General features: G+C 36.7%; 9 protein-coding genes, 2 non-coding genes and 5 pseudogenes across 31 annotated transcripts in view; 6 read left to right on the top strand and 10 right to left on the bottom strand.

The window, feature by feature from the left end:
* The first annotated feature begins 12542 nt into the window (after nucleotides 1–12542).
* Nucleotides 12543–12646, top strand: LOC120598224 (U6 spliceosomal RNA). The gene has a single exon (XR_005651541.1). It is a non-coding gene; the product is annotated as a U6 spliceosomal RNA (small nuclear RNA).
* Nucleotides 12647–21176: 8530 nt separating this feature from the next.
* NFKBIZ (NFKB inhibitor zeta) lies at nucleotides 21177–48680 on the bottom strand. 2 transcript variants are annotated; one of them, XM_039857053.1, is made up of 13 exons: nucleotides 48520–48680; nucleotides 47084–47152; nucleotides 29238–29377; nucleotides 28689–28719; nucleotides 28464–28567; nucleotides 27590–28368; nucleotides 26791–26896; nucleotides 26257–26403; nucleotides 26000–26063; nucleotides 25566–25735; nucleotides 24463–24573; nucleotides 24178–24345; nucleotides 21177–22589 (listed from the first exon to the last, which is right to left on the bottom strand). In XM_039857053.1, exons 3-13 carry the CDS (start codon nucleotides 29364–29366, stop codon nucleotides 22536–22538), a joined length of 1863 nt encoding a protein of 620 aa, XP_039712987.1. In that variant the 5' UTR covers nucleotides 29367–29377; nucleotides 47084–47152; nucleotides 48520–48680; the 3' UTR covers nucleotides 21177–22535. The 2 variants fall into 2 exon arrangements, with proteins under 2 accessions (XP_039712987.1, XP_039712986.1); XM_039857052.1 differs by lacking the exons at nucleotides 47084–47152; nucleotides 48520–48680 and adding an exon at nucleotides 31480–31916.
* Nucleotides 25125–25243, top strand: LOC120598206 (uncharacterized; annotated as a pseudogene).
* Nucleotides 48681–52241: 3561 nt separating the features above from the next.
* NXPE3 (neurexophilin and PC-esterase domain family member 3) lies at nucleotides 52242–85361 on the bottom strand. 8 transcript variants are annotated; one of them, XM_039856804.1, is made up of 8 exons: nucleotides 85233–85340; nucleotides 82341–82528; nucleotides 79650–79938; nucleotides 70387–71141; nucleotides 64176–64249; nucleotides 56163–56369; nucleotides 55633–55806; nucleotides 52242–53862 (listed from the first exon to the last, which is right to left on the bottom strand). In XM_039856804.1, the coding sequence occupies exons 3-8, from the start codon at nucleotides 79740–79742 to the stop codon at nucleotides 53312–53314; spliced, it is 1854 nt and encodes a 617-aa protein (XP_039712738.1). In that variant the 5' UTR covers nucleotides 79743–79938; nucleotides 82341–82528; nucleotides 85233–85340; the 3' UTR covers nucleotides 52242–53311. The 8 variants fall into 8 exon arrangements, with proteins under 8 accessions (XP_039712738.1, XP_039712740.1, XP_039712739.1 ...); XM_039856806.1 differs by lacking the exon at nucleotides 85233–85340 and adding an exon at nucleotides 84675–84776; XM_039856805.1 differs by lacking the exon at nucleotides 85233–85340 and adding an exon at nucleotides 84641–84755.
* Nucleotides 85362–103622: 18261 nt separating this feature from the next.
* CEP97 (centrosomal protein 97) lies at nucleotides 103623–127302 on the bottom strand. The gene is made up of 11 exons (XM_039856935.1): nucleotides 127173–127302; nucleotides 124312–124454; nucleotides 123537–123695; nucleotides 122489–122590; nucleotides 121015–121128; nucleotides 120285–120451; nucleotides 115372–115536; nucleotides 114625–114758; nucleotides 113208–113982; nucleotides 109692–109767; nucleotides 103623–106781 (listed from the first exon to the last, which is right to left on the bottom strand). Exons 1-11 carry the CDS (start codon nucleotides 127213–127215, stop codon nucleotides 106077–106079), a joined length of 2583 nt encoding a protein of 860 aa, XP_039712869.1. The 5' UTR covers nucleotides 127216–127302; the 3' UTR covers nucleotides 103623–106076.
* Nucleotides 127303–131979: 4677 nt separating this feature from the next.
* Nucleotides 131980–132098, top strand: LOC120598216 (uncharacterized; annotated as a pseudogene).
* A 9072-nt stretch (nucleotides 132099–141170) lies between these two features.
* Nucleotides 141171–145317, top strand: RPL24 (ribosomal protein L24). The gene is made up of 6 exons (XM_039856936.1): nucleotides 141171–141342; nucleotides 141467–141542; nucleotides 142128–142238; nucleotides 144250–144386; nucleotides 144679–144742; nucleotides 145198–145317. The coding sequence occupies exons 1-6, from the start codon at nucleotides 141338–141340 to the stop codon at nucleotides 145276–145278; spliced, it is 474 nt and encodes a 157-aa protein (XP_039712870.1). The 5' UTR covers nucleotides 141171–141337; the 3' UTR covers nucleotides 145279–145317.
* Nucleotides 145318–151126: 5809 nt separating this feature from the next.
* Nucleotides 151127–177444, top strand: ZBTB11 (zinc finger and BTB domain containing 11). 2 transcript variants are annotated; one of them, XM_039856932.1, is made up of 11 exons: nucleotides 151127–152035; nucleotides 157486–157721; nucleotides 158387–158618; nucleotides 165794–166632; nucleotides 166872–167051; nucleotides 169670–169915; nucleotides 171193–171337; nucleotides 172028–172145; nucleotides 174309–174467; nucleotides 174568–174743; nucleotides 175277–177444. In XM_039856932.1, the coding sequence occupies exons 1-11, from the start codon at nucleotides 151726–151728 to the stop codon at nucleotides 175792–175794; spliced, it is 3159 nt and encodes a 1052-aa protein (XP_039712866.1). In that variant the 5' UTR covers nucleotides 151127–151725; the 3' UTR covers nucleotides 175795–177444. The 2 variants fall into 2 exon arrangements, with proteins under 2 accessions (XP_039712866.1, XP_039712867.1); XM_039856933.1 differs by lacking the exon at nucleotides 151127–152035 and adding an exon at nucleotides 152430–152621.
* TRNAV-CAC (transfer RNA valine (anticodon CAC)) lies at nucleotides 155465–155537 on the bottom strand. Its single transcript has one exon. It is a non-coding gene; the product is annotated as a tRNA-Val (tRNA).
* LOC120598274 (uncharacterized) lies at nucleotides 161433–161541 on the bottom strand (annotated as a pseudogene).
* LOC120598200 (uncharacterized) lies at nucleotides 169021–169139 on the bottom strand (annotated as a pseudogene).
* A 202-nt stretch (nucleotides 177445–177646) lies between the features above and the next one.
* LOC120598258 (uncharacterized) lies at nucleotides 177647–177765 on the bottom strand (annotated as a pseudogene).
* A 12872-nt stretch (nucleotides 177766–190637) lies between these two features.
* Nucleotides 190638–205655, bottom strand: PCNP (PEST proteolytic signal containing nuclear protein). 2 transcript variants are annotated; one of them, XM_039856860.1, is made up of 6 exons: nucleotides 205477–205655; nucleotides 200135–200312; nucleotides 199897–200059; nucleotides 196811–196885; nucleotides 193346–193401; nucleotides 190638–192442 (listed from the first exon to the last, which is right to left on the bottom strand). In XM_039856860.1, the coding sequence occupies exons 2-6, from the start codon at nucleotides 200188–200190 to the stop codon at nucleotides 192316–192318; spliced, it is 477 nt and encodes a 158-aa protein (XP_039712794.1). In that variant the 5' UTR covers nucleotides 200191–200312; nucleotides 205477–205655; the 3' UTR covers nucleotides 190638–192315. The 2 variants fall into 2 exon arrangements, with proteins under 2 accessions (XP_039712794.1, XP_039712793.1); XM_039856859.1 differs by lacking the exon at nucleotides 200135–200312 and having other exon boundaries at nucleotides 199897–200111.
* A 5107-nt stretch (nucleotides 205656–210762) lies between these two features.
* On the bottom strand, nucleotides 210763–214404 carry TRMT10C (tRNA methyltransferase 10C, mitochondrial RNase P subunit). The gene is made up of 2 exons (XM_039856857.1): nucleotides 214253–214404; nucleotides 210763–212284 (listed from the first exon to the last, which is right to left on the bottom strand). Exon 2 carries the CDS (start codon nucleotides 212270–212272, stop codon nucleotides 211010–211012), a length of 1263 nt encoding a protein of 420 aa, XP_039712791.1. The 5' UTR covers nucleotides 212273–212284; nucleotides 214253–214404; the 3' UTR covers nucleotides 210763–211009.
* A 32-nt stretch (nucleotides 214405–214436) lies between these two features.
* SENP7 (SUMO specific peptidase 7) overlaps nucleotides 214437–251401 on the top strand; it is a 134258-nt gene continuing 97293 nt past the window's right edge. For 8 of the 11 annotated variants that reach the window (XR_005651501.1, XR_005651500.1, XM_039856855.1 and 5 more), the window contains exons 1-5: nucleotides 214437–214568; nucleotides 232431–232532; nucleotides 239811–239860; nucleotides 247789–247887; nucleotides 250843–250940. Coding sequence is in view for 9 of the 11 variants with exons in the window: in XM_039856855.1 (XP_039712789.1) it covers nucleotides 232493–232532; nucleotides 239811–239860; nucleotides 247789–247887; nucleotides 250843–250940 (287 nt within the window). In the remaining 2 variants the exon portion in view is untranslated. Of the gene's footprint in view, nucleotides 214569–232430; nucleotides 232533–235384; nucleotides 235414–235918; nucleotides 237536–239810; nucleotides 239861–247788; nucleotides 247888–250842; nucleotides 250941–251401 lie in introns of those variants that run through there. The other 3 variants (XM_039856856.1, XM_039856850.1, XM_039856851.1) reach the window with 3 other exon arrangements.
* LOC120598098 (putative protein FAM172B) lies at nucleotides 221603–226202 on the bottom strand. The gene is given in 3 exon segments (XM_039856858.1): nucleotides 221603–222666; nucleotides 222669–222949; nucleotides 225875–226202. Coding segments are annotated over 2 exon segments (948 nt in total). The 5' UTR covers nucleotides 222805–222949; nucleotides 225875–226202; the 3' UTR covers nucleotides 221603–221854.

Below are 251401 nucleotides of genomic sequence, written 5' to 3'. Positions count from 1 at the left end.
CTCCTTTTAGCATGTACATATACCCACATCTCACCCATTTTTAAAGTAATTTTTAAAAATTCAAAATGTGGTATACATATACATATATAAAATGGAATATGATTCAGCCCTAAAAAAAGAAGGAAATCTTGCCATTTGCTACAATATGGATGGACCTTAAAGACATTATGCTAAGTAAAATAAGTCAGACAGAGAAAGACAACTGCTTTATGATCTCATATATATATAAGGGATCTAAAAAAACCAAGCTCATAGAGACAGAGAACAGATTGGTGGTTGCCAAAGGGGAAGAGTGGGGGCTGGGGGAAATGAATGAAGGCTCTCAAAAAGGTACAAATTTCCAGTTATAAGATAAATAAGCTCTGTGGCTATGGTGTACAGCATGGTAACTCTAGTTAATGATACTATATTGTATATTTATAAGTTGCTAAGAGTCTATCTTAAAGTTCCCTTCACAAGAAAAAAAAATTGTAACTGTGAGGTAAAAGATATTAAACTTTTTGCGGTAACCATTTTGAAATATATACATACATCAAATCATTACATTGTATATCTTAAACTAATACAATGTTATATGTCGATTACATTTCAATAAAACTGGGAGGGAAAAAAACTCCTAGATCCTTTATCCCTTTAAAGACTCTCTGTCATTTTATCGCCAGAATTAAAATTTCAGTCCACATTTGTCTTCATTTCCTTATATTCTCAGCCAACTGAAATCTTACTATAACTAACCTTACCAAAGTCACCAGCAATCCTCCTGTCATCCAAGGTAAGAGGCATTTTAAATTATTGTATTATGGGACTCTTCTGCATCACAGACGTTGTTGACCAGGCCTAACTCCTTGAAGAATCATCCTCCTTCACCTTGTTTCCCCTCTTATCTCTAGTCCCATAATGTAACACAATGTTAAATGTTGAATAATCCTCTAGAAATACTTGTTGATATCTTGGTTCAACTAATGCAATGGTTCTCAACCTTGGCTGCTCATTAAATTCTTCAGGAACTTTTCAGGGATATCTATACCTCAACTGGTAGTATTTCTGACTTAATTGGTCTTAGGTGAGCCTCAGGCAACAGTATTTTTTAAAAGCTTCCCAGGTGAGTTTTAGTACACTCAAGTAAATTGTCACCCATATATGCTAGGACTGTAAGAACAGGAAATTTGCAAAATGCGTAACTGCTGTTTTAGAACTTAACTCTTTATTTAGATTTTAAGTGGAGCTTTATAATTCTGAGATAGGGTAGATTTTAAAGATCTCCTTAAAATCTTACAGTAGAAAATTGTTTGATATCAGCTCCGTGGTCATGTCAGATCTGCAATCCTAGGAGATTTCTCTCACCCTCTCTCAGGCAGGAGCCAAAGGGGCCAACCAAGTCACAGATTTTGTCAAATAAACAAATGACTCTGATGCCTGCAAACACAGGAGATTTTTCTTCCTTTCCTTTCTGAGTCTGCCAGGATTCTTAGGTGTGCCTTTGCCCCACCCTCCCCCATGTTTCCAAGAACCAACAGGCCCAAACCCTTCCAGAAGCTCTGGCCATCACTCTCTCTTCTGCCTGAGGGTGCAGAGTCTGCTGTGTGCCTGGCTCAGTCCAGAAATCCTGCCCGTTGCTGTTTATGAGGGAGGAGTGTCTAAGAAAGATGGCGTGACCAGAGAGGCATATTCACACCGAGGCAGTTTTATTTGTTTCAGGTATTTAATTATTTGACTGTGGTTGTGGTTTTTTTGGGGTTTAGAGTGAAGAGGCGGGGAAGGAGTTCGTCAAAAGAGGGCTAGAAGGAAAGAAGCAAAACAACTACGAAAAGCCATGAGACCCAACCACACTAAGAAAAATTCATCTACCTGGCCTATCTTTTCCTCCTATATTTTGCTACACGCACATCCACCTGCCCACCCACTTATTCTGGAGAAAGAGCAAGAGAGGTCATAAAGAGAGAAAATATTTCAAAACTGCATCTTGAATTGTGACCTACCTGCTATTTTAAGATAATTTGCACAGTCATCTTAGTATCAAAGGTACTAAGTCCTAAAGATTTTAACAGGGATTGTGGAAGATTCTGGAATCTCATTTTCCCTCTCTATCATATCCTTCTCAGCAAAGCTACAGAGTCTCACCAGATTAAAAAAAAAAAAAAAAGCCACTAAAGTTCAATTTGTGGAAACTGAGGCCTTAATCCAAAACCCAAGATAAGATTGTATATGGTGTTCCATATTAAGAATGGCTTAAGAACCAAGAATTTATGCTACTGTTGGTAAAGATCAGATTCCATATATTTTACATATTAGAAGAGTGAATTAAGAGAAGGAAAAGAGGGGCAGAGAGGGGACAGAAGAACTGTTTGCAAAGGGCAGCAAATTCAATAAAGGAGTGATTATTGCAAAACATATGGCACTGGTTCTAGCATTTGCCAGAGGCAAAAGTTGCTGTGCTTGTGATTTTAGCCTTGTTTGTCCCCCCTCTCTACTATGAGAAAAGGGTAAAAGTTGTTCCGTGTAGAAGAGTGGAACTATGAGTAGTGGGTGACCATTATGGGAAGCGGATTTCAGTTCTGTCTGAAGGATTGCCTAAGAAGAAAACAAGATTCTCACGCTCTACACATTTACAGGCAGGGTAACTGCCACTTAGAGTCACAGGGGGAGATCAAGTTAGAGCCACTGAGTCTTTAAGATGTCTTTTGGACTAGAGGGTCGATGGCAGCAGCATAAATCATTGAAATTGTCTTTCTACCCCCAGTAATCAACAAATCTATTACATCCAAATCTTGCTTCTTCATTCTGGTTTAATCTTTTAAAATAAATTGGCAAATTTTAAGAACCTATTAATTACTGGACACAATGATAGGTTTTGTAAAGAAGAGAGAAAGCTAAAGAATGGAATCATCTAAATAGAAAAGAAAACTAAGAAAAAAAATAGAAAAATCAGAAAGTTTTCAGAACCCCTGGAAATCTTCCTTTCTCCCTAATAATGACCATAGGGACTTTTTTTTTGGGGGGGGAGGGGTTGGGGACAGACCGCCCCAACATTCTGCCTGAGTACTCCCTTGCTTGACTCATTCTCACCCAAGGGTAGGGAGGGCAAAACCAGAGTGAGGTGTTCGTTGGGTTTCAGCCACACTTTTAAACTTTCTTAGCTCATACACACTCTATGTGGGTTTAATAGCCAGCTGCCTCTCCATGGTGATTAATAGAATTCCACTGAAACTTCCTGTTCTCTGCTCCTCCTTCCACCTGTGGCAAGAACCAGTGAATCTCAGGTTGGCACTGAGAGGCCTGATGAAAAAGGCTTATATGTGATGAAAGATGACAGGGTAATGAAGACCTGATGCCTTGCTTACAGAGGGATCTCTGAGTTAATTTCTCCTGGACCTGGAGAGCAGTATAATGCAAACACCCTTATCAGATCCCACAGTTCTTGCTGGGCAAACAGGGACTTCAAATCTTACCCTTTCCAGGCCTGCTATGGGCCACAACCCATCCTCCACACAGCCTTCAGGTTTTTCTAAATTACAACCTGATCCTGGTTCTTCCTTGACTGAGTTATTTCCGGGGATCCCTCTCTCCTACACACCAACTCCTTTAAACAGACTTCAAGGCCCTTTAAGACCTAGCTTTTGCCTCTTTCTCCAATCTCATTTCCCACCATCCCAGGTCTCAAACTCTTACAGATAAGTCAACAACACATTCCATTTTATATCTCTGCCTTTCTTTGTTTGTATTTCTTCCCCCTTTTCAGTGTTTGACCACCCAAACTCATAATTGTGTAGTCAATCCTGGGTTTTTCCTGAATTAGAGCAAGGAGGGGACAATTCCCCCGGGGCAGTACATGAATGAAGCCATTAGAAACTGGCAGGCTCTTGCTCATTTTACTGTTGCCATATGCATACAACTTACCTAGATTCCTCCAGATCTCACTTTTTGTGGGGAAGTAGCAAAGCAACACCTCTTTCCAAACCATTGTGGTTGGCATGCTTTTGCCTAGAGGGAAAATAATGGAGAACGACTTAAGGTAATGTTCTTCCTTAATGCCCCTGAGGAGGAGACCACCCTCTTCTCAAAAGTTTCTAGGTAGCAAAGGCCCCAACTCTACTGAAAAAATTCTGCTCTTTTAGAGCATAAGGCATGAATCTGTGAGAGTCCTACGCTAATATTACCCCCTTTCTTCTCAGTCTTTCTCCCCATTTCACTCCATCTCATCGCCAGCATTTCCCCAAAGTTTAGTGTTTCATGGTCACTGGACCTAGATTAAAGATTTAACATAAAATAATCAAATTAGCTTGAATTTTCATTCATTTGAATCTTTCCATGAAAGTCACACATGGGTTTTTTATTTTTGATACATTAGAGAAAACATGTCTTTATCTAACAGACATTTCCAATACAGTCTCTTTTAGGTAATATGTAAAGTATTTTATATTATAAATTTTATAACTAGCTATTTGATAATTCTTCATCTTTGTAGAGCGCATATTTTATTCTTGAGGCTATATTATTACATTTGATCCTTTCATCAGTCCAAAAGCATAGCCACAAATCCCATCTATTCTGTCTCCTTAATATTTCTTAGACTTTCCCTTTCCCTCTGTCTCTGCCTTAGTGCAGCCTTCATCAAGCCTTACCTGGACTTTTATATCAGCATTTTAACCAGCAAAACAGCTGGAATCCTGTTTTGCTTTCTTTCCCTCCACCATCCTCCTCCAGAGTCCATTCCCCACTGTTCCAGACCGTTCTAAATTACAACCCATTCCCACCTAGAGGGTATTATGCTGAGTGAAATAAGTCAAAGACAAATACCACACAATTTCACTTATATGTGGAATCTAAAGAACAAAATAAACGAACAAACAAAACAGAAACAGACATGGATACAGAGAACAAACTGATGGTTGCCAAATGGGAGGAGGATAAAAAAGGGGAAGGATTTAAGAAGTACAAATTGGTAGTTACAAAATAGTCACAGGGATGTAAAGTACAGCATAGGGAATATAGTTAATAATATTGTAATAACTAAATATAATGCCAGGTGGGTGTTAGACTAATTGGGAGGAATCACTCCGTAAATTATATAAATGTCCAACCATTATGCTGTACACTTGAAACAATATAAAATATTGAATGTCAATTGTCACTGAAAAATAAGAATATAAAAAATTAAAAAATAAAACCACAAAAAATAATTACAACCCAATCCTGTTACCTCTGTGGTTTAATTACTTTAGTTACTTTGGACTACAGTGAAGTCCAAACTCCTTTGCATAGTACACAAGGCTCTCCAAAATCTGCTGCTTGCCTTTCTCTCCAATCTCATTTCTTACCCTCCAGATCTGAAATTTTTGCAGCTGGCTAAAGATATAATACTTTTTTATATATTGACGCCTTTATATATCTTTTCCTCCCTAGAATGCCTTTTCAATCTTTATCTACTTGGTGACACCTATTTGTCCTTTGAGAAACAGATCTAGTGTCTTCTGTTCTATAGAGCTGTTGTTCCCTACCACTCAAATGCAGAATTGATTATTCTGCTCTGGTTCACAACTTAACCCTGTACTTATTTCTACAATAGCGCTTATTGCACTGTTTTACAATATTTTCATTATGTCACTGGCTTCCCTAGTAAGCTATGAACTCCACAAGAAGGAAAAATTCATTATATTCATCATATGCTTGCATAGTGTATTTTAATATATTAATCATTGCTAAATAAGTGAATGAATGAATGAATGAATGAATGAATTACGAAGGTTAAGAGAAAGAATAATACAGTTCTGTTAATATTCTGTTAATATTATTCTCATTTAACAGGAGAAGAAATTGGCTAAATTTGTCCTAAAAACTGAAAGCGCTTAAAAAGCTTAGATTCTAGTAGCTATACTACAAAGTAAAAGGCAACACAGAATACTACTGAAGCTCAGAAATTAATTTGCAATTGGGAAGATATGAGAACTGTCTCTATATAGATCCTTAAAGATAAGTAGGAATGCAGCAGGAATGAAGAGAGTCACATTAAAATTTTTCTGGAATAAAGGGGTAATAAATACAAAATGATGAGAATAAGGAGGAAAGGCTATTCCATAAGAAACAACATGGACAAAGACACAGAGTTGGTAGGTACTGAAGGAAAGTCGAATAGGTCACATGGCCAGTTAATGGCAGTAGCATGGGAAGTAAGTCTGTAAAGTTAGATCAGGCTCAGTCAGGCAAGGCCTTGACATTTTGACTCTGCAAAGGGAAGACATTGGGATCAGAAAATCCCTTTATTTAAAAAATAATAATAAAAAAATAAAAATTAAAAAAAAATAAACCTCTTTATGAAAGAGATTAGAGCAGTAAGACATGGGGACTCCTCAGGCTGGATTGCTCATATTGTCAGCTCATGTTTTACCGCAATTTATGTTACTCAGCTGGGTCATCTGTCTCACTCGTCTTCCAATGACTTTCAGCTCTTTCAAAAAATCATTTCCACTCTGAGGAGCAAAACTTAACACTCTTGAAGGTATTAAAAAACAAAAGTTTCCAAAATAGTGAAATCCCAAAAGCTTAAAAATGGCAATAATGTGGAAATATGCTTTCATTTTGAAGGTAATAGGCTGTATTTGGATATATAAATTCCAATGTTGTCAAAAAGAAAGTCGTATTACTTTAGAGTCAATAACAGGTATGTATAAAGTGTGTATGTATCTGTGTGGAAAGGCAGATATATGTCAGATAGAATTAAGAGAATAAAAGAGTGGAAAAACAATGCAATGAGTGCTAAAGATTTCGTAGCTCTCCATTAGCAATCATTGACTCTTATTCTTCAGATAAAAGAGTGTCTGTCATTCAGTCACCAACCAAAAGCAAAGTAATGATTTAACTTGCAAAATAATTATGAAGCACAACAGCACCTGCCTTTTCCCAAATTATTTCCCCAGCCCAATTCTATTAATATAAAAAAATGAATTTCAGTTGTAGCAAATGCTATGGGGAAGACATAAAAATTTTATAAAAAGAATATTATGTTTATTCTTATTCTTATTATTATTCATATCTGAGTTTCTTCTGTGACAAAAAAGAAAATTATTTACCAATCTTTCAAGAACATTGTGGAAATTAAATAATTTTGTAGCTAAAGCTACAGTTCCATTAGGTTCAGCCAGAATGTTCATTGTTCTTTCTTTAGAATTAAGTAAAATCAGCTGCATAAAACTGCCGCAAATACTTTAAATAGCCCTTTATTACTTAAAATTTGTCTACAACCATAACATGGCACTAGTAGAATAGCTTTTGTTTTTTCAACAATTTTTTTTCACTAGCAGTTCAGCAAGATTTTAGAACAGCCTTTAGGAAATCTCACTAGCGAGACTGGATTGCAGTCTCAATTATTCAAATCATGTTTTTTTTAGTAACCCAAATGTTCTCTTTTTTATATAAATGATATATTTCCTTCTTCTTTTTTTGATACTCAGCAGTTTCCTAACCACTAAGACATTTGTTCTTTTCTGACCATCCCTAACATAGGCATACACGAAGCCACGCAAGAGACTCCATAAAGTAGTGTCCTAATTAAAGCAATGCCTAGAATCAAGACTTTTAAAATGTAAATTACAGGATGCAGTGATCAATACAAGGTTTTTCTCTGCAAAGGAGACAATCTTGTATGATAGATAAAGTGGATAATTAATAAAAGATAAGATGAACTACATCATGATCTGATATTATTTGCTTTGCCACCTCTCCCAACCTCAATTTTTCACTCTCAGATTTGAGATAACCTACTATACAGGATTATTAGGATGAGTAAACCAAGCCATGTCTGTGAAATCAGTTTGTAAAGAGGTTTATATAAGTGTGTTATCACTATGATGAGAAGTTACCAACTCTGGATACATTTCCCATGATATATACATAGGGCAGGAGGTTGGGGGTTGGAGCAAGCAATGGGGAGGCACTAGCCAAGTTGGTGAAAGGACTGAAGCCAGAAGGAAAACAGTGAAAATTAAACTTTGGGAGAAAGTGCTAGGGAGACAATAATATTGGTCTACCACAGAGTAGTGTGAAGGAAACAAAATAAAATGTAATTAGTAAAAATTAATTCACAGAAAAACGTCAAGATTTGTATCTGCGTGTTTTAAATAAACTTATCTTTTGGGGAGTGTTTGCCAGAGATGTAAGCATTGTCATTGGAGCTTGGTCATTTTAGGACAATGTCAAATAAGATATTTTTTTGCACACTCATGCATTTGTCAAAATACAGGCAGGATGCTGTCTATGAAGAGAGGTACCTCAGGTTGTTTGCTTTTAACAGGCTCACCTTTACCTATGCCTCCAAATTATATTTGTTTTTCCTTCTCAGTGTCCCCTGTTAAATACAATCTCATGCCTAGCCTACTTAGGAGGAATGCAATCAATAATGGAGACTCATCATACGAATGTTATTTATCCAGGCAAAAATATACAACTTATTATTCCTATTATATGCCAGATATTTTGCACATATATTGTTATTCAATCCATGCAAGTTATAGGTGATAACATTTTACAGGGGAGAACTCAAAGGCTTGACAGATTGAATGATATTCTCAAAGTCAAATGGCCAGGAAATTATCATTCAACTTGGGCTTGGTGACAGCAGGTTAGTCTCGAGAGAGACAAAAAGCAGGTAGAGGTCCTCATCCACCTTCTTTACATTTGAACTTTAGTGATTTATTAGGGAAAAGCAGCACTGAATTATCCTGTTCTATCAAAATAAAGCCAGACAACCACTTGGAAGGGAGACCTAAAGATTATTCCATGGGGTGGAACTCACTACTTCTAAAGTTCCTTCTTCTTTTATTCTATAAGTCCTTGATTTTTAGTGCCCTTTTCTAATTTTCCAACCTAAAAATAATTATGTCTCATTATATTCAGAACAATACAATTTCTACTAATGTCCTCACTCCCAGAAATGGGGATATAGTAGATAAAAATTTGCTTGTCAGTTTTGCAAAATCTTTTTCTTTACAAAGAAACCACGGCAATTTCTTGTCCTTGTAACAGGTGACATTTGGGCTATTGAGACACACTGAAACATATCTGCAGTCTGCCACAAGTTTTGAGTGTGCTGCTCCCACTCTCTAAATCTCCCAAGGCCAAAATAACACCTGGAAAATGGTTGCTTAAAAGGTCTCTCTAAAATGTCATGCTTCTCAAGAATATTATGTAAGTTATTTATTATTCAATGAAACTTAAGTGAAAATCCTCAGCTACCACCATGCCTTCACCTCTCCATTAGACACCCTTAATTCCAGAGTTTATAGAGCAGAAGGATGTTATAAACATTGTGACCAAACCTACCTTTTGGTGACCTTCACCAAACCTGGAGAACTCAACCAACCTTTTGGAATTCAACTCATAGCAGAAAGCAAGTTAAAAGACAGTATGTCCACATATCTGTTCACCTCTTCAAGTACTTGTCCATCTTTTATCTCTGTTCTCCCCCCTGGTTCATTTGTACTACCACCGTGTCAAACATGTCCAAACTTTAGGTTGGCACTACCCTTATTACCAGAGGTAAGTCATAGCAGGAGGATGCAATGGTGCAAACTCAGTTCACTCCACGATGCATCAGTGGTACAGTAGTGATTCACAGTACAGCAGTGGCGCTCCACAAACTCAATTCCATGGAATGTTTATCCCAGCAGAACTGAAGAGTAGATTTTCCAGCTCACTCCTGATCCTTTTCAGCCTGACTCCTTCTTGAGTGCCACCTTTGCCTTCTGCTCATGAGTGTTTTCCACGAGACCAAATAGACTTCCAGACATTGCAAATAGATGAGGTTTAGGACAGAAAGTCTCAGTTTTTAGAACCTGTTTTTATAAAGGTGGATTGCTCTGTCAACAAACTCTGAATGCCAAGAGCTCCTTTCAGAATGATCACATTGCCCTGTCCAGCTCCAACAACTCAAGAAAAGAGTTTTCCTTCTTTGTGCATCAGAACCATCTGGAGAGATTATTAAAAATATAGCTTCCCAGGATCCAACTCAAGCCTACTGAATCAGAATCTCCAGGGATAGAAACCAGGCATATCTGTTTTAACCAGCTGCCTAGTTGATCCTAGTGAAAATGCAAATTTGAGAAAGACTGCTGTGACCTAAATTGGTAATATGAAAATTTGAAATCATGGTGCTAAGCACTTTCTTTAAAATTTGGATCTTGAAGTATATAATATCTTAAGAGATGACTATTTCTTTTCCAGAAAGCTCCAAGCTTACTACACTTTCAGGCATTCAACTGGGGAGAGGAAGATTCTCATCCAGGTCTAACATTGGTCATAATGAAAGGAAGCTATGGAATATTTCCTCCCTTTTCCCACATGCCCTCACTCCCAAGCAAGAGCTAGCTGGTTATAAATGTGGTTGCTTTATTAATAAGAATCATATCCTATATCAATGTTTTTTTACAATGAAATGACATGATTAGTTGGACAGAGTATTTTTAGAGGATTTAATGTCTTCACTTTCACAAAGAAAGACTAAATTTCCACCTCCATGGCAAATATCTTGAACCTAAACACCTTGGGAGTAAGATTCCTGGGGTGAAAGTTCATAAAGTTAATATGACACTGAATACAACAGAGGAAGAGCTGACAGTGTGACCTGTAGCCAGTCCAGAACTGAGCATATAGTGAAAGCTTTGACTTTACTCTGAGCCCCAATGGAGAGGAAGTTCAAAGCCAGTTAGCCACTAATGAGAAATGCATGTTCACTTTCGACATCTCGTTTTTCCCTTTTTTACTTCTACAGTTGCAACTTGAGTTTCTATACGCAAGCAGATAGCCACGGGTAAGCCCTGTTGAAATAATTCCAACTTACCAAGTCACACAGAGATAGATGAATAGTGACCAATAGAAGGCTAGAGAGAACTCCAAGCGATCACATAAAATAGGATCATCAGCTTCTCGTGAAATGACAGAATATTTGATCAAAAATTTTCCAAAACATAAAAAAATAGATAAATTTAAAATATATTAATGAAAATTATTAAACAGCAAAGGTAATAATACAGTAAAAACTTTGTTCATTGATGCATTCAACAAATGTTTATTAAGCACCTTTTATATGACAGGCACTGTGCTAGGCACTGAGGATTCAAAGGTGAATAAAAGACAGACTTGACCTCAAAGAGCTTTGTTTCTAGTAAGTAAAAAACAAAAATTGTATAGGTATGCAGCAAGGAATTATAGGCATCATGACAGGTAGGCAGACAGGTGACTGTGGGGACAAAATTGGGAATAATCAAGTAGTCTTTAGGAAGTAGGCAGAAGATAGCCTGTGTTGAGTCTTCAATCATGAGTAGATGTCCACTGAGCAGATAAAGTGAGGAAAGGCTTTCAGGGTAGCATGAAGACATAAAATATATGGCACATTAGGAAAATGTCAAATAATTTGGGACAACTGGAACATTCTAGAGTGCAAGGAATAAGATCTAAAAAGGATGATTTTGAAGAAGTAAACACAGGCTCATGAAGAGCTATGAATGACACACTAAGGTGCTGAGGCTGAGCAGGGTGCCAATGGAGAGTTTTCTGTCTTAGAGTCTTAGAAAGTTCACTCCAGGTGAAATGTAGAGATTAAGTTTAAGCAAAGAAGTATTAGAGGCTTGGAAACCAGTATGGAAGCCATTGCAATGACCTGGACAAGATCATGAAGTCTGGATCAAGGCGGGGGTAGTGAAATAGAGCTGTACAGATGTTGGAGCTTTTAAGAGAGCAGAACTAATAGGCTACTAACAAAAACCTAATTGACATTGTGCCCCTCTTTTTTTACTTCCGAGTAGTCAAGTTATTTGCTTAAATGATTCCATGGGAGCATAAGTACAGCAACTGTCTAAATTCCATTTCACTTCTCTAATGTATTTATGAGTGCTACTGAGCAGTAATATAGCTGAAATATGGACAAAACTGGTTGGAAGATCAAAGAAGAGCCTAGGGTAATGTAAAATAAGCAATTCTCAGTGATTATCAGAGGTTAAAGGTTGGTGGAGTTTGACTACGGAGAGAGTTTTCAGAGAAGTGGGGGAATAAATTGTTCTGTATATTTTTTGTTGTGCTAGTTACATGACTCTTTACTTTTGCAAAAACTTATAGATGTGAATTAACTATTTGTTGACCGGTTCATGAAGTGAGTATCTGTATCGATTTTATAAACAAATTCTACCATCTGATTTCTTGGGTGCTGCAGAGCTTAGGGGTACATTCCCTGCAAAACCTGCCTCAGTCTCATAGCAGAGGTAAATGGTTAGAGTTTGACTGCACAGTGAACTGATACTACTGCTGGTTCAGATAAACTGTCCTAATCACTTTTCCCTGCTCAAGGACCCTCTTACAAACTTTTTGAAAATATAAGCAATATGGAAGCTAGACTTTCCTTGAAATTTTCTATCTATAGTGGGAAACTGATGGACAAGAGCAAGATAACATAAAGTAAGGGCACTGCCAGCCTATGCAATGACCACGTGTGCTGAGTGCCCCCACTAATTGGAAAACCTTCCTGACTGGTTTGGAGTCTTAATAAAAACAGCAGGGTACTTGCTCTGACAGCACATAGACTAAAACTGGAATGACACGGAGATTAGTATGGCCCTGGAGCAAGGATGACACACAAATTTGTGAAATGTTCCATATATTTTTTTACAGGTGGAATCTTAAAAAAAAAAAAAAGTTCATAAAACAGATAACTGATTTGTGGTTACCAGAGGTGGGGGGTGGGAAATGGGGGATTTGGGGGAAGGTGATCAAAAGGCACAAACTTTCAGTTATAAGATAAAGTCCTGGGATATAATGTACAGTATGACTAGTTAGCACTCCTATATGATACATTTGAAAGTTGCTAAGATAGTAGATTCTAATAATCTTCATCACAAGGAAAAACAAAACTTTTTTGTAACTATGTGAGGTAATGGATGATAACTAAACTTACTGTGGTAACATTTTGCAATATACGTATGTCAAGTCATTACACTGCATACTTTAAACTTATATAGTACTAAAAAAGAATAGCAGGAAATGCATAAAATTTTACTACAAGCTCAAACCCTATATTTCATACTGTATTAGTCCTCTATTGCTGCATAACAAATTACCACAAATTTAGCAGCTTAAAACACCACCAGTTTAGTATCTCACAGTTTGGCAGGTCAGAAGTCTGACTATTCTCTGCAGAGAGAGTCACAAAGCCCGGGTCAAGGTGTTGGCTGGACTGGGAAATTATCTGAAGGCTCTGGGAAAGAATCTCCTAAGCTTATTCAGCTTGTTGGCATAATTCAGTTCGTTGGTATACAAGACTGAGATCCCTCTTTCTTTCCATGGCTCATTACCCCTTCCTCCATCTTCAAAGACAATAATGACTCTAATCCTTCTCAGGCTAAGAGTCTCTTTGACCTACTCTTCCATGACCAGCCAAAGGAAACTGTTTTTAAAGTCTTGTGTGATTAGATCAGGTGCACCTGGATAGTAAGGTCAACTGATTAGTAACCTTAATTATATCTGAAAAGTCACTTTTGCCATGTAACATAACAAAATCACAAGAGTTATACATGGGGCCATGTTAGAATTCTGCCTACCACACGATTCTGTCCAGCACCACTGACCTTCTTTGTGTCTCTAAAGGTACCATTCACCTAAACGTTCTAAAGTTGTCTTTGAAAACAAGTGCCAGTCAGTGATTCAGAGCCCACTTTCCAGATTACAATTATTAAGATTGGGATGCCATAGAAAATACCAGATTTAAAGTTAGAGGAACTGTGTTTAAATCCCAAAACTTCAGGAAAGAGAGAAGTCAGTATTAATTTGGAAAAAGCTTCCTGGAAGAAGTGGCACCCAAGCAGTGCTTTCCAGGAGTTTGAGTAGGTGAGAACATGACTAGAGAAAGGAATAAACAAGGCATTGGCTGAGCAGTGAGGAGAACCACCTGAGAGCCTGTTGGGGAGAAATGGAAGATAAGACTAGACTGACAGGGAAAGCTCAAGTAAAGACGGCTTTGTAAACCAAGGCGTGAGTTTGCATTTGATTCAATAAGCAATGTTGAGCCTTTGAAAACATTTTTAGGTTTATGTAAGAGCATGCCAAATGGTTGGAAAAAATTTGAATTAGTGAGAAAAATGAAGTTAGAAGAAAAATAATTAGAAAGCAATGGGGGACAGAGCTGCTTATCTGTTAGAGGTATATACAGGCATTCCATGATGAGTGGGATGGGCTTTAACATATTCCAGAAAAAATAAGGGGGAAGAAACAAGAATGACAAAATGTTTAAAACTGATGAAGTGAAGTAAACCCATATTTATATGGGCAAATAATTTTCAACAAAAAAGCCAAAAACATACAGTGGAGAAAGGAAAGCCTCTTCAATAAATGGTGCTGGGAAAACTGGAAGGCCACTTACAAAACAATGAAACTAGACTGTTGTCGATCACCACACACCAAAATTAACTCAAAATGGATTAAGGACCTGAATATAAGACAGGAATCAATAAAATGCATAGAAAAAAAACATAGGAACAAAACTCAAGGACTTTGGACTTAAAGAGGATTTTATGAATTTGACCTCAAAAGCAAGGGAAATAAAAGTAAAAAATAAATGAATGGAACTACATCAAACTAAAAAGGTTCTGCTCAGCAAAAGAAATCGTCAACAAGGTAAAGAGACAACCATCTAAATGGGAAAACGAATTTGCAAGCAATGCCTCCAATAAGGGCCTAATATCCAAAATCTACAAAGAACTCATACGACTCAATAACAACAAAAGAACAAATGATCTAATCAAAAAAATGGGCAGAGGACCTGAACAGACACTTCTCCCTAGAGGACAAACAAATGGCCAACAAATATATGAAAAGATGCTCGACATCTCTAGCTGTTAGGGAAATGCAAATCAAAACCACAATGAGATACCATCTCACACCTGTTATAATAGCTATAATCAACAGGACAATTAATAACAAATGTTGGAGAGGATGTGGAGAAAAAGGACCCCTCATACACGGCTGGGGGGACTGCAAATTGGTACAGCCACTATAGAAAACAGTATGATGGTTCCTCAAAAAAACTAAGAATTGATCTACCACATAATCCAGCAATCCTTCTACTGGGTATTTACCCCAAAGACTTGAAAACTCATATCCGAAAAGATATTTGCACACCGATGCTTATAGCAACGCTATTCACAGTGGCCAGGACATGGAAGCAACCAACGTGTCCTACAATAGATGATTGGCTAAAGAAGCAGTGGTACATATATACAATGGAATATTACTCAGCCATAAGAAAAGATGAAATACTGCCATTTGCGACAACATGGATGGACCTCGAGATAATCATGCTAAGCGAAATAAGCCAGACAGAATAAGTTGAAAATCACATGATATCACTTATATGTGGGATATAAACCTCAAAGCAACAAATGAACAGGACAAACAGAGACTCACATGGACAATGGACTAGTGGTTACCAAAAGGTAGGGGGTTGGGGAGGAGGGAACAGGTAGACAGGGTAAAGGGGGTCAAATATATGGTAGCTGAAGGAAACTGGACTCTGGGTGGTAATCACACAATAGAATATATAGATGTCAAATTATAATGTACACCTGAAAATTATATAATTGTATTAACTAATGTTACCCCAATAAACTTAAAAAAATAAAATAAAATAAAACTAATGAAGCTTCATGATAGGTACATGGGGATTCAAATATACTATTCTCCCTACTTTTGTGTGTGTTGAAATGTTACTGTAACAAAATGAGTTTGTTTGTTTGTTTGTTTGTCTACTGTGGTAATCCAGGAGTGAAGTCTTAAAAACCTGGACACGGGTGGTGGCAGGGAAAAATTTTTAAAAAGGACTAATTCAACAGGTATTTTGGCCTTGATAACAGACTTGATATAACAACTTCTGCTGAGGAAAGAAACAAAAGTAACTCATTTATATAGCCTTGGAAATAGAGTAATGTTGTAAAAAGCAACCTATCCATCGTCTATATATTCCTGAACTTTAAATGAAGTACCTCATTGATCTGTATAATTAGAATGTATATGGAAATTGATAATCTGTGTAAGTTAAATTTCTGTCTATAAATCTTGTTCTCTGTCAACTGCACCACATGAAAAGAACTGGATGGATTTTCATCAAATTTAGAGGGTCTGTTTGGGAAAATCTGCCTATCAAAATATAGCCTTATTTGGTCTATACAAATAGACCAAATTTGGGGGGGCCCTAGAGGTGACTCTTTTATTTTAAGAAACGTTAATGTTATTTTTTTTTTAAGTTTTCTACAATTTGAGTCCAGAAATTTACCTTTGTAAACAATTTTCCAGGAATCTTTTTGGTAGAAGCACCCAAAATGTCCAAATGTTTGTTTTCCCAAGTAATATATTTTAAATGTTCTTGAGATAGACATAAGACGTTACACCAGACAAAATTGCTACCTTGAAGATGAACGATCCTTATTTCCATATCTGCAAGAGCCTTAAAAGGAGAATTTGTTTAAAAAATTAAATGTCATTCTAGAAGGGATACTTCTTGGGAGAAAAAAAATGGAGAGATGGGCTTTTAAACGGTGAATGAAAGTGATACCTAATGTAAAAAAAAAAAAACATTTGGAGCCAATTCAGAAAGACATGATCTCAGTGGGCAGGCTCCCACTGAGTCAAATGTTCAAACTAAGAAAACTTAAGCTCCTAAAGAGAGGAACAGTTCACGTTCAGAGCAGCCGACACCTGAGGCTTCCATGAGGGACACTCAGGAGGTACCCTACACTCTTGTACAATTACTCGAAACTAAAGTTCTGCCTGAGAGACATTTGGCTGCAAATACAGAGAAAAGGCCACATGGATTAAGATACCACAAACTGAAAAAATAAACAGTGATTTCAAACTTAAGCTTTAAGTCAATTAAGCTAGGGAAGCTAGTATTATTTTGCAATCTGTGTTCCTATTGTCAAGCCCAAAGGTACTAATCTGTTCTAACAGGAAACATGTGACAGATCCAAACACAAAGCTACGAAAATCTTCATTTTCACTCTCAGATTAATAGCCAGAATCTTGTCACTTAAACGATAATATCTAGACCTAAACCAATATATTTCAATGAAGTTTTGTAAAGTAGACCAATATTTATTGTCTGAAACCATGGATTTCCTTGAGTCAAACCTTCACTTTCAAACATCTATAGTTTCCAGTAAGTGCCTACTCTGGTGTTATCATTACAAGGTCAGATGGTCTAAACATTTAATTTGTAATCATGTTGCTTCCAACATGGGCAACCCTAGATAGTGTGATCCAAGGTGAAGAGTAACGGGTTTATTTATGTGTACCAGAGAACAGGATACTAATGATTATCAAAGAAACTCAGCTATAAGTTTCCAATAATTAAATCTCTTTTATTCATTAAAATAATTTTGAAATTACAGCTCAATAATTATGTTATTGTTTCTACTAAAGTTTATCAATGCTAAATGAGTCTCCTGGTCAATGCCAAATATAGCTAATAAATAATACAGCTAATAAATGAAATGGAGATGATGTATCATACATTAAATCAGTAATTATGTATAAAAGATGTTATAGATTCTAAAGACAAACTATAGGATTGTTCAAAAAGAAGCGTTCATCTTACTTGCTTTGTAAGAGAAATACTGAATACAGAAAAGATTGTGAAGTCTCTTTCCCTGGTGTAGTGGGCTTAATGGTAAGCTCCAAAATAATAATGTCCACGTTTTAATCCTAAAAATCTGCGAACAAACTTGCGAACATTACCTTGTTTGGAAAAAGGGTCTTTACATATGTAATTAAGAATCTCTAGATAAGGTCATCCTAGATTATCTGCGTGGGCCTTAAATCCGATGACAAGTGTCCTTATGAGACACACAGAGGAGAGGCGCAGAGAGAAAAAAATAAGGCCATGCGAAGATGAGGCGGAGATTGGATTATGCTACCACAAGCCAAGGAATACGTGGAGCTGCCAGAAACTGAAATAGGCAAAGACAGAGCCTTTGGAGGGCGCCCATTCCTGCCAAACCTTGATTTCAGAATTCTGGCTTCCGGAACTGCAAGAGAATAAATTCCTCTCGTTTTAAGCCTCCCACTTTGTGGTAATTTGTTACATAGTCCTAGGAAACTAATACACCTGAGTATTAGTTTTCTGAAAGCAAAACAAAACAAAACAAATAATCTCCTGATCTCTCCTTCAAAGCTAGGTTCTGTAACACAGAATCCAATTTGCCTGGCTCACAGTAGGCATTCATCAGTTCACTACCTCATCCCCATTCTGGGGCATTCCAGCAACCCATTCTGTTAACACCATGTGGCTACTGCCCAGCCACAGCTACCCTCCAAAGTCTGCATTTCCTAATTAACTGAGACTAAAACTATGTACTAGAATCATCTTCACAAAATACCTGCTAAGAGCCCTGAAAACCCTAAAACTTTTGATCCAGGAAGTCTGGGGTGGAGCCAAGTCATTTGTACATTTAGTAAGCTTCATAAAAAATGCTGATGTCCTTTAAAACCATGAACCTAGGGCATTCAGCAGCTGGACTGTCTGGCTGCTCTCATGCCAAAACCCACTTGGGCTGACAGGCAAGGGGAATAGTGTGGTGGAGGGAGCAGGGAACATGAGGCTGGAGGACAAAAATACCCATAAGAAAGCTAGACACACTTTGAGAACAATCTCCACTCTTACATTCCTCAAAATGTGCTATCCGTGCAGTGTTTCTGGGTGTACACAGGCTCCAAAGGTGAAGTGAGGGGACTGAGAAAACATAGTGAAAAGAGACTTGGTGTATAGCTGAAGGATAAAAGTATTTTTGGAATTATAAATTCCATATGGTAAAACATTTATACACTGAAATATAAAATATGCTGAAAAATATAAATTTAAAAGGGAGCCATAAAATTAAATTCAATTTAAGAAGTATTTACTGATTGTCTACTCCACATCAGACACTGTGCTAGGTGCAGGGCCTCTGATGATGAAGACAACCATTCCTTCCCTCCACTCAAGAACAAATCTGGGGCACTAGCAGAAAAAGCAAAACCCAGTCATCTAGTTATAACTAATCTAAAACCTTGCACCCAGGCCTGATCTCAGAGGGACCATTGAGAACTTAGCCAATGGCTGAGTTGCTTTCTACCTGAGGTCATGTTCAGTACGGAACTGATGTTATCAGAAAATGGAAGTCAGTGGGTACTGAGTTTAAGAAGTTGACATTTATTAAATGTTAGAGGAGTTTGTGGAAATTCTCTATTTCTAATTAAGTAAAAATATAGAAAGGATATTAAATGTTACTGATTTGATTAACAAATAAAGCTGGAAGATTTGGTCTCTGACATGTCAGGAAATTCCTTAGTGAAATACCAACTACAGTTAGTCCTTTGCAAAGGACTGCCTGATTTTTATTTTTTTAATTATAATCCAATAAGTTTCACCTGTACACTTTAACAGTAAAGCATATATATATTTACAGTGTTCACCTCCCAGAGTTAGATTTGTCACCACATATTTGACCCCCTTTACCCCATCTACCTCCCCACCCTCCCCTATCTGATTTTTAAGAGTGCAACTGTGGCCGCTTTCATTAATACATCATTGACGTCACTGTTAAATTATATGGCTGAATTAAGTTCAAAATGATGATAGCCATTAGTTCATTAATACTTAATAATATAACTCTGGCTTGAAACACCACTTCCCCTAGAACCAGTGATCCCAACCAGGATTGGTATACATTCATTCACTCATTATACAATTAATATTTATGAGCTCTTACTATGTGCTAGACATCGTGCTAGGCACTGAGGTTGCAGCAATGAACGCATAGTCTTGGCTTCTGTGGGGCTCATTCTTTAAAACATATTCCAAGTACCACCCCCAATATCCCTGTGGTAGGTATCACTAATCAGTCACAGTATCCTTTCCTGCAAAGCCCCTAGACTGCTTGAGGATCTTTCTCAGTATGCTATTCATGAGACTATCACCAGAGGTAGAACATAAGATGAAATTTACTGGCCATCCAGGTGCTAATCAAACTACACTGAATAACCTGTAGTTCTCCCCAAAATTCTATTGCCTTGGTTCATGTCATTTTCCATTTCTTTTACCTCCCTCTACTCCCCTTCTATGAACGTCCAAACCAGCGCTTCTGAAGATACAGCTCAAATGCTCTGCCTTGAAGTTCCCTAGTTCTCCCCATATAAATTCTTCTGAATCTATTCCTTCTCCCCTTATTATGGTACTAATAAAGTGCGTACTTCCACATATACATCTTAAGGATAAGAACTATGCCTTTTAAGTCTAAATGCCTCATATTATCTATCATATAGCTTTGCACACACATAAAAATCACATGCTTGCTAAAAGCACTGATTCAGGTAATTATGAGAGAACTTAGGTTGAGAGGACATATAAGCTCACTTGGGGAAAAGCTCATTATACATCTGAGTTCAATGAAGGTATATCATTTCTACTGTTCTGGTTATCAGGTTGCATTTACAGTGCAAATTACTCTTAAAATTGCATTTATATAAAAGAGAAAAAATTAGATTTGATCTACAGAAATGGTACTGTGGTAGATTCTTAACTCACGAGTCATGGACTCCTGGTGGCTATGATGCCTGATATTGTATGTGGCATTTGTGTATCTATGCATGGGTACATTTTTCCAGGGAAAGGATTCACCAGATTCTCAGAAGAGATTATAAGAACTAAAATATGCAGTAACTGACTGATGCTGACAGAGTCATTAATGTACTTGTTCTCACATGTCAAAATGGATTGCTGGCAAAGGGAAGGGTCCCATTTATGGCTACTTCCAGTTTTACATCTCTCAAGATTATCCTGGTAACCTCCAAACTGTTTTTCCTATGTTCGCTGTGCCCATAAAATAAAGTATGAAAAATAAAATCATAAAGACAGCTTTTTTAGCATATAAACTTCCAAATGGTCAACAGTACCTATTAAACTTCCACATTTTCAAACCTAATAAAACTCTACGAACTTGGCAGAGTTTTTTGATGTTATATACCTTCAGGAAACATCTCCAAAAAATCTAAATTAAAATATATTAGATAATTTAAAAGTATTTAGATTAGTAATTAATAGCAGCTTTTCAACTTAGGGAAACATAAACAAGGGACTAGGAAAAGAAAATACACATCCTTAAGATGAATAGTACTAGTGAATTAATGTTTATTTAAAACCATACATAAATTTTTCCATGAGTATGAATGGACTAGTTCATAATATAGCCATATTTACAGATACCAAATAACTATAACTTTTGTCCACAAGACATACTGGATCAAACAGTGTGATCAATTCAAAGGTTATCTTTTTTGAAAGGATTTAAGCTACAAAAAAGATGATTAGTCAGTCAGTTGCTTGTGAGACTTCTCATTTTTTTAAAAAACGGTTTTTAATGAATCAAATTTATTACAATGAATTAGTATGTAATCAGGTCCAAATACATTCCTTGGGGTATGCCAGAAGTAAGCAAAATTTACTAATAGAATTAAGATTACTAAAAAATAAAAGATTTTTTTCTGAATGGTAATATAAAACATCATGGAGCATTATCATTATTTGACAAAAGAAAATCAGTAAGACGTGTTTCCATATTGACTTTTTGGTGTTCCTATAAAGATAAAACAAAATTCCTAACAGAGCAAGTAAATGATGAATCTTAGAAGGCAAGTCATAAAGAGGTGTTCTCTTTAAGAACATGCAATTCCTCACAATTAATGTGTCTCATCTCAAAGCATGAGAAAAGCATATTTACAATTCAAACAGCGCTCTGTCAGCCACCGGGGGAACCACCCTCCACCTGCTGTATCTACAAAGATTGTAGTTGAGTGATAACACTGCTCCTCTGAATGTGCACAGTTTTTAAAAATAATGACGACTGTTCTTTTCTGCTTTATTGATTTACACACTTCAAATGTGACTATGTTAATGACCAAATACGTACAAATATTTTAAAAGACAAAAATAACAATTATATACAGTTTGAAAAATCAAATTTTAACCATGGCACCTTCCATCTACTCTAATGAGTAGAGGCTTCCAACACCAGCAACTATCAGGTACTGAATCAGGTCAAACAAACCCTCAATACTACATCCAGACTTATTTTTTTCCTTCCAAATGCTTTCATTTTTCTTTTCAAAATGTTTACAATTTACCTGCTTTTAGAATGGCAACAGCTACATAAGCAATGCCTTATGCCACAAATCAAAGTCTTTTCCTACCCAAAAGCTACTGTTAATTAAAGTCAATTTTACCATTTAGATTATATTCAGACATCTAGATCCCAGATACCTGGGTGTGAAATATTAAAATCTGCCAAGAAAAATTAGATACTTTTCTTCTTTTCTTTTAATATAACCCACTATATAATAGTGAACTAAATATGTTTGTTTCATAGAAACAACTTACATTTGCCAATACAAGGCAAATGGTCTATGTACAGATACATCAGGACTGCCTAACTGACAGTGAGTATTGCCGACCAGGCTCCACGTCGATGGAGCTAATACGGGGGAGCTCTCTGAGGAATGGACTTTCCCTTCAGGATACGTCGGATCTGGAATGGAAATGAACAGTATTTGTGAGATTTCTTTTTTTATGGTCAAAATACCACATTTCCTTCAGAGTTTCATTTCCCCCTTATATATTCTACACCATTCCTGTCAAGTTCTAAGTATATATATGAAGAAATATACAACATGTCAAGATTTTACGGTGACTTTAAAAAATATTTTAACTCCTTTCAAAGCTTATTACAGATCTCCAACAATAATCTTTGGGCGCAAGAGCATTTCCATTAAAATTATCTAAAGTTGAAAATCTCCAACAGCTTAAATAAGATCTATATTCCTTTCCTAATCTTTACTCTTGCTGGTTGTGATACTTAATATAAGGCAGTAATATATTATAATATCTCACCTATCTTGAGGTCAGCTTTGACTAACAAGAACCCAGAAACTATCTATACACGCAAAAATAAATCCTTAATACCCTTTGAGTCAAAACATGTCTTGATATCCAAGAATTAGCGCATCTGCAGATAACTATGGATCACAGCAAAGCCCCTAGGCTCACTCAGAGCCTAATGATTGATTTTATACCCCAGTCTGACAATTTTATAATCAGTCTCTCAGCCCAGAGCAGGTTAAATGCAACAAATTAGAAAATAGGGGATGCAACTGATAGCAGCTAGAAGACACAATGACCATAGTCTGACAAAAGAAACAAAGGAAAAAATCCTCTCGCCACCCACACAAACAGACACAAAAATACAAAAGCAGAGTAATCTGAGAACATTCAGAGTTAAACGGCTCTCCACACTCAATAATCCCTGAGAACATCACTATATGACTGCATATCGCAAACCTGAAGAAACAAATACCAGGCTTAGTTAGGACTCTGCCATTTACTACTGAATGGTGGTTGCTGTCCCTGGAACCTCTGTGAGTCTCCATTTTCTCAACTGAACTGTTATACTGCAAAGTCTTCGTAACTATTCAGTGGTATAATATACATGAAAACTTTACGAATTATCAAAAGCTTCGTTTTAAGTTATAAAGAGCTCTACAAATACGTGTTCCTTAACATTATGGTCATAATGAGAGCTGTGAATCAAAGAAATGACTAAATTGCATTCCATATATTTTACTTTGTGATTATCAAGGTATGTAATGACCTACCCATAGCCATAATCACCCGCATTTTCCCCGGGGAAAGATTTCCATCAAAAATATCTTAAGTTATTAAAAAATTCAATTCTTGTTATCAAGAGAAGTACAGTCATGTAAAACAAACTATTCAATCCCTAAAGATAACATATAACCTTATGGTGAGTAAAGCATAATTTTGTTTAAAGTATAAAATAGTTCTGGGTTCTAAATTGCATAAATAACCTTCTCATTTCTTATTTAGTATCAGTTAGCAGACAGGAATAATTTTAACAGCTGATATTTACTGAGCACTCACTAGCCTGAGACTATCCTAAACACTCTGCAGATACCAACTCATTTAATACTGACAGACACAAACACTGACAGAACCTGTCTGAAGAGCACCAGCTGGGCTCCGCCCTGTACAACCTCACCTCCCTTTATGTTTCAGACCAAGTGCCTGAAAGCATTTCTTGTCCCTTCTGGAAACCTCACCTGCTCTCCCACAGGGCCATCAGGAACCAAATGCACTGGCTGTTCATTTTCCAAGTTCCGAGTACTTGGGTCTGCTCCCTTCCTCATCAAGAGGCGGACTGCATCCAACTGTGTCACCCGGTACTGCAGGCTGGCAGCAACATGGAGGGCAGTGTTCCCATTGTAAGCCTGAAAACCAAGAGACAAAATGACACCCATAAGGAAGGAGAACTTTCATGAAAGCTCGAAAGTTTAAAGAAGGCCATTCTAACTCTTGTGCAGTGACTGAAGCTTTCTTAAAAGTACCTTTGCATTCACAAAGGATAGGCAACTGGGCAGCTCCAAAAAGAGGCGAATGAGTTCCAGATTTGCTTCCTCAGCTGCCAAATGCAGGGCTGTGCGGCCACTTTTTCGATCCTTGTCAAAGGCAAGAGGGGAAAAAAACATGAACATCCAAACACCATAACTTGATATGCTTTTCACCCAGTCTCTCAAATGTCTGACTTACCTATGCAGACTCACTTTGAATGCTCCCTTCTCCACAAAGCCTTCCTCAACCCCGAACTAGATGAAATCTCTCCTTCCTCTTGAATTCCCTATTAACTTGCCTATACGTCTCTTATCACAGTCTACCCCTTGCATACAGGGTGGCCATAAAATATAGAAACATAGGCAATATTATTTTATCATGTACTGAAATATAATACAATAAACCATTTATAACGTACTCACCTATTTTTCCAGACTAATAACCACCCTGTAGACTTATTATTAGGTATAGTTCTCATCTCTTCTATTAAGCAGTAAGCTCTCCAAGGACCCAAGAAGCTTATGATTTAGGCATTACCCCCTCCGCCCCCGCCCAGAAGCCCTAACTCAGTGCTTGCTTGTACATAAGAGATACTCAGTAAATAAACCTCAAATTTGAAGATAATAAAATATTTTTCAGTTAAAAAGTAAAAAGATTAGTCTACTGCTATGCCACCCTGAATGTGCCCAATCTAGTCTGATCTAGGAAGCTAAGCAGGGTCAGGCCTGGTTAGTACTTGGATGGGAGACTACCTAGGAATATCAGGTGCTATAGGTGTTTGAAAAAAAAAAAAGATTAAATCTAGATCCCACGACGAAGCAAAAAGCACTACCTTGATAGTCAGTGTATGAAAATGGAAGCAAAAATGACGATATTGATTTCAAGCATTTTTTCCTTGCAGATGAGATGATCGTTTAAAATATAAGTTTCTTAACTATCCACACATTGCTACTCACTCCATTAATTTAAAAAGTTTTAATTTCTACTTAACTATCCACACATTGCTACTCATTCCATTAATTTAAAAAGTTTTAATTTCTACTTTTGCTGTAACCACTTTTCTCCCCTATCTCATCTCCAAACTCTTCTGTGAATTTACCTTAGCTTCCACTGCTGCTCCCATTCCAATCAGACACTTAATGGTGTCAACCAGACTCTTATTCTTCAGTAAAAGTTCTTGAACTTCAGGTGAATGGGACTGTCGATTTCTCTGGAGTTCATGCACCACAGCATTATGGGCCACAACTGCACAGTGTAGAGGAGTCAGACCTAAAAAAGTGTAAAAAGCAGCAGTTAAGCACCCCATCAAGTCTTTCGGTTGTTCTATAACTACAAACCTTGAGGATGGCCTCTAACTTGCCCTACAAATGGGCTCAGCAAGAACTAGTAAGGCAATCTAAATAATCCCTCCATTGGCTCTTAGTGATAATTTTATCTATAGTATATTTTGGGTTTAATTATAAATTTTTAGAACTTATTAATGGGCCCCTCTCTATAAATGGTTTTTCACTCAATAAAGTTTCAGTTGATTACCATCATAGTTAGTTGCCTCAAGATCCACAAACTGATTGCTCATCACTGCACCCTTCTGAATTGCCTGCAAAATTTTAAAATAGATATCTGTTAGCAAAAGACAAGCTACACAAGTACTTATCTATTAGTATTCCAAGAACTGAACATGTCAACTCAAATCAGTTATTGCAACAGACAACCCACATCCCCAATTTCTAACATCCAAGCCCTATCTCTTTGGCCCTATGATAATGGAAGCCTAGCTTGCTGCCTCTTACCTGAAGCACCTGGGAGTGGCCCTTCTCAGCACAGACATGCAGAGGGGTTCTTCCCCAGCAGTCAGTGGTGTTCACCTGGGCCCCAAGGTTCACCAGATCCTGCACAATGAGATGCTGATTGGCAGCCACTGCCACCTGAAAGGCACTCTGTGAACATTCAGAAGAAAAAAAAGTTTTAAAAACATATAACACTATCCTAACAAGGAATATGAACCTAAACTAACACTGAGGGGAAAACCCACATAGAAAAAAGTTAATCCTATTAATAAGCAATAAGATAGTGTAACACAAGGAAACTAAAATAAACTCAGGGTACGGCTTTATTACACCCAGTTAGTCTTTGGTCACATAACTACAAAGTTAACATTAATACCTTCAAGGTTGGTAGTTGCAAAGAGTCAACATCTCATAGTTAATATTAACTAAACTCTCCTGTCTTGAGTTCTGAAATTACCTATACACAAATATGAGACTGGCTATCATTCTCTTTACTATGACCACATCTTTGCCTTTTCACTCTGTCAAGGTCCTCACCTGTCCATTGTGCTCTTTAATATCCAGCATATGAAGCGCATTCATCTTTCTTGCAAGGACATAGGAAAGTGCCCTTCTCCCTTGGGCAACTGCAATATGAAGGAACCTGGGAAACAAGGAGAGGAAAAGAGGTGAATTACTTTTGATTTCACTAAGTTCATCTTTAAAAAAAAAATTCCTCTTTTAGCCCCTTTCTTGATATGTTAGTACACTCAAATGAAACATTACAGAGCATAATTTGTCTATTCTGCTAGGCTAACAATACATCTGAGTTGCAACAGGATGAGTTAGGCTGTCAGAAATAAGAATGCCAAGCACCATACTGATCATTTTAAATTTATTATTTTTAATATTCATAAAAACCCTAGAGGGAAGTATTATCATTTTACAGGTCAAGAAACTGAGGCACAGAGAAGTTAAATAACTTGCTCAAGGCCACAAAGATGTCAGGACAGATAAGTGTTCAAACTACAAATCAACTAGCTCAGAGTTGATAATGACCAACTAACCATGATCTGTTTTTTTCTCTATACATAGTTTATGCTGGTTTTTCAAAACCAATTATTCAAAGAAAACATATATATTTTATTAATTTAGAACAGGTCATTTGTTCAGCCAGAAAAAAAAAAACTTTCTTAAAATATTAGCTATCATTGAACAGCAGTTTCTACCTATAATCATCTTGATTAGCCAACTACTACCACGTTCTAACCTGGTATACTCTGGGAGTATATTGTGCCCACTGCGTACAGCAAGTATGGTTTACCAAATTAGGTACGTGAGATAAAGGAGTACTCACGTGTCACCATCTGCATCCTTTGAAAGAAACTGGTCTTGGGAGATATTTGCCAATTTATTTTCTTCCTGCTCTACTTGCCACTGAAAAAATGACTTCCCTAACTGTGTGGTGTTCACTGGATTTCCGATGATGTTCTGGAATGGCAAGGAAGTACTTAAAGGGACAGAGGCTGCATTGTGCCCCGCCAAGGCCTCACATGCACTGTGTGGCATGGTGCTGAAGTTTTGCAGGTGGGCATCATTTTGTTGCTGAACACTGGGGGAAGTCTGAATGGGAACAGCAACATTCTCACATTCCCCATGACTACTTAGAAGGGATGCAAAATTTTCATTTGGGCAGAACTGTGGTCCTTGACAATCAAAGAGGTTCTGTTCATATTTGGGAGACTGGGAATTTCTGGGATAAGAAGTGTATTCCAGACTTGAGTTGTGGGTGTAGTGCTGCGGCAGTTGCTGCACATTCTGGTTCTGTGGAGAATACTGGTACATGGGAGCCTGATCCACCATGTGTGGGGAGCTACCAACTTGGAACGGTTGGTATTTCTGAGGCGGAGAGAAGACCTGCCCTCCATGGAAGTCCTGACACTGCTCTCGGGGAGAGCTCTGAGGTACCACCACAGGGCTCATCCAGCTAACTTGGACAGTATTCAGGGAAACCGGGCTACATTCATTCTTGATGTTGATAATGTTCTGAAGCAGACTGGCACTGCTGTCCTGTTTGGATTCATTGTGATGAACATCTTCCATGCTCTCCACGGGTGTTGGTGTTTGAGGTGGTGTCTGCAAAGAAAAAAAATAAGTTGCACATTCCCTTCCGAAATTATTCCAGGAATAATTTCCAAAGGGTATTCAGAGAAAAATAGTGACATACTTACCAAAAACTGGCTATGTAACAAAGTTGGCCTTTTGCAAGCTGGTCCATCAGACAATGAATCAGGTCCTTTCCTTTTCCCACTATATGAAACTGTGTTTGTCAATTCTATACCCAAGAAAGAAATGTGGAATCTGTAATCATTTTATTTTACAAATTTTACCCGTAACCACCCTACATTATTTTACTCTAAAGCCCCCATAATATCATGAATAGAAGTAACTCTTACCTGTGTATTGTTCTCCGTTCACACCTTGTGTCTATAAGGGAAAAAAGTTTCCAATTTAGTGTAATATTAAATTGGTTTCCTTCTTAATATACATCAATAAACAGACTTATCTCTCTCACTTTACAGCTCACATTAAATTTCTGATATAGTTATTATAGCAATATTTATTTTCTATCATAATTTTCATTCTATCTTGCAACTTCCCCCATTTTCACTTTCACTTCAGTTCAACCCAGGTCAAGATGAAATGAATAAGGCCATTTGAGTTTTCCCTTTCTAGTCAAAATGTTCCATTTCAATTGAACACCATTTATTTCCTCGCCCCTAGTTTGCCTTCATTTATTCATTCATTAAATTTCTCTTGTGCACCTACCAAGTGCCTAGCACTGGACTAAGTGACAGGAATACAGCAGACAGCAAGAGACATATGCTCTGTCCTATGGACTCTGTGGTCTACAAAAGACTTACTGGACCTAGATCAGCAGAGAATAATAACCCTGACAGACTAATCTCCCTGCCACCCAACTCAAACCAAAAAATAGGTGCCACCTTAATATTATCCACGGCTTGGCCAGAAGCCTTCTGTTTATGACTTCGGATGTGCAGCAGTAGTTCTTTCACTGAGTTCTTTACACGAACACCTTGAAAGGGTCCTCTCTGCTGCCTTCCAACCCCCATATGGGGCTCAACTGTTCAAAAGAAAAGAAAACATATCCCAATTAAATCATACACAAATCTTAATAACTTCAAAAGCATAGCAGTCTAAGGTACAAAGTTCCCAATCACCAGATTGCAAAGCCTTTCCAACTCGCTCTGGTCAATGGCCTACATGTCAGTTCTCAGCCTTTCTTAAGATTCTATGTTGCCTGATACCTCTCCTCATCAAGCACTCTAAGGAATTAAAGCTCATAAAAATGTAGTTTCGGGGGTCCCCGCAGCCAACAGATAAACCAAAATTAAGCCTCTCTATCTGTCCATGAGACAGGATCCCAGATTTTGCCAGTCTGACTCTCATAAATCTATAACTATTCTTGACTTTTGAAAAACCTTGAGAGAGCAAGAAATAAATGATGAATTTTTAGCTTTCAAACCGAAGGCTTTGTGTCCACATAGAAATTTAAAAATCTATCAATCCACTCACCTAAGAAAGCCCAAACAAACCACCTCCAAAGACCTCAATGTACCAAAGCCTAACAATTAATGTCTTAAATTTGTTTCTTCTTATTTTGCTCACATCGGTTACACCAAGAAAGCTGCCTAAATTCACTGAGCTTAAATACATTTCTACACACGCACACAGGATTTCCCCTTACTGACTGTTTTGGGGATTGCTCACAGAGGCCTTCTAAGTAAAAAGGAAATAGTAATCTCATTTCATATTTAAACTTTAAAATATACTTTAAAATGTAGCCTATGAGTACAGCATTCCACTTCTGACCACTACTATGTCACAGCCTCTTGGGATGAGCTGAACATAAAGTAAACATGCAGAAAGTCAGGAAATGAATAATTCAGCCACTCCATTGACAGTGGAAAAAAGATGGGACAAGAAATAATGCATAATCTAAACATATGTCTCAAAAATATCTGAGAGAAACAAATGAATGGTGAGGCAAATTAAACAACTACTTGGTTTTATGTGTAAGTTTAGGGATAGCTTGCCAGAATCTAACATATTTCTCTGGAATGACTGCAGTTAATTAAACGTCACAGGGAGAAAAATTCAGTTTCTGAAATCCCCGATGGCTATGTGGTAAACCAAAGAACAAGTAAAACAGTTTCAGCCAGATAAAGGCCAAATGTGGGAGAAAAGGTTCTAATTACACACACACACACACACACACACACACACACACATTTTTGCATTTGCTGCACACTTAACATACAGGGAACACCTATTCAACCAAGTGGTATAAATCACTTTTTTAAATGGAAATAGAAAATCATTTTTTAAAATAAAAGACAACCAAAACAGCAGTGGCTAGCGGTAGAGAACACCTGAAAGGGAACATTCTTTAAATCATACTGTTTAGATTTTCCAACATTTGAGATTATCTAGCCATTCTTTAGTCCACCCACAGTGGCATCCTGTTTTCCCCCCAATTATGCAACTCGGTTCATTAAGAAACTAACCAATTCATAATCGAGGAAAGGAAACTTGCCTTTTTTTGCCAGACACACTTAACTATTCTAAAGTACACAGAATAAGAGAACATAAATTCTGGGCAGACCCGAAAGTCGCCAACAGCACAAACTAAAGGCATAGAGTTGGTTTTCAGTCTAGCTTCACCTTACATCTTGGTAATATCGGCTTTCTTTAGAATAAAGTCTTTTTACTTAAAAGTTCCACAAATACTTAAGAAAAAACCTCAAACACAGTATTCATACCCTTTCACTAAAAAGCCACAAGAAAAAAAGTTCACCTACAACAGATCCAAAACCTCTCCACAGTAAATGAATTATAGTTTAATAAAGCTGGTTTAAAAAAAAAAAAAAAGAGAGAGAGAGAGAGAGAGATCTAATAATGTGGTTCGTTCTCCCCCATCTCCCAAGTCAGAACTCAGCTCTTGAGTGGCGTTTCAAGCTACAAGGCCAGACGGTCAAAGAGCATCGAGTTATATATATCAAACGCCCAGCACCGGGCAGGCATCCAGCAGTCGCCTAATAAGTGATGGCCACTGTGATTATTGTGTACTGCCACTAAGGAAGGCGCAGAGGCCACCTAACCCTGGTCGGGGTACCTCCCGCCCGGCTGGGTGCTGGGCCCGGCCCTGTCCGGGCCAGTGGGTACCTGGCAGCCGCTCGGCGTTGGAGCCGCCTCTCGGCCGGGACTCGACCGCCCCGCACGAGGACACGGACGAGGCAGAGGAGAAGTCGGAGGAGTCGGAGCTGGGCGAGCCGGGAGCCGAGGGCCCCGACGCCGAGCAGCTGGCGTCGCCGGCGCCGGGGGCCGCGGCGGGCGGCGACGCGCCGTAGAAGTAGGCCAGGTTGAGCGGGCTGGTCATGAGGCCGCAGTCGCCGGCCGCGTCCAGCAGCCCCTCTCCGCCGCGGCTGTCGTCCAGCAGCTTGTCCACGATCATGCTCCCGGGCGCGGCGCTCGGGGACCCCACACACCCACGCTGCCGGCTTCCTGCGCGCCGCTGCCTCCCGGCTGTGGCTCTGCCTGAGGGAAGCTCGACGACCTATCGCTGGGAGGACCGCGCGGGGACGGGCGCGCCGGGGCGGCTCGCCTATTTAACCGGCCTTCGGGCCGCGGCCGGGGGGAGGGGCCGCCGCCTCGCAGGCCTCCCCCGCGCCCGCCGGGCCATTGGCGGCGTCCGTGCCCCTCCCGGCCCCTCCCCCGGATGCGATCGGTTTCCAGTAAAATGTACAGGATGAAGCAATGTGCCCTCCGCCCTCGCCCCGCCCGCCCGGCCCCGCCGAGCCCCGCGGCTTGTTTTCGTGACCTTCACCTGGAAACCAGAGCCAGCGCGGCCTCCCGCGAGCGGGACTCCGACCGCCGCCCCGGCCGCCCGTCGAAAGAAGCCGAGCCGGGCCCAGGGCGAGGGCGCGCGGCTGCGGCCCTGGGCTGCGGGGGAGGCGCGAAGGCAGCTGGAACCGGCCGGCCTGGTTCCGGCGAGAAGGAAGTCCGGATCGGTGCGCGCCCCGCACCCCTCCGCCTGCCCTGGCGCGGCGAGCTGCTCGCCAGCACGATTGAAGGCGTCTCTGGGAGGTTCTTAAGGGCCCATCTCCTCCAGCGCCTCAGAGCAACTTCTCAACTTAGTAAATGTTTGCCAGCGTTCCTTTTGACCGGCTCGCAAATCGAAAATAATTTGAAGCCATTTTCTTGCCTTTGAATTACAATCTGGGCAACAACTAACTTTTCGTTTTGTTTGGGGCGGGCCTAGGAATAAAAAGCAGCGCCCTGTACCTTTGTATCCTTTAATACTGGAACACAGCAAAATGATAATAAACACACATATATGTATGTGTCTGTATTTATATATGTAATTCCCTTCGTCTGCATAAATTTACATTGTGTCCGAGAAACAGGAATTTTGCCCTTTCCTATCTTAAATACTTTCTAAAATGAATTTACACAACTTTTTATTGAAGTCCTATTTGCTAAAACCATGGCTAGGAGTTGGCAAGAGAAAAAGATGAAGAATTATGTCCGAGTACATTATACTTTCAAGTACATTATAATCTCATGGGAATGATAAGTACACTCATGCTAATTAAAAGAAACTGATTATGATTATCACGAAGGATACAAAGTTCAGTGAGTTCTAAAAAGAGAGTCAACAAGTCTGGTGGAGGAAAAGAGGTCATGAGGAAAATCTTTGCAAAGGAAGTAGCAGAGGCACTACAGGATGGTGGGATGTCAACCTACAGCGTTTACAGCATGAGCAAAGAACTAAGAAGAGTCAGATAAATGCATACAGCCACTTTTAGGATAATGAAAGGGAAGATAACATTAAATATAAAAGATAACTAGGGCAGAGCACCTCCAGTGGCAGGCTGAGACCCTGGGTCTTTATTTAAGAAATACATAATGAACATAAAAGACTTGGGCAGACAATATGAATCTGGAAACAGCTTATTGGGCATGACACTGAGGAGCGCAGAGGCCGTCAGGAGCCTCTCAATAAAATCTATTTGGATTTTTTTTCTCCTCTCTAACATTTTATGTATAATAAACGCCTTAAATGGCCAAATAAATTCATGGACAAAATTCATGGCAAATTTTTTTTACAAAATTAATTCTCCCCCTAAAATTATTTCCTGTTTTGCTTGGTATGTAAAATTCAAACTTCAAAATCATGGCCTCTGGAGAACTTAATATAGATAAATATGGTCCATGAAGGACTAATGTCTCAATATAAACAGTTTTCCATGAAATGCTAAAGGAATTGTACTGTTTGAGAAGACCAAACCCCCACAGACACAGTCGAGAATGATTGTTAATATCACTACAAAGGGAAAATTTTAAAATACTCTGCTTCATTTAAATTTTGAAATACAAACTCAATTTTGTCTATTTAATTGTTCTAAACATGGTGGGAGATAGCCACCATGTCATGAGGACACTGGACAAGTCCACTGAGGCCAACAAGCAGCACCAACTGGCCAGCCATGTGAGTGCGCCATTTTGAAAGTAGATCCCCCAGCTCCACGTCAGACCTTCAGATAGCTACAGCACTGACCAAACAGAACCCCAAGGCATTCCCAGATTCCTGACCATAGAAATTATACTCAAAAAATGAAGCCTTGAGTATTCGCCCAAGGTCACATTGTTCATTACAGGTGGAGAAGTGATTTAAATCCTCATCTGTCTGACTCTGGACCCTGATCGTTTGCTTTAAAAAAGATTAGAGGACTCATTTTCCTCAAGGCTCAGATGCACGGTCTACATCTAATGTGATAGAAAAGGGTGAAAATGACTTATCAGAGTTCCCTGACTCATGAAAGGGAGAAGTCTATTCCAAGGAACTGGAAGAAACTGTAAATAAGCAATAAAAATATGACGATGCTATCTTTCCCTTGGCTTTATAGACGTTAATCATTTACTTTATTGTGTCTTATACAATGGAACATTGCTGAACTAATTGTACTATGTTGCCAGTTAAGTAAAAGCTACTGAATTTTTAAATGTAGTGTAATGAACTTTAGAAAAGCCAAAAATTATTTGGTGCAGCTTTTCAAACTTGAAAAAGTCTGCGAAGTATCCTGAAGGCCAAATTACTGTACTGCATTATTAGCTAAAGAAGTGAACAACACAAGTGAGCAACCAGTAAAGCCTGGTAGATTTTATTTTGCTGAATGCCTTCTAGATGAAAAGTCAGCAAAAGAAATCATGGCACTGCCATTTTCCAATGATATAGTAAGTCACTGAATTAAAGATTTAATTTCAAACATGAAAACTGATCTTGTGGACAGAACCACATTTTTGCCTTAGAAATAAACAGATCTGCGACTATCTGTACTTGCTATTTGGGTTGTATTCATCAGATATCAGCCCCAGCTCATAATTGAAGATCTTTTATGTGAATGCCTGCCAACAAACATAAGAAATGCTGGAAATTTCTAAGTGTATATATTTTTTAATATAATCATTTATTCTGGAACAATTGTGTTGACATTTGTACTGATGGTACAAAAGCAATGAGTAAAACTTCTGGTGTCTTACAAATCGAGGCAGTGACAACAAAATGAACTAGTAGTCATTGTATTCTTCACCATCACCCAGTTGCGGGAAAAGAAAAAAGGGAAAAAAGCCAGTTTCACTTAAGAAAGTCCTAGATGAAATCATAACAACCATTAATTTTATTAAATCCTGAACTTTGAAAAATACATATTTTTTAATATTCTATGATGACTGTCTGGAAAAGCATTTGGTTTATTAGGTTGAACGATGTGATATTGCCAATTTTTCTACTCAGATAATGTTGGAGTTGTGAGCTGAACTAGTCACTATTTTTCATGGAACACCAATTTTACTTGTCTGACAAAATGTGGTTCTTCAAACTTAGGCATCAGATATATATTTTATTATTATTATTATTATTATTAATTATTTAGCTCCTACATCATTTTATTTTATTTTGTTTGTTTATGTTATGATGACATTGGTTAACGAAATCCAGTAAGTTTCAGGTGTACAATTTAACAGTAAGACATATATATATATATATATATATATATATATATATATATATATATATATATATTGCATTGTGTGTTCACCTCCTATAGTTAGATTTCTATCACCACATATTTGACCCATTTTACCCCATCTACCTCCCTCCTCACCCCTCCCCCTACTCTCTGGTGACCACTAGTTTATTGTCCATGTCGTTATATATTTTTATATTTTTAAATGAACAAACTAAGCCTGTCATATTAAGGAACAACCGACAGTATTGTTGCTAATGATAAAAGCCAAGCCTTCAAATGAGAATTAGAATTTGGGAAACTTTTGTCTGATACTCTGAGCTTAATAGTTTCCCATTATTTAAGACATTTTTGATGAAGTCAGTGATGATGTGTTATCAACAAATGTGACTTTTTTTATATTATGTAATGAAATGTGGCAACATTTGGAAAATGTACATAACTCAATTAACTAATATTTTCCAAATGAACCATTCAAGATGTTACAAAATCACACATTCCATTCAAGGTATAAGAGAAACCAATGGATATTAATGTATTAGACTACAAAAAGTTCATTGTTCTGGTTTCAGATTCCACATTCCATTTATCCTATAAGGAACTACCACTTATTTTGGCATAATATTAAATAAGAATATCCACAATTATCTGAAAAGGCTATTAAAATATTTCTTTTCCAACTACATATCTGTATAAGGCCAAATTTTCCTCATATGCTTCAATCAAAACGACATATTGCAACAAATTAAAAGACATGTAAGTATGTGTCTTCCTAAGCCAGAAATTAAGAGATTTGCAAAAATGTAAAACAATACTGTTCTCAATAAAAGTTTTTTTTTAATTTAGGAAACAAGTTTTTAAACTAATAAAGATTTTTTAAATTTTTATTGACAGAATGTACACAATATCATATCATTCAAACTTATAGTTCCAGATTGGACTAATAATTGTTGAACATCTGATTCTGAAACCTTCCTCTCTTCTCCATCTCAATTTAAACTGTCCAAGACAGGCCTTCACCTCTCACATGAGCCAGATGATTGCCCATCCAGCTTCGTCCACCTGAAATTATCCTCTACACTGCCATCAACATGCCATATCCACAACCAAGTCTAAGAATTCCTCTACTCTAGTGAAGGATCCTTCAATGGCTCCCTATCCTCTTTAGCTTCGAGTTCAATCTTCTTAGAATGGCAGGTGTTCCAGCCCTGCCTTCCTCACAAGTCTCATCTTCCTCATTACCTACAGTAATATCAAACAAAATATAGTTTCACACATCTCTGGAACTTCATCTCTGCTGCTGCCTCTGCACAGAACATTCTCCCATTCCTTACCTAGCCAACTCATGCTCACCTTCCCCATGACTCAGATTAACATCCAACACCCCTGGAGACTTTCCTGACTCTCCTTCCTCCCCACCCTCATTCTCACCCCTAGTTTGGCTTAAGGGCCCATCTTCTGTGTCCCCACACAGATTTCCATCATTGCTCTTAAGTTGTGTTGAAATGATCCCTGTCTCTACTACACTATAATCTCCCAGAACATGTATCCCTTGTAAATAGCCAACTACTTGTTATTTAGTACATATTTAATTGCATGGTAGAAACAAATGTAAATGCTTCCAAAATTATTTTATGTGCAATACCACACAGACATTAGAAATAGGCCCTTTGGCCCCCTAAATTAGAATCCCTTCATTCTTAGCACCTGGATTACTGTACAACTATTTTCATATATCTTATAAATAGAAAAACCCAGCTATCTTTTGTCCAGGATTCTTTGGCTCATATTAACTTTGTAAATAATGTAAAATGTTTTCAGGAGCTTTCAAAACAGATATCATGTTATGTAACATATTGATTTTTATATTGATGTCACTGTAAAATTTTTTAAACTCTCAGAAACATTTAAATTTCTGAGAGTTTGAATTTTTCTAAATGCAAAGGAACAAATTAGACCATATATTTTCAAATTTGTTTATTCTTCAATATGGCAATATTTTCTAAATGGCCAATACTTTTCTAGGCACTGGGTCACAGTGCATCAGACAAAAATCCTTGTCTTTGTGGAGCTTATATCCAGAGCTGTACACATTCTGGTCATATACTTGGATATTATTACTATTACTGAGATATACATACTCAGTACTATCAGGGCTCACATACTTCCCAAGATCACCTACGACATCTACCCTCCCAGGCTATGGCACAAACAGTTGTAGTTAGTAAGATCTATAAACTGCTTCCTTACAAATGGTGTAACGCATTATTTTGAGCCTAGAAAAAACAAAAAGTTGTCTTTGGAAATAATTTTCTAGGTCATGTTTGCAGCAAATCATTAACATCTGATATCAAAGCACAGTCTACCCTTATGTTTCTATTGAGGAAATTTCTCAAAGCAGGTAAATATACCTGTCTAGTAACTTAATCATCATACAGATGAATTAGCAAAAGGTTTCCACATCTCAGAACACTTTCCTCAGTGTTGACAGAATGAACTTGAAACACTTCTAAGTACGGTATGTACAGTATGTACAACCTTGCATGTTATGGACTGATTGTGTCAAGGCAAAATTAACGCTGGAGTGTCCCTGGGATATTTCTCTAGTGCCTTCTCTTACAAAAAGTATCCATTAAGAGGTGCCATGTACCACTTTGTCCCACAAATATTTTCTGAGCACCTGTGATGTGTCAAGTGAGTTATCCACTATGTAAAGTAACCCCACTGCTTTTCAGAAGGCCTCTGATGGATGGGCAGAAGAGGCTCCTTGTACAAGGACAAGTCACACAGTTAAACATCATAATCAGTTAGGTGTCCTGTGAACAGAGGCTGAATTACATCAGCCTACAGTACCCTGATATACCTTCCAGCCCAGCAGCAGACTGAAATGCAAGTCTGTATATTAGAAAACAAAACAAAATTTGTGTTCTCTTTTAACAGCTCATTTATAAAGAAATGAAAAATTTTTCCATCAGATCTGAGAAAATATTCACATACAAAAAATGTATATATGATTCATGCAAAATCAAATGATATGATGAAGTAATGCTCAGTGTTAGACTGAAGGGCTGTCTGGTATAATGATCAATAAGTAAGCAATGATCAAAACTCACACAAAATATCCACATGAAACTAGTGCACGTCCCTAAAAATTCACCCTTAAATTGTTCTTAGCTCATGAGGGTGTTTCCTGTTTCTATATAATGATGAACTTTATCCACAAAAGACATACAGAGAAAAATAATGATGTAGGTGAGCTCTGTCCAAAAGGGCAGAGCATTACGAGTTCTGCGGTTGCTTCTGCTTTTGCTGCCTTGTTGACAATTCAAAGATTTCACTTCCATAAATATGAATGAAACCACCATCACAAATACTGAATGTGAGAAATTGTCAACTTTTGCCTCCTTTAAAAGATACTAAAATCTGCTGCTTTAAGCAGAATGGTGAAGAAAGAAAAGTATCTTCTCCCAGCTCTTCTTTGCCTCCTTTTTTTCCTCTCCACTCTCTTTTTTGTCACTCTTTCCCATACAATTCTGCAAATTCCAGGCAGTAAAACATAGTCCAAAATTATTCTTCCTTATATATCCCCCTATAAAAAACTTCCATCCTCTGGGAAGTTAGCTCAGGTTTCAGGAGGAAAACACTGATAAACTGATTTACATTGTAATGTAAATAACTTTGTTACTTTTCATGGTAATAGTTACATTATAAGGAGAAAAAAATCTGAAGGCAATTAACTAATTGCCAAAGGATTGAATATTTCATAGTTGAATTTGGGTATCTGAAGTAATTAAGATTTTTGACAGAAAGACCCTCCATTCTTCCTTTGTATCAGACATTGGCCTACATGCATCTCAAAGGCATGAGGCTAAGAGACTTCCAAGCATCATTGTACTATCTTTTAGGTAATGATTTAAGCCTCTTTTCCCAGAAGAAGAGGTTATATGTGAAAAGTGGGTTGATTTGAGCTTAACACGTTTTTAATGTAGAAATAGGATACTATACTTGTAAATGCTCAGTACATAGTTGCTTATTAAACATGTCGATTAAACTGATTTATATGTTGACTTGTGTTTTCAAAACTTTCATATTCATACTCTCCTTTTCCCTTCCCTTTTTAACACAGATAATACATTTTTTCAAATTAGCTTAGGGACAATAATATAATCCATGCTTTATATAAAGGCATGAATGCCTTATATGCTGCATTTTATCAAGAGAAATTTTGCTTCTAGAACTTTTAATTCAGAATTTTAAACTTAGGATTTGGGAACTATCGGGGGTTTTTTTGGGGGGGGAGGAGGCTTCACATAGTCTACAAGGATTTATTTTGAATTTCTATAAACAAGGACAGTAGCAAGTGCCAGAGAGAAAGACTAATTATAAAAATGTTTAAGAGCCAAGAAGAAGAAATTAGTATAGATCATGTGCAGAACAGACATCATTACCCTCCAAAAAATAAAATATTATAGACACATAATATAATACTTTGATATACTAATAAGGTTAATAATAATTACTATCATTATATATCCATAATGTACTGAATACTATGTTGGGTACTATATATATATTTTTATCTCTAATGAAATTAATGCCTGGGAAAATGGTCAAAGACTAAGGTGAAATACAGTTATGAAATCTTGCCAACTACAACCCACATTAGCAGATAAAATTCAATAAACATGTATAGCTATAAAAATTTTGTAATTGAAAGGATAATTTAATATTGGAGTTAAATAATGAGGGAATCTCATTTACTAAAAGACTATGCAAATTCATACAACGTTAAAGATAATTATTCATTCAAACCATCACCTTCCCTTCCCCAAAATTGCTTTTGCTTACATTTGCTGAATACTTAAGGCCAGGAGTTGACAACTACAGCCTGTAGGTCAAATCTATCCTGTTGTACATCTTGTCACCTAAAAACAGTTTTTATATTTTTAAACAGTTATATTTTAAATAGTTATATAAGTGCCTATATAGTATCTTCCATCTTGTCTTAATCCACAAAACCTAAAATGTCTACTATTTGGCTCATGACAGAAAAAGTTTTCCAACTCTTGCTTTAAGCAAAAGTGCTTAGAAGCACTGTGGTATCATGGCTTTGAAGCTTGCAAACTCATCTCTAGCACTTACCAGCTATGTAACCTTGGACAAGTCCCTTAATCTCTGAGCCTCAGTTTCCTCACATGTAAACTGGGATACTAGTATCTAAATAAGTTGCTAAAATCACATGAGATAATGTATAATATATGTAAAGAATGTGATATATCCTGGATACTTAATAAATGTTAGTTCCCTTCCCATTCCCATAAATTATTATGATCATTCAGCAAATCTCCACCCTTTTGTGTGTATGAGGCTGGGAGGAGCAGGGAGGGATAGATTACATATTGGACAAAAACCTGTTTAGTCATACTTCGTTGACTGAATAGCACTTTTCCCCCAGAGCAGTTTATCATTCATTCAATCAAAGTGGTTAGGAAGGAGCCCAAAGTATTTTTTTTAAATCATAGTTGTAGAATTTGTAAGTCAGAAAACTATTATAATGAACTATTCCTAAAGATGCACTAAAATGGCCATGAGGTTCAGCTAACAGGTTTTCCTGTTAACACCCTCCCATTTGTCTCTATCTCCAACAAGTGCACTCAAATTTCATCTCTTAACCTCATTCTGGGTTTTACAGACTTTTCCTGTTGCCCTACAGAGTGTCCTCTTCCCATCAGCCTATGTCATTCTATACTGTTTAATAAAAGTTCCAAAACATTGTAGGGAACTTTCTGGGGGACCAAAAGGCAATCCTGCAATAAAGACTAGAGGATAGATAAAACCAAGTCATCTTATAGTTTAATATGCTCTGTTCATTTGAACCCTCAGAATCTGTGACCAGTGATTCTCAACCCTTTTCTTCCCCCAGGATGCCCGAAAGGTATGACTCCCCTCAGTAAGGTGCTCTCTGGATACTACAACCTCCAAAATGGGGTTGTGTGGCCCTTAAAAATACTTTCCCAGTGATTTCGATAGTCTTTTAAGGAGGAATTCCCCATCCGTTGGAGAACTATTGCTTTAAATTACTTAACCCAATAATTCTAGTACCATTTGTACCACTCAGACTATCTGAAAAAAAGAGAGGCTAGATTTCATAAGAGTTTTTACCTATATGAAATACAGATTCATATTTACCTTTGTTTATGATTTCTTAAAATAAAGAAGATGAGTGAACTTGGTTTAAATGCCTATCCTACCTACAGTTGTATTTTATGAGACACCATACCATACCTAGCAGTCCTGAAGAAAATTATACAGAAAGGTGACAAACTTACATTTGTGTGAACTGTTGGCACCCACACAGGTACAGTGAGATAGGATATGGGATAGTGAGTAAAAGGAAAAGAAACCTGACAGAAACCAAGGACTCCACAAATAAACTTCTATAAAAATTACAAAGAAAAAAAAAATGTAGGTGCAAACAGATAATTTGATGAGTAACCAGATTGTTGAAATGCCTGGATTTTTAAAGAAAGTCACACCTCCTTTCTCATAAAGACATGCTGTTGCAGAGAAGGGACTAGGTGATCTTGCTCTCAGGAAAGCACGATTTAAGGGGAAAAAATAGAAACAAAACTAAGTTTTAGGTTGTATATTTCAAGATTCTCAAATATATGTGTGTGTCCATTTATCTAACGGTATTTGTTAAAGATCAAATTTTGTTTTAAGAAAAGATGAAAAGGCAATATCTAGCAATCATCAATTAAATTCTATTGATCATAAAAATTAACCTATTCATAGATTCATTCAGCAGATATTTATTGAGCAGCTACAATGTTCTGGACCTTCTTCCAGGTACCAGAAATACAGTACTGAACAAAAAGACAGTCTGTGCCTTCATGGAGCTTACATTCTACTGGGAAAGATAGACAATAACCAAGTAGTAATAAAGCACTACAAAGAAAAACAAAGCAAGGTAAAGGGAGAGAGCTGGAGGTGATATTTTAGCCAGAGAGGTCCTGGAAAACCTCCATACTATCTTCCAAATCTATGTGACAATAAAGTAGTTTGAGACCTGAGAATTCTTGTCTCCTCTCTTTTTTGAAATCTGAGCAAGCTTCTCCACTCCCACAGGTATAACTTTGACCTATATATAAAGACTCCAGATTCTTATATCCACTTCCGACCTTTTCTCTGAGTTCTAATTCCACGATGCCAATAAGATAATCGACAGGTTGAAAACTAAACTTGCCGTATTACCTCTTTGCTCCTCCACCCCCACCAACAAACTATCTTCATTTTTCTAGACATTTCTAGAGGACTTAAGGATTTGACCCTTTCTGCTCCTTTATTCCACTGTAGAAAAGTCCTAATACTTCCTTCTCCAACATGCTTCCCACTATCCCCATAGTTCTCATTCTCACTACCATCACATTTAAAAGCACCTGGAAGTTTGTACGGGAAAGCCATCATATTCATGTTTTCCCCTGCTCAATCACAACTGGAGCCTGTGACTTCTCACATCAAAACTAAATTCTATACCTGCTTATCACATCCTCTAAAATCCGTCTGCATCAAATCTGTTATTGGTTGAATTGTGTCCTTCCCCCCAGGAGGTATCGGGTAGAGAGAGCCTGTCCTTTAACATTCTCACTGTACATTCCACCTCTTGTCTGCTATAAACACTTGGGCTGGCACCATCCCTAGATTTTGACATTAAGATTGTGCTTGAGAACCCTTTTCTTATCTTAATGCTGGATGCTGTTCAATAACACAGATAAACAAACAAAACTGTTTTCATGGGCTTTTTAAAAGCTATGAAACATCAGCACAGAACAGCAGGGCTGGGAAGGTCCATGATATATTAGCATCTGCCATCCCTCAGACAGTTCCATTTCATCTATGATGATACTAGAGATGCCAAGGGTAAATCGGCAGCCTTGCCCAGTGATGGGTTCAGTTTCCTCCAACTCTTGTCTTCCATCCCTGATTAAACCCACCTACTTTACCCGTAACAGAGTTATAAAATAGAAAGTTCTTAAAGTCTTCGAAATAGTTTCTCGCAGATTGGAAAATAAATAATTTTCACTTTTTTTTTCCATTATGGGTAATTTGTTTAACCAAGGCTCAGGGAGTGACCATGCGCTTACATTACAGAAGTAAGAGAAAGAGGTGGAAGAATGAAGAGGAGGGTGAAAATTCAAACACACAATTCCTGTCCTCAAGGTGTTCTGGGTTCAGTTCATCTTTACTCATATAAGGAGACCACCCTTGCAGTTCTGACCCTTTGAAACCTCCACAAACCTCTCTCGGGTTCTTTTAAATGTGAGATTCCATGGCAAGTGGTCCACACTTTTAAAAGGATCTGACCCATATGTTCTAAGTGCATTACCTCAGTGGTTCTCAGAGGAGTTATTCCCAGCCATGCACTCATTTATATGCACACTGCAGTGTGTGGACACGCAAGGAATCAGTGTGTAGAGGAGGTTGATTTGTTTTAATAGTGCTAAATCCCTTATCAGATTATTTACTCTGAACTTCAGATCACTTTTGCCAGATAGTCATGGTATATACACTTTTTCACTGCACTCTGCCTAACACTGTACAAGTTTTAAAAAATCATCATGGTGCAGCTGCTATAGAAAAAAGCATGACAGTTCCTCAAAATATTAAACACAGAATTATTATATGATCTAGCAATTCCACTTCTAAGTATACATTGAAAAAATTGAAAGCAGGGACTCAAATAGATACTTGTACACCCATGTTCATAGCAGCATTATTTACAATAGCGAAAAGGTGGAAGAACTCAAGTGTCCCATCAACAGATGACTGGATAAACAAAATGTGGTATATACATACAATGAAATATTACTCAGCCTTATAAAGGAAGAAATTTCTGAAATATGCTACTACACGGATGAACCTTGAGGATGTTATACTAAGTGAAATAAGCCAGTCACAAAAGGACAAATATTGTATGATTCCACATATGTGAAGTACCTAGAGTCATCAAATTCAGAGATAGAAAGCAGAATGGTGGTTGCCAAGAGCTGGGGGAGGAAGAAACAGGGAATCATTGTTTAATGTATATGGAGTTTCAATTTAAGAACATGAAAAATAACTCAAAAGATGAAAAGTAGCGATGGCTGCACAACACGAATATACTGAATACCACCAAACTATACACTTAAAAATGGTTAAAAAGATAAATTTTATGTATGCATATTTTATCAAGATTTCTCAAATATTAAACACATTAAGGATATGCTGGAAGATAATGTTCCTGAAGTAAAGAAATATAAAAAATAATAATAATAAAAGAAATCATCCCTCTTCTCGAAGCAGATATTTTTAAAAATCCATGACAACAATGCAGACATAAAGCAAGACACTAAGACACAACAGGCCAGAGAAAAATCCTTTTGACTTCAATTGAATAAGTACGTGTAGAGTACTTACAGTTGTGTGTCTCAACATTGCTCTCATTTTTACACTCCCTAAGGAGCCTTTTTAAACATTTTTTCCCTAATTGTCCCCTGATGAAAGTTTAAAACCACAGATATATTATATATCTGTTCATGTACGATGGTCCTTTAGGTGGCCAAAAATCGTGGTAATATCTAAGGAATTTCCCCCAAAGAACCAATTTTGATTTTTGACAATATCACCCTCTTTGAGAAAACATGATTTACAGAATTAGCCACTCTTAAAAGGGGCCCCAAAACAATTAGAAAACTTGACTAAAACAATCAGTGGACTGGGGATGCATACATGCTAACCAACATTTAAATGTGTCCCAAAGTCTTACACCAATATTAAAAGTATCTGCACACTGCTAAAGATCTAAACAAAAAGTGAGAAATTCATTTTTAATGTCTCCAAATATCTGGAAGTTGCTATTGTATGGATATAGCATCTAGGTGATTAACAGAATTTTGAGAAATTTAATTCAGATATTCGGTATCAAGCATAGAAAATGTACCATTACCACTGTTGTTTAACATAACCATGACAGAATTTATTTTTCTACATGGTAAAATGACATGCAGATTTTATAGAGAAAAAAAAACATAATTTTTCTTATTAACTAGAACTTAAGGAGCCTTATAATTTTGCTACTCAAAGTGGAGACCTTGGGCCAGCAACATCAGCATCACAGGGGACCTTGTTAAAAATGCAGAATTAGAAGCTCCACACCAGACCTACTGAATCAGAATCTGTAGTTCAGCAAGATCTGCAGGTAGTTCTTAGGCACATTTAAGTGTGAGAAGCATTGCCTTAAAAGGCAAACAAACATCAAAATTCTTCCTTAATTCATCAGAGCATTTTATTTTTTAACCATCCAACTTGATTTATTACTCCACTCACCTTATACTAAAGAGCTTATAGGCAATGCAAACTAGGAAAGGATCATGTGACATTAACAACAACAACAAAAATCACCAGATACAAAACATGCAAATTTCTATCCTGGGGGCTACCTCTGAAAAGTTAAATACAGATAGTCAACTCACTCTGCAATAGCAGGAATGGTAGAGAGCTAGTGAATGGGTTTGACAAGTGCAAGGTGGCTCTTCTTTTCAGCAGCCGTGGGCCCTTCACCAGAGGTGTGACTAGGAATGCCCTTTCGAGCCTTAGCTTTCCAGCAGGGAAAGAAACATCCTGAGAGGAGCAAGGTGAACAAGCAGCAGGATTCCCCTTTCTTTATAATCCTAGCTATTGTGTCCAAAAACAGCTTAATAAGAGGCTGCCTCTCCTCTAATGTCCGACCACTCCCATCAATTCCACCATTTCACTCTTTGAGAAGTGAAAATTTTTCCTACCATCTTCTTAACTGTGAAGGGTTACATGGTTATCAACTAAAAGTTTATCGGTTAGATCTGAACAGGGAGTAGGTAGTAGCCAGGTATGAGCTAGGAAAATGGAGGGACCCTAGGGAAATCAGAGCCCTGGCAAAGGTCGACCACTCCCCATGGTAGCTCTGCAAATATCCCAGTGGCAAGGGCATTGGCTATGGAAACAAGCCGCATCAGATTCACATCCAAGCCATGCTGCTTACTATCTGGGGGACCTTGAACCATTTGCTCAATTCCTCTGAGCCCCAATTTCTTTACCTATAAAATAAGGCTAATTACATGGGCCTCAAATGCTATTATGAGGGCTAAATGAGATTTTGCTGGTCAATTCCCAATATAAGTATTTAATAAATGTTAATTCCCTCTCCACTGACTCTCCCCAAAGAGCAGTAAAATATTTTACTCTGCTAAATTTGGAAGGAAAGTGTTTTACCTCAGAGATGGTCCCAAATTAAAGGAACAGGAAGTGCTTTAATCAGAAACCACACAGACCAGCTTTAATGAGTGGCTTCACCAAAACTGTAGGGGGTTTGCTGCTCTCTGAGTCTGTTAAAGATTACATAACCCTGAAACTATCAGTCAGCAGATAGCTGAATTCCCCTTGTAGATGTATCTTTCATGTGTCCTCCTCTCATGGAAAACAGTGGAGATTCAAATTGGTTAAAAGAGGCTAAACCACCCAAAAAATCTTAGTTCACAAGAAATCACAGTAAAATGTCTTTGATTAAAATTCATGTTAACTTTGAGGCAACTTCAAAAATTGATTGATTTAAGAGATACAAGAACCTTAGAAATTTTAAAAATATCACTTAACCCATTTTGACTACATCAGCCAAGGCCCAGGTAACATCTGGATCCTACTTGGTTAGAAAAATCTTCCTTGCTCACCCTTGGTAGTTCAGCATCAGGCCAGGAAAGCCAAAAGGTGACATTCAGCCTCCTGATCTTCCCGTTAACCTGGGGGAGAAAATCGAGAGAGAGCCAGACCATTGTCAGCTATGAGCGAAAGGGAGACATTTTTCTCAGGAGCAATTCATTGTGGGTCTCAGAACAATTATAAAAGTTTTCCCCTTGGCAGTGCTCTCCATGGTTCCTTAACTTCTGAGAGAGTTTCTTTTGCTTTCTGAGAGAGGGACTTTTTTCTGGAGAAAGTAGAATGAGAAAGATTTGCCTCCATTTCCTCAGTGAGGAAAAGTCTTTATCCAGGCAATTAAATTATGCTGACCACAGTCATTATCTCCATGCTGGAAAGGATGCTGCCAAACGTTTAACATTATTTGTGCTGCGCTCTGATTTCTTATGCTAACTCATCCCAGACTGACTTTTCCCGTGGCCCAGGGCTCCTTGCCTGTATCCTGCCCAACTGTGTCTTTAGCCTTAGCAAGATGTTATAATGGAGAAGGCTGGTAGATCACACACTGTCCTCTGAAGCCAAATAAAAAGATGTCAGGGTTATCGGCATGATTAGATGATCTGTATGGCCAAGCCTCTCCTCTGTCGGGGATTATTGAGAGCAGTGAATAAACTTCAAACTTTTTTCACCTAACCAGATGATGTATTTCTTTAAAGTGGGGGAATATATATTACCAAGAGCTTAAAATTCACATTTCAGACGTCATCCTCTTTGGGACACCCCCACCCTACAACAGCCAGTTCACTAATCCATGTAGAGAGAATCCCTAATCTATCCTACCTAGAAATGTGCTTTTATTTGCACAAAATCTCTTAAAATACTTTATAAAGATTGTTATAAATCTGGGGGTCCCACCAAGTCATCAAATTTCAGGTTTCCTTTATTCACAAAATGGTCCTGTAATATTTGTCTTTAACATTTCAGAGGTAATACAAGAATTAATGAGGGCATGTTATAAAACATTTCCATCTACTCAGATATATTTTTCCATATCACACCTTGGTGAGATGAGAAAGTATACCTCTAAACCCACACTCAAACCTCCTGAGAGATTTCTGCCTTGGGGTATCACTGTTCTTTCTCACTGCCTAAAGATAAATTATTCCATTAAATTTATTTTACTTTCATCACTCATCCTAGCCACCTTCTCCATCAGCATCTTAGTCCTTCCTGGGCCTTCAAGGCAAACAGAAATGATTCGCAGCCATTACCCAACTATAAAAACTTCCCAGATTTTCTTTCCCCAAAAAACTGCCCCCAATATTTTGCCCCAAAACAAGTTTGATTACCCAAATATCAGAAAGTGACTCCAAAGTGAAAGACTTTGAATATGGGGAAAGAAAAGAAAGGAAAAAAAAAACCCAGCATTTAAGATACTTTTCATACTAAATATCAAATAATAAAAATATACCTTTGTGTTTGAAGAGTCAAGTCATGCAAATACGTAAAGGCAAATCGTTTCCAGCTATAATCAGCGATAATAACCCAAGTACGTGAGAGCATGAGAAAGATGTTCAGTTTCCTTTTGAGGTTACATGATAAGCAGCAGCAGTTAAGCAGCCTTTTTCTCTAAGAACTCAGCGTCTGACCTGAGGCGAGAGGAGACCAGCCCCTCTCCCGGCCCCCTTTATAGCGCTAGCTCGCTTTCTGTTCACCCGTCTAGAGAGGGGTTGGGGGCGGGGGAAGCTAAGGAACTGTTCTCTAAAATACAGAATACGGTCAAACTCTCATTGGAAAGGGGTTGCGTGGGCACAGAGGAGGGGCAGAGGAGGCGGGGAGGGGGCCGCGAGGACTAGGTTCGTGGATTTTTTCTGAATACTGGAAATTCCCAGGCTAAAAAGGTACCGACCCGAGTCCCGGACATTCCCCTCCCGGGCGGGCACCAAGACCTGGACTGGAGCCGCGCAGAGGAATCAGAAGTCTATAAACAAAACATTTTTTTCTTAGGGATGCCTTTTTTAAATGTCTCAATGACCACTGCTAGGCATTAGCGTTGCTTCATTAGAGTCATCTCTTATTTCGCTTTTTCTGTATGGCCTCTGAATGTGTGTATGCGTTGGGGGCTGGGGTGGGGTCTCATCTTAAACAACATAGCTTTTTAAATATGGCAATCAAAAAGTAGTATCGCTATCGCATATTGTCATCGGCAAATTAAAGGACGAGAAATCTGCGACAAATAAAGCATTTGCCCTGTAACCTGGTGATATTTTCGTGGGGTGGGGGACGGTAGATGGAGTGAATTTAAAAAGAATGAACCACTGCACAATGCTAAAAGGATTCTTCCTATGACATTTGGTTTCACTGTGGATTCTTTCCCTTCTGAGACACTTACTACTGTCATCTGTGTATTGCTTTCCCTCAACTGCCCTCCGTCCCCCCACCCCGCCTCCACGCAATTACAATCCAGCTTTATAACTAGGAAATTCCTGGTCCTCCAGTAGGAAAGGGCATCTAAACACCAGGAGGTCTTTCTTAAAAGAAGTCTAATTTCCTCTCATTTAATGAAGAATATTAAAAATCAAAATATAATACACTCAAGTTCACACTTTTTAAAAATGAAAATGTAAAAGTTCACTTTCAAGAGACAGGTTAGACAGAAGTTGGTGAGGTGCATTTTGTGCCCTTCTACCTTCTGTATCCTATAAACTTCTGCCCTAGACAACCCTCTTATCTTTTACCCACTGCCCCAGATTTCTAGGCGTGCCTAGCACTCGGGAATGGTGATCTCACTTTGAAAGAGAAAAAAGAGCACCTTGGAGATCTTACTTATTGCACATTGAGGAGTCAGGCATTCTCAGTGCACTGAAAACGTACTGTAGACATAAGTCCTTGGGAGAATAATGCTTAGCACAAGAGAATAAATACACTTAAGGTGGGATTTCTGGCATAAGTGACTAGCTAATGTAATGTTAAAAAGCCGAATTTACCCAGACCCATGAAGATAATGTTAAAAAACTTTTTTTGAGGGGGGGGGTAGGAAGGGTTGTTTTTAATTTCTCCCCCTTAGATGTTTATTTCCCTGTACCTCTCAGTAATTGCTATTTCTTTCAATAGAGCCCGGAAATAGACTCATCTCTGACGTGTAACACTTGGATATGTAAAGGCTTACCATCTATATTCTGGACAAGCCCTCTGATGTATCAATCTAAACTTAATACCTGAAGCCAAGAAGTGTCAGTTGGTATTTAATAAAATGATGGTCGTTCAAATTGGTAAAATGAATCATAGCAGAACACCAAAGGTCTGTTTTGTATTTGCTAAAGAAAGGTTACTCTTAATAGATGACTTCTATAAAATATAATTTGACTTCTATAAAATATAGATGAGGCTTATTATGGATTCTCCCTTTCACAAATAGTATCAAGTCAATCATGTGAGTTCCAGAATATGAGATCCACTAAATGTAATTAAACCTGTCAGGTTCCAAAATAAAAATCCATATTTTAACCCAATGAAATTGTATGTAAGCCACTGTTTTAATACTTTATTATAAACCTAAATGTCCAACCATAATAGCCAACTTATATAAATAACGATAACATCATTAGCTGAACTCTTAGGTAGACTTTTATAATTTAGTTATGAAAACTACTTAACATAGAAAAATATTTGTATGTTAAATAAAAAAAAACACAAGTTGCAATTACATATTCTGTGATTACAGCTATGTGGTTAAAAAAGACTAGTAGGGAAATATACCAAAATGGTAATAATCTTTGAGTTCAGATGATAGAATTATGGATTCCAGCCATAAATTTTCTTCTAGATTTTACAGTTTTTAAAAATTATGATGAAAACAGTCATGGGGATGTAATATACATAGTCAATAATATTGTAATAACTATGTATGATGTCAGATGGGTACTAGATTTATGAGTGATCACTTCATAAATTATATAAAGGTTTAATCCTATGTTGTACACCTGAAACTAATATAATGTATTTTGACTGTAATTGAAAAAATAAAAAATTATTTTAAAAAAATTATGATGCTCTTTATAATGGAAAATATGTATTTAAAACAAACTATATTATTTGGCTGACATGCTAATATTCACAACCATACAGTATTGGCCTAAAACAAACTTTTCAGAAGACATTAAAATATTATATCTAATCGTCCTGAGATTTAGATATTTCAAATTCTATTCTTATGCATTTTTTAAAAGCTTCAACAACAGAGAGTAGACAAAAGAGGTGACTGAGAATACTTCAAGAAACTGTGTCATCAAATCTTTAGGATCTTATATCACTAAATAACAGAAACTGAATAAGATCACAAGAAAATATTTGCACAAACAAGTATCATCACTCCAAAGCCCTGAGAGGCACTGTCCTCTCCTTGAAATACTCCTGGGAGGATGATGACTCAGCCTTCTCCAATAATTCCTGAGAAAATTCTCAAAACTTCTTTCATGAAAAAGAAAACTTCTCTTTACAAAAGTACAAGTTGTAGTTGAAAAGGGCTTTGGACTCTCATATACCTTAGTTCAAATTCAAACTCAAGTTCCTCATCTATAAAATAAAGCTAATATCACCTACACTATTAGATCATGATCAGATATTTTTGGAGTAAAGCCTCTGAAATAATAGACAAGGAATATTATTTCCTTAGTTCTATTTTACCTCTTCTGTTAGTGTTTCTCAATAGTGTAGCATACCACCATTGCATCAAAAACACTGGGCATTTGTCGCAAAGGGTGATTTCATGATTCCCAAGAGGCATAGTTCCTAATTCTGCATTTTTATAAAATGTTCCAAGTGATCCTTACTCTAAAGTGTAAAGACCATTAAAATTAAGCTATCTTAATATATTTAACTACTTGGTACTCTTCAGACTCATAATTTTAAAATCTTCATTTCTCAGAGATACATATTTTATAAACTTGAAGGTGGCCCTCAAGGATAGGAAAGATCTTAGACTCTGTTTTAAGTTAAAAAAAAAAATTATTTGACCCATTCTTCTAAGAGTACATTTTTCCATGTATTAAGCATCTGTCTTCAGTTCTAAAGTCTCCCCAGTTTCTTCACATGTCCATTTAGGGATAACTAAAACCAGACTGTAATCACATAGGCTGAAAAAGAAAAGAGTACTTACTAAATGGCTCCAAATTAACTTAAACTCACTTAAAATTAAAAGACAGTCAAGTAAAATTTATTTTAAGATAGCCAGTAGGAATAGCAGCTTTTTACTTCCAAGAATGAGAGAAATGTGTGTACCTTTACCCGAGTCAAGAAATACCCATCATAGATTTCAATATCTAACTTTAATTTCTAATTTTGGTATGCAACTCAAAATAAAAACCAAAAAAGAAATACTTGAAACAGATGGAAACAATTTCCACATCTTTATAATAAATAGCATTCTTTACATAAAAGTCAATTCTTAAAACCCTCAAACTTCAGAACACAAAAATAAATTTCCATTTACAGATTTCACCCTTCCAGTTTCAAAAGTGGTTATTTTAGAATAAGTATTCGTCATGTAAAATTTAGCTCAAATAAATAACAATCACCCAATGCAAATACCAATTGAACACGGAGATTTTTACACATACGGCTTTCGTATCTCCCTTTTGCTCCTTTTCTAGATAAAAGCAGGACATTGTACATATTCTCACTAGAATTCTGACCAAGTACACTGGTCTTTTCAAGTAATTCAGAAAAAGTAGATCAAGAGAAACTCCTGAGACACGGCAGGCTTCAGTGTGTTACAGGAGCCACCAACTACAAGCCTTGTTAGTTCACCTGCTGAAGATGCACTAACTGCACTGTTCATGCAGATATAGTCAATTTCCCTTTTCAGATGAGCTGCAAATACTCCACTGCCAGGCAAACTAGTCCGTTCCATTTAGGTCAGAACATTTTTCACACTTTCTAGCACAGTAATATCCTCTCCCAGGAGAAGCTAGTTCAAACACACTCATTAACTTCTTTGGTTACAATGGCAATACAGTGTGTGGAAGCTGTTAATAATGGTTCTCCCATGGCTAAGTCAAGATTGGAGAACATCTTATAGGTAACTATAATGTAATCTGTATTTTCTAAGCTCCTTACTAATCATTACACAAAGTCCAGCTCTTTTTGAAGCGTTCTGCATAACAATGTAGCCATCTTCCCATAGAGCCACCCATAAACTTTCAGTAATGCAGGTGATGTAGAAGGTCACTGAAAGTAATTCCTCCAGTCCTCTCCAGGGCAGGCTAGGTCTCCAAGGGGCATACAAAGGACAAGAACATGTCTAGTTGGTTCTTCACAATAACTTCATCTGGATGTAGCTTGTGGGGTAGATAATGGGCCAGGGTCATCTCCCAGGCATCGACGAGATATACTCCAATCCCTGAGAACATCTTCCGAAGGATGGTGTCCAGCTGAAAGTTGTACCAGTCACTGTTGAAAAGGCTCACCTCAGGCCCCAGTTCTTGGGCGTTAGCTGTCCGGATGACTATCACGGTCTTAGGGCTTCGATCCAAGAGCTGGACCACTGCTCGGCGGATGTTTCTGAGCCGCCGGATATACACTTCCAAGGGGAAGGTGCTGAAATGAGACCACACCGCTATGGCAACCACTGTGTTCTTCCCTCCCACGATGCCATTCAGCTCATTCGCCACATAACGGAGCTCACTGCTAAAGACAGTCGTGAAGCGGATTGGTGGACCGTGGCAGCGGTATTTCAGCAGAATATTGTGCTTCTGGTCCACCGCAAGGAAGGGACCCACATTCTTGGGACTACCCAAGTTAAACTCCACTAAATCTAAAATAAGGAAAATTCAAATTCATAAAAGTGTTTAAACCAAGCATACATATTTTCTTTACTCTTAGTAGCTTCAAAGAACAGATTTTAAAATAAAAGTACAAAAACAAAAAGGTACAATACAAATATAAAAGGAATACCTAGTTCTCATTGCACCTTGCTGCCCCCTTCTCAATGGACTTTCATTCTAACATAATTATCATTTAAATCACTCCATAAACATCACATCACAAGTAATAACACCAGTGACAGATTCTATACCTAGGTCTATACCTCAGAAGCAAAATAACCTGTTTACCACTACTTATTAGGTCTAGAAATCTTCCTGATTGCACTGATTGTTGAATATCTAAAAATTAACTTGGCATTTACACATTATTCTTCTAACAGGTAAATATTCTTTCTTTATGAACACATAATAGTAACCAAATACCTCTTTTTGTTATTGTGTAACCAAATACCTTTTTGCTATAAAGGAAAGAAAAGAGCGACTGTTTCTTCTGACTTTCAATTTCACCCTATGGGTGGAAAATCATGTTAATATCTTAGGGAACGTCTATCTCTGTCATAAGAATAACAAAGACAGCAGCAGAAGTTAGAATTCTCTTCTCTCTGCACCCCCTTTATCTAAGTTGTGTTTCAAAGACCAGCTCCTCCAAGATCGTCTGAAGATTCCAGGAATCACTGATTCCGTTACTCCTAAAAACCTTTGTCTGTACAATTCATCACTTAACATATGCTCCATGAGAAAAGAGGGCCTGTCTTTCCTAAATATTCCTATAAGTGCCTTACAGAAAACAGACTAAGTAACTTTTGGCAACCTAATTCAATTAACATTCCCTAAGACCTATTTAGGGCCAACTACTACAGTGCTGTAAGTCAGCAATGCTCAGATGGAGAATTTGGTCCTTCTGAAGAAGGACCAAAATATAACTGTCCTATGTTACTCTTGAGGGTTAAAGTAAAAGTTTCACTTTTTTTCTGTGCAGTCCCAGGTTCATCTTCTAGATTTTCCTGCTTAATTCATTACTACTTAGCATTTATCCCCACTTAAATTGACTAAAAGCTCAATCTACCACTTTCTTTTGATTAAGATCAAGCACTGACACAAAGTTTTATCAGGTGAAAATCTCTGCAAACGCTATGGTGGAAAATGATCAAGACACTGTAATCATTGCTATAAAAGGGAATAACCGAGCTACGTCATAAGAACTTAAGAATCAAGCAGCTCTCGGAGGGCCCTGCCTGGTCAGCATCAAATCATGCCTAGCATAGTGCCATACAAATTACTTCCTTTCTCTTGATGTTTAATTTATGCTTTATCAACCAGATCTCAGCTGTCTGAGTTCAACAAAGAAACAAGCAAAACAAAAATTGGAATTAACTTTTCACTTTTTGGGGTCATATCTATTTCCTCTTTTTCTTCTAAAAATTAAATGTAAAACTAAGTTGATGTAATAAACAAGAGAGAAAAAAGAAAAACATCACAAACAACAACTCACAATAAACTGAGAATTTGTTTTATGACAGTCTCTGCCCATATATAGCCATAAAAAACAGTTCCCACAGAACTATTTATTAGCTCTCTAAATTGTAAGCAGGGTCTTCAGAATCCATCCTTCCTCACCCTATCCACACCCCTGCCAGGAAAAGGAAAAAGCCCATTGTTAATAAAGTATGGAACTCCATTATGTGGGGTTTATTCCAAATCTGGAGAGTAGCCCCAGAGTCCAGCAGTGAAACCAGGAAGCTAATACCGCTGGGACTTACCTGGACAGGCTCCCTCAGTAAGAGCAGCTTCATCTCGGAGCCACCCAATGAAATGCCAACGAATAGCACAAGGATGGCTTTGCTGCATGGATATCTTAAAATGAACTCCAGTCTGTTTGGCTGCTTCTTTCCGGTTAAATCTCTTATACCAACTTGGAGTTGGACCAAAAAGAACTAAGAGAGAAGCAACTGGAAATATTAGAAGTGAGAGACACCCATGAGGTGATATTGTTGAGCTGCCTCAACTCACATGGAGAAGTGAAGCCCCTTTGAAAAGCAAATGACTTGCCCAAGGTCACACAGCTGATCAGTGATATGAGCTTCGATAAGAATCCAGTGCTTCCATCAATATATCACAACCTCACCACTGATCAGAAACTATCTCATGTCTCTCCAGGTTAGGATACCTCTTTAGCCCTACAGAGAAATAACTGTTTTTTCATTTGATGCCTTTCTTCAGGCACCCAAGTGAGTCTGCTTATTTCAAAACTGATTTCGTGCATATGGGAAACAAAAAGCAAAGTACCTACCTGGAACAAATGTAGTTAGGTATTCAAACCATTGCCTGATTGTTGAGTCACCAAATAAATACACCACTTTTCTTTGTAAGCAATCTGTAATATTGTCAGGGTCGTTAAACTGGCGCATCTTAAACTTTCTAGGCCTCCACTGATCTTTGTAATAATACCCAGAAGGAAAAGTTCCGGAGCCTTGAGATAGTTCTAGGTTGCTCGTTTCTGAAAAGAAAAATGAAATTAAAAAAAAGAGAGAGAGAAAGAAAGAAAAATTCTGAAATTCTCCTCCAACAAACTGTACACGAAAAATGTTCCAAGAAACACAATTATGCCCCTATATTTGTTAGCCTGATGGCATATGGGAAACATTTCCTGCCATTACATCTCAAAGAAATCCCAGACTTTTCCCCTTTTACAGAAGGTTCTCCTTTGCACAAAAATGGGAAGATCTGAAATGGGCATGAGGATGTGGGTGGACAAAAGGGAGAAAGGGGACGCTGAGCATTCCCTCTGATTATGCATGTTTTTATCAAAGCCAAAAATAAAGGCAGGCAAAAACCAAGGAAATGTGTAGAAATTAGCATTGTCCAGCATTATCCCAGAATAGGAGAAGAGTTTCTCATTCAAAGGCCTGCCAGGCAAGTAACAACTTAAACTCATGTTTTACATACGCACAGTAATAGTCCACTGTTTCTCAGCCCATTAAAAAGAAAGTTTTAAGCCATAGGTCCCAATCAAACATTTGAATTGAAAACCACCGTTTAATACAGAGAACCAATGACATACAGTCTAAAGAATCATTCCCCACAATACGAAAGGTTCAGAAGGTCTTTATGTACAATGAACAATATTAAAAATACATCAGCCCTGTGTATTCATGGTTGTAGCCTAGCTACACATGGTAACACAGTGACAGGACCCTTTCAAAGGAAGAGTCAACATCCTTCTCCCTAACACCTCCCTTGGAAAATGCCACTGTAGAAACAACACACGTTACATGCTTCAAGACAAACAGACAGGGAGGTTAATATTTCTTGCAAATTTACTTCACACCAGACACTGTTTTGAGCATGTAAATGTATTATCTCACATAACACTCACAGTAATCCTTTAATATAGTCCTATTATTATCCCTACCTTTCAGACCAGTTAAGCAAAATAACCTAGGCCCCAGAGCTGGTAAGTAGTGAAGCCAGGACCTGATCCTAGTAGGTGAGCCCCTAACCCATACTCTTAACCACTGTGCTTACCCTGCCTTTCAAAAATAGATGTTTGTAGAGATCAGCCATTTCTTTTTGGCTTTTTCCCTGATGGCACGCACTTATTCATTTCTAACACTTATTCAAATCCACGATCTTTAGAAAACCACCAATCATTTTATATCACTTCCTTTACACCCCAAGGTTCAAACATTGATCATAATCCAGTAAATCTATAGTCTCACCTGTTAAACCACAATGCTTCAATAATTCAAAATCCAAATGCTTTTATAACTCAGAAATTTAAATTTGAGTCCCTATGTGACTATTTTCATCTAATTTGATTTTGTGATATTATCCATATTAATTCAAAATTATTTTGGTTTTATTCTCAAGAAATGTGCCCTATTTGACAGATAATGCCTATTTAACCTTTTTTCTTAGGCATCTGCTAATTTTTTGCAGGTTCAGGGCCTAAACTGAAAAGTAATCAGCATTTCTAAAAGTTTTGTTTGGCAAATGTGATTATCAAAGAGAAAACGAAAGATAATGTAAAATTTTTTGTTGTTACCAGAATTGAGGGCATCAAAATCACCAATGTGCTGGAGAGGTCTGTGAATCATATGCTGTGGAAGTTTAGGTATCAGAGTTGAGTTCTCATTCAGAACAATCCATTTCAACACAGATGTTGGTAGAAGGGGTGGCTAAGAGACAATAACCACACACGCATTGGACTGAACACCACCGAGATATCTATAATTTCCTCACCCATATGTTGCCCTAAAATTCTTGAAACTATGGGATTCTGGATGAAAGATAAAATATGTCAAATATGTTAACAAAATATGTTAAGTACCTTGGTAGGTACTTAAATATTTATTGAATGGATGAAAGGATGGATGAGTGAATGAGGAAAATGTGGAGATAAAGATGAATTAGGCTTCTGACTAAAGATTAACACCCCTTTACTGTCTTCATTCAAATATTTATTTGCCTTATTCAAAAACAATATTTCAACATGTACCAAGTGTGGCTTTACCATGTTACCACACCTTGTCCAAAGCTCCCTTGGTTATATCAGCATGTCATGGCTGCACAGGCCAGAACGCTTCAGAGCAGACATCTGGGGCCCAAAGAGAACATTTACTAAAATGGGAATTAAAAGTGATTTTGAAGTTACAATTTTTACCAGGGTTAATTCAGTAGACTCGACTATTCTGTGTCAAATACATGCTATAAAGTGTATATCACACAGGAAACAATTACCATTTTTATTCAAATGTTAATTATATATACTACCAGAGTTAAGCAAATCAATTACCAAACCTGACATTAAGTCTTTAAACAAGCAGCACTAGATAATATAACATATTTTTTAAGTAAAATACATGTACCTATATTGCCCTCTTATGGTCAAGTTGGGACAAAAACATTTCCTGACTAATATGACTCTAAGCAGTCCGAAGTTGTTTAAAAAGTCAGCATTTCTTAAAACTCAAAATGAATTTCCACGTAAGATAACTGCCTCTTCGCTCAATAATATAATCCCTAATATACTATACACGTGGACTAAAAATAATTAAAAAACAGAGTTCTACTCAATTTCATGGTTACCCTGAATATAGATGGTGAAGGAAGACGTTTACATAAAGGTGGCTGTAAAGGCAAATATAAAGATCTTTATGCAAAATCAGAAGGGATCGTTTTGATTATTTGAAGGTCCATGCTTCTCTAAACTGTCTTGGCTTCTCTTTAAAGCCCACAGCTTACATTTTCCTCCAAAGGGCGTCATCCTATGTCATTCATTAGCCATTATGAGAGCCATTTGGGCCACAAATGGGACAAAGAGAAGCAGAGAGATAAATTTCCCTAAGCTATCTAGAAAGAGCTGGAGAGGGATATAGTGTGAATTAAGGGTATATGTGTGTGTACACGTGTGCACACGTCCTTAATTCTATGGCTTGGAATTACCCGCAGAAGAACAGTAAAAGATGGCCAAAGGGGAGTGCATGAAGGGGAAGAAAGACGAGACAAGAAAGAAGTGGAGTCGAGCAACACCTCGACCATGGAGCAGGACAAGTACAGGAACGCCTGGGTGCCATCTCAAGGACATAAGGAAGGAGGGCAGTGTGTGTCAGGCTGTGTAGGCACGCCCAGTCAAGTGCTGGGCCAATGAGAAGGTTCTAGCTACGTGCAATTTAATGGTTTGAATTTGAGTTTGAATTCCTTCTTCAAAACCTTGGGAATTTGGTTTTTTTCTTTATATTTTTGTCCCCTGAAAGCTAAGCATTTTACAGAGGAAAGCTTAAAATAATATATAGGTAGAAATACCTGTTAGATTCAGAGAATGTTGAAAGGGAACTCAGAGAATAGCTCATCAACATATCTTTTACAGGTGAAGAAAGCAAGTCACAGAGGCACTTGACAAAGTTTCTCAGAGTTGTAGGGACAAGTAGTGGTAGAGGTGGTACTATTTACAAAAATATACATTCTGTTACTGATACAGTTGTGGGAGTGGGCTTCCTTCCTCCAAATGGTGTAAGTTAGTTGGATTTTATATGTAGGATACGAGCCCTTTGATTTTCTAAGTTAATTGAACTTGCACCTTGGTTTCATTATCTATAAAGTAGGTTAGTTTCTAGTTTAATATAGAGGGTTATTGAAAAGCCAATATTGTAATTATGTGAAAGTATGTTTTTAATAGTAAAGGGCTACACTGGAATGCTAGAAATATTCTCTGTGTTCTAAACATTCTACATCTTGTTCTGGGAGATAATGTATTAGTTTTCTGTTGCTGTGTAATACATCGCCACAAATTTAGTGGTTTAAAAACAAGGGTCATTTATTACCCCACAGTTCCATAGGTGTAGAATCTGGGGTGTGGCACAGCAGGGTTTTCTGCTCAGGTCTCACAGGTTGAAATCAGGATGTCAGGAGGCTGTGTTCCTTTCTGAAGGTTCCGTGTAAAATCTGCTCCCAAGCTCATTAGCGTTGGCCACATTCAGTTACTTGTAGTCATAAGGAACTTTCTTCTTTTTCCTTGTGACTGAGTTTCTCATCTCCTTACTGATTGTCAGCCAGGGACTGCCCTTCAGCTCCCAGAAGCTGCTTACATTACTTTTCACATGGCCTCCTTCATCTTTAACCAAAAATCTCCCTCACCTGGAATCCTTCTCACACTCAAGCGCCTTTCTTCAGGAAGAACCTGGCTCCTGATAAGAGCTTATCTGGTTAGGTCAGATCTACCCAGGATAATCTTTTTTTTTTTTTTTTTTTTTTTAGTCAACTTTGTCATATAATTGAAGGGAAAGGATTAATAAGGGCATGGATCACTGGGAATCAACTCAGAATTTGGCCTACCACAGTTACAAAGAGATGTACAAATGTAAAACTCCATATGCTTCTGATCTGTGTGCTCCATTACATATATTCTAATAATGAAAAAGTCAGAAGCCATCAAGGTCCCTGAGCCATAAGGCTATGATAGTCTGGGAACCACAGTACAGATGCTTAGGAAAATTCAACAGTAATGGTGACACTGGGAAAGCTTGTAAGAAACCAGATGCTTGCCCTTGATAAGGTAGTCTAGTCAAATTAAAAGCTGTATTGCTTTCAGGGATGACAGCTTAGGGAATATAGTCAATAATATTATTTATGTATGGTGCCAGGCTAGGTACTAGGCTTATCACTTTGTAAATTATATGTCTAACCACTATGCTATACACATGAAATTAATATAATATTGAATGTCAACTATAACTGAAAAAAATGCTTAAAACATAAAAATAAAATAATTTTTTAAAAAGCTATGTTGCTTTGCTTTTGACTAGAATTATACTCATGCTTGGAGGCAGCTCTGGCAATCAAGCAATCCACCAGACTCTAAATACGCATCTTAGAATAAATTTACCTTGTAGGAAAATCATTTAATACATAAATAACAAAATTTCATAGGAGAAAAAAACCTTCCACAATATAAGATTCATAAGTGAAATAATAAAGATGGAAAAACTATGAACTCTTCCAAGGCCAAGGCAAATAAAATACAAGATGGGCCTGAAGCAGTCAGGGGGATCATTTTATAAACTATATAAATGTCTAACCAGTGCACTGTACACTTGAAATTAATCAAATGAAAAAAAAAAAAAAAAAGACGGGCCTGAAATATCTGTGGTGCCATAAAGGAAGTACTCAAAAAACAAAAACAAAAACAAAAAAACAAGAGCACGTCAAAAGGGCAAAGAAGCCAAACTGGAAAAGTTCTCAATTGCCAAAACTGGAACAATTTGAACAAATTAATTGGATTATAACCCAAAGAATGAAATTATTAATCATGAATCCATACTAATAAATAAATTAGGGAAAGAAGGAACAACTCTTCCTTACAGAAAAATTCCAGTTAACAAATGTCTTAAGAATGGGACATGCAGTAAGTCACTATTAGACCACAGAAATAACTGCTGTAGGCAAGCTCTACTGATGAATACTAAAATTAGTAGGTGAAAGTTTAAACAGAAATAGAATGTTTATGTAGTCTCTGTATTAGTTTCCTGTGGCTGCTATAACAAATTACCACAAATTTAGTGGCTTAAAACATCAAAAACTTATTCCCTTACAGTTCTGGAGGCCAGAAGTTCAAAATCAGTATCAGTGGGCCAAAACCAAGGCGTCAGCAGAGCCATGCTCTCTCTGGAGGATCTAGGGAAGAATTTGTTTCCTTGCCCTTTTCTAGAGCTGTATTCTTTAGCTCATGGACCCTTTCTCCCTTTCTCCATTTTTAAAGCCAGCAGCATGGCATCTTTAAATCTCTCTCTGCTTCCATCTTCACATCATCTTCTGTCTTCTATATGAAATCTCTTCCCTTCCTCTTAAAAGGACACTGTGATTGCATTTAAGGCCCACTCAGATAATCTGTAATATCTCTCATCTCAAAACCCTTAACTTAATCACACATGCAAAGTTTATTTTGCCATATAAGGTAACACTCAAAATTTGAGGGATTCGGATCTGGATATCTTGGGGAGGAGGGTGCATTATTTAGCCTACCACAGTCTCAAAGTAGCTCCCCAGAATACTGATTAAATACAAAGAGAGAGTTATCAAAGTTCATGGTGGAGAACTCTGGCAGATACCACGTTAACCAAGGGATCAAGGTTAACATCATTAGCATACTGACATTATGTGCCCCCTTTAAAGGACACACCACATTTCTGTGATATTCTTTCCAAAAATGCATAATCTCATTCTAATCATAAGAAAACATTAGACAAACCCAAATTTAAAGATAGTCTAAAAAAACCATTTAACCAATGTTCTTCATAAGTATCAAGGTCATGGAAGATAATGAAAGATTGAGGAATAGTCACAGAGGGAAGACTAAGGAAAATATGGTGACTAAATGCAATGTGGGATCCTGCACTGGATTCTGGAACAGAAATAGAGCATTAGTGGAAAAACTGATGAAATCCAAATAAACTAAATAGTTTAGTTAATAATATTGTACTGATGATAAATGTTCTGTACTTAAGGTGTTAGCATAAGGGGAAGTTGGATGAAGGCTATACGAGAACCTTGCATTATTTCTGCAACTCTTATTTAATTCTAAAATTATCTGAAAACAAAAAAATTTTTCAGAGAAGTAAGGAAGGAAAGGAGGAAGGGGAGGATATGAATCCTTCGTTTAAAATCTTTGAGTGCTCCCTGCTGGTCACTATGGTGAACTTCAGTGAAGTTCAGCCAAGCAGGACTTCTTTGATGTTATAAAAGCAATTGCCCTTTTCTTTCCAATTATGTACAGCACCTGATCCAAGCCAGTTTTCTCAAAGCCAGGCTATTCTGCACCTACTGACTTATGGTTGCTTTCTTCCTCTAAAAATCCATCAAAAGCCTCACAAGTCAGTGAATCTGCCTTTCCTCTAAACACAAGAGTATATCACAAACTTGCAATCACTTCCTAGATGAAACCCAAGACTTGTCAGGTGCAAGTAAACCATCTAAAGCTCCTCTCACGAACCATCGCCCTGAACACCCAAAGACATTCACAAGGGGGGCAAGCCAGACAACTGGGGCTATGGAAGAGGAGGATAGATGCAGTACTGGGACAGAGCCTCCTGAGGTATTGGACGTTAGAAAGTGTGAGGAATGCAGTTCTACTGGGGGATACCATGTCTACTAACATCTTGGCTTTGGGGTTGAGGGCTAGGCTGATAAAAGTTAAGTAATTTCCATTAATTATGTTTCACATATGTCCACTAAAATTAGTAACTCACTAAGTTCAAGTAAACCAAATACAGCTCTTCATTAGGGAAAGACTGGGATTTCTTGTGGCACATGATAATGGAGACCAGAGATGCAGACTGGCAGAGTTCTGTCTGCATCTGGGCCACGGACAAATTTTATTTAGCCCACATAATACTTTAAAAGTTTTGAATTGGATGCCATGTTTTCAAATCTGGAGATATCACATTTAAAAATTAAGATTTCTGGGGTATTTTTTCATGTGGAAAAAAATCTATAATCTTGCTGAACTAGGTCTACATTTCTGCATGGCAACAATGCAGCACAGACTGGGGAAAGGCTGCCCCCTTTAGGTGGTCCTTGCTCTTTGGTTCCAGTCACACAAGACATGCATGTGGCTAGTGCCCACCCTGCTGGAGTCATGTGCGTTATATACGTAGTCCCTGTGGCTTTAGTGTTTGCAATACCTTTCAGTATTTTCAATTGTGCCCAGAAGTAACCATGGCAAAAAGGGTTCTGTAACATCAGTGAAACTACAAAGCCTCGACCCACTTAGCAAGAAAAAACAAATCATCAAGCTCACTCCTTTTACCTTTTATTCTCCTGGGAATCACGGTCACCAAATCAGGTCCACTGGAGTTGATTGGCATTTTGATATTGACATCACTTTAAGAGGAATAAAAAGAATACAAGCTTAGATTCAGGAACATTTATTTTCCAATATTTTCTTTATTTGCAAATAAAAAATGGATGATTTCACAGAGCCTTATTAAGATGAAATATTCTTATAGATGTTAATCAATACAATTAATACTTAATTAACTAAGTCTCTTGAAATAAACAGGTTATATGAATATATAAACTGAATAAGAATTAAATAGCTTCTTAATTTTTCACTGCTTAGCCCTTAAACCAAACTGTAAAATGACAAATTCTGATTTGAATCACTCTGCTGGACTCAGAGAACAGCTCACACTGATGAGAATGTCTATTTTGTCACTACCTAGCTTTCAGGCTGCAAGTTTATGCAGCATTAAGTCACATGTCAGATTCCTTAGGCCTTGTTCAGAACTGAGATGAGTCCTACTGGAGACACTTGTCCCCAGATATGTGCTCATGCGGTAATTTGTTCATTACTATAGCTCTTTAGTATTTGTTCCCATTACTAAAACATATACTACTCAGAGACAAGGATTGTGTCTCATTCACCTTTTGTCTTCAGTACTTAGCATTAGAGTCCATGCCTGGAAAATATCTAGTGGAAGGCTGCATAAAAAAGTGGAAAAGAGTCCAGGAGAAGAGTACTGAAAATTCAGTATAACTATTCCAGAAACCAGGTCACAATAATTAGGCCTCTTACACTTAGACCAAAAACAAACAAAAAAGTAAAATGCTAACTTTTCAAACTCTTGATAGGAGAACTTATAGTCGTTATTTTTTGTTTCACCAAAAGTCAATTGAAAAGAGATTTGTTCTTAAATAATTCTTAAACTTCACTGTGTGCCAGGCATTCCTAGATGTAAAGGATATAACCGTAAATAAAACGCACAGGATCTCCTCCTTTATGAAACTGACAAAATGGGGGAGAAAGACAAAAAACAAGTAAGAAAGCATAGAGTGCTATATTAGAGAATAACATAATTTCATAGCTTAAAAAAGTGACATTTAAGAGAAGACATGACTTTTAAAAGAACACATAAAAACTGTTTTCATGAACCTAGAGCTTTAAGGTAAGGAAACAAAGAAAACTTCACCTCTGCAATTTTCCTGTAAAAATGTTTAACCTCAATCTAGTCATGTAGAAACAATAAAGTGGTAAATCCAAATTAATGGACACTCTACAAGAGTGACATCAAAATTCTCAACATCATAAAAACAAAGGAAACTAGAGACCCTTTCTGGATTAAAGAAGATTAAAGAGATGACTAAACACATTGTGTATGATCATAGATTAAATTAGTTAAAATAAAAAAGGAAGCTAGAGGAGGCATCTAAAAATGGCGTAGATGATAGAGGCTTTGTTCATCCCTCTTGCAACCACATCAAAGTTGGGACGGAAACATGGAACAAACAGCAAACAAAGTCGCCTGCAATCTAGATGAACAGAGCCCTACAACTAGGGAGAGAAATAATTAATCAACTTCCAACTGTAGAAAGTAGGAGGGGGCTAAGATGCAAGGCTGCTCAAGGGGCCATGTCCAACAGGACTTTTGCGGTGATGGACTTGTTCACTCTGAGCACCAGCGCTGGTAGGCTGCTTGTGGGGCACCAGGGACTTACAGAGGGACATTGAGTTGTTAGAGCAAGGGCTGGAGGTGAGGCTCTCTTCCAGGCAGAAGTGCTGAAGGCATCCATTGTTCCTCTGTTGAGCCCTCCCCACTCCCAGTGTGAGGACTCAGCGCCACCATAGCTGAGACGTCATCAAACTGGATAACAGAGGTCGCTCTGCCCAGAGGATTCCCTGAAATTCCGCCTCCCCCAACTTGCAGCCTCCTCCAAGCCACATTCAGTTGTGTCCTTCATGAGTCCCGGTGCTCCTTGTTGAGTCAATCCTCAAGACCCACACTGGTGGCAGCAGGCCTCGGTTTCTGGCGTGGTCTCTTGGGGAAGCTTTAAACACAGCTGGCCCCAGAGGGTGGCTCCAGAGGGGCACAGGCTGGGGCTAAACTTGGCCTGCAGCTGAACCCCTCTCAGGACTGTGCCACTGGACACCTACTACACAAAGCCATACTAATAAAACCAGGAGCCTTAGGAGCTTTGCTTAGTACACAGAAAGACACAGAAAGGCAGCCAAAATGGAAGACAAAGCAGCAGAAACCATATGAGAGAACAGAACAGAGATCCAAAAATAATGGAGTTAAGCACTCTAATAGATGCAGAGTCCAAAACACTGGTTATAAAGATGCTCAATGAACTTAGGGGAAGTGTAGATGAACTCAATGAGAACTTAAAGAGGTAAAAATAAATTTAAAAAAAAAAACATAAAAATGGAAATGGAAATTATAAAAGGGAACCAGTCAGAAATGAAGAACACATTATATTATTATTAGAGGGGATCAACGGAGTGGATAAAGAGGAGGATCGAACCACCAATATAGAGGATGAGGAAGCCAAGGACACCCAATCAGGACGGCAAGAAAAAAAAAGCCAAGGCTATAATAATTTAAGGAGCTTATGGGACACTATTAAAGGTTAAAACATCTGGGTCACAGGGGTACCTGAAGGGGAACAAGACATGAAGAGCTATTAGAAAAAATAATGATAGAAAACTTCCCTAACCTGGTGAAGGAAATAGATGCACAATCCCAGGAAGCCTAGAAAGTCCCAAAAAAGATAAACCCAAAGAGGCCCACACCAAGACACATTATAATTAAAATGCCAAAGGTTAAAGACAAAGAGAATCTTAAAAGCAGCAAGAGTAAAGCAGATAGTTACCTACAAGGGAGCACCCATAAGACTGACAGCCGATTTCCCAAAAGAAATTTTGCAGGACAGAAGGGCGTGGCACAAAATATTCAAAGTGATGAAAACCCAGGATCTACAACCAAGAATTCTTTACCCAGCAAAGCTATCATTTAGAGTCAAAGAACAGATAAAGAGCTTCCCAGACAAAAATAAGCTAAAGGAATTTATTAGCAACAAGCCAGTATTACAAGAATTGATGGAAGGACTTCTTTAAGAAGAAAAAACATGTATCAAAAACATGAATAAAGAATGGTAATAACTACATATTTATCAACAAGTACCTCAAATGGAAAAGAATTAAATGCTCTAACCAAAAGATAGGATGGTTGAATGGATAAGAAAACAAGACCCCTACATATGTTGCCTATAAGAGACTCACTTCAGATTAAAAGACACACACACACTAAAAGGAAGGGGATGGAAAAAAATATTGCCTTGATGGACCTAGAGGGTACTGCACTGAATGAATTTAGTCAGATAAAGACAAATATTACATGATTTCATGTACATGTAGAATCTAAAGAACAAAACAACCAATAACAAAAAATAACAGAAACAAACTTGTAGATACAAAGAATATTTTGAGGGCTACTAAATGAGAGGAGGGTTAGGGGGATGGTAAAAAGGGCAAAGGGATTAAAAAGTACAAATGGATAGTTACAAATTAGACATGGAGATATAAAGTGTAGCATAAGGAAAATGGTTAATAATGTTGTAATAAATATGTAGAGAGAAGAAGGGTACTAGATTTACTGGGGTAATCACTTTGTGAGTCATATAGCTCTCTAATCACTATTCTATACAACTGAAACTAATATATTATTGTATGCCAACTATAATTGAAAAAAATTCATTGAATTTTATAGTGTAAATATGAGCAACTAATTGTCTATTATATTTCAATAAAGCCAGGAACAAAAAAAAAAAAGGCAGCTACACAGAACATTATTGGGACAACTGGAGAAACTTGAATATGGACTGCATATTAAATAATAGTATTGTATCAATCATAAATGTCCCAAGTATGATAATTGTGTTATGGTTATATTTGGAGAAAGTTCATATTCCAAGGAGATGCATACTCATGGGGTTCAATGCCATGATGTCTACAATTTACTCTCAAATAGTCTGGGGGTGGGGGGGAATTATACGCAGACACACATATAAACCCACATACAGACAGAATCACATTAACGATGGTAAATCTGAGTTAAAGATATATGGATGCTCATTACTATTATTCTTGCAGAGATTTGAAGTTTTTTTTAAAAGTATAAATCATGCTAAAGGAAAGTTTATGTGATAAGCTCATTCTTTCAAAAAAGTCTCTTCCCTTGTATTAATAGAATCTTATAAGCAAAGTACTGCTGTTTTTTTCCCAAAACCAACACTTTTTTTGCCCTTAATAGTAAAAAACAAAAATTAAATCACTTTATTTATCTGTCATTTAGGGACCCAAAGACCAAGGCTTCTTAATCCTTTCTGAATTAAGCAACATCATGAGCCACCAAGAAAAGAGGTAAAAATGGGTATCAGCTTAACATATTCAGACCATAGGCTCAAACCGGTATACCCAAAGATCCTTCAGATGATCAATTTCAATCTTTCTCTTTTTCTTTTCAGTTATCCTGGTACAAATTTTCAGAATTTTAATAGAGTAAACAATGCAAAAAATAAAATCGGTATTAGGAGTCTGTCAAATGTTTGGTTTCCAGAAACTTATGCCACCTCAAACACGGTTTTCCTAGCAAACTTCCAGATAAGGAGAATTTCTTAATGATTCTATTACAGAATGCCATCATCCAGGATATGCAAGTAAGAGCAAGGACACACATTATTTTATCCTTCTGGATTCACAAGTGTTTTTTTCATTTTTGGTGATAGAATTTGGTGCTAGATATATTTTTAAATTTTACACTAATTTAATTCTCTCACCTTGATCTCACTTTTTCCTACTTGGAATCTGCAGAAATTACAAGCTTTGCTTTCTCATCTTTGCTAGGCCACTAAATGAACTGACGACTCAATCTAAAAGGGGGTAATCTAAGTAGTCTTCATATACAGGCAAAAAGTGCAAGAAATGAAATAATCTGCTTATAGTCATCAATAAATAGAATTTCTGAGATTTAACCCAGGATTAAAAAATAATAATAACTAATGCTAAAGTCCTTTTGTACTAAGCCATACAAAAAACTAGACAGTCTGATCAAAAAAAGTGCAGTAAACACATTGAGTAGTGCTCCCTCTGCTGGCCTTCTGAAAGTATGGCATGAGTCCCTGAAAAGTGTACTTAAAACTGTTAAGATCAGAAGGTGACTCTAAAAGTGGAAAACGAGAGGGTTTTATTTTTAAAGCTCCTATGGCCCACATACCTTATGGTAGGAACTTCTCCCTGACCGAGTAATGAGTGGACATAAAACATAAAATTCCTCAGAGTGCTTAGATGTACACAACAAAAATATCTCTCTACCAGGGAATGCTATAAAAGTACATATTTCATTTAAAAATAAGAAACATTTTTTATATTCTTTCAAATAGTTGTACTTTTGACCATGTAACTTTTTTAAGTTTTTATTTCTTGGAAATGTTATTTTACTTCAGAACTATATGGACTGTTTAAGAAAACAGAAATTTTAATTCATAATGATCATCCCATGATTCCGTTCATGCATGGAATCACTGCATGAACGGAATGCAGTGCATATGTACCATGCTTTACTACATATATTGATCATTTTGATGAAAAAATTTTATACTTACGTTCGAAAATACAAAACTGTTAACTTAATTTGCTGTGGTATTCCTGGCTTCCCATGCTTATTATTCAATCAACCCAGCAATGTTGCCATATTCACAGTCTTTTTTCTGTCAATAAATGTTTATATGATTTTAACAAAATCTCATTTGAAATTTTTTTTTTTTCAGTTTATTAGGTAAAGCTAAAACACTGCCCTGACTACAAGACGTCTAGCAGCCCGGTTCTTAGATAACTTTTTTATCTCTTCTGTGAATAGGTGATCTTGCTTATATGGCTATAGATGTGCTACGTAGTTCTGAAGTAAAACATAGGTATGTAGGTAAAAAAAAAAAAAATTCAAGGGTAAAGTGTCTTTAATTTGAACTGGAATAAGCACTAAGCTTCACTTTTAAAACACAAGTCACAAAACAAATCTGTATTTTCTTATTCACCACCTCTCCTGAATTGGGCCAAATTCAGAGAGAAATAAGCAGCACGTAACCAAAACAAGAAAGTCTCCAAAATGGGACATGTCTCCTAGATGGGCCAAAAACAGTGGACAGGGACTCTTAAATTACCCTCTAGAGCAAGGAGCACGTACCTCTGGAAGAAAGCACTCTCTGCAGCAGTCAGGAGTCCCTTCAGGTACCCGCCTTTGAAATGGTTGATTCTGCTGCTGCACGGGAGCTTCTTTGGTTTGAAGCAGAACCAGGGTTCTCCGGTGTAGAGGTCTGTAAAGTTACACAGGGGCAGACTCCTAGGAAGACACACATTGCACTCGGTAGTTTCAGAAATTTTTCCTGAACGAAAGAGACTCTTGAAATAGACCCTGTCTGGTTTCTCTTCCTGTAGGTGCTGAAGAACTCTGATTCCCTCACTGGGGTGGACCAGAGTTATGGACACTTTGACTTTGCCTGGCCAGAGCAAAGTGAAAAAGACCTTGTAAAACCCATTCTGGTAGTCCACCACTCTGCCCACGGCCCCTGCCCGCAGCTTTGGGGAGTGGATTCTGGCCTGAAGATAGTCTCCACCATACTTCTTGGGCTTTCTTTGAAAATCCTGTATATGAACCAGCACCTCTAGCTGGCTTCCCACTTTGAAGAAGGCTGCAGAGTTCAAGATGACAAAGTAGCTGGAAGAAGGGTCACTGCTCTTCAAAAAGGGGACTGGGCCCACATCAGGCACCTGCCACTGTGAGGCAGCCAGTAAGGAGTCCTCCTCCATGCGCTCCCGGCTGGACAGAGTCTGGTGCTCATAGCCACAGTAAGGATTCCGGCTAATTCCTGTCACCTGGGAGGAAACAAGCTGTCCACTACTGTCGACAAATGTGGCTGAAACAGTTTCATGGTCCAGGTACTGAAAGGAAAGACACAAAAACAGAAACGACAGCTAAAATAAATCTCCTTATATTCAACCAAATAAATTTCTGCTTCAGTTTAAATTTTAATAAAACTATTTGAGATAACATTGTTTTAAAAACTAGAGCGCACTAGTTTTACAGGGCTATCTTACTGTAGCAGCGAAATCAAGACAAGGAATAGTCATAGTGGATCACCACACTTGGGAGCTTTACCTCCAGGAGCTCACTCAGGTTCCCACAGTAAATACTGGACAAAGGAAATCATTCTGAAATGTATCAGAGAACTCTGTTCTTCTTAACAAGGTCTGACCTCAAGAGAAATTATTTTATCAGAGGCTAACCTATTGGAGTTTTATCAGAGCCTAACCAAACTGGAGTAAGAGACATATGTTATTAACCATCCTATTCTAACCATTGTGTCCAACTTAAGGGGCTGAGAGAGGACTAAGAAGCACTTTGAAGTTCACAGTCCAGGAATACAGGCTCACTAAAGGACTGAGACAATCATTGGACTATAAAATGCTTCGCCTCCCCTACATCTTACCACACCACTAAAACCCTATTTATCAGAGTTTCTTTTACACAGTCAGTTCATCATGTCCAGCTTTCAACAAAAAAATTACAAGACACACTCAAAGGCAAAAAAACACAATTTGAAAACACACATTAAGCATCAGAACCAGCTTCAGATGTAGCAGGGATGCTGGAATAATCAGATCAGGAAATTTAAAACAACTGTGATTAATATGCTAAAGGTGCTAATGGAAAAAGCAGATAAAATACAAAAACAGATGGGCAATGTAAGGAAATAGAAATTCCAAGAAAAAATAAAAAAGAAATGCCAAACAGCAAAGAGGAGTTTTAGGGTAAAGAAAATACTCTGCATGATATTAAAATGATGGATAAATGTCATTATCATTTTCCTAACCCACGGAATGTACAACACCAAGAGTGAACTCTAAGGTAAATTATGGACCTTGGGTGATTATGATGTATGAATGTACGTTCATCCTTGGTATAAAAAAAAAAAAAGTACTTTTCTGATAAATGATGATGATAATTGGGGAGGCCATGCACCTGTGGGGGAAAGGTAGTATTTGGAAATCTCTGTAATCTTTCTGTAGGGTAAACCCTGACAGTTGGTTTTCCTTTTTTTGTAATGCAAGTGCCTGACTTCAACTTTGATTGCCCAGATCCATTTCAAAGAGGCATCCACATCAAAGATGGCTCACTGAAAAGAACACATTGCCAGCCACACAACTAGATTAAGAGCCAGGCTGTACTCTTTCTCCCCATGCTCCTTTGTTTCAGGTATTTTTGATTTAGATAACTGACCATTTGGGCCACTTGCTTTTCTCTTCCTCTGCTTTAAATTCCCACTCTTATATTTTAAATTCACTAATAAAGAGTGAACCCATGAAACCCAGGCCCCCACCCTTGACTCCAATAAAAGCAGAACGCCAGGCCCACAGCTACCCCTCTTTTTCTACCCATGACCTCACTGTGTGGCCCCAGATATGTAGTGTACCCTTTAGGACCTATGAGGCCCTTGTTCTTTTTTCAAAGTTTCCTGATGGTTACTGCTGAGTGCATCTTGCAAGCATAAGAAGAACAACAAGGGCCAGTGAAGACACAACACTGGATATCAACAGACTGAGACTGAGACTGGCACAAAACACGTCCTCCCAATTTTGTTGTAAATATAAAACTTCTCTTAAAAAAAATTAAGTCTTTAAAATAAAATTAAAAGACATTCCAGACATCAAAGACACTGTAAAAAAAATAAAGAATGCCTTTGAAGGGCTCATTAGTAGACTGGACACAGCTGAGGAATCTCTGCGCTTGAGGATATGTCAATAGAAATTTCCAATCTAAAAAGCAAAGAGAAAAAAGAATGGAAAAACAGGTACAGAACATTTGAGAGCTGTGGCACAAATCCCAAACACACATGGAAATTGGGTGCATAATCTTTTCAGTACCTAACCCAGGAAACTGTATCTTATATTATGCCATGATATATGTAAGGGGGAAAAAAAACGACAACAAAACAAAACCAAAAATTACTTTCCTCAGTAGCTAATATTACCTGTTACAATCCACTTAAAGAAGGCCCCAGACTCTCCATCTATGCCAAACCCCTTATATTTTTATCCTATATGAGATAAAAAATAATCCCATATAAGGTAAAAATAATCCCAAAACACAGGGATTTTTAGTGATCCTCTTAGAATCAGTAGAAATTCAAATTATAATAGTAACTTCAATAAAGCTGTAAAAAAAATTATACTAGTAATAATTGAATACAATTTTTTTTGTAATACAAGTCTAATAACGAGAAGAATAGAATTCTTTGGGAGGGAGCTGTGGTATCCAGCACCAGATGCTAAGAGACCTTGGAGGAGTCTTGCCCACATGCGCATCTGGTAATAGGCAGATACACCTCAGTACAGGCTACAGAGCCACTGGAGCCAGTAAACTTGCCCCAACCCCTCTGAGCTGAAGCTGGGGAAAACCTAGATAGTGCTGACCTGAGAAGATACCTTCAGACAGAAGAAAAATTGTAGAAATCCCACCTTCCTAAAAGGAGACAACAGCATGCAATGAAGGGGGAAAAATAAGTCTGGGTGCAATGAAGAACATAAGAGGAACTTTGCCAGCACTGCCCCTCCCCCAACATGACACAGCATGGGCTGAACTATATCCTGCAGCATCTTATCCCAAGAGGGAGAAGAGAAGTGGTGAGTTAGTGCCCAGTTACCCTCACTGAGGCAGATGTTGCTGGAGAAACCCATTTCTCTCCAGCAGCATCCAGAGTACTAAGGTGAGATCTCTATGATGGCTGGGAAGGAGGAGACTGTGGGAGAAAGGCAGATAAGAACATCAAAAAGCATGAAAAGGATACAGTTCCTGCTAAGCTCAGGATTTTGGAAGTACACTCAAGCCTATGGGAGAACCTCACCGACAACCTTCCCACCCAGTCCACGGAAACCCCCAACACTCTGAGTGCTAAACCCATACCTACCCCCCACTCTGTGACCAGCTCCTTGTGTGTGCTCCCAAATGAGGTGGCAAGTGCAAGTCTGGTAAACAGAGTGCTACCAGAAAAACAGACCAGTATCTGTGGGCAAGGGAGAAACCACAAGCTTGAGCTATAGTGCCACCTTCTAGAAAACAAAAGAAGTTAACAACAAATAACCTGGTGGGTTATAAGAATCAGAGAAGACCTAAAAGCTTAAGATTTGTGTCACAAGAAGAAGCAAGAAGTGTGGAACAGGTGTATTTATACAAGAGCAGAGAAAACCCCAGATATATCAGGATCAACAATCAGTTTACCCCACTTGAAGGCAACTAGTAAAGATCTGAGGAGCTGCCTGCTACTTCAAGCATAAAAGCGGCAATGCAAATCTACAGAGAATGTGAACAAAAAAAAATGTCATCACCAAAAGATAACAATAGTCCACCAATAACCAAGCTCAAAGCACATAATTTATCAATCTAGCTGATAAAGAATTCGAAATATCTATCTGAGGAAACTCAAGCATATGTAAGAAATCACAGACAATTCAACAAAATATATGAACAAAATGAGAAATTTACAAAGCAGCAGAAATCATAAAAAAGAAGCGAACAAATTCTGGAGCTGAAGAAGTCAATGAATAAAATGAAAGATGCAATCTTTCATTTTACATCAGAGTAGATCATTTACATCAGAGTAGATCTAATGGAAGACAGAATAAGTGAACTAGAGACAGAAACTTTGAAATAACCCAATCAAAGGAGAACAGAATGAAAAAGAATATAGAAAGCCTATATTATCTATGGAATGCTATCAAATGTATAAAGATTAGAATAATTGAAATCTGAGAAGAAGGAGACAGGGAGAAGTGAGCAGAAAGTTTACTTCTTTAATAATTTTAAGAAATTTAATGATTTCTTTAATAAAGTGTTGAAAGAAAAAAATTGCCAGCCAAGAATACTCTATCTAGCGATGATACTTTTCAGGTATGAAGGAGAAATAAGAACTTTCCCAGACAAACAAAAGCTGTGGGAATTCATCACCACTAGCCCTGCCTTGCAAGAAATGCTAAAAGGAGTTCTTCACATTGAAATGAAAAGATGCTAATCATATGACATAAAAACATATGAAAGTATACAACACACTAGTAAAAATACACAGTCAGATTTAGAAAACCCTAATTCTGTAATAGAATGGCTTATTAACTACTTAACTATGGTATAAAAGTTAAAGAAAAAAGTTTTCGAAATAACTAAATCTACTATAATTTGATAACTACACAATATAAAAAGAGGTAACTCATCATATCAAAAATAAAAAAGGGAAAGAGTAAAAGGGTGGAGCTTTGTATGTGATTGAAGTTACCAGCTTAAAATGGACTGCTTTATCTATGATATGTAGGCCTCATGGTAACCACAAAGCAAAAGCACACATTCATAAAAGAGGAAGAAAGAAAAACAGAGCATACCACCACGGAAAATCACCAATTAACAAAGGAAGGGAGAAACAGAGGGAAAAAGAAATAATGAAAATACAAAACAACCAGTAAGCAATTAATAAGATGACATTATTATTAAGTCCTTACATGTCAATAAATACTCTAAATATAAGTGGACTGAATTTACCAATAAAAAGGCACAGAGTGGCTAGATGGATAAAAAAAATCAAGACCCAAATATTGCACCCTACAATACTCAATTCAGATTTACAGACACACACAGGCTCTACTGAAGGTATGGAAAAGATATTACAAATGGAAACCAACAGAAATCAGGTGTAGCTATACAGGTATCAGAAAAAATAGACTTTAGGCCAAAAACAGTAGTAACAAGAGACAAAGAAGCTTATTATATATGTTCATCAGGAACACATAACAATTATAAATCTATACCTATCCAACATTGGAACACCTAAATATATTAAGTAAACGCTAACAGAACTGAAGGGAGAAATAGACAATATAACAGGGGACTTCACTGCCCCCACCTTAAGCAATGAATAGATCATCCAAACAAAAAAATCAAAAAAGAAACACTGGACTTGAACCATACATTAGATCAAATGGACCTAACAGATGTTTAACGGATATAAATTCATTCCAACCACAATAGCAAAATACACATTCCTCTCAAGTGCACACAGAACATTTTCCACATCATATCACATGATGGGCCATAAAACAAGTCTTAGCAAATTTAAGAAGACTGAAATCATACCACATATCTTTTCCAACCACAATGGTAAAAAACTAGACATTAACACAAGAAGAAAGCTGGGAAATCTACAGATATGTGGAAATTAACACATCCCTGAACAATCAATGGGTCAAAGAAAAATCTAAAAATTATCTCAAAACAAATGAACACAATATACTAAAACCTATGGGAAACCTACTGCTAAAGCAGTTCTAAAAGGGAAATTCATAGCAATAAATGTATATATTACATAAATAGAAAGATCTCAAATAACCCACTTTACACCTCAAGGAACCAGAAAAAGATGAACAAACTAAGACCAAAGTTCACAGAAGGAAAGAAATAACAAAGATCATAGTGGAAATAACAGACCATGAGAACAATAGAAAGGATCAATGAAACAGAGCTGGTTTTTGAACAAAACTGACAAACCTTTAGCTAATCTAAGAAAAAAAGAAGATTCAAATAAAATCAGAAATGAAAGAGGAACATTACAACTGAACCACAGATATATACAGGATAATAAAAGACAGTATAAACAATTATATGCCAACAAATTGAATAACTTAAAATAAATGGATAAATTCCTAGAAACATATACCCTACGAAGACTGAAGGATGAAAAAGAAAAGGTGAACATTCAAATGAGTAAGGAGATTAAATCAGCAATCAAAAACTTCCCAACATAAAAATGCCCAGGACCAGATGGCTTCACTGGAGAATTCTAGCAAAGAGTTGAAGAAAAATTACCACTAAACCTTCGCAAACTCTTCCAAATTATTGAAGAGGAGTGAACGCTCCCAAACTCATTTTATGAGGCCAGTATTATCTTGATAATGAAAGCTAGAGAAGGACACTACAAGAAAACTAAACTACAGGCCAATATCCCTGATGAATATAGATGCAAAAGTTCTCAACAAGATATCAGCAAACAGAAGTCAACAATATATTAAAAAGATTTTACAACATGACCACGTGGGATTTATCCCTGGGATGCGAGAATGGTTTGATGTACACAAAAGAATAAACATGATACACCACATTAACAGAATAAGAGATAATAAAAACATATGATCATCTCAATAGATGCAGAAAAATTTGACAAAATATAATATCCTTCCATGATAAAACTTCTCAACAAATTAGGTATAGAAGGAACATACTTCAACATAATAAAGGCTATAAACAACAAATCCACAGCTAATATCATATTTAATGATAAAAGATTGAAAGCTTTTATTCTATGATCAGGAACAAGACAAGGGTGCCTACTTTCACCACTCTTATTCATCACTGTACTGAAAGTATAAGCCATAGCATTTAGGCAAGACAAAGAAATAAAAGGCATCCAACTCAGAAAGGAAGAAGTAAAATTGTCATTATTTGCAGATGATATTATCTTATATATAGAAAATCCTAAAGACTCAAAAAACTGTTGGAATTAATCAACAAATTCAGTAAAGACACAGAATATAAAATTAATATATAGAAATCAGTTGCATTTCTATTCATTAACAATGAAACACCTGAAAAGAAATAAAGAAAACTATCCCATTCACAACACTATCAAAAACAATAAAATAATTTAGAATAAATTTAACTGAGGAAGTGAAAGATCTGTACACTGAAAACTACAAGACTTTGATGAAATTAATTGAAAAGACAAACAAATGGAAAAATATCCCATGTTCATGAACTGGAAGAATTAATATTGTTAAAATGTCTATATTACCCAAAGCCACTTATGGTCTTGAAATTTATTGCTCCTCTGTCACCCTGCAGGGTCAGCTCCATCTCCCAACCCCATTTTTTTCAAGCCCCTACACATAAATCTCCTGGATCCACCCTCCTTCCATCTCTACCTCCACTCTAGGCAAGAACTCCCTCAATGTCCTACCCTCCAGTAGCAAATGTATCTATGTTGCCAACCATCATGACATCTTTCTTCTTAGGTCAGAAGAAGGAGCATGATTCCTCCTACACGATTAATAGTAAAATGATAACAGGGACACTCATGATGCTCCATTTGTGCTCTAGACCTCTTCTTCTCCTCCTTTCTTTGGTCCATTAATCCTTCTCCTCCCCAGCTTCTCCATTATCTCCTACCCCTCAAAATCAAGTCTAAAACTTCCATTTCCAGCCAAGATAGAGAAACAGTGAGATTTACTCTTCTACTTGAAACAATTTTTAAAAAAGCCAAAATATATACACACTTTCCAGACACTGGACATCAGACAACAAAAGACATGATGGCTGAAAGACAGGCAATAAAGGAAATAGTTCTGTAACCGTCCTTTGCTCATATCTTTGAGAGCATCTCCAAGCTGCAGCATAGGGAGGGGAACCCAGGTGGAGCATGGTGGAGCTGAGAGTCTTAAAAGACCAAGCTGATGAAAATCCACAGGAACAGAAGGAGAGGGCTGCAGAGAATTCAGGAGATTTACAAGGGGTCCCACTTGAGTATTCAGCAGAGTACTTAAGAGCACATGTGTGTAATGAAACTACTAGAGGCTGGGGAAAGAACCACCTGAAAGCATGAAAGAGAACAGTAACCTGAGCTCCCACAGGGCTGGTATGTTTGTGGGACACATATGTTCACTCCATGGCAAAACCTAATAAGCAAAGAAATACCATAATTAAGCTGGACCTGTAATCTGAGAAGTACCACAAGCCAACAGAACTAAAAAGACAGCATCTTTTATATAGAAACTACTCCATACATGTTGGTGATATAAGTTCATGCAGAGGGTGGCAGAGGTGGGGGAAGGAGAATATTACTATATAGAATATTACCTTCTTACTACCAGGCACCAGTGAGCATTCAGTAAGACACGATCCCTGCCCTTGAGTGCCATATCATAGTCTTCAAAACAGACTCATCAGTCAAATTCCTCCCTAAAATACTCCAGCTTTTTGCCAGGAATCAGCTAAAAGGTCCCCTCCTTGAAAAGCCTTTCTTTCATCACTCTAAAGCTCCAGAGTGACCCACTTTTCTTTCTTTATGGTACTTTTCACAATTTCTAATTATCATCTATTATTATTATATGATTATGGTTACTTATTACTATTATTTTCTCCCATGCACATTTAGAATATGAGCTCCATAAGTGAAGAAATCATAACTGTTGACTTCACCACTGTATCGTTGGTGACTAGCACAGTATGTAACCATTGTAGGCACTCCAATTCTTATTGAATTAATGAAAACAAGGACTATGACCATAAGTTTCCTGATGATACAAGCTAGTTAGCCCCAAATCTCTTAGCTATGAAGGAATATACTAAGTACTCACCTCTACCTGAGTAACATTGATGACCAGCACCACCACCATCAACAGTGCAAGCAGACAGCAGAAAAGTCGTAGTCTGAAGAAAGTGATCCACATTATCTGGCTGTGTCTTGATCACCCATGGCTGACACCATGCTACTTTCACTCCTCAAAACTCCATGTCTTTATTTTTCTGAGCTGCAGATGAGCTTTCAGTTTAATCTGCTTCTTTTCTGCTCGTATCCTTAAGAGTTTTTCATATAAAGGAGAGCCTGGGGTTGAGTTGAGAAGCACATGTTTCTTCAAAGGACTCCTTCACAGAAGGGAGATGAGAGAACAGATCACCAATTGTAACAGTCTAGGATGGGGTAAGAAGAAAGATACCACCTTTTCTCTTCTTTAACCTTATCGAAGGCCCAAAGTCACGGGGAGAAAGCAAAGAGATCTATTCCACATCCAAGGAATTTACTCAAACCCAACCCCAAGCTTCTATGTAAATACAATGATATTGGTCCTACTATCTATTCAGGTTTTAACTTTTAAGAGAGCAGTGAAGAATGTCTTCAAACTATTAGAAATTGCAACATCAAAGTAACTGTTAAATTTCTACAAAAGTCTAAGTAAATAAAATCACTTCCCTTCCTTAAAGTTCAAATTATATAACATTACTAGAGTAATAATATTTAAAGAGCATTAAGAGAAAACCTTGTGATTTTATGAGAAGTTCTGGGATACTGTGCAAACCAGCTTGCCATCCTCTGAAACACAGAGTGCCATCCTTCTGAATGGCAGAAGACAGGAAATACTCTTTAGGTCTCTAGCTCCCCTACCACATATGTGGTCCTGATGCTCCCTCAGCTGAGTAACAAGACACAGGAGGAGAGACACCTGCCTTGAAGATTTAGGAGAGGAAAGTTAAGCTTGAGTAGCTACAGGACACCCAAATCCTCATCACATCTGCTAGAGCAGAGGACTTCACAGTCTGTCACTCCGAGCTGTTCTCCCACATAATGAATTAAAAATGTTCTCTCTAGTTGCTTTTTTGATAAAGGTAAACAGAGAAAGTGCTAGTATTTTTTTTTCCCAGCAAGGCTTTCCGTGGAGGGCAGGATGGAGAAGTAAAGGTGGCAAGGGTGTACAGTCATGGTGCAAAGGATCTCAGAATAATTCAACTGCACCAACACTCCCTGCAACTTTGGCTTGGATCTGACGAGCCCCCTATTCTCTTTCTCATCTACTCCCCGTCTAATCCATCCCCACGCCACGACAACCTTTCCTCACCCCACCTTCATAAAGGAGACAAGGCTCCACTATTGCAATATACTCTCCATCCTCAAAATTCCCACAGCATTTACTATTGTCACTACTCAGCTAATCTCTGTATTTGTCTGCCCAATTATACAAATTATGACTATATTTAAAAAAAAAAAGAAACCATATATCAGAGAAAAAAACAACTTAATGATAACAATGAATCATACTTTTTTGATTCTCTCACAATAGTTAACTCTGTACATGATATACGTTAATTCCACGCAACAAATAATTATGAAGGCCTAATTCTGTACTGAACACTATACTAAATGCCAGAAATTCCCCTAGAAAAGCTTACACTCATGTAAGGCAAGCAGTAGTTACTCTCCTAAATTAAAGGGGAATAAATCTTCCATTCCTGGCTACCTTCACAGGGATGCCAGGTACTGTGAAAGACAGCACTTAACCATTTCATGGCTGCCCAACACTGCCCCTCTCCAACACCCAGGCACCCATCCACCCTGTAAATTCTGGGAAGAAAATGGCTGTGAAATAAAAAGAAATAATTTCGTCACCAGGGCCCCAACTGCTCTTCAAAGAGTTGGCCATAAGAATCAGGACTCCCTGATGGCCAGAGAGGGAAAACCCCAGACATGAGGCTCTGGGGGGGTTCAGCTGCACCATGGTAGGCATGGCCTATTTACTGTGTGAACACCATCAGTTTAAAGGATGTCAGTATGGTTCAGAGCCAGTGAGTAAGCAGCACAGCAGCAGTGAGGGATACAGAAGGAGGGCAAAAGCAGGAGACCTCGAAGCTAAGGGAACTATAGGGCTATAGGCAACAATGAAAATATGCAAGAAGCCGCTCATGGCCAAGGACTTCTACTGAAAATCGTATGGAGGGTCATGCCAGGAAAAGACTTGACTTCCTACTACGAGCGAGTAGTGCATTAAGATTTGAGAGACCATTTGTATATCTAAATAGATGTAGCCTGAGGAGCACAATCAGACAGACCTCTCTTTGAAAAGACATATACTAAAATGTTGATAGTTGTCACCTCTGGGCAGTTTTCATTTTCCTCCTTCATCTTTATGTTCTAATTTTTAACCAGGAAAGAAAAATCGCAAATATAAAGAATATAGGTGGTTTTTAACAGTAATAATTAAAGACAAAACATAAGAGAAATGAAGCATTAAATCAGATATAGGAAAACGATTCAATTTAAAACGAAAGACTTCAAAGTAAAAGAAGAAATAGGTGATAGGTTTCCATTATTTTCCTACAAATATTAAACCTAGGCATTATAACAAGAAGAGAGAGGGAAAATATCCTTTAGTATCTCAAATTGCCTCAGAATGGAGTAAGAACAATAGTCCCGAATGAGAATGACTCTAGAAAAAATTCTCCTAGATCAACAACAAAAAAAGATTAAATATATAATTTAACTTAATTTAATTTACCTGTTTTGAAAATTTCCAGTCCCCAAGGAGAGATGCTTATTAGAACCAAGAAATAAGAGTTTCATCTAAGTTTCCCTCCTAAGTGTAAAATCCTAAACTCAAGTAATCGTGATAGTAGCCCTTATTCTTTTCTTGCCACGTTCAATGCACATGTTGATGTTTTTTTCATTTTTATACTACTCTTCTTGCTGCAACAGAGGCAAGGTTACAGGTTAAAGATACTGAAAATGAAGTAAAGGAAAACATATCCGATATCAAGGCTACAATTTTATAGCACAGAAATGTAACACAGACTTTAGTACAACAAAGTGAGAGCAGTGGGAATAGGAACATTTCCTTTCCTACCAATAAAAAATGGTAACTGGCTGTTTATATACATAAACTTAAACATGGCAAGTCACTCTCAGATCTGAGCTAAAGGTCAAAACTTTATAAATAGCAATATAACTGAAAAAAATATAAACCAAAGATATAAGCTTCAAATGTTATTTTTTGTAAAGGCTAGAATAATCATGTAGTTCAACGATTCATCCTACCACTACAGAAAACAAGAGACATCTAGGCAGATCTAAAAATTATGATTACTCCAATTTAAACTTGAGCAGTCTTATTTTCAAATCTTTCTGAAGTGTCAGTCCACCACTTACTCATGCTTCATATTTATTTTCAAAGGACAAGCAAAAAGTAAAATGCATGGTTTGTTTTGCCAAATTTTGATTAAGACTACTTACCAGTCAATCTAATTTTTTTATGGCCTGTGGCAATAAAAGACTGCCATTAGGTACCTGACTTCCTATCCATTATCTCACAAGAGAATTACAAAGTGATTGCTCACATCACTTGGAACTGCAATTGTTAATAACACAAATGAAATACTTAAGTTCAGTACTAAACAGGAAATGAGGCAGCAACCCCGTCCTCTGGGGAGCTAATGTTCTTAGAGAATCATTTCGCAAAGAATATTTTTAGAGGACAACCATACATTCAGTTTCTGGGACAGTCCCCATCCTAAATACTCTGACTTGCTATTCACATAAATGTAATTTTACTTATCAGAGCAAGTGTCTGGAATTTTAATTCAGAATACATGGACCCTTATGTAAAAGAGCACAGATTTATATAGAATATACCCAAACTTAAATATTGATATCTAAACTTTCCAAAGAGCAGCTGTATTTTTCATAGGGTGCTGAGTAAGACCTTGAAACTTAATCGAGCAGGGCCTACAGAGAGAAACAGAGACTCATCCCAGACAGTAACAATGATGGGTCAACCAAATAAGGTCAACCCTTGGACAAAGATGAAGCAGGGACATCTGCAGGACTTGCTTCCCCAGATCCCATTTCTCCTTCATTCACCTCTACCTCATATGCCCAAAGAGCTGACTCATCTGGGCCTTCCCTTGCTTTTCTTCCAAAGCAGGGGCCCATGCTTTCATGGTGGGTGGGGAGAGGTAGACAAGTAAATATATCAGTTAAATAAGTCACAGAGTAGTAAGTGCTATAAGAAAAAATAGAGCATGCTGATAGATAATGGCCTTCAACCTTGCATGCCCATTAATACCATCATGAAAGCTTTTAAAAATGCCAGTATCTGGACTACATCCAACCAATTGAATCAGACAGAATCTGTGGGAGTAGGTCCCAAAAAACAGCTTTTTAAAATGGTCTCCAGATGATTATAATGTACAGCCAGGTAGGAGAACCATTAGAAAGGGTGGCCAGAGAGTGTTATTTGTATAAGTTGGTCAGGGATGGCCTTTCCGAAATGATGTTTGAATTGTAACTGACATTGTCCCCTCAGGACAACCCAATTACGGGGCAGAAGGGACAGCCAACCCCCCGTTAGTTATCTATCCTTTTGTTTCCCTTCTCAGTAACACACAAAGCACTTTATCAGGCCCAGAGAAATCCTGAGGATAACAGACATGGACAGAAGATATTAAACAGTCAAAGGAAAACAGAACCCAAACACTGTGGAGGAAGTGTGCTACGCCTCCACTGCGGAATCAGACAATTGGGGTCTGGGAGTCCCGCCAGCTTCAAGCACACCCTGATGTTCCAAGTGATAATTAACCACAGTGAGAAGTGGGGAGAGCCATCAGGGCAGTGTGGTTCTTTATCTTTAGGAAATTTAACTGTTCCTTTAGAGTAAATAATGAAAAGCAAGGAAAATTTTAGACAGGCAATTACACATCTTTTTTAAAAAAAATACTGCCTGAGACTCCCTCTTACCACTACTCTACTTCTGGCCTGTGATCAAGCGGAGATTGGCAACAGGCCAGCGTCTCTCAATTACACCTTATAAAGTCACACTCGTTTCTCCCCGTACGACCCGAATCTGATGTCAGTAAGGGCAGATCAGTCCAGTGTGAGAGCACCGCCAGCCAAGAGGCAGCTGGTGCCCAGAGCAATGATGAGACGGAAGTTAGAGCTGAAAGAGGAGGCGTCGCCAAGTGCTCCGCACTGGGTCAAGGAAGGTGTCAGGGGGAGGGATCTTCGGCGTCTGTCAAGGGGTCTGGCTCCGCCAAGCTAAGGCTGCACCTGCCCACGCTGCAGCAAGTGGAGAAAACTGAGGGAGATGCTCGAGCCCAGCCCCGCCCCCTACCTGCCGGGACCTGCCTCGGCTGGGAGATTCAGATCCGCTGCGGCAGCCAAGGGCTCCAACTCTGCCCCTGCCATGGGCTGGAGCATCTCCTTCCAGGCGCCAACGCCCCCAGCCGTGTCCCCAGCGGCTGCACCTCCTCCGCACCAAAGCCGGGGACGGGGAGTCAGGAGCCGGCGCGCGCGGAAGGAAGGGCTTCGAAGCCGAGAGGGGAGCGCGAGGCCGGGGAATGGGTTGCTCGGGCGGCAGCAGCCCGGTCCCGCACCCAACCTGCAAGTCTGCACTCACCTCCGGATCCGGCCTGCCGCTATGCGTTCCCTCGCGGCTAGAGACACACACGTCCTGGTCAATCGCAGCTGCGCCAGGCCGCCGGGCCCCTGCTTCCTGGACCCACTGTGTCTCCTAAGCCCCGACCCCCGGCTACGATTCGTCGAGCTCCGGGAGGGGCGGGCCGAAGACGCTGACTGACAGCTGCAGGGGCCGAGCGTGGAACACCGAGCACAGAGCCCAGCACCGGAGTGCCCCGCGCGCTCAGTGCCGTGCGGATCCTGCGCGCCAGAGCGTGCCGCAGCTGTCGCCCTGTGGCCCCAACTCTAGGCCCTCTCGGGACCCAGTGCCTATCGCCTTCGGACGTCAGGGTTTCCCAAGGGAGCATCCGTTTCAAGGCATTTTTTTTTTTTTTTTTTTTTTTTTTTGTCAGCGAAGTGACCAAAACGGAGATGCACGTACTTGGGCCATCTTTCCTCTCAGTGGTGAAATTTAGTGTTCCTTGTAGCAGAGAAACACGATTTGCAAAGCACGAGCACGGAGACAACTGGTCTCTTGACTCTTTCCTTGCTTGCAATTAGTCGTCTTATTCTTCAATTCGCCCTTGAAGTGGCCCTCCCTATTACTTTGACTCTCCTTGTACAAGACATGGGTCTTCTGGCAAATGCGCCTCAACATTTTTAACCCCGGTTCTGGGTTTTCCTGTTGTGGACATTGTTTAAATCTAACCAGTAAAACGTCCTACGTGAAATGCAGGAACTGAGAGGAGTCCTTAGAAGACAGACAAGCTCTTGCTCAGGAAGCAGAAAAGGACCATTCAGCTCAGAGCACAGTGCGGTTAACCGAATTTATCCAAGCAAAACGCAGGCCCTAAAAGTAAACCTGACCCCAGACTATTATCTCAAGGTTGAGGAAAAATAATTAATATGAATTACAACTAACATTAATTATTTTTACATTTATTGACCACAGTGGATCTACGTGCTTATTTAGATGTTTTCATGGCAGGACTACAGGCATGGGTGATCAGACTCATGAATTAAGTAAAAGGAGGTTCTACATAGGACAGTGTCTTCTGGAGTAACAATTTCATTCTGTTATTCCTCAAGGATATTCAGTCTTCCAAGGCCTTTTGGAATCATGAAAAGTGGCTTCCATTGCTCTGTACCTGATGATGAAGAGCCCCATATGATAGACTTTTGCTCTGATTAAGTTCTGTCTCCCAGTAGATGTACTCCCAGCCACTTACCTTTCACAGTTTGGCTGTCTGGCAAAATGGCAAATACTTAAACAGGACATACTGACTTCTAGGTCATGGTTTGGGACTGCATTAGTTAATGATCTTTATTAACCTCCATTCACACAGGCAGTCATAATACTGAGGAATTTGAGTACTCTTACATGTGTTTTACAGTCATTATAGCCACAAACAAGAGTGGTTGGGACCAAAGAAGCCTGTCCATCACTACTAGATTTTTAAAAGTTCTCTAACTACAAAGTAACTACACTCCCAGTGCAGAATGCTACTGTTCAAAGAATATGCACTTTTGGATCCTAGCCTGCCTAGGTCTGATCCACAGCTTTGCCTCTTACTAGCAGTGTCATCTTAGGCAAATTACTTCTCTGAGTTAATTTTCTCAACTAAATTAGGGGCAACACCGCCTGTGTTACCAGACGAAAAAGGGGTCTGTCTGCGCACCTCTAAGCCAATGAAGAGATACGTGCAGGTTTTGCAGCAAAGAAAGTATATTAGAGAGTTGCAAGTCCCAGAGACACAGGCAAGCTATCGCTCAAAGGCCTGGCTCCCCAGTGTCTCAGGAATACAGATTACATAGGGGAAAATCAGTAATCATGGAAACTAGGAGTTGGGGTTGTGGGTGCTACTGATTGGACAGTTGGAGAGGGATGAGGTAATTGATCATTGTGTTTGATTTCAGAATGAGCCACAGGCCACCACATATGGTCCCGTGGTCAGTGGGTATGTTGTTCTGCTTCGATTGGCCTAGGGTTGAAACACATCCAAGCCAAGATGTTATCCTTAATCTAATGTCCAGCTGAAACCTGTTGTCCTCATGATTATGGGCCTGAAGCTCAGTTAATCTTATGTCCTGAGACTTAATAATTAAAGGAGCAGGCATACAGAGGTTAAAGGCAGAAAGAAGCAAGTGAGTCACAATGCTGTTAGCTGGGCAAAACCAGCTTGAATCAGAGAAAAAAAATATACTTTAGAGAAATGAAATTTCTCTGCAATTACATCTGCACTTAGGAATAAATGAGATGACAAATTAAAAGTGCCTAGCACGTGTCCCAGATCTCTTCCTCTTGAATTTCCTATCTAAGGTTATGACATAGCATGACAAATTTGTAAATGTTGCATATAGGATAACCTAACTTTGAGAGCTGGGGAAAAAATGAGAACATAAGGTTTGTATGTCATGATATAAAACCCAAGGAACCTGTCATTTCTGACCCGTCTAAAAAAACATGATTTAGATGCTAATGTTACTAAACTTTATTTCTTTCAGCAAAACAAAGTTTGGATCTTAAGGTTAGATAAGTAAAAGCAAATTAAACCTGTTTCTGATGCAATTAACTTGGAGGACATTCACAAGCAAGTCTAGCGCTGTCTCTGGTAGCAGAAGCTTGGGGCACAAGCACTCCTGAGCCCATGTCAGTTCCTGATATAGTTTCTTTGCTTTCCTCCCTTGGAAAAAAGTGACTGAAATTTGGTCCCCCAAAACCATCAAACCATTGTTCAAAATAAATGACTGCTGTCACATTAGGTACCAACCACCCTATTCCAAAAACCGTGAACCACGAGAGGATTCTGACAAGGGTAGGAGACTGGAAGGAAGAAGTATTTTGGTGCCTGTATTAGTCTGCTTAGGTTGCCATAATAAAATACCATAGACTCAGTGGCTTAAATAACAGAAATCTATTTCTCTCAGTTCTGGAGGCTGGAAGTCACAGATCAAGGTGCCAGCTGATTCAGTTTCTGGTGAGAGTTCTCTTTCTGGCTTGTAGATAAACACCTTCTCACTGTGTTCTCACATGACAGGGAGGAAATGAGAACTCTCTGGTGTCTCTTCCTCCTCTTAAAAAAACACCAATCTATCAGAATAGGGCCCGATACTTATGACCTCGTTTCACTTTAATCGTCTCGTGCTAGGAAAGTCTTTTGCATGAAGTCTTTCATGCACACAGCCTTGGCCTGGAACACTTACCAAGAGATAAGAGTCCTCACAGCTAGCCCTTGCCTTGTGTGGGAACATCTTTCCCTGTTTCTAACTCAATGAGCATTACTTTGTTCTGCTTAAGAGACACCAGAGAGATCCCTCGCCACTTCCACCATGCGAGTACACAGTGAGAAAGAAGATGACCATCAATGAATCAGGAAGGTAGCTTTCATCACTGAATCTGCTGGTATCTTGATCTTGGATTTCCCAGTCTCCAGAACTGGAAATAAATTTCTGTTTATAAGCCACCCAATCTGTGATATTGTTATAGCAGCTCAAATAGACTAAGACATACTATACGGTCAGAACAGTTTCCCAAAGTTACTTAGGTCAGTAGTCCCCAACTTTTTTGACAATGGGGACCGGTACTCCTATGAGAATCTAATATCTGATGATCTGAGATGGAGCTGAAGCAGTGAGGCTAGCGCTGGGGAGCGGCTGCAAATACAGATGAAGCTTCACCAGTTTGCCACTTACCTCCTACTGTGCAGCCTAGTTCCTAACAGCCCACAGACCAGTACCAGTCTGTGGTCTGGGTGTTGGGGATCCCTGACTTAGGTCATCTCCCCTTTAGTGAGTTTATGCCAAACATTTGTAACACAGTTAGATTCATTTATCATATCCACATTCCATCTTTAGATCCCTTGACATCCCAGTTACGATTTGGGGGGCGGGGAAGGGGTGTTAAATTTGTGTAAAGCTTCAGTCTTTGTGTACTATTCTATGGGTTTTGACAAATATATAGGATTTTGTGTACCCACAATGACAGCACTATACAGAATAGTTCATTGCCCTAAAAATTACCCTTCCTCAACTCCTGGCAACCACTCATCTGTTTTCTCTCCCTATAGTGTTGCCTTTTCCAGAAAGTCATATTAAATGTAATCATATAATATGTACTTCTAAGATTTTGATTATCAGATTATCAGTTTGGAAACCATTACTCTTGCTAATTCAGGTACTATCTGAAACAAGGACCAATATCCATTTGACTACCAAATTGGGAGTTAGCTTCAATATAGTACATTTTAAAAGTCCATATCATCTCAGCTCTGCATGTTAGATTATCTAAATTTGGAAGAATCTTGTTTGAGGTGCAAAAATATTTTCTTTACTTTCAAAGACAAATGAAAAAGTACAAGAAAAGCTTTGTTATTCTGCTGACTCGCTTTCATTCCCTTTCTGAAGCATGTACTTCCATTCCCACTGGTTTGAGTTCTGTTTGTTTTCAAACCAGTTTATACCACATATATTATTGTAATTATATAATATAATTATCTATTACATGAAACTTTTAAATCAAGTGTAAAAAGAGAACGTAGTCTTAGAAAACAATGTCGAGTGCTTTGGAAAGACTCAAAAGTGAATTGCTTAAAAGTGTAAAACAAAAAACAAGAAAATGATCAAAGATCAGAGGAAGAAATTATAAAAACCTAAAACCATTATGCATTCAGATGGTTTTACAAGTGCTTTTAAGTTCTCACTCCATTTTAGAGAAACTGAAAATTGAAATGGTATAGTATAAGTAGAATTTATGCGCAAAAGCCACAGAACTCCAGAGCATCTCTACTCAAAGAAAACAACATTGAAAAACAACGAAGCTGAAAGACTTACATACCTATTTTCAAGACTACGTATAAAGCTATAGTAATCAAGATAGTGTGGTACTGAGATGTAAACAAATCAATAGAATAGAATAGAATCCAAAAATGAACACATACATATTTGGTCAACTGACTTTTGACAAAAGTACCAAAGTGGTTAAATGGGGAAAGGCCAATCTTTTCAACAACTGGTCCTGGAATTGTATAATCATATGCAAAAATAAACCTCAAACCATATACAAAAATTAACTCAAAATGGATCATAGCCCTCAATGTAAGAGCTAAAACAGTAACACTTCTAGAAGAAAACATAGGAGAATATCTTAGCGGCCTTGGGTACAGCAAAGATTTCTTGAATATACTACAAAAATCATTAACTATTAAAAATACCAACATATTGGACTTTATCAAAACTTAAAGCTGTTCCTTTTCAAAAAATATAATTTTGAACATGAAATGGCAACCCACAGACTGGGGGAAATATTTAATATTTGCTAAAGGATTGTTATATAGACAATATAAATAACTCTTCAACTCAAAATAAGACCAGCAGACCAATTTTTTTATATGGGTAAGTTTTTGGAAAACCACCAAACTTTGAGACATTTATCTAAAGAAAATATACAGATAGTAAATAAAGTAATAAATGCCCAACATCAATAGTCATTAAGGAAACGTAGATTAAAACCACAATGAGATACTATTTACCCATTTGAATGGCTAAAATTTAAAAGATTGACCATACCAAATATTTGGTGAAGATGTGGGAAAAAATGGAACCATCCTACACTGATAGTGGGAATGCAAAATGGTACAACCAATTTGGAAAATAAAATTGGTTTGACAGATTCTTAAAAAGTTACACATACACCTACTCTATGACCCAGCCATTCCACTCTTTGGTAGTCACCAAAGAGAAATTAAGTATATGTCTGCACAAAGACTTATACACAAATGTTCACAGCAGTTCATTTCTAATAGCCAAAAACGGAAAAACCATGTCACCCCACCCCCAGGCCAACCAAGCATGCCCCTGAGCTTCATTTCTCCAGTGGGAAAAATAGAACCCCAAGTGCACAATCAGCTCCCCCCAAGATTACAGGATGCTTTCCAGGATGCTAACTGAGGTTTCAACTCATAGGGATCACTAGGGGAATCTTCAGAGCTCAACCGCTGAGAATCCGATAGAGAGGGAGAAGAGGAGCAGGGCTTAGAGCAACCAGCTCTCAAATTTGGGCAGAATACATCCCTGCTTGCATTGATATCTGAGGGATCCCTGCCAGCAGATCTGCCCATTTGCAGATCTGAGCCGGTGGCCCCATCTGGATAGGGAGCTCAGTCGCCAGTTATGCCTGATTTGGGTCCTAAGGCAACAGCGCTGGCTATGGAGCCCATTTTACCACCCCACCAGAGCAAGAAAACAAATTCACAGCCCCACTCAACTGCTAAGCATAGCCTCAGATCCCAACAGCCCAAAAAGCCTGATCAGAAAACCCAAGCAGCTATGGAGCCCAGCCTCCAGTATCAGCAAAATTCTGATGATGTCTTTTACAGAAAAAGAAAAAAATCCTAAAAACCACAAAAGACTGAATATATACAAAGCTAAGAAAGAAGAAAAAAGTGGCAACCATTATACTTCCTGATTTCAAACTATATTACAAAGCTATAGTAATCAAAATACTATGTACTGGCAGATAGATTGATGGAACAGAATCAAGAACCCAAAAATAAATGCATATATATACACTCTGCTAATATTTGACAAGAGAGCCAGGAATACTCAATGCAGATGTTCTTTTCAATAAATGGTGTTGGGAAAACTGGATATTTACATGCCAAAGAATGAAAATTGACCCTATCACAAAAATTAACTCAAAATGGATTAGAGACTTAAACACAAGACCTAATACTATAAAACTCCTTGAAAGTAGCTAATAGATCTTAAGCATTTTTAACACACACATAAAATTGTAACTGTGTTAGGTGATAAACATGTCAACTAACCTTGCTGTGGTAAACATTTTACAATAAATACAATACATCAAACCATCATGGTTTACACCTTCAATTTATACAATGTTATATGTCAATTATTTCTCAATATAGCTGGAAAAATTTTTTAATAAAATTGAAAAAAAATAAAAGAGGCAACAAAAATGGCATAGATAATAGAAGCTCTGTTCATCCCTCTGGCGACCAAATCAAAGTTGCAACAGAAACAAGGAGCAGCAGCAGCAAAGAAAAATTGCCTGGGATCTTGATGAACAAGCTGTACAACTAGAGAAAAATTCAAGAAAGCATGCTGCAACGGCAGTAGGTAGGACAAGGTCAGGATGTGGGGTGACCTGGTCTTGAGCGGCTGAGTGAGACAGAAGCTGCGGCAGTGGCAGCGGCAGAAGCCTCTTAAAGTAGCCACCTCCGCGATTGGATTTTCGCAGTGACGAAACTGCTTGCTCGGCGCTCCAGTGTCGATTGGGTCGCACACAGTGGGCGCCAGAGACTTTCAGGGGGAAACTGAGTTGTTAGAGCAAGGGACAGAGGTGGAGATCTCTCCTCAGCAGAAGTGCTGGCAGTATCCATTGTTCCCTGTTGAGCTCTCCCCACTCCCAGTGCAAGGACACAGCACCTCCATTGCCGTGAGGTCTTCAGACTGGATGACAGAAATCACTCATCCCAGAGGATTCCCTGAAACCCCGCCATCCCCAACTCGCAGCCCCACCCAAGCCACACCCAGGTTTATCCTCAGTGAGTAAGGTCCTCCTTGCTGAGCAGCACCTAGACTCAACTGGAGACAGCTGTTCTCGGTTTCTGGAGTGGCCTTTTGAGGCAACTATAAGCACAGCATCTGTGGATTGCTTGCTGAATCTTAACAGGTAGCCCCAGAGGGGCAGAGGCTTAAGCAAAATTTGGCCTGTAGCTGAGCCCCTCTCAGGACTCTGCCACTGGACACCTACTTCACAAATCCACACTAATACGACCGGGAGACTTAGGAGTTTTGCTTAGTACATAGAAACAGACACAGAAAGGCAGCCAAAATGGGAAGACAAACAGAAACCACATGAGAGAACAGAACAGAGATCCAGATATAATGGAGTCAGGTAATCTAACAGATGCAGAGTTCAAAACACTGGTTATAAAGATGCTCAATGAACTTTTGGTTAAATTCAGTAAGAACTTCAACAAAGAGATAAAAAACATAAAAATGGAAATGGAAATTATAAAAGAGAACCAATCTGAAGTGAAGAACACATTATCTGAGGTGAGAAGTAAATTAAATGGAATAAACAAAGGAATAAACAGAGTGAATAAAGAAAAAGATCATATGCCCTATCTAGAGGACCAGAAAGCCAAGGACACTCAATCAAAATGGCAAGAGATAAGATGCCAAGACTATAAAAATAATTTAAGGAGCAAAAGGGACACTATTAAGGGTCCAGATAACCGTCTGATCAGCATAACTGAAGAAAATCAAGATGTTGAACAACTGTTTGAAGAAATGATGGAAAACTTCCCTAACCTGATGAAGAAAATGGACATACAACCCCAGAAAACTCAGAGAATTCCAAAAGTCAGGGATCCAAAGAGGCCCACACCAACACACATCATAATTAAAATGCCAAAGGTTAAATACAAAGAAAGAATATTAAAAGCATCACAAGAAAAACAGATAGTTACTTATAAGGGAAAAGCCTTAAGACTGGCAGCTGATTTCTCAAAAGAAATTATGCAGGACAGAAGGGCTTGGCAAAAAATATTCAATAGGATGAAGACCCAGGATCCACAACCAAGAATAATTTATCCAGCAAAACTGTCATTTAAAGTTAAGGACAGATAAAGAGCTTTCCAGACAAAAATAAGTTGAAGGAATTATCATCACCAAGCCCATATTACAGGAAATGTTGGAGGGACTTCTTCGAGAAGGAAAAACATGTATCTAAAACAGGAATAAAGAATGGTAACAACTACATTCCTATCCATAAGTACCTTAAATGGAAAAGAATGAAGTGCTCCAAGTAAAAGAATGGATAAATGGAAAGGAAAACAAGACCCCTACATGTTGCCTATAAGAGACTCACTTCAGATTAAAAGACACAGACTAAAAAGAAGGGGATGGAAAAACATTGCTTTGATGGACCTAGAAAGTATTTAAGTCAGATAGAGAAAGATAAACACTATATGATTTCACTTATATGTGGAATTAAGGAATAAAAACAAACTAATCAAAAACAGACTCACAAATACAGTGGACAGTTTGGTGATGGACAGAGGGTAGAGGAGTTTGAGGGGCTGGGAGAATGGGGTGAAGAGTTAAAAAAGTACAAATTAGCAGCTAATGGATGGACACGGGGATGGGGAGCACGGCTTAGGGAATGCAATTAGAATGAACACGTTGGCTAGGTGGAGGGTCAGGGGAGGGAGGGAGCAATTGGGGAGACCATTTTATGAACTATATAGATGTCTAACTAATATACTGTATACTTGAAACTAATTAAAATGATAAAAATGGAAAAAAAATTGAAAAAAACACAAATTTTAGTAAATACAAAGAAATACTACTCAGCAATAAAAAATAATGAACTATAGATTAATCTTGAAATTCATTATGCTGAGTGAAAAATACAGGCAAAATAGGGTTATGAAGATGAGGGATCTTTGGGGGGTAATAAATACATTCATTATCTTGATTGTTGTGATAGTGTTATGGACATGTACAGTCATGCACTGCTTAATGATGGGGATACGTTCTGAGAAGTATATTTAGGCAATTCTGTAGTGTGAACATCATAGAGTACACTTACACAAACATAGATAGTATAGCTTAATACACACCTAGGCTGTATAATATAGCCTATTGCTTCTAGGCTACAAGCCTCTATATTATGTTACTGTACTGAATACTGTAGGCAATTATAAAACAATGGTATTTGTGTATCTAAACATATCAATACATAGAAAAAGTACAGTAAAAATATAGCATAAAATATAAAAAATTATATAGTTGTATAGGGCATGTAGCTGAGCTTACAGGACTGGAAATTACCCTAGATGAGTCGGTGAATGAGTGGTAAGTGAATGTGAAGGCCTAGGACTTACTGTACACTACTGTTGTAGACTTTATAAACACTGTGCACTTAGGCTGCACTAAGTTTATAAAACAACATGAGATTAAATCAAGCACAAGAGAAAATGCAATCGAGGGATGATAGGGGGAGGAAAAAAATGGCGTAGATGATAGAGGCTTTGTTCACCCCTCTTGCAACCAAATCAAAGTTGTGACAGAAACACAGAGCAAACAGCAAGGAAAGTTGCCTGGGATCTAGATGAACAAGCCCTACAACTAGGGAGAGAACTAAGATATCACCCTGCAACGGGAGGGGGTAAGATGGGCCAAGGATGCAAAGCTGCCTGGTCTCGAGTGGCTGAATGGGACACAGGCTATGGCAGCAGCAGCCGGCAGCTCCATATGCTTCTTAAAGGGGCCAAGTTTGCAAGCGGACTTTCGTGGTGATGGACCTGCTTGCTCTGAGCACCAGCACAGATTGGCTGTGCAGGTGGCACCAAGGACTTACAGGGGGACACTGAGTTTTCAGAGCGAGGGCCAGAGGCAAGGATATCGCCATGGCAGAAGTGCTGGCAGTATCCATTGTTCCTCTGTTGAGCCCACAACCCGCCCAGTGTGCTGAAGCAGCAAAGCCATAGCTGAGATGTCATCTAACTGGATAACAGAGGTCGCTCTACCCAGAGATTTCTCTGAAACTCTGCCTCCCTCAACTCGCAGCCCCACCTAAGCTACATCCAGGTCTATCCTCAGTGAGTCAGGTGTTCCTTGCTGAGCAGCGCCAAGACTCACACTGGTGGCAGCTGTCCTCGGTTTCTGGTGTGGTTTCTTGAGGCAACTATGAGCACAGCCTCTGTGAATTGCTGTCTGAATCTTAACAGGTGGCCGCAGAGGGACACAAGTTGGAGCTAAACTTGGCCTGCTGCTGAACCCCTCTCAGGACTGTGCCACTGGACACCTACTCTACAAAGCCATGCTAATAAGATCGGGAGACTTAGGAGCTTTGCTTAGTGCCTAGAAACAGACACAGAAAGGCAGCCAAAATGGGAAGACAAACAGAAACCACATGAGAGAACAGAACAGAGATCCAGATATAATGGAGTCCGGTAATCTAACAGATGCAGAGTTCAAAACACTGGTTATAAAGATGCTCAATGAACTTTTGGTTAAATTCAGTAAAAACTTCAACAAAGAGATAAAAAACATAAAAATGGAAATGGAAATTATAAAAGGGAATTAGTCAGAAATGAAGAACACATTATCTGAGATAAAAAGTGTATTAAAGAGAATCAACAGAGTGGATGAAGAAGAGGATTGAACCACCGATATAGAGAATGGGGAAGCCAAGAATGTTCACTCAGAATGGCAAGAGAAAAGAAGCCAAGACTATAATAATAATTTAAGGAGCCTATGGGACACAATTAAATATAAAAATATTCATGTCATAGGGATACCTGCAAAAGAAGAGAGAGAACAAGAAGTTGAATATATATTTGAAGAAATAATGATGGAAAACTTCCCTAACCTGGTGAAGAAAATAGACACACAGCTTAGAGAGTCCCATTAAAGAGCAACTCAAAGACCCACACCAAGACACATCATAATTAAAATGCCAAAAATTAAAGACAAAGAGAGGCTCTTAAAAGCAGCAAGAGAAAAGCAGTTAGTTACCTACAAGGGAGCGCCCATAAGACTGTAAACTGATTTCTCAAAAGAAACTGCAGGACTGAAGGGCTTGGCACAAAATATTCAAAGTGATGAAAACCCAGGATCTACAACCAAGAATACTTTATCCAGCAAAGCTATCATTTAGAGCCAAAGGACAGATAAAGAGCTTCCCAACAAAAATAAGCTAAAGGAATTTATCAGCTCCAAGCCAGTATTACAGGAAATGTTGGAGGCACTTTTTTTTTACAATTATGTATATAACTTTATTTTACTTTTTCATAAATTCAATTATACTCTCTATATATACTTTGCTTTTCCACTTAACATATCCGGATTGTCATTTGATAAAAGCACACAAAAATCTAATTTATTCTTCTTAACTCTTACATAGAATTTTAAAATGTGGTTTATAATAGTTTACTTAATCAGTTCCCTATCGAAGAATATGTGATTTCTTAAAAACAATACTTAAGTGAGCATCTTTATAAATACACCTTTGTATACTATTGTAAGTATATCTATAGCAGTAGAATTGCAAGGAGGAAAGGCATGTGCATTTAAAATTTTAATAATTATGGCCAGAATGCCCTTTTCTAAAATGGTACATTTTCAGTGATTATTTTAGAATAACTTCCTTGTAATCCTCAGAATAAGATTATCTCATTGTTTTGTAGACTTGCCTTTCTTGAATCATAAATGAGGTGTATTTTTTGTGTGATTATTGGTCACTTGTGCTTTCTCCTTTCATAAAATGCCTGTTGAGAAATACGATCTTTAAAATTGAACATAGAACATCTGCAATGTACTTTTACAGTTAGACTCCATTCAAGGTTAATTTTTAACAAATAATCTTTTAGAATTTTGAAATTTCTCTGTTATTATTATTATTTTTACACAATACATTGTTACACCAAATATCTAACACCAAGATGATGGCATTAGGTCTTTCCTGTTTGATTTAATGAACAGTTATACATTACTTAGTCTTTAGTCTAACTTGAGCCTCATGCAAGTTTGAAAAACTCCTGAAGTGGAACACTTCAAAAAATATATGGGACGAGCTGTGATAGTTGACGTCATTCTCCCGCCATTCTCTTTCGAAACAGTATATACTTTCTTCCCATTCGATGACAAATAACTTTGGGAATAAATTGGTACTTGGGTACGATTCTATGAGTTTAGGGCTCATGCCTTTTTTTGTGATCTATACTGTTTCTACTACATTGTGGTTGCTTAGGAAGTGTCTAAGATAAAATAGCGATATGCTGGTATTTTGTTTGTCAGTGGCTCAGGGCATCAGCGATACATAGAGCAGAATTCTTGCTAAGGAATATGATCCTCACTTCTAATTTTCTAATTTTGTCTTTGTGGTGAAGCCTTTAAATATGAGGAAAACTGATGTTGGATAAATATGTCCTCACAAGCTGTATGAGACTGGAATAAAATTAAATAATTGGCATTAAATCCAAGTACAAAAATGTGGAAATGACTGATTAATCTTTGGATATTTTACTTTCTGCATCTTGGCGAAAAGGTACTCATTATTCATTGTGAACTCTTAGCAATAGTCCAATTTGAAGCTTAAAATGAGCAGTATGAGAGGTAGGAAAAAAATGGCAAGGTTGATAGAGGCTCTGTTCATCCTTCTGGTGACCAATCAAAGTTGTGACAGAAACAAAGAGCAGCAGCAAGGAAAAATCACCTGGGATCTAGATAAACAAGCCATACAACTAGGGAAAAGTCTAAGAAATCACCCTTCAACAGTAGAAGGTAAGATGGGGCGAGAACGCGGGGCTGCCTGGTCCCGAACAGCTGAGTGAAACACAGGCTGTAACAGTGGCGGCAGCAGCTACAGATGCCTCTTAAAGGGGCCATGTCCGTGAGCGGACTTTCACGGTAATGGACCTACTTGCTCTGAGCACCTGTGCCAGTACGGCTGTGCACAGGGGGCACCAGGGACTTGCAGAGAGACACTGAGTTGTTGGAGTGAGGGCTGAAGGCGAGGCTTTCTCCCAGGCAGGAGTGCCAGCAGTATCCATTGTTCCCTATTAAGCCCTCCCCGCTCCCAGTGTGCAGATTCAGCACCACCATAGCCGAGATGTCATCAAACTTTATAACAGAGGTTGCTCTACCCAGAAGATTCCCTGAAACGCCACCTCCCCCAACTCGCGGCCCTACCCAAACCACATCCAGATGTATCCTCAGAGAGTCAGGAGCTCCTTGCTGAGCAGCACCTACACTTAAACAGGACGGAGCTGGCCTCGTTTTCTGGTGTGGTTTCTTGAGGCAACTATAAGCACAGCATCTGTGGATTGCTTTCTGAATCTTAACAGGTGGCCGCAGAGAGGCACAGGCTGGGGCTAAATTTGGCCTGCAGCTGAACCCCTCTCAGGACTATGCCACTGGACACCTACTTTACAAAGCTGTACTAATACCAGGAGACTTAAGAATTTTGCTTAGTACATAGAAACAGACACAGAAAGGCAGCAAAAATGGGAAGACAAAGAAGCAGAAATCACATGAGAGAACAGAACAGAAATCCAGAGATAATGGAGTGAAGTAATCTAACAGATGCAGAATTCAAAACACTGGTTATAAAGATGCTCAATGAACTTATGGGAAGTGTAGATGAATTCAGTGAGAACTTTAACAAAGAGAGAAAAACACATAAAAATGGGAATTATAAAAGGGAATCAGTCAGAAATGAACACATCTGAGGTGAGAAGTATATTGAATGGAATAAACAAAGTGAATAAAGAAGAGGATCAAATGACCTATATAGAGGATGAGAAAGTCAAGGACACTCAATCAGAATGGCAAGAAAAGAGAAGCCATGACTATAATAATAATTTAAGGAGCCTATGGGAAGGCAAAAATATCTATTAAAGGCAAAAATATCCGTGTCATAGGGGTACCTGATGAAAACAAGATGTTGAAGAACTATTTGAAGAAATAATGATGGAAAACTTCCCTAACCTGGTGAAGAAAATAGATATACAACCTCAGGAAGCTCAGAGAGTCCCAAAAACCAGGAATCCAAAGAGACTCACACCAAGACACATCATAATTAAAATGCCAAAGGTTAAACACAAAGAGAGAATCTTAAAAGCAGCAAGAGAAAAGCAGTTAGTTACCTACAAGAGAGCACCCATAAGACTGGCAGCTGATTTCTCAAAAGCAATTTTGCAGGACAGAAGGGTTTGGCACAAAATACTCAACATGATGAAAACTCAGGATCTACAACCAGGAATACTTTATCCAGCAAAGCTATCATTTAGAGTTGAAGGAAAGATAAAGAGCTTCCCAGACAAAAATAAACTAAAGGAATTTATCATCACCAAACCAGTATTACAGGGAATGTTGGAAGGACTTACTTCTTTAAGAGAAAGAATATTTATCAAAAACAGGAATAAAGAATAATAATAACTACATTCCTATCAGCAACTACCTCAAATGGAAAAGAATTGAGTGCTCCAACCAAAAGACAGAGTGGCTGAATGGATAAGAAAACAAGACCCCTACAAATGCTGCCTATAAGAGATATAAGAGACTCACTTCAGATTAAAAGACACACACAGACTAAAAGGAAGGAGATAGAAAAAGATATTGCCTTGATGGACCTAGAGGGTATTATGCTGAATGAAATGGGTCGGATAGAGAAAGACAATTATGGCATGATTTCACGTAAAGGTGGAATCTAAAGAACAAAATAAACAACAACAAAAGCGAAAATAAACTTGTAGATACAGAGAATATTTTGAGGGCTACTAGATGGGAAGGTTGGGGGGATGAGAAAAAAAGGCAAAGGGATTAAGAGGTACAAACGGATAGTTGCTGAATAGACGTGGAGATGTAGAGTGTAGCATGGGGAAGATGATTAATAATGTAATAAATATGTAATGGGGAAGAGGGGTACTAGATTTAATGGGGTGATCGCTTTGTGAGTTATGTGGCTCTCTGATCACTAGGCTGTACAACTGAAACTGGTATATTATTGTATGCCAACTATAATTGAAAAAAACTCATTGAATTTTACAATGTAAGTACAAGCAACTGTCTTTTGTTTCAATAAAGCCAGGAAAAAATTAAGACACGATAAACATGAGATGTATGAGGCTGCTGCCAGCGTAACACAATATACTGTTTTATAGCAAACTTTTTGTTTTATAAGTAGAAAGAGTAGACTCTAAAATAATAAAAACTATAGTAACTACACAAACCTTTAACAGTCATTTATTATCAAGTATTATGTACTACACATAATTGTATGTACTTTTATGAATTTATATATACTCTATATACTTTTATATGCCTGGCAACACAGTAGGTTTATACAAGCATCATCACAAACATGTGAGTAATGCCTTTACAACAGTCACAATTCACTAGGCAATAGGAATTTTTCAGCTCCTTTATAATCTTATGGGACCCTTTGTATATGAGGTTCATCATTGACCGAAATGTCATTATGCAGCGCATGATTGTGTGCCAGAATTTATCAAATGGTACACTTTAAATAAGTGCAGTTCACAGTACGTCAGTTATATTTCAATAAAAAAAAATAAGTTTAAGGTATATATATAATTTTTTGTGATTCCCTACTCTAACCAAATTTTTGATTAATCAACTCTACTACATTAGTCTGCTCAGGCTACCATAACAAAATACCACTGACTGAGTGTCTTAAACAACAGAAACTTATTTTCTCATATTTCTGAAGTCCAAGATCAAGATGCCAGCCAGCATAGTTGGTTTCTGGTGAGAACACTCTTCCTGGCTTGCAGATGGCTGCCTTCTCACTGTGTCCTCAAATGGCCTTTCCTCTGGGTGCATACGAAGAAAAAAATCTTGTGTATGTCTTCCTCTTACAGAGATACCAGACATACTGGGTCAGGGTCCCACTCATATGACCTCATGTAACCTTAATTACCTCCTTAAAGTCCTTATCTTCAAATAGTCATATTGGGGGTTAGAGCTTCCACATATGAATTTGGCAGGGAATACAATTCAGTCCATAACACCAGCTAACTACAGAGGTCCTAACTGTGTCAAATCCTAGGGTTTCTGCTCTACTTACTCACTCACCCCTAACACTTTCATCACCTACTGTTCCAACAGCTTCCGACAGTTATCACCTGTGCTCTCTGAGGGATATCTGTTCTCTACCCAGAGAATTCCAGTGAGTAACCTGAAAGTAATTAAATCCATACCAAATAAAACTAAATTAGCATTCCTTCCATTTCATATGTTTTCATAAGGCTAGGGCTATTTTATTGTAAAGTCATTTATACAACAATACTTCTATCTGTAGTTTGTTCTGAATTTAACTACCCATTAACTACAAGTACAATGAATAACAACCATTACTACTAATCATTATAATAAACAGATAATCACTGGAACAAATGTATAAACTTTTTATTTAGAATTAGATACTCAAATACAAAGTAAATAAGTACAATATAAAATATGAAGGACTTCATAAAACAGACCATAACCAATAGATTTGAATCATCTATTTCTATAACGAAATTTTTAAAAATCTAAAAATAGCCCAAAATCAATTATTTTTAAATTCTTGTCAACATTAAAATTATTACAAAACACTCAAATAAATTTAATTAGAAAAGAACAAAGCCACTGCATAGTGATTCCTGCTAGTGAGCCACTAAAATCAATTAAGAAAAATTTAGTATGGTTTCTATTCATTCACAAACAAAAAGCACCTTGTTTTAGAAAGACAACTATTTATTTCTCTCCAGACTGTGAGGACTATTTTGTTTACTTGACTTTTAATTTTAACATGGCACAGTAGGTTTGATCAGTAAGAGCAGTATCACTAAAAACATTTAGAATGTTCCTACAGATTCTTTCTGCTTTACTTCATGAATGAAGGGGGTCAGATGTTTAAAAGATAAAACATAACAATAAAATAAATATCCTTTAATAAAGTACACGGCAAAATAAAAATATACATTAAACAATTAAGTCTCTTTTTAATTTCATTTATAAATAGGGTATTATCAGACTCATTTTATATTTTATTTTTTTACTATATCTTAATTCTCCAGAAAAAAAGATTTTATATTATTGTTATAAATCCAATTCTAAGAATTTGCACCAAAAAAAGTAGCAAAGAAGACACTATAATTTCTTAAGCCAATATGGTTTCTGAAAATACTTATAAAAAGTGGAGCTAGATTTGTCTTAAGTAGATAACAGAAAAATACACTATTAAGGTGTTTGTATATTTAAAATAATCCAAAACGAAAGAAGACTCCACACTTTAGAATGGTACCCACATTATTCAAGAATAAAATTATTTGCATATATACAAACACTGTGTGGTTAAACAGTTTCCTAAAATGTGCATATTCTGAGGCCTTTTATAATTAAACTTATAAAACCAAACTATATTGTATATGTATAAACTGTCGTGATTAAAGCTCTCTGCATACCAGAAGAGTTAAAACTTTAACATCTGTTGTTCTGTAAAACTAAAGATGAAACATAATCAAACTCAGCATTCCATTAGAAAATTTTATATATCTCAGTAACTTGTTATACTTGTCATCAAATAAATGAACTCTAAGATGAAGTAATCCTTTTAAATGTTTAATTTCTACTATTGTTCTTTTAATCAAATCACATTTCTTAGAGAAAACTCAGAGTTCTGAATCAATTAGTTGTTTTTAACAAGCAACTTTGCCTTGAGTGGTAGAGTTCTAGCTCCCTTTGAAGTTTTTCTTCTCTTTCAAAGACAATGAAAAATGTGGGACACTTTCTTATTGACTCACTAAATGTAAAGATTAATAGAGAGTGTATAATTTTGGAATACAATTATTTTTAAATTTTCAGTTTATTTACTCCACCATTTTGGAATACAATAACTTTTTTGGAATACAATAACTTTTACGTTTTTGGTTTATTTACTCCTAACTGGCTAAAACATCAGACAAGTTATTTAACTTCTCTGTGCCTTAGTTTCATCTTCAAAACAAAGATATTAGAATAGATCATCTCTAAAGTTCCTTCTAATTCTCACATGGTATTATTCTGTGCTTCTGCAGAAATATCTGATATATTGAATTTTCCATAAATCAAGAGAACTGATATGAACTAAAATAACACAGCTGAACTAAAAAACACAAAGACCGTGTTGAAGCTCAACTCCCCAAACCTTACTAGACTCATATGGCCTTTAGCTACACCAATGAATAGCCCATAGAGTTAAAATCAAATATCTTAGTTACATAAATTATTTTAAATTATATTGTAAACCTATTAAAATATATTAGGTCTATGACAGTTTTCCTGCATTCTAATTTACATTATTTTCATTCTATCTACATTCAAAATAATTTGTACAGTTAAGGTAGCCAGGGGGCTACTAAATATTCTTGCGCTTCAAAATACTAGTAAAGTTAAATAGAATGAAGAGCAGACTATTAATCATTATCATACTCTGCCAATTTTAAAATAAAAGTATGCTGAATACTATTCATAGGCTAGAAAAACAAGGCAAAGATAAAAAAGGAAATCTTGCTGACAAATGAATTTAGTTGTGTTTTGCCATTTCTTAAAAAAAAAAGAGAAGAGGGAGATGATGTCAGCAGAAATCTAGTTAGGTAATACTGAAGCATGACATTTCAGGAGCTTTTATGGAAAACTGATGTACCATGAAACAGCACTTTTGGCACTAGTGCTATACAAATTGGTTTTTCTTTGTCTAACCATGGGCAGCAAATGAGGCACTTAACTGTAAAATAGAAAAATAGGGTATATTTAAGAAGAAATTCAAAACTATTCATAAAGATAATTATCATTCAAAAAGTTAAAAATTCTATTTGTATATAACATGCATTCAACATTACACATGCTTCACTAGGGGAAATACTTTTGAACGTAAGACTACTGTTCAGTTTATAAGAGACAGAAAATATTTCCTTTTCAAGAGATTCTAGATTTCTGAGAACAAAATCCAAGTCTTCTCAACCTGAGTGCTACATATTTATAAACCAGGAAAAATACACCTTATCCATACTGGAGAAATGTTTCTAATTATCAACAGAGTATTAACATATGATCCCTGACTTTATTCTTGAAGGATCAGAAGTTATTTTATATAACTTCAAAGAAGGGGACCCAGTGACTGTAATAGAATAATGAATAGGTATTTAGCACCTAAAATTAAAGAACACTTAAATACTGCCGTTGTTTTAACTAGTTGAATGTCCATAAACTGGGGGAAATCAGATATGTGTTGTTCAATGATATCAGAATGTTCTTAAAGATTAAAATATCAAGCTTCCAAAAATTATCCTTCATTTGCAAATACATCTATCTATAACATTCAAACACAATATTATCATTTTTTCCTGGAGTTAGAGATAATATTCTTTTTTAATGAGATAAGAGAGGTTTATTTTTTCTTACCCACCATTAAATTGTCTTCTAAATGTAGCACTTTTTTTCAGATATTTAAATAAAAAATAGTTCTTTAAAAAAAAAAGTCATTGATATTCCACCACTAGTATTATTTTAAATGTTCTTCATTATGAGGCTGAGGTCAAAAGTGAAGTAAAATGACCACGACCTTCTGAAATACATAAGCAAATATCTGGGAGAAATATTGTGTTATCTCTTTAAATAAGTTTGATTTTAATTATGCATGGAACATTTTGCTTCATATGTTAAAACTGATAGATGATATAAAGTTCTCCATGAGATAATTTAGTTAACCCTAGTGAAAAGTCCTATAATTTTATCTTCTCTCCCTATTTGCATACAAGAAAGTTTTCTTTGACTCATAAGGGGGGAAAAAAGTCTTAAAAACACATGTTCTTCTTCCAAGGAGGCTGGCAAATTTCAATAGTTCACAATCCTCATATTTGTCATTTATATTCACTTTAACGAATTGCATTCCTCACAACACAATTAATTTCCCCAGAGTCAAAATTCTCTTATTTATATCTTTAAGGTAAATTTTTCTATCTTCTCTAAGATATTCTAGTTTATTTTTCAAAGGAAATACAGAAAAAAACACTGTCGATGCAATTCAGTTAAGAAATAAAGTGCATATAGCTTTCAAAATAAATACTGTTTGATACATTACAGCTAAGTATAAAGCTAACAAAATCAAAATGAAGACTCAGCTCACTATCTATGGAAATTATGAGGCAAGAATACAAATTCAACATAAATAGTAACAAAACAGGGGGGAATATTCCCATTTCCCTTCAAAAAAAAAAAAAAGAGCAACTGAAAATATTAAGATTTTCCCAAGCAACCAGACATGCTACACAATAATACCAACAGGCAATATCTGAAATGTAGAATCACATTCTGACTGCTGCCCTTGAACTTCTGCATTTAATTTACAATTCTCTGGTGTCTGGTTGATTTCATCTTGCAAAGTAGGAGATACGCCATGAGTATCATCTATAGAAGCACTGTCAGACAAGGCATCTAACTTTTCAGGGGAACGAGCTATGTGAAACATACTATCTCCTGTCCCTTCAGCAAAATTTGTCCTTTCATCTGCATCCTCTAGCTGTTGAACTGAAGTTAAATACTGTTCAAGCAGACTATTATCCTGCTCATTGTTTGAGCTTTCCTTACTCCATTCACCATGTTCTTTGCTAACATCTCCTACATCTGATTTTTTCCCATATTTGACTGTATCAATGGAATTCCCCATTATGGAACTTTCACTGCCTTCAGTGGAACTTTTTTCAAAATCCAAAGAATTCTGCAAACAGTGAACTTGTTCTGTTAGGGAGGAATGAAAACCAGAGTCTGGAAATTCTGGTAAGGATTTCTCTTGAGGAGCTTCATCAGGAGCAATGAACCAATCAGAATCTTGATCAGAAGAGGGCTCCTGACTTCGGGTGAATAATGGAGGTTCAGATGGCACCAGAGCACTTGATATAGGAGGAACATCAGTACCCCAGGAACTGAGACGCTGGTCCACTGTCTGTTGCCAAGCTTGTAGAGATCTTACCTATAAACCAAAGGATGTCATCTCATTATAAAGTAAAAAATAATGCCTGTTTTACAATTGTCTTTTGAGCTTTTTTCCCAATATACATGAAGTTAGTAAATGGCAGATGGCAGAACTGGAGTTAGAAACGGCCTGACTTCCCTTATCCTTTCCATAACATTCCCCGGCCTAAACCAGGCTGGCAAGAGTGGTATACGTCTTTGCTAACAAAAGGCCCTCGCCAGGAGAGCAGGCATGGGCCAAAACAATCCTCAATTTTACTTGAAAAACAATCAAAAGTACAATAGCACATTCCTAGCTGACTAAGGGGTCAATAATGTACTCAATATACACTGACATCTATATAATAAGACAGATTAGAGACTACTAATATAAGTAGATTCTCTAAAATAAAAGTCTCATTTTAGATATCCGTTTAGGATAAGAGTTTTAAATATTATCTAACAATATAGTATATATAACTCTAAAATACCTAAAAATACCCTGAGTTCTTGGTAATATGACCTTTATATTTTTAAAGTACAGTTAAAATTTCAAAATTTTACTGTAAAATTTGCAACAAGAAAGCAATATATAGAATTGTTTTAGTTTCCATTTGACTACCCTCCACGATAAATCACTGACAGCAGTTTGATATGTATGCTTCCAGACATTCTACTATATAGTTTCAAATACACAGGGAGATTTTAAACTCAAGTACAGAGACGTTCCCGCAGCCGCCAACCCAAACACAGCAAGAGCCTGGTCCTGCGCTCAGCTCCAGCAATCTTAACAGCTGAGGGAACAATGAGGGACTGCAATAATGGATGTGTGGAAGAATGTACCAGAGAAGCAGGATAAAAAGAGGTGATGGGGACCTTTAAGGCCTTTAAGGCTAAAGATCTAATAATCACACTAGCCACCATTTTAAAAGAAAAACCAGACCCAAATACTCTGGTTTTTGCAACTGTTTTCATGGATCACATGTTGACAGTCGAGTGGTCCTCAGAATTTGAATGGGAGAAACCACATATCAAGCCTCCTCAAAACCTGTCTTTGCATCCTTGCTTGTCAGTTCTGCACTATGCAGTGGAGTTATTTGAAGGGATGAAGGCATTTCAAGGAGTAGATAATAAAATTCAACTCTTTCAGCCAAACCTCAACATGGATAGAATGCACTGATCTGTTATAAGAGCGATTTTGACAGGATTTGACAAGAAAGAGCTTTTAGTATATTCAACAGCTTGTGAAATTGGATCAAGATTGGGTCCCATATTCCACATCTGCTAGTCTGTATATTCGTCTTACACTCATCAGAACAGAGGTGTCAGCTGACTCCCTGTTTTGGGGTGCTTTGGTGGATAAATTATTGTTGTTTATCCTTATGTGAAACTTCAAGTATGTATTTGAAATAGCCCCCAATGGCATCATTAATGACTCCTTTCTCCTTTTTATTAAGACCACACATTTTCTTTAAAAGGCAAGATAGTAAATATTTTAAGCTTTGTGGGCCCAAATGGTTTCTGTCAGAACTACTCCACTCTGCCATCATAGCACAAAAGTGGCCATGGAGTAAAGGGTCTATGGCCATGCTACCCTGAACAAGCCTGATCCCATCTGATCTCGGAAGCTAAGCAGGGTCAGGCCTAGTCATTAAAAATAAAAAAATAAGGGATTGTAAACTGACAAGGTCCTGGCAATCTGTGAAGTCAACCAAGGGTTGCCTCGCCTAATAAAAAAAGAAAAAGAAAAAAAGAGAGAAATGAATAAAGGAATGAACAATGAATGAGGCTGTTTACCTTTCCCCAGCCAAGACTAACCATTATTTCCTCAGTTTACCAATGTAATGCCTCTGGTCCTGGCAGTACTTCTTCAGGGTTAAGGTGGTAATGGTTTTGGAATTTGGAGGAGGGAACGGTGCTTCCTGAAGTCTTGGGATTACTAGGTAAGGAGAGGGAGTGGAGTGCCCTCTTCCCCCATAACTAGTGAGTAGGAGATTACTAACAAAATACCATGCTGCCAGTGGGTGGAAACTTGAAAAACAATTTTCTATAAAGTTCACATTATTAAACAAAATACTCAACATTATAATATATTAATAATTTAAAAGGTAAAATCATATTACCAAAAGATTTCTCATTAAATAAGAATTTCAGCATTTAAAAAAAAAAATAAAATAATATCAAGTGGAACCCTAAGTTCTGCAGTTTGCTGTTATTCACTGAACAATATTATTTTGGAGATCTTTCTATGTCAGTCCCTTATTCTTTTTAACTGTTCCATAGAATTCCATAATATTTTTATTCTATAATTTATTTAACCACTCCTCCACTATTAGCAATTATAAAACCTTAAAAATCAATTTTTTTTAATTTTGTAGGAAAATCATATTATAACAATTCCTTTTATTAAAAATATTTCTAAGGATTTATCATCAAGTAATATTTGATGAGATTCAACAGTAAAACCAATTATCTGAACTGTCCCTAAAGTATGCTATTATTCTCTCCCAAGAAGTCATGTGTACTTTTTAGGACATGTGTATTGTAGCCATCATACACCATTATAGTCATCTTTCATGCAAATATTCCCAAAATATAAAACAAGATAAATAGCTACATAAAACTTCAAATTGGTTTTTTTATATCTACGGATTGGAAAGTGATAAAAACATCCTTCAATTTAGTCACCTTCCTTCATCTTTATACTTCTTTATCTTTCTAGTCAAAATTATGAAAATATTTTTCTTCAGATTAAATAAAATGCAACAAAGTTCACCATCCTAGTTCAGAGTTAGTGGCAAAGAACACAAACTACATCCTTAACCTTGAGAAAGGGAACTTAATATGCCTGACTACTCTATAATAATCTCAATAAATCTGGAATTTTCCTTTGTTAACATATTATGTAAATCAGCAGGAGGGGGTTTACCTGGTTCCAAAGGAATCTGACAGCCTCTTCTTGTACAAAATTTTTAATACGTTCGTCATCTCTTTCTTTTCTTAACCTACAATAATTAAAAACCCATTACTGACACAAGGAAGGGTGCTTTGACTTGCACTTCTTATTACAACTAATAAACACATGCACTGTAGAAAAATAAATAATAATCCTTTCCACTTTAGAATATCTAAACTGAAATGCTGATGAAAATCATATGATCTTTAGTTTTAAACAATGACTCAACAAAGAAGCCAAATGAGATGTGACTGAAATTCAGATTATATTGGTTCTACAAAGTATTGCCAGTGATGATGAAAAATACAATATTAAATGGCTCTTTATCTGGCCTCAATTTCCCAGCCAAACACATCAAAGGGGCAGAAGCTGCAGAAAGGAATGGTTACTCAAAGTCTCCAAAACAATTAAAATTAGGATCACAGCTAGACACTCTCTTCTAAGGCACTAGTAGAACTGATCTCATTAAACTTCAGCCCATTTGCACCATCCCTGACATACTCCTTGATATCAACAGACTCCTATGCATACATACATGTATGGCTCCCTTAGTTGTCCATTATCTCCCAAGCTGTCACCACCATTTTGTTCTGAACCTGTGATCCAATTCCCCACTTTCTCTAGGCCCCCAAGCCCTTCTCCTGTGCCATCTGGGACTCCTGAGTTGTAATCAGCAAATGCCCTTATGTATTCAACAACTAATGTGAACTTTTCCTTGTTCAAATCAGACTTACAGTAGCCCTCTCAAGTAGAAACTATTTTTTCACTCATCCACTATTTCTGCAGATCTCAACATTCACATGGTTGCTCTATCCAAAAATCCACCGTACACCACTCATTCTCACTATCTCACTCTAAACTGTCATTTTGACTATGCCATTTTCAAAAATGATTTCAAGTACCCACATAAACCACTACTTCCTATGCTCCCAGTGCACCTGCTCTTGTACCCCAATGCAATTATCTAGACATCCCATTTTCATCTAGACCTCCAAACTAATGATCCTTTCCTCCTGTCTTTCCCTTTTACCTCATTTAAATTCCAAGATCCATCATTATGATCATCCTCTCCCAAATATCTTCAACTCCCTTGCCCTCCTTCCCTCTATCCCCTACCATATTCACCTAGAAAAAACTCATTCCAAATTAACCATGCCCAAATCCAAACAGAACAGCTGGGAAATACTGATGAAAATCATATGACCTGACCTACTATTTCACACTTTAAATTTTCCTCACACTGTCCAGCAATCTTCCCCCATTCCCTTATATGTTCACTTTTAAGATGAATATCTCACACCTCGCATCTCTCTCCTTTAACCTCCCTCATGTATAAAATGTCACCATTTGAAAATGAGAGGGGTGAGGATAAGAGTGAGGGAGGATAAAGGAAAAGCATCCATCAGACAGGACTTCCACCCACCACCATCAAACCTATCACCTTACCTGCTTCTGCTCCTACCTCAGGTCACTCCCTCTACTGGTAAACTGGATCCCTTCTTCTCTTACATTCTCAAGAACTTCAATTTTGCACTTTTCTTTCCTCTGCACCATCAGTTTTTCCCTCTTTATTGAATCATGACCACCAACAAAAAAATATGCTCTATATCTCCCATCTTTAAAAAAGAATATTCCTTAAGTCCAGATTCTCCTCCAGCAACCACCTACTCTCTTTTCTTCCTCACAGCAATACATCCCAAAATACCTGGCTACAGTAGCTCTTCACCTCTCATTCACTATTCAACTCATTCCAAACTACCTTCATCCCACTACACCACTGAAGGTGCTCTTAGTAAGATCACTGGGCAGGAAAGTGTTAACTCGGCAGGATTGGGGTGTTCAAACCCTACCTATTCCAAAGATAGAATGGGCCTTGTACGGCTCCTGGGAAATAACTACTAAGCCCTTGGAATATCCAGCCTGATAAGAGCATCCGTATATGTGCGGCCTTGGGCCAAACCATGAGTTTATGCTTAACAATGTGCTTTCTGATGAATGTTTTGTTCACCTGGGGCCTTGGGTCACACTGTATCAGTATGACCTCAGGTGGGGACTGAAGTCTGAGTTGTTAAGGTCAGTCACACAAGTACTAAATGCCTATGTGAGTGACTTCCAACAAACGCCCTGGATGTTTAGCCTCCAGTGAACTTCTCTGGTTGGCAATACTTCACACGTTGTCATACATTGTTGCTGGGAGAATCAATCCCTATCTGTACAATTCCGCCATGAAAGGACAACTAGAAGCTTGTGCCTGGTCTACTCTGCACTCTGCCCCATGTGCCTTTTTCTATGCTGATTTTAATGTGTACCCTTTCACTACAATAATCCATAATCATAAACAGAATAGTTTTATGAGTCCTTTTAGCAAATCCTGCGTCCTTTTAGCAAATCATCAAAGCTGAGGAGAGTCTTAGGGGCCCCCAACATAGCCACCGATAACCCCCAGCTTCTAAATCTAACGTATAGTTTTCTGTCCTCCCTACAGCACCTCTCTTCTCTCTGGAAATATTTCCCTGTTGGAGCTGGGACACACTCTCCTAGTTTTCCTACCACTCTAGCTATCCCTTCTCAGTCTCTTTTACTGCCTCCTCCTCTTTCACCTGATAAAATAGTAATAAATAGTGCTAGTTGCAATACTAGTACTCAAAATAAACTTACAAAGTACTGATTTTCCTGGATTGGCAGTCAGTAAGTCATGCAAGTCATGGAATTAAGAAATAATTCCTACCATTGCCCTAGAATTTTAGCCTTTTTTTAAATTAAATTTATTGGGCTAACATTAGTTAATAATATTATATAAGTGTCAGGTGTACAATTCCATAATACTTCATCCGTATATTGCATTGTGTGCTCACCACCCAAAGTCTAGCCTCCTTCCATCACCATACATTTGGCTCCCTTCACTCTCTTCATTCTCCCCTCCCGCCCCATCTCCTCTGGTAACAACTCATATGTTCTCTGTGTCTATATGTTTTGTTTGATTGTTGCTTTCTGTTTTATATCCCATGAGCGAAATGATATGGCTTTTGTCCTTTTCCATCTGACTTATTTCATTTAGCATAATATTCTCAAGATAATCCCATGTTGTTGCAAATGGAAATATTTCATCTTTTTTTATGGAATTTTAGCTCCTTTTAAATCTGTACTTTAATTCTTATGTCGCCTACTGGGTCCTATGTAAACCTCATCTTCTCATTTTTTATACTTATTCAGTTTTTCTATATTTTCTGTACCTTTCTAAGTTTATGGATGCCTATAAGGCACATATTCATTCACCATTTATTGCTATACTGTATCTATGTAGCAACTGCTGTGTTAGATAGAGATGGAGATGCACATGACAGCCTCTGCCCTCAAAATGCTTTTGGTCCATTGCAGAAGACAAGCAAACCAAGAATGGCAACATGGTATGAAAAGTGTCCTGGCGACCACAGCAATGACTCAGTGTTCTGACACCCCCAAACCAACAAAATAGGACTTCTGACTCACCTCCTTACTTCATCAGTTAGGCAGACAATGTGCTCCTGCATTCTGCGCAGCCGAATTTCATAACGCACATCTTTAGCTTGAGGATTGTAGTTCCTGACACAAAAGCCCCGCCAACAGGCCTGAAGTTTGGTGGCTGCTTCATTCAGTTTCTGGGGGACAATTTTATCTTGTCCCAAAGGAACAGATTTCTGGGTCAAAACTCTGCAAGGGAGTTTCTCTGAAGCTGTCTGGGACATGGTTTCTTCACTGTCTGGCTGTATGTGGAAGACATTGTGTCCAACTGACTCAGGAAAAGAGGTAAGACTGTGGGTGTCCCCTTTCAAGACAGCATTGGTTACTGTCAGCTCAGGACAAGGTAATAGCCCATCTTTCTCATTTACCTCTGTACTGACTGCACTTTTCATCATTTGAACAGAATACTCATTTGCAGCCCAAAAAGCTTTTTCCTCTTCCTTATCCAAGTCCCGGTTCTCCTGTTCTTTCACAGATTCATTTGCATCACCATCATCTTCTAGGCCTAAGTTAATGCCTTGTAGCCTCAGCTCAACTGTAGGTGATACTGGGGAGAGTCCTGATGCAACTGGCATGAAAGTAGACTCTGAAGAGAGAAGACTACAGTTTAACTTGTCTTCATCTGTCTGTATGTCTTCCAGGTGCAGGTCATTTCGAGAATATCTTGTGGTGTGTACAGAGGCCGGAAAGTTATTCTTAACAGCATATAACTGATCATCATTACTGCTTATCCCAACCCAAGAATTGACTTGGATGACAGGTTCTAGAAGAATCAACAGAGTATCATTTAAACCACTAAATATCTAAAGAAATTATTTTTTTAATTTCAGCTTTATTGATATAATTAACATATAAATTTGGAAGATATTTAAAGCATATATTGTGGTGATTTGATATATGGACACATGGTGAAAGGATTCCTGACATCTAGTTAATTAATACATCCATCACCTCACATATTTATCTTTATCTTTTCTTTTTTTTTTTGTGAGTAAAGAGATATTTTTTAGTTACATCTTTTTAATGAAATCTAATCCCTCAAATAAAATGCAATAAAATGTCTTCAGTGATTTCTTCAATACACCTAAAACATCAAACCAAATATTTTTAAGAAAATAAATTTTTGCAATAATCATAAGAATAATTAAAGCATCAGGTCAACACAGAAATTAGCAGTCCTCTGAATTTTAAAAAAATTGAAATATAATAGTTAAAATATACATACACACACATATACAGGTGGGTGTGTGTGTGTGTGTGTGTGTGTGTGTGTGTGTGTGTTCCAAAGGATCACTGAAGTTAACAAACTAGTAAAAATTATGAAAATATGCACTTTTTTGTTTTATGATACCCAAAAGATCAAACAACATGGAGAAAAAGGGTCAGAGATCAATTCATTTCTTACCACTTTCCTGGCTTATCTGGCAATCTTGAACAGGGCTTGAATGCTCAGGTACAAGGGATGCCCTTGTTTCAACAGGAGGAAGAGAAGACAACTCTTCATTTTGACTTTGGTTCATCAACTGCCTCTGGTGAAACCTAAAAATTAGTAATATCTGATGTGATGTAATACAAACCAAAAAAAGAAGGTTTTTCTGCTTCTTAGGTTACATTGTCAGAAAAGCAGAAGTATATAAGTTTTCAAAGTAGGTAACTTTTAATCACCACCAAATTGCAAAGCCTCATTTGAGTGTACTGTATAGAAAAGGTTAAGAAACTTATTTTAAAATCACAGACACCCTCAAACGTATACACTTTTACATTCAAAGGCAAGATCTCTGATAAAAGAAGTGACTACTAAATGCTCCTAGCTATACTTTTTAATATATAGCTACACTTCTTAATGTTAGTATTTAAAAACTCATATAAAACATCTACATTAAAAGGACAAATACTTTTTTTTAAATACTTTTTTTAAAATTCCATTCTCCCATACTACTTAGCTTTCCCCACTGAAGAAATGATTAGCAATGCAGTTGCTGTGGACCTAACTGGACTGCACTGCATGGTTAAGTTCCCCTTCAGGGACTGCTGCAGTGACAAGGGGTCAAATGCCCAAAAATGTAGGATATAGCTCTTGCCTCAGTCCTATTAACCCCACAAGAAAGACTCAGAAGTATTTTCATCCACTGTTATAAACAAATGGGCTTACTTCTGCTTGCTCAGAATCTTCTCTAGTTTGGCATCCTCTGCAGTTTGAAGACCCAGTTTAGAAGTAAGAGGACAAACTGTAGCAAGATACTGGACAAGCTGGATGTGCTGACCAGGCCGATATGCTCTCCCTTTGCCTTGACTATAGAGCCATTCTGCTTTCAAACTAGAATTGGGGGACATAAAAAAGAGGAGATGGAAACAGGTAGAGAAGATATATTTCTAAACAACAATGATCTCTCTTTTTAATTTACCTTTATAGCATCATTGGATAATTTTCAAAAATAAAATTCAAGTTTTTAAAAATCTATCTTTCTGATTCACTACCCTTACTCTTTTAATGTTTTAAAGATTTTTTTTCTTATTTAGGGGCACACTTCCACAGAGTTGCACTAAGGGTTCCAAATATTTTAAAATTATTTTCAAAGAAGCAATGAGTATTCCCTCCATTTGTTATCAAAATAAATTACCTAAATACATCACAGGTCTCATCACAATATTGTAGTTATTTCTTTAGGAGTTGTTATCTTTTAGAGATATATACTGAAATATTCACAGATGAAATTATATGTAGTCTGAGATTTGCTTCAAAATAATACAAGAAAAGGGAGAGTGGGTGAAGTTATAGATGTTTAAACAAAGCCGGCCATGAGTTGAAATCTGCTGAAGCTAGATTCATGGGAGGTCATATACTTTTGCATATATGTTTGAATTTTTTTTTCAATTTAACACGCCATTGCTTCAATTTTACCATTCTTAAATCTGCGCCTCACCTTGAAGTTGAGGTTGAATCATTTTAGTAATACTTTGTTTTTATACCATTAACTAAGAACTGCATATAGTCTGAAAATCACTTCCAATCCACAACCATTTTCCTGGACCTTCATATTAAAGTATCTATCTACATCATACAAACTGTACAGTCCAAAACTGTCAAGCCACCCGAAGTGTATTATAGGCTGAAAAGAAAATGGTCCTTTTGATAACTGATTAAAGCATGCAAAAGAGTCATGGTGCAATAAAATATAACAAGTTTAGTTTGTGATTTGCCAGTGTCACAAGAAAGGAAAAACTGTTTTTCTAACAATGAGATACAAGGTATGCCAAGCTGATTAACCAAAGTCATATAATTCCAATATTAGTCTAACAATAAAAAATTTTATTCTATTTAATAAAAATAATAGCATTTCTTCCATGGATACATTCCTGTGAAATAAAGATCATTCAAATCTTCATGAAATCTGTTCTAAGATTCCATAAGTTCTCTGACCAAGCAAATGGCTTGTTGAAAAATTCTCCTCCGCCAAAAAAGGTCCACAGTAAAAGACAATCACCAACTTTAATATAGCCAGCAAGCAACATTTCCACGTTAAAAATCGTTTGTAGTTTGGGAGGAAGAAGTGAAGTAAGAAGACATAGAAGGCTCGGGCTTGAGTATTCCACAATTTAAGTGTGTGAGGAAAACTACAAACTGTGGAGCATCAACTACTATAAGATGTTTTTCTGCCTTTGCTTTATACTCATTAAAAACATATCATTACACAGGTTTATTAATCCATAAAACAGTTTATTAGGTAAGAAAAAAAAAACACCTCACTGCCAATTCAAAGAAAAACAAAATTAAAATTCATTTAGCTCTAACATTTATTTCAAATCACTAGAATGATCCTCCCCTTGAAATTGAATGAACAGTCTACATAATATAATAGAATTAACAACTACTAAGAAATAAAATTTAAAACAATCCGCTCTTTCTCCTAAAAATAAGAGGGGGGTGGAGTATTAGATGAAGTGATATCTGGTATTTGCTTTTAAAATACTCTAGCAAATAAGTGTGGGATAGATGAAACAAGATTGGCAAAATGTTGATAATTATTGAAGCTGCATGGTAGGTATTTTGGTGCTCATTTGTTACTCTACTTCTGTATATATTTTTAATGTCCTTTCAAAAAAGAAACATTTCCAAAGTTCTGCTCCATAACTAAATTCTGATTCCTAACTAAGCAACAGAGGTGTAGTTTGGTCCTGTAGGTAGTAAAGCAGAGATCAAAACAAATTCAGAAAGAACTCCAAATACTGAAGTGCTACTCAGAAGTGCTGGTCTTTCCACAAATGTGCTTCTAAGAAGGTACTCCACCAAAGCACCATGGGGGTGGGTGACTGCTCAAGTTGTTCTTTTCTATGACACACACACTCAAGATCTGGCTACCTGAAGTCAAAGGACTTCATAGGGTACTTTCATAGGGAGAAAAACTTTAACCCGAGCATTCTTAGCAAATAAGTTAGGCTGGATAGATACAAAAACTGGAAATTCTTTCTTGTCTTTCAGAGCAATTCCCAAGGCCAATCAGGAAATGTTTTGAACACTGCTCAGACTACCTATCAATTTTTAAGAAAACAGCTCTCCCTTAGAATTATTCCTCCCTCCTGAATAGAATACTTTGAGTTGTTTTAAAACCTGGGAACACTGTTTAGACTACAGAGTTGTCTCAGACATCAACTGCAGCAGCATTTCTCTCACTAGTATAGCATCAACAACAACCTAGGTCCCTTAGTTTGAATATAACTATTTACCCATTCTTTTGTGGACTGACATTTGGGTTGTTTCCCAAATGTTCCAAATAGCTCCCAAATGTTTGGAGCTATTATGAATAAGGCTACTATGAACAAAATTGTACATGTCTTTTGTAGACATGAGCACCCATTTCTGTAGAGATATACCAGAAGTTAAATTGCTAGATCATACAGTATTTATTTGTATGCTTAGTTTCAGTAAATATCGCCAGTTTTTCAAAGTGGTTATACCGTTTATACTCCTAAACAATGTATGAGAGTTCCAACTGCTCCATATACTCACCAAAACTTAGTATTATCTGTACTCTGGTGGGAGATGGTTGATTTAAAGACTCAAAATAACCAGGAAAAAAATAATCTTTTCGAATTATCAAAAAGTCAATACAGTGGTTATCCCTAGTGAGGAGGGAAGTTTGATAGGAGTGAGACAAAGGAGATCTCTGGAGTGCTGATTATGTTCTATTCTTATTCTCAGTGGTGACTATATTGGTATTTTTAAATATTTTTTAACTATACCTGAATTATATGAAAGTGTGCAAATTTTAAAACCTGGGGGAGAAAAGAATCTGAGAAAGGGTTGTTATTGTGTTACCCTCCTACTTCTTTCCTCCCAGACTTTAGCATAGGACACCCCACAGAAGGGGAGGCTACCCCAAATGAAAGCCCACTGTTCCCTTCTGAAGTCCATGAAATTAAACATTTGTAAAACATTATAGAGAAAATTCAAAGAAAATACAAGTTCACTTTAAAGTCATTTGGATTAAAACCATTTCCACAGTGTAGAAACACAGCCTTTGCATTATTATTCATCTATTCAATAAATGTTTTGTTTTTAACACTTGCTTTAGTTTCTACAAAACTCTTCATTCCCTAGTCCCTACCCTTAATAATGACAATTATCATTTATTAAGTGCCTAGTATATGATCAGTATTATACTATATACATTATCCTTAACTCTCACAGCATCCTCAAAAGCCAGGTAGTATTACTCACCTTTTACAGAGAAAACTAAGGCTCAGAGAAGCCAAGGAACTTGCCTAGGCCACACAGCTAATGGGTAGCAGGGAAAGATGTGAAGCCTTCTCTTGTTTCTCCTGACTAGGTTTCATCTCTCTTCTCAGGTCTTTCTTTATACCAAACACTTATCTCTGCCCATCTCACCATGCTGCCTCCCATATATGAAAATGTTGCCAGTCCTACTCCCATAAAAAATCCAAGAACATATTTCTCTTAAAGAAAGATCCAGAGAAGATAATCCAAGCAAATTCATATTCTAGCTTTAGAACTATCGTCAGTTTGAAACAAAATAAGGTTTCTGGATACACAGCAACACCTACTGCAAGAAAAAGTAAAAGCCAAACTTTTTGTTGGCAAACTAAACTTGATATATTGTCCCCCACCTTATACCAGCACCATTATGTAGCTCCTGGTTACTGTTCCTTACTGCTCCATGCCCTATTCAGCAACTAAATGAAAGAGCAGGGAGAAGGAAGAAAAAACCATGTCAGTAATCTACCATTCATTCTCTCATCAGGAAACTCCTCAAGTGACTACTACCAGTCTCTAGTACAAAGGACAAAAACAGTGAGGAAGAATGCATATGTTGAGTCCATGAACGCATGTATGTATGCATTGGGAGGAAGAAATGAAATGAGGCATAGGGATGAGAGCAAATTCATCTCAATTCTCTCTCGTCCACATCCTAGTTCCTAACCTCCCCTGCAGCTGTGATACCAGTGATCGTGTGCCAGTGTCTGGAAGACCCCATCATGCAGGGGGTCTCAATTTCAAGCTGCAAAAACCATCAGTGATCTAGAGATGGGGTGTCCCCACTTCTGCTGCTTCACATGTAGGAAAAGGGGAGGACCAATCAGCATGTCTCCTATCAGCTCCAAATTAGAACTCTGTATGCATTTTCCCATAGTCATTGATATAAAGGGTAGTTGGGTCTTAAGACTCCCCTTACAAATAAGATGAGTTACAAGCTTTTGTAGGATTGATCTAAGACCCAATATAGCATCTACAATATAGTTTCTATATAGAAATGCTCCAAGCCCCAAAGAACCAATTAACATAGAGCTTTAGAAATCAAATTGTTGTATGTTGGACACTAAGATACACTCACTAGCCTCAGCCTCTGGGGATGATACTTCTTATCCTTTTTTAAAAAAGATAGAAAATCCTAAATGAGCAGCATGTAGTCTATTATAGGATTGCACTAACAGTCTTAGTTTCTAAACGCATGTTTTAAGAAATATTCAGTTTAACCTGTAGTAAGCTAGAAATGGTCTTTGCAGTAACTTCCATGATAAATGTGATGTTAAAGAAGCGATGTTCACCTTTCCTTCTGAGAAATCACGTATCCATCTAGGACTCTGAGGTTTAAGCACCAGCTGACGATGTACGGCCGATAGTCAAACCCTGGAATGGAAGGTGTTGCCATCACACAAGGATTGTTCATGATCGACAACTGTTCCAATTCAGTTAAGGATGCCAAAAAAGAAATCTGGAACAAAGGATATCTTTGTTGAACAAATTGGACTGTTCAGTGTCAAGCACAGGGCTTCCGTTGATTACACATCTTTGGCAATTTGAGAATGTAACAATTTCCCTCTTGTTCTGAAAAGCAACAAGTAACACTCATATTTATCCACTGACTTCTAAAATTCCTACCATATGGCCACCTGTCCTTGCTGCAGAGTCCCTTAGAAAGCATCAGCACTGCTTCCTAGCAGAGAGAACCCTATTTTGGAAACATAATATCAGTCAGAGAAAGGTGCACAGCATGCCTTATTAACCCCTTTAATGTAGATGTCCCTCAACCATCAATCTTACTTCCAAATGGAATAATTACAGCATTACATATGAAATAAGCCTTAATGACCCACTGACATCAAGAAAAAAAAGAAAAAGAAAAACAATGCTCTAGACCTAAATTTTTCATCTTGATGGCAGTTTCTTCCAAGATAGTCACAGTCTAAAAGTAGCTCACAACTTGCTCCTGTGTTTTTCCTCCTTTCTCATAACTTTCCAGCTTCCTGGATCCCACAGATTACCCTCAAATTTTACCTCATTTAAGTCCCGAATTTCATTTTCTGCCAAAGAAAGTATAGCAAGACTTCTGGGTAGATAAGCAGGTGCCATTCTAAGAGAGGTGATGATGTTTCCATGTAAAAGCAGGGTCTTAAAAGTAAAAACAGAATTACAAATAAGATTACAAATAAATTGGTCTATTTTGATAAAAGCAAAATGGTATGTATGAAAATAAAGGGATCCATTTTATTACACTTCTCATAGCACACAAATCAAAGACTGCTAATGCTAGAAAGGTCCTAAGTGGTCTTCTGGTCCAACTCTCTCTTTTCACGTCCACATTCTAAAGCCTAAGCTTTAAAGACTTGTCCAAGAACACATGCTTATTGCAGCAACTAGCATTTTGTAAGATTTAGTTTATTAAAACTTGAGCAATTTCCAACATACTTGTTCATTTCCTTTTAAAACATCGAAATAGAAGGAGCATTTGAGATCTTGTTCCCTGGCATATGGCTTCAATTTGGCTCAAATAAACTCTTAGAAAATTTCTCAAATAAATAAATTAAATATCAAAATAGAGGGTGAGAAAAGTGAAAAACACTCATTAAAACAATCATGTATAAAGCAAATTTTCCGAGAGAGAGAGAACTTACAACCCATAATTTCCAACTATATTCTCTTGGAAACTAAAAGCTTAAGGAAGGTAGACTGTGCTACTTGCTGATTCAAATTAAGTCAGCAACAATGAAGAATAAACCAAGAACTCTGAACACCCAGGATTGTAATAAGATAATCATATCTCCATTTCAGGGGGAAAAAATGTTCAATCATCTTTAGTTCCTTTGAATTCTCTTAGTATCTGGTTAAATCAAACAGTTTAGAATACCTGTTGCATTTTCTGCTAAAGATGTTGAGCTAATAATACTGCTTCTAAAGCTTAATGAGTTCATCTGATGCTAATAATAGACAATGAAGTAAAAATATGGAAAATGCCTACATGTTTTTTTGAAGCTACAATTTCAACTTTTATTTGATACTATTCCCCTCCATAAAAAGTCCTATATACTATAGGGTTTTTTTTTTTTTAATTAAAGTTAATGTGGATAATTTAACATCTATTATTTAGTAACACCTGTTACTAAAAAAACAGCAATCTTGAGTGTCAAAGACTCAAATTCAGAAATGATTACTTTCAGCCTCACCAATATGCCATGTACTATCTAATTAAAGCCGCTAGTATCTCTGGTTTGGCATGAAGGGAATTTCATCATGTTTAAAGGATGGTAAATAAACATCATCTTAACTATAATGACCAGTTTTAGTTAAAATAAATCTGTTATAGGTATCAGAAACAAGAAGTTCCATACTTACTTTCTGGTACTCTAATAGAATTTTTATCATAATGAACAAAATCTGTTCTTCATACACAGCAGGCTGATTTTAAGCCAGTCAGACCACTTTTTCTCGATATTTTAGTATAAAATTTCAGAAATGACATAGTCACGCTTACCTTCAGTGATACCAATTTAGACAGATCACCTATCTGTGGTATGTTATTGTCTGATAAATCAAGGTGCTGTAGAGCTGTGCAGCAAATGATTTGTTCCATGGCCTACCACAAGAAAATAATCATGTTAGTTCATGCACACAAAATAAAATAAAAAGAACTCTTCCCTAGTTCCTCACAGCTGATTTTTCTGCCTTCTCTCCTTATTACTGGATACACAGGAGGAGGGCTTAGCAAGACAAAGAAGAAGCAGTACTAACAGAATTCGGTAAATTGTTATGTAGCAGGCTTCCACATTCATTATCTCTCTAAGAATAGAGGATCATATCATCTCAAATATTTAAAACTGAAGAAAATGACACAAGACAGTTGATATAGCATAGAATTTACAAGTTAAAAGTGGAACCAAACTGCCTGAGTTCAAATCCTGGCTCTGTAACTTCCTCTGTAACTGACCTTAGCAAGTTACTTAACTCCTCTGTACTTTAGTTTCCTCATCTATAAAATGGGCATAATGACTATACCTATTTCATAGGCTGTCATGAGATTGAATGAGTAAATACAGTTAAGGTGCTTAGAAGAGTACCCAGCATAACTTAACTGCTCAATACCAGTCAGCTATTAATATCATTTAATCCAGTCCCTTCATCTAGCATATTAAAAAATAAGACACAGAGATATTTATTAACTTACACAAAATTATAGAGCTACTAAGTGGTGGAAGCAGGACTATACCTTTTAAAACAGTATATTCTCCACTATACTATTAAAACTTACTTAAAGCTTAATGCAGCATGATATAGTCTCTCTTCTAACATTTAATTCTATTTGATCTACTTTTCTAAGTATAATATAGAACCTTTGTTCACATTTAAAAGAATATTTTTTTTTTCAGTTTATGCTAACTAAAATTATCCCTGCGGAGTGGGAATGGGTACTTTTACTTTTTATTCTACTCATTTCTATGATGCTTGAATTTCTTTTTTATAGTGAATACTTCTGTAAATTAAAAAAAAAATCTAATTATTAAAAAAAAAAGGAAACACTTCACCTTGAGATTATTTCCTGCCAAATTCAGCCACTCCAAATGTACTAGTTCCTTTAGCCCTTCCACATAACCGATGCTATTATGAGGCAAATTTAACACCCGGAGTTGGGTCAATTTGGCCACACCCATCATACGCACCAACCGATTATTAGCCACTGACAACTGTGGAAAGGAAACATATCATTATTCTTAGGAATAAAACATATATATTACTTTTACACTAGGGTGCTTAAAAAGATTTGTTTATATGACCAAACAATCCCAAATATATAAACCCAATTTGTACTTTTCACATATATTGTCTATTCTATGGAGTAACTGTCAGTTTGTTGTTGCTGTTGTTGTTATTCGTAAGCAATGGAAAATACACATTATACTGAGCAACCAGACCTCCTCCAACTACTAAAGGGAAAACATTTTTAACACAGCAACTACTTAAGACTATAAGCTCCACAATAATTGGAGTCCCTATACTGTCTCAGGCAAAATTTAGAACAGTGCCAGACACCTAAGAGGGGCCCAATAGACATTTGCTGAATAAAGTTATCTTAAACAATATTTTGCCAACATAAAATGTTTCCTTTTTAACAAATGCTTTTTCTAATCTATTCTAAATAGAGCACATATGTGTTCATCAAAAGTGTCATGTAAAATTTTAAAGAAACATTTACTACTTTCCAGGCCTGCAGAGTTGCTTTTTGTTGGGTTATTTTATTATTTTATTACATATAATAATAAACTGGTCCTATATAACTTTTCTGCAGATAGCAATACCTACCTGTATTAATCGTCTGCATTTCTCAAGATTTTCCAATTTAATGATCTGATTTTTATCCAGAATCAAAGTATGAATATTAGCTTCACAGGGTAAGTTTGGACTTAATTTCTGTAGCCCCTGCCCTGACCAATTAACCACTGATCCTTGAAAAGAGAAGGGAAATTGTTAGAAAACACAAATATCACAACCAAGCATAGGAATGGAATTATACTCATAAAATCTCTATACATTTAGTTAGAAAGCATTAGAGCATAACAAATATCAATATTTAAAAACTAAAGCAATCAAGTTCTAAATGAATACAGATTGAAATTCCTCAGAAATATCGAATTACATCAAGATTTGTGATATTCTTCAACGATAAAAAAAAAATCCAATTAAAAAATGGACAGAAGACCTGAAACAGATACTTCTCCAAAGAGGAAATACAAATGGCTAACAGACATATGAAAAGATGCGCAAGGTCACTAATCATCAGAGAAATGCAAATTAAAACTACAATGAGATATCACCTCACATCTGTCAGAATGGCTATCATCAATAAATCAAAAAAACAGCAAGTGTTGGCGAGGATACGGAGAAGAGAGAACCTTCATACACTGTTGGTGGGATTGCAAATTGGTACAGCCGCTATGGAAAACAGTATGGAGGTTCCTCAAATAATTTTAAATGGATATAACTTTTGACCCAGCAATTGCACTTCTGGTTATTTATCCAGAGAAAACCAAAACAATAATTCATAAAGATCTATGCACTCCAATATTCATGGCAGCACAATTTACAATAGCCAAGATATGGAAGCAACCTAAATGCCTATCAACAGACAATTGGATAAAGAAATTATGGTTCATATATACAATGGAATATTACTCAGCCATTAAAAAAATGAAATCCTACCATTTGCAATGACATGGAAGGACCTAAAGGTTATTATGCTGAATGAAATAAGTCAGAGAAAGATAAATACCATATGATTTCAATTATATGCGGTATCTAAGGAACAAAAAGAACAAACTAATCAAAAACAGACTCACAAATATAGTGGACAATTTGGTGATGGACAAAGGGGAGGAGGGTTGGGAGGCTGGGAGAATGGGGTGAAGGGTTAAAGAAGTACAAATTAGTAGTTGATAGTTGGGCACAGGGGAGCATGGCAGAAGGAATGCAGTTAGTATTAATATGATGGCTAAGTGGAGGGCCAGGGGAGGGAGGGAGCAATTGGGGGGATTGTTTTATGAATATTATGGTTGTTTAACCAATGTACTGTATACTTGAAAGTAATTTAAATAAATTTATTTTAAAAGGATGTGATATTCTACTTGTTTCTTGTAGTAATACTTTTGAATTTCTTGATGTAATACTTTGAAATTCTTCACATTTAAATGTGAACTATTAGTTCCACATTTTGTGCCTAAGTAATCATACTATTTTTTTAAGTGGAACTAATCTTTCAAAAGAGATCATTAACCTGCTTACAACCTACCAGTCTATCCTAAAGTGCCCAAATTATTTCGAAAAGCAAACTATAGTTCAGTTAACTTATCTACAAAATGAGAATAATACACCTAATTCATTAATGTGGGGATGAAAAAAAGAAACCATATGAACAGCACTTAGCCCCACCCTTACCACAGAACACTCAATAAAGTAATTTAGTATAATGGTCGTTCAAATCCTAGCCCCATCAGTTAACCACTGTGATATCTTGATCTCTTTGGGCTCTGTAAGATGGGGATAATAATAATACCTAGCTTATAATGTTGTTCTACAGAAAAAAATTAGATGTAAAAAAAAAAAAAAAAAGCACTCAGAACATCGTCTGGCTAATATAAAATGTTTTCTGTAAATGTTAACTGTTATTATTGTCAGCAAGTTGCCACGTTGGGCTGGAGAATGTAGTTTAAAAGGAGATATCAGAAGGCGGTGGGGCCAGAAAAAATGCCAATTTCAAATTTACACCAAGATTAAATTTATTGCAGGAAATTATCCTGAAGAGTTTCAACGTTTTTCCATTGTTAATGGCGTCCAGCATTTGGTGGTTCATGGGATACCCCGAGAATTTGGTGAAAATTGTGTATTGTCCCAGGAAAATGTACAGCCTTTGCACACTGCAAGGGGTCGACAGCTCTTTTTCGTTTTTCACCCCCACAACTCAAGAATGTAATGAATCCCTGATCTAAGGGGTGGAGTCAGGCCTGGACCCTCAGCCCTGCCCCGGACCCAGATGGCTGCTACCCAGCCTCAGAGCTGTAACCAAAACAAAGGAGCTTGGGTCACGCCTGGCGACTGCCGGCCGCAGAAGCACCCACGCCCCGCGCTCCGCTGGGCAGCGACCAAACCTGATCCCAGGATCCAGTCTGCAGAACCAGGAGAGGAAAACTGATGGCTCTGGATCACCCCCCAGATCTTATTACAGCCATCGGACACTTTAAGAAAGGGTTCAACGTCAGTCTAGGGAGCTGTATTTGACAGAGGGTTTCCTTAACGTTCTAGGAGCCTAGGGGAAAGGGCACACGTGAAGGAAAACGGGAGATCCTGAAACAACCTAGAAAAGTCACCGCAGTCGGAAACCCACCACCCAGGTAGCCTCAGGAGCGCGGGAGCCCGGGTACCCGGCCATGCGAAGGCCCCTGGGGGCTGTAGTCCCCCGGCCAGCCCTAGCCGCGACCCAAAGAGCTAGGCAAAGCCTGATGACTACAACTCCCAGAGGACAGTGCGACTCCGCGACGCCCACAGACCCCCATCAAAGGAACTGGTCCAGAGCTGCAGCCCTAAACCCAGGATTCTTCTCTCCACCAGGTAACTATTTAATTCAGTTCTATGGAGTAAACTTTAGGACTCAAGCGTGGGGACCGCCATACCTTCTCCGGGAGGCAAAACCGCGTCGACGCGCGCCATCGCCATACTTTGCGCTTGCTAGTAATACCAAGCAACCGTCCTCCAGCTGCTTTGTGGAGCTCGTAGTTGGGAGGAGGTGCCCGGAAACTACAGCTCCCAGAATGCATGGCATCCTCACGGCCCAATTGGCTGCCTCCGCCTATGATGAAAAACCTGGGTTAGAATCTGAGCCGCGTTGAGTTTAGGAACCCTGGTAAACTCCCTTATTTGACAGATTAGCTAACTGTTTTGTTAGAGGATCATTTCACTCCCTTTTCTAGATGTTCGCGATATTTGACGCTTACTATCGGAGTAATTATAAGATCGCTACTTAATGCAGACCGAGCTTGAGAGCTCATTGCCTGGAGCCTTTGCGGGGGTTGCCCCTTTTGACAGTTTTGAAGAAGTTGAAAGTTTTCAACTCTGCTCTAGGAATGGTTTGAGCGATCTTATTGAGATAGTCAAAATGGATACATTTATTTGGAAATTCAGTTAAAGCATGCCGGGATAGAAGCTTTTATACGGTAGTTTTAAGTGATTCTTCAGTATTTAACAGAACTTTAGAACTGGGAGTATATTTGATAAGTATGAACCTAGAATTTTTCCAGGGAATATACAAAAGAAGTTTACAATATAGTCTCCAAACTAAAGAATTACACTGCCTAACTGGAGGAGAGTTGGCTCATACTTTTGATATAACTATTACATGCTAACTAGTATGATTATAACTATGAATGTTGAAAGAAATGGAAACTGCAATCTTCAGAGAAGACATGAAAGAGGAAATAGAGCTAAAGCTTCAAAGATGGGTAAACGCTAAACAGTTCAGAAGTAGAAAATGAAAACACATTAGCACAGGCTGCAGGTGAGGGCAGGTAGTAATGAAGCTGTGCTCACAAAAAGAGAAAATAACCTGATAGTGCCACAGACTGTACGAAGGGAATTTCAAATTTCTACTACCCATAACTCCATCTCTTCTCACAACTTATGTCCTCTTTCTGAAACAGCAGTGTCCAAAAATCTTTGATAATTTCTATTTGAGAAAATCCAGTAATTCATGCTTTTAGATTTCCAGGCACTTGGTTCTGTGAGCATTCCCTCCTTTCTGTGTTCTCCTCCTAATCTCTGACTATACCTGCTTAACGTTTTTTTCCACTCTATTTCCCACTCTTTTAGTCTGAAGACAAGTTTCCTAATTCTGAAGAGAGAATTAAGATTAGGATTTTTTTTTTCTTCTAATCAAGAGACGCCTTACCTAGAAAACACAGTCTTTCTATATAGGTGTAAGAACAAAGCAAGCCTGAATACTGCCTCCTACTAAGCTTTGTTCCCTGGAATCACTGGTGAGGATTAAAGAGAGCCTCCTAGCTCAGGAAGGAAGGAAGGAAGGAAGGAAGGACAGGAAGGNGTTCTCTTCAATTTAGCAAGGTGATGACTAGGGAGGGGGATCCTGGAAGCTGACAGGATACTTGAGGAGCACAGGTTGAGAAGCAAGTTTATAGCTATATCAGAACCAGAGGTTCATCTGACCTGGAATCCTGAGGAAAGGGCCAAAGGATATCTTTTATGGGGTTAACTAAGCAGAGCCATGGCTCTTAAAGAGAGTGGCCAGATATGAGCGGTCAGATATTCCCTGGGCGTAATCACACATGCCCAAGTGAACCAGCAACCACAGAAATCACACCACAGAAATTCTTTTGTGCTTCAGATAGTACCCCTCTTACATCTAAAATCAAATTGCTACACTTAACTAAATTGTCTCATCTTGTATGTATGTTAAACCCTGCAAGCTCCAATCAATTGGGAGGATTCTACTAACCAACACTATAAACCTCTCAACAAGTTAGCATTTTTTTGGCAGGCCCACAAGAAAGACTTTCCTTCCTATCAGCACAGTATACCTGATCTCTGCAACAGCTGATCGCCTATGGTGTTAATCCCCTCCTCAAAAACTTCTCTCTCGAAATTTAGCTTTCAAGGGCCACTAATAATCTGGCCTCACCTTACTTCTCACCATTCATTCCACTAGTTTTCACTTGGTGTTTTTGAGTGAAGGATTGACATAATGAAACGTGTTTTAGAAAGGTTAAGCTGCTCACATAACAAGGATGAATTGAAAAATAAAATAGTGTCAGGAAGGAGACTATCGTAATCATGAGTGGTAACCTTTAACAGAGCAGTTTCAGGAGAGTATTATATACAAGTTTAGATAACACAAAGTTAAGAGACTAGACAGAAAACTTGAACAGCATTTGTGGATAGTGTAACTTATTTTGACAAAACAAAAGTTTTCTAATTAGGATGAGAGCTTACATTTGAAAGAAGTAAATAAAATATGAAGTTTTAAAATTTTAAAACAGAATTTATTAATATAAAGACTTTTGACACTAAAGATTTTGAAAATACCAATTTTTTTACAATAAAAAAATCTTTATGTGAAGGTATGATTGCATAAAATTAAATATTTTCTTCTCTGGTTAGTATTCACTGGTGAACTCTTAATAGTCCTACTCCCTTATCTATGACCTATAACATGGAAGGAGAGACTCCCACTATGAAATATCTATTCATGAGTTACCTAGAAGCCCCATATGATCATTAACTTTCCTGATTATTATGTATTATTTTTAATAGGTGTTACATATATAGATTGTAATAAAAACCAAGCAATGCAAAAGCTTATACACTGACAGTTTCATGTGTTTTGTCTTTGCACTTGTCTAGAAGAGGGGCTACAGTTCTTTTATATTATTGACGTGGTCTGGAAGTCAAAAAGAAATTTAGAATCAAAGTTAAAGAATTTCAGTAATAAAATTCTACCATATTTGGATCACAGGGAGCCTAACTATTCTGCCTTATTATTGTAAGGAGATTCTAGCTAGGCTTCTGTGCAGAAATTAGTACTGAACAAATAGGAAGCTCTCTGAGAGGGGAAAACAATACAGGTTAGGGGACCAGTGAATTACTGCCTTCACCACCCTTCTGGATGTAAACTGCTAACTCACCATTCTCCAAAAATATGAAATTTCAGGAAAATGGACAGAGGCATCAATCCTAAATACCATGCAGTGTCGGGCCAAAATAATGAATATAGAAGTTAGCCATCTCAAGATAAAATACTAACATTTTTATTTTATTTTCCCCCATATATCAGCTAACATCTGAGAAAAAGAAGAGGTAGAAGTAAAACTAGATTTCAAGAATAAAGCCACTGTGATATTTTTCAGATGCTTTTATCTAATTGGGAAGAAGTTGTCTTTTATTGAAGAAAGTAATAAAGGAATCCTAGGCATTTTTATTTTGTTTCATTATCTCTTTTGAGATATTTCTAAAAAGCAGTGAAACCTATCAAAGTGATTCCTCGTGTTACCAATAGAAAATTAAGTGACTGTTTCAATAAAAAGGTTTAACTTTATACTTTGAAGACTTAAAAGCTCAGAAAGTTCACTTATAAGAGTGGTAGTTTTACTGTCCACCCCCCACCCCCATTTTGACTTTTTTTTTTAATGAGGAGTGTGATGGTTAATTTTATGTGTCAACTTGGCTGGGTCCCATTGCCCAGATACATGATCAAACATTTTTAATATTTCTGTGAGGGTGTTTTTGGATAAGATTTACATTTAAACTGGTAGACTTTGAGTAAAGCAGATTGCCCTCCATAATGTGGGTTGGCCTAATCTGAACACCTGAATAAAACAAGACTGACTTCCCCAAATATCATGAAATTCACCTGCAGACAGCCTTTGGACTTGAACTGTAACACTGGCTCTTTTGTGGGGTTCCAACCTGCCAGCATCCTGCAGATTTTGGACTTGCCAGCCTCCATAATCATGTGAGCCAATTCTTTACAATCTCTTCATTATTCAAACACACAGAGACACACACACACACACACACACACACATCCTATTGTTTCTATTTCTCTGGAGAATCTTGGGGGTTTGGGGAGAAGAGGGGCAATCAACTTCCAAGTAGCTTTTATATACTGAAGTCTTCATTCTATAATTATACATGATGGTCCACCTCATTTGGGGCTCCATTAACATCAGTTAGCGATATGAATTTTGTGCCTCTTATATGGTATATACCAGTGTAACTGATATAAGTGATCTAACTACAATAATTATTGAGATAGCATTTCTACACAGTTGCTTGTGCACAGAACGTCAAACAAGTTTTCAATTTTAATTTGCAAAGAATACTCTCTAAAAGAGTCTAAATATTTCTTTAGATGTTTTCTTTGTCCTTCAAGATATATTTTCTAGTTTAAAATAATGTAGCATGTATCAGTTTATTTTAATGTTATTGGAAAAATCTTAGAAAATATAGGCAAGCAAAGAGTAAAAATAAAAATTTTACATAATCCCCCTACCCAGAGATGGTCACTGTTAACACGTTGGCGTGTTTCCTGTTAATCATCTATGAATGGGAATATATCTAGACCCCCGCCTCCATATAGTTTTTAAACAAAAATGGATATATACTGTACGTAGATTTGGTACTGCTATTTTCAAGTAATATGTTTTGAAATTTTCCCTATTACTTATTTTTGGTCATCTCATACCCTTTAAAATTTTTTACCTTTTCTTCCTTTCCAGTTAAGAGAGGATAATATTAAACAGAAATATATAAAGCATATTGATATGCTGAGAAATGTAAATATGTGTTAACTTTTTCTTAAGTTGTACTTTCAAAACTTTGAAATCACTAAGATTTTCATATTTAACTAAACACAAAGTCTATAATACAGAAGGAATATGAATAACAATCTCTTTAAAATACAAATTCCTGATCTTCGGCCATGCTACCCTGAACAAGCCCAATCCCGTCTGATCTTGGAAGCTAAGCAGGGTCGGGCCTGGTTAGTATTTGGATGGGAGACCACTTAGGAAGACCAGGTGCTGTAGGCGTAAAAAAATTTAAAAAATAAGGGATTGTAAGCTGACAAGATTCTTGCAATCTGTGAGGTCAACCAAGCGTTGCCTCACCTAAAATAAATAAATAAATAAATAAAATACAAATTCCTTTCCATTCTCTCAAATGAAATAATAAACTTAAAAGGCTACTTTATATAGATATTTTCCAGCAGGGGTTGGCAAACTGTGGCCTGCAGGCCAAATCCAGCCTGCTGCCTGCTTTTGTACAGTCTATAGCTCATTATGGTTTTTATATTTTAAGTAATACTATTTCATGACACATAAATGATATGAAATTCAAATCCAAGTGTGCCTAAGTTTTTATTGGAATATAGCCATATATATTTACCTATTGTCTATGGCTGCTTTTACACTACAACAACAGAGTACTCGTGACTGAGGTCATACTATGGCATTTTTATCATTTCACACTGCTGCTACACACTACAAATCATAGTAACACATTTTTGCTGAGCATTTCAAGTGCCATGCAGATCACCATACTAGGACATTTTATTATTTTATTAGCAAGATATATACCTGTCAAATCAAAAAAAAAGTGGACTTAGAATATTCCATTTTTAAGGTACAATGAAGTGTGGATTATTTTGTTATCAAATTAGATGGCAAAGCATTATGTTTATTATGCAACGAACCTATATCTATGCTATAAGAATACAATTTATGTTGACATTACCAGACCAAGAACTCATCACAATATTACCAAATCACAAAAAAATTCAGAGAAGTTACAAAAATTAAAAACTATATCTCTGCATAATAAAATTCCACACAAAAAAAAGAAAAAAGAAATGAAGGAAATAAAGCTGCAACCAAAGTATATGTCCAAGTAGCTCATTTGCTAGCCATGCAAGAAATTTAACATTGATTGAATATGGCAGCTGAAAAAAATGTATCCAGAAAAAATAAACCTGTTTAAGACCATTAGCCTTTGAGTAAAAACAGCTGCTTAAAGTGTTGAGACCACTAGGAACAGCATCAATAGACAATTCAAATTATTTAGTGAAGGCAAATTATTTTGAGTGGTTTTCCCTGGCTCTTAACAAGTTGACGGATTTCAGGATACTGTTCATTTGTTCCTGTTCATTCAAGGAGTCAGTGTTTGAAGTGACTGGAGAATTAGCCTCTCTGAATAGGCTGCATGAAACAGGTGAGAATATTTTTGAAGAAACTGAGGAAACACGAATTCAATACACCTGAAGGGAAATCAGCTATGCCATTACAACTTATAGAAATAGAAATAGGTTTAGTTTGATAGATTTACACTTGTGAAAATGTATGTCTGGAAAGTTCTTTATTTCTTCAAATCAAAAGGAACGCTTTACTGGCTACATTATTCTTGGCTGGTAGTTCCTTTCATTTAATAGTTTGAATATTTGATTCCACTCCTTTCTGGCTTGTAAGGTTTGTGCTGAGAAGTCCGATGATAATCTAATGAGTTTTCCTTTATAGGTTACTGTCTTCTTTTCCCTGGCTGCCCTGAGAATTCTGTCCTTGTCGTTGATTTTTTGATAATTTTAATACAATGTGTCTTGGAGAAGACCTTTTGGGGTTGAGATAATTGGGTATTCTGTTGACTTCTTGAATTCCAAGCTACAACTCATTCCTTAGATTTGGGAAATTCTCGTCAACTATTTATCTGAAAATGCTTTCTAATCCTTGCTCCTTTTCCTCCTCTTCGAGAATGCTCATTATTCTTATGTTTCTTCTCCTGGTGGTATCAGCTAGTTCTTGTATTTCTCTTTCATTATTTTTCATTCTTCAGTTTCTCTCTTCTTTCTGATTTATTTCTAGATTTCTGTCTTCGATATCACTAATCCTTTCCTCCTTTTGGTCGACTCTATTTCTAAGCTTGCTATTTCATTTTTCAACTCTTGCAAAACGGAAGGCTGAGCCACAGCCCCCAACTCCCAATCCAGAGGATCCTTTCCCCGACACCCTTCAAGACTGAACACAGGGAGCTCACAGCACTCCCAGGCAGGATCGTTCAGGGAAATCACTGCACCTTCTCCCCTCCCCATCCTCCTGCAGGGAGCTCCAGTGGCTGCTGCTGCTGCTGCGAGGGCCAACATCCGACACCCACCCAGGGTTCTGACCTGTGGTAGTTCTTATGCGCAGATCGCACACTCAGAAGTGCTGGTGTGCAGTTTAGGTGTTTTTTGTTGAGTTTTAGATGTTCAGCTTATTGTTGTTTCAAGGGGAGAGATCTGGGGACGTCTCTCACTCTGCCATGTTTCTGAAGTCACTCTCCATTTGTGAAAATGTAAGGTGTTGAAATCCTATGGTTCTAACTAACGTCATTGTACTGTATTATCAATCAACAGGTACCTTGTAGAAAACATTTGAATCTACCATGTGTTATTTAAGCAGTAGTGTCAATGATAAATTTCATTTGCTCTCATGGACTCAACTATTGTCAGTCCACAAATTTTTGTCAGAATTAACAGCTACATATTCTGACTTGCCCCACCACACAACATTTGATGATTTACCAGTAGTATTGGTTTACTGTGATTTTTGTTTTTTAGCTCAGGGCCAAATTTTTCTAAATGAGAAGAACCTCCCTTAACCATTATTATAGAACACTGACTAGATGGCTTTAGAATTCATTTTTGCTAATTTGCTAATTTTGGTCACTCAATGATATTTCGTAATGAACTCAACCTAAAAATACAAGACAACACAGCACTTACATGCAAAACTTACTCTGTAGTAAAGTCATTTTGACAGTAACTAATATTATTTGGTTCACAAGTTAGAACGAAAAGCAAGATCTCCATTCTCACACGAATTTTCAGTGGTTATATTTTTCAAGCTCAAACTACAATTTAAGCAGTATTTTCAGACCTCATTGCAAATATAAAGGAAATTTTCATATTTCAAGACCTATTTAATTGTGCAATTGAGCAGCTTTCACTTAACTTTAAATTGTAAATGATTAATCTGACATGCTAAAAGGAAAATATTAAGAGAATAATCTATAATTGCCTTCTAAGAGATTAATATGCCCAATTTAAATCACATACCCTTGGATTGATTCCATTATTGGGTGGTGTTTATCTAGGAGAAAAGACATTTTCAAAGATTAAATTTGTAAAATATCATCACAGATCAGGATTAACAGATGAACATTTGCAATTGGTTTTGATTATATGGAATAACTTTGAATCCTAATTAAGAGAAATGTTTTCCTCTACCTCCCCCCCAAAATTTCATTTTTTTTCTTTAGTGGACCTATTTTACAAAAACATGTACTCAATATTATATTGTTTTAAATTTTATCAATGCCAATTTGGAAATCAGTTTTCTTTTGTTATAGAAATACCTACATAATATCCTCAATTTTGCCTCTTAGCCCGCAAAGCCTAAAATATTTACTATTCGCAGACCTCCTTTCTAGAGGAAATAAAATCTGTGTAGGAAGTTAGCCAATGGAAGGGAAGAAATATTCCAGCCAAAGAAGACAGCTTGGGCATATGAGTAAGAACCATTAGAATATGTGAAAAATAGTAGTTATAGCAAATCATATAAACATCATCCTTCATTCTTCTTGCCTTTTTGAACCAATTTGTAATACCAGTTTCTTCCAGGAGATGGCTACCTTTATCTTCCCAAAATTTTATTATGAAAAAATTTCCAACATGCAGAAAATTTGAAAGAATTTTATAGTGAACACTCATGAACTCACTACTTTGATTCTCTTACCAACATTTTATTATACTTGTTTTAGCACATATCTATCCATCTATCTTTCCACCCATAATGTTTTTTGATATATCAGTATGCCTTCCCCTATATACTTAAGCAAGTATTTCATTAACTAGTGCTCAATATTAATTACAATTTCCTTTATTTTAAAGTAAAAGTTACATACAATGAAATGCTCAAATATCAAATAAACATTTTCTGAGTTTTGACAAATTGTGTAATTAATCTTAAACCCATAAATAGATAGAACATTACTATGAGCACAGAAAGTCCTCTTATACCCCTTCTCATTCAATCTTTCTCATATCTCCCAGAAGTAACCACTGTTCTGATTTTTGTTTTCCACCATAGGTTAATTTTGAATGGTGTAGAACTTGATATATACAGAATCATACAGTATTTACTTATTTTTTGTAAGGCTTTTTTCAGTTAGCATAATCTCTGGAACTCATATGTTGATGTGTGAAATCAATAATTCATTCCATTTAATTTCTGAATAGTAGTCCATTGTATATGTATATATTGTAGTTCACTTATATATTCATCTATTGATGGGGAACCTAGACTGTTTCCTGTATGTATTATGAATATAGCTGCTATAAACATTCTTGTATAAAGTTTGCTTTTGCTTTAAAAAAGTTTTTAAAATTAAGAAATAATACAGGTGGTGCTTATTCTTCCTATTTTTCAAGAATGAATTATGGGACTTAAGTCTTTCGATCCAAAGCACATTATAATTGTTTGAAACTTTTTATCATGGAAAAGTAATTAAAAGAGTACATAACAATATAGAGATTATTTTAATGAACCCTCCTACCCAACACCCAGCTTCAACTATTATCCACTCTTGGTCATTTTTTCATCCATGCCCTTACCTATGGGACCCTCCCTCATATTAAGGCAAATCCCGGTCAGCATGCTATTTCACCTGTAAATATTAGTATGGGTCTGGAAATATGTTTTTTAAAATAAACATAATCACAGTACGATTATAACATAACACCTAAAGGATTGACAGTACATCTTAATATCATCAAAACTCCAATCAATATTGAAATTACCCATGGTCTGTCCAGCTCGTTTGTTCAAATCAGGCCTCAAATAAGATCCAACGATTGCAATTGGTTGAGGGGACTCTTAAATTTCTTTAATCTATAGGCAGAGCCAGCTTCAACTTGTGCAATCATTGTATTCACAAAGGATCCCACTCTCAGGAGCATCTCATACATGAGGTTTATGTTCTGTGGTCACTGTCTTGAAAGTCTTAATAATTGTATATTTGAATTTGTATTTTGTAAGTGAAGTACAATGGGACAAGAGAGCACGTGTCTAGGGCTTGGAGCCTCAGCTCACAAGTTGGCCCACTTCCTAGGGGAGGCTTCTAGAGAGTCGCTGTTTCTACAGTCCGCTGATGCTAGCTTCTACCTATCCCTCCCCCTCTCCCAAGCTAGCAGCCTCACTGTGCATTCCACAAGTGGCTGGTTGTCCACCACATCCAGGACCCAGGTACATAACACATCCCAGGGTATTGCCTGTTTGCTGTGGGTTGAACTAGGAAAACAGTGGAAGGATATGACTGTCTCTACTTCCTGGCCTCTACTACACAGAATGTTGGTCCAGTTCCTTGCAGGTTGGGACCCCTAGAGCTGGTGTGCCTTGTGTGTTCCAGTACACACGACAAGTCACAGAGCAGATCCCTGGGCACCTGTGAGGGAGGGCCTGCAGGGGCCCAGTAAATGTCTTCACCTGAGGGAGCATGACGTCAAATAGCTAATGAAAAAATACCATGAAAGGTCAAGAGACAGATTGCAAAAGAAATACCTTAACATGTTAGTACCTTTAACAGCATCTTTTCCTGCTCTTTGTAAAAAGGAGCCCACTCTCATTTTATACTGGGCCCTGGAAATTATTTATGCAGCTTTCCTTGTCCAAAGGTTCTTCTCTCTCACTCTCTCCTTACAATGCTGTTGAAGAAATTAAGTCACCCTGTAGATGCTGACTGCATCACTGTGGAGTCATTTTACTTGCCCATTTGTCCCCTATATTTCATGTAATCGATAGTTAAATAAGAAGACTTCCTTAGATGTTTGTTATGTATTTTCTTTTTTAAATTATTTAATTTTTCAATTACAGTTGACATTCAATATATTAGTTTAGGTGTCCAGCATAGTGGTTAGACGTTTATATAACTTATGAGATGATCCTCCCATAAGTCTAATACCCACCTGACACCATACATAATTATTACAATATTATTGACTATATTCCCTGTGCCATACTTTATATCCCCATGAGTACTTTGTAACTACCAATTTGTATTTCTTAATCCCTTCACCTTTTTCACTCAGCCCCCCTAGATTTTTTTAAAGAATGCTTTCTAATTTTTAAGAATAACTTTCATAATTTTTAATAATGCTTTAAAACTTTAAAGAAAGCTTCATAACTTTTAATGTTGTATAATTTTTAAACCTAAAAATTTTCTAACTTAGTTACTAGGCATTGCTTTCAAAGCCCTCCCTAAAGTCAATGCCTGAGTGTCTTGGGATTGACCAGCCTGCTGGGAACTATAGTGGTATATTCTTTAAAAAAAGCAAGATCACTCTTATACCCAGAAGAGAATGTTATTAGAAGAAAATTCTCAGAAGCATTTACTTGGTTTCTAGAGGTGATAAACACAGAGATACACTATCCAAACCAAGAGCTTGCTGCCCAATAATAGGCATCGTGGTCAGCTGCATCCTCCAGCTGTCAGTAGGATCTGGTTCAGCTGCGGAGAACCACCTCACTTAAGTCATGACTCTCTGGGGCAACCTTTATCTGGTGACTAAGCAAAGTAGAGGTATAATGAGGTTGATCATTTGACCCAAAATGATATACTCTGACAGGCAATAATCATTCTAGAGCTCCTGGCAAGGCTGACTGAGGTTTAATTGAGCCAGCAATGTATTTAACTTTCTGCCTAATACTTCTTTCTCCCCCTTCTTTCATAGGACTTGATTCCTAATAAATATCTTGCACCCTAAATCCAGTCTCAGTAAATGCTTCCAGAGAAGCCAGCCTGTGACACTAGGTGATGTTATCCCACATAGTTTACTATTTACTATTATAGGTACGTTACTCCTAAAACATATTCTATTCCAAACACTCCTCTGAACTTGTTTAACTTCCCACCACACAGTTCTACCTTAATGTCTCATGGGCATCTTAAAATTAATCTTTCCAAAACTGACTTTACCCCACAAACATGCTCTTTCCTCTTATCTGTCTTCTTTTGACAAATACCACTATTCACTAAGTCCCATCTTCACAACATCCTTACCTCCTTTATTTTCTATTGTTATGTTAACAAATTATTCCCAAGTCATAGTTTAAAACAATAAGCATCTATGATCTCACAGTTTCTGTGGGTTAGGAATTCAAGAGGGTTTATCTGGGTAGAAACTTGAAGAGCAAGAAACATGTGCTGCCTCAGAGCCTCTGGAAGGAGCACAGACACCTTGATTCTAATCCAGCGATACTGATTTCAGACTTTTGGCCTCCACAATTGAAAGAGAATACATTTCCAATGTTTTAAGCTACCAAGTTTGTGGTAATTTGTTACAACAACCACGGGAAATAAATACAACAGGTGAAGTATGTAGAAAAGGTGAATAGGCAATGAAGAGAAGAACGCTATTTTCAGGAGCTATATACAGACCTGAGAAGAGCACCAACTTTGGATCAGAATTGCTCCATAAATAAAAGAGATTGGAGTAAAGCTGAGCCTTTTGCCTATAAAAGAAACTGTAAGGATAATGTCGTAAAAATTTATGGGTAGTGTTAGAAACTTGTGCTTTGTGACACTTCATAAGATGCTTTTAGGAGTTTCTGTATAATGTTTTCTTATTCTGAGAATGTTTGAACACAATTTCATATGTGGTACACACAATGTGTTACAAAGAATCATCAAATACCAGCTCAAGAATGCCCTCCAAGAAAGAGTAAAAGGACTAAAATCCTTAAGACTTACTTTCCTGCTTTACCTCTGGAGAGCTAGTTAGGCCAAATGTAGTTTTGAAGACCAATAAAATAAAATATTTCTAAAATACCTGGGAAGGGGCTATAAATTCAGGGGTTCTGTGGAGCAAAGAGGACCAAATTCCTGCAAGTGAATCTTGGCTCCACCCTCTCTACTTAGAACTAGCCATGACTTGGATCTTGTAGAAGCCAGAACTATTCCAAAAAAAAATTTTTTTTTTTTTTTTTTGCAATTAACCATTTGTTTAATCAGCAGTAATTTAAAACAGAGAGTTGGATGAATGTCAGTTGATTGAATTCATCAAGCCATGGAAGCCCAAAGCATTCATCTGCCTACAGTCTACGTAGACATTATCTTTCCAAAGTATACCAGGTATTCTCAACAGCTGGTCAGAGTTGGCCAGGCTGTCAAATTCCTCCTCTTTGCTTTGCTTTTCAGTTCCACCCAGATCTCCGTTAACTCATCCTTGAGACTGATTTCAGCATAACTGTACAGCTTTCCTAACATCAATCAGCCACCTTATTGGATTTTCCAAATCTCTTCAACTACCTACTTACATAAAGTTTTTAGGGTAAGCTGCTTATATAGATAAATAAATCAGTCATTACATATCTGTTTCCTAGGAATGTCTTTGGCCACTCCCCATCCATCACATGCCGGAGTATCTAGCATTACAGAAAGGCTCAAGAGATTGAGACGTTGACCCTCCCGTCTCTTGGCCAGAGCCCTGTTTTTTAGGCCTCCACCAGGCAAGGGCTTTGCCCTCCTCTGCACCAGCGGCTGAGCTCCAATAGACAGCAGCCCTGCAACCTAGCTCTTGCCCGAAGGCAGTCGTCATTTTGCAGTACTATGGCGCTTACTTAACAGGGATTTTATAAACTGAGTGAATGGATGTAAATTCTTTAGCATAAGTCCTGGCACAGAGAGTACTCAATGAATGTTAGTTAACGCAAAGCGCCATTACGCACAGCTCGATTTGCACGGCTTGGGAGACAGTTCAGATGTCATTACTTTTTTGTAAATGGTGAAACTATTAAAATTTAATGTTGTTGATTGAAATAATGGACCAACACGGAGGGCAAAAATGTGATTTCAGGTTTTACCTGCGGGGTATTCATTTGTGGGTTACTAAACTATAGGAGGGAGAGTTCATATTCCTGCGGCAGGATGATGGCTCTAGGACACCTGACCGTAGGAGGAATATGCCGCGGGAATATGACTCCCAAACCAACCGCCTGATGCCTGCGTACGTGTGTCTGTCATCCCCTCTCGCCCGCAAAGGTTCCGCCGCCTTTTGCAGAATTCCTTCGTAGGAAGGCGACGGCGGTTGAAACCTAAATCAATCACCCGGTGGGTGTGACGTCATCACCGAGCGCCGGGGCTATAGGAAGCAATTGGAGGACGAGATTGCCGCACGACCTTGTAAGGCCTATTCCCATGATCCTCTCCTTCTCATCACCATCTTTCCTCTCCAGCAGCCACAGCCATGAAGTAAGCAGGCGCCGTGGATACTAATCCGCTTCCATCTTCAGGCAGATCGCCTCCTTGGCGTTGCGGGCATGGCCACTCCTTGCTGTAGACAACCTACCTAATGAGCTTTCGCTTTTCATTACAGGGTCGAGCTGTGCAGTTTCAGTGGGTACAAGATCTACCCCGGACACGGGAGGCGCTACGCCAGGACCGACGGGAAGGTGAAAGGCCGCGTCGGCCAAACACGACTTGTGCTTTTAACTGGAACGACCGGTCTAATTCGGTCTACGCGGGTTCATTTACCACATCATTCTTGGTCCCTGAAAGACTTGCTTCGGGGACACTGCAATGGTTGTAGGGATCGGAAACCTCTTAAGTGAACCATTCTTGAGCTTTGATGTAGTGTGAGTCGGGTCGGAAATTAGGAGTTTGTGTAACTTTAGTGTCCTGTGTGAGGGAAATGGGCCTCCGAGGTGTCTGGCTGTGATAGGGACACTCCTTGGAATCGGGGGAATGACAGGAACTGGATGTCGCCCGGAATTTGATGCCCTCCCCTCCCCTCCCCTCCAACATGAGTTTAGCTTTGCCTGCTCGTGAGAAAAGATGGGACCAAATGCAAAGATCTTCCAGGAGCCACCCAATTAACTGCTAGTTCTGTAACAAGTCATTTGGTCTCTGTGGGCACCAATTTCGTAGAGTGAGAGGATAGAATTAGAATATTAATTTGCTAAGGATTTCAAGCTCAGCCTTTTCTACTTTGTATAGTTTGAGTAGGTAACTTCTGTACTTTGAACTTGTCTTGACAGGTTTTCCAGTTTCTTAATGCAAAATGCGAGTCAGCATTCCTTTCCAAGAGGAACCCTCGACAGATAAACTGGACTGTCCTTTACCGAAGAAAGCACAAAAAGGGACAGTCGGTGAGTTGAAATATACTTTGATATAACGTGACTATCTCTTAAGTTGCATAAACTCTGACCCTCAGTTGCTGCTCTGTAAAATTGTAACTAAATGAGACAGTATATGGAAGTGCTCTTAAACTATGAAATATCTAACAGTGAAGTGAAAGTGATATAAACAGTGCCTCCTCATACATCTAAGTTGTTAACAGTGGATGGAAACTAGTTATTATGGTAGCTTGGTTTATATTGTTCGTAGGATTCTAACACAGGTATTGATGGAGTCTTCCAGCATACTAATTGTCAAGAAGACAATTAGTGCTCTTTTCACTTGATGGAAATTTTTGAAAAAAGATTTGAGTGCCTTGGCAGTAGGATTAGTATCTAGGAGGTTTGGAATATTTAGATTTGTGAATATTTAGTAAGCCATTCTTGGATGAAAGACAGACATTACTAGGTATTGTGGGAGTTCAAAGGAAGGAGAAATTTCTTTCAATTTAATTTAAAAATAGATTTGACACGTCTGCTTAGGATAGCCATTATCAAAAAAAGGGAAAATACAAGTGTTGGCGAGGATGTGGAGAAATTGGGAACTATTATGCACTATTGTGTGTAAGATGGTGCAGGCACTATGAAAAACGTTTTGGCAGTATCTCAGAAAGTAAAACAGTTACTGTACAATCCAACAATACCATTTCCAAGTACATACCCAAGAGAATTGTAAGCAGGAACTTACACAGATAACTTGTATGTTGATATTCATAGCACTATTATTCCCAGTAGCCAAAAGGTGGAAACAACCCAAATGTCCCATAAGTGGACAAGTAGATAACAAAATGTGGTATATAAATGGAATATTACTCAGCTTTAAAAAGCTGACAACCAGCTAGCATGGATGAATCTTTAAGACATTATGCTAAGTGAAGTAATCCACACATAAAAGGACAAATACTGTATGAACCCACTTTAATGAGGTACCTAAAGTAGGCAAATTCATAAAGACAAAAAGTAGAGGTTATCAGGGTAGGGTGGGGTGGGGGAAGAACAAGGAGCTATTTAATGGGTGTAGAGTTTGAGACGATGAAAAAGAACTGGAGGTGGATAGTGGTGGTTGTTGCACATAATTGTGCTTGTACTTAATGCCACTGAGATAGTTATAAACTTAAAAATGCTTTAAAATGGTCAACTTTTATGTATATTTTGCCACAATGAAAAAAAATATTTTTAAGTGGATTTGAGATATGAAACAGGTAAATAGTGGCATTTTCTACAATGAAAATTCATCTGAGTAACATGTTTAAAATGAGCATTTTAGTTAACCACAAATGTGCCCTATTTTCTCTGTGTATTCTGTTCAAAATTTTAAAGATACTTAGCATATCCCTGCCTTAATAAACACTTGTCTTTGTTTAATTTTCCTTGGACTTAGAGGTGCACCGCAAGATATTTTTTCTCATAAGCGCTGTAGAATAGGTTTCTAATATAAAATCTGCAGTAAATGTTTGAATTGTACTGTCTTGATCCCTAACACTTGGTGGCTCTCCAGTCATATGATTTTTTTCTAATTTGACTATTTCTCCCAGTGATAGTACTTTGAGTAAAAACAAAATAGGTGAGTTGAAGTTTGACACTTTTTTCCCAAAAGTAAATTTTTTAAATGGTCTTACTAAAATCACTTTTAAAATACTATCCAGTTAACTTCCTAAGAGTTTTAACTTTTTATAGTAAAAAATGGCCAGGATTTAACCAGTCCAAAATAAAAAGGCCCAAGAGAGGGATCCCATGTCCCCTTTTGACATGTGATGATAGAGCTACAGTGGGAAGAGGATCTTCACCTCACATTGCTGGTACCCTGACTTCCAGCCTCCCAAACTGTGGGAAATAATTTTTTGTTTATAAGATACTCAGTCCAGTATTTTGTTACAGCGGCCTAGATGGACAGGGACAAATACTAATCTTAAAAGACTTCATATCCCCCACCTTAAAGACTTGCTCATTTCTTCCCCAAATTCATGTTCCCATCTATTTGTAGGAGGAAATTCAAAAGAAAAGAACCCGCCGTGCAGTCAAATTCCAGAGGGCCATCACTGGTGCGTCTCTTGCTGATATAATGGCCAAGAGGAATCAGAAACCTGAAGTTAGGAAGGCTCAACGAGAACAAGCTATCAGGTAAGGAAGCTTTCATTATTTGGGTTTAGTAACACAGAAGTTTATAATATAGTCTAAATGATTTGTTAATTTCTATATGCAATTAAAGCTACTGTATAATTTCTAATATATATTAAGGTGACTTGGTGGTTAATGACATTTATTGACAAATTTTTTGGATATATCCTAAAAATGGAGATGGGGAAGGAATATAATTCCACTTTTCCAAAACACTCTAGTTCCTTGTTAATAAGCTGTACCCGTAAGGATTAAAGTACTTTGCCTTAAGTTATTTTTAATTTTAACCCCACAGGGCTGCCAAGGAAGCAAAAAAGGCTAAGCAAGCATCTAAGAAGACAGCAATGGCTGCTGCTAAGGTAATTGTTGGATTGTCTTGGAGCAGGAAAGCTTATTTTTAATCCAAATTATGGTTAATGAAAGTTTTAAGTCTTTAAAGAATTTAGTGCAAGGCTCTAATGGAAATGATGTTCATAACTAGATTCTTAGTGTTTTGTTTCTTAAAGTTTATTTTGAAATAATTTTAGATTTACAGAAAAGTTTTCAATAACTAGAGTTTACACAGCTTACAATTCAGCATCCCACATTGCATTTAGTTATATCTCTTTGATTCATCCAGTCTATGACAGTATCTTTGACTATGTTTCATATAAAGGTAGACTTTTAACTTTGGGAGGCTTCTTAAAAATAATATTAAGAATGCAGTTAAATAATTAGGAAAGCAATCTAAGATACATGAAGAATTTGAACATGAGAGGGGTAGTTGGTTAAAAAAGAAAATTGCATGGAATAATACCACGTTATTCTTTTCCAGGCTCCCACAAAGGCAGCGCCTAAGCAAAAGATTGTGAAGCCTGTGAAGGTTTCTGCTCCCCGAGTTGGTGGAAAACGCTAAGTTGGCAGAAAATTTTAAATAAAGATCTGAATATAACTAGATCGTGGTGATTTTTTTTACCCTAAAAACAGGCATGTTGGGCCTACATAGTAATACCTGAACTACAGAGAATTTAAGAGTTAGGCATTTTTAAAGAGTTCATTTCTCTGGAATAATACTTCTAATGTAAGCCTCTTAGTTGGAGAGATATTAAGCAAAAAGATGGAAATTAAGATCTGTGGTTAAATGCTAGCTTTGCTCAGCTGAGGTGTAAGGGCATGCTACAAAGTTCACTGTCCTAAGTGTTTGGTTATATGGCTGATTACTAGGGTGCTGTATAGATTGAGTCCGAGTCTATTGCTAAAAGATACTTTTATCTATCACTTGTGTCTGCAGGAAGTAAACCTTAGTGAATTTTCTTGTTACATTATCCATTTCCATGATGAGTTGACATTTATATTGGGTTTGCCTTTTCACTGGAATCCCAACCTCTTCCCATTGGCTGATAGCCGAGTTATAAGTACTTAAAGCTATCGGCTGTTTTTTAATCTGCTCTTGACTTCAGAAAACAAGCTTAAAAGGACAACTTGATTAGAATGTACTTACAAATTTCCAACATTTGACGGAGCCATAGTAAAAACTAAAAATTCCTGCTATTGTAAAAGTAGCCTGCTGGTGTTCAACAGCTGAAATATGAAAAGTAATAATCATAATTTATGTTGAATAAAGAAGTAAATCATCTTATATGTACCACATTATGTGAAGTTCCAAGGATACAACAGTGAACAAGCCACATCCTCTTGAGAAACATGCTTTTACATATATGAATATTAGGTGAAAGCAATATCAGACATTGACACTTACTCCCACCTCCATTCTATGCAAGGTGATGAATTAATCTTCCTAGTGCATGTTAAATTCAGGCAGTGTTCTAAGTGTTGGGAGTACCAAATCAATGAAACAGTCCCTTTGGGGTACTTAAACTAAAAAGGTGTAAAATCAATATAAGATGCAAGATAACACTGCCTAGTTTTTGCTTAGAAATAATTGAGATTTTGTTTAAAAACTTTATTGTGGTAATGTTTCCTTTATGAAAATGTAGGGAAAATAAGATCCTTATTTGGCTGTGAACAAGGAAAAAAAACCCAACCTGAATAGAGATATGGATTCTACTTTTTGGACACAATAAAATGTCCCCTTAAACCACTATTCTGGTCTGAATGTCTGAAAGTGGAACTGCCAGTTCTGATTACCCTTAAATTCTGGGTAGCCTGCATCCCTGAGGGACCTAGAAAAAAACTATGGATAGTCCCACTCGCATGTGAAAACGGGCACCTCTGGGTCCTGTGGCTTGAGATCCCTCAGGTGATCTCATTACTGTTTTGGCATAAAAATGAGAAATCACAAAAAATAGGGTTGACCTCAAAAAACAGTAAAGCTATATACAAAAAAAATTTGCACGGTTAAGATGCATATTACAAACTCGGGACAAAAAAATATATTGACCCTGTTAATTTCCTTATATATAACTCAAAATTATTAAAAAGGTTGCCCCAATAATAGCCAAGTATATAAATTGATCATTCACAGAAGAGAAGTAGAAGTAAATGTAAAAATTTCACAATTCTAAATAAAACAATGGGATACCAAAATTTATCAGGAAATTTTTTTAATGTTACTGCTGATGAAAGTTTATTTTGATGTGTTTTATATCTGTTGGGATCCTAGTCTACATTTCTGCTTTGTACTATATTAACTGTTTTGTCCTCGTAAGTTTTCCAGGAATATTTTAATTGTCATACTCACCCAAGACGTGGGGAGGTATTGACCCAGCGATTCACCATTGTTGACTTTTCGTTTCCATTTCCATCACTGCACATACCATTGCCCTGAACATCTTGTATGTGGATATTTTCTGCATTTTGGATAGTTTTCTTAGATTCCAAAAGTGTAATGACTGGATTAAAGGGCATGGAAAATAGGTTTTCGAAACATTCAAATTACTTTTAGGAAAGACTCAATAGCATCCATCTCCACAGACCTTTCTTATTGCTATGCTGGCAACATTTGATGTTTTTTATTCTTATTTTCAAAAATTTACTTTTTTGAATAGGTGATGCCTGACACAGGTTACAAACCCCAAACTATTCCAAAGGGTGAGTGGGGAAGTCAATCTCACACCAGTTCATTTCCCAGAGAGTATTAACTCCCTGTGACCTGGCCACCTCCATCTACCTTGACCAGCCCTTGCAGGGACTTTCCTTGCTTGTTCTTTTTTGTCAGGGAGAGGGGCATTTTTGTAATCATTTGACAAGATTTATAGGAGCTTGTTCTTTTACTGTCATAAAATACATGACATAAAAGATGCCATCTTAACCATTATTAAGTGCACAGTTTAGTGGCTTTAAGTGCATTCACATTGTTGTGTAACCATCCCTAACATCCATCTCCAGGATTTTCATCTTCCCAAACTGCAACTCTGTCCCCATTAAACAGCAACTCCAGCCACCCCACCCCACCCCAGCACCCACCATCTGCTTTTTGTCCTGGGAATTTGACTCCTCTGGAGATCTCATGTGTGGAATCACACAGTGTTGGTCCTGCTGTTTTGTTCTTTATAACGCCTCATCTTCCGAGTTCATTTTTGTCTTTGCTTTCGCTGTCACTATCCAGGAGAACCTGCAGGACCTATTCCTGGAGGTTGACCCTCTGACAAGCAGGTCCTCAGTGCTGACCACTGTGGGCCCTGCTGACTGCTCTGGGAGAATGCGCTAACTGAGCTCTTCTCCACATGTTGGGGTCACCTGTCCCCCCATCTTGTCCTTGTACCGTGTTTTCAGCCTTCCAGGGGCCTCAAGCACCCACATATGGAGAGTGTTGCTCTCTCTCCCTGACCCTGGCCAGTGTCCCCCTCCTGTTGTTTCTCTTCCAGGCTTTGAGCCCCAAAAGATTCATTTTGGAATTCTTGTCTGGGTACCTTGAGTATCGGAAGTTGCTGACTAGAAGAAAAAGGCTCCCCAAGTGACATGCCACCAGGACATTGGGTGCTGAAGTTGGTCCCGGGCCAAAGGTCTTCAGGCTTGGGCACCACCTTGGAGCCAGGAACATGGCTAGGACCAAGGCTGTTAGGAGGTGATGGGATATTTTGAGGCCCTTCTTCTAACTCCCTGCACCTTCTGAGCTCATATTTTTGGTGGACACTTTGGTGATGGGGCAAATAAGGATTGGTATTAGGTACTTTTCCTGGACCAAGTAGCAGCCTCTTCCACTCACTTCACATGCCAGCTACAGGCAGATGATGACTTAAGAAATGTTGTGGGACCACTTGGGGCTGGGTTCCAGGTGTGCATGTGAGTTGGGTCCTGGAGGTCGGGGAGCAGGAGTCATCCACTGCCCTCTATAGAGCAGGAAATCCTGCCTGTTCTGCGGTTGCCCTAGACTGGGGAGGGAGTCCATTGAGCGCTTGTATGGTGGGCGGCAGGTGTCCAGGGCACTCTCGTTCTTAGTAAGCAGCTGCCCTCTGTGGAACAGTTAAATCCAAGGTGAAGAACTCGGATTTGGGGCCTGGCAGCGCTCCAAGTTTAAGGACAGTCCTGAGCGGCGGCCGCGGCTACCCTCTGCTGAGTGTGGCGTTAGAGATAGGGCACTGAGTTGGAGGTCTCATGGTCCCGCGGATGTCAGGGGGATTCTGTCCACATGGCGGAGCAGGGTTGCGGAGCCAGAGGCTTGAGCCGCGCCCTCCCCTGCTAGTGAGGATCCGGTGCGTTCTGGTTGCTGGCACCTCAGTGACTCCGGCCCAACGGGGTTGCCCGGGAGAGAAGCCCGGCCACCCTGGCCAGCCAGACCGTCTGGCGCAGTTCCAAGAGGCGTTGGGAGCGAGTACGCGGACCCAAGGCACTGCAGAAGGACGTGAAGGTGGGCGCCAACACGAAGGTGTAGTTCAAGATGCGAGCAACAGGCCCAGAACCCGGCGAATGGGCGAGCGGCACACCATCGCCCGAGGCGCAGGATGAGGCGAAGAGCAGTAATACCTACGGCGGGAGCGCCACTTCTCTGTTCAATACGGCTTCGGGCCTGCGCCTGGCTTCTACAGCCACGCTGGGCGTCACCATGCCTCCTCCTGACGTCACCTCGCGCCCCCGCCCATTCGCCCGGGACTTCCTGACCGCACCAACTGGACGCCCTCCCCAACCTCCTTCCCGGGGATCTGTGTCCAATCCCACCTCACTTCTTGTAGTGACTGGCTCCCTCTCCCCCAACCCAAAGCCATCATTACACAGGTGGAGCAACGCCGGGAGCGTGCAGATGGACTTGAGAGCAGACAGGGGGAGAGCAGGAGAGCAGGCAGGGGGAGAGCAGGCAGGGGGCGAGCTCTCGACCCTTGGTGCGGGTCCTGCACCTAGGACTTTCTGTGGTATTACCACAGGCGCCCATGATCCTGATACTACAACTGCTCCCTTTGCTGCCACCATCTGATAGCTGGTTCTGATGATGGGACCTCGGGACAGAGAGATCCACTGCAGAGTGGGCAAGCTGCAGGTGGCCTAGGGCAAGGACAGAGGAGGTGCATTCCAGGAGGAAGGATCATCACACTCAAGGTCTAGGGCAACGAACGTAGGCTGCCCATCTGAAAGGTGGAAGTGCTGTACCTAGACAGCACCCCATCACCCTTCCTATGCTGTTGTCTGCCTCTTCCCCATCACTGTGTCGTCACTGATTTAGTCCTGCTCGCTGCTGGCATCACTACATCCCTGTTCTTACAGGACAGTAAGTTTAGCTTTTCACAAGAAGACAATTGGATCGTCTGTAAAAATTTTATTGAAACATCTCTGTATTGGCTCAAAGGCACAGAGAATCCAAGTATTAGTGAGCTTCTTGGTGCTTTCACAGGTTGTTTTGGCAGAAATGGAATTGGATGTAGAGGGATTTCAATTTGTCTTTGCCATTCCACTTTTTTTTAACTTACAATTTTATTTTAACCTACTTACCTTTTCTATTGAGTTTTAAAGGGCATGAATTTCACAGCAGAAGTGTGGTGGTGCTGGCATAGCACATACACAGTCCTTGGAGGGTGGATTTGGACATCTACCCATGGAGGGAGGGGTGTATCTCCACCTTCTAATTGCTTCTCCCTCCTCCAGCAGTGGTATGTCTGCAGATTGAGAGACCCTAAGTAAATCCCAGGCCTGGTAATTCTGTCTGTCTTCTGGGCCTGCGTCCTACCATACCTACAGCCGGAATCTTTCAAGGATGTTGCCTCCAGAATCAGGGTCACTGCATTCACCTGTCTGCCCCTCGCCTGTATCTGCAAAGGTTAAAGAGCTTTCCCCATCAACTGCAGACTCCCGGGCTAGGAGAGGAAGGGGTTGGTCAGGCCCCAGAAGAGCACTGCCAGTGCCTGATCCCAGTTGCCTAGGAATGTATCGGCCTGTGGCTCGTCTCTGCACTGCAGATACAACCAAGGGACAGGTGATCAGAACCTCTGCTCTGGACTACCAGCTAAAAATCTGAAATTGGACCTACACTGCACATTGGAAAATGCAGTTCAAATCTCCTAGGCCTTTTGTGCATTCAGTATATATTGGGTGTAAAATGGAGAATTCACCCTCCCCCCGTGTACATCTGAAAATATGCAAATACGATGTAAGAAAATAGTGCTAGCTATTCCTCCCACTCCTTGCCAGCATGATTGCCTTCATATACAGAAAATAGTCACTATATAAACTGATTATTCCAGAAAAATCCCGACTATTCGATGGGTGGCTTGGCACCAGGGGCTTAAGTTTAGAAATTACAAGGCACTTAGATTTTAATAGCGTTTAACTGGAAGCTACCTTTCTCTGTGTATGGAGTTTCTTTGGTCTTATGTCCACAGGCTAATATTTTACTTGGAGCCTTAAAATCGTATGCTTTTATGTTGTCAGCTGTCTCAGAAGGTATATGGATGGGGAAGGGGAAGTGACTCCTTTACATCTTGCGGTATCTCGGACGGGATAACAATTGCCCATCAGCTCCTACACGTGCTCAGGGGAAATAAAACGAGAAACTGCCAGGACTTAAGATGTCTGGTCAAAGGCACTTAGATCTCCCAGGAAAGGCCTACCCACTTCCAAAATGTCCTCCCGTAATCCTGACGTCACTCGATCGGCTTCAGCAAGCCAGAAAGCCACTGTGCTCCAATCAGGGCTCAGTTTCCTCACCCACTGCCCTTGATTTACGTCACTTCCGGTGGTGCAGCAGCCATTTTGTCAGTCGCCAGCGGATCCCGCGCGCTGGAGAAGTGCAGTTCCCCCTGGTTACCAACTCGTCAGTTCTCCCTTCGCGCTGCAGGCGCCGTCGAAGGGCACTTACCACAGACATAGCCTTTCCTCCCTACAGTGTTGCTGCTGCTGTTACATCCGCCCAGAGTTAGTACGCTGTCTTCTTCCCCCGCCATTGACAGGCGCCCTCAGGGAGCTCCCGTCAGCGATGTCAAGCGAGGAAAGCTACCGGGCCATCCTGCGCTACCTGACGAACGAGTGCGAGCCGTACGCCCCGGGAACTGAAGGCAATGTCAAGCGTAAAATCCGCAAGGCGGCCGCCTGCTACGTAGTGCGCGACGGGATCTTGTATTACCAGAGGCGGCAGCGGCACCGCAAGACCTTCGCGGAGCTGGAGGTGGTGCTGCAGCCCGAGCGGCGCTGGGGGCTCATCGAGGCGGCGCACCTGGGCCCGGGCGGCACTCACCACACCCAACACCAGACCTGGCACGACTTGTCGAAGACGTACTGGTGGCGAGGTAGGATCTCGCCCGCGGCGAGGGGGCGGGCTAGCTGCATGTTGCCCAGGCAAGGCCTGCTGGCGAAGGTGGGCCTGTTAGCAGAACCGCGAGTTTGAGGGGCTCTCGCCCCGCTTCCTGGACTCCCTTCGCCGGCCCAGCCTCCGCTCAGCGGCGGAGCGGCTGCCAGGCGGAGCCGAGAGTGTGAGGGACGCGAAAGGAGCCGCACTTCCCACAGGAAGGAGGCCGGGAAGCTGGGGGCGGGCCCTGACCCGGGGTGGGGCGAAGGGGGGCTTCTCCGGGGTAGAGCCAGCCTTGGGGAGGGGCTGGCGCGCGCGAGCTGCGCGGGCCCCGCCTCCTTCCGCGGCACCTGAGGTGGCTGCTCCTTTAGGAGAAGCTTCTGGGTGGCAGGTGGCGATTAGGGGGGCTGCGTGTTGTGCTTTTTAAAATCCTGTTTGTGCTGAAGGTTTGGGGATTGTGACGGCCCGCCCAAAGCCCGGGCTCCTTTCTCCAATACGTTCCGCTAGGGTTTTGGCCAGCGGGTTTGAGGTTCTCTTGGACCCGCTTATCCGTATTCCTCAAATTGTGCTACTGCGGCGTAAATAAGGTATGATGCAATTATGTGCAGAAGTGATTTGGAGTAACTGTGGAAACAGTCATTTTGAACTTCATTAGGGCAAGAATTCAGTGTGAAGAATAGCAGATACTCCTAGATCTGAGTGTTTTAATATTTCTTTCATAATCGAGATTTTGTTATTTTGAGTTTGTACACAATTCTTTATGCACCTAGAACCTAAAAAAGTCATGTAGTTGTGATTCTCTTCTAAAGTTGTTACACTAACTTTCAAACTTAAAATTTGGAGGCTAATTTTCCTTAATAGGCTATCAAGTAGCAATATCTTCAAATGGTGATACACTGTTACTTCAAAGTCTCACTAAATCACAGTTTAATATCATTTACACTACATAACCAAATTTTCAATCTTTCATAGCATATTAACAAAGTTACTAGGAAAACTGGACTACCATAACCAAAGATGTTACAAAGTGCACAAAGTTCTGATAGGGAGAGTCAGTATCAAGGAGTGGTTTTCTTTAGGAAACAGTTTTACCAAAAACATGGAAATAGAAATAGTTTAAAATGTTCAAGACATATTAAATGCACGACTGACTCCAAATTGCCATGCTTTGTATTAAAGGATATAAAAACTACCCCCATTTATGGAACGTTAAGCTGACACCCAAGATGATCAAGTCTTCTCATATTCAATATACCACTGTTTTCTGGTTGTGCCAAAAATAAAAATAAAAACAACCAGCAATGATTTCACCTCTTAAAAAAAGCATTTACACTTAAAAAGTGGGATGAAGTGGAATTCCCTTCTTAAAAATGTTTCTAGAGCTAATTAAAAACTTGCATTTATAAAATAGTTGATAAAAATATTCCTCTGGATTGTATAAGAAGGAAGACAGAGACCATATGATATGGCATATGATGTTAATCAGACTTGGCTGTTTTTTCTCCTGCTTCATCAGAGGCTGGACTTTCCTCGTTTTTAGTTTGTCCATTTTCTACAGGTAAATCTTATTTAGTTTCTTGGTTAGCCGCTTCGGCCTGTTTTCCCTTGCTCTTTTCCTTTTCCCTTTTCTTGTACTTTTCTGTCCGCAGATTTACCCTTTCCTGCCTGCCACCTGTTTTGGCTTTGTTTCCACTTTTGCAGAAGTAGGTTTAGCTGACAGCCTCTCCGACCTCCTCTTGGGATACTCCTTTGCAGCCACCTCACTGGAACTGACCTTCCTCTTAGGCATCATGGCGGCGAGGCTGGTGTCTGCCGGGTACCTTCAGGCCTTCTCCAAGCTGGGCTGCTAGGCAGCTGCTGCTCCTCCCCAGTATTCTTCCTGTTAATACTGGGAATAGTGCTTTGGAAACTGTGAGACACTATATATACTCAGAAAAAATACGATTACTGTGATCGTTGTGGTCGGGCAGTATAGCTCTAAGGTTTTTTGATTCTTTGGGAACCAGATTGTAGGAGGAGAACAAGGGCACTTGAAGTCATTGAACAGGAGATGGTTATTGTATCGAGCACTGACGGGGCAGGAGGTTCTTGAAAAGCTGACGGGAGTCAGTTATTCAACTTTGCAGGTAGATCTGTAGAGCAGTGGTTCTCAACCCTGGATGATTTTGCCTCCCTGAGGGACATCTGGCTATGGCTATAGAGGCAGTTTTGGTTGTCATAACTGGTGGTGCTTGAGGGATTGTTATTGACATCTTAGTTGAGTAAAATCAGAGATGCTCCTAAACTTCTACAATGCCCAGGACAACCCCCTCCCCGCACAAGAATCATCTGGCCCAAAATGTTGGCACTGCTTACTTATGTTGACAAACCCTGCTCTAGAGTGAGAAACTGTTTCTCCAGTTATTTTATTAGAGGACTACCCACTAAGGTCATTTATTTTTCTTTGTTCTAAGTCTTTACTGAGTAAAAAGCCTTTGAATGGTAATTTGGTGTTTTAGGTGTACTTTTTTTTAATACCAGAGTGGTTGATCAGTGAGCATTATTTAACACTTATGTAGTAGATACTGTGTGTCAGACACTGTTCAAATTGCTTACAAATATTAACATTTAAACCAGTTGATGACACACACGTAGAGAGGTTTAGAGATCTGGCCATGATCATAAAGCTAGAGGATTCAGATTTTGCTGCATAATAATTTCAGCTCCATGCAATAATTTCCTGCTCTTAAAATAATAAAAGACATTGATGTCTTTTGAGTGGTTAACTTGGGTCAGATTCTTTCAGTTTAGTCAGCTGTAGGTAAGTAAATTAAGGAGGTTGAGTTTTTGAATCTGTATAGCTAGATTTAAAGTGATCCCATCGAAACACTAACACTTGAGTAAAGGACTTATAAAACATAGTAGGGTGATTTTTGAGACAGTTGATTAACTAACACATTAATATTTTTTCCTGCAGTATTTCTTATTTAATTTTCATTCTTGTCCAAATGTTTCTGTGTAGTTTCTCCAATACTGTTTGAACTCAGCCAAATGGTTTAATCAAACCTCTGCTGTATGCAGAATATACTAAATTGTGTAAAACCATAAAATGTTTAGAAATACAACCAAAATTAATTAGAAAAAACTGACTCGTCTTTATTTAAGATACGTACATTTTCATAGCAGCACTTCTTATTCTCTAAGTATGTTTCTTTCTTAGAAATATTTATATTCTTACATATTTATTCTCCCACTACATACCCATTTGTTTTTTATTATAAAATATACATAACAAAATTTACCATTTAACCATGTTTAAATGTACAGTTTAGTGGTATGAAGTAAATTTTTTTAAACCGCCCCCCCACTACTTCCACCCCTGACCTACGGATGTTGCTGTCTCCCCTTAAGACCTGGAACTCTGAAGGTGGGGTGTCCAGCCCACCGCCCGTGGCTCTGCTGGGGCACGAACCCAGGACCTTCTGTGTGTGAAGCAGACGTGCTAACCACTACACTATAGAACCACCTCTATTAAGTATATTTTATGTTGTTTAACCATCACAACTATTCATTTTCAGAAATGTTTTAACATTTCAACCTTATTTTTTTTGACAAGGAGAATGAACATCTTTTCACTTTCTTACAGAGCCAACACCTTTTCCATTCACTCTTAATTACATGTAACTTATCTATCCAGCCTTTTAATTGGTTTTTAACAACCTACTCTCTATATTTCATAGAGATATAGATTTGTTATTGACTTTTAACATTTTCAGATACTAGAATATAACCTCTATTGCTCTCTAAATCTATGTAAATGCCTTTTTAGTGAAGGGTTATATTTAACCCTAACCCGTTATTTTCTAAGTTAGGTTCTGCTAAAGAATGGTGCTCTGTGAACAAACCAGTTCGGCAAATTCCTAGGTTAAACAGATTTCTTTACTGTAGACTCAGAGCTTTAAATATGATATTATCCATTGTGTGGCTAAATGAGAATATAATTTCTGAATTTATTAGTCCAGAGTATACTTTTTTATTTATTAAGTATGGAACATAATACAATTTGAAAAATATTGCTTGAATACTCTCTGAAGGTTGAAAACAAGGAACTTAGTATGTTTTGACATCTTGAAACTCTTTTCAGGAATTTATACCTCTTTATCATTTTAGCTAATTAACAAGCCTTTTCATTTGCAATTTATTTGGGAATTGTGGGGGAAGAAGTTTCTGCCACAGGGATGGACAAATGTGTCCTGGGTAAGTAAGCATAATATACCGAAAATAATATGGGTTTCTGGAGGCCCAGTTATGCATTTTAACAGATGTGACTTTGGAGAAGTTACTTAGCTCTTAGGACTTCATTCTCTTCATCTGTAGAATGGGGATTAGTTGGTCCTATCTGATAATAGTGATAGGGGGGTGTGTGTGTTTGTGCACGTGTGCACGCGTGCGGACACAGGAAATCCTCACTTAATGTTGTGCATAGGTGCTGTGACTTTAAGTGAAATGATGTATAAGGAAACCAGTTTTACCACAGGCTAATTAATATAAACAAGAGTTAAGTTCCCATGGCATCTTATCAATGTTAAAACGAACCAACATTGAGCAAAACAACGTTGTTTGAGGACCTGCTGTACGAAAAGTATTCCTCCCTGCTCCCTACCCCGACCCCAACATGCTGAGCTGGAAGTTGAAATACAGAATAGCATTTTGTGAGTGGCTTATGTATAATCAACTTTTATTAGATAGCATATGCTATTGTTTCATATAAACCTAAAATCTTAACTTTCAAAAACACGATTTATAATCTGATGACAGGATTTGGTTGCAGTCCTGTTCAAGTTGCAAATTGGCTCCACCTGTCTTACTTCATTTGCAGTTCAGGCTAAAGTACAGCATCCATCTGGAACATGCTGTTCTTTGACAAGATACAAAAATCAGAGAACTGATGGGTAACAGTGCCTCATGAAGCTTCTAATGAGACATAACACACACTCATCATGTCCACTCATGTTCAATGACCAAAGCAAATTACATGGTCAAGGCTGATGTTCGTAGGGTAGAGAGATATTAGCCTGAACCACATTATTGTTACTGTTTGTGAAGGTCAAAAACAGTTGAATATTGGCAATTTTATATAGATCCTATTGCATGAATGAATCGTAGCTCACTTGGAAATGGACAGTTCTACATAGTCATCTTATATGGTAGGAAAGTGAATAGCTAGGAAAACAAAACACCTTACCTCAGCATGGAAGCAAACCATCATTTATATAACCTTATATCTTTGAAAAAAGGTATCTTAAATTCTAAAGAACTCGCTCTGTGGGGCATGTGTGTGTGTGTGTGCACATATGCACTGGAACATACATTAGTGTACACAGATTAAATAATTAACACTGTAATATGTTCTTCAACTTTCAAATGAGAGCAATATTAAATTTTACTTGTTAATTTTTATTTTCTTTGTAGGTATATTAAAACAAGTCAAAGATTACATTAAACAGTGTAGCAAATGCCAGGAGAAGCTAGATCGCTCCCGTCCAATATCAGATACTTCGGAAATGTTGGAAGAATTGGGACTAGACCTAGAATCTGGAGACGAAAGTAATGAATCTGAAGATGACCTGAGCAACTTTACTTCACCTCCAACTACAGCCTCCAAGCCTGCAAAAAAGAAGCCAGTATCTAAACATGAACTTGTATTTGTAAGTGGAACTTTCCATTCAGCTTTGACATGTGTAACTGGTGCATTAGTATTTCTAGTCCGTAAATTTTTTTCTTAAACCACTGAACTGCTTGAGTATTGGAAGTGATGTTGAAGATTTAAGCAGATCTGTGTCTAAAGGAATGCACTATGTTGTATACACTAAAAGTATGCTAATATTATCTTCATTAATCAGAAATATGCCTATTGTTTTCCCTTTTCAGAATGTAACTTGTTGGTTTGTTGTTAATCATTCCTTCTCTCTTCCTTTTTAATGGTATATTGATATAGGTAGACAGAATACATTTCTGGAAGCAGTCTGGGTTATGCAGCAAGGTAAAATTAAGCTGGCTAGGTCTTTGTTTTTTGCCTTCATCAGTTTGATACATCATCAAATTTCTGACTAGTAGAAGAGCCAGCAAAAAGTGAGATACAGGTTTTCATTGGGTCAAGTAGAATGAACATAGCAGAAAATAGCGAGAACAACGTATCTTTCCATTTAAATACATAGGTAATACAAAGAAAGAATATGAGGCTATTTATTCATATTAATTGGAGTATCTTTTAAAAGGAAATAATGTATCTTATCTTAATCTTAAATTCCATTAAGGATAGATATACAGATGATATATAATACAACTCTTGGTCTCAAACTTATTTTGATAGGTTGACACCAAAGGAGTGGTGAAACGTTCTTCTCCAAAACATTGTCAGGCTGTTTTAAAACAGCTGAATGAACAGAGACTCTCCAACCAGTTCTGTGATGTTACTTTGTTAATTGAAGGAGAAGAGTACAAAGCTCATAAATCTGTTTTGTCAGCTAATAGCGAATATTTTCGAGATCTTTTTATTGAGAAAGGAGCTGTTTCCAGTCATGAGGCAGTGGTCGATCTTTCTGGTAAGAATTTTCTGATACTCTTGCTTTTTGTTTACAAGTACACACTGGAAGAGGGGGCGTGTGTGTGTTTCTTACAAACTCAGAATTTATGCTAAAGTGAGATAAGCCCACTTATAGCAGCAGACTAAGCCGAACTGAGGGGGTCCTTCCTTTTAGCAAGGTTTCCAAGGTAGATTTATGGTAAAGGCTATCATTTCCTGTCACTGCTTCTTAGGTGACACAATTGTAGCATAATATCGGGGATTTACACTGTTAAAAACATGAGAGAAATCCATAACTGCATCAGTTTTATTATACTAAGTGATTGTTATTTAAAAATTGACTGCCTATATCTTATGTTGTGGAACATGTAATTATAGAGCACTTTTTTAGGTCTTGTTTTTCATTTTTTAAGATTAATCATTAGAATTCATTAGGTTCAAACTGTCAGTGTAGAATACTCAGAATTCTAGGTGTAGATTTTTTTGGTTTTTTGTTATTATTGTGAATAAATAATTTGACTTTCTTTTGGTCTCACTAGAACTCTTATATAAGGGCTTAAAAGTCAACAAATGAAAATTTAGGAATTAAAATAGCTAACCTTATTTATCCATTTTCTCATAATATTAACTTGCTGCAACTCTTGAATTACTGACATCACTGGTAAAATGTCATTTCCTCTTTGTGAAACAAGAAAGTGACTTTATCCAGATATAGAAATACTTAACCTAGTTAAACTATTGACCATTTTCTACCATATCCTTTTTAAATTCACTTCTTCTGGGAAAACAAATACATAGTTTTCCTTAGCAGTAGCTACATGTTCAATTACTAAAAAATATTTATTAAGCATCCCTAAGCTCTGGGGATACAATGGTAAACAAAAACTTTTATGGAGCGTAGAGTTGCTTTACATTCTAGATTAGTGGTATTTGCTTTTCTCTGGGTTTGGTAACTCAGAGAAGAAAATATGTCTTATACTGGGCTATCTGAATAATAAAACTCATCACAGGTGTAGTCTTTTGATATATTAGCTTTGGATTTTTTCCCTGTCATTTATACATCTGAAAGAGAAAGAAGCATAGGAGTGTTGCTCTTTTCCAGTTTCTCAGTAGCTTATAGCAAAGAAAATGTCCCAAAATAACTGCAGTACAGCATCCTAATATTAAAAAAACTACCTCATTTATTCTTCATTCCAATGCTTATTTTTATGTATTGTTCAGCAAATATGATGTAAGCCAATAGTAGATGAAGTAGACATTAGTAAATTTTTTTGTTATCTAAAGAGTATTTATAAAATATGTGTACAGTATAAAAATTATAAAATATACATCTCTTTTTAACTTCCAAGTATAATGTAGTTGAATTCATCAGTGATTTTCTTTATGTTATTTATACTTTAAAACAAATTCTTTCCTACTCAGACATAAAGGTATTTTCATATATTTAAAAATTTCATAGTTTTTTTCATATTTAGTTTTTAATCTATTTGGAATTTATTTTTGTTGGTGTGAGATAGATGTTTGATATCATTTTTTTTTTCCATTTTGATCATCACTTGACATAGAACCATTTAGTAAAAACTATCCTTTTCCCATCCATAGACCATGCAAATTCTCTTACAAATTTCTACATGTGTTTGGAACTGATCCTAGGCTTTTTTCTGTCTATTGGTTGTCCCTTTCTATACTCTTATTACTTGATTTTAATTACCTTAACTTTATAATAAGGGAATTCTCCTACCGTTATTAGACAGGTGGGTCCTAATTATCCATAACCATTTGCTGTTTCATATAAACTGTAAAAGCAGATCATCAACTTGCACAAAAAGAAAATAATGTATTTTGATAGAGATTACATCGAATTAATTACGTTTTAGAGCTCTGTCCAATAAAGGTCCCACGTACCTTTTGTTAGATTTTTCCAAGGTACTTGATACTTTTTGATGCTATAGTTTTTTAATTCTTAACGTTATATAATTGCTGATTTATTTTTAGTGTATATTAATTTTATATATAGTACTACCGCTAAATTCCTTTTATTGGAATTTATAGATTCAGAATAAATGACATTTTATCTATAGACATTTATCTGTAGATTCTTTGAGATATTTCACATAAAACAAAGATATTATCTGCTAATAGAAGTGGTTTTGTTTCTACCTTTCCAGTTCTTATATTTTGAACTTAACTTTTTTTCTTGCTTTACAATGCCGTCTAGGATGTTAAACCAAACAAACAAACAAAAAAAAACCAGCAGTTGAATAGAGATGGGGATCTCAGAGATCCCGAATCCCCGAGCCACAGACAGATACCTGTCCATGGCTTGTAAGAAACCTGGCCACGTGCAGGAGGTGAGTGGCCAGAGAGTCAGCAAAGCTTCATCTGTATTTGTAGCGGCTCCCTAGTGTTAGCATCATTGCCTCAGCTCCACCTCAGATTCTCATAGGAGCACTGATCCCTGGTCTCAAGAAGGTTAGGGAATGCTGATTCATCTAATTCCTATTTCTAAAGAAGGTGCTTTTTTTTTTTTACCATGCAATATATGTTATTTGGTAAATGTTTTAAATAGATAATTCTTTATGCTCTCTAACATTAAAGAAATTTTCTCTGAAATGAATGTTGACTTATCACATACTTTTTCTGTACCTATTGAGACCATCTTTATTTTTCCCATTCTGTTAAAGTGGGAAATTATGTTGATTTTCTAATGTTAAACTATTTTTTTCATTCCTGAAATAAATTCAGTTTAGTCATTATCACCTTTTGTATAAATTGCCATTTGGTCTGCTAATATTATTTAAAATATTTGCTTCCTTCGTCCCTCTCTCTCTCCCTCCCACAGCACCTGGTATTCCTAGGTGGTCTCCCATCCAAGTACTAACCAGGCCCAACCCTGCTTAACTTCCAAGATCAGGCACATTCAGAGTGGCATGGCCATAGACTGCATCTATCTTTATAAGTAATTTTCCTTTTTCACACTGTCTTTTTTTGATAGCAGAAGTGTACCTCTTATAAAATCTGTGTTCTCTCCAATTTTTACATATGCCGAAATAGTTACTGTGAGATTAGAATTATTTGTTTCTTGAATATTTGGTAAGAATGGTGGCTAAAATTGCCTGAGCCTGTAGTGAACTATGGGAGAAAACTTTTAACTACTAATTTGACAAATTTAATGGTTAGAGAATTATTCAAGTTTTCTATTTCATCCTGAGTAATTTATAGAAAGTTATATTTTTGCCAGAATTTGTCCATTTCATCTAAATTTTCAAGTGTATTGGCACAAAATTTTTCCTAATAGTTTCTTCTGAATGTCTCCAGTGATTTTTGGTATGTTGTTTTCATTCTTTGTTGTTGGTTATCTATGCCTTTTCTCTCATTTTCACATATTTGTTACTAAAGATTTACTAATTTTTTTTAATCCTGCTAAAGCAGGAGTTGGCAAACTACAATTTGCAGGTCAGATCTGGCCTGTTTTGTAAATAAAGTTTTATTGGGAGAAGACTACATCCATTCATTTACATATTGTCTGTGGCTACTTTTGAGCTTAAAAGGGGAAAATTGAAGAGTTGCTACATAAACCAATGGCCCGCAAAACCTAAAATATTTGCTTATCTGGCTCTTTACACAAAGCTTTCCTTACCCCTATGCCAAAGCATAATTTGACTGACAGAAGTGCTTTAGAATATTATTAACTAGTGTGATTCATTTGTCTATCTTTTATTTTCTTCAATTTTTGTTTTCTGTATTTTGAGGCCATGTTATTACATACATATAAATTTAGAATTATGGCTTTATGAAAACATTCTTTTATCATTATATAGTGACCCTCTTTATCTTTAGTGATGCTTTTCATTCTTAAAACCTATGTTGGATGCTACTGTAAATATTTTTTATTTTTCTATTTTAGCTACTATTAAAATGTTTTTTAGCTATGTAAACAAGATTTTTTTAAAAACTTTTTTCCCAGGATATCTTTCCTCCATCTCTTATTTTCAACTTCTTTATATCTTTATGTTTTAGATGTCTCTTTAAACATCATATTTCTAGATTTTGTTCTTATTCTGGTATGAGGATCTTTGAACTGGTATGAGGATCTTTAAACTATCTTCTGTGGAAATTGTGGACTTCCTGAACCCCAAAAATGAGATTGTTGTCATTAGTTGAGAAAACTTCTCAGCCAATATCTTTTCAAAAATTGTTTCTGCTTCTTCTATTGTCTTCTACTTTTGTGAAACTCCAATTAAAAATAAAATGAGATACTCTCATTGTCTATTCTCTGTTTTTTAATCTTTCATATTTTGTTCATTTCTTTGTAGATTATTCTGGAAAATTCTAGTTCACTTAACCTTTAACTTTGTCTAATTTTCTGTTAAATTCATTTAAGTTTTTTAGTTCAAATTTATGTTTTCCATTTTCAGGTCTTTTTAGTTCTCTTTCAGATGTCTCTTTTAGGTAGCTACTTTTCATGATCTTCTGCTCTATTGGTAGGCTACCCTTTATTCTATCAGATCATTGCTGGTTTGATTTAGGCTATTTTTTTCTGCTAGCTCTTGTTCATGATGCCTCATTTCTTTGCGATTTTTTTTTTTTTTAAATCTATGTATACTGAATTCATATTCTTTAGAACTTTGCAGGAAATCTTTGAGTCCTGTGTTGAAGGTGTTTTCCACAGAGAAAACGTTTGCTTCTTTAAATACTGTGAGCATTAGCAGTCTGGGACCACTTTAAATTCTCATCTTGAGCTTTTTATTATGACTACCGAAGTGTTATGTATGTAAAAAAAAAAAAAAAAAAAAACACCACCAAATTAAGCCTGGCTTGAGGTCTTGACTCCTCAGGGAAGATTTCTCTACCTTTTCCGCTTAGTGCTGCATTACTGAGAATATTTAAAATAATATATTTAAATATTTTTACCTAGCATTTTTTAAAAAGCATGTGGGTCATTCAGGGCATCTTAGTCTGCCCATACTGCTAAATGTGGAAGTACCTGCCATAATTTTTTTTTTAATCTATAACTATTTTTATCCAGTTTTTTTAATTTTTAGTTTTCATAAAAAACATAAAATTAACCTTTTTGATGATTTTAAGTGTGCAGTTCAGTAATATTAACTATATTCATGTTGTGTAACAGCTCTAGAATTCTTCAGCTTGCAAAATTATCCATTTCATTTTGATTAAAATGTTTTGCAGAGTGTGTATATGTGTACGTATAAAGGGTAGGGCTTAAAAAAAATACCAAAATTATGTTGTGGCAGTAAGATTATGAGTGATTTTTTATTTTCTTATTTTCTTTTGTGTTTTATAGTATTTTACAGTAAACATGCCTTGAATCTTTGAAAAAATGGTTTTAGATATTCAAAGTGTTATTTGGAACAGTGTTAATTCTCTCATGGTCAAATTTTCTTATGACTTCAAACTTAGAAATTAAAAAGGTACTAGGTAAAATACCAAAATACATTATTTTGTTGGTACATTTTCTTTTTTTTAAAGAAATATTCTTACTTACCTCAGCTTATTAAACTTGGTTTCATGATTTGTAGCAGGATTACAATGGTTTCAGACTATTTAATTATCAACTTTCCTAGGAATGGCTGAATTAGCCATGATGATAATGTTGATGTGCAGTTCCCTCAGTTTTCAACCTGACTCCTAATATATCTCACAGTTTAAGGCTTCCCTGTATGCTTGTCCATCCCATCTGCCTATGTAAAAGGACCACATTCTATGTACCTTGAGTCAAAACTGAAAAACACAGCAAGCAAATGTGAGTTTTTAAGAGTTTGCTTTGGTTCTCAACTTTTTCTGACTTACTTCAAAATAAGAGAAAAAGTTGAGAACCATGTGATTTCCCTCATATATGGAATATAAAACTGAAAACAACAAATGAACAAGACAAATGAACAAAAACTCATATTCACAGAAAACAGTTTAGTGATTATTAGAGGGACAGGGTGTGGGGGAGGTAGATAAGGAAAAAGGGGATCAAATATACGGTGACAAAAGGAGATTTGACTTTGGGTGGTGAACATACTATGCAATATACAGATGACGTATTATTGAATTTCACACTTGAAACCTCTATAATTTTATTTACCAATGTCCTCAATAAATTTAGTTAAAAAAAAGATTCCTTTAGCTCTCTCTATTTTAATAAAAGATTTCTAAGATAAATTATTATGTATGAAAAGCAATGCACAGAACAGTATGTGTAATAAGACACTGTGTAAGAAGGGGGAATAAAAATATTTGCTTGATTGTAAAAAGGAACTCTGGAAAGCTATACAGATTTTTAAGCTTACTGGTTATGGAGATAGAGCTGGACATTTCATCGCAATTTATGGTTTTTGAATTGTGAATATTAAAAATGGCTTTTGAAAGTGAAGTACTGAGAACTTAGAAAAGAAACCGATCTTATTTTCTCACAAAATAATGTAATGCCTCATGTGTATAGTAATTATTTCATTCTTAGACCAAGGATAGGCAAACTAGCGCAAAGGCCAAGCCTCATTTCCTTCGTTTTTTGTAAATAAAGTTGTATTGGAATATAGCCACACCCATTTGTGTATGTATTATCTGTGGCTACTCTTTTTAGCTACAGTGATAGAGTTGAGTAGTTCCAACAGACACCTTATGGCTTGCATTATTAATTATCTGATTCCTTACAGAAAAATTTGCTGATCCTTCTGCCTTAGACCTTGTTTTTAAATTTTTAGTAGAACCCTTTGTTCACGATCAAATTTTTGTATGGACTTCTATTGTTAAAATATATAGCTGTACTTACTGAAGTAAGGTTAGGGGACAGGTTGGTTGAACCCTGCCTACTCACCTGCGTCCCTCTCTTTTTTTACCCTCCGTTCTCCAGCAGCTGTTTCTTGAGGGGAATTTGAGGAACCCCCGGGGTTCTAAGGAATACAGTTTGAAAATGACTGCCTTACAACAACTCTTTGAGGTAGTAAGTCTGATATTATTTTCTATTTTAGGTATTGAGAGAGTCGGCTCATAGAAGTGAGTTAGTCAAGGCTTAATAAGCAACCAGAACACAAAACAAATCCAGGGTGTTTAATTGCAAAATAAATGGTCATATTTGCCTTTATATTCAATTTTATGTTGTTGTAGTTGCATATGAATTGTTTTTACAAGGTGTTTTAGTGGTGATTTGACTTTTTTGTCTCCCATCTGTCTTGTTTCATATAGGTTTCTGTAAGGCAAGCTTCCTTCCTTTACTGGAATTTGCCTATACTTCTGTGCTAAGTTTTGACTTCTGTAGCATGGCTGATGTAGCCATCTTGGCTCGGCATCTTTTCATGTCAGAAGTTTTAGAAATCTGTGAAAGTGTACACAAACTAATGGAAGAGAAGCAGCTAACAGTATATAAGAAGGGTGAAGTACAAACAGTTGCATCTACTCAGGACTTACCAGAACAAAATGGAGGTACGGCACCTCCTGTGGTTAACAATGAAGGAACTACAACAACTTTATCTACTGAACTTGGAGATTGTGAAATTGTACTACTGGTGAATGGAGATTTACCAGAAGCTGAGCAGAATGGAGAGCTAGGACAACAGCCTGAGCCCCAGGTTTCTTCAGAGGCTAAAGCCACTCTGCCTCCTTCACCTGTAGGCTGTGTAACTGATTCTCATCCTGAAATGCAGTCTGTTGATTTAGTAACAAAAAACCAGACAGAACTAGAAACTTTAAACAACAGAGAAGATAGCACAGTTTCTAATATTTATCCTAAACTTTCAAAAGAGAATGTAATCAGTAGCTCTCCAGAAAACAGTGATATGGGAAATGACACATCAACTGAGGATATCTGTGATGAAGACATTCCAGAGCCTAGGCAGAACCTTGGCCAATCTTTAAAAGATCAGGAAAATCTAGTTGCAAAGACAGACCCTGGCCCTGATGATGATACTTACAGAAGCAGGCTTCGACAGCGTTCTATTAATGAAGGGGGATATATCCGACTACACAAAGGAATGGAGAAAAAGCTGCAGAAACGGAAAGCCATTCCCAAGTCAGCAGTTCAACAGGTATGTGATCAGTTAACCTTTGGAGTTTTAGCTTTAAGTTGAAAGCATTCTGTTGATAAACTCATGTCTATTGTGAAAATAATTTTGGGGTTAGTAGGTAAGTTCAGAAAAGCAACTTAATGTTTTAAGTACCAGTGTTAATTAGATAATGTGAATTTGCAGTGTTTATAACATGACTCATGGTTTAAAAATCAAAATGATCGTATTTACTTAGATTGTGTTTTCTCTCCCTCACTTAGGTGGCGCAGAAATTAGTTCAAAGAGGAAAAAAGATGAAACAGCCAAAAAGGGATGCTAAAGAGAATACTGAAGAAGACGTACCTCATAAATGTGGGGAATGTGGAATGGTTTTTCAGAGAAGATACACCCTAATAATGCACACACTGAAACATGAAAGAGCTAGAGATTACAAATGTCCGGTAAGTATCTGGAAAGCTAATTGAAAATGAGTCTAACTTCTTGATAAGTAGAATCCAACTTATTGCTTTATTGTTATCCTACCATTTATAGTCTCTCTCTGTCTCTCTCCCTTGTATTGCTATAAGAGTCATCTTCTGATTTTTACATGTCATTTCCTTGACAAAAAGAAATACTTAATGATGTACCTCTAGTTCCTCCTGATACCCTAGTAAGACAACAGTAAAATTATCATTTTAAGAATATAAGCTCATAGAAAGGCAAAGAGAACGGGAGAGGAGACCCTAGCAACTAAATTCTGGACTTTGCTAAATAAATGGAATAACTGATTCAGCAGATTTAAAAGGGCTCACTGCCAGGCTTTCTGTGGGGGAAAGCTAAGGGTCAACTGAAATTATATTGTAGAACTACCAAACAGCTCAGAAATTAATATTACTAGCTACCTTGAAAGTAGTAGTGAGTCTGGTTGTTAGAAAGTCTTTTTAAGAAGCAATTAAGTTCCTATAACAATTCTTTCAGACTAAGATCCATCCTCTACTTTCTAGAAAAGATAAAACCATAATTGCTCTGGAGAACACTGTGTACAGAGAGGGTGAATGTACTATACCCAAAACAGGGAGAAGTAAAAGCTTACATACTGAATATTGAAAATTTTCAAGTTCCCATTCCCTAATCAAGTCCCAGAATATTAGCAGCCAGGACTTTAACCTGAAAGCAAAAAGATTTCTCAGAGATGAGAAATCTGAAGCCCATAAACAAAAGACCTAAAGATACTGCTGACTAAAGCCTTTGGTTGACTCCCCCACTTACACAGAAATTCCAGTCAAGTTTTTTAACGTCTTATTCTGAAATATGAATAGACATCAAGGATAATCAGACTCGTGATAAATATTTTTTTAAAAAGCAACCTCAAGGTATCTCTGACTATGCAGAGAGAAGAAAACTTAAAAAAATCCCAATTCAAAGTGATTTATATCAGAGATAAATGAAACAGTTATGTCAGTGAAACAATAACTAGGTAATATTTTTTTTTAAAAGGTCACATTAAGAGAACATAAGAGCTTAAGAATAGAAGTTTTCTTATTAAAAGGGCACATTGAATGCCCAGAACCATGGATGAAATAAATCTATACCAAGGTACATTATGAAATTTCAGAATCAAGAGACAAAGAGAAAATCTTATAAATTGCAAGAGAGAAAAAAGATGGTCAGTCTCATAGAAACGGTAAGGGTCAAAATGACTACAGGCTTTTCAGCAGCAGTAATGGAAGCTAGAAAACAAAGGCACAGTATCTTTAAATTCTAAAGAGAAATGATTTCTAACTTGGAATCTATAGCCAAACTATGAGTTATTTGTGATGGTAGAATAACATTTCCAACATGTAAAGTCTGGAAAGTTTTACCTCCCAAACTCCCTTTCTCAAAAAGCCGTTGGCAGAGTTGTTCCACTAAAACAAGCAAGACATGGGAAACGGGAAACTTGGAATCCATTCCTACAAAGAGTCCAAGTGTAGGAAACAACCAGCCTAAGTTGGAATAAATAGTTCTTTGATAGAGATCTCCCATAAGGTGATGTGTTTTAAATCTCTCAGTAGACAATCGAGGGAAGGGTTTGGTGATAAATTAGCAGTAAATATAAAAAGAAGTAAGCAAAAAAGAAAACGAAAAGGAAAGAGAACCATAGCATACTATATGACCCAGCTGTAATAACATTTACATCATCCAAATAATGTAAACATTGAAATTGATCTAATCGAAATTATGATTTAACTATAGTTTTGAGAAAGTAAGGTAATGGGAAGGATTTGCATATGTGTAGGGAGTTTGTGAAGGAGAGTGTCATTATCCATTATTCCTGTTAGAGTTACAGAAATAGCATCATGAGTGTCAAAAGAAAAAAAAAATGGAAGAGATGGTGGACCAAGAGATGAGATTTTATTTTTTAATTTATTTTTTATTTTTATTTTTTTACGCCTGCAGCACCCAGTCTTCCTAGGTAGTCTCCCATCCAGGTACTAACCAGGCCTGACCCTTCTTAGCTTCCGAGATCAGATGGGATTGGGCTTGTTCAGGGTGGCAGGGCCATAGACGAGATATATTTATTTTTTAAAAAATAAGTTTTGTAGATGGTGAGCATATATAACTTTGGTTTCATGAATCTCCAACAACAACAGGATAAATAAAACCTAAGGACCATCACAGTTTTATTTTTCTTTTCTGACCCCTGTTTTTGCTCCACCTAATAATTATTAGTACTCCTGGAAATAATAGCATTCTTCTGTCTTTATGTCCTGCAATTCCTTCAATACAAACCTAGCCTTCTCGTTGAAGCCTTTTCTCATTGATCAGATTACTTCCCCTTCTGAAATATCTCATTCCTTTTTAACGTATAAATCCTATTTCTTTGGTTAGATTGTAAACTTCTCCAGATTGAGGGGCTGGGTTTTATTGCTTTTGTCTTTGTAATCTGATACGTAGCTTATTGTCTTACATATTATATTCGTTTATTGGTTTCCATAATTGTAACAATGAAATGAAAAATTGAAATACAAGTTGAGTTTCACTTAACCTTTGTAATGGAATTACATTTAGAAGGAATTTTGGTTACTTTTTCTTTCAGTTATGTAAAAAACAGTTTCAGTACAGTGCCTCCTTACGAGCACACCTTATTCGACATACCAGAAAAGTGGCGCCCACTTCATCTTCTTCCAATTCCACGTCTAATGAGGCATCAGGAACATCGTCTGAGAAAGGCAGAACCAAAAGAGAATTTATATGTTCCATATGTGGAAGGACATTACCTAAATTATATTCTCTTCGAATACATATGTTAAAGCACACTGGTGTAAAGCCACATGCTTGCCAGGTAAAGCCATATGTTAATTTTGTTATATAAAGATTGGAACTTGACTAATGATGAGACTGGTCGATTGTGGAGTCACCGTCTTATAAAACGTCACAAGGAATTATATGACTCTTTTACTCTGTTGTCTGGGTAAAAGGGTGCTTCCCAATTGTGTTCTTTAATTTGCTGCTTAATTTGTTGTAATTTAAAATGGATATATTTAGGGCGTTTGTAAAACTTATTAGGACTCAGAGTATGTGCTGGGTGAGGATAACCAATTCATTACCCCAGTAATCCTATAACCTTTAGCAGGACTGACCTGGACTCAGAAGAAACCTAGGGTTTAAACAAATCTCTTTTGCAAAGATACTGCCTAAGCTATGTATCTTTCTCTTAGGTAACCAAGGTTACCTAAATGCCAAAATATGACTCCTAGGTAAAGAATAGCCAACTTGAGCTATTCTCTCTCGATCTCACTCACTCTCTCACTCTCACTTGTTCTCCCGCTTGCTTTCTCTCATTTTTTTGGTTTGTTTTTGTTTTAGCTTTTTGTTATATAAGATTAGAATATAAGAGAACAGACTAGATCCTCATGTACCATTCATCTAGATTCAGTAGTTATCAACATATGATCACTCGTGTTTTATGTATACTGTCACTCACGGCCCTACTTCTCCCTCTTCTTAGTTTTTAAATTTATGAATAAAATGACTTGGCATTTTATTCATAAATTTAAAAACTAACTATTAATTAGGCCTCTGGTCTACTGTGGCACTATTCAAAATGTGTGGTCTGTGGAAGATAAGTACAGAAATGGAGAATAAGCATTTAGAAATGGTCACGGCAATTGTGACATTTTTATTGTGTTTAACAAAAATCTCTCCCTAATGGATTGGGGGGAGAGTGAAAAAAACTGGTTCTTCATCACATAGAGTGTAAGAAATACTGTTCTAGTTGGTGTAGCAGGAAATGAGTATATTTTCTCGATTAAGCTCCCAAATCTCTTAATATATAAGGTATATTTTATATTAGGTCTCACAAGGACAGCATGAGGTTTTTTGGTACTGCTTTGAGCTGCACCAGTGATCACTTGGGTGTAAGAAAAATAACAGTCTTTGTTAAGTATTGCATCGGAGGATGATCAACCAGCTAATACACTGGTTGTTTCAACTTTCACTTTGTTATTTTGTTTATAAGTTAAGATTTCTATTTTAAATGGCATATTAGTTTCTCTGTCCTTATTCTTCAACCCTATCTCCCTTTTTGTTTTACTGGTTTAAACACTTGTGCTGTTTTAGGTCTGTGGGAAAACTTTCATCTATAAGCATGGTCTAAAATTACACCAGAGTCTCCATCAATCACAAAAGCAGTTTCAGTGTGAACTATGTGTTAAGTCATTTGTTACCAAACGGAGTCTTCAAGAACATATGAGTATTCATACAGGTAATGAAAATTTTATGTTGACATAGTTTATGTTATATATTGTTAATTTACTATTATATTGATTATGCTGTGATTATTTCAGAAATTATGTTGATATACTATTAATGGCTATATGTGTGCAGTTTTTTATTGAGAGTAAAGTTAAAAGGTGTTCTTAAGTCTAGCTGTAGAGTTCTTATTTGTGTCAAACTATGTGTTGTTTCTCTCAGTGTAGAAAAACGTATCCTGAGTATTAAATCATACATAATTTAGATCGAGGCACCTAAAGAAATGGTCATGCTTTTAAAAAGTTAAGCTATGGGCATTTGTAACTGTCAACCTGGTATGTGGCTTATAATTTCATTAGAATTTTTATTTCACACATACTTAATTTCAAATGCTTAAAGCAGTTATGTGGAAATAGCTGGTGAAGGGTAGATATCTGCTCTGGAACTTGCATTCAACTCTGTGCTATTATAATCCAGGTGATTATGTAAGTGTATCACATTCTTTGGGTAGTAGTAGCCTTGTTAGCACTATAGTGGAGAGGAAATAGAGATTTTGAAATGATTTGTTGTTATTCTTAGGTGGTTGCCAGGTGTTATATTTTCTGTATCCCCTTGATAAAGTAACTTCTAAAATATGACATAAAATAGTCTATTGAAAGAGCACTTTGATTGCTGGATTTGTGACTTGGTTTTATTTTTATAGGGGAGTCCAAGTACCATTGCTCAATTTGTGGAAAGTCATTTCACAGGGGCTCTGGACTCAGCAAGCACCTAAAGAAACACCAGCCAAAGCCTGAGGTTCGAGGCTATCATTGTACTCAGTAAGTGTTTAATATGTGAACAGTTCAATTAATTTCTTTTTGTTCTTACTTGGTTTATTTGAAAGTTATTTTCAAAAGAAAATTTTTGAGGTGACTATAGTTGAAAATACTGTATTGCATAATTGAAATTTGCTAAGAGAGTAGAACTTAAATGTTCATACACATACACATATCTGAGGTGATGCATGTGTTCATTAACTAGATGGAAGGAATCTTTTCACAATGTGTACATAAGACCATCATGATGTACACTTTAAATATCTTAAAATTTTATTTGTCAATTATACCTCAATAAAGCTGGGAAAAAATATTTGAAGATAATATTAAACTGTTATTTGTTTACTATTGATTTTAATAAGTTTTTTGCCTAGATGTTGCTATTTATGATTTTTCAAAGTTTCATTTAGATAGAAATTGCATACCATACAGATCACTCATTTAAAATGATTTAAAGAGATTCTTCTAATATGGTACCTAGGAGTAGGGACTATAGGAAAGAACTGTCTCCGGTGCTAGCCAGAGTTTCTTTCTAGACAGTTTTTCTGAAAGTTGGGGTCTTCTGTTAATTTCTCCTTTTTTTCACACTCCTTTTCTTTCTCTCTCTTTTCATTTTACAAAACCTACTGAATTGTCTTTTTTTTAATTGAGGTAAAATTCACATAACGTAAAATTTATTATTTTAAAGTGTACAATTTAGTGGCTTTTCGTGCATTCGCAATGTTGTGTAAGCATCACCACTGTCTAATTCCAGAATGCTTTCAGCACTCAGCCAGGCAGCTATAACTCTGCCTTGGCTCTCTCTTCCTGTGTGTACATAGTCAGCCAGAGGTGAGAGCTTAGGGCCTTCTCAGTTTTTTTCTAAGCATGTGCCCAGCCCTGGATAAGTGTGTGGACTTCTAGATTCCTCGGAATATGTGAGAGGTTTTCAAAGTTCCTATTCCCCAAAGCATTTCATTTCTCAGCCTTTCTTCCCAAGCTTTTGGTTTGTATGTTGTTTCTACCAAACTATTGTTCCTTGTCCCAAATGGCAGTGGCTAATATATTTGCCTGTAAATGTTTTCAGACTTTTCCTCCTTCCCTCTAGTCCTCAGCCCTGGAGGAATTAGGTGAAATAAAGGCAGGCCCTTTGAGGGGATCCTCAGGGAGTCACTAGATAAGTCAAAACACACAGTCACAGTTCTTTGAGAATAAATTCCTCTAGCATTAGGAACCTGTAGTGAGAATGCAGTCGTCTTCATGGCTGCTGCCGAGCCGAGGAATAGGGATGCGGCCAGGGTAAGTTCAAATGCCAAGGCTCTCTTACTGAGATTCAGCTGTTTTTTTCTTGATTACATGTTTGCCTGGTCGCAGTAAACTTTTAGTTTCCAGAGTTTCCGATAAAATTGATTCAGTTTTTGTCCATTGTTTTTGTGGAGGAATGGGCTCTAGGAGTTCCTTACTCTTACATATTGGCTGATATCATTCTAATCAGTCTTATTTTAAAATAAAGATAGCTTTTCAATTCATTTTTAGTTGTTAGGTAAAAGAAAACCCAACCTTAAACTGGCTTGAATGAAAGGTAAAGTCTAGGACTCTGAATGGTTTAATGTTAACTGGATTCACAGTAGCGTTTGGTGTCTCTGAGGCTCCATATGGATAGGGCAGGGGAAATGGTTTCAGTCTCATATTCTCTCAACTCCTAACTTATCTAGCTGCTTTTTTAGTATTTCGTATAAAATCTCTGAGGTTTACTCCCATTGGGTCTGATTCATCCCTGAATCAATCGCTACGGCCAGTGGAATGCTGTGCTCTGAGTTAGGCCTGAGTCAGTTGCTCCATCCTTATGGTCAAGGGTGAAACCCACTCCCAACACATGGACAGAGAATGGGAGAGTGTAAAGGGAATCAGATGGGGTTGAGAGGGAGACAGAAAATAAAAGTCCTCTTTAGTAACCTTTGAGAATTCCACATGATTCTTTCTAAAATGTTTCTGGTGTCTAGAGAGCTAAAAGAACTTAACACCTACAGCCTTATTGCAAGATTAGAATACTAGTGAATTTTTTTGTTTTAAATTGGGATCATCTTGTGGAGTTCTAGGAACCCAAGCATATACTGAATTCTTGGAAACTTGTTTTCAAAAAATAATAAGATGCACCAGTTAGGTGATTTAATGTTATTATTGCAGATGTGAAAAAAGTTTCTTTGAAGCTAGAGATCTTCGCCAGCACATGAACAAACATCTTGGTGTGAAGCCATTCCAGTGCCAATTTTGTGATAAATGCTATAGTTGGAAGAAAGATTGGTATTCCCATGTTAAGTCTCATTCTGTCACTGAGCCTTACAGGTGGGTAAATTTGAGAAGGATCTGGAATTAATTGAGATATATATGTACTTGGATTAATTCTTGTGGATACTGATGCTTTTAGGGTTTTCCCCTGTTTTAGATGTAACATTTGTGGCAAAGAATTTTATGAAAAAGCGTTGTTCAGAAGGCATGTAAAGAAAGCTACCCATGGGAAAAAAGGAAGAGCAAAGCAAAACCTAGAACGGGTATGTGAACGATGTGGAAGAAAATTCACTCAGCTGAGAGAGTATAGGAGACACATGAACAACCATGAAGGTAACTATACTTCATATTATATTGTGTGTGTGTGTGTGTATAAAAAAAGCCAATCCAGTAGTGATTCTCCCTTTATCAGCCCTCTTGCCTGTTACCTTACCTTCCTTGATAAGATATTTATCCCATATCATGGAAGATTTTTTCAAGTGATAGAGGTGATCCTGAGCCTAAATACCTAATTTAGTGAGTTTAGTGTTCTCTATCAATATTTTTATGGACTACTTGGAGCCTGTTTCTTTATCCTAGGGTTATAGGATTGCTGTGAAGTTTAAGCGAGACCATGCATAGAAACTCAGAGTTGTCTTAGTAACTTCTATCAGTGGGCGCATCTTTATAGAGATTATAGCACAGAAACCAGTTTATTCTAAGGTAAACCAATTAGGTCCTAAATAAAAGATTTTTGCGGTCAAGATAGAAAGGCTTATGGGCTGCTGTACTTGAAGTAAAAAATTATTTATCAGTCCACTTTAATATATTTTTGTATTTATACCTCATCACACATACCATATTTTTTTTTTTTTTTTTTTTAATAGGAGTTAAGCCATTTGAGTGCTTAACATGTGGAGTAGCTTGGGCTGATGCCCGATCTCTAAAACGCCACGTCAGAACACACACCGGTGAACGACCCTATGTCTGTCCTGTATGTAGTGAAGCTTACATAGATGCTCGAACACTCCGTAAACATATGACTAAATTCCACAGAGATTATGTGCCTTGCAAAATTATGCTGGAAAAAGATACCCTTCAGTTTCATAACCAGGGAACTCAGGTGGAGCATGCTGTTAGCATCTTAACAGCAGACATGCAGGAACAAGAAAGCAGTGGTCCTCAAGAACTTGAGACTGTGGTAGTGACAGGAGAAACTATGGAAGCTCTTGAAGCCGTTGCAGCTACTGAAGAGTATCCATCTGTATCTACACTTTCTGACCAAAGTATTATGCAAGTGGTTAATTACGTGTTGGCACAACAGCAAGGACAGAAGCTATCTGAAGTTGCAGAAGCTATTCAAACTGTTGAAGTAGAGGTGGCACATATTTCAGAAGCAGAATGAATATAGTAATGGAGATTTTTTTAAAGTGACATCTCATGTATACTGAACCCACAGAACATTTGTTTACAGTACTATGTGACTCTGCCTAGAGTTTGTATGTCAAGACTCTGGGCTATTTGGTGATATTTTAACATTTCTGAATGGTTTGTCTAATGGATTCAGTAGAAAAGTCTGTTTACTGTAAAGAAATTGAAAACATCTATTTGATGGCAGTGGTTTATCATGTTATACTTTTTATGAATTAATGTTTATAAAGGACTGTACTAAATGAAAAACTGTACAATTTCACTTGCATTTTGACATTATTATATACTTTTGAGTTTAAAAGGCTGCAATAGTCAGCTTTTCTTCTCTTTTATTCTCAAAATATAGTTTTGTGATTTCATTTGCCCTGTTTATGGATTTAAAAAATTCTAATATAAAGCATTTTAGTAGGATGCATAGGTATATTACAGTTTTTAAACGCTTCAAATCTGTGATTCTTGACTTACTATTTATTTTAAGCCCTTATAAGTCAGGGATTCTTTATTTTATCGTAAAGCACTTAATGTTGTAATCAAGTTTGCACAGTATACATACCTGTATAGGGAACCCTTAAATGAATAGCTGATTTTTAAAATGCCATTAAAATGCATGAAATGCCTATTAAAGCCTTACTATACTATCTCTTCAAGGCAAATAAATTGACCATGAGTAAAGAATTCTGTTATTAAGCACTGTTAACAGGAAACTTCTCCTTGATAACAGAGGATAATACATGGAGGAAAAAAAATTCTTGTTCTTTTGCTGAAGAATGAACAAGTTAAAACTAGGTTTGGTATGTTTGCAGCTCTTATATCATGTTTAATTGTTCAATTTTGTTGAAAAACTGCAGTTTAGTAATAGGATAACAATATAGACATCTACAGTGGTCCTGTGGTTGTCATATAATTATCAGTAATTTCAGAATATTGAAAAGTCTTCAGCCCTCATTATAGTATACTACTTAAAGAAATTGATTATGGTCCACCAAATTGTTAAAAATAAATTATTTTTAAAAGTTACATGATAATTATAAATTTGGGTTTGATTTTTAAATTCCACCTCTTTAAGCTATCCAATTTTCTGATTTTCAAAATAACTATGGGGAGATGCCACATGTCTCTCCTGGGAAACTACCACTCAAGCTATAATTGTTAAATTTAAACTTCTAAATATTTGAAGGTAATATAAGGTATAAAATAAAGATATAAGCAAATGACATATAAATCATTCCTAAAGCACAAGAAAAGAATGTGCCTTGATGTACATATATTAAGATACTTATTCCAGTTTACTTTAAAAATGGCTTAAGAGATAAAGAATAAATGTGATGACATGCATGCATTATACCCGCATATGTAATATTTGCATCTGCAAATTTCTCATTTCAATAGCTGTGTGGCTGACTTTCAATTTTAAGTGAATGGACATACAGTCTGTAACTTTATAATGGCTGTTTATCATATCTTTCAGTTAGGAAAACTGTATTTCAACCTGACTAAAATTTGGAATTTTGTCTCTTGCTTTCCACCCACACCATTGTTATTAGATTTAGTTAATTGTATAAGACCATTAATGTATGTCATAAATATGTAAATAAAAGATGTTGAATCTTGTTTAAAAGCATAAGCTTTGGAGTTGAGCTGGTTACTTTTTCAGTTCATAAATCAGTTGCTGTTATTTGATGTTACTGTTATTCCATTTCTTTCTATCTGTCTTTCTATCTATCTATCTATCTATCTATCTATCTATCTATCTGAGGCAACCCTGACAACCCTCACAGATTGCAAGGACCTTGTCAGCTTACAATCCCTTATTTTTTTATTTTTTATGCCTACAGCACCTGGTCTTCCTAGGTGGTCTCCCATTCAAGTGCTAACCAGGCCCGATCCTCCTTAGCTTCCGAGATCAGACGGGATCCAGCTTGTTCAGGGTGGCATGGCCGTAGACTAAGTTATTCCATTTTTAAAAGGAAGCATAATTGAACACATTAAAAAATAACCATTGAGGGAACACATAATAAACTTTCTCTTAAACATAATCTGTGAAATTTAGTGTGACTAACTGCCAACTTCGTATAATTTAAATGTGTATAATTACATAAATTACATGTGGAAACAAGTGTTAAGTTTCCAAAAATTCAGTTTTATATTACCATGGGAGAAAAGTCTATAACAGTTCCTTTTTAGAAACACATTTGTTTTATTGTCATTTATATTATTTTCCCCCAAACTATGTGGGTATCCCCTAGTTAAATTTACTTGTTACTACTGCTGCTAAGCAATTTGAGTCATTGCTGTTAGTCACTGAAATGTATGTATTGTCGAGAGAAATGAATTAACTAATCCTCTAACATGGGCTTTAATTCGTCTTATTAAAAGCCAGTGGCTGTTTACAGAATTTCACAAGATAACCTAAGCTGCTGGACTTAGAGCTAATCCAAATTTTCAGTATCTTTTTTTTTTTTAATAGCATTGATGTAAACTATCTGTACATGATGCTTCTCGCTTATGATTCTTCTTTTCAAACCTGTCATCTCCTTGGAGGTTCCTAAACAGGGGTTTCACATCTTCTGTTTGGAACATGTATGATAAAAGCCTTTTGTCTTCCCTGGTCCTATTAATTTATCAGTTGTAGTTTGTAGAGGCTTGTAGAGCAAAGATGCAGAGACAACTTCCTTATTTCTTTAATCATTTTAAATATATCATGCTTATTTTATAGTCTATTACCTGAAGTTTTGAAGTTTAGTATTTTAAAATTTGAAGTTTATTGGATTTTTCCTTAAGAATTTTATAAATTTTAGAGTATGAGCTCATCTCTAATAGAGCTTTTGGGGATCCTGTGCCACCCATGTAGGTTGAAGGTAAGTCCTTCCAGATTAGTTTTATGTTTGCTTCTCAGACTATGGTTTCCCAGACCAACAACTGTAAATTTGAATTTTAGACCACTGGGACGGCAAGCCTATTGTTCTAAATCTTCAAGGGAGGCATTTTGCCCACCTACAACCCAACCTGGGACAGACAAATACCCTTGTCTCCCATCTACCACAAGGCTACTACGGTTTTAATTCAGTTTCCTCTTATTTGGGGACCCTAGGACATTCAGCATGATTTTCAAAAGAGTTTGATGTATCTTATCAAGCAGAGATTTTCAGATATTTTAGTCTCTTCTACATTCTAGAAACCAAATAATGTTTTGTTAAATATTTTTCCCCTCTGGTTACTTTATTTCTGAAAGTTTTATTTCTACCTTTAATATCTCTCATTCTCTTTTTTCTCTCTGTTAACCTTCTGAGAGTTTCCCAGCCTGATCTTTTAACTGTTTTTATTCAATATTCTATTAAATTCATTTTTAAAATTATACTAACATTTTTACTTGGTTCTTCATAAGTGCTTATTTCTGCTCTATTCCATTCATCTTCTCTCTTACTGTGTCTATTCTGTGTGCTCTGCTAAAAAAATTACTATAAATATACTGCAACTTTACTATTCTACCATTGATGGATGTTTGGGTTATTTTCAGTTTGGGGTTATCAAGAAAAATGCTGCAAGGACCATTTTTATCTTCTTAGTATATATGAGCATGCATTTCTTTTGGATCTATAGCTAAGAGTGGTATTTTAGTCTTATTACCTAATTTTAGCCATTCTGAGATGTATGTGCTTAGTTTGGTTTTAATTTTCATTTCCCAGATGACTAATAAAGTTTAACAGCTTTTCACATATTTATTGGTCATTTATGTACCCTTTTCGTGAGGTAATTGTTTTTTAATATTTACTTTTTAATTTCATTAAAAATGAATTTTGTGAATATAACCCATTTGTCACTATGTTTTGCAAATTCCATCACCCATTTTACAGCTTGTCTTTTCATTCTCTTAATGGTATCTTTTAATGAGTGTAAGTCTTTAATTTTAATGTCCAATTACAAATTTCTGCCCTTTGACAATCCTTGCCTGCCCAAAGCTCATTATATTTCCCTATTTTTATTTTAAAAATTTTATATTTTGACTTTTATATTTAGATCTATAATCCACCTGAAATAGAGGTATAGAGGTCAAACTTTTTTTATACAAGTATATAGATTTCCAATTGTGCACACATAAATTTTTGAATTCCCTGATTTTTCTCCATTGCTCAGTAGTACCATCTTTGTCATAAATCAAGGGTACATGCATGTGTAAGTTTCTTTCTGAACTCTGTTCTGTCTCTTTGCTCTATTTTTGTATCCTTGCACCAATTCCTTGCGATACCAGATTTAGTGTTTGCAAGACATATTAAATCCTTGCAGCAATTAGGACTACCCTGTCCTAATAACTGTAGGTTTTTAATTTTGATATTGATAGAGTAAGTCTTCCCGCTTCGTTCTTACATCATATTGTATTGGATGTTTTTCCCCTGTAAATTTTAGAATCAGCTTAGTAATTTCTATAATAAAAACCTGCTGGGATTTGGAATTCCATTGAATTTATAAATCAGTTTGGAGAAAACTGGTATCTTTATAATACTGAATTTTCATTCCATGAACATTGTATAAATTTCTTCATTTAAGTCATCCTTAATATTTCACAATGTTTTACAGTTTGTTTAAATTTCATTAGATTCTTTGTTTTTATGCAATTGTGAATAGTATTTTTAAATTTTTCAATTATTATTGGTATATAAAAATACAAAACACTTCTCTATACTAAAGGTACTTTCTTCATTTGATAAAAGAAGTCTACAAAAACTTACAGCAAAACAGTCTAAATGGTGAAATGTTTAAAATTTTATGAGATTGAAAATAAGCCATCTAACAACCTTGCTAAATTTCCTTATAGTTTGGATTATCTATATACCTAATTATGTCATCTGCAAATAATGCAATTTTACTTCTTCTATTCCAATTCTAGCTTGCTTCATTGCCCTGTGTAGGACTTCTAGTACAGTGTTAAATAGATGTAATAGTTGGCTTGCTTGTATTTTTTCTAATCTCAGAGTGAAAATCAGATTCACATGGTGGGGTAGGTAGCTTCAGGATGGGGGCTTATTGCCAGAAAAACAACTATTTGGTTAGAGGTTGGCACTATTAGTCCCACCTCCCAGGCTCCAGGGGAGGGGAGCGAGGCTGGCAATTGAGTTCAGTCAGTGTGGCCATTAATTCATTAATTATGCCCATGTAATAATACCTCAATGAGAACTTAAAGAGGCTCAGAGAATTTCCTGGTTGGTGAATATATTGATGTACCGGTGGGGTGGCACATACTCTGACTCCACAGAGACAGAAGCTTCTGCTCTTAGTTAAAGCCTGGATAAGTGTGGTTGAGAGGTAGGAGCTCCCTTCTTCCACCCTGTGCCCATTTGTGGAACAGAGGCTCTAAATTGGGCAAAGTGAGCTGAGGCCCTGACAATCCTTGTTTCTGTTCATATTTGGTGGTTCTATACCAGGAGAAGCAAACTGAGAGGACCTCAGGCTGCTGCCATCCCTTCTGCAAAGTGACACTCTGCTCAGCTTGCAGAGTAGGGTGTCACTGAGACACCTGCCAATGTCTCCACTTTCAGCCCCACAACCCTGGCTCAGAGGCTGTGCCTGGAGGGAGGAGCAGACTGCAAAATAGAGAACTCCTACTAATCTCTTCCCAAAGGACTGACTTTATTTGCAACAGAGCCTGAAGACGTTGAAACCTAAGGGGCGCACACAAGCACAGTGGAGGTTAAGGTGAGAGGCAATTGGGAGGAGGTTCAAGATACAGGATAAATTGTAGGGCTGGTAGTTTGTAGGTGGTAACTATGGAATAAGACAGCTGGGAGGAATCAGAACAAATATTGACCTCAGAAATTATTCTTTCAAAGGGACCACAATGTGACTAGATTGACTAGTTTGCAGAGTAATTTATTAATGATCTAATCCCAGGATATTATTCAAAACAATTTAACAAGTGGCCAGCAATTAGTGGTATTTAACAGCTAGGTGTGATCATGTAAAGAAGAATAGAGCACTACCAAATTCACTGTCATCCCAAAGTGACTATGGGCATACTTAAAGTTGCTCCATCCTGGGGAAACATCAAAGGCTTAGACAATAGGAGATGAAATAGGAGATGAAATAAAATAATCCAGCCTGTCACTAAACAAATAAGCAAATAACAATACCCAGGCCATAGGAGGGAGAAGGTCAAGGGACCAGTACCCATCATTGCTAATACTTATTATCTAAACTGTCCAATTTCCAACAAAAAATATCATAAAGCATTTAAAGAGACAAGAAAGTATGCCCCATACATTGGGGGGAAAAAAGTAAGCAACAGAAATCGCCTGTGAGAGTAACCAGATGTCAGATTTATCAGTAAGTGACTTCAAAATAACCATTATAAATATGTTCACAGAACTAAAGAATACCATTGCTTTAGTCTGAGCTACCATAACAAAATACCACAGGCTGAGTGGCTTAAACAGCAGAAATTTATATCTCACAGTTCTGAGGCTGAGAACTCCAAAATCAAGGTGCTGGCAAGGTAGGGTTTATTCTGAGGCCTCTTCTCTTGGCCTGTAGGTAGCCACCATTTTGCTGTGTGTTCATGTGACCTCTTCTTCGTGCATACATAATGAAAAAGAGAGAACACTCTGGGGTCTCGTAAGGACAATAATTCTATCTGATCAGGACTTACCTGGATGACCTCATTTAACTTTACTTCCTTAAAGGCCCATCTCCAAATACAGACAAACTGGAAGTTAGGGATTCAATATATGAATTGCAAAGGACGGTGTGGTGGACACAGATATACCATAACAACCGTGACTTAAACGAGTAAAGGAAGGTATAACAAAGTCTCATTAAATAGAGTGTCAATAAAGTAAAACACACACACACACACACACACACACACACACACACCCCCAACTAACCAACCAACAAATGGAAAATTATGAGTTGAAAAGTAAAATAAATAAAAAATTTCTTAGGGAGGTTAAACAGATTTGAACTGGTAGAAGAAAAAATAAGTGAATTTCAAGATTGATTGACAGATTATACAAACCAAAGAACAGAGAGGAAAAAAAATGAAGAAAGATGAAGAGAGCCTCAGAGAAACAAACCCAAATGAGTATAAATACAAAAAGATTCACAAACAGACTCGTAATAGTTAAAAGGCTGAAAGTCAAAGACAAGGAGAAAATTGTAAAAGTAACAGAGAAAAACAATTTGTTGCTTAACAAAAGAACCCCAATAAGATTGACAGATTTCTCAACAGAAACAATGGCAGGCAGAAAGCAGGAGGGTAAAATATGCAAAGTGCTCAAAGAAGTAAATGTATATCAAGAATCTTATAGCCAGCAAAGTGATTTTTCAAAAGTGAGGTGAAATGAAGACTCTACCAGGTAAACAAAAACTTGGAGAATTTGTTGCTAGCAGACCTGCCTTACAAGAAATACTTTAAGCTGGAAGGAAATTCTTTAATTCTTTAAGCTGAAAGCAATTTAACTCTAATGGTAATTCAAATTCACATGAAAGAACAGAGCACCAGTAAAAGTAGTCATAAAATTATAACAGGTTATATGTATAATTTTTCTCCTTTATATCTTGATTTAATAAGCAATTGTATAAAATAATACAGATATAATGTATTATTGAGCCAAGAACATGGTTATGTGATATAAGTATAATATATATGCCAATAATAGCACAAAGGAGGTGGGTAGTAGTGAAGCTGTATTGGGCTAAGGAAATAGCTATAGATGACAAATAATTATAATAATGTATTGTTGGGGTCGTAACAATAATAGATGTAACATGTATAATAATACCACAAAAAGGGGAAAAGGAATAGAGCTATATAGGAATAATTTTTTTAATTAATTAAATATTTTATGGTAAAATCCAGTAAGTTCCAGCTATACACTTTAACAGTAAGGCATATATGTTTACACTGTGTGTTCACCTCCCATAGTTGGATTTCTTTCTGTCACCACATATTTGACCCCCTTTACCTAATCTGCTTCCCCACTCCGCTTTCCCCCTACCCTCTGGCAGAATAATCTTTCTAGATATAATGAATTAAGCCAGGATAAATCTGAGGCTGATTTGATCAGTTAAAATGTATATGGTAAATCCTAGAGCAATCACTTAAAGTGTAGTGAAAAAAAAATCATTAAAGAAATTAAAACGTTACATTAGAAAATATTCACTCAATATGAAAAAAGCAGTAAAGAATAGAGGAACAAACTATGATATATAAAAAAATAAAAGTTGCATACAAAAATACAACTGTACCAATAAAATATTAAATGTGAATAGATTAATTAAAAGGCAGGGATTGTTACACTATTGAAAAAAATAAAACCATGATCCAACTATATGTTGTTTATACTTTAGATTCATAGATACTAGATTAAAAGTTAAAGGATGAAAAGGATAATCATGCAAACAGCAACCCCAAGAAAGCTGGAGTGGCTATATTAATTATCCAACAACATAGGCATTAAAACAAACAAAATGTTACTGATGGTAAAGAGGGCTTTGGGCTTAATTTGCTGCTTGCTTCTAATTACTGCAATGCAGGTAAGGCTTACCGACTTCACATTTCTAATGTAGGCACTTAGGCTGTGTCTAAGCTCAGCTTTAATAGCATTCTGCAAGTTTGGATATGGTTTTCCTTCACTGTTATTTAAAATATTTTCTAATTTTCATTATAATTTCTGCTTTGATACATTTTATTCTAGAAGAGTATCGCTCTATTTCTAAAAATATAATTTTTTTGGTTATTTTGTTATTTTCAATATAATACTGTGGTCAGAAAGATATTTTGTGTATTTCTAATCTGTGAAATTTGCTGAGGGTTGTTTTATGGACAAGCACACGGTCAATTTTTGTAAATGTTTCATGAGAACTTAAAAATATTCTGCAGTTATGGGTCATTGTTTTAACATGTTAATTAGTTTACTACTTTTTACTTTCGTTGTTCAAATATTCTATACCCTGATTTTTTTGGGTGGGGGGGGTCTTGTTCTAACTTGTTACTAAGAGTAGTTAAACTATCCCTGTATGAATGTGGATTTGCCTATTTCTCCTTTTAATTGCTTTATATATCTTGAAGCTGTTATTAAGTGCATATAATGTAGAATTATCTTCCTGGGAAGTTGAAACTCTTTATCACTATGAAAAGATAAAATGAAGTGACCCTGATAACGCTCCTGGTTTTGTCTACTTTAACTGAAATAAAAATAGCTACATTAGCTTTTTCTGGTATTCATGTGGTACATTTTACCATCCTCATGCTTTCAACTTGTTCATATACTTATATTTAAGGTTTATGTCTTGTATACAGCATATAATTCTTTTTTTAAAAAAATCCAGGATGCCAATCTTTTTCTTTTAATAGGAATATTCACTCCAATTAAAATATATAATTAACATATCTGCATATAAATGTCATTTTACTTTTTTTGTCCTGTCATACATTCCTTTTTCTTTTATGCCTTTTTAAACATTATATTGACATTAACATGCATATTCTTTTAACTATTATTTTAGTAGTTAGCTTAGTTATCACATTAAAGTTCTTGGCACAGTGAATTCTATTTCATGGGCATACACTTCATGAGCTGTAGTGCTGTGTAAGTTCATATACATATCAACCTTATTCAACAGATGTGGAAACAGATAAAAGCAGCAAAATAGTTTATTAACTCCCATACTAATGGTACTTAACATTATACAATCAGGCTTGATGAACCCATTTCCTCAAATATCCTAGTTCCCCTTGAAAACCCTCTATGGATTTTGAGTCATCATCTCCTACTTACCTAAATTGTGGCTGGAAGTTTTTCTTAAACGTTAAAGGTTATCCTGTATATATTTGTCAAAAATTTTTTTTTGAGGAGGTTGCTCTTCAGCATTTACCATTCTTCCAGGTATCTATGTCTACAACCCCTGGTCATCTGGATACTTCTATTTCTTCCATCATCAGTTCAGCCACTGAATTTCTTAGCAATGTCTTTGACCTGTTACTTTATTCCATTACTGCTAGTTAACATATACTCATACTTACATATACTCATATCTTGGTTTCTTAGCTTCCATGCTTGCCCTATTGACCTTTCTGTCTTACACACATTACTTCCAGATTAGTATTTGAAACTATCCTTCATCTTGAAGCTCCCTGGTTTTCTAATGGCTCTATGTATATAGCAAACAAACCAGAATAGAAATGAAAGTAACTTTATATGTGACAAGAGGTGGCTTTTATGTTAATTCTCCATTTCGGCATGGCGGCCATTTTCTCCTCAAACTGGTCCTTTGAGAATATAACTACACTTAAGTCCTGCTTGGAGAAATTTGCTGTTTTATATATACATATATGTATATATACACACACAGCATTATACTAGTGTTAATATTTGGGTAGTTTTGAGTATCATTTATATTTATGAAGAGAGGTACCTTGTGAATCTAAGTCAAACCTTGCTCACACCTTTATTTTTTAAAAATAAATTTTATTCTTTTAAAGAGCAGTTTTAGGTTCATAGCAAAACTGAGTGGAATAGTAGAGTTCCCATATACTCTATGTCTCCATAATATAACTTTTCATTCTCAATTGCACCTTTGGTTAATTTGCATTAATCATTTGCAAATATTTCAATATCTAATTAGTACTTGCATTCTTTCAATGTCGCTTTCTTTGCATTACTTAAGTATTCTGCTTGTTTTGATCTTTTCCTTATAGTCAAGGTATAATAGATTATATATTCTCTATATATTGTATAGAAAGTTTTATTTTCAGTTATGGTTATATGTGTAAATTCAGTTTCCTATTCAAGTTTCATATCAACGATGATTACGCTATGAAATTCTAAAAGTAGGACTAAAATTAAAATTAACTCCAGATGTACAACTAGCATAAAGACAATGCTAGATTCTCAGTGAAATTTATTAGTGGTGTATTTGAATGACATATCAATGATACAGATATACAAGAGTTCAGGTAACTCTTCTTGCAGTAGTTATAGTGGTCATCCTTGATATTTACGTAGTATACAACAATTTTTATTTTTTCTAAATATTAAGCAATGTGAATTCAATGGATACTGTAGACAAAATGCTCCCCAAAATTTACTTAAGATATAAAGATTTAGGATAACAGTTTGTATTGTATAAAAAAGTACACAAATACGAATAAAAGTTCTATGTCCATGTGCAATAATTAAGTGGAAGTCTATTGTGTTGTGGCTCAAGACTGTTGGGTCTGTGAAAATTCTCTTATCTCAAGCTTTAGCATGACAGCTAACCTAAAAGTCACCTTATTTAGAGATTCCTCTCTTCCCCATACATTTCTCTAATTACCAAAATAATGTAGAATCCATGCAGTAAATTTATAAAGTATAGTAAAATGAAAAAAAAAAACCCAAAAAACACACACAAAAAAATGAAAAATAATTGTTGCTAACCAACAATGAATTCCTGTGAGGGTGGATGGCTACCTATCACCAGAGATTTTTCATGCAGAAGTTGAATCAAGGGGTTTCCAAAATTTGTCTTCATTGTGGTGATGAACAACTTGGATATTGCTCTTATCTGTAGCAACAGCACTTTCTCCTCAAAGATCTGAAGTTTGGCCTGGGCCTCTCCTCTAAGATGTTAAGTCTTTTCCTTGATCACCTACTTCCTTGGCCCTAAGGGTGGTAGTTTCTTCCTACAGTTGCTGCTTCTGCTATACCTGAGAGTTCTCATGTTTATAATTCTTTTTATTAAAGTTTTCACTCATTGAGTCAATGCTGAAAAAGCCTTTGACAAAATTCCTGATAATACCTATTCCTGATAAAAGCACTTAAGAAAATAGTAATAGGTGATACAATGTTTACCTTGGTACTAAAGCCAGCATCTTATTTAATGGTAAAACAATGAGGACATTTCCACTGAGAACAGAATAAGGCAAGGATGCCCATTATTTCTACTGCTACTCAATATTGTACTAATACTAAAAGAAATATTAGTCAATGTAATTAGGCAAGAAAAATGAATTAGGGGCACAAAAATTAAGGAAGTAAGACCATCTCTAGTTTCAGGTGATATGATATACCTGAAAAAATCTTAAGAGAATCAATGATAAAACTCAAAAAGAAAGAATTTAATAAGATAGCAAGACTTAACACACGGAAAAAGCCTTCATATCTTAAAATAGCCAATAAACAGTAATAGAGAAAACCCCATTTCAAGAACAAAGAAAATTAACATGCTTTAGGAATAAGCTTAACAAGAAATATGCAAAAGCTATATGAGAAAAAATTTAAAAACACTCCTGAAAGAGGCTAAAACAGATTGCTTTCAATTAGGATGAACTTAACATCATAAAGGTATCACTTAACAAATTAGCTCCCAATCTCATAAATCCACAAGAAATGCCTTAAATAGATCAGGAATCTTATTTAAATTCTAAAATGAAACAATACAGCACTAAAAAAACATGGGTGAATTCATCATTAACTTTAGTATAAAAGCTAACCATTAACATAAAATTGAGAAGCTATAAGATTAACAAAGTTTACTGCATAAAAAATGGAAGCTTTCACACAGCAAAAACAAAAAAAAAAACCAAAAAATCAAAAACTATAATCAAAGCCAAGAGACAATATTAGAAATGATCTACACAAAATATTAGAAATGCATAAATTAACTGTATAAAACTATGGTATATTCACACAATGGAGTTCTATGTGGTTGTTATAGGATACAGTGGAAAGTGAAAAAAAGTAAAAGAGAGTAACTATGCTACCTTCCATTAAGAAAAAAGGAGAAATAATAAATACCCATCTATCAAAAAGAAAGAGGATAAATCAGAAACCATAGATTAGCTATAGGTAGGTAATCAGGATAGAAAGGGCAGGAGAAAGAATAAGATAGAAAAGATAGGGAAGAGTGATACATTTTTCTGCAGTTCTAACTTTTGTAACTATGCTAAAATTTCACATCAAAAAATTAACAATGGTCAGGCATTCATTATGAAATACAAATTAACTGATTGCATTACAAATGAGTAACTTAACCATACTGAAAAGGGGAGCAGAGAAAAGAACCTACTTAATTTTCTAACAGAATTTTGATTATGTACTCTAAGACTAAAAAGAAAAGGAACTGTACACTAGATAGTAGTTTGTTTTTAATAGGGAAATACATGAATTAGTAATTCTGAAAAGTACTTCATGTGTATTCTAGAAATGAAGCAAATAAATCAACATATTATGGCTAGTCAAAGTCAGATTACTGTTGGACAAGAGTTACAAATATAGAAAGGAGAAAGACTAGAAGGAACTCTGTTGGTCTGGTATTGGAAGTATCGATATGAACTCATGAAGATACATACATATAGTATACAAATACAAATATACACAGATCTAGAAATACATGTATGCATACATAACATTTTTCTAGCTGTTAAGTAGGTTAGAAACAAGTCCACCTCAGTACCAAGGAGTACACCTAGTGCCGATTTTGGTTTCTGAATACCATTCTCTCATAAAAGGACCCATGGATGTTTAGACAAATCACTGATTCCAGGGCTGGAGGAGAAAATACAAGATGGGTCCATTATATCTTCTGGTGTAGAAATTAAGGAAGTATTTTTTAAAAGGATGGGGACAGGTCAAAAAGATATGTGAGTCAACTGGAATCAGTTTGCATGGGAAAATCTGGGACATTTTGAGTAACAAAGGGTTATAACCTAGAAAATAATCAATAAAATAAGAACAGAGAAGAAAACTTCCTCACAGTAGAATTTCAACTACTAAAATTAGAAGGAATGATGGAAACAGAAAATCATCATTTGGCAAATAGTACACTAACAATTGTTTCAGGAAAGAACCATGGGGTGGGAGGGAATGAATTCTTGCCAAATAGTGGGGAAAAGTATAATAGGATACGTACACAGTCCCAAAAATTTCCCCACAAGATACTTACCAATTGCAAACCCCAAATTAAGAGATCTTTTACAAATAATTGGCCTATACTTTTCAGAAAGTTCAAGGGCATGGAAGACAAACACTGAAGAAGTGTCCCAGACCAAAGGAGCTAAAGAGAGATGACAATAAAGTGGATCTCCAACTAGGGAGACGTTGGTGGAGCAAATGGTGAAATCTGAATCAGGTCTGTAGAATAACAGTATAAAATAATATAACAGATAAAAGTATTATAATGTTAATTACCTGATTTTGATAATTGTCCTGTGGTTATGTAAGATGTTAACATTTGGAGAACATGGGAATACTTTGTTTTTGCAATGTTTTCTAAGTCTGAAATTTTTTCTAAATGAAGTTAAAAAAATTTAAAAAGTATCTTCACTTGACCATAAAAGTAACTTCAACAATCTTTTCATAGTATGTCAAGCTAACCTTGATCATTAAAGAAAAAACACTTGAAACTCATAGCCTTCATCTGTAATTAGTCAAACTAGATACGTGTCTTAATTCTAAAATGTAGTTCAAACTTTTTGTTTACTAAGACCTGACCTACTGGACAGCATTATAAACATCAAGAAACTATACAGAACTAGTGAATGGCAGACACTAATAAGAGAATACCTTCTAACATCTAAGGATTTTCAAAGATATGCCTTGGCAGAATTTTCTACAGCACAGGACAGATACTTTGGCAGTGGAGGAGGCAGATGATGCTATAGTAGTACTAAGTGCTAAGTTAGGTAAACTTCAATAATTTTAAATCTCCCATTACTCTGGCCAACAAACTGGGCAAAAGCAACAATCATAACATTTGTCTCTTCTGTTTAAAAAAAACAAAAACAAAATACAAAAACCAAAAAAGCCCCAGCAACGAGTGGAATAGAAAATAAGAACACTATTGAGTTTGACAAATTTATTGGTATTTTAGTAAAGACATTCATCTCAGTCGTTTCTCTCTCCCATCTTGACCTTAGGTTAATATTTCATTTAAGTCAAGAAAAGAATATGTAGGAGAGGAATGTTATTTTAACATAAACAGTAAAATGGACAAAAATGAAAAGTTCGCCTACATTAAAGCAAGTTAAATTCATGTATCTTGATATAATTAAATCATGTAAGAACTAATAGTTCAATATACATTTCCATTGTTTTACTTGGGGCTTACTCTAAACTTAAATGCAAGTGAACAAAGTGTTAGGAGTATATACAGGATTCTTCTCTGGAGTTATTATTACCTATTAAAAGAGCTTAGCAAGTAGTTACCACCATTAAGACAGTCTGGAGCTGCCTGCAAACATAACATTGTAGGAGTTTTCAAGGAAATCATACTGCATTTTTATCTATGACTGCGCCTTTAAAGATGTGTTTAACTGTCACATTAAAAAAGAATCCATTTACAATACAAAAGTACAAAAAAAAAAAACCCCTACAACACACAGCTCTAACAAAGTATATGTGTTCAAAGATTCCATAAAATGTTTAAAGATGCATTTTTCTTTCTATTTTCAGTACCTAAAATGTGCTTTTGAGAGGCCGTTGGTTACTATGTATACACTTAAACCATATTATTGTACTAAATAAGAATTCCTGTAGTAAGTTCAAATCAAATTGGATTTCACAAGTTAGTAACTTAAATGTCTGGACAAAGTTACAGAAAGTGCATCTTTCTCATTTCCCATCTTCATACAATGTTGCTTTTTTGGTGTTTGTTACCTTTTAAAAAATAAAAACAGCCAAATATTTAAGTATTATGTACATTTAAAATTTTTGGTGGTGGTTTGTATTTTAAAAGAAACAGCTTCCTTATGACTTGCTTCAAGATTTGGTGGAAATGCTTACAGGAACTAGCTAATAACAAAAACCAAGAGAAGCACATTCAAAATACTGATTTACTTTGGTAGCATATGGTTGTTCTTTGAAGACTAATGAAGGTAGACAAGACCCATTAAAGTGAAGTGGGCTATTTCAAATACTCAACAGTTTACATAAAATTTAAAAAAAATTTTTTTTAAAAAGAGCTAAGCATCTGTATCACTGATAGCAATGCGACATCTAGTTTATGACTTAAAACAAAACAAATGCCCATTAGGAAAAAAAACAATATTTTATCTAATTTACTTTTTGTCAATAGTCCAGTAACATTTTCCTCCCAATATAATACTCCCTTTCTCTATAAGGCTGTTCCTGGGAGCCAGAAAGTTTAGGTTAATAAGGGAGTTAAGTTAGTTAACTGCTAACAGTTTAAACAGACAATAACTTTTTGCTTCCCTCTTAATGTGCTAATAGTTGTGTCTAAAAAAATATGCAATTCTTAAAAAGGTACCATTTCTGATTTTTTTTATTATCTGTAACCTTTGGAAACTAATCACATGAAACTACAAAATTAGCAAATGTCTTGAAATCTGTATATAAAACATAAATTACCTCTAATTTCAAACTCTCATTTATTAGTGTACCACTCAATCTTAAAAAAAAAAAAAGGTGGCTCCAAAGATAGTCTTATACCATTCTTTAAAAAGGAAACTGTTCCTTTTAACTTTACACCCACCCTGCACTCCAATTTCAAAGCACATCATTTAATTGTCTTGGTCATGGACATTTCCAAGATGAGACTTTATATTCCGCTCCCACAGCTTCTGGTTATCAGAAAACCCATGTTTTCCTTTGTTGAAGGAGTTTGGTCCTGCTGATGTTGGTGTATCCCTGTGTTAAAAGAAATTTATTTAAAATGTTATATAAAGCCTTTGGGCCATGTTTTTAACTCATTCAAAATACAGGCTGAACATCAGAAGCTCCTACAGAGCTTTTTAAAAATACACTTTCCATAGACCCAGTCCTAAAATTTCAGATTCGGTAGGCCTGAGGAAGGGCCAAATAAATATGTAGTTTTAATAAACATTTAAGGTGATTCTGATACATAGCTAAGGGAGGCAACCGTTATGGTTTTTAAACCTGCTGCTTGCAAACCATTAATAAGGTCATGAAATCAATTTGTTGGCTTGCCATTAGCATTTATAAAATGTGAAACAGAAGAAAAACATTCAGATGTATCACACACAGAAAGGTTCAGATCATTTTATAAACTATTTCGATGTTTAGATAGATGTATACTAGGTGTTCAGACTGGGTTCCAATGTCAGATGTATTTCTTGGTTTCCAGTATGAAAGGAAGGCACTGGATCCAACAGTGCCACCGGGACTGTTCCCATTTGAATCATAAACCAAAATTCTGAAGACTGATGCTTGTTTATGGACTTAGGACTTAGTTCTTTGGGAGCTTATACATTTGGTAGAAATGGACATAATATGGGTTGATTTGAAGCTGAACTTTCTTACTAGCCTCTAAGTTATTCATTTATGCATATAAAGATAGGAAACTGAACATATAACTTGAAATTAAGATTATTTCCATGATACCAGAAACAGTGAAGAAAAATTAAAATGTCTTATTTTGGTATTTGGCATCTAAGTTATCAAGGAGAAAAGGACATTTCTGACCAAGATTAGGATTGAGATCATAAAGAGATGAAAGCCATTTCTTTGTATATCAGAAAAAAATTTAAATTCACCATCATTTTCTACAATATTCATGCAAAATTATAATACCTTCCAATATTCTTCATTCTCATCTTTGCTTCTGGAGGCATTTCCTCTGGTTCACTCTAGAGGAAAAAGAAGTAAACGGAGATGACTGCATATAGGTTTTTTTAATTCATTTATTTACAAATATGCTAAAATTTATATCTAAGTCTTTTAGCATTTTCAATACTGTAAATTTTGGTAAAAGGGGGAAATTATCTTAACTACACTTTAAAAAGAAAAGCACATCTTTTAGTATACTGATTTAACATTAAAAAATGTGGTAAAAACTTGATATTCTAGAACTAAAACCATTTGTTTATTATGTACTACATATTGTGCCAAATGCTTTAATACGTATGACTTTTAAAATCCTGACAATCCCACAAGGTGGGTATGATTATCATGAGTTAAACAAGGTTAACTTGTCCTGGATTACGAAACTAATAAATAGCAAAACAGTCAAATGCCAAAGACTCTTAACCACTTTACTATATTGTTCTTTCTCAAAATGTCTGCTTTACTATAAAGACACCTTGAAGTTCATGCCTTACTACTTTTCCTTATAACTACTAAAAAGATATATTACATGTCAAGTTCCTTTTAGATGTTTTTATGCATAAATGTTGCTGCCGAGCTACATATCCCTTTTAAAAAGGGTGTCCTTAAGATCCACCTTAAAGGAATTTCTACTGGTCAAATCTGGAACAATTTGAGCATTATAGCCTACTGAATAAAGAATCCACGAGCCCACACTTATATAAAGGAAAGCTTTCCTTTACAATGAGACAATAAACATTGAAGAGATGAAACAAATTTGAAAAATAATCATTTGGCAAACATAATAATTGATTCTGGCAAGAATCACCAATGGATGTTAACTCTCATGACTAAATGTTTAAGAAATTATGTATTTCCGCATATGCTCAAATAGCCCCAAAAAGATAAATTTTAATTAGAAAAGGCAAAATAGTAATTTGACAGTAGAGAAATCTAGCAGACATCACTTTAAACAAATGATCAAAGTTAACGTTGCTAGTAATGAGACATAATGACAACCTGTGCTCCCTGATATGATGCACTGAGAACTTGACATCATTTCTGTGGTATTCGTGTCAAAAGGAATGGGAATCTAATCAGGAGGAAACATCAGAAAAATTCCAACTGAGGGACATTATATAAAATAACTGGCCTGAACTCTTTGAAAATGTTAATACCATGAAATCAGAGAGGAACTGTCCAAACTAAAGAAGACTAAAGAGATACAACTGAAAAAAAATTTTTAATTTCAAAATTAATTAAATGATGCATTTGTCCAATATATTTTAGGCTCAGATATACATCCAAGGTTACTTAACCATGTTCTACAAAAGAAGAGCCAGATGAAGATTTTAGATGCATTTTTTTATCTAAGAGACAAGTTTATCCTTTACTATCATTATCTTATAGCAGAAATAGTATTGCTGAACCAGTCCAAAATTTCTTTAGAAAATAGTTAGGGAAGACAGAAAAGGATGATGCAAAGAACAGAGGATTAGAAAACACAAGATGTAAATTCTAGTTCAACATTTGTGTGCATTAGCACATACTTATGCATACATTACTTAATTTCTCCATTTTCAAAATAGAAATAACTGTATCACACAATTCACAGGGATATATGGAGAGTAAAATAAAGTTATGTGAAAAGATATCCAAATTGTAAGGCATTCAAATAAGCTATTACTGTTATGTAGGTGCTTACAATTTCCAGCCTCTACTTTTACATATGCTGTTCCCTTCTTCCTATATTGCCCTTTCCTCATAAAATCCGTATATACTAAAGTTGTACCTAATCTCTTAAGAATTTAGAAATGGCAGAAAACATTAAATATTAAAGTTAGTGCTTTTCAAACTTTTTTGGAGGGAGGCAAGGCAATGAAATACTTTTTTCCTCAACAAAATCTTGTGTTCCCAAATATCAAACAGATAAGAGAATCACTATAAATGAAACAAGGGCAGGAGACTAGAGCCCTGCTTGTTAGGCATCACCTAATAGCACAGTAGCTCCTGACACATTTCCACAGAACCCCAGAACTCTGAAAAACAATTAAATATCTATGCTCTAAATTGAGCCTGAATTTTACAGTTAAAAAACTTAAGGCTCCAAAAAGGTAAAGTGACTTATTTATTCAGAGGCTTTCTACCAGTTAATAACTGGACAAACAGGACAAGAATCCAGGTCTTCCCAACTGCCAGTCCAATGGTCTTTCCATGCTGCTTCAGAAAGTTACCCAGTCTCTCTCCTTCCCCTGAATTTCCACATTACTTCATCTCTTCAGGTACTTCTGACTTTTATTTTGTACTGTTTCATGTGTTAAGTCTCTGCTCTACTATGCTGAGTTTCTAGAGGAACGTATCTAATTTATCTCCGTAATCTCACTGTGCCTAGCACATAGAAAGCACTCAAAATATGTAGAATGAGTAAACATCCAAGGAGGATGCAGTGATAATCATATAATTCTTTACCTACTTATCTGGGCTCCAATCATCCCACTTTTATCCTTGCCTAAACGCCTCTACAAAAATCTCCAATCCAGTCAAATCCAGCTGCTTAGTATCTACCATTTGTGATTTGAAAGCAATGTCTTAGCTTACAAAAATATTCCATGGTTTCTCAAAATCCTGCCTAATGTTTTAGCACCCAACTCATATTTCTTCTCTTATATAGTCTTCCCAATCACTCTTGCCCCAGTGTTTGTGCACCTCTGAACATATATTTCTTATTTATATTCCCTTGAGGAGCAATTACTCATCATGTACCCTGTAATGCTTAATTGTTACAAATGGGGCCACATCTTAATGGGGGTTAGGTTTTAAAGTCAAAGCCTAAGGAAAAAAAATCAGTGAAAATTATACTTAAAATTCCAAATGTCATTCATAAGCCTGGTAAGAGAGGGACACTTTGAAGGGCATGAGGGAACTAGGACTGCCTAAGTGAACAGCAGATAAGCATCTCATGCTTATCCTGGAATATATGCTTACTGAGTAAAACTTCTAGCAGAATCACTTATATTATTTGTTACTGTTATTCCTCATGGGGATAAATAGAGAAAGCATTATTGCTGCCTTTTAAAAGTTGAATGCATGCATAATGTCTCATCACTGAAGACTTCAACTATAGAATTTATTCAAGGCAGCAGTACTGAATTTTTTTGAGGGGGTACTACATACTTCCTAGTACAAATAGATATTATTATTCATAATCAGCAATTGTTGGTTTGATTTTTAAGTTCCTTGTCCCCAGAGTCAATAATTTTTTAAATAACCCTACTACCAAATAAAATAAATAGAAACATCCAGATTTGGCAGATGTCATACACACAAAAAAAGTGATCACAGTTGCAAAGGAAATTCACTAAGTACCATTAATACAACCTATAATTTGCTGGTAACATCTTCCTTAAAAAACTAGTTATTAAAGGAAAATAACAAAACTAGGTGTCAACTTACATCTTCATCTTCATTAAAAGCTGCTGCTACTGAAAGGGTTTTTGGAGCAAGAGTTGGAACAGTTTCTTTAGGCTTCTGAAGAAGAAACATATTAAAGAGTATCACACAATGTTTACACAAACTTGTTAAATGATAAAAATAATTTATCTTCAAAGATTCAACTTTATGTTTTCTTAGAAATAATCTTAAGGAACTCAGATAGGTTTTATTTTACTTCATTGTCCATCTATTTTCCTCCTGTAAAAGATTTTCTAGTTATGACCTATAATTTAGCATTATTTAGCTAAGGGGTATCTGGTTCAGGCAAGAGAAAATGATTAGTAATACTTTCCCACAGTAAAAAATAAATATAGTGTGCCTTGGGAACATAAAAAACATCCATCTTTCTACTAGCTAATTTTGTGCCCTCTGGCCTGTGAATGTGCTTCTCTCTAAAGTTTTTGACGTTAATTGTCGTCACTATCTCCAATCCTCTAGCCACCCATTCAGTCTTCAATCCACTGCAATCTGGCTCCCTCCCTTACCATCCATTTCCCATGATTCGTCACTCACTCAGAATCAGGTGACCCCGATACTGTAGGGTTAATAATGACTAGTACGCTGCATTTGACTCTATCAGCTCCTTTTTGAAAACACCTGTACCTTGGCTTCTGTGACACTGCTTTTTATTGGCTATTCTCATAATTCTCTGACTTTTTCTTTTCTCTCTCCCCTCCCTCTTTTTTTCCCTTAAATAACAGATACTCAAGGTTCTGTTGTTAGTTACCTTTCGTTTTCTATACTTTCCTGGTAGACTGCATTCATTCCCAAAGTTTTAAATAGTTGTAACTACCAAATCCTATCTCCAAATAGGATGTCATCTGCCCACTGGACAACAAACAGCTCCATTTAGAGCTCTTGTGGCTCAGGTACTTTAGTTTCATAGTGTTCATAAATACCAAGCCAGAAAATTTTCCTCAACTTGCACATCCTACTGTTAAAGTCCTGCTGATTAGATTTCTATTTAATAAACTTAAATTTCCCTGCCTTCGCATCACACTACCACACTATCAACGCCTAAGGTCATTTAGCATTACTTGCCTGAACTGTTAGAAGCACCATCTCCCCCATCTTCTGTTTTTTTCCCCTCTAATTCTTGGTACTGAGTGATCTATATGGAGTGATGTTTCTAAAATGCAAATCTGTTTAAGGGTCAAGACTCATATTGCTCCATAGCCCTGCTAGAACCTAAAGAATAAAGCCAAACTATATTATAGAAATAAGCCCTCTATGATTTAGTCCAAAGGTCTCATTTTGGGGGCTTTCTATCCTACATTTTCCTTCCGCTTCCAAACTACGAACATTTTCCTGAATGCACCATGTGGGTTCATACCTAAACTGCCTTTGCAAGAAATTCCTTTTATCCAAGATGCCTTTTTGCCCCCTGCCTATACTTAAGGCCAACTCCAATATCACCTCATCAGAGAAATCTTCTCTGACCTGCTGAAACAAAATTAACCATCCCTTCTTCTAAAACAAACAAATACTTTTTGTAAACAACGTTTGCTTTTGAAGGAATAAAAAATGTTAATTTGGAGATTACGCATAGTGACTCTAGAAACATCCTTTAATCTTTTAAAGTCATGTATTTGATAATTACATACAACAAAGACACAAGTATTTGCTGGTTCATCAACTATCTTTTCACATCATATAAAGAAAAGCAATGATTTAAACTATATTTTATGTCCTACATCTCAACTCCTAGGAAGACTGTTTATACTAGTTTATTTTATGAAAACAGATCTTTGTTTTCCAAAGATTAAAAATTTTACTGAGTAGGTACCTTTTCAAACATAACTTTCCCATCTAATATGATCAGCAATAACTAAATCATGTCAATGAGTTAAAAAAAGTAGGGATTTGGATATCTGATATTGGGGGTGTTGAACCACAGTAAAATTTACTATCGGGGGAACATGTGTATCAGAAGTATACATGAGAATACATGTTTAATGACTATCAAAAAATGTATATATTTATGCAGTTAGGTCTATGAAACTTTTAAAAAACCCAACTTAAACAAACAAAAAAATCAGTTCAAATAGGGAGACTAGTCATAAGTAATGAAGTTACAAGCTAAATGTCTTTTGTTCAGATTGAATTTTAAAAAACAAAGGAAGAAAGAAAGACAAAAGGCAAACAAAGCAGCATAGGATGGGAGTGGGGGTTCTGAGGATGGCAGTTCTTTTAAAACTCTAGTAGTAACCTGATCCATATTTTTAAGATCTCTGAATAAACATCTAGTGCAGAAAAAAGCTGTATGCATTTGGCAACTGAGCATTAATTTTCATAGACTAGACATGAATAAACAACTCAAAATAATTATAAGACTTTTCCTCCTTATACAAGAATGTATTTTCTAAAGCCAATAGTGATACACTATAATTAACTTAAAGAAGAGATCCATTTGGTTGAACCGTATAAAATTGTCACTTTTATAAGTCAGAAATTGTCTAATTTCTAAATCTCATGTGTTTCAATCTAGCATTTCAAATACTTTCCAGACGCTCCATTAGTTCATTAGTACTAATTCAAAGTTTACATATTAAAATAAGGGATCAAAGTTCATCTGTAACTACTGTCACAGGATATCAATATCCACTTGTAGCTCCAAAGTAAGATAACCAGGAGCTCTGACCAGGTAATACCTTATGAGTAGTTTAAGAAAAATAACTGATTTCTAGAGATATTATTTTTAATATTACTAGATTGAAAAGTTAAGAAATATAAGCTGAAATTCTTTCTGAAAATATTTTTCAAGAGGTTTTGCTCAACTTAGTAAAAATTCTAAGCTACTTATAATCATATGATGTTTATAACAGTTGTTCCCCTCTCATATTGCAAACATTTCTTTAAAATAACTTTATGAGTTATAATTCATCCAGACCTTTCTTGAACATATAGTAACTCCTTAAATACTTACATGTTAAGTTCATGCATCCATGTACCTTCTTACATTTAATTTACCTAACCAAGTTAAAGCAGGTTTCCAAAACAAATTCTTAAAACCCATTACAAACATCATATATAAAATAACAACTCACACTTGATCCAAGTTTGATGGATATGGCTGAGGCTTTCTTTGTCGTCTGACTACCTATGGCAAATCCAAACTTGGAGATCTTTGTTGGTTTTGTTGGGAAGTCAGCAGCTTCTTCTTCAGCTGATCGCTTCTCAGCGCTGCGACTGGAACTTTCCCCTCCATTACTGGAAGAAACAGTCTTAGTTTTCACAGGTTTTTCTGCTTCTTCTTCAGGTCCTGGTGAAGTCGAAACAACTTACCAAGATGAGCTATTTTTACTGAGCAGATTGATGGGAGCAGCAACCTCAAAAAGCATCGTTATAAGGAAGATACCTCTGTAGTTGTCACCTACTGACCCAACAGTCTCTTCCACTGTTTGTTAGAGTATACAGCAGGAACTGAGATTGTGTGGCAGTAGAAGAGGCTCCCATGAATTAACTAGCATAAAATACAGAGCAATTTAAAATTATAAACATAGAGTTCACAAAAAGTAAAAGCCCTTCAACTAAAAACTGTTATATAAACTGTACAATAATCTAGTGAGATTTTGCTTTTTAGAAATTAAGGTCTATAAATTATTCTAAACAAACGAGTTTGTGAGCAATTAGTCACATCACAGAATACATTTGACTAGTAATTATAATAATCTTCAATAATATACTACTAGTTACACAAAGTACCTAGTTTTGAACAGCCCATTATTACCTTAACTATAATGTTAATAACCCCTGGAGTAATTTTCTTGAGTGATGTCTTCCTCGTGTACATCTCATACAATCTTTATTTGTAAAAGAACTTAAAGGAAGACTTCAAAGTTACTGCCTTTTGAGTAATTTAATTCTACTCTGAAAACTTGGTTATCGCCTGTTTTAAGCTACCCTTAAGAGCCTTTAACAATTCTACTTATGTCTATATATTATTTTTTTCTCATGAAAGAAACACAAGCTAATTACAATTTCAAACAGTAGAAGGCATAAATATAAATATATATATATATAATGTTGGGAATGCAAGATGTTTCAGTAATTTTCTTCATGTTTGTATTCATGATGAAATTAGTTCACATCTTGAATATCTTAGATCTGTTACACAAGAAAGCTATCTAAGAACATATTGAGAGGTAAGAAAGACAGAAAGCTGACTTTTATTAAAAATTTTATTTTCTTTCCCCAGTTGACCAATTCACCAAATAAAATATATTCTGCTACGGTGAATAAGTAGTTTGTTGATGGAGATTTTTATGAAGATGACCTAAGGGATGGCTCTAACGATAGTTAAGAAAACAGGACAAAAAGCTAGAATGGGGGGTAAGGGGAAATTAAACATAGACTGACAAGTAAGGGGTCAAAAAACCAGTGGGCTATAGATCTTGATCTACATAGTTTTGGAATTACAAGGTTTCTAGTTAATAAGCACTTTGAACAGAACATTTGATTTTGTTTAGAGAAATAAAAGGAATTTTTTATTCCCTTTGGACAAGGGGTGAAAGCTGTAATGACAATGTAGGGAAGGAATTAAGCAGGACTAGGTTTTGGGAATTTCCCCAGGAGGTGCCATTCACTTATTTAGATGTGAAATTACAAAAGCACCTGAAGAATTAAAGATTGCTATTCAATAGTTAAAAAATCAGAACTCAATTTAGAGTTTCCTTAAAAAAAGTATTATTCATTTTTTTTCAAAGTCTAAGTTTATAACTAAAATAATTTATGCTAAATTTTATTCTGCTTCTATGTATACTTTTAATAATGTATGGAATATACAGTAAAACCCAAACAATGATAACTTCTGTGTGACTGATACACAGCTAAAATTGAAAACTCTGATGTATTGGAACATATAAAAACTCAGAAAAACATCAAAACGAACAGGATAAAGAATATTTAGTCTTGATGGTAGTGTAACTGCTCTTTGAACTGTGACCCAAGGGCCATAATTAGTCAAGCTTTCCAGTTCTTTTAAAACCTATCTTTACCTAATTCTAGATCTCCTTTTACCCAGAAACAAAAAATTTAGAAAAATGAAAGCATAAATATGAAAAGTGAAAACATAATTCTTACTATAATATTAACACAGCAAATGTGACAATGAGCTGAACTAGTATGTGCTAACACATGAAACACAATAATATCTGTCCAATCAATCACATGATGCTGTAGGGAAAATTCCTATAGAGACTGCTCTAGAAAAAGGTAGCATGAAAAGGTGAGCTGGGAAAACTACTCTACCATTAATTATCAACTGGCAGCAACTCAATTTTATTCACATCTGTGTTCTTGTCATCTGAAGAGGCAAACTATTAAGAACACCCACATCTCAGGTGCACACTGAAGATTAAACACTATGTCAATGACACTATGTCGATGAGGTCATTTCTACACACGACTGACTCCAGATCCAGCAATTTATTTCTGGATATAGTAAATCACTAGCCTTGCTCACTCTCAAAAAGTGGTCTTTTTTTTTTTGTAAGCAACTGTAAATACTCGATAGCTTTAGAAAATATCTACAAGTAAATGAAAAGGGGTGGGGAAGGAGTGAAGGAAGGTGGATGTACTTTTAGTATTCATTACTTAGCGTGGGTTGCGCTGTTATTTTCTCTTTTATTAATCCTCTTCTAACAATTATGCAGTAACATACACAAAACATTTAGGAAATAAAGCAAATGAAATAATCAATTAAGATGGGAAAATATGACAGCCAAATCTATATTATCAGTATAATTATAATTTCTAAAATTTTATAAATAGCTCATTAGAATATGAAATTTTGACCTAATTAAGCTTTGAAATATGCCATTAAATACCACTATCATTCTTAAGTCCATTAAGTGCTTTCCTTTAAACACAACATGTACTACTTTAGTATTTGGGGCTTTTAATAAAAATTGCTATTTTCAATTATTTAATAAAATGTTCTGTATTTTGGGATTGTGGAAAACAAAATTTTGGAAGCTCATAGATTAGTAAGGTAAAAATTTTTAGCAATGTGACTTAAATTTTAATGGATTAAAAAAAATGTGGCCGCTTTAAAAATAAGAAAATCGCAAATCGATTTATAACAAAACATGGATAGTTATAGCAACTGCTAGATTCTTTATCAAGGAATATTTTAATTAAAGGGATTTAATCTAGTTTATATTCATTTCGAGCAAACAAACTGTGTAGGTTAATTAAGGTGAAATCAAATTACACTTGGTACAAACACTTTCCTTCCCCCATTGAACAGCTGGATAGAGGACCTTGGACCACAAAGGTACCTTACTTTGAAAAAATTTACTTAATAAGAAAGTTCAAGGGTATCCTTCATGATTCATTTGCACACCAGTAATTTTTTCATCTTCAAAAAAAAAGGGAGGGACACACAGCTACCTCCCTAATAGGACTCTCATGCAGCTTAAATGAGAACATATGCAAGACCTTCCTAGTGTCTGCCATAAAAAACATCAATTTCATTAAAACGAGCCTTAAGAGCACTTCAGGTCTTGCTTCCTGACAACTGCTGTCAGTTTTGGCTCAAATAAACTTATAAAAAATTCTTTACAAAAAATAATAAAGTAGATCTTAGATAACCTAAAATACCCTGAAATGACCATGATTATATGAATAGCTGTTCTCTAAAATTTCTATTTCAAGGAGCTACAAAAATTTAGCCAAATAGAAAAAAAAAAATGGACCTAAGGCCTCACTCTTAGCATTCTCTCTTCTCTTTAAGATGAGAACAGGTGGTTTGAATACATAGCTTCTCTTACTGACATAAATTCATGTTAACCATGGAAGCACTCTCATAAAAAATACACTTTCAACTTACTGGATTGTTCAACAGGAATTAAAAATCAGAATATTCTCTAGGTAAGCCTTTAAGAGAAACTTCATAATGTCTACCTGCCACAAAATTATCAATTTAGCAAGATCTATTTGTAGTTAAAATGTTTTAACTATATGATTCCTTTGTACAATTTCATTAAAAATATCTGACATTCAAAAATGGTTTATATGCAACAGCACTATTTTCTTGTAAAGGGAGGCACACCCAAGGCAAATCATGTAAGTTATTAAAGAACGTTACTTATTCTCAGTCACCAACAAGGAGACGAGAATAATTTTTAATATCAACAAATATAATTTTATACCACCCCCACACAAAAATATGCTGAAATAGAAACATCAAAATTCATACTACAGAGCTAATTATCCCTAACTGAAAGGGTAGTGAATTAATTATACAGTGGAATTATGCTTACATTAAAGGTACATTTTACACATCTCCAGCACTCTTGGTCAAAACACTTTAAAATTCAGTCTAAATTTAAAATAGTCTGAAAGCCAGATAAGATTTTGTTTTCCTCAAACTACTTTTTAATATAATTTTATTCGTTAATTTCCAAAAAAAACCCAATAACTTTTGAAGGGAAAAAAAATCCCTAATGAGGCAGTACTAGATGGTTTTAAATTGTTTTACTAGCAAAAAAAGGGGGCGAATGGGGAGAGAGTTTTCGCTCAATAGCATTGTACATGTTTTTTAATTAGGAAATTCTGGGTCCAAAGGAACTAATTTAACATTACATTTTTCTCAATTTTTGTTCCCAAGATAACTCATCATGTTAATAGTTTCCAATAGCTGCCTTCACATGCTATTAATATTCTGTATTTTCTCGTACTAAATACTTTTAGGGATAAGAACTTGAAAGAGTTAGAATGGAGAATAGTATTTAAAACGTTCTAAAGATATTATGATCAGCTCGCACGTGTTAAATTACTTGCCTTGTTACGACAAAGGGGAGCTGGAGAAATTACATGCTTCTTTCCCTTAATGTACAAAACCCAAATTTACAGGCGTGGAGAGAACAGAATAAAGATAGCTGTAACCTGAGTACATCGTAACAAAACACAGGAAGAGTCACACTAGCCTGTTTAGCCAACTAAATATTTGGCATGCAGCGAGCTGGCAACAGCCTAACTCAGAAAAGACAGACACTTCAAAGAAAGGCAACCAAGCCCTAACACTAGACTTCACAGTTTAACGAGCCGGCAGGCCAAGTATTCCTCTTTTCCTGCAACCGCTCCACCCATCCCGCTACATGGTCAATATTCGGCTTGAAAATATAAAAGCCAGGGTTATTCACCTCCTCAGCGAAAAGAAAGCAGCAAACTAACCCCTAGGTGTAAGTGAGAGGCCGGCACCGTCGGAAACTCGGCCTGCGGCCAGTTCCAGAGGCCACTGCTGGGTGACCCAGTGCGTGCGCGTGTTTTGTGTTACGTGCATCTCCAGTGTGGCGGCAGCGGCTCCTGCATCGCCGCCCCTGATCCTATCCCGAGATCGATCCCCCTTTCTGGTGCCCATCTCCCTTCTCCTCAGAACTAGGGCGTCCGCTGGGGCCAGGAGGTGACGAACAGTGGCCGACTATCCCTCAGCAAAGAGGCGAGGTGAGCCGGGATCACAGCGGGCCGCACCGGGCGTGCCCGGGGCTTGTCTGGGCCCAGCACCTGGCCGGATGAGCGCCAGATTCGCCCATTCTCGCCCCACTCTACGCCCCCCACCCCCGGGAGCTCATAGAAAGGCTCAGAGCATCCCACTCAGCCCGCGACGCTGGGGTTGTGTTCACCTCCGGCGGCTCCAACTCGCTGCGGCTTCTCAGGCTTTTCCTCTCCCGCCTTCCCGTCCGCCATTTTCCCCGCCGCGGCCTCCCTACAGCCACGCCAAGGACGTCACGGCCCCGCCCAGTAACCATTGAGCTGTGGAGCCCGCCTGCGAGGCGGCAGCCTAGAGCGGCCTTAGAGAATGAAAAGAGGCCTTTTCGAAAACGGAAGTGGGTGTGACATCATCGACTAGCCACTTCTGAAGGAAAGTTAGGGAGGTTTGGGCGGTCTCTATGAGGTCTGGTTAGGGACTTTTACTGCAGGTTGGTTAGGTTTTCATGGTCTAGTGGCGGATCCAGAGAAATGAGGGGACGTGGGAGCAGCATCCTGGAAATGGTGGAAATCGTGTAAGATTTTGCAGACTGGATGGAGTGTGGTTGCAGCTTAAACTGAGGTTCCTGGTCTTGGCGGATCACGTGTGCCAATCAAAGGAAAAAATGTAGGGCCGTATTTTTTCCTACTTAAGAGAGAAGTTAGCGTTTATTGAGCGTCCTCTTGTGTCAGACGCTTTCATTTAATCCCCACAATAGTCCAACGCGGAATTAGACTTTAACGGAGTTGAGGCCAAAGAATACTGTGTACAAGGTCACGTAGCCAAGTGGTAAAACTACTTTTTCTAAAGGCTGCAATTTCTGTATCAAGTTGAGAAGTTATTTTTGTTAAGTGAAGACTTCGATAATCTCTGCCTTACTTAGAAATCTAGTGGATCTTAAGGGTTTGCAGAATGAAGATCAAGAATTATATTGAGGCTAACTTCAGCTTCATCTCTTTTTTTCTATACTACCTCTTGCCATACAGGGTTGATTCCTTGCCTGAGGAACTGGATTTGCCCTATAATATACAGTGACTATTACTGAAATTGGTTTTAAGGAGTCAGAACATGGGTTTGAATACCCTGATCTGCCCTTTACTGGCTGAGTAAATCTTGAGGGTTTCTTACTGTATACAGGCCTACGTTTCCTTCTTTATAAAATAGAAATAATAATAGTACCTCCTCAAAGGGCCATCATGGAGCTCAATGAGATAATTTATATATAGCATTCTCTGGTCATTTGATATTTCCCTCAGTGTGAGTGTTTTTTTTTTTTTTAAGTTTTCTCCCGAGTTGGCTCAAAAGTTTTTTGACAACAAAACTACCCCCACCACACACACATGAGAGACCATTAAAAATACATATATATTTTTTTCCATAGTGTCTTTCATATATGAAAGGTGATCAGTATTTGTGAGTGGATGACTCCTCAGGCTCCAAGTCTGGAGAATGAAGAAAGAACCAATATGTTTCACATGACAGAAGCAGAGTGGTTTGATGGTGATGTGATGATTTGGTGATGCAAAGTCCCTGGTCCACGTTTTATGACAGTATGTAAATATGCCCAGCAAAACATTTTACATAGACAAGATAATTCATGTCTTTAATATTTCCCAGATGTGATCTGCACAAGTTATTTAATCACCCAGACTCTCACTTTTATCATTTTTTGAAGAGACATAAACAAGATTTTTATGTGAAAGTATGTATTTATAGATGTCTGTATTTTTAAAGGAGGAAAATTAAGTTCAAAGAGGTCACAACAGCTACCTAGGAGCAGATTTAGTTCTGTATACCAGCAGATTTAGTTCTGTATACCACATTGTAGAAGCTAAAGATGGAAGATATTAATTCATTCACCTATCACTTCCATGAAGTCATGTTTCCTAAGGAACTAGATTATACCAGTTTCAATAAATATTCATTGAACAAATGACTACAAGCTTCAGTAACCCCCAACAGATGGGTTAGGGAATGAAAGGACAGTGTACTGCAAAGAGCAATAGCATTCCATCAGACAAAAATGAATTTAAATTCTAACACTTCCATTTGCTAATACTGTGAGTTTGAACTGATAAAGCAAATTTATTGATTGTGGATGTGGTTCCATAGTGTAGTGGTTAGCTCATCTGCTTTACATGCAGAAAGTCCTAGATTCACATCCCAGTGGAGACACAACCCATGGTCTACGGCCATGCCACCCTGAACAAGCGATACTTTAGAGCTGCACTGTTCAATGTGGCAGCCACTTGCTACATGTGACTCTTAAGCACTTGAAATGTGGTTAGTTCAACTTAAGAACTGAACTTCTAATGTTATTTTAAAAACTGAAGCAATTAGCTGTTGTTAAACACAACTCTTGGTAAGACAGACACATTTTACTTTATTGAAAATTTAGCATTCATAAAGATGTGCTGTAACCATTAAAATACATACTAAGTTTTGAAGGCTTATGAAAAAATATGAATGTGAAATTTTATTAAGTTTTTATGCTATCAACATAATGTCCAAACCTGTAGAGAATTTTCATAAAAATTTATGAGCCAACCAGAGGATATACCTGGAAGCAAGATTTCAACAAATTGAGAAAGATGCTTTGGAGAATGATAGTTTGTAGCTTCTTTTATGAATTTGGAATTAAGGACAGAATGTAGGGGAGATTACATGAAGGTGGGAAAAAGCAAGGCAGAATTGGATTACAGGATACTTAACAAAATTAGGTACTGTCTTGAGGGTGGTTACTTTGAAAAAGATGCATTTCAAATGTGTTAACCTAGATGCACAGAAACAATGGACAGGGCTTGCTTAAGGCAAAGATAAACCTGGGATGTGGCTACCCGCATGACCTGTCCAGTTAGGAATTTATGATCAGATCACCCTGAGGTTACTTTCTGCAGTCCACCCCCAACTTTGTCTACAATACTGAATGCAAATTGAAATAATAGTGTGAAATAATAGGTTAAGTGTAAAATATGTTAAGATTAATTTTACCTGTTTATTTTTAATATGGCTACTGGAATTTTAAAAGTACATATGTGGCTTGCATTGTTTAACAGTAGTGTAGAGGAAATGGAAACTTCTGAATACTTGTTTGAAGCATCTGGCTTAGATATAAAAAAAGTCAAACTGGATAATATGGTAGGGATAATAGCAAGTAAAGACTTCTTTTAAAATTGTTTTAATTATTAAAAGCTAGAAAGTTGGTAGCATGTTTGAAAAGAGCAAAAGTAAAGAACTAGAAATGGCATTGCATGAAAGCAAGTCTCTAATAGGTGAGGGAAGACAATTAGCACATAGGCAACAAAAGTTGCCTTCAAAGAAGAATACTGTAGAATAAATTATGAGTGTTTGAGAGAAATGCCATTACTTCCTACTTAGTGCCCAGGAAATCATACCATCTGCTTTGGAGAAATTGAAGCAGTATCTGAGGTTCTGCTAATTTCCAAAGTCTAAAAACTTTGGAAAATTAAAATTAGTATGAGTTCAAACTGGATGAGCTTGCCATTGTGATTTAGCTACATAAGAAAGATACAGTCTTAGAAAAGAGTTACTGCTTGACTATTTGGAAGGAAAAAGGATCTTTTTAATTTTTTTTAATTCTAGTGTTGCATTACTGAATTATTGTAGCGTAGTTACACAGAAATAAGAATGTACTCAAAGTACACAATAATTTACATATACTAGTATTAAAAATCACATTCCAATGAAATTCCATTCCATTTTGAATGTATAGTCTGAATTCGTTAACATTTACTTAGTACTTATGTGCCAGAAACCATATTATTTTATGTCAAGAACTATTTTTCTTTTTATAGATGAAAACAACTAATTTTAAGAGATTAAGCAATTTAGGCAACGTCAGAACATGTAAGGGTAGAGCTGGAACCCAGGGAGCAAGGCTAGGACTCAGAGACCAGTGAGGTGCCCTAGTTGCTGATTGCCTCATTCTAGCGCTGATCCTGCTAGTCAATCTTACCCTGTTCTTTAACCACTATGCTATTTTATCTTCAATGTATCTCACGCAGTTCAAGTATTAGCACCTTGCTACTTTCATAGGGTCCAACAGTTGAAATTCATTCATACTTCCCATTGATTCTAAGTTTATACATCACTTCCTCAAGGACTTTCCTGATCCCCAAAGTTTAGGTTAGGCATCCCTTGTTTTTCCATTTCATTTTATACTTGCTTATTATAGAAGGCATAATTTATAGGTTAAAAGCTGGATCTTTTGAATTCCGAGATACTTTTGGCTTGGGTAAATTTTCCTTATCTGTAAAAAAGGTATTATTGGTAGCACCTATAACTTAGTTGTTTACATAATTCACATAAACAGCATTGTTTGGCACGAAGTAGGTACTTAGTAGTATTTGGTAAAAGTTAGGTCTTGCTTTAAGAAATGTATTGGATAACATGTCTTATGCTAATTTCCAGTTCAGAAACTAGGTAGAAATACTTGGCCAGATATCTCTATATCCCATGTTTCCAAAAATTTTAATGGTGTAGGTAGTCTACAATGAATATGGTTCCTAAAGTTCATTTCTTAGGAAACAAGTACATATTTTCTCAAGTATATAAGGACTCATTCAATAACAAGTGGCAGAAACCCAGCTCAAACTGGCTTAGGCAAACGGGAATTTATTAGAGGGATCCTAGGACATTGCATGAGCTTTGAACAACCAATAAATGCTAAAGGCAAATCTATAGCTAGACCTCAGAGACAACTGGAAGCAGGGATTTGAACAGCTCTAGAAATTGGTCTTATTTCTGTAGGTAAGCTTCACACTCCTACTGTAGCCTGGCTTCTTTCATAGAAAAGGACATGGCCACCATCAATTCCAGAGCTTCCTGTCAAAAGTCCACCACCAGAAAGGAATTAACACAGGCTATCTTAGTTCTCAAGTCCAAAAATCGTGGAAAAGGGTTCTGACTGGCCTGTCTTAAAGTAGGATGCCCATTTTATGGCTTGAGTGAAGTGTCTCTTTTGGGATAATCAGCTGTGACCAGGGGAGCAAGGTCTGTAAAAACATGGCAGCTTCCATTCAAATCATGACTGTAGAAAAGGAACCATTTCCTAGGAATGGAAAGCTATCTATACTATAATAGGGAAGTGCTGCATGTAACACTCATCAAATCTTTTTTTCCTAAGAGGACAAGAAATGAGTTTCATCTCCCAGGCCTCATTTTCATTATATAGCCAAATCCTATGACATGCCAAGGGATATTTTAATCTTTAAAAGATCAGTTAAACAATATACCTTGGTGCCTATGACATGCCCAGCACTGTACCAAATGTTACTTTAATACGTGAACTACTACCTGAAGTTTAGAAATCTTTTCTATATCCATTTTTGATGAATGGGTAGTTGTTGACAGGGCTAAAAGAACAATTTAAGAAGGAAAATAGAGTCTGAGACTCAAAGTATTCATAAAAAAGCCACAATGATGGTACAACTGTTTTACTGGACTCAACAAACTTGGACAACTCTTTTATTTCTAAGATTTTCTTTTTATAGCAAACAAAATGTATTTCCAAAGTTTTGCAGATATTTAATCAGAGAAAGATACAATACTTCAGTTAGTTTGGAAAGACAACCTTTAAAAGAGCAAGTGAATTACATTCAGGAAAAAAAAGACTAATAGTACTGTATTTCTAACCTATTTACTTTTTAAGCTATCAAATGTTCAAGTCACTTTTTCTGTGTGCATATATTTAGAGAACCTTTTGGAAATGAATTGAAAGTTTTTGACTTCTTCAGTCTATTGACAAACCCCTTAGAATGCTGAGAAATCTCTAGATAACCAGTATGTTTTCTCTTAGGTACAAACTTCAGAGCCTCTTCCCAATTACCTGTGTTTTTCAGACATAACAAAATACGCATCATTTGATCTAAGGTGAGATTTTTTGTACCAGTGTCCCATTGTAAATATTTATCTAATGGAAGGCATTCGGTTTTCAGATTCAGCTGTTTTGCCTTGGCCAGGGATGTGCCTGGCTGCATTTTCTTATCAACAAAAGATCCCACTATATAAATTTTGTCATGCTTGAAAGCAGTCATAACATTGGGAGAATCTGCAGTTAAATATACAATACTGTCCTTTGGAAATAAATCTACATAAGACTTTTCTGTTGTTGTTAAAAGCAATTTGTTCCATTTTTCTCCATAACGTTTAATTAACTCTCTATAAAAAGGGCCATCTATTTTAAGATTGCAGAAATAAATATGGAAAGGATCAACATTTCTTCTGTTCCATCCTTCACTTTCTAAAAGTTGGGAAACAGTATTCTGCAGTTCTTTTGGTTCCATATAATTATCATAAGCCATGTCAAAAACCAAAGGTTGTCCATACTGCATGGCCTGGGCACCCTTCCAGCCCATTGCTGTGTCTATGTTCCTATCCCAAAGTCGTAGAAATAGAAAGTTTTGCTGTTTATTTTCCTTAGTGGTTTCTAGCAGCTGATCTTCTTTTGCTTTTTCCTTTGCTGCTGCTTTCATTTCCTTTTTTATTTGCTTAGCTTTTTTCATTTTTTCCTTAACATATAAATATTTTAAATATTTTTTTTTCGATGACTTAGAAGCACATTCCATAATAGTTTTGAGTTCTTCTTCGCTGATATATTCTGGTACTTCTCTGCCAAGCAACCTCCACATCTCAATTAACTCCCTTGTGGCAGCTACAGGATCTTCATCCTTGGTACTAGAGGCTGTTGGAACACTTTCTTGGACACTAGATTTCATTGTAATTTTCCACCCATCCAATTCCAGCTGTTCAGGAGGTGATGTACTCGCTTTACTAGGATAAGACACAGCTGGTATTTTGGAAGACATGAATCTCTGCAGAATTGTTGAATATAAAACCCTTCTCTTCCTATGAAGGGTAAATGGCACTAAAACTCTGGCAAAAGGTCTTACGAAGGTGATACTGACACTCATTTTGAGAAAAACAGGCATGTAAGAAAACCCCTATAAAAGAAAAATGTAACAAAAAGTTAAAGATTTTTTAAAACCTCTCAACTGTGCAAGTACAAACTGGAGATGTCAAAATGCAATCGATTTCTGAAACACTAAAGTGGACTCTTAGTACAACTTTATTTGCCACACTATTATTTTTTCCTAGACTCCTATGACCTAGAGCCTATGATCACTCACTGCGCAAAAAGTTTAAAATGTTTTTGGGTTCTTATTTTAATAATGAATTTCACTATTGCTTTAGACAAAAGGATACCCTGAAGATACTTTTTAGATCTGAATCTAGGGGCCCAGAAATCAATGGTACTAGATAACAAAGTTATATACCACTGATATGACTAAGATCATGATGCTGTGTTCTTCTCCATTCTATACTAACCTAGACACATACCCAAACATAAGATCCTTAACATAAGCAACACATGAAGACAAAGGGCTGAAAACTTACAGTATATGGCAACTAGTAAAAAGTACTTAGGAGCTGCTGTACCAATGCCCTCATATGTTTTCAAAACAGAAATACAGAGTTCTACTGATTTTAAAACAAAACAAAATAAACCTCCCTTCTCCACTGCCAAACAAAATGTTGAAAATATACACACTCTATAATTTTATCCTAAAGGTCCAGATGTCCACAGAGTACTGAAGTTGGTTAAAGATGTCAAAGTAGTGCTGGTTGTGAATCAAAAAATGCAATTCAGTTTTTTACAAAATGCAACTTGAATAGAAAAATTCCTTCTTCTCTTGGCTTCTTTTAATGACTGCATGCTCCTGAGTCTCCTGCCTCTCTGACCTGAGCACTAATGCTCACATTTGTCCCTACCCTCTTTAAAGGTAGATGTACCTCTGAGTTCTGTCCTTAGCCCTTTTTTCAACCTAAACATTTTCCCTATGAGGTCGGATTTACCTCAGTGGCTTCAATCACCATAAATTAGAAGACATGTCAGATGCAACAAACTGAAATAATTTCTCTCCCTTCCTTTCCCAATCTGCTTCTGTATTGTTTCAGGGAGGAAGACTGCTATCCTTCCATTTGCTGAAGTCAATTATTGTCCTCTCTCACATGCACCATACCTAATCCATTTGAATTACATTCACTTTATTTTCTAAATATTCCTTGAATCCATTCACTTCTCTCAACCCCGCTTTCTCCTAGCTTCAAGATTTGCTCGCTCTCATCTCTAAGCCATTTGGAAGTAGTGCAAATCTGATCAATGCACTCATATTTCCCCCAATATATATTTCTAGCCCATTGCTGCTAGGTTAAAGTCCAAACTTATAAAGAGTTTATAACGTTTTCACGAAATAACCTGTTGCTCACCTCAACGACACCTCTCTATTCTTAACCTGAAACTTTAGACCATATATTCTTTCTATTCTTATAGCACCCTGTACCTCTCTATCATAGTACTTTGTAACACTGTATAGTAATTGCCTGGTTACTTATTTGCCCCACAAGGTGGTAAACTCTATCAGGGCAAGGACTGTATTTATATTAACACTACCCAATGCTTGGCCATACATGTCTCTCAGTAATTACTCAAGTATTATTCGAATAAATACCCTGGTTCAATACTTCTCACATTTAAAATATGTTCAGACATCTTTTAAAGAAAAAAAAAATTACTTTAGACTCTCCGGAATATTTAACCAGGAGCCCTCAGCCCCAGTGTAAGAAACGCTGATTTCAGAACAAAAGATTTTTTAGTTTTGTCTCTGTAACTGGTAAAGATTTTTAGGATATAGAAATGAAAACGCACAATGTAAAAAGCGAACAAGGATATAATTTTGGCAAACTGCTTTTTTTTTTTAGGTATTGTATTATCTATAGTTTCTTAAATCACTGGCTTCCAATAATCTGTGGACTTTCTTAGCGCACATGCTCCACTAAGTCTATCTTAGAACGTCTCCTGCCTCCTCCCACCTCAACACACACTGGGAGATTACAAGAACTGCCCATACCAGAAGTGCAGAGACAGTTGCTCCCGCCGGTGCAAAGCGCAGGGACCCCGAGAGGCCACAAGACTCTGCTGTGAAGTGCAGCCCAAAGACGGCGCCACACCTGACCCGCAACAGGCCTATCAGTGAACACAGGAAATCATCATTGACCCGTGGCCAGCAGCCGGAAATCCCGCCCTCTCTTCCCGGCGCTGTCATATGACGTCATGCCACAAGGGAAAGACTTCCGTCCTGGAAGGCTGCGCTTGTTAAGCAGCGCTATCCGAGAGAAGGCTGGATACCCGCCCCTGGGCGGCTTGAGGCAATTCTCATAACCGAGGTGGGCTATGTAGCTGCTTTTTTGTTTGTGTGTTTTCCCGTTATTTAAAACTCTGTAATCCTCTTAATCTACTCTCGACTGGGTCCCTTTATTTATAAGCCTTTACTCACATAGTATTAAAAATGTTTTCACAAGTTCACTCAGCTTTAAACTCATTGATGCTAGTACTGTAACTTATTAACCTTTTTGATCAAGTTGTTGCTAGTACCTGGTACAATGCCTGGAACCTGATAGAGAACACTAAATATCTCTTGCTCCTATTAGCTCATATGGAAAATTTAATTCGAAAATGAAATTAAGGCACATACTGCAAATTTGTGGCGTTTGGGCCAAAATCCAGTCTGCAGGTGTTTTATTTAGCCAGCACAATATTTGAAAGTCTTTTGATTTAGTTGTCATTCTTAAAACATAAGGCACATTATTCACTGGGGGAAAAGACAGTGTTTTCAAGGAATAGTGCTGAACAAGTTAGACCCTTAAACTAAAACCATATTCGAAAATTAACTCAAAATGTATCAAAGTCTTCAAAGTATATGAAAACTATAAAACTTTTAGAAGAAAACATGGGGGAAATGTCATGGAATTGGATTTGGCAATGATTTCTTGGCTATGTCCCCAAAAGCACAGGCAAGAAAAGAGAAAATAGACATTTTGGACTTCACCAAAATTAAAACTTTGTGTACATCAAAGGACACTATCAACAGAGTAAAAAGGCAACTACAAATCACATCTGATAAGGGATTAATATCCAGAATATATAAAGAATTACTATAACTCAACAACAACAAAAAAATCAAACAACCCAATTTAAAAAATGGGCAAAGAACTTGGACAGACTTTTTTCCAAAATACACATTCGAATGGCCAATAAGCACATGAAAAGATGGTCAACATCACTAATCCTGAGAGATACGGAAATCAAAACTAAAATGAGATACCCCCTTATACTCATTGATGGCTACTATGGATGAAAAAGGGATTCTGTAATAAAACTAACAAGTGCAGTGACAGAAAGTAACCTCATAGTGTGATCTGATCATAAATTCCTATCTGGGCAGGTCATGGTGGGTAGTCACACCCCAGACCTGCAACTTTTTTAGTAAAAGATTTTTTATCTTTGCCTTAAGCAAGCCCTGTCAATTCTTGTGCATCTAGAGTAACACATCTTTGAGATGCCAGAATAATCCTCTTTTTCAGACCCCTCAGAATCATAACCACCCTCAAGGGAGCGCATAATCTTGTTAACTGTTCTGCAATCCAATCCCCACCTTGTCTTCTTCCACCTTCATTTAATCTTTCTTATATTCCCTCCTTAATTCCAAATGCATAAAAAAACCTGCAAATTGTCATTCTTTACTTTTTCAAAATGATTTTTCTCTTTCTCCTTGATTGAAAAGGGCTTTGTGCTCACTTGCTTCTTTTCTTTCCTTATCCTTCTGCATACTGCACAACCACTCCCTAATCATTAAGCTCTAAGGTCAGCATCTGTTTTAGGTACAAATCTTCAGGTCTGTTGACCACAGAAACAGTTTCCGGTCAAACTAAAGATAACATCTTGGAGCTTCACACCCATGAAAGCGGAATGACCCTACAGGCATCCCCTTGACACCAAACAGAATGACACTATGACTGACATCAGGACCTAATACAATGATCAGCTGCTTAGCCACAACCAATCAGTAGAGCCCACAACCCAAACTCCAATAGCTACCCCGATGAATGAGTTTTCCTCTGTATAACCTATCCCCTAGAGGCCATGGGGAGCCAGGTCTTAGAGCATTAGCTCACCTGTGTCTCCAAGTTTGGCACCTTTTCCATAAATGAACCTTTGCTTTCTTTGCTGCAAACTCCTGTCCGTGTCTCCTTTGACTTTGGCACGTGCCAATAAAACGAATCCCTTGAGTTCGGTAATAATTCTAGGAAGCATTTTTCTTAGTCTGTTAAGCTCTTGTTTCCAAGCATATCCTGTTTGGTTCAAATAGATGCTAATAAACTCATAGCATTTTTCTATATGTTCGGGTGTTCTTATGTCAACACTATTATAAAGAATAATAAATATTGTCTGCGGTTATGAAGATGTGGAGAAATTGGAACTCTTGTGCACTGCTCGTGGGAATGTAAAATGGTGCAACTGCTATTGAAAACAGTTTAGTGAGTTCTCAAAAAACTAAAGATAGAATTACCTTATGATGCAGCAATTCTACTCCTAGGTATATACTCAAATGAATTAAAAGCAGAGACAAAAATAGATACTTATAATCCAATGTTCATTTTAGCATTATTGACTATAGCCAAAAGGTGGAAGCAATGGAAACATCCATCAATAGATTAATGGGTCAACAAAAAGTGGTATGTACTGTTAAAAAAAACAAAATTCTCTAATAAATCTCAAGATCTAATTGGCTTTAACGAAGAGATTTATGAATCAGGCAGCATCCCATCAAGCAACGGGAAGGGTGCTCTGGGGAGTTGTACAAATTATAGGCAGAAAGAGGGTGGGAATGAGTGAATTATTTCAGGCAAGGTTGCTTTCCCTTAGGGGAAGGCAGGGACTCTTATCAGGAAAGTTTTTATAGGAAACAGGATGGGGCAAGTGAACTATTAAGCAAATGAAAAGAAAGCATTATTTTGGGCCAGGACACCTTTTCTTTGGGAGAAGAGATCTTTGGGGTCAAAAAACATGGGCTCAGTCAACAAACTCCGCTTGTTGCTTTCCTTAGGAGAGGAACTGTTGGCCAGATGATAATCTATCATAATTTTCACCTCACGTGAGGTATATTTAACTTTATTACCAACCTGGCCTTTCTAACAGTGCTTTACAAAATGTGATCTCCAGACAAGCCGCATCAGCATCACTTGGGAATTTCCAGTTAAAGAGAGACTTTCCATTAACGAATTTACTAACAATGTGTTCTTTTTTTTGAAATATGTTTTGTCTAGTATTGGGAAATGGCACACAAATCTTGGTGTACTTTGCTTTCAAACAATGATCACAGTCTATTAATTCTAACTACTTTCCACTAGAAAGGAAAAAAAATTGAATTGTCATATGATGATGTCAGAAGGTCTTAGGATTTTCCTGAAGCCCTCCCATATCTATCTTTTCTCTACCAGGACACATCTCTGGGCTTCAGCTTATAGCCAAAAAACTGGAGATGTTCCTTTTTCTTTTCTTTTTCTTTTCTTTCTTTCTTTCTTTCTTTTTTTTAAACAACTTGCAACAATAGATCTACATTAAAAGTCAGAGTACAGAAATAGAGTAAGGTGGCCCCTGGGAGAGAAAGCTTAAAATAAGCTTTGATTTCAACACAAGCATTTGTCTGTGGCAAGAATACTGATGTTTTCGCAGAGAAAGAGAAAACCAGTTTCTAAACACATGAGTTGTTTATCAAAACAACAACAAAAAAAATTAAAATACGCTTCCAGAGCAAAGATAATCTTATAACTAAATGAGTCGAAGTGCTTTACCATTAGTTTCAGTTGGCATAATTTCTGATGTGGTGGTTTAAGATGTGTCCCCAGGTTCTTTGACATTCTTTTCAACAGGTGGAGCCTAATTCTCCTTCCTTTGGACTTAGTGACTCCTAATAGGAAACTAATAGACTAGTATGCAACTTCAGAGAGCAGGTCATAAAAGGCAGTGCAGTTTCCTGCTTGCTTATTCATTTGGATTGTCCACGTAAAAAAAGGTAAACCTGTAGAGAAATTTTAAAAGTGTTTTTATTTGAGTTAAACTGCAGATGTGCTGGGAAGCAAAATCTCAAATGCTCTGGAGAATGACAATTTTGCAGTTTCTTTTATATATTTGGAATTGAGGAAGGAAGGTAAGGAAGATTACATGAATATGGAAGAAAGCAAGGCAAGGAAATATCTATGATTGGATTATAGGATAGTTGACAAGATTATGTGTTTTTATGAAAGTGGTTGTTTCTCAGAAGCCTAAAAAAGAGGTATTTCAAAGGTTTGTTAACCTAGATGCACAAAAACAATGTGCAGAGCTTGATTATGGCAGATAAATTTTTATCAGGGAAGTTGTGGGCCTGAGGCATGCATGACTACCCACTGTGACCTCAAACAAGTTACTGGCCATGTCCAAAGGACACTCAAGTGACAAAGACTCTCCTAGACCAAACTTTTGTTAGGTTCTTCAGAACCCTCCTCTGGACTAGTCCTCAACCTAGGCCCTTCATGAATCATCTTACCCTTGTGGGACCTACAAAGCTCAGTCTTTTTCTTTTTCTTTTTTTTCTTCTTACATAGCTCAGTCTTAATATGAGTCCTGCTAAATCATCTTCCCACTCTTGTTATCTGATTAACGTCTCCCACCCTTGATGTCTAAGCCTTTGGCCTTCCTTTAGCAAGAATTCCTTCTCCTTGATGTCTCTCAGTAATTTTCCATCCACTGATCCCCTCACTATGCTCCTTGGTAAATTCCCAGCTGTCTTTGCTGTATTCAGACTTGAGCCTGATCTCTCTTCCTTACTGCAATATCCCTTAGTAAAGTCTTTCTGACCATTTTAACAAGTGTCAGAATAATTTTTTCTTTAACAGAAGCAGCCTAGGTAAGAGGTCCATATGGTGAGGAACTAAGGCCTCTTGCCAACAGCTAGTCAAGCATTAGATCATTGCAGATCCAGACAATCTTGACTGTATTCTCTCCTGAGAAATCTGAGCCAGAATCACCCAACTAAGCTGCTCCTGAGTTCCTGATGAACAGAAACTGGGATATAATGTTTGTTCTTTTAAGCTACCAAGTTTTGGGGGTAATCTATTATGCAGTAATAGATAATACATCTGACTATCAGATTAAATAAATTGGGGGATATGAGAAATATCAAATTTCAGTTAAATAAATGCAAGATATGGTGATGCTTTAATTTTTTTTGTGCTTTTCACATTAGGTGCATTAAATACATTCTATTTTGACTATTTGTGTTGGAAGGGATTTCAGAGCTCACCTCATTTACAAAATGGGAAATGAAGGCTGGGTGAGATTAACAGTTTATCGAAGGCTAAGATTCATTTAAAATTTACATATCCTGATTTACATACAATTCAGTGCCTTTTTTTTTTTTCATTATGGTGCATGATGCAGAAAAAATGAGAAACTTGAAATCTTACGTCTTTGCTGATAAGGAATTGTCTTTGTTTGGGTATCATAGACTGAGAGGCCTAAACAACATTTATTTCTAGAAGGTGGAAAGTCCAGGATCAAGGCACCAGCAGATTCAGTGTCTGATAAAGGCCTCTTCCTGGTTCATAGATGGCCATCTTCTTGCTGTGTCCTCACATGGTGGAAGGGAGTTCTCTGGGGTCTCTTTCATAACAGCACTAATCCGATTCATGAGGGCTCCACCCTTATGATCTAATCACCCCGAAAACATGCCCCTTCCGCCATTCTAATACTATCGCATTAGAGATTAAGACCTCAACATATGAATTTTGGGGGCGTAAAAACATTCGATAGTAGCATATATTATATGCTAGGTTAAAAAAATAGATACTAGATATAGCTATGTATAGAGAAATCTGTAGATCTATAGATATGGCCAAAAGTCAGTTTTTCAAATGTAGTGTCTAGTATGGGTTCCTTTTTTACTCATCTATGGGCAGAGCTAAAAAAATTATTTGTAAACTATTACTTTTTAAAAAACTTTCCGAAACAGCGAAAATACATTTTTTCACCAGTAGTTAGTTCCTTACTCAGCAAATAGTATTTCAAAACACCTAATTGCTCAAGCCAGAAAGCTGGGAGTAATTCTTGTCATTTTCTTCTTCTCATTTCTGACCTCCAATCAATCACATAATGTTGTTCATTAAGAGTATTAAGTATTTTTCAGACTACTGCCAAAGTTAATTTGGTCTCCCTGCTTCCAAGCTTGTCCTCATCATTCTAATCTATTCTCCAAACTGCAGGAATGATATACTTTATAAACTGTAAATCTAATAATATTCTTCTAAAACCATCCAATGACTTGTCATTAGAATAAAGTAAAAAATCTTAGTGATGGACAATGCAGCCTTGTGTAAGCTGCCTTTGCCTATTTTTCTAACAACTTTCCAGCTACTGATAAAAACTCTCTCTTTAACCAAATCTGAGTCTGGCTCCTCTGTGCCCTCCTCTCAATTAGGCTCCAAAGTTGGGCTCTGTTTTTAGTCTCTTTAGTCCAATTTTATCAATTCTGCAGAGCCAGTTTGGTGAAAATCTCCCAGCTTTGGTATGTGCCATCATCTATATTTGATAAAATACCTCATCCTCCACTTTCAGTATCACATCACCTTGGCTTTCTTTCAGCAAGAATCTCCCTTACCCCCTGATATTACTACTTAGTAATTTTCCGTTCACTGATCCTTTTCCTGCTCCTTGACTATAAATCCCCTCCACTGTCCTTGTATTAGGGGTTGATCCTGATCTCTATTTCCTACTGCCCCATTGCAGTAATCTTTCTTGAATAAAATCTTCCTTATTGTCTTTAACAAATGTCAGTGAATAATGTTTTCTTTAACACTACTCTCTCATAATTTTTTTAGCTCTAGCTAAACTGGACTTCTCTCTCCTGCCTCAGAACCTTTGTACGTGCTATTCTTTTGCCAGTGACTGTTTCCCCAGCTAACTACTACTGTTCTTCAAACTAAGCACCGTTTTCTCCGGGAAGTAGTCCCTGAACTCCAAGGCTTTTTAGCTATTATGCTAGATGTTCCATGGCACTCTTTATTTCTTAACACTTCACACATGCTATTTGTTGTTCACTGTGAATTCCATAAGGATGAAGGCAATGTTGGCCTTCTTTGCCAGTGTCCTCAATACCTAGTATTGACTGGCACATAGTAGACACTCAAATATTAGCTTATGTATGAGAAAACACACATGCATGACCAAAAAAATTTAAAAGAACATGAACAAAGAATTGAGTTTGCTTATGATATTTAATTTTTATGTTCACTTGTAATTTTAACATGACATTAATAACATAAGAATCAAAGATTGATTTACTATTTAATTTCTATTGACTACAGTTTTGGTGCCATTCTATTAAACCATTAGAAAGTCGCTTTTCAAAAGAAAGATCTAACTTGATTAATACCGTAAAATATTAATGATAATATAAACTGACTTTCTGTTCATCAATAGGCTACGAAAGAGAACATATTCTCTTTAAAAAAAGTAACAAATCAGACCTTAATCCAGAACATAATGCTGTGTGTGAGCTGGAAGTGTTCTTTTTTTTCTAGCATCTACATTAAACGAGTTTCAGTGAGACAAAACTTAGGTGACAAAAAGTAATTTAAGCACTTTCCTTTATTTTTGTGGAGCTTCTAGTTACTATTGGTATGTGCGAGGAATTAATAGTTGTTTTGGCTTTCAGAGCTTTTTTAAAGTATTTAAAAATTGACTGAAGGCTAGAGGAAGGGGCTAAGTCGTGTTTTTCTGTACCAGCAGAAACCATTGGGAATTCTTTTTTCAAAACAGTATCTGCAGGTTTATCCAAAGCTCTAGGACTTGTCACCCATTCACGGCAGTGGTGCTTTATCCATGCTAATAACTGTACATCACTTCCCAGCTGGTGTCTTACATGATGTTGAGAGTCAATAAGTGCAACAGCATATACTTTGCTCATCACTTCCCTCTTCCTACGAACAAGCAAGTCCATAAAAACCAAGCCTCCATAACCATGTACAATGAAGGCAACATCCTTGCCTTCAGCCTTTGAAATGAAGTAATCCCAAGTGTAAGCCACGTGTTCTTCAGGGGTGTTGCTACATCTTTTTGGAATACTTCGGAGAGGCTGCTGGAGAGATAAAAAACTCTCAGTCTGAACCACTTTTAGGGAAGAAGACTCAATATTTTGTGTTAAAAGGCCTTTCCACTCTTTTTCCATCTTGAGGTCCACAAAATTGTCATTGGGGTTCAGCACAATTACATCATAATGTGCCTGCAGTGCCATTTGAATACATGGTATCTGACTTCCATGTTGTAGACCATGATGTATTATGGACTGCTGACTCCACTGACCAGCTCTAAAGACCCCATGGTCTTGAAGAAGGACAAGAAGAGCAGAATGATGATTTGTTAATGCTCTCTCACTCATAAAAAAAAAGCTTCTTGGTTCCTTATCAGCCTCTGGTGGGATGTATACTTTTTGTAATTTGCACACTTTCTCCAAAAGCTCATAAATGTATTGTTCAAGCAAATGGCCAAGGGCCTGGTAGCGCTTGCTATTTCTCTCAGGGACATTTTTATAATAGTTAAATACAAAAGGCCTTTGTGTCTCAATGTGTCTCAATTCAGCTTTTTCATTGAAGTCATATTTAAGTTCTTCTAGTAAGTCTGATTGTTCAATAAATTTTTGGAAGCTCAGTTCCCGTGTCATTTGTAACCACTGAAAGTGAAAAAGCAATAATATGTCAGTGCTGGGAAAAAAAAATTTCAGCTTGCTAAATTCTTGTGGGGAATCATGCTAAATTAAATACCTCATGAAGACATTAACCTTCTAGCCTATGGTAAATACTTTAACTCAAAATAATTGTAAATGATGCAAAATAGTGAGAGACCAAGTATACTAATGAACAATGGCCAGACCACAGATAAAAATAGAACTTTGACCCACAATCTGCAGCAACTTGCCCAGAAAGCCAACCCCTTATCTATAATTAATAACCCCAAAAGCTAGCCTGCTATATAAGTCAGACCTGTAGGAAGTCAGACTGCTACCTTTTGAGACCAGAAAGATAAACAGTACTTCTATTACAATCAGCCCAATATGACAAGGAATTTATTAAAAACTGACAGCTTCCCTATTTTTTATCTCCGCTTCCAACTTAGGACCTAGGAGAGAAAGCCTCTAACCAATGCCTACAATCTCTCCATGCCAGCAGCCTTCACCTTTTTCCACTATAAAGTTCTCCCACTCTTCTGCCTGCCTTTGAGTCTCTGCCAAAATGCAAGTGATGGTGGCTGACTCCCTTAGTATGGAGAGCTCAGAAAAAATAGGTTTTGCTTTTCTCATTTGGTTGGTCTCTGTTTATTTCCACAGTAAGCATTTAATGAATTTTATAGGGGATGGCAGTGAGGGTGAAATGTGAACCAGGTAGTGTAGGTTATGATCAATTTATCTAATAATAGAAGATATGGTTATTCTGATGTCTGAGAAGAAAAAAAGCAGCTGAGAAATTAATTTAGAGTATTGTGGACAGAGCCTACTGGGAAAAGAAAAGGCTTTAAAAGGTTAACTGGCTTGCCCTAAAGCCAAACAACTATTAAATAAATGATCGGGTATTGAGGTTGTCTGACTCTCAAATTCATGTTCTTAACAAATACATTAATGCACTCTCTCCTTAAATTTCCTAACACTGACACTGGCAATCCGCAACCTACTTCCAATAAGTAGCACTCAAAAATGACTTTCAGTATCACTCAAGCTGCTTTCAAGGCTTAAGGCAAAATTAAGATGGTGCTTAATTTGCTTTCTTGACTCTTCTCACTTTCAAATCTTATTTTTTAATTCCCACAGCCAGTGGGAATCAAAGCACCCACTATCTACCTTGTTCTCTATTCCTTCCTGTTCTATTAAACTTTTTCTTCTAGTGTTGCTGATTTCAGGTGCTATGAATTAGTGTATTTTTCCAACGCATAAATGACTGACTTAACAATCTTTTGAAAGGAGAAGCATCTTGAATTTGATTTAGGTTTAAATCTAACTATAAATTTCTAAGTTGAATGACTTTCATTAGGTTTCTTACTCTCTAGGAGTTTCAGTTTTCAATCCTTATTACTCTATCCTGCTACTCTGCTTTTTCTTCGTAGCCTACGTTACTACCTGACATAATAGTTTACAAATTTTTTATTATGTCTTTTAGTTAACTGCTGTTACTTCAGAACTTAGAATAGTGTCTGGCACATATTGCAAAACAGTAATAACATCATTTATTTCACAAGGTTGTTAGAATTAAATTAATACAGGTAAAAACCATCTCATAGTGTTTCGCACATGGAATTTTCTATGATTTAGATAGGATCTTCCTTTTTGAGATATGTAAAATAAAAACCATATAGATTTTTTGTCCAGCCTTCCTTATTCACTCAACATTGTGATTTTTATCCACAATAATAAATATAGTTCTAGGTTATTTATTTTGAACTGTTTATAGTGTTTTATTGCTTGAATACGCCATAGTTTAACAATTTTTCTGTTGAAGAATAGGTTGCTGCAATTTTCCATTATTACAAACAAAGCTGCAACATTCTTATAGCTATTTTTTTGTACACTTTTCAAGAGTTTTCCTAGGTAATATTCCTAGAAGTGGAATTTCTAGGTCATATCAACATCTTCCATTTTACCAGATATTGCCAAATGGCTCTCCAAAAAGGAAGATCTATTTTATAATTTGGTATGGATGAGGAGGTTTTTTTTACAGAAAAGCAGTAATCTCTCAGATCTAAAAAATAAATTGTTCATTCAGATGTTGTGCTGAAAACTTCCCTTTTCTGATTAAAAATAGAGAAAGGTACAGAATATTTAAAACTCAATGAACTAAATAAAGAACCTTGTTGCTATTTAACTTTTCCTTCAGACAGTAATATAAACAAAATTGGTATTTTTTAATAGTACACAGTATACACTTTTGTTAAGTGTTTGTATACCTAGTTGTTTGAGAGGCACTTCTCAGGGGAAAGAATGGGAGTTTGCAAAGTGGAAAACCAAAATGGCTCACAGATATATATAAAGGTCACGTTGAGGTGAGGTGAACAAGTGCAAGATGGAGAGCATCTTGTCGAGTGAAAAGGTAGACAACTCTTCAGAATTTATTGTAGCATATTTTGCTTGGCTAATATACTCCAACCTGTCACTTTCTCCCTAATTGATATCCAATGGTCTACTTGATATATTTATTTGGATGTCAAATAGCTATTTCAAATTTACATGTCTCAAATATCTCTCTTCAATCTACTCTCCTTTAGTCTCTATTTTTGTAAATGGCAACTCCATTCTTTCAATTGCTCATGCTGCAAACTTCCCTTCTCTTTCACACTCCACATCCAAACAATCAGCAAATCTGTAGTCTTCCTTATTTCAAATATATCTGTAATCTAATCACATATCCCACCTCCATCTCTACTACCCTAATCCAAGTCACCTTCTTCAATAAGCCTTCTATCCAACCTCTTTGAATAAGCTCTCATCTCCCTGCAGTCTGTTTTCCACATAGCAGCTAGAATAACCTTTTCAAAACATCTAAATTGTATCACACCCCTTTTTAAAATCCTTAAAGATCTCCCCTCTCAGAATAAAAGCTTAAGTTCTTACCATGACCTCCAAGGTCCCACATGGCCCTTAGCTCTCCAGTGGCATTTCCTTCCATTCTCTCACTAGCTTACTCATCTAGCTACATGATCTGGCTCTTAGCTCTTGCTCAGGTATCATTTCCCACTGTTCTCTTGCTTACTTCACTCTAGCAACAGCTGGCCTCTTTGTCTCCAATTTGTGAAGCAAGCTCCTGTTTAAAGGCACTCTCCCTTGCTATGCCTACAGAGCTTGGACAATCTTTCCCTAGACATCTACAGGGCTTAATTTCCCTAAAGTTTCTTCTTACTTGTAAACTGACCAGAGAAACTTTCTCTGAGCTCTTTGTCTGATGCTTTTTTTCTCTTTTCCTTCCTTCCTTCCTTCCTTCCTTCCTTCCTATCTCATTCAGCCTCCCAAGCCCTGCCCGCTTCCCTCGTGGCCTACCTGCCCGTCCAGGTGAAGGAAGATAGGGTGGAAGTGCCAGTAGTGAGAAGTGCGCGGAGGAGAGGCGGGAGGCAGGTTTTGTGGTAGTAGGTAGCAGGTGGTGGGAGGTGGGAGGCCTGCTGCTGCCCGTCTGTCTGGGTCACAGCCCAGTTCAGCCTTCCAGTGTTCCTGTCCTGCCCGTTTGAAGAAAGTGCAGGCAGAGCATGGTGCTGGGTAGAAGTAGGTGGTGAGAAAGTAGTAGTCTCCATGGCTCTGCCCAGTCTGTCGTCTCACTGCCTATCTGTCCAGTCTGTCTGCCTGTCTGTCTCATGCTCTGCTTTTCCGCCTGGAAACTGCTCGGTTCAATGTTAGTGTGCAGAGGTAGAAGGAAAAGCATGGTGAGGGAGGAGGTAGGAAAGGGTGGGAAGCCTTTCAGCTTGCCTGGCCTGGCTCAGTTTGCCTGCCTGTGGAAGTCGGCTCTGTCTTGCCTGAGCCCAGGCACACAAGTCTGCCTGGGAGAAGAAAGCAAAGAAAGAGGGCCCATGTCCCCACTTTCATCCTTTCATTTATTTTCTTATCAGCTGTGAAATATACTTGTTTATTGTCTACTTCTCCCCATTAGAGTGTAAGTTCTAAGAGAGCAGGGACAAGGACTTCATTTTGTTTATTACTGTATCTCTAGTTCTTGGGATAGTGCCTGGTGAATAGTAGGCACTTAAATATTTTTATGATTTTTGCTAAGGGCATAAGGAAGTAAAGAACAAAAGCCCTCTAGCGATACATATAGGAGAAGATGCACACAAAGCTTTGAAAAACTACAGAAACTTTTTCTATAATTCTAAAGTTAATAAATGTAGAATTATGAATTATTTTGAGAATATCCTATGCATCTATGTATATGTTTTCTCTTTTGCAAATCGAGGCAGTCCATTTAAATAAAGGAGAGAAAAAAACTGTTTTATATGCCTAGTTTTCTAAAGAATAGGTTGGAATAAGGCAGATTTGCTACCAGAATAATATTGTTCCCGATATTCTTAGCTAATATATTTATTTTTATAGAGAAGTGAGGCTTTCAAAGGTAAAATGACATACTCAAAGTAACTCAGGCAGCTCTAGAAGCCTGAGATAAGGTTAATTTTTACCAGTGATATTAAAAATGCATAGCATTCCAATGGAATATTACTCAGCCATAAGAAGAGTTGAAAAACTGCCATTTGTGACATAGATGGACCTCGAGATAATCATGCTAAGCAAAATAAGACAAAGTTGAAAACCACTATATCACTTATATGTGGGATATAAACCTAAAAGCCATAAATGAACTGGACAGAGACTCATGGACATGGACAATAGACTAGTGGTTACCAGAGGGTGGGAGGTGGGGAGACGAGGGAGGAGGTAAATAGGATAAAAGGGATCAAATATGTGGTGACAGAAAGAAATCTAACTATGGAAGGGGAACACACAATGCAATATATATGTGCCTTACTGTTAAATTGTACACCCAATGATTTTGTTAAACAATGTCACCAAAAAAAAAAAAAAAGAAAACATAGTATTTGACTGTGTATTTCATTCATTTACCAAAATTTAGTGAGAACATTTGTTAGACAAATATCAAGCAGTCTAGTCATTTTATGTTGACTGATATAAAAAAAGAATATATATTAATAATAATTTCAAATTAGGTCTTTTTAAAAAGTAATCTGGTTTAGGTGGCACAGCTATTATGACTTGCTCTACGTGTGGTTATTATTTTTATTTATTTAAAAACTGGTAAAATATACTAAAATTTACCATTTTAACCACTGTTAGGTATGCAGTTTAGTAACATTAAGTACATTCACATTATTGTGCAACCATTACTGCCACCTATCCACAGAACATTTTTCATCTTGCAAAACTGTAACTTTGTACCCATTAGTAATAACTCCTTATTTATTTCCCTTTTGCTCCTGGTTACACAGTAATACCCTATTACAGTAATTACCATCTGTTGGTATATTTAAGAAAGAGGTCCTTTTGTATATCCTATGCCATTAAGAAGCAGACTGAAGGATGCTTTGCTCAGAATATTTAAAAATATCTAAATAAAAAAATAAGCTTGTTTTAATTAATTGAAAAAACAGAAAAAAACCACTGTAAAACATATTTTAAGAAAACCATTATTGTTTTAGTACAAGAGCAGTACTAATTTTCCCAGCACAGAATGCAACTAGGAGTTTTTTTAAGAAAAAATTATAATTGCATACAGTAATTCCATTTAGTAAATTGTAGAAAATAGAAAATGATAGAGCTTATTAAATTATATATGTAGAAGTTTCAAAAAAGAGTAAACGAAATAGTATCCTTTCCCCCTGCCTACCTCTCTCCGGGAAAGACTAAAGCTGAATTTAATCCACCTGAGGCAAAGATTTATAGAAAATAGGATATTAGGGACAGAAAGAAAGTCAGATGTCACCACATCTTGGTCACCACATTCTCAAATTTGAGTATGCCACAGAATTTCCTAGGAGAGTTTTTAAAATTAATAGTTCAGTGAAACACCCTTGTAACCACCCTAGGCTGGCCTTGCCAGTCATTCCTAACATGCCTTTCATTAACTGCCGTATCCCTCCCTCTACAAGTAACCACTGCTTTATATTTCTTAATGGTTTTTACTTTCTGAGTGTGCAGCCCTAGGACCTATAGTTTAGCAGTTTAGTTTTATACTTTTTCTGTTTTTTTTTTTTAAAAACTGGTATGTCTTCCTGGGAACCTTTTTAAACATATAGATTAATAGGCTCCACTTCTAGGAAATTCTGATTCAAAAGGTCTGAGGAGGGACTTGGAAACAGGTAATTTAAAAATGGTTTTCCCAAATAATTCTGACAGCTACATTTTAGATTTATACATTTTGTCCAGTCCTAGATCCTATGCTCCTTGATTTGGAGTGCAAATTCAGAGGTAAGTGGGTACCAAATATTATAGGATAAAGAAGATGAGACTACCTAAAGCCTCAATTTTATTAAATTATAACATGAAGTAAAAATTTTTAATTAAAATCAACCAAATATATTAAGGTGTAGAATGCTAAATAAGCACAACATTTTAAGATAGAACACTTCAAAGAAATTAGTGATGTATGTACAGGATATCTTGTACATACATCTTTCATTTGGCTCCGTCCCAGGGCCAAATGACAGTTTAGGGATCTTAGGTTAAAGGTTTGTGCATAGATTCCTTCTACAGCTTCCAGGACATAAGAATACCTATCTGTTTCTCAAATACCCTGAGTTACTGCAGGTTTTCATAACTTCTAGAAACAGGTTATTCCATTTCAGGGTAGTTATAATTACTGATTGCTTTACAAAGGAAGATATTGAAACCAAACAGCCTGTCCACATCTTTTAATTAATCATGTTACTTCATTTATCTGTGGAAGAAAAACTTCCTTCACGTAAAAATTCTCAATATTTTAAGGATAAGAATCGACTACTAACGAAAATGAGGTGAATACCAAATGACACAGGACTCCAAATATCTGCGAAATCTAGGCTTTCCTGGAGCCCATGGTAAGGAATTTTAGATTGTTTATTTTTGTTCATTTAAATTTCTAAAAAGTTTAGGAAGTCAAGATGTCCCCAGTGCTCTTCCAAATCTATTTATATTCATATTGTACTTTTAGTTAATTCACTTGTGATGAGAAAGGGCCTTTTGTAGATTTCATTAATCTCTCTTCAAAGAAATTGTTAATCAAGGGGTAAAATAAAGGGTTGACCAATTTCACACTGCCACTATTAAAACCATACTCACCATTAAGACAAAAATATAATGAATACGTAATTTAAATACTTAATACATACTTTGAACACTCAATAAAGAACCATATCCATTAAGATCAAACCAGCCCACCATCTTATAAAATGCTGGGTTGATGAATTTCTAATCTCAAATGATTTTAATTTAAAAGGCTCTATATAGTGTGAGCTAAACATACATAAAATGAAAAAAAAAATAACATTATCCCCAAACATACCAAGAAAATCATTCACTATTTTTTGACTTTCATATAAGGACTTTCATATAAGGAAACTTTCAGCTGAACAAAGTAAAGCACTGTAAAAGATCACTTAGTCTATCATAAAAGGCAAAATTAGGTTGTTAAATGACTCCCTCAAGATTAGAAATTGAACTTTTTAGTCTTTTAGTTGGTTGCAATACAGTCAACTATGCAGTAGATTGTGAAAGCTAAAACAATAAAAATGCTGGTTAAAAAGCAAATTTGAAATTCTTTTTTTTTTCTTTTTTGGGTGAGGCAACCCTTGGTTGACCTCACAGATTGCAAGGACCTTGTCAGCTTACAATCCTTTATTTTAAAAAAATTTTTTATGCCTACAGCACCTGGTCTTCCTAGGTGGTCTCCTATCCAAGCAGGCCAGACCCTGCTTAGCTTCCAAGATCAGACAGGATTGGGCTTGCTCAGGGTGGCACGGCCGTAGACTGTAAATTTTAAATTCTTGAGTTTAAAGGTCATTTATCTTCAAATGTGTTATTCAAAACAAGCTCCAATTCAAAGAAACAACCTGGCTCACTATTAGCAAAAATGCTATATTTGGTTCAGTAACAAATTTAAATGATATATTTGCATGCTGAATAATTTAACTTCTTATAATTTCATTTCGCATAAGTTCCCTTTTTACCTCTAAATTTTAAAACCACTTTTATGGAAGCTGCTAGTTTTGATGGAAATGAATTAGGCCTACTTACACTTTCCTTTTTCATGTTTCCATCTCTCAGCTCTATTTCCATCTTTTGCAGTTAATTTGTCCTATAAAATTGGCTTATAAATTAAGCCGGTTTGATTCTTGCACTAAATTACTGAATAAAAAAGGCTGATTTATGATTAAACTTAAAATTCATACATTTTTCAGTAAGCAATGTTTTTATTTGTTAAACAGAAATAAACTAGAGCCTGTAAATGAAATTCTTGTAGTGAATTTCATTCTCAGCAACCCCTGAAGTATTTCTACTTTTCAGCTACTCCGGCCTTTTAGACACTCCCCCAGCCCAATAGGCTAAACACCTGGAGGCTTACCTCTGCCTCAGCGCAGACCACGCAGTCATTAAGATACAAAACTCCAGAAGTAGGAGACTGCTCTCTAGTGGAGAGTTGAGCAGGGTCCTTTGCTGACCTTGGTAAAATGGGGAGAGAGTAGCTGATGCTAAACTCAAGTATCTCCAGGGTTCTTTCTAGCTCGGAACATTATTTACAATATAATTTTGCCGTTGACTAGAGCGCTCTTTTGAATTTTGTTAGGCTATTGTGATTAAAGCTTACATAGTTAAATAAATATTCCCATATATCCATTATGGCTAACAAAATAGGGCAATTTTCTAAACTTATGGGCCCTTTGAAAGGACTAAAAAATAGTCTAAAAGTTGAGTTCATTGAGGACAGGGCTATGCCCTTCAGTACTGTAAATAAAAGTTGAACGAATTCCAATTTACAACCACCTGCTTTTTATTGACATCTCATCTCAGCAGTTTGTTTTTAAAAACTGACGTCTAGCTCATCTTTTTTTCCGGGTCTTTAAAAAACGAGCTTGAATTTTAAAGAGATCTTGATTTTTTATTTCCTCAGCTGATCTAATTTATTTCCACTCCAACTGCTAAACTAATCGCCAGGCTATTAAGTGATTTTGCCGTCTTAAAACACTTGTTTCTGAGTCGAGGAAGCGCATTGATGGAAAATAATTGGAGGGACCGTAAGGAAATTAAGACTACAAAAAGAGTAACGTTTAATTCTCATACTTCTGGGGCCACCTCGCAAGATTCCGTGCACTGGTGGAATTCCTAAAGTTTCCTGTTTAATTTTTAGGCAATTTAGTCTTCCAAGTTAGCAAACCCGTTGCAGACCTCGGGCTAAAACTTTGCACCCAGCTTCACTTTGTCATAGGCGCAGAGACAATGGAAAAAAACCCCACCCTTAAAAAAAAGGACTTCATGTGGCAACCCGCAGAAAAAAACAGGTCCCAGAAAGTAATTTCCGGTGGAGGTGGGAGGGGCGACTGATTTCCGGTCTGAGGGCCGACGACGGCTCTTGCGCAAGCGCAGTTCACACTTTTCTGGCTTTTTTTTTTACCCCTCTCTCCCCTCCCCCTCCCTCCCCCAGGCCGAGGGGTCTTGAGGTGACAGCGACTGCAACTGTGACTCCAGCAGGAGGAGGAGGAGAAGATGGACAGGGGGAAGGCCGGGCGACGCCGATCTTCATCCGGTGAGAAAGGGTCGGAGGAAGGTTGAGCATAAGTGTCTCCCACCTTGGGCAAGTGGGAGGCACAGGCAGCGGCGGGTGCTGCGGCCCCGAACGGCGAGGGCTCGAGCTCGGGCTCGGGTTCGGGCTCGAGCTCGGGCTGGGGCTCAAGCGGAGGCGGGGAGGGGAGGGAACCGAGGGGCGCGCACAATAGAAGACTCCCCTGTCACCCCCGCCTCTGCGAATCGAACACCCAGTCCGAGCTGTCACCGAAGCCTTGGCAGCTCTTCACCCCAACATCTCATTTTTTTCTCTTCCTGCGAACACCCTGCAGAGTTTTATCGGCCCACGGATCTTAACCGCTTGGCTTGCGGCTCTCCTGCCACGCCTTCCTCGTAATTTCGCCAATGTTCCAGTTTCTTTTCCAGCTTCTCAGCTGCTGATCCCACTTTCTCTATTTCTTTAGTGTCGACTTCGCCTCTTATTTACTACCCTCCCCCCTACCCCCCCGGCAGGTAGAGCGGCTGCAAAGATGGAAAGTCAGGTCTCGCTAATTGACACTTCATTCGTCGGATAAATGCTGCAACACGTCTCCTTCTGAACTGGCCCGCTTAATAACCTTTTCCTTCCCAGCCTCCTCCTCCTCCTTCGAAAAGGGATTAAAAAGTCGAACAAAGGATTTAAAGCCGTTCCTTCATTGTGTTTTTATTCTCAGCATATTTTTTTTCCCCTCAACATGTTTTTGTTTTTGAGATTGCTTTGCGCTTTAAATGACTATCTTTAGTCTTGGGTAATACATCTGGGAGACACCAAAGTGAAGTTGTAGAATATGAGGTAGCGCTCCTCTCAGTCAGCAAGTTTTTCTTGTTAATTCTTAAAAGACACTGATATTTGTGTTAGTTACTCCTCTGGAGAGGAATTTTTTTTTCTGATGACTTATATTTTTGGAGCTGTTCTTTCTGAAAGGTAATTGTTAACATATAATTAAAAACCATTCTCAAATCTAATATTACATAGCTATTCTCCAGTATTCATCTGGTTTTAAGAGATGGAACATTAATTTTTAAGAATGATTCTTTTCTTAATAGTGTATATTTAATTTTTTTCCACATCAATTCCTGGAAATAAAACAAAGGATTATTCACATTTCAAGGAATTCTGGATTCTGTATGCCAGTTATACGCTTGCAGTTGCCATTTTATTAGTAGTTGCTAACTGGAACTCATATGTCTGGAAGTGACATTTATGGTCATCAGAATTTCATAAGTACCCAAAGAAAGGAATTTGATTAATAAAACACGAATAATTCTATGTTAGAGGTAGAAGAAAGGATAGCAGTAGGAAAAAAGAGACAAGTTTCAAAGTTTCCTTTATGCACAAGGTTTCCCTAAACTTTCTCTTAAACAAGGAAGAACTCTGAAGGGTTACACTGGGTGTTTTGCTCAGAACTCATTTAGTTGCAAGTAGCAGAAACCCAGTTCCAGCTGGTTTAAGCTAAACACTAAGTATTTATGGTTTCACATAACTGATAACTGCAAGTGGGATGGCTTCCAGCATGGCTGTATCTGCTTTGAGCACTGGTTCTTAAGGTGTTCTGGGGACCTCTGGATTCCCTAAGACCCTTTTGGATCTGTGAGGTCAGAACTATTTTCATAATGTTTTAAGACATTGTTTGCTTTTCCCTCTTATTAGCCTACATATGTGCAATAGAGTTTTTCAGGGGCTATATGACATGTATCACAACAAATTGAATGCAAAAGCTGATAGGGGAAGTCAACTGTCTTATTAAGCCAGACATTAAAACAATTTGAAAATATGTAACAATGCCATTTTTCTCAAATTTTTTTTTTTGAAAATTTATTGGCTTAAATCAATTACTGTGTTAAAATAAAAAATTCCTTAAGTAGAACCAGAAAACCTCTGATTACCCTGCTTTTCTGGAATGGGGCCATGAATCAGGAATTTAGCACAGAACATTTCTAAGCAATGAGAGAAGTCACAAAGTCTATATTCTAAAATTCACTTACAAGAAGTTTCTCAAGCCCTTTTTCAGAGTATATCGACTATTTTAAAATTATTTATAAGCATGATTATCTTTTTTCCTAGTTCATAGCATATCAAAAGCAGTAAATTAGATGGAGACACATAAAAAAATTATTGGTACCAGAGACAGATCCACTAAGAGTCGAATGAAATAATTGATTGCATGGGTCATTCAAGGGAGAATAACCATTAGAAAAATTTAACAGCAACAAAAGTATAACGTATTTGGAGTCATAGATCACAATTTTCAAATGAGTTTTTGAATTAAAACAGGAACGTTCAAGTAAATTTCAGGTTTCAACTGGTTGCTTCTGGCAACATTCTTCAAGATCTGTGTTCACTCTCGTTTGAGTTAAATGTACATATATATTTTCTGAGTACTTAGGTACTAAGCAGTGTGCTAAGAATTTTACAAACTTTAATGCTTTCAAAAGCCTTTTGAGGTAGTTGTTTCTGATTTACAGATGAGGAAACTGGGATTTAGGGAGGGTAAGCAGCTGTTAGCAATAGCAAATAAGAAGAGCCAGGATCTGGTTACAAAATTCTGATTACAAATTTTAATTTTTTACTGTCACAGTACATTAGTGAGCCTACTTGGAAAAAAGGAGATTCCATGGGCAATTACGTGTAACAACTGTAGTTACCAGAAAATTTTATTTACTGCAGGATTTTTCAGAGCCTTTGCTATGCTCTTGTACACTGTGCCTCTCCAAAAGAGTGACTGAGCATGCAGTGTTTTTCAAGCTTGCTTCATTTTGAAACTTCCCTTCCTCGCCTAATTTCATCTTGAGAATCTAGTATCCCCTGATGATACACCTTTCATTTGCCTGTAGGCCCATGGGATCTCTGCATATTTTGCATCGTAAGTATAATAAACCATAATCAAAGTTTGAAATGAGAATCTAATTAATCATGATAAAATTACATTATTTACAGAGATGTTAGCTGAAGCCATTGGAATGAATGGAATTACAGAAGTAGTTTAGAGTGAGAAAAGTTTTGAATCACATACATTTAATTTCAAAGTAAGGATGAAGAGATATTGGTAAGCAGTTAGGCAGATTAAGAATGCGATAGGTTTGAGAAGCAAGGTAGGAGAGTGAAAAGCAATGTAAATCAGTGAGTTAAACTCAGTTGCCACTGGTTTAGATATAGAGCAGTAGGGACAAAAGTCAGATTTCAAGATGTTGAACAAATGAGTGGTTGTAAGGAAACAGGAAAAATGAAATGTGAAAGAAAGGAGATTTCCGGAACAAGCTAGAGTGGGAAATTATGTAGAAAGGAAGTTTTTTCTTTCTTTCTTTCTTTTTAAAGATAATAAAAGGCAAATCAGGTTTGTAGGGAGTGGGAAAGGGATCAGTGGAGAGAGAAAGTTATCAGGTAGGAGATAATTGATGGGACGAGGATCCAGAAGAAATGGGAGAGTAATCAAGGGACAGTTGAGACATGCAGAAAGGAGGGAAGAGGGATAAAGATACAAATTTCGAAAAGTTAAGGACATTGCAATTATGGCTTCTAAGTGAAATAGGAGGGAAGATCATCTTTTGAGAAAGAGACTTTCAAATGGTACTGGGAGCTCAAAATAGAGTAGGAGGTCGATTAGGTATGAATATAAGAACTATTAAGTAATTTTGAAAGTCTTAAAACAAGTGTGAGTTTGTAGTAGTAGTAGCTGTAGTTACAACAATTATGTGACCTCAGCAGTGCTAAGAAGTCCAGAAGAAGAATTTGAAAGAAAAATAAGTAAATTTAGTTAGGGTTAAAGGATATGACAAGATGTGCGGGCAAAAAATGTGTTCAATGTGAGTGAGGAAATGGAAGGACCAAAGGATAGTATGTTGTAGATTGAAAGATTCACATTTGAGAACTTGAGAAATGCAGTGCTGTTCCTTAAATCCATTCACGAATGTGTGTTTTTGAAATGAGAATATGTGGAGGAAATTTGTTGGAGTGCATTAAGGTGAGTCCTTTCTACTGAGTGAGTAGATTAATGGAAGTTTTAGAGGTTTAGAATGATGGTAGATTTTAGTGATAGACAAACTATGAATTGAGTGTCAGAATATTCTAGGAATATTAGGGAAGGTCTTGGGTCAGTGGTGATCAATGGGTAAGGTCATATATCCAATTTATGGGTATTTTAGAAGAGAAATTATTGCAGTAAAGATAGAATATTAATTGGAAGTGGTAGTTAGGGGAGGAGATTGTTAATCCCTAGTCCTGGTTTTTTTTTAAGTGGGAGAAGATTCTTCTTGAGAAAATCTTTTTATAAAAAATACTGTAGTCTAAAAAGCTAGAATTCAGTTAAACTAAGGTAGAGGAAATGTTCAAGGAAAAGATTCAGAATTTAAGGAAATTGTATTGACTCTGGAAGGGAATATAGTGGGCTAGCAAAGAAATGAAAAAATGTAGATGAAAGGGTAGAGTTTCCATAAGAGATGAGAGAAGCAAGGTAATCAGCTGTAGGGATTGGCATCTAGGGTGGTGAATGTAATTCCCAGGCTTGTTGGCAGAGGATTGGAAAGTAGATTAGATGGACATGGTAACACAGGAAATAAGTTATGGATAGGATTGTGTAGCTCCAAAGATCTAGTTATCCCAGATGGATAACTAATGTGAGTCTTCAGTAATGTAGGAGGCTCGTTAATGTGGGCTGCTTCATCCTAACTGTCTATCTAAAACTTACTCATCTAGAACTTACCTCAAAGCCCAGTTCAATTATGTCTTTCCAAGAACTCTCTCTTAACTCAAATTATACCTATTTCTGCATTTCCATTAGTTTTTGCACCTCTTACATGATGTTTATCAGATGCCATCATATATTGTAACTTGCTGAATTGTTTAATCTATGTTGTTTTACTATTAACTCTGACAGAGACTATCTTATTCATCTTTAATCCCCATAGCATCTAGCATACCTAGAGCATACTGGTTAAGGATACCACCTCTGGAGTCAGACCAGTGATGGATCAATATGGTGACTTTGGGCAAGTTATTTGGATTCTTCAAATGTAAATTCTTCATCTATAAAATAGAGATAATACCTTTACTGATCTCATGAGGTTTTTGTAAGGATTAAATAAAATAAGCTTTGCATAGGACCTAGCAATGGTAATTATCCTAAGTAAATGTTTATGGAATGAATAAGTGAATGAATGATTCTACAAGCTATTTGGGAAAAAGTCAAATACTTTGACTCATATATTTAGAATGAGAATAGAGATTTTCCTATGTGCTAATACTATAATATAGAGTACCAAGCTCTCTTAAAGGGGGATATTTTAATATAAAATATTGTAATACCTTTATTTTGCACTATTTGACAGACATACTGCTAAATACTTTAATATAGACTGTCTCACTTTAACCTTAACAATTGAAAAGTTGGATATTCTGCCCTGTTTTAAAAATGAGAAACCGAATCTCAGAGAAGTGATAACTAATAAGCAAGATATAAATTTAGATTGTCTGGCTTTAAAATCTGTACTCTTGATTTAATTTTAAAAATTGTTTAAAAATTAAAAATTAAAAAAAATTTTTTTCATTTTTTTTTTCTTTTTTCCCTCCCCTAAAAAAAAGAAAAAAAGAAAAAATTTTTTTTAAAAATTAAAAAAAATTAAAATTAAATCATTTCTTCAATTAAAAAAAATCTGTACTCTTGAGCACTGTGCTATACCAGATAATCACAAGTAGAGGCACATCATTTGTTTATTAAAATGCTCCAAAACAAACCTAGTATCAGTGTTTGCTTTAAGAAATGAGTATAGTGAAATTAATGCTATGTATTATGAGCTTAAAAATTATTTCAGCTATATAGGTTTCTGGATGAACTATAGTCCATTTATTCAAATTAATTGTTATTTAAAAAGTTTTATTTTTAAGTTGAGGTTTTACATATAGCACAGTATACATATCTTTAATATTTAGTTTTACTGACTTTCTATACTTGAATATATACAACTGAATAGCCATCACCCCAGATCAAGATAAAGAACTTTTCCAGCATCTCAGAAGGCTTACTTGTATCCTGTCCTAGTCAACATTCCTTCCCTCCCTGGGTACTACCTATTCAAGGCTTTTGTCCATTTTGAAGGTTGGATTGTCTTGCTTTTGCTTTGTAGGAGTTCTTTGTACATTCTGGTTATGAATCCTTTGACAGATGTACGAACTATATAGTATTAATTATAGTAACCGTGCTGTATGTAGATATATGTATTATAAATAGTCTTTCAGTCTGTGGCTTGCCTTCTTTCTTTATAATGAGGTTTGATCAACAGAAGTTCTTAATTTTAATGAAGTTGAGTTTATTAATCTTCTTCTTTATGGTTAATACTAATGTTTGAAAAATCTTTGCCTACCCCAAGGTCGTGAAGATAATCCCCTCCATTTTATTCTAGAAGCTTTATTTGTTTTCTCTTTGACATAAATTTATGATCCATTTAAAATTAATTTTTGTGTATAGCGTGAAGTAGAGGTTAGGTTTGTTTATTTTCCCACTTCGTTATCAAATTGCTTCAGCATTGCTTATTGAAAAGACTGTTCCTTTCCCACTGAATTACAGTGGTGTGTTTGTCATAAATAGATGACCACATATGTGTGGGTCATTACCACTTTTATTATGAAATCTGTGATATATTCCAATAAATTTTAAGTTCCAGGAACCCTGAGACTGTGTTTAAATTGCTCACTGCACTGTATTCAATGCCTAGCATAGTGTCAGGCACATGATAGGCATTCAATAAATATTTGTTGATTGAATGAATGAATCGTAAAAGAAAAATCTATAGAAAGTCTGAACAGTGTTGGTGAGGAAAGACTTAAGCTGTTCCCAGTTGCGTAGATGCTTAGCTATGTAGTGGAACTAAAAATGTTTCTCTCAACTTCTGCTCCACCTCCCCGCCCCCTATATCATAAGTATTGAGAAGTTATCTGGTCATACAGTTCAACTAACATTTATTGAATACCTGTTAGATGCTAGGGCTTTTGCCAGGAAAATTCTTATTTAGTTTTTAGAGCCAAGTTTTCTTTTCTTCTATGTCATCATACATATTTTGGTTAATGGAGACATTTTGTGAGAATCTGCTATTCTTATTAGTTTTTGATCTTTATGTTTTTAGTCTGTCAGGTTCTGTAAAATCTATTAATGTAAATTATAAATCTAATAAGTTAGTGTAAAACAAAGATGGCTGTGAAAGGATTTATTTTATGACATCGTTTATCTCATTTAGTTATTAAATGATAATTTTTACCATGTCTTTGTAGAAATTGTCACGGAAGGAAAAAGAAAAAAGTCATCTTCTGAGTTACATAAGGTATGCATTAATTTTTTTTTAACCTATTCATTATCTTTAGAGTTACTTATAATGAAAGTATTTTGCTGTTTGTCTTTTTAATAACATTTTAAAGAAAATACTGTAAAACCATAACTAATTGGTGTTTTTTGGGGCATAGTGTGTATCCTAATTAACTGAGGGTTAACCAGGAAACCCTTTCTGGCATCAGCCTTGTTTAAATCATTATAAGATGTACAAGTATACTATCTAGGCCTCATTGTAGATTTTATAAAAAATATTCAGTCTTCGATGACTGAATAAATTAGAGCACCTCATGCTCATTCATTATAATACTGTAGAAGACTTACACTCAAGTCACGTGCTGACGATTACTATTTGGAATATGTTCTTTTAAACCTCTTGTTTTTCCTTTATTTATTTCTTCTCTATAAGCCAAGAGTAGCAAAACAAGCAAAATGTGAAGTTTCTACCTATTTAGGAAGTGTTTCAAAAAATTAATCGGTTTTTAGAAAGTCTTTTTTTCCCTCTAGAATTTTGTGATTTAAATGCAGTAGTACCTTGATTTATAATAGTTTATTAGATAACTTTTCTCTGAAGCATTATAAGTTATGCACAGAGGACTTTGTCACTGAGAACTTTAATTTGGTACATTTCATAGAACAAGGAGGGAGAAGAAATCATACAGGAGAGCTATAAAAGGGAATAAAGAATGCCTTGTAAGTCCACACAGAGAGCATGACTTTGGGTACTCTGTACCTTGGCTTTCTTCACATTTGTGGGATGTGGTTCCTTTATATAAAATTCTAGATTAGGTTAAGTGGGGTAAATGAGGCAGGTAAAAAAGAAAATCTTAACATTGCTACCATACCCAGTTTTAAATACACATATACTGACTACTACTTAATACCTCCAGCGAAGTGAAATGTTCTGCCTTAGGCTATTGCTTCATGAAATTTAACCTGAAATTCCACCATTAGAAATTTATAATATTGAGTAAATACATTTCTCTTTCTTATTTTTAGATGTACTACAGTATTTTTTAAGTTTTTTTTTCAAGTAACTTTAGATTTACAGAAAGTTATAGGAATAATACAGAGTTCCTGTCTACCCTTCATTTAGGATCCCCCAATATTAATATCTTACATAAGCTTAATACAATGATCAAAATTAAGAAATTAACATTGGTGTAATACTTTAAACTAAACTATAGACATTATTTGGATTCCTTCAGTTTTTCTACTAATGTCATTTTCCTGTTCCAGAATCCAATCCAGGATCCCACATTGCATTTAGTTGTCATGTCTTGATTTGCTGCAATGACAGTTCTTCAGTGTTTTTTCTTTCATAACCATAACACTTTTAAAGAGTACTTACTGGTCAGTGTTTTGTTAGATATCTTGTCTCAGATTTCTTATGATTAGATTAAGGTTGTAACTTTTGGGGAAGAATACAACAGAAGCGATATACCAATCCCAATGTATCTTATCAGTGGGTACATGATGATCATGTGTCTTATTACTGATGTTGTCAGTCTTCGTCACCTGTTGAAGATGGTGTCTGCCTCGTTACTATATTGTACAGTTTCTCCTTCCCTTTGTAATAAATAGATATTTTGGGAGAGATAGTTTGAATCTATGCAAATATACTATCTCTTCTCAACTTTCAACTACTGTTTTAGCATCTTGCAGTGGATCTTGTCTGTAACAATTATATACATGATATCCTATTGGTAATTTTTAATTTTACTCATACCTTTTATATTTATTAATTAAAATTCTTCTGTAATGGAGAGCTGTCCCTCTTCCCCTGTTATTTATTTATTCATTCAATTATTTACTTGTATCAGTATAGATTCATAGGTATTTATTTTATTCTCTGGATTGTAATGTATTACTATTGTTATTGCTTTTGTTAATCAAAGTTTTCCAGCTTTGGCATTTGGAGATCTTTCAGATTGGCTTCTGTGCCCTTTTGACATGCTCTTTTTTTGAGCATTCCTTACTTTCTGATACTACAAGGTACTTTTAAGGAGCCCTGGTTCTTTTTATTGAAGATGGTATTTGGAAACTCAGGTCTGAGTGTTAGGTGTGTTCATTGCTGCTGGGTGTCATTGTATCTAGGCTCTTTCAATAAGACAGGACTAGAAAAATATAAGCATGCTAACCTATACACATATACACATCTCTATATTTATTTCTCTATCTACTTCTCTGTACATCTATAAAAAGCCATGAGTTCAGTACTGATACTTTTGATTCTAATCCAACACCACGGGGCTTGTTCTAGCTTTCTCTCTTTCCTTATTTTTATTTATTTATTTTATTTCATTATATACAGTTTGCTTACTTAATTGTTTGACAATAAAATACAAGTAAAGACGTACTACTGCATTTTAAAACTCTAGCATTTCTTAGAAAATTAGCATATTCTTGTTAGTAGTTTATATTATAGCTTTTTTCTAGGATAGCTAAGGAAATAAATTACTGAAAGATTTAGAGCTTTGATGGATATAGGGACAAGATACTGACAACATTTTGAGTTTAAAGTATTTGAAAAATATTTCTAAAGCAAAACTAGTTTGTTGTAGAGAAATTAGAAAATTGATTAGAGCAAAAAGAAGACTACCCAGATACAACTAAAAGCAATACTTTCGTGTATGTTCTTCCAGTTTGTCTATACATCTATAATAAACAAATATTTAAGTATTAAAAAATAGAAAACCACAAAATTCTGTTTTATAATTTGCTTTTTCTACTTAACTATATACTGTGAACATCATTTTCTGAAATCAGATTTAAAGTATTGCTCAGTAGATATTTATCAGATACCTAACATGTATTAGACACTATACTAGATAGACATAAGTACCAGGGAAGCAGTGGTAAACATTTTTAATGACTACATTATATTCCATTATATGGGTGTGTCACAATTAATTTAACCAATATCCTATTATTATAATTTTGAGTTTTCAATTAAAAAAAATTAAAAACAGTGCTGCATATATCCTTGTAGCTTAATCTTTGGAACATTATTATCTACTAAATTATTCCTGGCTTTTTGATGGAAGCTGAGTGTAGATTAATTCAAGGGTGATCTCTCAGATAGATGTAGACAAAGAGTTTGAATACTTTGAATTTTGCTAATGGGGAGATCTATAGTCTTTGGATTTATACATGGGGAGGATGGTACTTTATTTTGAAAACTGAAAACAAGAGTTTTATTCTTCTTCGGTAAGTCATAGCCATATCTATGGGCAGACCCCCAATTTTCTTTAAATAATAGCTTTATATCTATGTAGTATCTGAACAAGTAAGTGATTGAGATTCTGAAGTTTTGTATTAAGAACATGGCAAAGATCATTTTAGCCTGAAAAGTTTAAAGAGTATATGTTATGACAAACAAGCAGAGACTAATGGATACGGACAGTAGTTTAATGGTTACCAGAGAGAGGGGAAGGGGGGGTAGGTATGGGTAGAGGGGGTCAAATGTATGGTGACGGAATGAAATCTAATTTTGGGTGGTGAATGCATAATGCAATATACATATGACATATTATTGAATCCTACACTTGAAACCTATATGATTTTATTAACCAATGTCACCCCAATAAATTTAATAAAAAAAAAACAAATTTACATGGGAAATAAAAAGAGTATGTGTTAGCAATATATAACTTGTCAATAGAATCCAGCATATATTTTTTTCCCCTGGGTTATCTGCTTTTGATAGCATTCTCTTTTTGAGGGAATACTGTAATGAACCTCAAAGTAACAACGTGAATTGATTTGCTAAATGGCTTGTTTAGTATTATATCACATGTAACATTAATAAATAAAACAAATGTTCTTAAGCTTTGTTTTTTGGAAGTTATTAGAGTGCTATCAATGTATTTAAGTATAACTTGAAGGGAAAGTGATTTATAACCCATTTTTGCCTGAACAGATTAAATTTTAATTTCTAAAGTATTAAGAGACTATTAAAAAATACTTAAAAAATGGATTAGGCATCCGTTCTGATTCTTGTAATGGAGTTATAATATAGGATTTGTAGAATTAATAGCTTAGAATCTTTGTTGCTTGTATACACAGTTGAGACCATAATTAAAATTTGTCTAGGAAGATATCAGATTGTTGCAAAAAAGACTTACATTATTTTTGATAATATAATCATTTAGAAAAAAATGAGTAGGAAAAATTGACAGTAGTTAGTTTTACCTGAAATCTGCTTGCCACTCTAATACAATATTAGAGTGAGAGATTTAGATCTATAATTTATTGACCAGGAAGCTAAAGCAGAGATTTTTTGGAGCTTTAACCCATTTCATGTTTGCCCTGCGAATACTCACCGGCAGTGCTTGCGGCTGCAGCGTTTACCCCAAAATAACGCGATTTGCAGTCCGAACCTTACCCCCAAAGTTTGCCATGAAGTATCTCACTTTTATTATTATTTTCACATTTCTCTAGTATATTGATAGTCTTTGGAAACAGATGACGTCATTCTATTTAACATTCTGTTTTTAGTAGTGGCATTTCCATTTACAAAATACAGTAATTCTTGATTGCTGAAAATGTTAAATCCTAGATGTTCTACTTTTGTGTTGTTCCGTGCTGAGAAATTTACCACACGAAAAAAATTATTAAATACTGATCGTCATATACATTTCTGTTCCAGTAAGATTAGAGACAAGTTCTGTTTAGAAATAACTCCAAGAACAGTTTTTATATTTTATTTTCACATTGAAACCAGTCAGATTCGCTTCAGCCTTAAAGAGTGTGTTTATGTAAAATGAAATTAAGCTGGCAGTGAGCTACAACATATTTTTCTAAATAGGAATTGGGTTAAATGTTTATTTTTTCTTGCCTTTAATAATTGCATGGTATTCCTATTAAAAAAAATAAAACATTTGGAAACATAGGAAAACACAAAAATGAAATTATCTCAGTATTCAGAGATAATCACTGTTAAACATTTTTGTATATTTCTTTCCATGTATTTTTCAATATGTGATTTTTTTTGCATTATGGAAGAGGTCATTCTGTACATACATATTTTCTAATATTGAAAATAATTTTTTAAGTTGTTAATTATTCTGGAACATTTTATTTAATAACAACTGTATAATATCATTGTTTTGTTTTACCATGATTTTCTTTAATTATTCTTTTATTATCATTGTTTCTAGTTTTTGTAACCTTGTTCATAAATATTTGTATGTATGTACTTTGATTTTATTTCTGTAGGATAAATTTCTAAAAGTAGAATTGCTAAGTAAGAGTACGTGAACATTTTCAAGGTTTTTATGCAGGTTTAGAGTTTTAATTACTATCCAGATGTCATGTGTCTATACTTTGGGGGAAGTTTGAAAACAGGGTAGATTATATTTTATGTCCATACTAGTGGAAGTATACATGAATATTTGTTAAAGTAAATGATTCATTGACATTGAGTCTAAGCCACTCATAGGTAAAAAGATAAAAATTGGTTAATGTGAAAAAAAAGAATATAAAATCTTTCACAGGGGACATCAACGTTCTTTTATAAGATACTCATTTTACATAATACTTGACACTTGTACCCAACTCTTACTAAATCTCAGTTGATGTCCTGCAGATTTGAGCTTGATCTCTTTTTAGGTTATTACGATGGCCATATAACAAATTTACTCCAAACTTAATGTTTTAAAGTTATTTTGCTCATGAATCTGGAATTTCTGCTGGGTTCAATTAGAGATAGCCTTTTTTTGTTCCACTCGAAGTTAGCCAAGTTGGCTTGGAGGCAGGGGTTTAGAATCATCTTAAAGACTCACTCACTTAGCTTGATACCTGTGCTGGGAAGACTCAGATGTCTTGGTGGCAATCTTTTTAGCCCTCCTGAGTGATCTTTCTACCATAATGGCTTCAGAGTAGCCAAGATTTTTTTACCCTTTGCCTCTGGGCTTCCGAGGTGTGTGTGTGTTCCTGTTAATACATGCAGACCCATGGAAAACTCCTAAGAATGAAAATCTACTTCTGTAAGCAGAAGGCAGGAAAAGACTGAAGAAAGAGGTTGGCCACTCCAATCTGGCAATCAGCAGAGTTTATTAAGGGAAACTTAAATGGGAGGCACATCTTGGGCAGCTGCAAGGTGAAGTAGATTTCCTGAGCCAGTTGACAGGTGCCAAAGAATTATATAGGATCAAAGAGGGGAATAGTCATGGGTACTAGTATGTGAAGGCTTCCAGGTATGAGAAATTGCTTTTCATGCTTGACCAGGTCAGGACAACAGCCTGTTCCAAGAACCATCATGTAGCTGGAGGCAGGGGAGGGATGCTGATTCAGTCAGAATGAACATTGATTAATGATCAGAGACAGTCTTTAAGGGGGAGTTTGCAGTAAGCAGTCTTTCTGGGCCAGTCCACCCTTCGGTCAGACAGCACTCATGTTACGAAACAGTCTCTCCTCCATAGTGCTGAAGGACGGAGAAAGAAAAAAGAGGGAGGGAGGAGGGAAGAACACTCAAGGATGTGAGAGATAGGCAGAAGCTATAATTACTTTTTATAATCTAGTTTTGGAAGTCACAGGCCCAGATTCAAGGGAAGGAGCATAAACCACTCCTGATGTTGGAGCACTGTCACTGTTACCTTGTAAAAAGAGCATATGGGATGTGGATTATTGGTGTGGCCATCTTTGGAAAATACAATATGCCATATTATCCAGTGTAGGCTAAAAAACCTATTCACAAAGGATTTATGGGTGTGAACAGCCAGAAGCCCTTGCCTTATCTTCTGAAAAAGCAACTATTGTTCCCTAATTAAAAATAGAAGGAAACAATTGATTTAGAGATAACATTGTCTTTTGCAGATGAAGAATTCTAAAGAGGTATCTTTTTATATAGATTAAGTATAAATAATTAGTAAGTTATTGATGCCCAGGAGGATTAACTCAGAGGTGGGTAGTGAAGTAAAAGAGTCGAGATACACTTTTTTCTAATTTATTTTATCCTTCTGATTTCTGTTTCACTTTCATTGAAATCAGTTTATGGATTGTTACTGGTTGTAGTTGAAACAGTGCTTATTATATATTATATTTTGTAGGCCGAACTTGATGCTTAACCATCATTTATAACTTTCAATATGAAAGTTAAGATATTTAAGTTTGAAACTAATGATTTCAAACTGTGACTATGATGCATATAGATTCATTCATTTGTTCATTCAACATATAACAAGCAATATAAAGGTGACTAAGTCAGGGCCTTCTCTTTAAGGACCTCCACAGCCTGGAGATGAAGATAGATATATAGACAGTTATAGTGTGCTATGTGTAATATAAATAATGTGATATAAATGTACCAAGTACTAATACCCAGAGAAAGGAATGCCTTGGTGTGGAAGTGACGGTTATGTGGGTAAGAGAATAAATTTGAGCAGAATCTGAAATATTTCACAAGGAGAAGAGGGAAGGGCATTCTAGATTGAGGAAACAGTATATAGAAAGGTCTAGAGATCTAAAGTAATTTGACATGTTTGAAGAAGGCTGAATAAACTTGATGTGGTTGGGATATAGAGTTTGTGGCATGTGGGTGATGTGAAAGAGCTTAGATTGATAACAGTTTTGTCTCTAAGTGTGGGTGCTATTGTTACATTTTAAGTATGATAGCCATAATTAGATTTGTATATTAGAGAACCCTAGGGATAGCATTTGAAAAATTAGAAGGGGAAGAGACTATAGGTAAGAGAATAGTTGTGAAGCTATTGTGATTCTTCATTTATCTATCTTTATACTGAATGAGATGTTTCTTTTTTAATAAAATTATACTTAACTGCCTATAAATTAAGCACTGTATTTAAAACTCTTTAAAGCTAATAGCAAAATATTAATGCAGATAATATAATGGTTCTGTTAGCTGATTCAGCTCTTATTTATATTTCAATAAAACTGATTATTTTCTCATTCTGGTTTCAGATAACAAAGATGTTAAATGTAAAACCAGATGATGTTTGTGTAAAATCATCACTGTCCAAACTCAGAAGCTCTGAACGGTGGGATCTCTCTTTGCAGGGGGTAAATAAAAACTAATTTCTTTAAGTATACAGTGTTATTTGGTGTGTTTAAAATATTTTAGTAAAACTGAATTTTTATTTTCTTATGCGTTCTTTTGTAGATTTTCTTGTATTACTTATTTGCAGATTTTAAATTAGCTTATTTCTGGCATATGTTGAACTGATGCTCTGAGGTTAGGGTCTTCTTCAGTTTACATCAGAGCATACCTTATACATTCTTGTTTTCGTCGTGACATAGAAATCTCATTGTTGTAAAATAAATTGTATTTTAAATTTATGAGAATATCAAGCTTCTTAGAATCACATGCTCATTCTTTTTTTTTGTGAATTTGAGAAGGCATATCTTAGAGGGTAACACTGTAGCACAGCTGTTTTTCAAAAGATATTCTGATTATAAATCTGGACTTTAATTTTATCCCTATTAAGCATTATTATAGAGATCTCATGAATAAGGCTTAAGATAGCACTTTTTAAGTATTTTTTCTCTTCCCTGGCATAAGTCATGGTCAGTTTTTTAAAGACAATTTTTCTCAGATTTTCCAGTTTATCCATTTGATGCTATATTAGTCTGCTAGGCTAACATAACAAAATACCACTGACTAGGTGGCTTAAACAACAAAAATTTATTTTCTCACAATTCTGGAAGCTGGAAGTCCAAGATCGAGATGTGTACAGGCTTGGTTTCTCTTAAGGCCTCTCTCTGTGGCTTACAGATGACCATTTTCTTGTTGTTTCCTCATATGGCCTTTTTTGGTGCCCCCACATCTCTGGTATTTCTTTCTGTTCTTATAAGGACACCAGTCCTGTTGGATTATGACCTCATTTAACCTTAATTACCTCTGTAAAGGCCTTATCTCCACATACAGTCATTTTGGCAGTTAGGATTCAAAATATGAATTTGGTGGGGGGAGGGGACAAAATTCAGTTCATAACTAGCATTTTAAGATAAACTTTAACTAACTTTGAATATATATGTTCTTATGTTACAGACAAGAAGAATTAACCATTTATTATAACTTGTTCTCAGAGGAAAGATTTGTCATTAATATTAGTTGCTTTAACATTATTTAAAATTTTAGTTATTAAATCATGAAGTTTTTATACAATGTGCAAAAAAGGGAAATAATAAATGGGACCAGATGATTTCTATTGACATAAAAAGAAAAAATATTTATATAAGGTTAGACAATTTGGACTGTATGCAAAGGTATAAGGGAAGCAAATAAAAAATCCTTCTAGGTCCCTTTTTCCTAAAGGCAACCACTATTAACAGTTTCTTTTTCCTTTCAAGAAAAAAACAAATGCAGATGCCCACATATGATTTTTATATTGTTTTTTTTTGATTGTTGCACAAAAGGGATCATGAAATACATATATCACACTGTATATTAAATCAGTTTAAGCACATGTTCTGTGCTTTGCTGTTTTCAGTTAATAATATATCTTAAATTTTTTTTCTAACATATCCAGATCTACCTTTCTTATTTTTTGATGGCTTTGCAGTATTCCAAAGATATACTACATACCATAATTTATTTACTTAGTGCACTGATATTAGTTTTGTTGTTTCCAGTGTTTTGTTAATAGAAACAGTGCTATAGTGAACATAATTTTTCATCTGTAGGGGCCCATTTTTGAGTGTGATTGCTGGGTCTACAGGAATTTGTATGTTAAGTTTTCGTAAATATTGCAAAATTGTCTCACAGAAAATTCGTACCAATTTATATTGCCATCAGTGAAGTCTCCCAGTTATCTACAAACTTACTAGCACTGGGTATAACCGCACAGTAAAATTGTTGCCAATTTTTTTATTTAAAAAAATTGTTGCCAATTTAATAGGAAGAAAAAAGATACTAAGAAAATGTTGTCTCTTTGCATTTTTATATATTGTATTTTATGTTAGAATATTGAATTGAGTAAAAATTATGAATTATATATAGTTGGCCCTCCATATTCTTGGGTTCCACATCCATGGTTTCAACCAACTGCAGATGGAAAGTATATGGAAATAAAATGTTACGTTGTTGCTGACGTGTACTGTGTAGTTAGTACTCTTATTGCTTCGGTGATTACAAGGGTTTTAGGAGCTCTGTGCCAGGAACTGGGGTCAGACACCAATATATATATATTTTCCGTTATTTCACCTTCATCGATTCATCCATGTTATAATGTGTCAGAGGTTCCTTCTTTTTTAAGGCCAGATAATATTTCATTGTGTATATATATGTGTGTATATATATATATACCACATTTTGTTTATTTGTTCATTCGTCAGTGAGACACTTGAATTGCTTTCATCTTTTAGCTTTAGTGAACAATGTTGCTGTGAATATGGGTATACAAATATCTCTTCAAAGAAGACAGTGTTTTCAACTTACTATGTATATAATCATCATACATCCTTATGAGATAGCTACTATTATTACATCCATTTTCAGATAAGGAAATTAATGCAGAAAAATAAGATAAATAATTAGATTCACACTGTATATTAAATCAGTTTTAACTTTCTAATCAGATTAAATCTAACCTGTTAGATGTCTGACTCTTGCCTAAAATTTTCATACAGCATATTATAGGGAACCAGTTGTGATTCCTTCCAGTTATAAATATAGTTAATTAAGAATCACAGGCACTATTTAACTTGGCATGTAATACTTTTTATTATTTCCTTCAAAAATTTTCATAGTTATGTAAGCTTTAGAATCTTAAAATGTTGATTGTCTGACTAAAGTTACCTTGAAATTTTAAAATCCATTTCTACTATTTTTTTGTTAGACTTACATTTCTGCAATAGCAAAAGAGCCAGGAGTTTTGTAGATTGCATTTTTCTCCCTGTGTGAACTGTTATGAATTTAGCTGTTTTATCTTGAATTTCTAAATAAAATGAAAATATAAGTACCTCTTTATTGTCATATTGCTATATTTATTATTAAAATTTTATTTTTTTCCCCAGTGGGAAAGAAACCTAAGAAACAAGGTCCTCTCTCTAGACCATAAAAGTAAAAAAGGTGTTCGTGGGTGTCCTGTCACTTCCAAGACATCACCAGAAAGGTAAGATATATATGTATGTATGTATAACATAGGATGGGCTTATACTATGTATAAATAGTGTGACCGTGGGTGATTCATTTATTCTCTTTGAGTCTCAGTTACCTAAACTTTTAAAATATTAAGGATTAAATGTAGTGGCCTCCAAGGTTCCTTCTAAGCTCTAACTTTCTGTGATTCTGTCATCTTAACTCCTGGTATTTGTGCATTTGGAATGTCTTGATAAGCTTTAGGTGATAATACAAGAGTTATATACAGACTGATTATAATGCTTGATTTATCATTTGTGTTCTGCAGTGAAATAGATGCTCTATTTAGCAACTGTGGTCATATAGTCATAGTATTAATGAATTACGGATATACTGGAGTTAAATATATAGGGAATTCAGATTGCAATTATCAGAAGGAACTTAAGAGCATTTCATGGTTGGACATCAGTAAATGATTAGAAGGTTATTATTTTA

This window comes from Pteropus medius, unplaced genomic scaffold (assembly GCF_902729225.1).
Source record: "Pteropus medius unplaced genomic scaffold, Ma_sr-lr_union100, whole genome shotgun sequence".
In the NCBI taxonomy this organism is placed as follows: Eukaryota; Metazoa; Chordata; class Mammalia; order Chiroptera; family Pteropodidae; genus Pteropus; species Pteropus medius.
Note: the sequence above shows the minus strand (reverse complement) of the source record. Positions and strands in the feature narration are given on the sequence as shown.

Bases quoted from the DNA above. Each gene is read 5' to 3' on its own strand.
- TRMT10C (XM_039856857.1), bottom strand. From the start codon at position 212,272: ATGCCTGTTTTTCTCAAAATGAGTGTCAGTATCACCTTCGTAAGACCT.
- NXPE3 (XM_039856801.1), bottom strand. From the start codon at position 79,742: ATGTGGATCACTTTCTTCAGACTACGACTTTTCTGCTGTCTGCTTGCA. The intron at 56,370-64,175 runs GTAAAAGGAGTG...TTTTCTTTTCAG, and splicing joins GATTCCCAGGAGAATAAAAG to AAACGAGCAACCTAGAACTA. The intron at 53,863-55,632 runs GTAAGTCCCAGC...TCCTTATTTTAG, and splicing joins TACTGAGGGAGCCTGTCCAG to ATTTAGTGGAGTTTAACTTG.
- ZBTB11 (XM_039856932.1), top strand. From the start codon at position 151,726: ATGTCAAGCGAGGAAAGCTACCGGGCCATCCTGCGCTACCTGACGAAC. The intron at 157,722-158,386 runs GTAAGTGGAACT...TTATTTTGATAG, and splicing joins CTAAACATGAACTTGTATTT to GTTGACACCAAAGGAGTGGT. The intron at 172,146-174,308 runs GTAAGTGTTTAA...TTATTATTGCAG, and splicing joins CGAGGCTATCATTGTACTCA to ATGTGAAAAAAGTTTCTTTG.
- NFKBIZ (XM_039857052.1), bottom strand. From the start codon at position 31,768: ATGATCGTGGACAAGCTGCTGGACGACAGCCGCGGCGGAGAGGGGCTG. The intron at 25,736-25,999 runs GTAATCAACTGA...ACACTTTTTTAG, and splicing joins TGAGGCAACTAACTATGATG to GTCTGACTCCTCTACACTGT. The intron at 24,574-25,565 runs GTAAATTCACAG...GCCTTTGACAAG, and splicing joins GAGCAGCAGTGGAAGCTAAG to GATCGAAAAAGTGGCCGCAC.
- CEP97 (XM_039856935.1), bottom strand. From the start codon at position 127,215: ATGGCGATGGCGCGCGTCGACGCGGTTTTGCCTCCCGGAGAAG. The intron at 123,696-124,311 runs GTAGGTATTGCT...TCCTTTCCACAG, and splicing joins AATGCAGACGATTAATACAG to TTGTCAGTGGCTAATAATCG. The intron at 114,759-115,371 runs GTAAGCCCATTT...ACTAATTTTTAG, and splicing joins AAGATTCTGAGCAAGCAGAA to GTTTCACCAGAGGCAGTTGA.
- PCNP (XM_039856859.1), bottom strand. From the start codon at position 205,540: ATGGCGGACGGGAAGGCGGGAGAGGAAAAGCCTGAGAAGCCGCAGCGA. The intron at 200,112-205,476 runs GTGAACACAACC...CGACTTCACCAG, and splicing joins GCGAGTTGGAGCCGCCGGAG to GACCTGAAGAAGAAGCAGAA. The intron at 196,886-199,896 runs GTGAGTTGTTAT...TTTCTTCTTCAG, and splicing joins CCATCAAACTTGGATCAAGT to AAGCCTAAAGAAACTGTTCC.
- RPL24 (XM_039856936.1), top strand. The intron at 142,239-144,249 runs GTGAGTTGAAAT...ATCTATTTGTAG, and splicing joins AGCACAAAAAGGGACAGTCG to GAGGAAATTCAAAAGAAAAG. The intron at 144,743-145,197 runs GTAATTGTTGGA...ATTCTTTTCCAG, and splicing joins CAGCAATGGCTGCTGCTAAG to GCTCCCACAAAGGCAGCGCC.